This window comes from Ranitomeya imitator, chromosome 2 (genome assembly GCF_032444005.1).
Source record: "Ranitomeya imitator isolate aRanImi1 chromosome 2, aRanImi1.pri, whole genome shotgun sequence".
NCBI lineage: Eukaryota > Metazoa > Chordata > Amphibia > Anura > Dendrobatidae > Ranitomeya > Ranitomeya imitator.
Window position 1 is genome coordinate 319,053,247 of NC_091283.1, and position 288,358 is coordinate 319,341,604.

General features: G+C 44.9%; 5 protein-coding genes across 8 annotated transcripts; 2 read left to right on the forward strand and 3 right to left on the reverse strand.

The window, feature by feature from the left end:
• Window positions 1–83,456: 83,456 nt before the first annotated feature.
• On the reverse strand, window positions 83,457–92,203 carry LOC138667414 (oocyte zinc finger protein XlCOF8.4-like). The gene is made up of 7 exons (XM_069755631.1): window positions 92,132–92,203; window positions 90,949–91,098; window positions 90,643–90,819; window positions 90,436–90,559; window positions 90,256–90,353; window positions 84,191–84,281; window positions 83,457–84,069 (listed from the first exon to the last, which is right to left on the reverse strand). Exons 2-7 carry the CDS (start codon window positions 91,024–91,026, stop codon window positions 84,035–84,037), a joined length of 603 nt encoding a protein of 200 aa, XP_069611732.1. The 5' UTR covers window positions 91,027–91,098; window positions 92,132–92,203; the 3' UTR covers window positions 83,457–84,034.
• A 41,147-nt stretch (window positions 92,204–133,350) lies between these two features.
• On the reverse strand, window positions 133,351–228,301 carry LOC138663462 (oocyte zinc finger protein XlCOF22-like). 4 transcript variants are annotated; one of them, XM_069749673.1, is made up of 9 exons: window positions 159,293–159,520; window positions 157,685–157,793; window positions 155,215–155,274; window positions 154,356–154,505; window positions 154,047–154,226; window positions 153,842–153,965; window positions 153,665–153,762; window positions 153,376–153,466; window positions 133,351–138,494 (listed from the first exon to the last, which is right to left on the reverse strand). In XM_069749673.1, the coding sequence occupies exons 3-9, from the start codon at window positions 155,215–155,217 to the stop codon at window positions 137,200–137,202; spliced, it is 1,941 nt and encodes a 646-aa protein (XP_069605774.1). In that variant the 5' UTR covers window positions 155,218–155,274; window positions 157,685–157,793; window positions 159,293–159,520; the 3' UTR covers window positions 133,351–137,199. The 4 variants fall into 4 exon arrangements, with proteins under 4 accessions (XP_069605774.1, XP_069605777.1, XP_069605775.1 ...); XM_069749676.1 differs by lacking the exons at window positions 157,685–157,793; window positions 159,293–159,520 and adding an exon at window positions 228,212–228,301 and having other exon boundaries at window positions 155,150–155,274; XM_069749674.1 differs by lacking the exon at window positions 157,685–157,793.
• Window positions 159,523–166,315, reverse strand: LOC138666473 (uncharacterized). Its single transcript, XM_069754695.1, has 2 exons — window positions 161,472–166,315; window positions 159,523–160,437 (listed from the first exon to the last, which is right to left on the reverse strand). Exons 1-2 carry the CDS (start codon window positions 166,313–166,315, stop codon window positions 160,341–160,343), a joined length of 4,941 nt encoding a protein of 1,646 aa, XP_069610796.1. The 3' UTR covers window positions 159,523–160,340.
• Window positions 228,302–254,059: 25,758 nt separating the features above from the next.
• On the forward strand, window positions 254,060–254,879 carry LOC138667415 (oocyte zinc finger protein XlCOF29-like). Its single transcript, XM_069755632.1, has 3 exons — window positions 254,060–254,207; window positions 254,337–254,713; window positions 254,797–254,879. Exons 1-2 carry the CDS (start codon window positions 254,130–254,132, stop codon window positions 254,541–254,543), a joined length of 285 nt encoding a protein of 94 aa, XP_069611733.1. The 5' UTR covers window positions 254,060–254,129; the 3' UTR covers window positions 254,544–254,713; window positions 254,797–254,879.
• A 19-nt stretch (window positions 254,880–254,898) lies between these two features.
• On the forward strand, window positions 254,899–268,859 carry LOC138666474 (gastrula zinc finger protein XlCGF71.1-like). Its single transcript, XM_069754696.1, has 4 exons — window positions 254,899–254,931; window positions 255,093–255,183; window positions 267,349–268,655; window positions 268,743–268,859. The coding sequence occupies exons 1-3, from the start codon at window positions 254,899–254,901 to the stop codon at window positions 268,035–268,037; spliced, it is 813 nt and encodes a 270-aa protein (XP_069610797.1). The 3' UTR covers window positions 268,038–268,655; window positions 268,743–268,859.
• Window positions 268,860–288,358: the final 19,499 nt, after the last annotated feature.

A 288,358-nucleotide genomic window follows, 5' to 3' on the forward strand; every position in this document is an offset into this window, starting at 1 on the left:
GTCAGTTTTAGGCTGTGTGCACACGTTGCAGATTTGGGTGCAGAAAACCCAGCTGCGTTTTAATGCATATTTGCATGGTTTTGATTCAGTTTTTGATGTGGGTTTTTAATGCACTTTTTGGTCCTTTTTTTGCGCGTTTTTGGTGCAGTTTTGATGCAGTTTTTGGTGCATTTTTGATGCAGTTTTGATGAGTTTGATGGTTTTGGTGCAGTTTTTGATGCAGTTTTTGGTGCAGTTTTGGTGCAGTGTTGATGCGTTTTTGATGGTTTTGGTGAAGTTTTTGATGCAGTTTTGATGCAGTTTTTGATGCAGTTTTGAATAATTTTTATGCTGTTTTTGCAGTTTTGATGCAATTTTTTGGTGCGGTTTTTGCACGGTTTTAATGCAGTTTTGGTGTGGTTTTTGATGCAGTTTTGGTGCAGTATTGAAGCGTTTTTTATGCAGTTTTTGTCCAGTTTTGATGTGTTTTTTATGCAGTTTTTGTGCAGTTTTGATGCGTTTTTGATGCAGTTTTGATGCAGTTTTTAGGCTGTGTGCACACGTAAGAAAAGAGGTGCAGAATTTTCTGCACAAAATCCGCAGCTCCTGGCAGAATCCGCAGCCGCGGATTTGCCGCGGTTTATATGCGGATTTTGTGCATTTTTTATGTGGAACTGCTGCGGATTTTGTGCGGATTTTCTGTGTTTTTTGCCACTGCGGAATTTTAACATGGAGGGGGTGCAGAAACGCTGCAGATCCGCACAAAAGAAGTGACATGCACTTCTTTGAAATCCGCAGCAATTCCGCACTGATTTTTCCGCACCAAAAAGATTTGTGATGTCATTATTGTCGAACCTCCTCATTTACATTTTTCCAACCCACACTCCATTAAACACACAGATAGACAGATAGATGATATGAATAGACAGATCTACATATAGATAGATCTATAGATGCATACATCTATGTATTCATATATCTATCTATAGATATATCTGGATAGATATACAGTTAGGGCCAGAAATATTTGGACAGTGACACAAGTTTTGTTATTTTAGCTGTTTACAAAAACATGTTCAGAAATACAATTATATATATAATATGGGCTGAAAGTGCACACTCCCAGCTGCAATATGATAGTTTCCACATCCAAATCGGAGAAAGGGTTTAGGAATCATAGCTCTGTAATGCATAGTGTCCTCTTTTTCAAGGGACCAAAAGTAATTGGACAATGGACTCTAAGGGCTGCAATTAACTCTGAAGGCGTCTCCCTCGTTAACCTGTAATCAATGAAGTAGTTAAAAGGTCAGGGGTGGATTCCAGGTGTGTGGTTTTGCATTTGGAAGCTGTTGCTGTGAGCAGACAACATGCGGTCAAAGGAACTCTCAATTGAGGTGAAGCAGAACATCCTGAGGCTGAAAAAAAAGAAAAAATCCATCAGAGAGATAGCAGACATGCTTGGAGTAGCAAAATCAACAGTTGGGTACATTCTGAGAAAAAAGGAATTGACTGGTGAGCTTGGGAACTCAAAAAGGCCTGGGCGTCCACGGATGACAACAGTGGTGGATGATCGCCGCATACTTAATTTGGTGAAGAAGAACCCGTTCACAACATCAACTGAAGTCCAGAACACTCTCAGTGAAGTAGGTGTATCTGTCTCTAAGTCAACAGTAAAGAGAAGACTCCATGACAGTAAATACAAAGGGTTCACATCTAGATGCAAACCATTCATCAATACCAAAAATAGACAGGCCAGAGTTAAATTTGCAGAAAAACACCTCAAGAAGCCAGCTCAGTTCTGGAAAAGTATTCTATGGACAGATGAGACAAAGATCAACCTGTACCAGAATGATGGGAAGAAAAAAGTTTGGAGAAGAAAGGGAACGGCACATGATCCAAGGCACACCACATCCTCTGTAAAACATGGTGGAGGCAACGTGATGGCATGGGCATGCATGGCTTTCAATGGCACTGGGTCACTTGTGTTTATTGATGACATAAGAGCAGACAAGAGTAGCCGGATGAATTCTGAAGTGTACCGGGATATACTTTCAGCCCAGATTCAGCCAAATGCTGCAAAGTTGATTGGACGGCGCTTCATAGTACAGATGGACAATGACCCCAAGCATACATCCAAAGCTACCCAGGAGTTCATGAGTGCCAAAAAGTGGAACATTCTGCAATGGCCAAGTCAATCTCCAGATCTAAACCCAATTGAGCATGCATTTCACTTGCTCAAATCCAGACTTAAGACGGAAAGACCCACAAACAAGCAAGACCTGAAGGCTGCGGCTGTAAAGGCCTGGCAAAGCATTAAGAAGGAGGAAACCCAGCGTTTGGTGATGTCCATGGGTTCCAGACTTAAGGCAGTGATTGCCTCCAAAGGATTTGCAACAAAATATTGAAAATAAAAATGTTTTGTTTGGGTTATGTTTATTTGTCCAATTACTTTTGACCTCCTAAAATGTGGAGTGTTTGTAAAGAAATGTGTACAATTCCTACATTTTCTATCAGATATTTTTGTTCAACCCTTCAAATTAAACGTTACAATCTGCACTTGAATTCTGTTGTAGAGGTTTCATTTCAAATCCAATGTGGTGGCATGCAGAGCCCAACTCGCGAAAATTGTGTCACTGTCCAAATATTTCTGGCCCTAACTGTATCTATTGATAGATGTATGTATAGTGTAGGGTGCGTCTGCACTGTCTGGATTACATCCAGATTAGCTGCAGATTGGATGCTGCGTACTTGTAGTCCCATAGGATGATGCCTGCACCGCCCCCCAAAGAACCCCCGCACACACCCTGACAGCCCTGCACACACCCGCACACATCCGAACAGCCCGCAGACCCCGTCCGCACACACATACACACACACACACACACACAGTCACCGTCCACACACTTCCCTCTTCCCGAACTGCAGCGTTTCTCAGACCCAGATCTTTTTTACATCTGTGGTTTTGCTGCGGATGTGCCCGACTCAATGCAAGTCTATGGGTGCAGAAACGCTGCAGATCAGCACAAAAGAAGTGACATGCTGCGGAAAAAAAAAATCTGCATTTCGGTGCGGCCTTTTCCGCAGCATGTGCACAACAAGTCTGCGGCTCCCATAGACTTACATTGGTTGTGCACTACACTGCGGATTTGATGCAATTCCGTGGGGCAAAAAATGCTGCGGATCTGCAATGAAATCCACAACGTGTGCACACAGCCTTAGCATTTAGTGAACCTAGCAAAAATGCCAAGCAAAAAACAAGTGTGGGATTGCACTTTTTTTGCAATTTCATCGCACTTTGAATTTTTTTCACATTTTCTGTTTCACGACATGGTAAAACCAATGGTGTCGTTCAAAAGTAGAGCACGCCGATTCAGCGATGTCTGCAGGGAGTCCAGCGACGAAATAAAGTTCTGGACTTTCTGCAACGACCAACGATGGCACAGCAGGGGCCTGATCGCTGCTGCGTGTCAAACTGAACGATATCGCTAAGCAGGACGCTGCAACGTCACGGATCGCTAGCGATATCGTTCAGTGTGACGGTACCTTAACTCAATTTAGGAGATTTTGATCCTGGTACCTGATAAGATTTTATTCTGTCTGATTTGACAAAATTAGCATGATTAATTTTCCTTTCATGATTCTCATGTTTTCTAGGAAAGTTAAAGGATTGTGCATATGTAAATAAAGAATCTTTTTGTGACGCAATAACACGAGATATAGAATTTAACCCCGTAACGACCGCAGATACACTTTTTAACGGCGATAGTAAAGGATACTTAAACAAAAAAAAAAAAAAGTGTATAGCTCCCCCAGAGTCGGATTTTCTACTTCTGGGGGTAGCTGAGACCCCAGGGAACATGACTCGGGTCGGTTTTTACCGACCCCCAGGTTGTGATGGTCGGTATTAACTGTTGCACATCAGAGGAGAGAGAAATAGAGTCCTCCCGTGGGCGCCGCCATTTTTCATCTGGGAAGAAAAAAAATGGCAGGCGCAGTGCCCGGCAACAATAGGAGATTTTTCCTATTGGTTCATTTTGGTCACTGTGATAGACCCTTATCACAGTGATCAAAATTTAAAAAAAGTAAATAAAACCACCATTTATCCCCCCTAGTTAGGGAAAAATAATAAAATAAAGAAAATGTATTTATTTCCTTTTTCCCATTAAGGTTAGAGTTGGGCTAAAGTTAGGGTTAGGGTTGAGATTAGGGTTAGGATTAGGATTGGGATTAGGGGTAAGGATAGGGTTGGGATTAGGGGTGTGTTGGGATTAGGGTTAGGTTTGGGGTTGGGATTAGGGTTGTGATTAGGATTATGGTTAGGATTAGGGTTAGGGGTGTGTTGGGCTAAGGGTTGGAGTTAGAATTGGGGGGTTTCCACTGTTTAGGTACATCAACACGACATGACTCCACTAATTTTGTGTTGAAAAATTCAAATGGGGCTCCCTCCCTTCTGAGCTCTTCCGTGCGCCCAAACAGTGGTTTAACCCCCCATATGGGGCTTCAGCGTACTCAGGACAAATTGCACAACAACTTCCATGGTCCAATTTCTCCTGTTACTCTTGTGAAAGTAAAAATTTGGGTGTTTTCTACTGTTTAGGCATATCAGGGGCTCTCCAAACGCAACATGACGCCTACAGACCATTCTATCAAAGTTTGCATTCCAAAATGGCGCTCCTTCCCTTCCAAGATCTGCCATGCGCCCAAACAGTGGTCCCCCCACAAATGGGGTATCAGCGTACTCAAGACATATTGCACAACAACGATGGGGGTCTAATTTCTCCTGTTACCCTTGAGAAAATAAAAATTTGTGGGAGAAAATATTTTTCTTTTTTATAACTCTACGTTATAAACTTCTGTGAAGTATGTGGGGATTCAAAGTGCTCACCACACATCTAGATAAGTTCCTTAAGGGGTCTAGTTTTCAAAATAGTGTCACTTGTGGGGGGTTTCCACTGGTTAGGCACACCAGGGGCTCTCCAAACACGTCATGGCTAGGGTTGAGCGACTTTTAGTTTTTTAGGGTCGAGTCGGGTTTTGCGAAACCCGACTATCTCAAATGTCGAGTCGAGTGGAATCGGCTGATTATCGCGAAAAGTCGGGGATCGACCGAAACACGAAACCCAATGCAAGTCAATGGGGGAGCATAGTCGGCAGTGAGTGGAGGCCAGGAAAACATGTACAGTGCCCATTTTAATCGCAAAAACATACATTCTTGTTACTGAAGCTTGTCAATCTTAATTTACCTTATAATAATAGTAAGGCATTGGAAATTGGGGGTCATTTGGCTAAAGTTGTGGGGGGTAGGGCTGGTTCAAGTATTTAGTGGGCCCAGGAAATCTGGACCACGTCACGGCAGTGGAGCAGGAAGAGGTAAGTATTTCAACTTTGCAAGTGCTGTGATCCTGAGCAAGCAGGGGGGGCCCACTCGTTGGCATTGGCACTGGCACAGGGCCCCTCAAAGTACGGCGGTGTGTTTGCACGGTGGGGGCGCCTCCCACCGGCAGCGACACTTTTGAGTACTATGAGGGGCCCTGTGCCAGTGACGTCACCAACGAGTATTCCTCCCCCCACCTGATGAAGGAACCTGCACTTTCATCTGCACCTTCCTCTTTGTCCCCGTGTAAGGTGGTATGGTATGCGGGAAGGGGAACCTGACTTTCAGCAGGGTCACAATCTTGCTGTGTAGCGTGCGCGGGGAATGTAGCGTTATGGGTCAATGTACCAGCAGACTCACCTATCATTGGCTGTGCAATGGGCAGGATGAGGAGGAAACACAGATATAGGCCCAAAGAATAAAGTGGGCTAAATGCAGTTCAAAATTGGTAACAGGACTAACCAGGGGGCATTGCTTTGTTCAGTGGAGGACAACTTTAATGAGAGGCTGACACAGAGAGTAGGCCCAAATCAGTAAGTAGTCTAAATGCAGTTCAAAATTGGCAACAGTAGTAAACTGGCGGCACAGGTTTGTTCAGTGGAGGAGAACAGCAAGGAGCGGCAGACACCGATAATAGGCCCCAACCCAACTAGTAGGCCAAATGCAGTCAAACATTAACAACTATTTAACGAGAGCCTGAAAATGGAAATTCAGGACAGGAAACCAGGAGAACAGCAAGGAGCGGCAGACACTGTTAGTAGGCCCCAACCCAACTATTAGGCCAAATGCAGTTGTTCCATTTAACAACTATTTAACAAGAGCCTGAAGATAGAAGCTCAGGAAAGGCAACCAGGAGAACACCTTGGAGCGGCAGACACTGTTAGTAGGTCCCAACCAAACTAGTAGGCCCACTGCAGTTTTAAAATTCCGATAGGCTGAAAACCTGATAATTGCAGGTCATTTTTTTTAAAGAGGACAGCTGTATTGAGTGGCGCAGCCAGACACTGCAAGTAGGCCTTACACCACAAATTTGGCTCGACGCAGGTTTAAAAAAGGTTACATGGGTAACCTGTCTGCATTGGTGTGCTCAGTGGAGGACAATTGGAAGGAGGTACCGCAGAAAGACTTAGTAGGCCTAAAATAACAAAATAGGCTCTATGCAGCTTCGATTATGTGGCAATCTGGAGAACACTTTGGAGCGGGAGACACCGTCTCTACAAGCCAGACCCAACTTGTAGGCCTAATGCAGTGTTGTTTCAACAACTACTTAACGAGAGCTAGAAGATAGAAGCTATGGAGAGGCAACCTGGAGAACACCTTGGAGCGGGAGACACCGTCTCTACAAGCCAGACCCAACTTGTAGGCCTAATGCAGTGTTGTTTCAACAACTACTTAACAAGAGCATGAAGATTGAAGCTATGGAGAGGCAACCTGGAGAACACCTTGGAGCGGGAGACACCGTCTCTACAACCCAGACCCAACTTGTAGGCCTAATGCAGTGTTGTTTCAACAACTACTTAACAAGAGCATGAAGATTGAAGCTATGGAGAGGCAACCTGGAGAACACCTTGGAGCGGGAGACACCGTCTCTACAACCCAGACCCAACTTGTAGGCCTAATGCAGTGTTGTTTCAACAACTACTTAACAAGAGCATGAAGATTGAAGCTATGGAGAGGCAACCTGGAGAACACCTTGGAGCGGGAGACACCGTCTCTACAACCCAGACCCAACTTGTAGGCCTAATGCAGTGTTGTTTCAACAACTACTTAACAAGAGCTTCAAGATAGAAGCGAGGGAGAGGCAACAGAGAGAACACCTTGGAGCGGAAGACTCAGTATGTAGACCACAACGAAACTTGTGGCCCCAATGCAGTTTTATAATTCTGACAAGCTGAAAATCCGCCTTTTTTTTTTTTAGAGGACAGCTGTATTAAGTGGCGCAGACAGACACTGCTAGTAGGCCTTACACCACAAAGTAGGCTAACTGCAGGATGACAAAAAGTTACATGGGTACACGGTCGGCATTGGTGTGCTCAGCGGATGACAAATGGAAGGAGGGACCGCAGACAGACTTAGTAGGCCTAAAATAAAAAAAATTAGGCTCAAAGCAGTTTCAATTATCTTGCAGGGGTACACAGGCAGCATTGTTGTGTTCAGCAGAGGACAATTGGAAGGAGGGACCACAGACAGACTTAGTAGGCCTAAAATAAAAAAATTAGGCTCAAAGCAGTTTGAATTATCTTGCAGGGGTACACAGGCAGCATTGGTGTGGTCAGCGGAGGACGATTGGAAGGAGTGTCTGACACAGTTAGTACTCCCAAAAAATAAATAGATGTTAATGTCTCGCAAAACATCAAAACCAAAAAACAAAAGGGTGGCATACTTAGGTACAGGGGTGGGCTCCTCTGCTGAGTTTCAAACATAGTAATTTGGCGCTAAGTATTTACTGGTGTCAATATAGGACACTGACCCTGACTATTTTAACTAGCATCATACATGTCAACAAATTGGTATTGTCAGTGCCAGGCATTGAAGGATGTCAGCGCATAGACTAAACATTGGTGGAGCTGTGAGAGATAATTTTGCAAGTGATAGAGCACTGTTTGAGCTGGGGGGGGAACTCTCTTGTGGCCGGCGGTACAGGCCCAGGGCCCCTCATGCTACAACGCCGTGTCTGACGTTGGGTGCGCACCACCACCGCCAGAGACACTTTATTGTACTATGGAGGGACCCAGTTGCAGTGCCGTCAACCAAAAGCGGGCACACCCACCTCTTCAGACAAACAGCACTCTCACGGGTGCTTGCGCCAAGTGGCGCGACCACAGCCCCGTGGGGGGAGTTAGCCCATTTAGGGAGGTGTAAACATGTTGTATGCTGGACAAACAGCAGCTGCAAATTAAGAGATTGGAACAGTCAGTAAGACCAGTCCACAAGCAAGACCATTTTATAGGAAAGCTAGGTGTCAGGCGGGAAAGGTGGGGCAAAATAATTCGAAATCCATGAGTGGTTCATTTTAATGAAGATTAGATCATCAACATTTTGGGTAGCCAGACGAGTCCTTTTTTTGGTCAATATTGAACCAGCAGCACTGAATACTCTTTCTGATAGCACACTAGCTGCTGGGCAAGCAAGCTCCTGCAATGCATATTCTGCCAATTCAGGCCAGGTGTCTATTTTGGATGCCCAGTAATCAAACGGGAATGACGGTTGAGGGAGAACATCGATAAGGGATGAAAAATAGTAACCATACTGGACAAATGTTGTCTCCTGTCACTTTGAATTGATGCTGCAGTACCTGTCCTGTTTGCGGTCATTGTGAAATCACTCCACAACCTGGTCAGAAAACCCCTCTGTCCAACGCCACTTCTGAATTGTGCAACTCTAACACCTCTGCCCTGTTGCCCCCTGCAGCTCGTGTGAGAACCATCACCGGCGCTGTGTGCTGGGAATGCCTGAATCAAACGGTCTACAAGAGTTGCTTGTTTGGTTACTAATATTTGTTCGAGGTTCTCATGTGGCATGATATTTTGCAATTTGCCTTTATAGCGAGGATCAAGGAGGGAGGCCAACCAGTAATCGTCATCGGTCATCATTTTAATAATGCGTGGGTCCCTTTTGAGGATACGTAAAGCATAATCCGCCATGTGGGCCAAAGTTCCAGTTGTCAAATCTGTGGTTGTGCTGGGTTGAGGGGCAGTTTCAGGCAAATCTACGTCACTTGTCTCCCTAAAAAACCTGAACCCGGCCTTGCAACGCCACCAGTTGCTATTGGCCCCGGAGAAGCTTCCTCATTCAAAAAATACTCATCCCCATCATCCCCCTCGTCCTCCTCTTCGCCCGCTACCTCGTTGTAGACTGCCCTGACCAGACAATGGCTGACTGTCATCAAGGCTTCCCTCTTCCTCGGCTGCAGACGCCTGCTCCTTTATGTGCGTCAAACTTTGCATCAGCAGACGCATTAGGGGGATGCTCATGCTTATTATGGCGTTGTCTGCACTAACCAGCCGTGTGCATTCCTCAAAACACTGAAGGACTTGACACAGGTCTTGTACCTTCGACCACTGCACACCTGACAACTCCATGTCTGCCATCCAACTTCCTGCCCGTGTATGTGTATCCTCCCACAAATACATAACAGCACGCCTCTGTTCACACAGTCTCTGAAGCATGTGCAGTGTGGAGTTCCACCTTGTTGCAACGTCGATGATTAGGCGATGCTGGGGAAGGTTCAAAGACCGCTGATGGTTCTGCATACGGCTGGAGTGCACGGGCGAACGGCGGATATGCGAGCAAAGTCTGCGCACTTGGAGGAGCAGGTCGGGTAACCCCGGATAACTTTTCAGGAAGCACTGCACCACCAGGTTTAAGGTGTGAGCCAGGCAAGGAATGTGTTTCAGTTGTGAAAGGGCTATGGCAGCTGTTGTGAATTCTGTGGCAGAGCTCCCTCCTGTGGCCACAAGTGGTACTTCGGCTGGTTCTCTCTGTGAGCTTCCGTTGGTGGAGGAAAGTGGTACTGCGGCTTCTGAGTCTCCTTCCTCAGGTGATGTGGGGAAGTCGTTAGGCGTTCTCTATTTAACTCCACCTAGTGTTGTGATCCTGGCCTCCAGTCAATGTTCTAGTGTGGGTCTAGTTTCCTCCTGGATCGTTCCTGTGGCCTGCTGCTCTGCATAAGCTAAGTTTTGCTTGTGTTATTTTTTGTTTGCTGTTTTTTTTCTGTCCAGCGTGCTCAATTGTTTTTTGTTGCTTGCTGGAAGCTCTGGGACGCAGAGGGTGTACCTCCGTGCCGTTAGTTCGGTACGGAGGGTCTTTTTGCCCCCTCTGCGTGATTGTTTGTAGGGTTTTGTGTTGACCGCAAAGTTACCTTTCCTATCCTCGGTCTATTCAGAAAGTCGGGCCTCACTTTGCTATATCTGTTTCATCTCTACGTTTGTCTTTTCATCTCACTCACAGTCATTATATGTGGGGGGCTGCCTTTTCCTTTGGGGAATTTCTCTGAGGCAAGGTAGGCTTATTTTTCCTTCTTAGGCTAGCTAGTTTCTCAGGCCGTGCTCGAGGCGCCTAGGCATTGGATAGGAGCGCTCCACGGCTGCCTTTAGTGTGGTACGATAGGATTAGGGTTTGCGGTCAGCAGAGTTCCCACGTCTCAGAGCTCGTCCTATGTATTTGGGTTATTGCCAGATCACTACATGTGCTCTGAACTTCAACATCCATTGTGGTTCTGAATCGCCATTTCATAACAGTACTGGAGGCCAAAAGTACTAATGCTTCTCAATAGAGGGAAAAAAGAAGTTCTGAGACCATTTTTTTTTCTTCTTGCACTGTGTTCTGCCTTTTTTTTTTTCCCCTAGACCTTTGGGTGGTTCAGGACACAGGTGTAGCAATGGACATTAAAGGTCTGTTTTCATGTGTGGATCAGCTCACTGCAAGAGTACAAAATATTCAGGACTTTGTGACTCAGAATTCGATGTTAGAACCGAGAATCCCCATTCCTGATTTGTTTTTTGGAGATAGAACTAAATTTCTGAGTTTCAAAAATAATTGTAAACTATTTCTGGCTTTGAAACCTCGCTCTTCTGGTGATCCAGTTCAACAAGTTAGGATCGTTATTTCTTTTTTGCGTGGCGACCCTCAAGACTGGGCATTTTCCCTTGCGCCAGGGGATCCTGCATTAAGTAATATCGATGCATTTTTCCTGGCGCTCGGATTGCTGTACGATGAGCCTAATTCTGTGGATCAGGCAGAGAAGAATTTGCTGGCTCTGTGTCAGGGTCAGGATGAAATAGAAGTATATTGTCAGAAATTTAGAAAGTGGGCCGTACTCACTCAGTGGAATGAAGGTGCGCTCGCAGCTATTTTCAGAAAAGGTCTCTCTGAAGCCCTTAAGGATGTCATGGTGGGATTTCCCATGCCTGCTGGTCTGAATGAGTCTATGTCTTTGGCCATTCAGATCGGTCGAAGCTTGCGCGAGTGTAAATCTGTGCACCATTTGGCGGTATTACCTGAGCTTAAACATGAGCCTATGCAGTGCGATAGGACTTTGACTAGAGTTGAACGGCAAGAACACAGACGTCAGAATGGGCTGTGTTTCTACTGTGGTGATTCCACTCATGCTATCTCTGATTGTCCTAAGCGCACGAGGCGGTTCGCTAGGTCTGCCACCATTGGTATGGTACAGTCAAAATTTCTTCTGTCTGTTACCTTGATCTGCTCTTTGTCATCGTATTCTGTCATGGCATTTGTGGACTCAGGCGCTGCTCTGAATTTGATGGACTTGGAGTATGCTAGGCGTTGTGGGTTTTTCTTGGAGTCCTTGCAGTGTCCTATTCCATTGAGAGGAATTGATGCTACGCCTTTGGCCAAGAATAAGCCTCAGTACTGGACCCAGCTGACCATGTGCATGGCTCCTGCACATCAGGAGGTTATTCGCTTTCTGGTGTTGCATAATCTGCATGATGTGGTCGTGTTGGGGTTGCCATGGCTACAAATCCATAATCCAGTTTTAGATTGGAAATCCATGTCTGTGTCCAGCTGGGGTTGTCAGGGGATACATGGTGACAAATCCATAATCCAGTTTTAGATTGGAAATCCATGTCTGTGTCCAGCTGGGGTTGTCAGGGGATACATGATGACTATTTCATCATCCACCCCTTCTGAGGTTCCTGAGTTCTTGTCTGATTACCGGGATGTATTTGATGAGCCCAAGTCCGATGCCCTACCTCCGCATAGGGATTGTGATTGTGCTATCAATTTGATTCCTGGTAGTAAATTCCCAAAAGGTCGACTGTTTAATTTATCTGTGCCTGAACACGCCGCTATGCGGAGTTATGTGAAGGAGTCTTTGAAGAAGGGGCATATTCGCCCGTCGTCGTCACCATTGGGAGCAGGGTTCTTTTTTGTAGCCAAGAAGGATGGTTCACTGAGACCTTGTATAGATTACCGCCTTCTAAATAAGATAACGGTTAAATTTCAGTACCCCTTGCCATTGTTATCTGATTTATTTGCTCGGATTAAGGGGGCTAGTTGGTTCACCAAGATAGATCTTCGTGGTGCGTATAACCTTGTGCGTATTAAGCGAGGCGATGAGTGGAAAACTGCATTTAATACGCCCGAGGGCCATTTTGAGTATCTAGTAATGCCATTCGGACTTGCCAATGCTCCATCAGTGTTTCAGTCCTTTATGCATGACATCTTCCGAGAGTACCTGGATAAATTCCTGATTGTGTACTTAGATGACATTTTGATCTTCTCGGATGATTGGGAGTCTCATGTGAAGCAGATCAGAACGGTGTTTCAGGTCCTGCGTGCTAATTCTTTGTTTGTGAAGGGATCTAAGTGTCTCTTTGGTGTTCAGAAGGTTTCATTTTTGGGGTTCATCTTTTCCCCTTCTACTATCGAGATGGATCCTGTTAAGGTCCAAGCCATCCATAATTGGACTCAGCCGACATCTCTGAAAAGTCTGCAAAAGTTCCTGGGCTTTGCTAATTTTTATCGTCGCTTCATCTGCAATTTTTCTAGTATTGCTAAACCATTGACCGATTTGACTAAGAAAGGTGCTGATTTGGTCAATTGGTCTTCTGCTGCGGTGGAAGCTTTTCAGGAGTTGAAGCTTCGTTTTTCTTCTGCCCCTGTGTTGTGTCAACCAGATGTTTCGCTTCCGTTCCAGGTCGAGGTTGATGCTTCTGAGATTGGAGCAGGGGCTGTTTTGTTGCAGAGAAGTTCTGATTGCTCGGTGATGAAACCATGCGCCTTCTTTTCCAGGAAGTTTTCGCCTGCTGAGCGTAATTATGATGTGGGCAATCGTGAATTGCTGGCCATGAAGTGGGCATTCGAGGAGTGGCGTCATTGGCTTGAAGGAGCTAAGCATCGCGTAGTGGTCTTGACTGATCACAAGAACTTGACTTATCTAGAGTCCGCCAAGCGGTTGAATCCTAGACAAGCTCGTTGGTCGTTGTTTTTTGCCCGTTTTGACTTTGTGATTTCATACCTTCCGGGCTCTAAAAATGTGAAGGCGGATGCCCTGTCTAGGAGTTTTGTGCCTGACTCTCCGGGTGTATCTGAGCCGGCGGGGATCCTCAAAGAGGGAGTAATTGTGTCTGCCATCTCCCCTGATTTGCGGCGGGTGCTGCAAAAATTTCAGGCTAATAAACCTGATCGTTGCCCAGCGGAGAAACTGTTTGTCCCTGATAGGTGGACGAATAAAGTTATCTCTGAGGTTCATTGTTCGGTGTTGGCTGGTCATCCTGGAATCTTTGGTACCAGAGAGTTAGTGGCTAGATCCTTTTGGTGGCCATCCCTGTCGCGGGATGTGCGTACTTTTGTGCAATCCTGTGGGATTTGTGCTCGGGCTAAGCCCTGCTGTTCTCGTGCCAGTGGGTTGCTTTTGCCCTTGCCGGTCCCGAAGAGGACTTGGACACATATCTCCATGGATTTTATTTCAGACCTTCCCGTCTCTCAAAAGATGTCAGTCATTTGGGTGGTCTGTGATCGCTTTTCTAAGATGGTCCATTTGGTACCCTTGTCTAAATTGCCTTCCTCCTCTGATTTGGTGCCATTGTTTTTCCAGCATGTGGTTCGTTTACATGGCATTCCAGAGAATACCGTTTCTGATAGGGGTTCCCAGTTTGTTTCGAGGTTTTGGCGAGCCTTTTGTGGTAGGATGGGCATTGACTTGTCTTTTTCCTCGGCTTTCCATCCTCAGACTAATGGCCAGACTGAACGAACCAATCAGACCTTGGAAACTTATCTGAGATGCTTTGTTTCTGCTGATCAGGATGACTGGGTGTCCTTTTTGCCGTTGGCTGAGTTCGCCCTTAATAATCGGGCCAGCTAGGCTACCTTGGTTTCACCGTTTTTCTGCAACTCTGGGTTCCATCCTCGTTTCTCTTCAGGACAGGTTGAGTCTTCGGACTGTCCTGGTGTGGATACTGTGGTGGACAGGTTGCAGCGGATTTGGACTCATGTAGTGGACAATCTGACTTTGTCCCAGGAGAAGGCTCAACGTTTCGCTAATCGCAGACGCTGTGTGGGTCCCCGACTTCGGGTTGGGGACTTGGTTCATATTCATGTTCATATTCCTATGAAGGTTTCCTCTCCTAAGTTTAAACCTCGTTTTATTGGTCCGTATAGGATTTCTGAGGTTCTTAATCCTGTGTCTTTTCGTCTGACCCTTCCAGATTCATTTTCCATACATAACGTATTCCATAGGTCATTGTTGCGGAGATACGTGGCACCTGTGGTTCCATCTGTTGATCCTCCTGCCCCGGTTTTGGTGGAGGGGGAATTGGAGTATATTGTGGAGAAGATTTTGGATTCTCGTGTTTCAAGGCGGAAACTCCAGTATCTGGTTAAGTGGAAGGGTTATGCTCAGGAAGATAATTCCTGGGTCTTTGCCTCTGATGTCCATGCTTCCGATCTGGTTCGTGCCTTTCATATGGCTCATCCTGGTCGTCCTGGGAGCTCTGGTGAGGGTTCGGTGACCCCTCCTCAAGGGGGGGGGTACTGTTGTGAATTCTGTGGCAGAGCTCCCTCCTGTGGCCACAAGTGGTACTTCGGCTGGTTCTCTCTGTGAGCTTCCGTTGGTGGAGGAAAGTGGTACTGCGGCTTCTGAGTCTCCTTCCTCAGGTGATGTGGGGAAGTCGTTAGGCGTTCTCTATTTAACTCCACCTAGTGCTGTGATCCTGGCCTCCAGTCAATGTTCTAGTGTGGGTCTAGCTTCCTCCTGGATCGTTCCTGTGGCCTGCTGCTCTGCTTAAGCTAAGTTTTGCTTGTGTTATTTTTTGTTTGCTGTTTTTTTTCTGTCCAGCGTGCTCAATTGGTTTTTGTTGCTTGCTGGAAGCTCTGGGACGCAGAGGGTGTACCTCCGTGCCGTTAGTTCAGTACGGATGGTCTTTTTGCCCCCTCTGCGTGGTTATTTGTAGGGTTTTGTGTTGACCACAAAGTTACCTTTCCTATCCTCGGTCTATTCAGAAAGTCGGGCCTCACTTTGCTATATCTGTTTCATCTCTACGTTTGTCTTTTCATCTCACTCACAGTCATTATATGTGGGGGGCTGCCTTTTCCTTTGGGGAATTTCTCTGAGGCAAGGTAGGCTTATTTTTCCTTCTTAGGCTAGCTAGTTTCTCAGGCCGTGCTCGAGGTGCCTAGGCATTGGATAGGAGCGCTCCACGGCTGCCTTTAGTGTGGTACGATAGGATTAGGGTTTGCGGTCAGCAGAGTTCCCACGTCTCAGAGCTCGTCCTATGTTTTTGGGTTATTGCCAGATCACTATATGTGCTCTGAACTTCAACATCCATTGTGGTTCTGAATCGCCATTTCATAACAGGCAGCCATAAAATTCCTTCTGTTATCACTCACTACCTTGCCTGCCTCAAGATGTACAGTGCCCAGCCATGACTGAGATTCTTTCTGCAAGAACTCGGACAGAACTTCAGCGGTGTGTCTGTTGTCGCTCAAGCACTTCATTGCCAATACAGCCTGCTGACACTTGCCACTAGGTGTCCCATAATGGGACACCTCGTGTGCAACAGTGGCAGCTGCGGATGGAGTGCTCGTGCGACTGTGGTCTGTGGACGAGCTCTCGCTTCTGCAGGAGGACGAGGAGGAGGGAAGGCGAATGCCTACAGCCAACTGTTTCCTAGACCGTGGACTAGGCAGAACTGTCCCAATATTGCTGTCCCCTGTGGACCCTGCATCCATCACATTAACCCAGTGAGCCATGATGGACACGTAACGTCCCTGGCCATGCCTACTGGTCCATGCATCTGTTGTCAGGTGCACCTTTGTACTCACAGATTGCCTGAGTGCATGGACGATGCGGTCTTTTACATGCTGGTGGAGGGCTGGGATGGCTTTTTTTGAAAAGAAGTGTCGACTGGGTAGCTCGTAGCGTGGTTCTGCGTAGTCCATCAGGGCTTTGAAAGCTTCGCTTTCAACTAACCGGTAGGGCATCATCTCTAATGAGATTAGTCTAGCAATGTGGGCGTTCAAACCCTGTGTACGCGGATGCGAGGATGAGTACTTCCTTTTCCTAACGAGAGTCTCATGTAGGGTGAGCTGGACTGGAGAGCTGCAGATCGTGGAACAAGCGGGGGTGCCGGTGGACATGGCAGACTGAGAGATGGTATTCTTGCTGGTGCCCTACATGCAGTGTTTCCTACTACGAAACTGGTGATTCCCTGACTGCTTTGGCCTGGCGACGAAATCTGCACATTTGCTGCAGGTGGTGCGGGAAATGGTGGGCTTACAGTGAGGGAAGGGATGTAGCGTTGCTGACTAGCTTCATTGGCCGAGGGTGCTACAACCTTAAGGGACGTTTGGTAGTGAGTCCAGGCTTGCAAATGCATGGTGGTTAAATGTCTACGCATGCAACTTGTATTTAGACTTTTAAGATTCTGACCTCTGCTTAAGGTAGTTGAATATTTTTGACAGATGACTTTGCGCTGATCATTTGGATGTTGTTTAAAAAAATGCCAGACTGCACTCTTTCTACTATCGGATACCTTTTCAGGCATTGCAGACTGAGCTTCTTTAACCGGATGTCCACGCTGTCCTAGAACTGGTTTTGCCACGCGTTTTTGGCCAGATACGGGCCTGGCAGATGGAACCTGTTGCGATGTTGATGCCTTCTGTGGCTCCTCCTCCTTCGCTTCAGAGCTACTGCCCCCTGCACCCTGTTCCCCCAATGGCTGCCAATCGGGGTCAACAACTGGGTCATCTATGACCTCCTCTTCTATCTCGTGTGCAACTTCGTCTGTGTCACCGTGTAAGCCGGTGGTATAGCGTTCGTGACGGGGCACCATAGTCTCATCAGGGTCTGCTTCTGGATCAGTACACTGCGAGGGCAATGTTGTGGTCTGAGTCAAATGAACAGCATAGTAATCTGGCTGTGGCTGTGCATCTGTGCACTCCATGTCCTATTCATGGCCTGTTAACTGTTTCACTTTCTAACCCAGGAACGGTATGTGTAAAGAGCTCCATGGAGTAACCCGTTGTGTCGCCTGACGCATCCTTCTCTGTTGTTCTTGGTGAAGAAGACAAGGAAGCGACTTGTCCCTGACCGTGAACATCTACTAACGACGCGCTGCTTTTACATTTAGCAGTTTCAGAAGAGGAGGCGAAAGAGCTAGAGGCTGAGTCAGCAAGGAAAGCCAAAACTTGTTCTTGCTGCTCCGGCTTTAAAAGCGGTTTTCCTACTCCCAGAAAAGGGAGTGTTCGAGGCCTTGTGTAGCCAGACGACGAACAACAACTCGAGACTTAGGTGCTATATTGCTTTTCCCACGACCACCTGATGCTCCACCACCACTATCATCATTACCAGCTGGCAATGACCGCCCTCGGCCACGACCTCTTCCACCAGACTTCCTCATTGTTTGAAAAGCGTAACCAAACTAACGGTATTTGTTACTGTAAAACCAGTTACAAGGTGAACTCAAACTTCTGTTGGATTTATATATCCCTTTATAGGTGGGTCAGACTGCATGGAAAATCAGGCCCAATGTATAACAGTACACAGCTTCAGTGGCAGACAGATATGCCACTAACAGAACTGACGCTGATGCAGACACTAACAATTCAAATCTCCCCCTTTTTATTTTTTCTGGGAGAATATTGAAGAAATGTGGCCCACTCTCATACAGTATATGTTCTGTTGCACAAAATTTGAGACAGGTGGCACACACAGGAGTGGCACTGAAGCAGAAATGCCAATCTTAATCTCCCACTATTTTTTTTTTCAGGGAGAATTTAAAAGAAATCTGACCAAGTATTACACACTAGGTTTAATGTGGCACACAATTTGAGACAGGTGGCACACACAGGAGTGGCACTGAAGCAGAAATGCCAATCTTAATCTCCCACTATTTTTATTTATGGGAGAATAGGCAAGAAATCAGGCCCACTGTTAGACTGTATGTTTTCTGTGCCATAAAATGAGACACAGATGCCACACACAGGACTGCCACTGATACAGATTTGCCAATTTTAATCTGCACCCTTTTCTTCTTCAGGGAGACTAGTGAATAAATCTGGGCCACTGTATTAGAGTATATTTTCTGTGGCAGAAAGTGGCTTGAAGAGATATAACGAAACAAAAAAAAAAAAACAAGGGACTGTACTACAATTACTATCTCCCTGCAGTAATCTCAGCAATGTATGGCAGGCAGCAATAACAAGGAGTGGACTGCTGCACAAAAAAAGTCAACAGTGTGGACAAGCAAATAAGGGGGGTCGATCCGGCACCTCGGCACTTTACTTTCCTCCACCATGGGTAAGACAATTTTCTATTATACACACTAAGACTGCTCTATCCCCTTGTTTTGTGTGCTGGTCACTGTGACAAATACTAAGGGCACATATGTAGATGCAGGCATCCAGTGTTCTGTACACACACTGTTGATTTATATTAACTGGGTGCTATATGGTTATCATAGAGCAGTATATAATGTAGGTCTTGGTGAGAGTGTATATATACTCATTGGCTGTGCTGAGGTTTCACCTGTTTCCTTACTAGGTTTTTGTCCTTTTTATTTTTATTTATTTATATTGGTACATGTCTTTTGTAGTTTTCAATAAAGTTTATTCACTTTTTATTATATCTTTATGTGTATGGAACTCCATTTCTTTTTGTGTTTAATAAATTACTATCTCCCTGCAGTAATCTCAGCAATGTATGGCAGGCAGCAATAACAAGGAGTGGACTGCTGCACAAAAAAAGTCAACAGTGTGGACAAACAAATAAGGAAGCTGTGCAGAATGGAAGGAGCAACAGGATTTGTGCTTTGAAAAAAGCAGTTGGTTTGCACAGCGGTGTACAAACAGCAATGCAGCTATCTGGGAGCCTTCTAGGGCAGCCCAATGAGCTACAGCGCTGAGGAAAAAAAAATGTAGCCTCCACTGTCCCTGCTAAGAAAAGGTGGAAATCGCTACAGCACAAGCGGTTTGGGGGTTAATGGACCCTGCCTAACGCTATCCCTGCTTCTGACGAAGCGGCAGCAACCTCTCCCTATGCTCAGACCTTTACAGCCCCTGTGACGCCGCAGAAAGCAAGCCAATCACTGCAATGCCCTTCTCTAAGATGGTGGGGACTGAGACCTATGTCATCACGCTGCCCACACTCTGCGTCCACCTTCATTGGCAGAGAAATGGCGCTTTTCGTGTCATTGAAATGCGACTTTGGCGCGAAAGTCGCGTACCGCATGGCCGACCCCACACAGGGATCGGGTTGGGTTTCATGAAACCCGACTTTGCCAAAAGTCGGCGACTTATGAAAATGACCGACCCGTTTCGCTCAACCCTAGTCATGGCATCCGATCTCTATTCCAGCCAATTCTGCATTGAAAAAGTCAAACGGCACTCCTTTTGTTCCAAGCTCTGCCGTGCACCCAAACAGTGATTTACCAGCACATATGGGGCATCAGCATATTCAGGAGAAATCACACAACAAATTTTGTGGTACATTTTCTCTTTTTACACTTGTGAAAATAAAAAAAAATTAGTTCTGTTGTAAAATGCTTGTAAAAAAAAAAGTTAAATGCTAATTTTTTTCCTTCCACATTGCTTCAGTTTCTGTGAATCATGTAAAGGGTTAATAAACTTCTTGAATGGAATGTGGTTTTGAGCAGCTTGGGGGTGCAGTTTTTAGAATGGTGTCACTTTTGGGTATTTTCTGTCATGTACACCCTTCAAAATGACTTTAAATGCGAGATGGTCCCTAAAAAAAAATGGTTTTGTAAATTTTGTTGTAAAAACGAGAAATCGCTGGTCATCTTTTAACCCTTATAACTTCCTAACAAAAAAAATTTTGTTTCCAAAATTGTACTGATGTAAAGTAGAGTAGATATGTGGGAAATGTTAATTATTTTGTGTGACATACAGTACAGACCAAAAGTTTGGACACACCTCATTTAAAAATGTTTCTGTATTTTCATGACTATGAAAATTGTACATTCACACTGAAGGAATCAAAACTATGAATTAACACATGTGGAATTATATATTTAACAAAAAAGTGTGAAACAACTGAAATTATGTCATATTCTAGGTTCTTCAAAGTAGCCACCTTTTGCTAGGGAAGAAAAACATTAGACTCGAACAAAGAAGACCCAGGAAAACATACTCAGAAGGGAGGTAAGAACATTTCTAAAACAATCCACATTGAGGAGATTGGAACAAAACAAAATCCTCTAAACTGCATGCTCGCAAACGCCAGAAGCCTGACAAACAAGATGGAAGAACTAGAAGCAGAAATATCTACAGGTAACTTTGACATAGTGGGAATAACCGAGACATGGTTAGATGAAAGCTATGACTGGGCAGTTAACTTACAGGCTTACAGTCTGTTTAGAAAGGATTGTAAAAATCGGAGAGGAGGAGGGGTTTGTCTCTATGTAAAGTCTTGTCTAAAGTCCACTTTAAGGGAGGATATTAGCGAAGGGAAAGAGGATGTCGAGTCCATATGGGTCGAAATTCATGGAGGGAAAAATGGTAACAAAATTCTCATTGGGGTCTGTAACAAACCCCCAAATATCACAGAAATCATGGAAAGTCTACTTCTAAAGCAGATAGATGAAGCTGCAACCCATAATGAGGTCCTGGTTATGAGGGACTTTAACTACCCGGATATTAACTGGGAAACAGAAACCTGTGAAACCCATAAAGGCAACAGGTTTCTGCTAATAACCAAGAAAAATTATCTTTCACAATTGGTGCAGAATCCAACCAGAGGAGCAGCACTTTTAGACCTAATACTATCTAATAGACCTGACAGAATAACAAATCTGCAGGTGGTCAGGCATCTAGGAAATAGCGACCACAATATTGTACAGTTTCACCTGTCTTTCACTAGGGGGACTTGTCAGGGAGTCACAAAAACACTGAACTTTAGGAAGGCAAAGTTTGACCAGTTTAGAGATGCCCTTAATCTGGTAGACTGGGACAATATCCTCAGAAATAAGAATACAGATAATAAATGGAAAATGTTTAAGAACATCCTAAATAGGCACTGTAAGCGGTTTATACCTTGTGGGAATAAAAGGACTAGAAATAGGAAAAACCCAATGTGGCTAAACAAAGAAGTAAGACAGGCAATTAACAGTAAAAAGAAAGCATTTGCACTACTAAAGCAGGATGGCACCATTGAAGCTCTAAAAAACTATAGGGAGAAAAATACTTTATCTAAAAAACTAATTAAAGCTGCCAAAAAGGAAACAGAGAAGCACATTGCTAAGGAGAGTAAAACTAATCCCAAACTTCTTCAACTATATCAATAGTAAAAAAATAAAAACTGAAAATGTAGGCCCCTTAAAAAATAGTGAGGAAAGAATGGTTGTAGATGACGAGGAAAAAGCTATCATATTAAACACCTTCTTCTCCACGGTATTCACGGTGGAAAATGAAATGCTAGGTGAAATCCCAAGAAACAATGAAAACCATATATTAAGGGTCACCAATCTAACCCAAGAAGAGGTGCGAAACCGGCTAAATAAGATTAAAATAGATAAATCTCTGGGTCCGGATGGCATACACCCACAAGTACTAAGAGAACTAAGTAATGTAATAGATAAACCATTATTTCTTATTTTTAGGGACTCTATAGCGGCGGGGTCTGTTCCGCAGGACTGGCGCATAGCAAATGTGGTGCCAATATTCAAAAAGGGCTCTAAAAGTGAACCTGGAAATTATAGGCCAGTAAGTCTAACCTCTATTGTTGGTAAAATATTTGAAGGGTTTCTGAGGGATGTTATTCTGGATTATCTCAATGAGAATAACTGTTTAACTCCATATCAGCATGGGTTTATGAGAAATCGCTCCTGTCAAACCAATCTAATCAGTTTTTATGAAGAGGTAAGCTATAGTGTTATGATCTGATGGTTTAGGAGCAACATGGAACAAGCTCTAAAGGAGGTGGTAACTATACTGACCTCAGTCCCTAAGCTCAACACCACACTAGAAGCAGCCGTGGGATGTTCCTGTCTCTCCATAGACACCTAGTCACAGCCTGAGAACTAACTACCCCTAAAGATAGAAACAGGAAAGCTATCTTGCCTCAGAGAAAATCCCCAAAGGATAGATAGCCCCCCACATGTAATGACTGTGAGTGGAGAGGGAAAAGACATACATAGATTGAAACCAGGATGTAGCACAGGAGGCCAGTCTAGCTAGATAGAAAGGACAGGACAGGATACTGTGCGGTCAGTATTAAAAGCTACAAAAAGTCCACACAGAGTTTACAAAAATCTCCACACCTGACTAAAGGTGTGGAGGGTAAATCTGTTTCCCAGAGCTTCCAGCTAACAGAATTAATCCATACTGACAAGCTGGACAAAACATAGAATGCACAGAACAATTTAGTCCATAACATGTGGACCGAAAAGAGCAAGCAAGGACTTATCTTTGCTGAACTGGTAAGGAAAACAGGGAAATCCAAGCAGAGATGTGAATCCAACCAGGAACCATTGACAAGTGGCACTGGCTGAAGGGAATGGCCAGGTATAAAAGCCGAGAAGAAAGACAATTAGTGGAAGCAGCTGCAGACTGCTAAATCCAAGGAGCAGCCATTCGACTTAAAACCACCGGAGGGAGCCCAAGAGCAGAACTCACAAAAGTGCCACTTACAACCACCGGAGGGAGCCCAAGAGCGGAATTCACAACAGTACCCCCCCCTTGAGGAGGGGTCACCGAACCCTCACCAGAGCCCCCAGGCCGATCAGGACGAGCCAAATGAAAAGCACGAACCAAATCGGCGGCATGGACATCGGAGGCAACAACCCAAGAATTATCCTCCTGGCCATAACCCTTCCACTTGACAAGATACTGAAGCCTCCGCCTCAAAAAACGAGAATCCAAAATTTTCTCAACCTCATATTCCAACTCTCCCTCAACCAACACCGGGGCAGGAGGATCAACCGAGGGAACAACGGGCACCACATATCTCCGCAACAAAGATCTATGGAAAACATTATGAATGGCAAAAGAGGCTGGAAGAGCCAAACGAAAAGACACTGGATTGATAATTTCAGAAATCTTATAAGGACAAATAAACCGAGGCTTAAACTTAGGGGAAGAAACCTTCATAGGAACATGACGAGAAGACAACCAAGCCAAATCCCACACACGAAGCCGGGGACCAGCACACCGACGGCGGTTAGCAAAACGTTGATCCTTTTCCTGAGACAACATCTAATTGTCTACCACATGAGTCCAAATCTGCTGCAGCCTGTCCACCACAGAATCCACACCAGGACAATCAGAAGGCTCAACCTGCCCCGAAGAAAAACGAGGATGAAAACCAAAATTACAAAAGAAAGGTGAAACCAAAGTAGCCGAACTAGCCCTATTATTAAGGGCAAACTCGGCCAACGGCAAGAAAGCCACCCAATCATCCTGATCAGCAGACACAAAGCATCTCAAATAGGTTTCCAAGCTCTGATTAGTTCGCTCAGTTTGGCTATTAGTCTGAGGATGAAACGCCGAAGAAAAACACAAATCAATGCCCATCCTAGCACAAAAGGCCCGCCAAAACCTAGAGACAAACTGAGAACCTCTGTCGGACACAATATTCTCAGGAATGCCATGCAAACGAACCACATGCTGAAAAAACAATGGAACCAAATCTGAGGAGGAAGGCAACTTAGGCAAAGGTACCAGATGGACCATTTTAGCGAACCGGTCACAAACCACCCAGATAACAGATATCTTCTGGGAAACAGGAAGATCCGAAATAAAATCCATGGAAATATGCGTCCAGGGCCTCTCAGGGACCGGCAAAGGCAAAAGCAACCCACTAGCGCGGGAACAGCAAGGCTTGGCCCGGGCGCAAGTCCCACAGGACTGCACAAAAGCATGCACATCCCGCGACAAGGAAGGCCACCAAAAGGACCTAGCAACCAAATCTCTGGTACCAAAAATCCCAGGATGACCAACCAACACTGAACAATGAACCTCAGAAATTACCCTACTTGTCCATCTATCAGGAACAAACAGCTTCCCCACTGGACAGCGGTCAGGTTTATCAACCTGAAATTCCTGAAGCACCCGCCGCAAATCAGGGGAGATGGCAGAAAGAATCACCCCTTCCTTAAGAATGCCAACCGGCTCAAGGACTCCAGGAGAATCAGGCAAAAAACTCCTAGAGAGGGCATCAGCCTTAACATTCTTAGATCCCGGAAGATACGAGACCACAAAATCAAAACGGGAGAAAAACAGGGACCATCGATTCTGTCTAGGGTTCAGCCGCTTGGCCGACTCGAGGTAAATCAGATTTTTATGATCAGTCAAGACCACAACACGGTGCTTGGCTCCTTCAAGCCAATGACGCCACTCCTCAAATGCCCACTTCATAGCCAACAACTCACGATTGCCGATGTCATAATTGCGCTCTGCAGGCGAAAACTTTCTGGAAAAAAAAGCACATGGTTTCATCAAAGAACCGTCAGAATTCCTCTGAGACAAAACGGCCCCTGCCCCAATCTCAGAAGCGTCAACCTCAACCTGAAAAGGAAGAGAAACATCCGGCTGACACAACACCGGGGCAGAAGTAAATCGGCGTTTAAGCTCCAGAAAGGCCTCAACAGCCGCAGAGGACCAATTTGTCACATCAGCGCCTTTCTTCGTCAAATCAGTAAGGGGTTTAACCACACTGGAAAAGTTGGCAATGAAACGGCGATAGAAATTAGCAAAGCCCAAAAATTTCTGAAGGCTCTTCACAGATGTGGGCTTAATCCAGTCATGAATGGCCTGGACCTTCACAGGATCCATTTCCATAGACGAGGGAGAAAAAATAAAACCCAAAAAAGAGACCTTCTGAACTCCGAATAGGCACTTAGACCCCTTCACAAATAAAGCATTATCACGAAGGATCTGGAATACCATCCTGACCTGCTTCACATGAGACTCCCAATCATCGGAAAAAATCAAAATATCATCCAAATATACAACCATGAATTTATCAAGATAATTGTGGAAAATATCATGCATGAAAGATTGGAACACAGATGGAGCATCAGAGAGCCCGAATGGCATCACAAGGTATTCAAAATGGCCTTCGGGCGTATTAAATGCAGTTTTCCATTCGTCACCCTGTCTAATACGAACAAGATTATATGCCCCTCGAAGTTCAATTTTAGTAAACCAACTAGCCCCCTTAATCCGAGCAAACAAATCAGAAAGCAAAGGCAAGGGGTATTGGAATTTGACCTTGATCTTATTAAGAAGACGATAATCTATACAGGGTCTCAAGGAGCCATCTTTCTTAGCAACAAAAAAGAAACCCGCTCCCAACGGTGACGGAGACGGCCGAATATGCCCCTTCTCCAAAGACCCCTTAACATAACTCCGCATGGCGGCATGCTCTGGCACTGACAGATTGAAAAGTCGGCCCTTAGGGAACTTGCAGACAGGAATCAAGTCAATAGCACAATCACAGTCCCTGTGTGGTGGAAGGGAACTGGACTTGGGCTCATCAAATACATCCTGGAAATCCGACAAAAACTCAGGGACCTCAGAAGAGGGGGAAGAGGAAATTGACATTAAAGGAACGTCACTATGTACCCCCTGACAACCCCAACTAGTAACAGACATAGTTTTCCAATCCAGCACCGGATTATGTTCCTGTAACCATGGAAAACCCAGTACAACAACATCATGCAGGTTATGCAACACCAGAAAACGGCAATCTTCCTGATGTGCTGGAGCCATGTACATGGTCATCTGCGTCCAGTACTGAGGTTTATCCTTGGCCAATGGTGTAGCATCAATGCCCCTCAAAGGAATAGGGCTCTGCAAAGGCTGCAAGGAAAAACCACAGCGCCTGGCGAATTCCAAGTCCATTAAGTTCAGGGCAGCGTCTGAATCCACAAATGCCATGACAGAAAAGGACGACAATGAGCAAATCAGGGTCACAGATAAGAGAAATGTAGGCTGTACAGAACTGATGGTAACAGACCTAGCGACCCTCTTGGTACGCTTAGGGCAATCAGAAATAACATGAGCAGAATCACCACAGTAAAAACAGCCTATTCTGACGTCTGAATTCCTGCCGTTCTGTTCTAGTCAAAATCCTATCACATTGCATAGGCTCTGGACTCTGCTCAGAGGACACTGCCATATGGTGCACAGCTTTGCGCTCGCGCAGACGCCGATCAATCTGAATGGCTAGAGATATAGATTCGCTCAAACCAGCAGGTGTAGGGAAGCCCACCATAACATCTTTAAAGGGACACTGTCACCTGAATTTGGAGGGAACAATCTTCAGCCATGGAGACGGGGTTTTGGGGTGTTTGATCCACCCTTTCCTTACCCGCTGGCTGCATGCTGGCTGCAATATTGGATTGAAGTTCATTCTTTGTCCTCTGTAGTACATGCCTGCACAAGGTGCAATCTTGCCTTGCGCAGGCGTGTACTATGGAGGACAGAGAATGAACTTCAATCCAATATTGCAGCCAGCATGCAGCCAGCGGGTAAGGAAAGGGTGGATCAAACACCCCAAAAACCCCGCCTCCATGGCTGAAGATTGTTCCCTCCAAATTCAGGTGACAGTGTCCCTTTAAGGGCTTCAGAAAGACCTTTTCTGAAAATTGCAGCCAGAGCATCCTCATTCCATTTAGTGAGCACAGACCATTTTCTAAATTTCTGGCAGTATAATTCTGCCGCTTCCTGACCCTGACACAGGGCCAACAGTGTTTTTTCAGCATGATCCACAGAATTAGGTTCGTCATACAATAATCCGAGCGCTTGAAAAAATGCGTCTACATTCAGCAATGCCGGATCCCCTGATTCAAGGGAGATTGCCCAGTCCTGAGGGTCACCACGCAGCAAGGATATGATGATTTTAACTTGCTGAATGTGATCACCAGAAGAACGGGGTTTCAAAGCAAAGAACAATTTGCAGCTATTTTTAAAGTTCAAAAACTTGGATCTGTCCCCAAAAAACAAATCAGGAGTAGGAATTCTAGGCTCTAAAGCCGGAGTCTGGACAACATAATCTTGGATACTCTGTACTCTTGCAGCAAGTTGATCCACATGAGAAAACAACCCCTGAACATCCAAGCCAGAGCATAAATCCTGAACCACCCAGAGATCAAGAGGAAAAAAAAAAAGACAAAACAGAGCACAGAAAAAAAATGGTTCAGAATTTTTTTTTCCTTCTTTTGAGATGCATTTAATTCATTTTTGGCCACTTGTACTGTTATGATCTGATGGTTTAGGAGCAACATGGAACAAGCTCTGAAGGAGGTGGTAACTATATTGACCGCAGTCCCTAAGCTCAACACCACACTAGAAGCAGCCGTGGGATGTTCCTGTCTCTCCCTAGACACCTCGTCACAGCCTGAGAACTAACTACCCCTAAAGATAGAAACAGGAAAGCTATCTTGCCTCAGAGAAAATCCCCAAAGGATAGATAGCCCCCCACATGTAATGACTGTGAGTGGAGAGGGAAAAGACATACATAGAATGAAACCAGGATGTAGCACAGGAGGCCAGTCTAGCTAGATAGAAAGGACAGGACAGGATACTGTGCGGTCAGTATTAAAAGCTACAAAAAGTCCACACAGAGTTTACAAAAATCTCCACACCTGACTAAAGGTGTGGAGGGTAAATCTGTTTCCCAGAGCTTCCAGCTAACAGAATTAATCCATACTGACAAGCTGGACAAAACATAGAATGCACAGAACAATTTAGTCCATAACATGTGGACCGAAAAGAGCAAGCAAGGACTTATCTTTGCTGAACTGGTAAGGAAAACAGGGAAATCCAAGCAGAGATGTGAATCCAACCAGGAACCATTGACAAGTGGCACTGGCTGAAGGGAAGGGCCAGGTATAAAAGCCGAGAAGAAAGACAATTAGTGGAAGCAGCTGCAGACTGCTAAATCCAAGGAGCAGCCATTCCACTTAAAACCACCGGAGGGAGCCCAAGAGCAGAACTCACAAAAGTGCCACTTACAACCACCGGAGGGAGCCCAAGAGCGGAATTCACAACACTATAGGCTGGACCACGGTGAGTCATTGGACGTGGTATATCTCGATTTTTCCAAAGCGTTTGATACCGTGCCGCACAAGAGGTTGGTACACAAAATGAGAATGCTTGGTCTGGGGGAAAATGTGTGTAAATGGGTTAGTAACTGGCTTAGTGATAGAAAGCAGAGGGTGGTTATAAATGGTATAGTCTCTAACTGGGTCGCTGTGACTAGTGGGGTACCGCAGGGGTCGGTATTGGGACCTGTTCTCTTCAACATATTCATTAATGATCTGGTAGAAGGTTTACACAGTAAAATATCAATATTTGCAGATGATACAAAACTATGTAAAGCAGTTAATACAAGAGAAGATAGTATTCTGCTACAGATGGATCTGGATAAGTTGGAAACTTGGGCTGAAAGGTGGCAGATGAGGTTTAACAATGATAAATGTAAGTTATACACATGGGAAGAAGGAATCAATATCACCATTACACACTGAACGGGAAACCACTGGGTAAATCTGACAGGGAGAAGGACTAGTTAATGATAAACTTACCTGGAGCAGCCAGTGCCAGGCAGCAGCTGCCAAGGCAAACAGGATCATGGGGTGCATTAAAAGAGGTATGGATACACATGATGAGAGCATTATACTGCCTCTGTACAAATCCCTAGTTAGACCGCACATGGAGTACTGTGTCCAGTTTTGGGCGCCGGTGCTCAGGAAGGATATAATGGAACTAGAGAGAGTACAAAGGAGGGCAACAAAATTAATAAAGGGGATGTGAGAACTACAATACCCAGATAGATTAGCGAAATTAGGATTATTTAGTCTAGAAAAAAGATGACTGAGGGGCGATCTAATAACCATGTATAAGTATATAAGGGGACAATACAAATATCTCGCTGAGGATCTGTTTATACCAAGGAAGGTGACGGGCACAAGGGGGCATTCTTTGCGTCTGGAGGAGAGAAGGTTTTTCCACCAACATAGAAGAGGATTCTTTACTGTTAGGGCAGTGAGAATCTGGAATTGCTTGCCTGAGGAGGTGGTGATGGCGAACTCAGTCGAGGGGTTCAAGAGAGGCCTGGATGTCTTCCTGGAGCAGAACAATATTGTATCATACAATTATTAGGTTCTGTAGAAGGACGTAGATCTGGGGATTTATTATGATGGAATATAGGCTGAACTGGATGGACAAATGTCTTTTTTGGGCCTTACTAACTATGTTACTATGTTCTTATGACTGCTTTGCACTCTCTTGATAAGCTTCAAGAGGTAGTCAATGAAAATGGTTTTCTCTTCACAGGTGTGCCCTGTCAAATTTTCTAAGTGGGATTTATTGCCTTATAAATGGGGTTGGGACCATCAGTTGTGTTGTGCAGAAGTCTGGTGGATACACAGCTGATAGTCCTACTGAATAGACTGTTAGAATTGTGTTGTGAATTCCGTTCTGGAGCTCCCTCCTGTGGTTGCTAATGGTATTTTTGTGAGTTCTGCCCTTGGGCTCCCTCTGGTGGTTTCAAGTGGAACTGCTGCTCTTTTAGGTAGCTGTAGCAGCTCCTTCACTAATCGCCTTGCCTGGGTTTGTTATTTAAACCTGCTCTGGGCTTTAGTTCTTGTCTGCTGTCAATGTTCTTGGTTGGATTTGGTTCTCTCCTTGGAATTCGCACATGGCCAGTCCTGGTCTGCAAAAGATAAGTTTTTGCTAGTTTTTGTTTGTCCATTTGTTTGGACTTCATTGCTCTGCAGTTATGTCTCTTTTTGTCCAGCTTGTCACTATGTCTCATTCAGGCTAGCTGGAAGCTCTGGGAAAGCAGATTTGCCCCTCTACACCGTGAGTCGGTGTGGAGTTCATTTTTGTAATCTCTGCGTGGATTTTGTAGTTTTTATACTGACCGCACAGTATCCTTTTCTATCTGCCTATCTAGTTTAGTATTGGCCTCCCTTTGCTGAATTCTGATTTCATTTCTATGCACGTCTTTTCCCTCTCCTTTCACAGTCAATATTTGTGGGGGGCTATCTTTCCTTTTGGGGGTTTCTCTGAGGCAAGATAGCTTTCTGATTCCTTCTTTAGGGGTAGTTATATCTTAGGCTGTGAAGAGGTGTCTAGGCAGAGTCAGGAACATCCCACGGCTATTTTTAGTTGTGTTGTTAGGATTAGGGACTGCGGTCAGTAGAGATACCACCTTCCCAGAGCTCGTCCATGTTGCGTTTTAGCCACCAGGTCATATCAGTGTGGCCTCTTAACCACCAGGTCATAACAGAATTGTATTATGGCAAGAAAAAAAGCAGCTAAGTAAAGAAAAACGATTGGCCATCATTACTTTAAGAAATGAAGGTCAGTCAGTCCGAAAAATTGGTCAAACTTTAAAAGTGTCCCCAAGTGCAGTGGCAAAAACCATCAAGCGCTACAAAGAAACTGGCTCACATGAGGACCACCCCAGGAAAGGAAGACCAAGAGTCACATCTGCTTCTGAGGATAAGTTTATCTGAGTCACCAGCCTCAGAAAACACAGGTTAACAGCAGCTCAGATTAGAGACCAGGTCAATGCCACACAGAGTTCTAGCAGCAGACACATGTCTACAACAACTGTTAAGAGGAGACTTTGTGCAGCAAGCCTTCATGGTAAAATAGCTGCTAGGAAACCACTGCTAAGGAAAGGCAACAAGCAGAAGAGACTTGTTTGGGCTAAGAAACACAAGGAATGGACCTTATTCCAGTAGAAATCTGTGCTTTGGTCTGATGAGTCCAAATATGAGATCTTTGTCTCCAACCACCGTGTCTTTGTGCGACGCAGAAAAGGTGAACAGATGGACTCTGCATGCCTGGTTCCCACCATGAAGCATGGATGAGGTGTGATGGTGTGGGGGTGCTTTGCTGGTGACACTGTTGGGGATTTATTCAAAATTGAAGGCATACTGAACCAGCATGGCTACCACAGCATCTTGCAGCATCATGCTATTCCATCTGGTTTGTGTTTAGTTGGACCATCATTTATTTTTCAAAAGGACAATGACACCAAACACACCTCCAGGCTGTGTAAGGGCTATTTGACCAAGAAGGAGAGTGATGGTGTGCTATGCCAGATGACCTGGCCTCCACAGTCACCAGACCTGAACCCAACCAAGATGGTTTGGGGTGAGCTGGACCGCAGAATGAAGGCAAAAGGACCAACAAGTGCTAAGCATTTCTGGGAACTCCTTCAAGATTGTTGGAAGACCATTTCCGGTGACTACCTCTTGAAGCTCATCAAGAGAATGCCAAGAGTGTGCAAAGCAGTCATCAAAGCAAAAGGTGGCTACTTTGAAGAACCTAGAATATAAGACATAATTTCAGTTGTTTCACACTTTTTTGTTAAGTATATAATTCCACATGTGTTAATTCATAGTTTTGATGCCTTCAGTGTGAATGTACAATTTTCACAGTCATGAAAATACAGAAGAATCTTTAAATGAGGTTTGTCCAAACTTTTGGTCTGTACTGTACATTTATTCACGTCTGCAGGAGATGTGTTGGCATGGCTCGATCCCTGGTTTCATGGATTCACTCCATGTCATAAATTACATTGTTTTCAATCTTAAGGAATTCAGATTACTTTACAATCTGTCCTGAAATGGGTGCGCTAATAATTTCTCTACTCTTCTGAACAGGACTCATAGTAGCTCCAATGGTCCACTGTATCTCTCTGATTAAAGGGCATAAAAATTCAAAATTTGAAAATTGCTAAATTTTTTGCCATATTTCCATTTTTTTTCATAAATAAACACAAGGAATATCAAATAAATTTTACCACTATCATGAAGTACAATATGTCACGAAAAAACATTCTCAGAATCAGGGGGATCCGTTAAAGCGTTCTAGAGTTATAACCTCAAAGTGGCAGTGGTTAGAATTGTAAAAATTGTCTTGGTCATTAAGCTGCAAATTGGCTAAGTCACTAAGGGGTTAAGAATCCAAATTTGTTTACAAAAGTTTTTATCATTGATTTTGTTCTGACATTTTTAATGAGAGTTCTGTACAACCATTCAAATATGGACATGAATGTAAAAGTGCATTCTTTCCAACCAATCCTTATTTTTTTAAGAATATCAATATCTGGACAATTCATTGCCAACCAGATCAGATTTCTCAGTCTGTCTGTATTATTTAACCCTTCATGTGGCTTGTTATCACAAGACATTTTTAACCCCTTAGTGACAGAGCCAATTTGGTACTTAACCCCTTAAGCCCCGAGGGTGGTTTGCACGTTAATGACCGGGCCAATTTTTACAATTCTGACCACTGTCCCTTTATGAGGTTATAACTCTGGAACGCTTCAACGGATCTTGGCGATTCTGACATTGTTTTCTCGTGACATATTGTACTTCATTTTAGTAGTAACATTTATTCGATATAACTTGCGTTTATTTGTGAAAAAAACGGAAATTTGGCAAAAATTTTGAAAATTTCGCAATTTTCCAACTTTAAATTTTTATGCCCTTAAATCACAGAGATATGTCACGCAAAATACTTAATAAGTAACATTTCCCACATGTCTCCTTTACATCAGCACAATTTTGGAACCAAAATTTTTTTTTGTTAGGGAGTTATAAGGGTTCAAAGTTGACCAGCAATTTCTCATTTTTACAACACCATTTTTTTTTAGGGACCACATCTCATTTGATGTCATTTTGAGGGGTCTATATGATAGAAAATACCCAAGTGTGACACCATTCTAAAAACTGCACCCCTCAAGGTGCTCAAAACCACATTCAAGAAGTTTATTAACCCTTCAGGGGTTTCACAGGATTTTTTGGAATGTTTAAATAAAAATGAATATTTAACTTTTTTTCACACAAAATTTATTTCAGCTCCAATTTGTTTTATTTTACCAAGGGTAACAGGATAAAATGGACCCCAAACATTGTTGTACAATCTGTACTGAGTACGCTGATACCCCATATGTGGGGGTAAACCACTGTTTGGGCGCATGGCAGAGCTCGGAAGGGAAGGAGCGCCATTTGACTTTTAAATGCAAAATTGACAGGAATTGAGATGGGACACCATGTTGCGTTTGGAGAGCCACTGATGTGCCTAAACATTGAAACCCCCCACAAGTGACACCATTTTGGAAAGTAGACACCCTAAGGAACTTATCTAGATGTGTGGTGACCACTTTGACCCACCAATTGCTTCACAGAAGTTTATAATGCAGAGCCGTAAAAATAAAAAATCATATTTTTTCACAAAAATGATCTTTTCGCCCCCAATTTTTTATTTTCCCAAGAGTAAGAGAAGAAATTGAACCTCAAAAATTGTTGGCCAATTTGTCCTGAGTACGCTGATACCCCGTATATGGGTGTAAACCATTGTTTGGGCGTATGGCAGAGCTCGGAAGGGAAGGAGCGCCATTTTACTTTTCAATGCAAAATTGACTGGAATTGAGATGGGATGCCATGTTGCGTTTGGAGAGCCCCTGATGTGCCTAAACATTGAAATCCCCACAAGTGACACCATTTTGGAAAGTAGACCCCTTAAGGAACTTATCTAGAGGTGTGGTGAGCACTTTGACCCAACAAGTGCTTCACAGAAGTTTATAATGCAGAGCCGTAAAAATAAAAAATCATATTTTTTCACAAAAATAATCTTTTCGCCACCAATTTTTTATTTTCCCAAGGGTAAGAGAAGAAATTAGACCACAAAAGTTGTTGTGCAATTTGTCCTGAGTGCGACGATACCCCATATGTGGGGGTAAACCACTGTTTGGGCGCATGGCAGAGCTCGGAAGGAAAGGAGCGCCATTTGACTTTTCAATGCAAAATTGACTGGAATTGAGATGGGACGCCATGTTGCGTTTGGAGAGCCCCTGATGTGCCTAAACATTGGAACCCCTCACAAGTGACACCATTTTGAAAAGTAGACCCCTTAAGGAACTTATCTAGATGTGTGGTGAGCACTTTGACCCAACAAGTGCTTCACAGAAGTTTATAATGCAGAGCCGTAAAAATAAAAAATCTTATTTTTTCACAAAAATGATCTTTTCGCCCCCAATTTTTTATTTTCCCAAGGGTAAGAGAAGAAATTAGACCACAAAAGTTGTTGTGCAATTTGTCCTGAGTGCGACGATACCCCATATGTGGGGGTAAACCACTTTTTGGGTGCATAGCAGAGCTCGGAAGGGAAGGAGCGCCATTTGACTTTTCAATGCAAAATTGACAGGAATTAAGATGGGACGCCATGTTGGTTTGGAGAGCCCCTGATGTGCCTAAACATTAAAAACCCCCACAAGTGACACCATTTTGGAAACTAGACCCTCTAAGGAACTTATCTAGATGTGTTTTGAGAGCTTTGAACCCCCAAGTGTTTCACTACAGTTTATAACGCAGAGCCGTTAAAATAAATTTATTTTTTTTTCGCAAAAATTTTTTAGCCCCCAGTTTTGTATTTTCACAAGGGTAACATAATAAATTGGACCCCAAAAGTTGTTGTCCAATTTGTCCTGAGTACGCTGATACCCCATATGTGGGGGGGAACCACTGTTTGGGCGCATGGCAGAGCTCGGAAGGGAAGGAGCGCCATTTGGAATGCAGACTTAGATGGATTGGTCTGCAGGAGTCACGTTGCATTTGCAGAGCCCCTGATGTACCCAAACAGTACAAACCCCCCACAAGTGACCCCATATTAGAAACTAGACCTCCCATGGAACTTATCTAGATGTGTTGTGAGAACTTTGAACCCCTAAGTGTTTCACTACAGTTTATAACGCAGACCCGTGAAAATAAAAATTCTTTTTTTTTCACAAAAATGATTTTTTAGCCCCCAGCTTTGTATTTTTACAAGGGTAACAGAATAAATTGGACCCCAAAAGTTGTTGTTCAATTTGTCCTGAGTACGCTGATACCCCATATGTGGGGGGGAACCACTGTTTGGGCTCATGGCAGAGCTCGGAAGGGAAGGAGCGCCATTTGGAATGCAGACTTAGATGGATTGGTCTGCAGGCGTCACGTTGCATTTGCAGAGCCCCTGATGTACCCAAACAATAGAAACCACCCACAAGTGACCCCATATTGGAAACTAGACCTCCCATGGAACTTATCTAGATGTGTTGTGAAAACTTTGAACCCCCAAGTGTTTCACTACAGTTTACAACGCAGAGCCGTGAAAATAAAAATCCTTTTTTTTCCCACAAAAATGATTTTTAGCCCCCCAAATTTTTATTTTCCCAAGGATAACAAGAGAACTTGGACCCAAAAAGTTGTTGTCCAATTTGTCTCGAGTACGCTGATACCCCATATGTTGGGGTAAACCCCTGTTTGGGCGCACGGGAGAGCTCGGAAGTGAAGGAGCACTGTTTTACTTTTTCAATGCAGAATTGGCTGGAATTGAGATCGGACGCCATGTCGCGTTTGGAGAGCCCCTGATGTGTCTAAACAGTGGAAACCCCCCAATTATAAATGAAACCCTAATCCAAACGCACCACTAACCCTAATCCCAACTGTAACCCTAACCACACACCTAACCCAGACACACCCCTAATTCTAATCCCAACCCTAATCCCAACCGTAAATGTAATCCAAACCCTAACCCTAGCCCCAACCCTAGCCCTAACCCTAACCCTAACCGGAAAATGGAAATAAATACATTTTTTTTTAATTTTATTATTTTTCCCTAAGGCTAGGTTCACATTGCGTTAGGGAAATCCGTTTAGCACTAGCGGATTGCGCTAACACAATGTCTTTTTAGGTGTCGTGTTTAGTGGTCGCGTTAACGTCCCCGCTCTGGAAGATCGGGGATCGGACCTCGGGCGCGCCGCGGACGCTGCAAGCAGCGTCTGAGGCGCGCCACAAAAGAATGGCACCTTGCTAGCGCGAGCCGAAAATGGCACGCTCTAGCGATGCGCTACACCTGAAAATCACATTGCTGTCAATGGTTGTGCTAACGGACCCGTTGCACGGCGTTAATTGTGACATTTTCGCCGTGCAACGCTGTCCGTTAGCGTTAACCCATTAACGCAATGTGAACCTAGCCTAACTAAGGGGGTGATGAAGGGGGGTTTGATTTACTTTTATAGCGAGTTTTTTAGCGGATTTTTATGATTGGCAGCCGTCACACACTAAAAGACGCTTTTTATAGCAAAAAAGTTTTTGCGTCTCCACATTTTGAGACCTATAATTTTTCCATATTTTGGTCCACAGAGTCATGTGAGGTCTTGTTTTTTGCGGGACGAGTTGACGTTTTTATCGGTTACATTTCCGGACACGTGACAGTTTTTGATCGCTTTTTATTCCGATTTTTTTGTGAGGCAGAATGACCAAAAACCAGCTATTCATGAATTTCTTTTGGGGGAGGCGTTTATACCGTTCCGCATTTAGTAAAATTCATGAAGCAGTTTTATTCTTCGGGTCAGTACGATTACAGCGATACCTCATTTATATCATTTTTTTTATGTTTTGGCGCTTTTATACGATAAAAGCTATTTTATAGAAAAAATAATTATTTTGGCATCGCTTTATTCTGCGGACTATAACTTTTTTATTTTTTTGGTTATGATGCTATATGGCGGCTCGTTTTTTGCGGGACAAGATGACGTTTTCAGAGGTACCATGGTTATTTATATCCGTCTTTTTGATCGCGTGTTATTCCACTTTTTGTTCAGCGTTATGATAATAAAGCGTTGTTTTTTGGCTCGTTTTTTTTTTTTTCTTATGGTGTTCACTGAAGGGGTTAACTAGTGGGCCAGTTTTATAGGTCGGGTCGTTACGGACGCGGCGATACTAAATATGTGTACTTTTATTGTTTTTTTGTTTTTTTTTATGTAAAGAAATGTATTTATGGGAATAATATTTTTTTTTTTCTGCTTTATTTAGGAATTTTTTTTTTATTTTTTTTTTTACAAGTGTGGAAATTTTTTTTTTTACTTTTTCACTTTGTCCCAGGGGGGGACATCACAGATCACCGATCTGACAGTGTGCACAGCACTCTATCAGATCGGTGATCTGACATACAGCCGGGCAGGATTAGAGCTGCAGCTGCAGCCTGATCCTGACCCGGAAGTGCTCCCTGCAGGACCCGGATGCAGCCCGGCGGCCATTTTGGATCCGGGGACTGCAGGGAGAAGACGCTCGGTACACGGTGAGCACATCACCGTGTACCGATCGTCTCAGGGAAGCCCGCAGGGAGCCCCCTCCCTGCGCGATGCTTCCCTGCACCGCCGGCACACCGCGATCATCTTTGATCGCGGTGTGCCGGGGGTTAATGTGCCGGGAGCGGTCCGTGACCGCTCCTGGCACATAGTGCCGGATGTCAGCTGCGATAGGCAGCTGACACCCGGCCGCGATCGGCCGCGCTCCCCCCGTGAGCGCGGCCGATCGCATATGACGTACTATCCCGTCCATGGGAATTAAGTCCCAGGTCACCTGGACGGGATAGTACGTCATATGGGATTAAGGGGTTAATGACCGAGCCAATTTTTGCAATTCTGACCACTGTCACTTTATGAGGTTTTAACTCTGGAACGCTTCAACGGATCCCGCTGATTCTGAGACTGTTTTTTCGTGACATATTGTACTTCATGTCAGTGGTAACATTTTTTTGATATTACTTGCTTTTATTTATTAAAAAAACGGAAATATGGCGAAAATTTTGAAAATTTCGCAATTTTCAACATTTGAATTTTTATTCCCTTACATCAAAGAGATATGTCACACAAAATGGTCAATAAATAACATTTCCCATATGTCTACTTTACATCAGCACAATTTTGGAAAAAAAAAATTATTATGGAGTTATAAGGGTTAAAATTTGACCAGCAATTTCTTATTTTTACAGCAAAATTTACAAAACCATTTTTTTTAGGGACCACCTCACATTTGAAGTCAGTTTGAGGGGTCTATGTAGCAGAAAATGCCCAAAATTGACACCATTCTAAAAACTGCACCCCTCAAGGTGCGCAAAACCACATTCAAGAAGTTTATTAACCTTCAGTTGCTGCACAGGAACTGAAGCAATGTGGAAGGAAAAAATGAACATTTTACTTTTTTTCACAAATATTTTACTTCAGAACCAATTTTTTTTATTTTCACATGTGTAAAAAAAGAAAATGAACCACATAATTTGTTGTGCAATTTGTCCGGAGAATGCCGATACCCCATATGTGGGGAGGGACCACTGTTTGGGTGCACAGTAGAGCTCAGGAGGGAAGGAGCGCCATTTGGCTTTTTCAACATAGAATTCCCTGGAATTGAGATCGGACACCATGTCGCGTTTGGAGAGCCGCTGATGTGCCTAAACAGTGGAAACCCCCCACAAGTGACACCATTTTGGAAACTAGACCCCCTAAGGAACTTATCTAGGTGTGTGGTCAACACTTTGAACCCCCAAGTGCTTCACACAAGTTTATAACGTAGAGCCGAAAAAATTAAAAATCATTTTTTTTCACAAAAATGATCTTTTCACCCCCAATTTTTTATTTTCCCAAGGGTAGCAAGACAAAATGGACCCCAAAAGTTGTTGTGCAATTTGTCCTGAGTATGTCGATACCCCGTATGTGGGGGTAAACCTCTGTTTGAGCGCACTGCGGAGCTTGGAAGGGAAGGTGCGCCGTTTGACTTTTTAATCTCTTAATTGTGAGAGCGGACGCCATTTTGGGTTTGTAGATGTGCCTAACAGCAGAAACCCCCCACAACGGACCCCGTTTTGGAAACTACACCCCTCAAAGATTTTAATCAGGGGTATATTGAGCAATTTGAACCCACATGTATGACACAGAGTTTAATAACATTAGGTCGTCATATTGAAAAAATTCATTTTTTTCCACGAGAATCTTGTTTTAGACCTGAATGTCTCACTTTTTCAGAAATAACATCAAAAAGTGGACCCCACAATTCGTTACCCACTTTATTATGAGTGCAGCGATATCCCATATGTAGTAAAAAAGTTCTGTTTGGACAAATGGCAGGGCTTGGACAGAAAGGGGCACAATGTGACAAATTTGGCTTTATTTGAAATTGAAGATCCAAGACCCATTCAAAGCTTCTAGAGACATTGAGCAAAAAAGAAAATCCTTCCAGGAATTATTACTCACAGAGGGAGGCATGCTCCTAAAACACAATGGCTGACTATAAAATTGGTCTTGCTAACAAAACAGTTGTCCCGCATTTGCGTATATTGTAGCAGGAAGAATAAACTGTACTGGAATGAAGGGCAAAATGTGTAGGAAAATGCAGCCAACTATGTGGCAAAGCGGAGTTTGTTCCAAAGATGAAAGAACACCATCAGGGCTAGAATGGCAGACACTTTCAGAGACTGGTCGTACAACGTCCTTTTAGCTCCATCAATCCCTATATGAGAGACGAATGTGCCAATAGACGTGGTACACCATAGCAAGCTCCCACCCGCCAAGGTCAGAACCGCTATATGCACAAAACAACCAGTTCTCTATAGAAAGTATTGTCTGGTACCAGAGGTTCGGCAAGAACCATAAAGTAAAGCCCATAGTGTATAAGTACGGAACTTCCTCATTTTTTAGAAATCCTACAATAAAATGATCATGCCCGTATCATCAACATAAATATAAGTAATATAAATGGAAGCCAAAGTTTTGTGTAGCAAGACAGTTATAAAAACAGTCAAAGTTAGATAAATGGTCAAAAATGTTTGTGAGTAATCAAGTCCTAGAATTCATTTTCAGATAATCTCACTTTTCATGATCATTTCTGGGGTCCACATTCTAACGCTTATTGACATAGGTACGTGGAAGAGAATTTGTTGGAATAGTAGTTTGGTATGGGATTGATCGAGTCGTAGAATTTTCAGATGACCTGACTTTACAAGAACATTTGTGGGGTCCACACTCTAGAGCGTACAGACGTGGGTACGTGGACGAGAATTTGTTGGGATAGTAGTTTGGTATGGGATTGATCAAGTTCTGGAATTGTGAAATTGGGTAAAATGGGATCTACTAATTAAAATATTATTTATCAATTGTTCCAAATTGTACTACTGGGGCCACTAAGCAGAAAATAAAAATTATTGAAAAAAAGCAAACTAATAATTGTAGGTGGTGTGGTAGGTCTCAAAACAGGGGGAGATACAAAGGCCTGGTTGGGATGGGCATGTGGGGCAATAGAATCGGGAATCACTCCGCCTGCCATGCTTTCTGCAAACTCGGCACCTTTTTTGAGGATACCTTTGGGTGGGAGTGACAGGGACAGGGTGAGGAAAATGGCGTTCTGACAGTCTCCGGGAATCCTCAGAGTCGAAGGCTTCCCCCGGTGCCATGGACTCAAATATGAGGCTCTCTACTACTTTTTCCTGAAAGTGCAGGAAAGTTAGCGGTCCTTGAGATTTTTTATATAGGACAAAGCTGTTGTAGGTGGCAGTCTGAATTAGATAGATTCCCACCTTTTTATACCACGCCCTGGTCTTCCTCTTGACCAGGTATGGTTGCAGAACCTGGTCTGACAGGTCTACGCCACCCATATGGTTGTTATAGTCTGTGACGCAGACAGGTTTTTCTTTGTCCCTGGTGGCACCCCTCTCTCTGACCATCACAGTGGTGTCCGTATGCAGTGTGGAAAGCATATAGACGTCCTTCCTGTCTTTCCACTTCACTGCAAGTAGTTGGTCGCTTGCAAGTGAAAATGACGCCCCCCTCTCCAAACGTCTGGACACCAACTGTGACGGAAACCCCACTCTGTTTTTCCTCACTGTCCCACAGGCCCCTGTACTTGCAGCATGGAGGGATTTGTATAGGGGGATACTCGTGTAATAATTATCTGTGTACACGTGGTACCCTTGATTGAGAAAGGGCGTCATTAGCTCCCAGACAATTTTGCCTGGGATACCAATTGTCTGGGGGCAGTTTGGGGGGTTTATTTGGCGGTCCCTACCTTCGTAAATTAGGAAGGTGGACATGTACACTGATGAGCTCTCGCAAGCTTTATATAATTTTACGCCGTATTTGGCTCTCTTGGAGGGAATAAATTGGCGGAATGAAAGACGGCCCTTGTAGCTCATCAAGGACTCGTCGACTGCCATATTTTGCTCTGGGGTATAGGAATTTAGAAAGGAAGTTTTTAGGAGGGAAATTAGGGGTCTTAATTTATTTAGCCGATCGTAGTTGGGGTCAGTTCTTGGGAGAGCTTGGGAATTGTCACTGAAGTGGAGGAATCTCATCAGGGCTTCGTAACGGGCTCGGGACATGATGGCTGCAAATACAGGGGTGCAGTGGACAGCTTTTGTTGCCCAGTAAGAGCGGAGAGTGGGTTTTTTTTACTATACCCATATTCAGGGTGAGGCCTAAGAATTTTTTAATTTCGGGGACATTTGTGGGGATCCAGGAACGGGAATGAAAGGCAGTGGGTTTTTGGGAAATATATTGCCGGGCATATAGGTTAGTTTGGTGGACGATTAATTGCAGGACTTCGGGGCTAATGAAAATTTCAAAAAAATCAATGGGGGTAAAATTGGCGACATCTACTTTTATTCCAGGGACTGCAGAAAAAGGGGGAATTTGAGGGGAAAATGAGGTGTCATTATACCACAGCGGGGGGGGGGGGACTGCGGTACTTGGTCCTGCCTCTGAAGCTTCAGCAGTGACGACCGACTCCGCTACCATCGGGCTGGGGGATCCCGTGGAGGAAGAGTCGTCATCACTGTCTGAAAACTGCTCAGCTTCAGGGGCAGAATCTGTTTCGCTGCCGGAGCTGCCGGAGCAAAGCAGGCTGTAAGCTTGCTCCGCACTAAAAGTTCTGCGGGCCATTTTATCTAATTCCTCCCCTAACCCTAACCCTACCCCTAAAAAAATTAAAAAAAAAAAATTATAATTTTTTTTTTTCTTTTTTTTTATAATCCTCTGCTGATGATGCAGGGATTACGGAGAACGGGGGTGGGTAAATGGGATGCTGGCGGAGGCAGATATTATGTTTTGTGAATAACTGACAGGGCAGCACTTGAACTGTAGTCTCTCTCTCTTCTCTCCTAGAACAACTACAAGGAGAGAAGAGAGAGGTACAGCCCAAGTGCTGCCATATTTATTAAATATTAGGGGTTTTGATCACTGTAATTGGACATGTTACAGTAATCAAAACCCAGCAGCCAATGAGAAAATTCTCATAGGTTGCTGGGTCTCTGCTGGCAGATCATGGCAGGCGCACTGCGCATGCGCCCGCCATTTTCTTCCAGCAGAGAAGAAGAAGGGGGGCCAGGAGCAGTGGGCTGGGGACCGGGGACCATGGGCTGTGGACCGGGGACAGGGGGACATCAGGAGGAGGTATGGTGGGGGGCTCGGGGGCTCTATTTCTCTCCCCTCTGATGTGCGATCACATCAGAGGGGAGAGAAATCCAAAGCATTTTTTTTTTTTTTTTTACAAACTATTTGCAGCGATCGCAATCCCGGGGGTCTGTAAAGACCCCCGGGATTGCGATCGCTCCAGGGGGTCTGCGATCGCTCCAGGGGGTCTGTAAAAACAGACCCCAATACACCGGGGGAAGCTAGGCTTTGGCGGGCGCATCTGCACATGCGCCCGCCATTTTGGAGCCCGGACAGCTAGGAGGAGGGTCGGGGACCGGGGGGGTACCTTCTCCGGTACATAAGGTACCGTGGGGGGCTCGGGGGACCCTATTTCTCTCCCCTCTAATGTCCGATCACATTAGAGGGGAGAGAAACACAATACTAATGCGTTTGTTTTTTTTTTTGCGATCGCCGGTAAACGGTTAATTACCGGCGATCGCAAAAGCGGGGTCGGTGAAAACCGACCCGAATCATGTTCTCTGGGGTCTCGGCTACCCCCGGCAGCCGAGACCCCGGAGAAAATCAGCCTCTGGGGGGCGCTATGTACTTTTTCCACAGCGCCGTTAATTAACGGCGCTGTGGCTTAAGTACCCTTAGCGGCCGCCGTTAAAAGGCGTATCGGCGGTCGCTAAGGGGTTAAGGTTAAGCATCTGGAAAAAGTTACAGGAAGACACATTTTAAACAGCTGATTCTTCTCATCTCTGAATTTCTACACACATGGATTTTGTTATCATATGCAGGGATGATTTTGCATAATTTTAACAAATTTTTACTAACTTTAGTTTAGAGTTGGGCCTCTGAGGCATCTAAGTTGTCTTCTATTTTTAGTGGCCTTTGTACATCTGTTCCTACATCACGTCTTCATACATCAGTTTCTATATTTCCATATTTTTTTATTTCATTAGACATAAAGTCACCTTCAGTAGATGTTCCAGACCCGTGTCTTACATCTTGTGCAATCTCCAAATTACAATCAATCTCAGTAACATCACTAGTATCATTTGACACTATTTATACACAGTCATTTTTGGATTTCTCTGGTACAAACTTGTGAAATATGTCAACCAACTGAAAAATATTTTTCTATTTCTCTATGGAAGGACACCAGCTTAGAATCTAACTGTAGATTTTCCATTTCACATTCTGCATATAAGCTGAGCCACAAAGCTTCTAGGTTAGACTCGTCTGAAGACATAAATCTTAATCTACTTTGCTTAGAAAAAAAATGTAATTACATCCATTCTTCTTATCTTGAAATATCTCAGCTTTTACTTCCTTTGTTAGACTATGCTGAGCTCTGGTCATCAGCACATCTACCTTCAGCACATCTGGCACTTGCAGTACGTCTGGTACTTGTCAGTCCATCTGGCACCTCTTAGTCCTCACTCGTAGATTGTCTGATCCTTGTGACATGAAAAAGTGGAATTCTTGACACTTGGAAAAAAGGTCTTCTCTCTTCCCCCATGTGTAAGTCAAGTAAATCCACTCAAAATAGCACACAAAAAAAAAAATCAGTAATAGCTAAGCTCGCCAATGTTAACCCCTTAGTGACAAAGCCAATTTGGTACTTAAAGGGAACCTGTCACCCCCCCTCCCCCAGGCGTTAGAAACTAAAAGAGCCACCTTGTGCAGCAGTAATGCTGCATTCTGACAAGGTGGCTCTTTTAGTTATTGGTGCTGTAAATGCCGAAATAATGCGTTTTGTAATTTGTCCTGAATACCTTTCTTCAGTCCTGGAGGCAGGTCTTTCCCCCCCTGCTGCACACGCCACACAGCCGTCACTCAACTTTCTCCTCAGCGCTGTTTTAAAATCATCCGGCGCCTGCGCTCTTTTGTCCTGCCTGGGGCAGGCGCAGTGAGCGCTGCCCATCTGACCCCATGCAGTCTCGCAGACTGCGCCTGTGAATCCCAGCCCCGCAATGTCAATAAATCAGAAGACACTGCGGGGCTGGGATTCACAAGCAGGGCGGCCGCACAGGCGCAGTCTGCGAGACTGCATATGAGGTCAGACGAGCAGCGCTCACTGCGCCTGCCCAAGGCAGGACAAAAGAGCGCAGGCGCCGGATGATTTTAAAACAGCGCTGAGGGGCCGGCGCCAAGAAGACAGTTGAGTGACGGCTGTGTGGCGTGTGCAGAAGGGGGGGGAAAGACCTGCCTCCAGGACTGAAGACAGGTATTTTGGAGAAATTACAAAACGCATTATTTCGGCATTTATAGCACCAATAACTAAAAGAGCCACCTTGTCAGAATGCAGCATTACTGCTGCACAAGGTGGCTCTTTTAGTTTCCAACGCCTGGGGGGGGGTGACAGGTTCCCTTTAATGACCAAGCCAATTTTTACAATTCTGACTACTGTCAATTTTTGAAATTATAGTTCTGGAACACTGCAACGTATCCTACTGATTCTGAGATTGTTTTTTCATGACATATTGTACTTCATGATAGTGGTAACATTTCTTTGATATAACTTGTGTTTATTTATGAAAAAAAAACGGAAATTTGGAAAAATTTTGAAAATTTTGCAATTTTCAAACTTTTAAGTTTTGTACTTTTAAATCAGAGTGATATGTCACACAAAATAGTTAATAACTAACATTTCCCACGTGTCTACTTTACATCAGCACAATTTTGGAAACAATTTTTTTTTGTTAGGATGTTATAAGGGTTAAGAAGTTGACCAGCGAGAGGGGCATTGCCATCTATGGATCTGTGAAGACACACATACCAGAGCTCCTCTCACCTCTACATCAGCAACAAAAAGAATTGACTAACCAGATCCAACAATAATACCTGACTAATCAGCTCCTCACGGCATGGGAAAGACGAAAAAGGGTGTTTACTGCCCCTACATCATCCACATCCACTGCACAGGGAAACATCCAATCCTACGTTCTCCACAGCAGCCTGTCAGCACCTTTGACCATCATCTCTGCTACATCACCACCAGACATACTAACAGAGGCCAGGATAAATGGAGGTAATATGCAGTCAATCCTTACCTCCCCCGCCCAGGTTCTTGTTTCAGAGACTCACTCCTGTCAAAGTATGAATTGTGTGCAATCACTACTGCCTTTGGGTCTCCTGAAGCACCACATGTTATGTCCAAGATGGCGCCGGCCCCCTGTGTGGACATGGAGGCAGGCAAGCTCAAATAGTCAGACAGGGAGGGCAGGGAATTATGTGCATCCCTATCTCAGGAGGAAGTGAGTTCAAACCAGCCTTCACAGCCATTGCACAAAGACACATTGGAAAATGAAAGTGGAGCCTATGCATCTGAAACAGAGAATACACATGGGACACAGGACCTGGCAGCTCCATGCAGGAGACTAATTAACCTTCTCCCTCCTGACAACATACCTCCGCAAGGGCCCCTTTGTGTCAGCTGCCCACACAGGGAAACACAGCTGGCTTACAAAAAAACATTTATTCACTGCTCACTGGGCATTCAGGATTATATATCAACTCATTTGGAGCTTGATTGGAGTCTCACAGACCTCTCTTCAGAACCTCTCACAAGGTTTCCACAGCTTCTAAGAACATAAACTGAACAATCCACGGATGATACCACTAACTATCCCTCCTCCACAGGACCCTCAGTTGCATCACAACCAGCCGCCAGCTCACGTCCAATGACTCTAGCCAATATTCAGCCACTTTCGCAATGTTTCCCAACTAAAGATGATATGGCCTCATTTGCAAAATAAATCATACATGAGTGCAAATAGGAATTCGAAAATACCCCCAAAAACTTTATTAAGTATCTAAGTATTAAAAAGGCCACCAACCTGTGGCTACACCAAAACAAACAAAAAAACACACACCGTGAAAAAGCTGGTGTATGGGGAGAGGAAATCCCTATAGCGTATCTACTCTGATCACTGCCTAGCAGCGGGGGTTGGCGCCCTAGGGGGAACGTTATGGCGCCCCCGCTCAGCGACGGCTAACCCTAGAATCCCTGGATAGCCCTAATAGTACCAATGGGTCCCTCTACCCGCACAATGATAATATGCTAAAGGTACCCCTAATAGGCTAGACAGATGACACACCTATCAATATGGAGATAAGATATGGAGTGCTCTATTCCTAATTTAATGTATATATGCAAAGGAAGTTAATCAATATAAGTGAATGAAGCACATGTCTAATTCTGACACAGGTTGGTGGCCTTTTTAATACTTAGATACTTAATAAAGTTTTTGGGGGTATTTTCTATGATTTAGTCCTAAGCATCCCCTACAAAAGTGATATAGCATTAGGAATTTTGCAGATTTAGACGGAGCATGGCTAGTTTTTTGTCAGGTCCAGTTAATCAGGATTTCTGGTTGGAGGACGCGATCCAAGCCTTCAATATCGATGGTTCACAGGATAGGGGTACAGGTGCTCTAACACTCAAAAATACATTTAATGAAGTGTATATAGGTTACAAAACTTTCTTAAAGTCTTGGTGGGAAATTCGAACGTTGGAAAATTACATTAAAAATAGAATTATCCCCCGTGGCCTCAGGATTAACATTACATCGTCCCCGGAACTCTTGGATCTGTGGCTAAAAGAATCAATCGATTCATCGGTACGCTTCATGCAATTGTTACTATCTGAGGAGAAAAAATTGCTTGAAAAATCCACTAATAATTTGAATAGCCTGATAGAGAAAGTATTAAAATTTAAGTCTGATCCAGATTTCAACAGGAGGGAGGGTTTGTTACAAACCTCTGTCGAAAAGTATCAGGCTTTACTGAAAGAAAGAAAGAAAGAAAGCAGATATAATTCCAGAAAGATCTTAGGAATTTTGCAGATAATCAAGCTTTCAGCTTTCAAACAGGTAGACCGGGTGAAATTTCTTCCTCAGATATTGACACATCCGATACTGAAAGAACAGAGACTACCGTAAGAGGAGGCTATAATAATAGGGCACAGCCTTTTAGCCTTTTAGACAGCCAAGATGGCAACATCCAAGGGCCAGATATGGAAAAAAGGGGAGAGGGGGACACAGGAATGGAGAGGGGACACAACATACTGCCCCGGGTACACTAAGGGACACCCCAGCTTCAGCATCCTCATCTGCTTCGTCATCCTCTTTTTTAGAGCAGGGCATGAAAATAGGATATTTTCTCAGGACAAAACCCAACTAGGTAGAGGACAGATCATAAATTTATCCACTCATGTTCTTTCTGGGGATGAATATCGTGTGCTACAGAGGGGTCTCAATTTTGTACCGACTGGTGGCTTCAATTGCTTTGGATGGGTAAAGGATTTGAACCTCTTCTGTAGAAAATTGAAATGGAAGAAATTCTTTGTACACCACAACAGGGAGGAGTGTATCCACCAAGGCCTAGGGGAGGAGGATTTTGAGAGTTACGAAGCCCTGGTTGGACTTTTGGGGGAAAATGAGCAAAGATTAGATCCAGGTAAGGGCCCTTTTACGAGTCTCAAAAATAAGAGCCTAAGAACGCCACCACAGGGGGATACTCATAATATCGACATTTTTCTCCAATTGGTAGAAAGAGATCTCAGAAAGATTAAATATATGGATACCAACACTGATTTCAATCTCAGTACTGAAGAAAGGGCAGCATTAGAATCACTGAAGAGTAATGACCAATTGATCATCAAGGCATCCGATAAGGGTGGTAACTTGGTCATTATGGATCACAAGATCTATTGTGATATGTGCATGAATATTCTACAGGATGAGAACACATATGAAATTCTCAGCTCTGACCCCCTGGAGGCCTATAAAACTGAGCTCAAAGCCATTCTAGATGAGGCGATCTCTGGAGGATTGGCATCTAGATCTGAATATGATTTTTTGCTCCCTAAGTTTCCCCTGCAGGCTACCTTTTACACATTACCCAAGATACATAAGGGTCTAAGCCCGCTTAAGGGACGACCAATTGTATCTGGAGTCGATTCCCTTACACAAAACTGCGGTTTGTATATTGAGAAAATTCTTCGGCCATTCGTGATCTCAATCCCTTCATATTTAAGGGATACCACGGACTTGCTGCAGAAACTAGAGGGGCTTCAATTGGATAGTGGGTCAGTGTTGGTATCAATTGACGTAGAGGCCCTCTACAGTAGTATACCGCATGTGGATGGTCTGAAGGGATTGCATCACTATCTTCAACAGAGGTCGGTAGCCTGCAGGGATCATAATTCTTTTGTACTGTCTCTTATGGAGTTTATCCTGACCCATAATTCATTCAAATTCAATGGCAGGTACTACCACCAGCTCAGGGGCACTGCGATGGGGTGTCCCTGTGCCCCATCGTACGCAAATTTGCTCCTGGGCTGGTGGGAGGAGACAGTAGTGTTTGGGGATGATGCCAACTGGTGGAATGATTTTGTAGCCATTTGGCTTAGGTACATCGATGATGTGTTTGTTATTTGGACAGGGACTGTGGAACAGTTTGATACCTTTATTAAGGAACTCAACATCAACGATATGGGTCTTAGATTTACCTCAGAGGTCCAGAATGAAGAATTGGCTTTTTTGGATGTAATGATAAGGAGGACACCCAATGGGGGCCTTACGACCAGTATTTATCGTAAACCAACAAGCACTAATAGCCTTTTGAACTGGCATAGTCACCATCCCATCCCCCTTAAAAAGGGGATTCCGAAGGGCCAATTCCTAAGACTCAGACGAAACTGTTCAAACATCAAGATGTTCCACAGCCAGGCAGGTGACATGTTTACTAGATTTAGAGAGAAAAACTATCCTCCTCATATCCTCACCGCGGCCTATAATGTGGCGGCAAATGCAGATAGACAACAGCTGTTACAGAAGAATGAGCATAAGTTGGAGGATGAGAAAATAAGGATCATCGGTACCTTTGACTCTCAGCATCAAAAGGTCAGGGGAATACTCAATAAGCACTGGGACATTTTAAGAATGGACCCAGACCTTAGAGATCTGCTGGGGGCACGCCCAGACATCACCTTCAGAAAAGGAAGATCTCTGAAGGATTCTTTGGTGCACAGTCACTACCTGAAACCAACAAGTGGTGATACGTGGCTGAGTAGAAAACCATGTGGTTTTTTCCGGTGTGGCGGTTGCCAGTTTTGTAGATGGATGAAACCTAACAAATCTTTCACAAGCTCTTCTACTGGGAAGGTCTTTTTTCAGCGAGACTTCTCTAACTGTAAATCAACAGGTGTTGTCTACATGGCCTCCTGTCCTTGTCCCAAAGATTACATCGGGAAAACAATAAGAGAGTTTCGCAGGAGGGTGGGCGAACATCTAGGGGATATTAGACATAATAGAGACACTGCCTTGGCGAGACACATGAGATCACAACATCCCGATAAGCCAACTGATGTTACCTTCACTGTGATTGAAGTGGTAAAACCTAACCCTAGGGGGGGTAATTTTGACAGAATGGTCCTCCAAAGGGAATGTGAGTGGACCTTTAGGTTGGACTCAATGACCCCAAAGGGTCTAAATGAGCTACAGTCGTTCACTTGCTTTCTCTAATGTGGGCACATACATAAAAACTCTGTCCTTGTGAATTACCTCTCTCCTTTTGTAATATACAGGATTGACTGAATTTTATTAATTTTGCTTTTACATTGGACCATTGGACAAAGAGCCTAGTTGCATGTTCCGTCACTTGTTATCTCCTCCTGTTAGTAGGAATGTACGCAGACCAGTGTGTATTTTTATCTTTGAATATAAAAATCCTTGATTTTTTAAAAAGCCGTCTTTTGGGGTGCCTGCGATAATAACTTTGGGTACACAGTTTAGCGTGCTTTGACTTATAGGCTCCATATGGAGATAAGATATGGAGTGTTCTATTCCTAATTTAATGTATATATGCAAAGGAAGTTAATCAATATAAGTGAATGAAGCACATGTCTAATTCTGACAGATTTATTGTACTTTTTGGACCTAGACGCTCTTTTGAAATTCTGCGTAGCCCATCAGAGCTTTCAGCAGAAAGATGATATGCGCATAAGAAGTGGCGCATTCTTTTGTACTTTGTGGTTTATCATCTACCACTATGTTTTCTGCAGGTATAGAAAAGGTTATCGACACCGGTGCCTGTAGCTGTTATGCTACGCAGACGCACTAGGCATCGGCAAGTAAAGATGTTATCGTAAGTCTATGTAGACACTTGCACAGGCGCCGTAGCACGAACTGCGACTGAGGTTATCAGGGTGATGCCTGCAACACATTGGCAGACAGTCGAACCTGTGGGCTGCGTGCTGCGCAACTTTTACGTAATGGATACGCTATCGTAGTAAACATAGGTGACACGCAGGGGTTTCCTATGCGTCCCACCTAGCGCAGACGCAGTGTAGTCTCTATCTAGCCGGCGATGATTGTGACCACTTCCGGTTGGTTAACAGGAAGAAGCCGCACGTTGTGTGAGGTTTTCTGTGCGTTCCATCTAGCGCAGGCGCAGTAGTGCCCTTACCTAACCGGCCACGAGTATGATTACTTCCGGTCGGATACAGGAAGGAGTCGCACACATGATTTCCCCCGGCGGCGCTATATAAATTGAGGTAAATAGCATCACAACTCACCTCTATCTTTCATCATCGAGACACATGACTAACGTATCGGGCCTCCTGATGAGCCCGAGAGGCGAAACGCGTTGAGGCGGTGTATGACAGTGGGCTGACGGCATGACATTGAAGGATGAGTACTAATTATGCAGTTTCATCTATAACTAAGTGATGTGGAAAGGGGTCTTTCAGTTCTATATGTGGCACTGTTGATTTTTACAGGGATTTCCCTGTGCTGCATCTATTATCGGCATGTATCTTTGCATGTTAGGTCACTCTATATCGGGCAGGGGGCCCATTCATGTGACCCAGTAACGAATTTGAAGGACTTGCTACTGATTGACCCACCACTCAGGCTAACTGTAGCAATTATTACTAAGTAAGCCGTTTATCTGAGCTGAATCAACTTAGTACTTTGTGCTCTACATGCTCGTCATTTGCCCACTGCATGTGCTCATTATTGTTTTTATATTCACGGTGTTGGGGCGTAGGTTTCCCTATTGATAGGTGTGTCATCTGTCTAGCCTATTAGGGGTACCTTTAGCATATTATCATTGTGCGGGTAGAGGGACCCATTGGTACTATTAGGGCTATCCAGGGATTCTAGGGTTAGCCGTCGCTGAGCGGGGGCGCCATAACGTTCCCCCTAGGGCGCCAACCCCCGCTGCTAGGCAGTGATCAGAGTAGATACGCTATAGGGATTTCCTCTCCCCATACACCAGCTTTTTCACGGTGTGTGTTTTTTTGTTTGTTTTGGTGTAGCCACAGGTTGGTGGCCTTTTTAATACTTAGATACTTAATAAAGTTTTTTAGGGTATTTTCTATGATTTAGTCCTAAGTATCCCCTACAAAAGTGATATAGCATTAGGAATTTTGCAAATAGGAATTCGCAAAACTGCAATCTGATGTGGTTACCCTGACAAAGAGAATGGACACTATAGAGCAGAATATAATACCTCTTCCACCATTACAGCTCTCCAAGACACAATACAAGTCCACTCTACCCATAATCATGAATATCCAATCTCACCAGGATGACTGTGAACTGCGGAAGATGAAACACTCTACGCATTAGGGACCTGCCAGAATCAGTGGTTACTGCAGATTTACCCTCCACTCTTAATCACATATTATTATTATTTATTATTATAACACCATTTATTCCATGGCGCTTTACATGTGAGGAGGGGGTATACATAATAAAAACAGGTACAATAATCTTGAACAATACAAGTCACAACTGGTACAGGAGGATAGAGGACCCTGCCCACGAGGGCTCACAATCTACAAGGGATGGGTGAGGATACAGTAGGTGAGGATAGAGCTGGTCGTGCAGTGGTTTGGTCGATCAGTGGTTACTGCAGGTTGTAGGCTTGCCGGAAGAGGTAGGTCTTCAGGTTCTTTTTGAAGGTTTCAATGGTAGGTGAGAGTCTGATATGTTGTGGTAGAGAGTTCCAGAGTAGGGGTGATGCGCGAGAGAAATCTTGAATGCGATTGTGGGAAGAGGAGATAAGAGGGGAGTAGAGAAGATCTTGTGAGGATCATAGTTTGCGTGCAGGAAAGTACCGGGAGATGAGGTCACAAATGTATGGAGAAGACAGGTTGTGGATGGCTTTGTATGTCATGGTTAGGCTTTTGTACTGGAGTCTCTGGGTAATGGGGAGCCAGTGAAGGGATTGACAGAGGGGAGAAGCTGGGGAATAGCGGGGGGGACGGGTGGATTAGTCGGGCAGCAGACAGAGTTTAGAATAGATTGGAGGGGTGCGAGAGTGTAAGGCCGGCGTCACACACAGCGTATGAAAATACGGTCTGTATATTACGGCCGTAATACGCTGAAAAGTCCCCAAATTAGTGGTCCGTAGCTCCTCCGTAGGCAGGGTGTGTCACCGTTTTTTGCGCATGGCATCCTCCGTATGTAATCCGTATGGCAGCCGTACTGTGTGCTTTTATCGCAGGCTTGCAAAACCGACATATGGCTATACAAGGGATCCATGTGTAAAAAAAAAAAAAAAAACAACATATACCGTATATACTCGAGTATAAGCCGAGATTTTCAGCCCAAATTTTAGGGCTGAAAGTGCCCCCCTCGGCTTATACTCGAGTCACGGTAGCGGTGGGGTCGGCAGGTGAGGGGCTGAGGGCGCTGGGGTATACTTACCTAGTCCCAGCGATCCTCGCGCTGTCCCTGCCGTCCCACGGGCTTCGGCGCTGCAGCTTCTTCCTCTCTTCAGCGGTCACGTGGGACCGCTCATTACAGAAATGAATAAGCGGCTCCACCTCCCATAGGGGCGGAGCCGCTTATTCATTTCTCTAATCAGCGGTGCCGGTGACCGCTGATAGAGAAAGAAGCTGCAGCGCCGAAGACAGGAGGGGACAGCGCGAGGATCGCCAGGACTAGGTGAGTATGTTATATTCACCTGTCCTCGTTCCAGCCGCCGGGCGCCGATCCATCTTCCCGGCCGGCGCCTCCATCTTCCCGGCGTCTGCGCTCTCTGACTGATCAGGCAGAGGGCGCGATGACGCATACAGTGTGCGCGGCGCCCTCTGCCTGATCAGTCAGAGCAGAGACGCCGGGAAGATGGAGGCGCCGGAACGAGACGCTGGGAGCTGCAATCAAGGGAGGTGAGTATGTGTTTTTTTTTTTTTATTGCAGCAGTAGCAGCGGCACAGATTTCTATGGGGCACAATGAACGGTGCAGAGCACCGTATAAGGCACAGCTAGGGGGCACAGTGAACGGTGCAGAGCACCGTATAAGGCACAGCTAGGGGGCACAATGAACGGTGCAGAGCACCGTATAAGGCACAGCTATGGGGCACAGTGAACGGTGCAGAGCACTGTATATGGCACATCTATGGGGCACAGTGAACGGTGCAGAGCACCGTATATGGCACATCTATGGGGCACAGTGAACGGTGCAGAGCACCGTATAAGGCACAGCTAGGGGGCACAATGAACGGTGCAGAGCACTGTATATGGCACATCTATGGGGCACAGTGAACGGTGCAGAGCACCGTATAAGGCACAGCTAGGGGGCACAATGAACGGTGCAGAGCACCGTATATGGCACATCTATGGGGCACAGTGAACGGTGCAGAGCACCGTATATGGCACAGCTAGGGGGCACAATGAACGGTGCAGAGCACCGTATAAGGCACAGCTAGGGGGCACAATGAACGGTGCAGAGCACCGTATAAGGCACAGCTAGGGGGCACAGTGAACGGTGCAGAGCACCGTATAAGGCACAGCTAGGGGGCACAATGAACGGTGCAGAGCACCGTATAAGGCACAGCTAGGGGGCACAGTGAACGGTGCGGAGCACCGTATATGGCACAGCTAGGGGGCACAATGAACGGTGCAGAGCACCGTATATGGCACAGCTATGGGGCACAGTGAACGGTGCAGAGCACTGTATATGGCACAGCTAGGGGGCACAGTGAACGGTGCAGAGCACTATATGGGGCACAGCTATGGGGAAATATGAATGGTGTAGAGCACTATATGGCACAGCTATGGGGAAATAATGAACTATTTTTATTTTTGAAATTCACCGGTAAATGCTGCATTTCCACCCTAGGCTTATACTCGAGTCAATAAGTTTTCCCAGTTTTTTGTGGCAAAATTAGGGGGGTCGGCTTATACTCGGGTCGGCTTATACTCGAGTATATACGGTATACTGTATATATATATATATATATATATATATATATATATATATATAAAAAACAGGAACAGCATCTAGTACTACCTCAAATGGTGTGCAAAGCTCTCCCAACCAGCAGTCCAAACGGCCTCCAGTAATAATAACAAAAAAAGAAAAGCAGCACAAAAAATGATACAAAAAGTGGACTTTATTGCCTGAGCAGGCGTGGCAACGTTTCGGATATAAGAATCCTTTTTCAAGCCAAGGCTTGAAAAAGGATTCTTATATCCGAAACGTTGCCACGCCTGCTCAGGCAATAAAGTCCACTTTTTGTATCATTTTTTGTGCTGCTTTTCTTTTTTTGATTATATATATATATATATATATATATATATATATATATATATATATATATATATATATATATATTTTATGTCAGTAGACACATATATGTATATATATTAATATTTCATCCAGCGCGATATAGCAGAAAGCCGGTAATTCAATTACCGGCTTTTGCTTTCTCCTTCCTAAACCCGACATGATTTACATACAGTAAACCATTTCATATCCCCATTTTTTTTTGCATATTCCACACTACTAATGTTAGTAGTGTGTATATGCAAAATTCCGCCAGAGTAGTAAAGCCAGTGACTGAGGGCAGATATTAATTGCCTGGAGAGGGTCCATGGTTATTGCCCCCCCCCCCCTGGCAAAAAAACACCTGCCCCCTGGCTTGAGATCATAAGAGGGCGCCCTCTGCTGGTTGTCCTCATATGAACTCGAGTCTGGGAGCTTTCTAGGAAAGTTCCCACGATCTAGGAACAGCCAGCAGAGGGCGCCTCACCGCAAATGCAGGTAAATATAGGTCATTGGCCTACTTTACCTTCATTCTCCGGGGTTTTGCAGACATGAGCTGCTGCATTAGCGGAGCTCGTGGCTGCAAAATATTTTAACCCCTTCAGATGGATTAACATCGTTGGACGTTACAGATCCTCGGAAGGTATGTATATTGTTGGTTTATTTATTTTTTTTTATTTACAGATCGAGGGTCATCAGTGAGTGGATTGAGAGTAGAATAAATTAATACAACAACCTTTGTGATTTTTTCATTAAATTAATTTTTAATGTGTGTGGGTTTTTTTTTTAACCCTTTACTAGTATTAGATTAATAATGGATAGGTGTCATAATTGACGCCTCTCCATTATTAATTAGGCTTAATGTCACCTTACAATAGCAAGGTGGCATTAACCCTTCATTACCCCATATCCCACCGCTACACGGGAATGGGAAGAGAGTGGCCAAGTGCCAGAATAGGCGTATCTTCCAGATGTGCCTTTTCTGGGGTGGCTGGGGGCAGGTGTTTTTAGCCAGGGGGGGGGGGGGGGGGCAATAACCATGGACCTTCTCCAGGCTATTAATATCTGCCCTCAGTCACTGGCTTTACTACTCTGGCGGAGAAAATTGTGCGGGAGCCCACGCCAATTTTTTCCACCATTTAACCCTTTATTTTACTAGCTAGAACGGCCAAATTTTGCACATACACACTAACATTAGTAGTGTGGAATATGCAAAAAAAAAAGGGGAGATGGTTTACTGTATGTAAACCAGGTCTCATATCATGTCGGGTTTAGGAAGGAGAAAGCAAAAGCCGGTAATTGAATTACCGGCTTTCTGCTATATCGCGCTGGATGAAATGATAATATATATACATATATGTGTCTACTGATATATACATAGTAACATAGTAACATAGTTAGTAAGGCCGAAAAAAGACATTTGTCCATCCAGTTCAGCCTATATTCCATCATAATAAATCCCCAGATCTACGTCCTTCTGCAGAACCTAATTGTATGATACAATATTGTTCTGCTCCAGGAAGACATCCAGGCCTCTCTTGAACCCCTCGACTGAGTTCGCCATCACCACCTCCTCAGGCAAGCAATTCCAGTTTCTCACTGCCCTAACAGTAAAGAATCCTCTTCTATGTTGGTGGAAAAACCTTCTCTCCTCCAGACGCAAAGAATGCCCCCTTGTGCCCGTCACCTTCCTTGGTATAAACAGATCCTCAGCGAGATATTTGTATTGTCCACTTATATACTTATACATGGTTATTAGATCGCCCCTCAGTCGTCTTTTTTCTAGACTAAATAATCCTAATTTCGCTAATCTATCTGGGTATTGTAGTTCTCCCATCCCCTTTATTAATTTTGTTGCCCTCCTTTGTACTCTCTCTAGTTCCATTATATCCTTCCTGAGCACCGGTGCCCAAAACTGGACACAGTACTCCATGTGCGGTCTAACTAGGGATTTGTACAGAGGCAGTATAATGCTCTGTATACCTATTCTATGTGTACACATTTATTCTACCTATTCTAATGTCAGCTGTCAGTGTGATTTTACTGTACACCGCACTGAATTGCCGGCTTTTCTCTCTAACAGCGCTGCGTATTCCTCGCAAGTCACACTGCTGGTCCGTGTGTAATCCGTATTTTTGGGGCTTCCATAGACTTTCATTGACGTTTTATTTGCGCAATACGGTGACAAACGCAGCATGCTGCGATTTTCTACGGCCGTAGAAAGCCGTATAATACTGATCAGTTTAACACGGCAGATAGGAGCAGGGACATAGAGAATAATTGTGCCGTATGTTTTGCGAGTTTTACAGACGTAGTTTCTGCGCTCTTACGTCCGTAAAACTCGCAAGTGTGATGCCAGCCTTAGAGGGGAGGCCACAGAGCAGGAGGTTGCAGTAGTCAAGGCGGGAGATGATGAGGGCATGGACTAGGGTTTTTGCAGATTCTTGGTTTAGGAATGTATGGATCTGTGAAATATTTTTGAGTTGAAGGCGGCAGGAAGTGGAAAGGGCTTGGATATGCGGTTTGAAGGAGAGATCAGTGTCAAGGATTACCCCAAGACAGTGAGCTTGTGGGACTGGGGAGAGTGGGCAGCCATTTACTGTAATGGATAGGTTCGTTGGGGGGGTCGCGTGAGATGGGGGAAAGACAATGAATTCTGTTTTGTCCATGTTAAGTTTTAAAAATCTAGCATAGAAGAAGGATGAAATAGCGGATAGACATTGAGGGATTCTGGTTAGTAGGGTGGTGATATCTGGTTCAGAGATGTAGATCTGTGTGTCATCAGCATAGAGATGATACTGAAAACCGTGAGATTCTATGAGCTGTCTCAATAAAATACTAGGGGGGCTCCCTCTTCCTCTATGATAAGAGCAAGACAAAGCTCACAGGCAGTTACGCCCATGGACTTAGACCCCAATAATGCAAGAGATGTCATCTGTCGAGTCCACTATACTACTAAAAGCTAAGGAGGAGATCCTGCTCAAATCCAGGGACAGCTCTGCAACAATATACAAAGCCAAGCGGTTGATGGTCCTCCCTGACTTGTCTAGGTGGACATTAACAATGAGAGCAGCTTTGAAACCACTCACAGACATCCTTAGGGAGCGTGATATCCCCTACCGGTGGGGTTTCCCATTCTCCCTTCAAGATAGACACAATTGATGCTCAGGCAGACCACTCACCCCTGGAGACCTACTGGAGTTTTTAAAACAGCTCAATCTCCCACAAATATCCAACCCACAGTGGTCACAGTTTTTCACGCTGTCCTCAGTTCTGGTGGACAGCGGACCTCATCATGGGCAGGACAGGAAGGCTTCATCTGTTACTAATCTCTCCCAAGAGCTCCGAAGCACTCCCGGAAACCACCGCTTATACCCTTGATCCTGGATTCCCATGTTTAGCAACTTACTCCCATCTGAACTGCCTGTTAGTCTAAAGATAGCCTAAAGTTTCCGGCCTAAAGATTTCGGGTGGGAAATACGAGTAGCTCCACAGGGGAGCACATACAAATTTTTGGCAAAATGCATAGGTCTTAAAGCCTTAACCTTGCTAGTACCTATCAATAAAATATTCACCTTAATACGTTGACCCCACTGTAATCCCGCAGGAGTTTCATAGTTTTGCTTTTCAGTAATGTTTAGTCTTTTTTCCAGCAACGTAATTCTTAAAGTAGCATTGGTGCTCCCCAGATCAACACCTGGTCATCTAATGGTTAGATGGAGACCTGGAGAGGCATACAAGTCACAGTGTCTTGCATCCTCTGTGAATTCTGGTGGAGAATCGGTGATGATCTGAGGATGCTTCAGCAAGGCTGGAATTGGGCACGTTGTTCGTTGTGAAGGACGTATGAATCAAGCTGCATACAAGTATCCTGGAAAAACAGATGATTCTTTCTGCTCAGGCAATGTTCCCCAACTTTGAGGACTGTTTTCCAGCAGGTCAATGCGCCATGCCACACAGCTAGGTCACTCAAGTGTGGATGAAGAACCACCACATTAAATCCCTGTAATGGCCAACCCCATCTCCAGACCTGAACCCCATTGAAAACCTCTGGAATGTAATCAAGAGGAAGATAGATAGCCACAAGCCATCAAACAAAGAAGAACTGCTTACATTTCTGTACCAGGAGTGGCATAAGGTCACCCAAAAGCATTGTGAAAGACTGGTGGCAAGACGCATGAAAGCTGCAATTAAAAATCATGGTTATTCCACAAAATATTGAATTCTGAACTCTTACTGAGTTAAAGCATTATTATTGTTGTTTCTAAATGATTATGAACTTGTTTTATTTGCATTATTTGAGGTCTGAAAGCACTTTTTTTTTTCTTTATTTTAACCATTTTTCTTTGTCAGAAAAAAAAAATACAAAATTTATTGCTTGGAAATTCGGAGACATGTTGTCAGAAGTTTATAGAATAAAAGAACAATTTACATTTTACTCAAAAATATACCTATAAAGAGAAAAATCAGACAAACTGAACATTTTGCAGTGATTTCTTAATTTTTGCCAGAGCTGTATTTACCACTATTAACAAATCATCCAGATTGTGGTATGGAGTTCAGTAAGCGTCCGACTTGCAGACAGATCCTGGGTGTGGGTGATCTCTTCAGACTTCCACTTCCATAGTTTGAGCAATAGAACAAGTATATGCAGCAAGCCTATTTCCTGATCATAGTATATGCTAAAAAAATGATAATTACTTACGGTAATTTGATTTTCCAGATCCATGACAGCACCGTTACGTGACAGGAGAAATGGCTCCCGCCCCCAAGAACAGGAAACCTGCAGAGGAGATAGAAGATGGGGGCGGCACCTCTCTCCGCAGTTTGTTTACAGAGTATGGAAGGTAACCGCTATGTTAGTCAGGGAATATGTACATTACATTCACCTCCAAGGCTATTTAATCACTGGCTTTACATCCGTGGATATTATTCTGCTATTCTATGTATGTATTTATGAAAAAAAAAAAAAAAAGCGAAAGTAATATATATATATATATATATATATATATATATATATATATATATATATATATATTACTTTTGCTTTTTTTTTTTTGTGAATCACACTACCATCACCAAGATAGGGCAGGAATTGGGATCTGGAAAATCAAATTACCCGTAATTAATTATCATTTTTTCCCTTCCCCATGACAGCACCGTTACGTCAGAGGAAGAAATAGCAAAGACTCCTAGGGAGGGACAACAGCAGATAACACCTTTCTCCCAAAAGCAAGACTTGATAACCCCAGATCTAGCCTGTAGTGGCGGAAGAAAGTAGAAGGTGAAGACCATACTGCTGCATTACAGATCTGTTCTATAGATGCGTTCCCCCTCTCGGCCCAGGATGTGGCGATAGCCCTTGTAGGGTGAGCCATTACACCCAGTGGAGGGCTTTGCCCCAAAGAGGAGTAAGAAAGTGATATAGCCATACGAAGCCACCATGCGATGGTTGATTTTGTGGCCTTTTTCCCCCTGTTTGCCCCCTGGAAGGAGACAAAAAAGGCTGACGACTGACGCCATGGCTTCGACACTTCTAGATATTGAAGTAGAAAACGTCTGACATCTAGGCAATTGAAGGTTTCTTCTCCCTGGGATTTGGTGGAAGCACAAAATGAGGACAACACTATCTCTTGATCCCTGTGAAATTTAGAGTTGACTTTTGGTAAGAAGGCCGGGTCAGTTTTAATAATTACTTTGCATCCATAAACACAGTATATGGGGATCTACAGATATTGCTTGGAGCTCCCTAATACATCTAGCAGACGTAAGGGCAATCAGGAGAACCGTTTTCAAGGTTAAGGCTTTTACCGAGATGGCAGAAAGGCTCAAAAGGAGAGGAGGTTAAGGCATTCAATACCAAATTTAGATCCCAGGGAGCGACCTTTGGACGGTGTTTAAATGGTCTGGCCGCAAAGGAGGCTCGGATGAATCTATACACCCAGGGGTGATTAGCCAATTTTTGGTCAAACAGGGTGATAAGCGCCGAGACCTGCACTTTTAAAGTGCTGGTAGACAACCCCCTTTCCAACCCTTTCTGGAGGAATTCTAGAACCTCGGCCATTGGAACTTTTTGGATGGTATTTGACAGGTGTCATCTTGAAAATTCTAAAAACTTTTCCCACACCTTTTGATATTTATCAGATGTGACCTTTTTCCTACTGGATAGCAGGGTAGTGACTAACGGGTCCGAGAATCCCTTTGCTAGCAGAAGTCCCCTCTCAAGTTCCACGCAGTGAGGTTCAGGTTGTGTACTTGAGGATGCGTTACCGGACCCTGGTGAAAGAGATTTGGGACATCTGGAAGGATCCAAGGGTCCGAGATGGACATACGTCTGAGCCAAGTGAACCATGCTATCTTTGGCCAGAAGGTGCGATTAGGATTATGTGTGTTTTGTCCTCCCAGATTTTCATTAGGACTGTAGGAATTAGTGGGATTGGTGGAAAAGCGTACGCAAGTCAAAATTTCCACGGGTGAAGCAACGCATCCACGCCCTCTGGATATTCCCTTGGGTTCAGGGAGTAGAACCTTTCCACTTTCTGGTTTTGTTTTGTGGAAAACAGGTCTACTTGGGGAACCCCCCAGGCGGCACAGATTTCTCCAAAGACACTTTGATCTAAGGACCATTCGCCTTGATGTAGCACATGTCGACTTAAGAAGTCTGCGACAAGGTTGTCCGCTCCTCTTAGGTGTGTGCTTGTTAGTGACAAGAGATTTTCCCCCAGTAAAACAGTCTTTTTGCCTCTTTCAACAACAGTTTCGATCTTGTTCCCCCTTGACGGTTTATGTATGAAACTGTTGTGCTGTTGTCCGACAACACCACTAGATGTCTTCCTTTTATGTGTTCTTCTGCTTGAAGAATTGCTAGCCTTACTGCCGTTAGTTCCTTTAGGTTTGAGTAGGCTGATTCCATCTGGGGATCCCAAAGGTTTTGCAGGATATGATCTTCCAGGTGCGCCCCCCAGCCTAATGGACTCGCATCCGTGGTTAGAACCAGCGGATTGTGTATTGACCATGAAACCCCTTTTTTTAGGTTTTTGGTTTCTAACCACCAATTTAGAGAGTGCCGTACTTGTGGTGCTAATGTGATTTTTCGGTTCAAGTTGTAAGGTTTTTTACTTGTTCTGATAGTATCTGCCACTGTAGCTCTCTGGAATGTAGTTGTGCCCATTGGACCGCCAGAATCGTTGCCGTCAGCATACCCAGTAAAGACATGGCCTCCCTCACTGAGATGGACCGGGTCCTCTGTGCTTGCCTTATCCTTTGTTTTATAGCCTCGACCTTCCTGTCCGGAAGGACACAGACTTGTTTGATTGAGTTTATCTGAATCCCCAGGAACTCTTGTATCTGGGTTGGAATCAATTTATTACCCATCCAAGCCTGGACAGTGTCTCCCGTAGTTTCACTACTATCTCCATGCAGTCCTCCTGGCTGTCTGCTATAAGGAGAAAATCGTCTAAAGTAGGGTACTAGGAGAATATTTTCTTTCCTTACGTAGGATGTTATCTCTGAAATTATTTTTGTGAAGATACGAGGGGCTATTGACACCCCAAAGGGGAGGCATTGATATTGTAGATGGGTATACACCTGATCCAGCCGTAACACCATCCTCAGATTCTGTTGATGCTCTATGAAGATTGGTACATGGTAGTATGCATCCATAAGATCTGCTGATTTTAGTGTTCCCATTTTGAATTTTTCTACCCGGATGTATTGGTTTAGGGCCTTTAAATTGAAAATTGTTCTCAGTGACCCGTCTGGTTTTGGCGTGAGGAATAGGGTGCTGTAAAACCCCTTCCCGATCTCCTGTGGTGGTACCCTTATAAGGACTTCTTTTTCTAGAAGCAGGAGGATTTCCCTTTCTAGCAACTTTGGGTTTCTTTGTGCCACGTGGTGACTTTTATCCGATGAGGAGGCTGGGTAACAATGTTCAAACGTAGGCCTTTGGATAACAGGTCGATTACCCATTGTGAGGGCTGTAAGGTCTCCCATTGATGGACAAAAAACCGAAGCCTTCCTCCCACCCGGACTCTGGCATCATTGTTGTTTAGGGTCTGGTTTATGAGGGGGCTTATTGAAGAGGAAGTCTCTGTCTCTTCTATCATTCCAAGCCCTCCCCCTAGTGGATCTATCTGCTGGCCGGACTCAGCCTGCTTTACCTGACCCCCGAAAGGATCGACCCCTTGTCACCCCAACAGCATCTGAAGAAGGGGGGTGGAGGGAACTGCTTCTTCTTATCTGCCGCCTTCTCCAAAATTTCATCTAGCACTTTCCCAAATAGGTACTGTCCTTCACAAGGTACTGCACAAAGTTTTACCTTTGATTGGAAGTCAGCATTCCAATTCTTTAGCCATAGTGCTCTTCTACCTGAATTGGAAAGGGCAGCGTCTGCTAGGAACCCTGCCGCATTTTGTAATGACGGTATTACTTCCAGGAGCCTATACCTTGGGCATTTGTCTCTTATTTGTTCCCCTAGTTCTTCTAACCATTTTGCCATGGCCCGAGCTGTGCAGGTGGCGGCTACTGCTGGTTTGAACGCCCAGGTTGACGCCTCCCAAGCTGATTTTAAAAAGGCATCTGCCTTTTTGTCAAGGGGGTCCTTCAAGGCGCTCATGTCCTCAAAGGGAAGAGCAATACCTCTGGAGGCACTCGCAATGGCTGCATCAAGCTTAGGTGCTTTCTCCCATTTGTCACATATCTCCTCATCAAAGGGATATTTACGTTTTAATGCCTGGGGGACTGCCATTTTCTTATTTTTCCATTCCTTTTTAATCAGATTTAGGACATTATCTTGAAACGGAAATACCCTCCATTTCCTTCCCTCCAGATTGCTAAGCATTGAATCATGGATTGATTGCTGTTCTTTTGGGGTTTCAACTTCTAGGGTAGAACGAACAAGTTTCAACAATTTCCCAATATCTTCAGATAACACATACGGGCGACCACACTCTTCTTCTGAAGAGTCCAATTCTGAGTCCCCCCCAGGCTGTAATTCCCCTGGTTCTGCTGAAATTATGAAGACTCCTCAGTCACTGTTTTCTCTATACACGGACAACAGAGATCTGTTTTTCATATGCTCTAAGGAGGGCTTTCTCACAGAGTGCACATACTTTATTCTTTTGTTTGGACGTCACTTTCTTTCCCTGTATACGTGACACAGAAATAGTGTTACAGATCCGTTTTTGCCTTAACCCCTTCATGAACATGGGATTTTTCGTTTTTCCGTGTTCGTTTTTCGCTCCCCTCCTTCCCAGAGCCATAACTTTTTCATTTTTCCGTCAATTTGGCCATGTGAGGGCTTATTTTTTGCGGGACGAATTGTACTTTTGAACGACATCATTGGTTTTAGCATGTCGTGTACTAGAAAACGGGAAAAAAATTCCAAGTGCGGTGAAATTGCAAAAAAAGTGCAATCCCACACTTGTTTTTTGTTTGGCTTTTTTGCTAGGTTCACTAAATGTTAAAAATGACCTGCCATTATGATTCTACAGGTCAGTACGAGTTCATAGACACCTAACATGACTAGGTTATTTTTTATCTAAGTGGTGAAAAAAAATTCCAAACTTTGCTAAAAAAAAAATAAAATTGCGCCATTTTCCGATACTCGTAGCGTCTCCATTTATCATGATCTGGGGTCGGTTGAGGGCTTATTTTTTGCGTGCCGAGATGACGTTTTTAATCATAGCATTTTGGTGCAGATACGTTCTTTTGATCGCCCGTTATTGCATTTTAATGCAATGTCGGGGCGACCTAAAAAACGTAATTCTGGCGTTTCGAATTTTTTTCTCGCTACGCCGTTTAGCGATCAGGTTAATGCTTTTTTTTAATTGATAGATCGGGCGATTCTGAGCGCGGCAATACCAAATTTGATATTTTTTTTATTGATTTATTTTGATTGGGGCGAAAGGGGGGTGATTTAAACTTTTATATTTTTTTTATTTTTTTCACATTTTTTTTTACTTTTTTTTTTTACTTTTCCCATGCTTCAATAGCCTCCATGGGAGGCTAGAAGCTGGCACAACGCGATCAGCTCTGCTACATAGCAGCGATCTGCTGATCGCTGCTATGTAGCAGAAATACAGGTGTGCTGTGAGCGCCGACCACAGGGTGGCGCTCACAGCCACCGGTAATCAGTAACCTCTATGGTTACCTTCCTGATGCATCGCCGACCCCGATCATGTGACGGGGGTCGGCGATGACGTCATTTCCGGCCGCCCGGCCGGAAGCCGTAGTTAAATGCCGCTGTCTGCGTTTGACAGCGGCATTTAACTAGTTAATAGGTGCGGGCAGATCGCGATTCTGCCCACGCCTATTACGGGCACATGTCAGCTGTTCAAAACAGCTGACATGTCCCGGCTTTGGTGCGGGCTCACCGCGGAGCCCTGCATCAAAGCAGGGGATCTCACCTTGGACGTACTATCCCGTCCAAGGTCAGAAAGGGGTTAAAAAGGCACTCACCCCCGGAACCTTAACCCCTTTCTGACCTCGGATGGGATAGTACATCCGAGGTCAGAAGCCCCACTTTGATGCGGGCTCCGGCGGTGAGCCCGCATCAAAGCCGGGACATGTCAGCTGTTTTGAACAGCTGACATGTGCCCGTAATAGGCGCGGGCAGAATCGCGATCTGCCGGCGCCTATTAACTAGTTAAATGCCGCTGTCAAACGCAGACAGCGGGATTTAACTACCGCATCCGGCTGGGCGCCCGGAAATGACGGCATCGCCGACCCCCGTCACATGATCGGAGGTCGGCGATGCTTCAGTATTGTAACCATAGAGGTCCTTGAGACCTCTATGGTTACTGATCCCCGACAGCTGTGAGCTCCACCCTGTGGTCGGCGCTCACAGCACACCTGATTTTCTGCTACGTAGCAGCGAACAGCAGATCGCTGTTATGTAGCAGAGCCGATCGTGCTGTGCCTGCTTCTAGCCTCCCATGGAGGCTATTGAAGCATAGCAAAAGTTAAAAAAAAAGTTAAAAAAAATGTGAAAAAAATAAAAAAAATGTAAAAGTTTAAATCACCCCCCTTTCGCCCCAATCAAAATAAATCAATAAAAAAAAAAAAAATCTACACATATTTGGTAAGGCCGCGTTCAGAATCGAAAAGCATTAACCTGATCGCTAAACGGCGTAGTGAGAAAAAAAATTTGAAACGCCAGAATTATGTTAAAATGCAATAACGGGCGATCAAAAGAACATATCTGCACCAAAATGCTATCTTTAAAAACGTCATCTCGGCACGCAAAAAATAAGCCCTCAATCGACCCCAGATCATGAAAAATGGAGACGCTACGAGTATCAGAAAATGGCGCAATTTTTTTTGTTTTTTTTTAGCAAAGTTTGGAATTTTTTTTCATCACTTAGGTAAAAAGTAACCTAGACATGTTTGGTGTCTATGAACTCGTACTGACCTGGAGAATCATAATGTCAGGTCAGTTTTAGCATTTAGTGAACCTAGCAAAAATGCCAAACAAAAAACAAGTGTGGGACTGCACTTTTTTTGCAACTTCACCGCACTTGGAATTTTTTTCCCGTTTTCTAGTACACGACATGCTAAAACCAATGATGTCGTTCAAAAGTACAACTCGTCCCGCAAAAAATAAGCCCTCACATGGCCAAACTGATGGAAAAATAAAAAAGTTATGGCTCTGGGAAGGAGGGGAGTGAAAAACGAACACGGAAAAATGAAAAATCCCACGGTCATGAAGGGGTTAATACCATGGCAGGCTGTCGGTTCTCTGCTGGAACGGCCGATTCCACTGGGTCCGCCATACTGCAGGAGGCTGTAGCTGGCATCAGAAATACCGCTCCCTCAAATGATTTTAGAGCGGTGTGTGCGTCCCTCAAGCTCAAGTGTCAGAACACCGCTCTCACTTGGCGTGTGACGTCACTTCTGGTTTGATACCGGAAGTTCCCCCATTCACTCAGCAACCGGCGTTGTGATGGGCATGCCCCCTTACCCTGGCTCAGCCTCCAGCCAGGAGTGAACGCCGGGGAGCCCGCAGCAGACAGGACGCTTCTCCGCAGCTCCAGGGCCCATAAGTGGCGCGCATGCCGACCACCGTCGCGGGCCTTGGTCTCCAGACCAGAATCTGCCAGAGGGAGATCCCTCCGTATGCAGCACTGCAGGCTCCCCACCAGAACAGGAAACCAAACTGAGGAGAGAGGTGCCGCCCCCATCTTTTATCTCCTCTACAGGTTTCCTGTTCTTGGGGGCGGGAGCCATCTCTCCTGTCACGTAACGGTGCTGTCATGGGGAAAGGAAAAATATATATAAAGAATATATATGTATATATACTCAAAAAAATATAGACGAAAGGAAAAAAGTAACCGCTACACAGCAAAAAGAATGGCCAACCATTCAGGGTACTAAAAGTAGGGTACTCATAGTTTGAGCAAGAAAGTACACAGAGCAGTGGCTATGGCTGCCGTCACACTAGCAGTATTTGGTCAGTATTTTACATCAGTATTTGTAAGCCAAAACCAGGAGTGGAACAATCAGAGGAAAAGTATAATAGAAACATATGCACCAATTCTGTATTTATCACCCACTCCTGGTTTTGGCTTACAAATACTGATGTAAAATACTGACCAAATACTGCTAGTGTGACGGCAGCCTATAACTGTACCCAGAGACTGACTGGCCACCAGCCCCAATGCAGAGACAGTGAGTCATGCAAGGGGCACTGATACAGCTACCGTTAAGTATTCTCAGAGCGATGAATGAACCAGAGACGCCCATTTGACTAAAACTGAATGCTGCCAAGTAGAATAAAGTTCATTTTCTCACAGCAACTTTTGGCTAACTACAGGTGCCAATCACATATTTCAATTTACCTGAAGATTACACCCCATCTGCAGGTTAATAGCCTTTTTGCTAGTGACAGCTTCCCTTTAAGAGTTGCTTTCCAAGCAAAACATTTCACACATTAAGAACATGAAAAAGGCTTTTCCCCTGTGTGAATTCTCTGGTGGTGATTAAGATACTGTTTACGGGTAAAACATTTCCCACATTCTGAACATGAGAATGGCTTCTCCCCTGTGTGGGATCTCTGGTGGCAATCAAGATGCGCTTTCTGGTTAAAACATTTTCCACATTCTGAACAGGAAAAAGGCTTCTCCCCTGTATGAATTCTCTGGTGCATAACAAAATTTGATTTATAGTAAAAACATTTCCCACATTCTGAACATGAGAATGGCTTCTCCCCTGTGTGGATTCTCTAGTGGCCTTCAAGATGCGCTTTGAGGCTAAAACATTTACCACATTCTGAACATGAAAAAGGCTTCTCCCCGGTGTGAGTTCTCTTGTGACTAACAAGATTTGATTTCCTGCTAAAAGATTTCCTACAAATGGAACAGGAAAATCTATTCACTGCTGTGTGATTTTTTTGATGTTTAAGAAAACACTTTTCGAGGGGAAAGCTACTTTGATGTTCTGAATGTGAAAATGTCTTGTTTGCTTTAGGAGCAGTTCTTTTTTTGCGAGTTTGATTTTCCTTAGCAGTCGGTAATGAATCAGAAGACAAGACCTGTTTCAAAAGATCAGATGATTGATTTTTGCTGTGAAGGGATTTTGGTATATCTGGAGTAATGGCAGTCACTTCAAAATCATCTGGTTTAAAAATTGAAGATGTCAGCTGTCTTTTTTATCTCCAGGTACAGTCATCTGTCAAGCATAAGACCAATTATTAATTTTGTATAAAATATTTTTTTTACCATTTCTACTGAAAATGTTTGCAAAAATGGCAGGATATGTAAAAATATTCAATTCATAAAACAATGGCAGTTCACAGTCTAATAAAAAAAAACCTCATAGCATGAAGCAGTAGAGTGTGGTGTTTTTTTGTTCATTCTGCCTCCCAAATATGGAATAAAAAGCCAACAAACAATGTTATGTAGGTGAAAATAATACTAATTCAAGCTTCTACTCATCCCGCAAAAAAACAAGTCCCCACTCAGGTCCATCATCTGTCAATGGAAAAATAGAAGTTTCCATAGTGGCTCAAAGGCTGTTAAAAAGCAACATAACTTCCATAAACCAATCCAGCAATATCCGCTCTCCCAAAGTCAAATCTCTCCCTCACTTCTGAGCCTTGCAGTGTTCCATTCCATCCCAGTGTCAGTTGAGTTCCAACCAGAGTACACCTCATTCTACTTAATGTGCTTCTGATTAGGTGATCACCTGAACCAAATCTTATTTCATGAAGGAAAGCATAAAAAACACTGCTGTTGTGTTCTAGTGATGGGAAATCTAGTTCATTTTGGTGATTAGTTCACCATGAACTAGTTCACTGAAAAGATTAGTTCAAAAGATTAGTTCATTTAGTTCAGTATTTCTCTGGATTCTGCTGAGAAGAGATGGATCAGTTCTAGTTCGTTACACAGACGCTGGGGCTCCTAGGATGAGTTATAGTTTTGTTAAAATGATCAGAAATAGTTAATACATCTGATCACTACATAACAAACTCTTGTTAAAGGGGTACTCAGTCTGGAGAAAATAAATTCAAAAGTTAATTATTCAAGTTAGTAATTTCTTTTTTTTTCTTTGTGAAATATTTATTATTATTATTATTAATATTATTTACATGGCGTGACAGATTACCCACAGAACCGCAAGCTACACTTATCACATTTGAGCAGTAGGAACATTTTGCTTTCTTCTGATCTCCACTAAGTGTGAAATGATTCCATACCTGGCTCCTGTCTCTTCAGTGTATTATCTGCACACATTATGGTCACTTGCAGTCTCTGGTATTGAGCACTGAGCAGTCAGACAGTATTCATTTCACACCACGGCAATAGGTGGCAAAAGGAAGAGATTTGGTGAAACTACACAGAACTACAGATTTACCAAGCTGTCTTACAGTAAATGGATCTTTTGCTGCCCATAGCAACCAATCACAGCTCAGATTTCACTTGCCAGAGCACTGCACTGCACTACTGCAGTATCAGAAAGCTGACCTGTGATTGGTTGCTATGGGGCAAAGAAAATCTTCCTATTAGACAGCCTGATAATTCTCCACCCTATCCTGTGAGGAGCTGATAGGAAATGCATCATGTCCTGTGACCTGTGAACTAAATGAACTATATGAACTACTGAACTAGATGTTCTGCTGAGAATGACTCAGGACAGCCTGGTTCAACGTGATGCATCGCACTGAGCCCAGCAGCAGTTCCCCCTGTATTAGTGTGTAGAGTACTGACTCATAATGATTGTGTATGGCTATGTGCACACGTTCAGGATTTCTCGCAGAAAATTCCTGATAAAAACCGGACATTTTCTGCAAGAAATCCGCAAGAAAGCTGCATGCGTTTTTGCCGCGTTTTTTTCCGGACACTTCCCAATGCATTTTGTAGTGGGAAATCCGCAAAAAAACACAAAATTAATGAACATGCTGCTGTTTTTACCGCGATGCGTTTTTTTCGCAGAAAAAAACGCATCATGTGCACAAAACATGCGGAATTCATTCTAAATGATGGGATGCTTATTGTATGCGGGTTTTGTTTGCGGTTTTAAAGCGTTTTTATCGGGAAAAAACGCGAAAAAACCGCAACGTGTGCACACAGCCTATGAGGGAGCTGAGAAGCCGTTCAGCATCCTGAGAACAGAACAGGAGCCAGTGGTAAAGATTTTAGCAAGACTGATCTTCTAGGCTACAGGAGGCTGATCCTCTACAGGAGGCTGATCCTCTACAGGAGGCTGATCTTATCACAAAGACTGGTGAGGGGCATGAACCACCACAGAAACACTCTCTCTCATACACACATGAGCTGTGTCTGTCTACTGTACAATTAAAGTTTTTATTATTACGATTATATTTGTATTTCCTATTTGATGTGTGGTGTAGTGTTTTACTACCTTCTTTTCAAGCATCAGGAGCTATAAAGAGCAAGTGTGAGACCAGGGATCTTCAGTGTGAGGAGCTGTATGAGGGATCACTCTCTGTCTCCTCCCACTTGCTGTTTAGTTCATAATGAACTAATCTCTTTCAGGATGGTGAACTAGATGAACTAGTTCACTCTGAAGATTAGTTCATTTTGATCTACTCACTCACGAACTACCCATCACTATTGTGTTCACAATCCTCTTGCAATAGGACAAGCTGGATGGCAAAACAAGTGCTAATATCCCAAAAGTATCAGGAATGAGAAAATAACTTTTAACCATGTCAAAGGATTTCAAAAGAAAAGTCTTGAGTGAGGAAAAGAAGGGCTCAATTCTGGCTTTACTAGCATGTTGCCTCCATCCTTAAAATTTCTGAGACGGCAGTCCATTACAACAAGGTCAAGCAGCAGACATTGGGGACAACAAAGCTACAGACCCGTAGAGGGCAAAAGCGACTCAAGCGATCCTTAATAGAATGAAAAGCTACAGACATAATATTAGTTTAAACAAATCCACAGAACACAATGGTATTATATATGCATACGTATGCCGGTATAGGCTATAAGCTATGTGAAAATAGTCTTATGAAAGTGACCCGTGCGCTGTGGAAGAAATTGTGGACACCCACTTAACCAGGAAGAAATCCAACCAGAGCCAGTATATGGATACAAGCAAGATAAACACCAGACAGGAATTGTATATTAAAAGACGCCTTTATTGAATACAGTGGCAATTAGATGTATATTTTACATATTCATAAAAAATCCGCATGAAAAAAGACAAAAATAATGATGTATGAAAGAATATAAAAAAATGTAGAAAAAACCTGAAGTAAAAGGCTGACCCCAACAGTATATATAAGCCGCAAGGGGTGTAGCTCCCGCAAAATGTATGTAGCCCAACTAAAGCCTTAAAAATAATAAGCAGCACAAGAGTGTCCGTATATAGATGTATGCTGGACTACTAAAGTGCAATGTGCCCAAGTAAAAAAAAAAAAAAAAAAAAAACCACAAATATCAGCAGTGTGCAAAATATAAATAAAGTGTCAATAGTGCAACAATATTTACCAAAATTGGTGAAAGGATAAGCAAAGAAGATGCTGCCTATACAGACTAGCAAATTACTCTAAAAAACACAGAACAAGGTGCCAAGGTGCAATATAGCCAGATACGGCCGAAAATGTGCACAGCGCAATATTAAATATGGGCAATGATACTACTCTATTAGTTGGAGGCCGTGGGAATCACTAAAGTCCACCAATAACCAAGGGGATCACAGCAGCCTAATTAATCCAAGCATGTGAGGTGGTGGTATGGGGAGCACACTATACCTTAATTATACAAGCAGATCAGCGGGGTCAGCCTCATCCTCATGCGAACGCGCCCCGACGCGCGTTTCGGATGTAAATCCTTCGTCAGGGGGATGGCTATTAGGGCGCAGAAGCGCCGTTTAAATAGTGTCCCTTTTACTAGCGCCACGGCCCGGGTGTAGGCGGCGCATGCGCGGTCCCTTCATTCCGGCACTTCCGCCGACCGCGTCATGCTGCCGGACGTACGGGGGCGGAGTACCCGACGTCTCCATAGCAGCAATGACGCGGAACGGCCGAGTCCCTTCCTGCCGACCGGGCATGCGCACCACCAGAGGCCGTGTCTAGGTGGTGTTGGTAACGTACTTGGACCATATACTACTGAGGGAAAAAGGAAAAAAAAGGGGAAATCGGATGTGGATATTATGGTATTATCAGGGCAAAGCCCTCTATCCATATACTATGAATGGAAAAAAATATAATAAAAGAGAAATATATAAGAAATTAGAAAAAAATATATATAAGAAAAAAAGAGGGACTAAATTAGAAAGGACAAATTAAATCTATAAAGAGATTAATTAGCCCCAGATGGACCAAGGCGGTATATACCCCAGAGCAATCGCAAGGCAAAAAATATATCCAATGATCCAGATACCTATCTAGGTATTATAATAGTGCTACAGAACAAATATATAGCGGGTGCTATAGTAAACAATACAATAACTATAAAGAGACCACACTGCCAGATATCCTAGTGGCTATATACATACAGTAAGAAAGATGTCACATATATTACTTGATACCATGTTAAAATCATGTTTTTATGAACATATGTATGTATGTCTAATATATCTCAAAATTCATTATAGCACGGCCATCCAGTGAGTCCAAATCATACAGAGCTTCTCCAGAACAACAGACGCCACAATGGACGACGCATCTCACAGCTGCATGGAATCAAGATGACGTATACAGACAGGTAAGTAGATCACTAGAGAAAAGCAAATAAGAAGAATTAAAAATCAAACCAGATAAAGGGACATAAATAATTAAAAAAGATAAAAGTTTAAAAATACTATATAAAAATAACTATATAAAAACACACAATAGCCAAAAAATAATAACAACAGATAATATATACATACAGACTGATGGTCAAATTTAAAGAAAGGGGGCAAAGCTTATATTTTCGTTTAACCCCTTTGGTGTAACTGTGTCCAACAACCAAATCCACTTGGTTTCAAGTTTCGCAAGTGGTACACCAATTTCCCCTCCACGTTCATTTAGAGTGATGGTGTCAATTCCCACAAATTTTAGGCCAGAGGGGTCACTCTTATGATGGATTTTAAAGTGCTTTGGCAAAGTCTTTAATTCAGATATGTCCTCAACCGTCTCAGCAGCCATTATACCTCTTACGTGTTCACGAACCCGTACTTTAAATTGCCTTGTCGTCATTCCCACATAAATTAATGAACATGGGCGCACCGCATAGTAAATTACCGCCTTTGTGGCACATGTAATAGCATGTTTGATCTTAAAAATCCGAGCCCCACTAGAGTCAGTGAATGTTTCGGCCCGTATTACATTAGGGCAGGCAACACATTTACCACATGCTTTACATCCATTTTTTGGTCTGCCGTTGTCCAGAAATGTGGAGATTGTTGGTTTACAATCATAATGGCTTTTAACCAAATAGTCACCCAAGTTCTTGGATCTCCGATACGTGATGTTCGGACCCTTACCCACATATTGAGACAAAATGGGATCAGATTGTAATATGCCCCAGGATTTAGATAGTAGCGATCTCATCATTTCAGTTTGGCCATTATATTGGGTAATGAATCTCACCTTCTGATTGGATTTTTGGGGGTGACTCCCGTATAGGGCCTCATGACGTGTTGTATATTTGGCTCTATTGTAGCCCCTCTTGATGGAACGCCGACTATAACCCCGCTCACTGAATCTCTCTTTCAATAGAACCGCCTGTTCTTCAAAGTCGGCATCATTGGAACATATTCTCCGTAATCGGAGAAATTGACCAATTGGGATAGCATTGACCATTGGAGGGGGGTGAGATGAGGTTGCATGTAGCAAAGCATTTACCGCCGTGTTTTTGCGGAACATATTTGTGGAGAGACAGTTGTCAGCGTCCCTATTCACCCATACGTCCAAAAATTCCATCTCGTCAGTGTGGACCTTATATGTCAGATGTAGATTGCGTGAGTTGTGGTTCAACTGTCCCATGAATTCTTGTAATGCGTCAACAGGACCCTGCCAAATAAAAAATATGTCATCGATGAACCGCACCCACAACGGGATGCGGTCCACCGAGGGCACAAGTCCTGACATAAAAATGTCCCTCTCCCACAGCCCCAGGAACAGATTTGCATACGAGGGTGCAAACGAGGCACCCATTGCAGTGCCCTGGAGCTGTAGGTAGAGGGACCCCTTAAATAAAAAGAAATTATGAGACAACGAGAACTCAAGCAGCCGAACCACAAACTCCTTCATAGACTCTGGTAATGCTGAGGACTCTACGTAATATTTGACTGCTTGAACCCCGTCATCATGTCGGATATTAGTGTAGAGGCTCTCCACGTCACAAGACACCAGGAGAGTCCCCCCACCAATATGTAGCCCGTCAATCTTTTTTAAAAAATCATTTGTGTCCTTTATATGAGAAGGGAGTTCAGTGACCATTGGCTGCAATTTGTCGTCAATGAATCTATTAATTTTCTCCAGGTAGTTTCCGCAACCGGAGATTATAGGTCTACCAGGTGGTTTGGACTGATTTTTGTGGACCTTTGGTAAAAGGTATAGGGTAGGTATTGTTGGCTCAGGTACACACAAGGCCATAAATAGTTCCTTGGTGATAGTATTTGATTCAAGGGCTGTTTTAAGGATTATTTCTAATTCCCCTTTGAACTTGGTGAGTGGGTTGAAAGTCATTTTTCTATAGCATACCCTGTCCCCCAACTGGCGGAAAGCCTCACCCTCATATAGGGCTTTAGGCCATATCACGATATTCCCCCCTTTGTCGGCGGGTTTAAATACCACGTCCTTCAAATCTTGTAATCCACGGAGTGCAATCATCTCCTTATTGCTCAAATTTCCACCATTAGGAAAACGTGGTATAGAGTCAAAATCTTTACTCACCGTCCTCACAAATACGTCAATCGTGGGACAAGCCGACAAAGGAGGGAATTTACGCGATTTAGGCCGGATAGAGGCCGGAACCTTACCTCCAATTGGTTCATCATGTTCTTTAGCCAATTCCTCAAGTATGATCAGTGCCTCCTGCTCCGCCTCTGTGGGAAACAATTGTGATGTACCCTCATTATGAAACAGTTTTTTGAACAGGAGTTTCCTGGCAAATAAATGTAAATCTTTAATCGCAGTAAATTTATTAAATTGGGCTACCGGGCAGAACATGAGACCTTTTTGAAGGATGTCAATCTCTATATTGGTTAACACATGATTACTCAAATTAATCACCTTAAGATTTTGGTTTCCTGGAGAATACCCAAAGTTGCGTTTGGCTGGTGCATAGCGAGGTTCACGTTTCCGTTTTGGTGTCGATGCAATTGATGCAACCACAGAGGCAGAACAGGAGGCACCAGAAACATCACTCGGGGCTAAATTAGAGGAGACTGAAGCACTCCGTTCATGGCCTCCACCATTAACGTTGGCTCTGCGCCATTTATAGACCTTTCCAATGGCGAAATCCTTTTGATCCCTCAGAAGTTTACTGGTTTGATTTGTACGGATATCCTTGATCCATGAGCTTCTCCAACTGACCATCTAATGTACCAATCTGTTCTATAGATAGGCATGCCTTAGCCTTAATGTACATATCATCCAACATTTTATCTGTCTCTGTCAAGTTCTTGGAGTTATAACTGACCAGTAGTTCCATCAATTGTCTAGAGGTGTGATTACACACTCCCTCCCAGTTCTTGATAAATTCCTCGTCACCCACAGGAAAGGATGGAGTGACGTGTATCCGCAAACCCCTTGGGATCAGATTGTGCTGGATATAGTTCTCTAGAAATGCTCTGCTCCACCAGCAGCGGGTTCTTTTGTGAGTGAGGTTTTTAATATTTTTAAAGATTTCATCGAAATTTGAACCATCAGTATTATTAGGTGCCACATCATTATTAGAGAATACCGCGTTTATTTGTCCCTGCCAAGATGCCTCCCTTGACTTAAAATCCATCTCCAGCTGCGGAAGAAAAGGCCTGTGCAAAACACAGTAATAAAGTTTAAACAAATCCACAGAACACAATGGTATTATATATGCATACGTATGCCGGTATAGGCTATAAGCTATGTGAAAATAGTCTTATGAAAGTGACCCGTGCGCTGTGGAAGAAATTGTGGACACCCACTTAACCAGGAAGAAATCCAACCAGAGCCAGTATATGGATACAAGCAAGATAAACACCAGACAGGAATTGTATATTAAAAGACGCCTTTATTGAATACAGTGGCAATTAGATGTATATTTTACATATTCATAAAAAATCCGCATGAAAAAAGACAAAAATAATGATGTATAAAAGAATATAAAAAAATGTAGAAAAAACCTGAAGTAAAAGGCTGACCCCAACAGTATATATAAGCCGCAAGGGGTGTAGCTCCCGCAAAATGTATGTAGCCCAACTAAAGCCTTAAAAATAATAAGCAGCACAAGAGTGTCCGTATATAGATGTATGCTGGACTACTAAAGTGCAATGTGCCCAAGTAAAAAAAAAAAAAAAAAAAAAAAAAAAACACAAATATCAGCAGTGTGCAAAATATAAATAAAGTGTCAATAGTGCAACAATATTTACCAAAATTGGTGAAAGGATAAGCAAAGAAGATGCTGCCTATACAGACTAGCAAATTACTCTAAAAAACACAGAACAAGGTGCCAAGGTGCAATATAGCCAGATACGGCCGAAAATGTGCACAGCGCAATATTAAATATGGGCAATGATACTACTCTATTAGTTGGAGGCCGTGGGAATCACTAAAGTCCACCAATAACCAAGGGGATCACAGCAGCCTAATTAATCCAAGCATGTGAGGTGGTGGTATGGGGAGCACACTATACCTTAATTATACAAGCAGATCAGCGGGGTCAGCCTCATCCTCATGCGAACGCGCCCCGACGCGCGTTTCGGATGTAAATCCTTCGTCAGGGGGATGGCTATTAGGGCGCAGAAGCGCCGTTTAAATAGTGTCCCTTTTACTAGCGCCACGGCCCGGGTGTAGGCGGCGCATGCGCGGTCCCTTCATTCCGGCACTTCCGCCGACCGCGTCATGCTGCCGGACGTACGGGGGCGGAGTACCCGACGTCTCCATAGCAGCAATGACGCGGAACGGCCGAGTCCCTTCCTGCCGACCGGGCATGCGCACCACCAGAGGCCGTGTCTAGGTGGTGTTGGTAACGTACTTGGACCATATACTACTGAGGGAAAAAGGAAAAAAAAGGGGAAATCGGATGTGGATATTATGGTATTATCAGGGCAAAGCCCTCTATCCATATACTATGAATGGAAAAAAATATAATAAAAGAAAAATATATAAGAAATTAGAAAAAAATATATATAAGAAAAAAAGAGGGACTAAATTAGAAAGGACAAATTAAATCTATAAAGAGATTAATTAGCCCCAGATGGACCAAGGCGGTATATACCCCAGAGCAATCGCAAGGCAAAAAATATATCCAATGATCCAGATACCTATCTAGGTATTATAATAGTGCTACAGAACAAATATATAGCGGGTGCTATAGTAAACAATACAATAACTATAAAGAGACCACACTGCCAGATATCCTAGTGGCTATATACATACAGTAAGAAAGATGTCACATATATTACTTGATACCATGTTAAAATCATGTTTTTATGAACATATGTATGTATGTCTAATATATCTCAAAATTCATTATAGCACGGCCATCCAGTGAGTCCAAATCATACAGAGCTTCTCCAGAACAACAGACGCCACAATGGACGACGCATCTCACAGCTGCATGGAATCAAGATGACGTATACAGACAGGTAAGTAGATCACTAGAGAAAAGCAAATAAGAAGAATTAAAAATCAAACCAGATAAAGGGACATAAATAATTAAAAAAGATAAAAGTTTAAAAATACTATATAAAAATAACTATATAAAAACACACAATAGCCAAAAAATAATAACAACAGATAATATATACATACAGACTGATGGTCAAATTTAAAGAAAGGGGGCAAAGCTTATATTTTCGTTTAACCCCTTTGGTGTAACTGTGTCCAACAACCAAATCCACTTGGTTTCAAGTTTCGCAAGTGGTACACCAATTTCCCCTCCACGTTCATTTAGAGTGATGGTGTCAATTCCCACAAATTTTAGGCCAGAGGGGTCACTCTTATGATGGATTTTAAAGTGCTTTGGCAAAGTCTTTAATTCAGATATGTCCTCAACCGTCTCAGCAGCCATTATACCTCTTACGTGTTCACGAACAAATCAAACCAGTAAACTTCTGAGGGATCAAAAGGATTTCGCCATTGGAAAGGTCTATAAATGGCGCAGAGCCAACGTTAATGGTGGAGGCCATGAACGGAGTGCTTCAGTCTCCTCTAATTTAGCCCCGAGTGATGTTTCTGGTGCCTCCTGTTCTGCCTCTGTGGTTGCATCAATTGCATCGACACCAAAACGGAAACGTGAACCTCGCTATGCACCAGCCAAACGCAACTTTGGGTATTCTCCAGGAAACCAAAATCTTAAGGTGATTAATTTGAGTAATCATGTGTTAACCAATATAGAGATTGACATCCTTCAAAAAGGTCTCATGTTCTGCCCGGTAGCCCAATTTAATAAATTTACTGCGATTAAAGATTTACATTTATTTGCCAGGAAACTCCTGTTCAAAAAACTGTTTCATAATGAGGGTACATCACAATTGTTTCCCACAGAGGCGGAGCAGGAGGCACTGATCATACTTGAGGAATTGGCTAAAGAACATGATGAACCAATTGGAGGTAAGGTTCCGGCCTCTATCCGGCCTAAATCGTGTAAATTCCCTCCTTTGTCGGCTTGTCCCACGATTGACGTATTTGTGAGGACGGTGAGTAAAGATTTTGACTCTATACCACGTTTTCCTAATGGTGGAAATTTGAGCAATAAGGAGATGATTGCACTCCGTGGATTACAAGATTTGAAGGACGTGGTATTTAAACCCGCCGACAAAGGGGGGAATATCGTGATATGGCCTAAAGCCCTATATGAGGGTGAGGCTTTCCGCCAGTTGGGGGACAGGGTATGCTATAGAAAAATGACTTTCAACCCACTCACCAAGTTCAAAGGGGAATTAGAAATAATCCTTAAAACAGCCCTTGAATCAAATACTATCACCAAGGAACTATTTATGGCCTTGTGTGTACCTGAGCCAACAATACCTACCCTATACCTTTTACCAAAGGTCCACAAAAATCAGTCCAAACCACCTGGTAGACCTATAATCTCCGGTTGCGGAAACTACCTGGAGAAAATTAATAGATTCATTGACGACAAATTGCAGCCAATGGTCACTGAACTCCCTTCTCATATAAAGGACACAAATGATTTTTTAAAAAAGATTGACGGGCTACATATTGGTGGGGGGACTCTCCTGGTGTCTTGTGACGTGGAGAGCCTCTACACTAATATCCGACATGATGACGGGGTTCAAGCAGTCAAATATTACGTAGAGTCCTCAGCATTACCAGAGTCTATGAAGGAGTTTGTGGTTCGGCTGCTTGAGTTCTCGTTGTCTCATAATTTCTTTTTATTTAAGGGGTCCCTCTACCTACAGCTCCAGGGCACTGCAATGGGTGCCTCGTTTGCACCCTCGTATGCAAATCTGTTCCTGGGGCTGTGGGAGAGGGACATTTTTATGTCAGGACTTGTGCCCTCGGTGGACCGCATCCCGTTGTGGGTGCGGTTCATCGATGACATATTTTTTATTTGGCAGGGTCCTGTTGACGCATTACAAGAATTCATGGGACAGTTGAACCACAACTCACGCAATCTACATCTGACATATAAGGTCCACACTGACGAGATGGAATTTTTGGACGTATGGGTGAATAGGGACGCTGACAACTGTCTCTCCACAAATATGTTCCGCAAAAACACGGCGGTAAATGCTTTGCTACATGCAACCTCATCTCACCCCCCTCCAATGGTCAATGCTATCCCAATTGGTCAATTTCTCCGATTACGGAGAATATGTTCCAATGATGCCGACTTTGAAGAACAGGCGGTTCTATTGAAAGAGAGATTCAGTGAGCGGGGTTATAGTCGGCGTTCCATCAAGAGGGGCTACAATAGAGCCAAATATACAACACGTCATGAGGCCCTATACGGGAGTCACCCCCAAAAATCCAATCAGAAGGTGAGATTCATTACCCAATATAATGGCCAAACTGAAATGATGAGATCGCTACTATCTAAATCCTGGGGCATATTACAATCTGATCCCATTTTGTCTCAATATGTGGGTAAGGGTCCGAACATCACGTATCGGAGATCCAAGAACTTGGGTGACTATTTGGTTAAAAGCCATTATGATTGTAAACCAACAATCTCCACATTTCTGGACAACGGCAGACCAAAAAATGGATGTAAAGCATGTGGTAAATGTGTTGCCTGCCCTAATGTAATACGGGCCGAAACATTCACTGACTCTAGTGGGGCTCGGATTTTTAAGATCAAACATGCTATTACATGTGCCACAAAGGCGGTAATTTACTATGCGGTGTGCCCATGTTCATTAATTTATGTGGGAATGACGACAAGGCAATTTAAAGTACGGGTTCGTGAACACGTAAGAGGTATAATGGCTGCTGAGACGGTTGAGGACATATCTGAATTAAAGACTTTGCCAAAGCACTTTAAAATCCATCATAAGAGTGACCCCTCTGGCCTAAAATTTGTGGGAATTGACACCATCACTCTAAATGAACGTGGAGGGGAAATTGGTGTACCACTTGCGAAACTTGAAACCAAGTGGATTTGGTTGTTGGACACAGTTACACCAAAGGGGTTAAACGAAAATATAAGCTTTGCCCCCTTTCTTTAAATTTGACCATCAGTCTGTATGTATATATTATCTGTTGTTATTATTTTTTGGCTATTGTGTGTTTTTATATAGTTATTTTTATATAGTATTTTTAAACTTTTATCTTTTTTAATTATTTATGTCCCTTTATCTGGTTTGATTTTTAATTCTTCTTATTTGCTTTTCTCTAGTGATCTACTTACCTGTCTGTATACGTCATCTTGATTCCATGCAGCTGTGAGATGCGTCGTCCATTGTGGCGTCTGTTGTTCTGGAGAAGCTCTGTATGATTTGGACTCACTGGATGGCCGTGCTATAATGAATTTTGAGATATATTAGACATACATACATATGTTCATAAAAACATGATTTTAACATGGTATCAAGTAATATATGTGACATCTTTCTTACTGTATGTATATAGCCACTAGGATATCTGGCAGTGTGGTCTCTTTATAGTTATTGTATTGTTTACTATAGCACCCGCTATATATTTGTTCTGTAGCACTATTATAATACCTAGATAGGTATCTGGATCATTGGATATATTTTTTGCCTTGCGATTGCTCTGGGGTATATACCGCCTTGGTCCATCTGGGGCTAATTAATCTCTTTATAGATTTAATTTGTCCTTTCTAATTTAGTCCCTCTTTTTTTCTTATATATATTTTTTTCTAATTTCTTATATATTTTTCTTTTATTATATTTTTTTCCATTCATAGTATATGGATAGAGGGCTTTGCCCTGATAATACCATAATATCCACATCCGATTTCCCCTTTTTTTTCCTTTTTCCCTCAGTAGTATATGGTCCAAGTACGTTACCAACACCACCTAGACACGGCCTCTGGTGGTGCGCATGCCCGGTCGGCAGGAAGGGACTCGGCCGTTCCGCGTCATTGCTGCTATGGAGACGTCGGGTACTCCGCCCCCGTACGTCCGGCAGCATGACGCGGTCGGCGGAAGTGCCGGAATGAAGGGACCGCGCATGCGCCGCCTACACCCGGGCCGTGGCGCTAGTAAAAGGGACACTATTTAAACGGCGCTTCTGCGCCCTAATAGCCATCCCCCTGACGAAGGATTTACATCCGAAACGCGCGTCGGGGCGCGTTCGCATGAGGATGAGGCTGACCCCGCTGATCTGCTTGTATAATTAAGGTATAGTGTGCTCCCCATACCACCACCTCACATGCTTGGATTAATTAGGCTGCTGTGATCCCCTTGGTTATTGGTGGACTTTAGTGATTCCCACGGCCTCCAACTAATAGAGTAGTATCATTGCCCATATTTAATATTGCGCTGTGCACATTTTCGGCCGTATCTGGCTATATTGCACCTTGGCACCTTGTTCTGTGTTTTTTAGAGTAATTTGCTAGTCTGTATAGGCAGCATCTTCTTTGCTTATCCTTTCACCAATTTTGGTAAATATTGTTGCACTATTGACACTTTATTTATATTTTGCACACTGCTGATATTTGTGTTTTGTTTTTTTTTTACTTGGGCACATTGCACTTTAGTAGTCCAGCATACATCTATATACGGACACTCTTGTGCTGCTTATTATTTTTAAGGCTTTAGTTGGGCTACATACATTTTGCGGGAGCTACACCCCTTGCGGCTTATATATACTGTTGGGGTCAGCCTTTTACTTCAGGTTTTTTCTACATTTTTTTATATTCTTTTATACATCATTATTTTTGTCTTTTTTCATGCGGATTTTTTATGAATATGTAAAATATACATCTAATTGCCACTGTATTCAATAAAGGCGTCTTTTAATATACAATTCCTGTCTGGTGTTTATCTTGCTTGTATCCATATACTGGCTCTGGTTGGATTTCTTCCAGACATAATATTAGGAAAGGTATAATTTGTCACAGTCTGTTTAGGCATTTCGTTTTAGAATGTAAACTAGATCCCACCAGTTTAAGAATTATTATATTAGAACAAATATCAGAAAATGTGTCTAATAGGTTCCAAAGACTTGTGAATAGGGAATCCTATTGGATTTTTAAACTATCCACACTTAAACCGGAGCGCCTGAATAAGAGCATTGGAAAAAACTAAATAGGGGTATCTTTTTAAATAATCCTTAGGTATTTTGGTTGTTGCCATGTTTATTTTTCTTTATATGCATTTTATTGTACATCCAATATGCATTTTACATCTATTTGTATTGTTTTTTATAAGATGAAAGGTTTCAATACAAAAAACTGTGCATCATAAGCGCGATTTAATTAATGAATTAAGCAATTGGATTAGTGACGGCGTTTTGGAGGATATTTAACATCCACAATGTATTTCTATATGTCTGAGGAAGGAGATGGCTCACATTGCAAATGTGAAGCATTTTAAAATGAACAATTTTTTATGTTAATTTGTTTTGATACCCAACTTTATGGCTCAGCACTTGGCAGCGCTTTTCGAAGCCCTGTTTTTTCCCTTCTTCCCATATCAGGGATCTTGGAAAACAACAGAAACATTACCCTCCGATTTCTCCAAGAGGCCCATCATAATATATTTCCAACTTGTCAGCACATTCTACATATGCTGTCATTTTACTTTGTAGTTTACAGATCTGGGGAGGTAAGGGTCAGCGTCTCCTAATCCCAGGAGGTAGGTGGATCCTCCAGGTTGAAAGTTCTATAGGAAAGGGTTTTCAATGCCCAAAGTAATTAGATCAGCTTTCGGTGGAGGATAATGTTGTGGTCTAAAGGCAAAAAGGTAATCACACGATTGTAATATGGTCGGACTACAACACTGATAAAGTAGCCATAGGAGGTGATTGAGAAGAATCTGTGACTTCTCTGCATTTAGTGGTTACTACTCACCTGGGTAGTCATATGTAGGAATCTCCTCTTTACATCGCTCATCACCCCTCAAATATGTCTCTGCAGTATTAATATGGGTCAGATCTTCACCCTGAAACAAATACTGTATTGTAAAAGTCACAGACAGATGGAGAAGTCACATCTATGATCAGCTCTAATCCTGCCATCTCCACTGTTCTCATTACACAAGTATAAAGCATATAATACTGGTGGATAAAACAAGATTAAGCACATGACCGCGTATGGCCAATAAAGGATCCTTTCCGTAAAGCATCCCCCACCCCCAACTACCTTGCCCCTCTTAACCCCTCCATCTATTACCCAAGAAAACACACCACCACGTTAATTTCTTTTTTGGATAATTTGGCCACAGCGGCCATTTTATTAACAAACAAATACATAAATAACAACATGTAAACAGTAAATATAAAACCTCGAGGGGGGGGCTCTTGGAGCTAAAAAATCTGGCTCATAATAGGCAGAGAGCCTACCCAAAATTTTGACCAAAAAACACGTATTTACCCTCAGCCGTAACCACCAGCTCGAGGGCACCATGTAACCCATTTCGGGCAAACCAACCACAAAGCTCCCGAGGTAAACACCCCGTCCAGAGCCCGTACCAAAAGCCAGATCAACCCTATCAGCATCATCACCAACTCCAAGAACCCCACCCCCCGCCACACACGAACAGCCCTGACCATCTCAGGCTCGTGAGTGCCCCACCACCGCCAAAGCTCTTTCTACTCCTTCCTGTAGACAGAGCGCCCATAAATCCATCCCGATCTCGTTAAGATGCACTCCATCATCCCTCCAGAAATTACCGACCCCGGCCTCCAGCTCGAAATGCCTCACGGCAATACCCCCATTCCGGGACACAAAACTCGCCACCATCCTGTTCAATTTTACCCTGGCTCTGTTAATCCCTTTATGGGAACGGGCCTCCCGCCACGTCTTCCGTGGCACAATGTCCGACCACACTGTCATCATACCGGGAAAAGATACCCACAGCCTCAACAAGTCATAACGGATATCCCGAATGAGTTCCCTCACGGGTTTTGCCCCCAAATCATTACCCCCCAAGTGAACCACTAGAATATCCGGGGGGCGATCCAGACGGGCGGCGCGGGAGAATTCCGGCAAGAAACTACGCCACGACATACCACGAGTCCCCATCCAACGGATGATCACTGCCTCTCGGCCGAAACCCAGTTGCCTACCATTCGCGCGCGCATTGGCCCGGAGGGCGCCCCAATATACGAAAGAGTGTCCGACAATCCACGCCAAAAGAGGGGCACGACCTGAAAAACACAACCACAATTAACAATCCGCAAAGACGCACTTCTTCACCCCGCATTGTTGATTTAATGCCGCACATAAGACAGGTAACGATTAGAACTCCACCTGCCTATTTTCTTGATCACCTCCGGCCCGAGGCCCAAACCATCGGCCTCAGATGCGGCCCCAATCCTAAAAGAATGCGAGCCGAAATTTTCCGGGTTAACACCCAGTAAACCCAAGCCCTTCTTCAAAATGGCTACAAACTGGAAACGTGACAAGAAATCCCCTTCTTGGTGTTGCAACAGAGGGCCTGACCTGACCGATGACAAATTCCAATATGCCTTTAAGCAGCGTTGCGGACACATCCCGCTACCCGCCACCCTTCCTAGTACTACTTTCTTTCCCCTACCTAGCTGATCCGTCTTTGAACGCCTTATCCAAAAAGCAACTCCCCCTTCCCAAAAAACCACATCTTCCGCCAAAAGACCACCCGACCTGTCCTTGCTCGGGGAAACCAATTCACCCAGACGCAAAGCACCAAAAAACGCTAAAGAAAAGGCCAATCGAAACAGTACCACCTCGAACTGAGATGAACAAATGACGCCCAAGGCCTCCCCTAACCGCTGCAACAACCCAAAAGAAATGGGCCTACGTTTATCAAAAGTCGAATTACCCTTACGAAAACCTTTCAACGCCTGCCGTATAACAAAGTCCTTTGTGACGTCCCTCAATCCTTGCAACTGAAAACCAAAAGCCAAACCTGCTATAAACTTGTTTAACCTAGACATGGACCAACCCCACTCCACGACCTTACCTACCAGTGCCAATAACGCCATTGCCCTGTCGCTATCTGACTCAGCCGAGCCGCATTGAAACAACCAACTTTCCCACATGGCCCATGACGCCGCATAATCTGACCATGTCCTGTTTGACACCGAGGCTTGGATCAATCGGCCTCCCCTTCCGTAACCACCTGCCACAGATGCAAAGGACATGCTGCTCCTGCCGCCTCCGAATCTGGAGCCAAATCCCGGAATCGGTCCCACTGCAAACGAGACAAAGCATCAGCTATATTGTTCTGAACTCCTGGCACGTGCACCGCCGAAATCCATGCATTCAACTCCAAGCATCTCAAGACCAACTCCCTGACCAACCTAATTACTGGAGGGGAAGAAGAAGATAGGCTGTTAATCACGGACACCACGCTCGAGTTATCGCAATGAAAACGTATTCGCCGGTCACGAAAGCTGTCACCCCAAACAAACACTGACACCACAATCGGGAACAACTCCAACAATGCCAAATTCTTGGTAAGCCCCTTCTTTCGCCAATCCTCTGGCCACACCCCGACGCTCCATTTTCCTCCACAGTAGGCCCCATAACCAACTCCACCTGCCGCGTCTGTGTAGATCTCGCAATCAAAAGCATTCAGATCCTCCTGCTGAATAAGCGACCTGCCATTATAGCCTTCCAAAAAACGTTGCCAAACAAGAAGGTCATCCTTATGCTCTCTACCCAAACGAATAAAATGATGAGCCGACCGGACTCCAGCCGTCGCCCTGGACAATCTGCGGCAAAATATCCTGCCCATTGGCATAATACGACAAGCAAAATTCAGGCGGCCCAGCAGCGACTGCAACTCCTTCAATGAAGTCTTCCGCAATTTTCCAATCCGACTCACCTCTTGCTTAAGCAACTCCAACTTATCATCCGGCAACCTACACTCCATTTTTTCAGAATCAATGAGAATCCCTAAGAAACTCAGGACCGTGCAGGGGCCCTCCGTTTTTTCCTGTGCCAAAGGAACACCAAACTGTCCGGCCACCCATTCCACGGTCCCAAGTAAATGACCGCACACTGCTGAATCCGGTGGACCAACAAACAAAAAGTCATCCAAGTAGTGAATGACAGAAGGAACGGCCGATACGTCTCTCACTACCCACTCCAAAAAAGTACTGAAAGTCTCAAACAATGCACAGGAAATCGAACATCCCATAGGCAAACACCTATCCAAGTAAAAACCACCCTCCCACCAACAACCTAACAAAGGAATGCTCTGCGGGTGCACAGGCAAGAGCCTAAAGGCCGACTCGATGTCCGTTTTTGTCAGCAATGCTCCAGGCCCGTACATTCGCACCCACCGAACAGCCGCATCAAACGATGTGTAAACAACGGAGCACAACTCCTCCGCAATCCCATCATTAACTGAGGATCCTTTGGGATACGAAAGATGCTGAATTAGCCGGAACTTGTTCGGCTCCTTCTTGGGCACCACCCCAAGCGGGGAAACAATTACACCAGCCATGGGCAACGAACTAAAAGGCCCCGCCATTCTTCCCAGCTCAACCTCTTTTGCCAATTTAGCCGAAACAACCTCCGCATGCAAGCTAGCTGATCTCAAATTTTTTGTAGAAAAAGGAACAACATGCATCGGGTGAGGGATCTTAAACCCCTCAAGAAAACCGTCCCTAATAACCTCCGCCTTTTAACATCCGGGTATCTACTTAGATAGGGGGCCATCTTTTGAACCCTCACCGGAGTCACCCCCTTGACCGCCACCCACTGATGGCTTACCACGTGATTTCTTGAAACACTTAGCGGCTCCGTGAGAGGCCCCGTTGCAGTGGGAGCACACGTGTTTAAATTTACAAGTGGTGCCATACTTGCACTGGCCCTCATTAAACTGCCAGCATGTCCCAGATTTTTCCTTTGAACCCTGAGACTCGTGTCCTCCACTTTGTCCTGACTGCTGACTGCTACCCCCCCTCCCCCCTGAAAGGACTGCCCATAACGCACCGGAGCCATCACCTTCAACCACAACCCGATGTCTTTTTGGTCCCACCTTATCTCCGGCCTCACTGCTTTTCGCTGCCTGAACTGTTCATCGTATCTCAGCCAAGCCTGGCCCCCGTAGGTACGATGCGCTTCACCAATAGCATCCAAATAACAAAACAGGCCCGAGCAATTCTCGGGGAATTTCTCCCCTATAACACTCGCTAGAATGGCAAAGGCCTGCTGCCAGTTAACGAACGTCTGAGGAATAAGGCGCCAACGCCTCTTTTCTTCCTCCTCCTTTTTACTGTCGTCTTTCTTTCCTTTATCCAAGTTAAATTTTTCTAAAGGAAGGAGAGAGAAAATCTCTACGTATTCATCTTTCCAAATCCTTTCCTTGACTTCTTTCTTCAAATGGGCCCCCAGCGGACCCTCAAAACACACATATACCTCGCCTTTTGCCCTGTCGTCTAACTTAACGGTATCACCTTTTCCCGTTTCCGTTTGTACCGACACAGACACCCCCGCCGCAGGAACAGGCGTCCCACTACCCGAGCTCGCAATCTCGTTCGAACCCCCTGCTACGCCCCCGGCAACCGACACCCAGGCACCAGCGGGCGACGATCCCACACTATTAGCAACTGAGCTACCCCCGCCCCCATCCAATCTGCGACATACCCGCTAAAAGCTCTCTAACCCCCGGAACCTCATTACTGCCCCCACCCCGCTCCACTACACCCGAAACACCCGGCACTGGAAAAAGACTGGACATGTACTCACGTGGCTGCGCAGGTGCTGTGTCCCCACCAGCCGTGCTTCCTGAATCCTGCTGGTCCATTTCGTCGCGATGTTCGTTCCCGGAATCATCGCTGCCGCTCATCTGCCCCAGGCCCGCACCCCTGGCCTCCACGTCACCAGGGGGGACCGAGACTGGCGAAGGCGACCGGTCCCTCGACCTCCTGCTGGATCTGGATCTGTCCGGCTCCGTGAGTCCTCTGTTTCCAGCCGCTGGACTGTCTCCTCTGGACGCCGCTCCTGCGGCGCGACCGCGACCCGCTCCTTGCCGTGATGCCGCCGCTGTCCTGCCCGATAATCTGCTCTGCCGTCCTGTCGCAGAGCCAGGTGCACTGGGGGGATGGGATCCGGGTGCACCCGCCGCAATTGCACCCGCCGCGATACTCCCCGGCTCCTGCCTGGTGGATGCTGCCGCTGGGCTCCTCCCCCGTCCCGCCGCTCGCGTTGCCGCCACCGCGGGAGATGCTCCCCGGCGGGTAGAAGCTGCCGTTCTAGGTGCTGCGGCGCCGCCGCGCCCTCTGCCAGGCCGCACCGGAAGTGCGGCCCTGGCATCCTGTGCAGCGCCGGCATCCTGCCACGTCTGCACCGCTCGCCCAGCACCGCGCCGGCAGGGCCGCCAGGTGGATTCCTGCCGGGGGAGGGGGCGGGCAAGGTGGATCCGCCGCGTCCCCCAGCCCCCGCAGGGTCCCGGGAGGGGCTCCGCGGCCTGCGCCTGCCGCGCGGTGTAGTGTCGGGGGACAGCCTGTCTGGCGGCCTAGACCGCCTGGTTCTGCTGCCCCGGCTCCCGCTGTCCTGGCTCCCACTGACTCCGAGCAGCCCTGTGAGCTGCTCCTCCAGCCATCCGGCCCTCCTGGATCTAGCCTCCCGGCGAAGCTGAGCGACCAGGCTGTCCACGGTAGACATGGTAAGAGGCTGTGGCAGCAGGTCCACTCACTTCGCCCGTCTAAGGTGACTGATCTCCCTTTTCCCGCACTTTCCCAAGCCCCCACCTCCCTTTTTGCATAAATCCCCACCCCCAATCCTACTCTTCCAATCCCCGGGCCCCTTTTCTCATAACTTTTTTTTTTTTTTTTTTTTTTTAAACCTACTGCACTGCTCCCATGGCAACGCAGTCATGTGGGGGCCTCCTTTTAGCTGCGCCCCATACAGCCCCCCCTCTAGACCTTCACAGATGTCTACACATCATAGGGGAGATTTAATTACACCTTCTCTCCATCTACCTGATGATCCTGAGGAACATTGGGATCTTCTTGCTTACAGTCCTGTGGAAGAAGAGGACAGGGACATCTCTCTGGTGCTGTCCTCGTACAGGATAGATCTGGAGGAAACACATACAGGGACTGAATTCATTCTTTACATACAGATAATTATAGGCCGTGTGTATTTAGTCCTGTCTGTACCTGGTGATGTGAGGGGCTGGGGAACCTCCATCATGATGTCCTTGTACACATCTTTGTGTCCTTCTAAATACTCCCACTCCTCCACGGAGAAATAGACGGCAACATCCTGACACCTTATAGGAATCTGACACACACAATGATACCGTCATCCCCCCGATTCCTTCATAGTGTTACTGTATAATGTCCCAGCATTCCCAGCAGTGTCACCTCTCCAGTCAGCAGCTCAATCATCTTGTAGATGAGTTCTAGGATCTTCTGGTCATTGATGTCCTCATGGATCAGGTGGTGAGGTGGAGACCCCGTGATTGGGATCAGGGGTCTTCCCCATCCCTCAGACACAGGGTCCTGACAGTGATCACTAGAGGTCTTCACTACTGTGTAATCCTGGTTATGGAGAGACACATTAATAAATCTCACTACAGACATTTCCAGAGTCCTCACCTCTCCAGTTCTGTCCATCTGTTATTCCCATAGATAAGAATGATATAATGTGACATCATCAGAATCTCTCACCTCTCCAGTAAGCCGGAAGAGGATCTCTAGCGTGAGGTGTAATATCCTCTCTGCCATCTTGTCTCTGTCTATATCCATCCTTGATGGGTAATTCAGAAAAATTCTCTTATACAAAAAATCTTCACTGAGAGGATCCGATATTGTAGAGACCTGAATGAGAAGAAGATGAGCCGATGTAACATCATAAGAATCCTGTGTAATAATACAATTACTGGAGATAATAAGGGAAACATATGAGGAGATTTATTATTTTACAGTATTCAGTTTTCTTCTTTCCATCTACTAATAAAACCTATATATTTAGGCCACAGACAACAAGCAGTTTCTTCCTCGGAGTCGGCAGCTGAATACGTTCCTCATAGACTCATCTTCCATAACGCTAATTCTCGTCTCATTTACCGACCCTGGAATCGGCATTAGCAATACTGCAGGAGATATTCATTACACGTGACAGGAGAAATAACTACTTCATGATGAGGACGACATCTTCATCCTCTACTACGGCTCTAGAAACATATTTGTCCAGAGTCGGTCACTGACTCCATCACCACCGGCCGTCTATATGAAGGTTTCCCGACAATACTTTGTGGGGCCCGGTACTATGAGAGTAATACATGTTTCTTTGGTTCCCGTCTTTCATAGACCCCAAAAATTGGGTTGGAAATACTGTGAGAACATTATACTGTGTGTGGGATCCAAGAAAGTGGCAATGTACAGTATCAAGATTGGGGATAAATGAGGATTTATTATCTAGTGGTTTAGGTGGTAGCAGATTATGTGAGGCATTTTGTATTAATATAGAGGCTACTGGGGGAACATTATACTGTGTAGAGGCCCCGTACTATGAGAGTAATACAGGTTTCCTTGGTTCCCGTCTTTCATAGTTGGGTTGTTTGTATCTATCAGCGGAAAAGGAACAAAACCATTGTGATTCTTATAAGGAGACAACACAAACCCCCTAAATATAACATTTTATAACACCCCCACAATCTGTGACTCTTCAGGGTAAATCGCTCTCTCACCATTGGATTAGAGCTGATACTATGAAGCTAAAGGGACTAAACAGACTTTCTGTCACCTCCATAAAGGGGCACTTTACCGTGTTTGTCAGAACTGTCCCAGGATTATTAGAGGTGATAGTTCCCCCAATTAGAAGGAAACCTGTGGATATTGGGGTCTTTACCTGCTACAGTTCTGGTGTGGACCCTCCACCTGCAGAGCTGCACTCCACATATACGGCTGCTCTGTGCGCACAGGACCTGTGATGAGGTCACAGGAGGGGAGGAGTCAGGGGTCACATGATCAGGGGCCTCAGTGTATGCAGGACTCTGCTCCTGTGCTGGTTGTCATGGTGCTGGTTGTGGGGAAGTTTATGTTTGGGGTCAGGAGGGGTTTACAGTGTTGAGGTAGCAGAGCCGTGTGTATGAGGTGTACGGAGCGGAGCCGCGTGTGTATGGAGCAGAACCACATGTGTATGAGGTGTACGGAGCGGAGCCGTGATCATAATCAGCCTTTGGAGGCTATATGGAAATGGTTTTCTATCCTTGACCTTAGAGGGGCTTATAATTTGATACGCATCAAGAAGGTTGGTGTGTGGTGATGCATACCTCCCAACCGTCCCTCATTGTGCGGGACTGCCCCGGATTTGATGCTTGTCCCGGTTGTCCTGCCCAGGACGCAGAGCTTCCCGCAGACAGAACAGTTGATGCTGCTGTCACACGCCCCCTTTTGTTAGGCCACGCCCCTTCCCCGTCGGTGTGTTCCTGAGTCTTCCAGTGTGCCTCACAGTTCAGAGAGAGGGGACACCTGAGGTGTGAACATAACACAGCCGGACACAGCCTGGGTGCCGGGGGCAATGTAAGCAGCAGACCGTGAGAGGACTGGAGGCTGCTAATGGGACAGATGCAGATCAGTGAGTAGTGGATGTCACAGAGATGACTCCGTCCAGTGCATTGTGGAGGAGGAGCAGCTGCAGCCTGCTGGGAGACAGTGACAACACATCAATGTGGCTGCTTTATTTCCCCAGGCATAAAAGGGCTAAGCCTAAGCCCCTATGACAGTCACTGTATCATCATGTGCTAATTACAAGCTGCAGCTCTGCTCGGTGCACACACGCGGCTGAGGCTCCGCTCAGTACACTTCGTACACAGACACACACGCGGCTCTGCTCGGTGCACCTCGTACACACGCGGCTCCGCTCGGTGCACCTCGTATACACACGCGGTTCCGCTCGGTGCACCTCGTACACACACGCGGCTCCGCTCGGTGCACCTCGTACACACACGCGGCTCCGCTCGGTGCACCTCGTACACACACGCGGCTCCGCTCGGTGCACCTCGTACTGTGAAAGGTGTACGGAGCCATATGTATGAGGTGTACGGAGCACAGCCGCGTGTGTACGAGGTGTGCGGAGCAGCATGTGAAAGGTGTACGGAGCGGAGTCGTGTGTAAGAGGTATACGGAGCCATGTGTACGAGGTGTACAGAGCACAGCCGCGTGTCTACGGAGCGGAGCAACATGTGAAAGGTGTACGGAGCGGAGTTGTGTGTACGAGGTGTACGGAGCACAGCCGCGTGTGTACGAGGTGTGCGGAGCAGCATGTGAAAGGTGTACGGAGCGGAGTCGTGTGTAAGAGGTATACGGAGCCATGTGTACGAGGTGTACGGAGCACAGCCGCGTGTTTACGAGGTGTACGGAGCTGAGCCGGGTGTGTACGAGGTGTATGGAGCACAGCCGCGTGTGTACGGAGCGGAGCAGCATGTGAAAGGTGTACGGAGCGGAATCGTGTGTAAGAGGTGTACGGAGCCGTGTGTACGAGGTGTACGGAGCACAGCCGCGTGTTTACGAGGTGTACGGAGCTGAGCCGGGTGTGTACGAGATGTACGGAGCGGAGCAGCATCTGAAAGGTGTACGGAGCGGAGTCGTGTGTGTAAGAGGTGTGCGGATCAGAGCAGAGTGTGAAAGGTGTATGGAGCGGAGCCACGTGTGTATGAGGTGTACAGTGCTGAGCCACGTGTGTATGAGGTGTACAGAGCAGAGCCATGCGTGCTCAAAGTATACGGAGCGTGTGCAATGTGTATAGAGCGGAGCCGTGTGTGTACGAGGTGTACAGAGTAGTGCCGTGTGTGTACGAGATGTATGGAGCGGAGCCGTGTGTGTAGGAGTAGCTATGTGTGGCCATTATACGGTACAAAGTATCATGTGCGGCCAATATACAGTATGGAGCATCATGTGCGGCCATTATACAGTATGGAGCATCATGTGCGGCCAATATACAGTATGGAGCATCATGTGCGGTCATTATACAGTATGGAGCATCATGTGCGGTCATTATACAGTATGGAGCATCATGTGCGGCCATTATACAGTATGGAGCATCATGTGTGGCCATTATACAGTATGGAGCATCATGTGCGGTCATTATACAGTATGGAGCATCATGTGCGGTCATTATACAGTATGGAGCATCATGTGCGGTCATTATACAGTATGGAGCATCATGTGCGGCCATTATACAGTATGGAGCATCATGTGTGGCCATTATACAGTATGGACCATCATGTGCGGTCATTGTACAGTATGGAGCATCATGTGCAGCCAATATACAGTATGGAGCATCGTGTGCGGTTATTATACAGTATGGAGCATCGTGTGCAGCCGATATACAGTATGGAGCATCGTGTGCGGTTATTATACAGTATGGAGCATCATGTGTGGCTATTATACAGTATGGAGCATCATGTGCAGCCAATATACAGTATGGAGCATCATGTGTGGCTATTATACAGTATGGAGCATCATGTGCAGCCATTATACAGTATGGAGCATCATGTGTAGCCATTATACAGTATGGACCATCATGTGCGGTCATTGTACAGTATGGAGCATCATGTGCAGCCAATATACAGTATGGAGCATCGTGTGCGGTTATTATACAGTATGGAGCATCATGTGCAGCCAATATACAGTATGGAGCATCGTGTGCGGTTATTATACAGTATGGAGCATCATGTGTGGCTATTATACAGTATGGAGCATCATGTGCAGCCAATATACAGTATGGAGCATCGTGTGCGGTTATTATACAGTATGGAGCATCATGTGCGGTCATTATACAGTATGGAGCATCATGTGCGGTCATTATACAGTATGGAGCATTATGTGCGGTCATTATACAGTATGGAGCATTATGTGCGGCAATTATACAGTATGGAGCATCATGTGCGGTCATTATACAGTATGGAGCATCATGTGCGGTCATTATACAGTATGGAGCATCATGTGCGGTCATTATACAGTATGGAGCATTATGTGCGGCAATTATACAGTATGGAGCATCACGTGCGGCCATTATACAGTATGGAGCATCATGTGTGGCTATTATACAGTATGGAGCATCATGTGCAGCCAATATACAGTATGGAGCATCGTGTGCGGTTATTATACAGTATGGAGCATCATGTGCAGCCAATATACAGTATGGAGCATCGTGTGCGGTTATTATACAGTATGGAGCATCATGTGCGGTCATTATACAGTATGGAGCATTATGTGCGGCAATTATACAGTATGGAGCATCATGTGCGGTCATTATACAGTATGAAGCATCATGTGCAGTCATTATACAGTATGGAGCATCATGTGCGGTCATTATACAGTATGGAGCATCATGTGCGGTTATTATACAGTATGGAGCATCATGTGCGGTCATTATACAGTATGAAGCATCATGTGCAGTCATTATACAGTATGGAGCATCATGTGCGGTTATTATACAGTATGGAGCATCGTGTGCGGTTATTATACAGTATGGAGCATCATGTGCAGCCAATATACAGTATGGAGCATCGTGTGCGGTTATTATACAGTATGGAGCATCATGTGCGGTCATTATACAGTATGGAGCATTATGTGCGGCAATTATACAGTATGGAGCATCATGTGCGGTCATTATACAGTATGAAGCATCATGTGCAGTCATTATACAGTATGGAGCATCATGTGTGGCTATTATACAGTATGGAGCATCATGTGCGGCCATTATGCAGTATGGAGCATCATGTGCAGCCAATATACAGTATGGAGCATCATGTGCGGTCATTATACAGTATGGAGCATCATGTGTGGCCATTATACAGTATGGAGCATCATGTGCGGTCATTATACAGTATGGAGCATTATGTGCGGCAATTATACAGTATGGAGCATCATGTGCGGTCATTATACAGTATGGAGCATCATGTGCGGTCATTATACAGTATGGAGCATCATGTGCGGTCATTATACAGTATGGAGCATCATGTGCGGTCATTATACAGTATGGAGCATTGTGTGCGGCAATTATACAGTATGGAGCACTGTGTGGCCATATTTTTTTTTTTATAATTATTCTTTATGAACAGTTTGATCAGCAGTGCTAAATGGGTGTGGTTGAGACATGGATATGGGTGTGACTAGTGAATGGGTGTGGTCAGAGGCGTGGCCTAAAATTTGCCGCGGCGCGGGTTGCGCGCCGCAAACTTTGTCCCTCTTTCCCATCTTCAAAAGTTGGGAGGTATGGGTGATGGGAGAGCGTGCTCAGTACTTGATCGAGTATCCGGGTATTTGGGTGTTATACTCACGTGTTTACCGCCTATTAGACAGCCAATAAACAGGGATTGCCCGCCATACACAGTAATGCCATAAACATGTTGGCTACTGGCATTACTGTGACTGCCCGCCACATAGTACCATCAAGTCTGTGTTAAGACCTGGTGACGCCATGTTTGGAGCATTGTACACGGACATAGTGTAGGGAGAGTTGCTGCTGATGTTACATTAAACCAACAGCTCTTTTCAGGACTAATTCAAATACAGGTGCTTCTCACAAAATGAGAATATCATCAAAAAGTTAATTTATTTCTGTTCTTCAATACAAAAAGTGAAACTCATATCTATAGAGTCATTACAACCAAAGTGATCTATTTCAAGTATTTATCTATGTTAATGTTCATGATTATGGCTTACAGCCAATGAAAACACAAAAGTCATTAGTGATGAGCGAATATACTCATTACTCGAGATTTCCCAAGCACGCTCGGATGTCCTCCGAGTATTTTTTAGTGCTCGGAGATTTAGTTTTCATCACCGCAGCTGAATGATTTACATCTCTTAGCCAGCTTGATTACATGTGGGCAACCCCCACATGTAGTTATGCTGGCTAATAGATGTAAATCATTCAGCTGTGGCAATGAAAAGTAAATTTCCGAGCACTAAAAATACTCGGAGGACACCCGAGCGTGCTCGGGAAATCTCGAGTAATGAGTATATTCGCTCATCACTAGTCATTATCTCAGTAAATTAGAATAACTAATAGTGATGAGCGAATATACTCGTAACTCGAGATTTCACGAGCATGCTTGGGTGACCTCCGAGTATTTTTTAGTGCTCGAAGATTTAGTTTTCATCACTGCAGCTGAATGATTTACATCTGTTAGCCAGCATAAGTACATGTGGGGGTTGCCTGGTTGCTAGGGAATCCCCACATGTAATCAAGCTGGCTAACAGATGTAAATCATTCAGCTGCGGTGATTAAAATAAATCTTCAAGCACTAAAAAATACTCGGAGAACACCAGAGCGTGCTCGGGAAATCTCGAGTAACGAGTATATTTGCTCATCACTAATAACTAACAAAAAAAACACCTGCAAAGGCTTCCTAAGCATTTAAAACAGTCCCCTTAGTCTGTTTCAGTAGGCTCCACAATCATGGGGAAGACTGCTGACTTGACAGATGTCCAGAAGGCAGTCACTGACACACGCCACGAGGAAGGTAAGCCACAAAAGGTCATTGCTAAAGAAGCTGGCTGTTCACAGAGAGCTGTATCCAAGCATATTACGCCAGAAGCGTCTTACCTGGGCCAAGGAGAAAAAGACCTGGACTGTTGCGCAGTGATCCAAGGTGTTGCTTTCAGATGAAAGTAAATTTTGCATTTCATTTGGAAATCGAGGTCCCAGAGTCTGGGGGAAGAGTGGAGAGTTGTTGTGAATTCTGTGGCTGAATTCACTCCTGTGGTCACAAGTGGTATTGCAGCCTCTGGGCTTCCTCCCTCAGGTGTTTTGGTGAGCTCGTTGGCTGCCTTGCTATTTAACTCCACCTGAGTCTGTCTTCCTTGCTCCTTGTCAATGTTCCAGTGTTGGATCTGAGCTACTGCATCTTTCCTGTGGCCTGCTGCTCTGCTAGATAAGTGTTACTTTGTTTTTGTTTCCGTTTTTTCTGTCCAGCTGTGCTATTCTCTTTTGCTGGAAGCTCTGAGACGCAAAGGGTGCACCGCCGTGCCGTTAGTTCGGCACGGTGGGTCTTTTTGCCCCCCTTTGCGTGGTTCTGCTTTAGGGTTTTTTGTAGACTGCATAGTTCTCTTTGCTATCCTCGCTCTGTCTAGAATATCGGGCCTCACTTTGCTGAATCTATTTCATTCCTACGTTTTGTCTTTTCATCTTGCTAACAGTCATTATATGTGGGGGGCTGCCTATTCCTTTGGGGTATTTCTCTGAGGCAAGTCAGGCTTGTATTTCTATCTTCAGGCTAGTCAGCTCCTCAGGCAGTGCCGAGTTGCATAGGTAGTGTTAGGCGCAATCCACTGCTGCTTTTAGTTGTGTGAGGATAGGTTCAGGTATTGCAGTCTGCAGAGATTCCACGTCTCAGAGCTTGTTCTATTGTTTTTGGGTTATTGCCATATCACTGTATGTGCGCTGATTACTGCACACTGTGTTGCCTGATAGCACAGCATAACAGTACAAGGAGCCCAAACCAATGATTCTCAATAGAGGGAAAAAAGAAGTTCTGACATCATTTTTTTTTCCTCAGCTCTGTCTTCAGTTTTTTTTTTTTTTTTTTTCCCCTAGACATTAGAGTGCTTCAGGACACAGCTGTGGACATGGATATTCAGGCTCTGTGCTCCTCAATGGATAATCTCGTTATAAATGTACAAAAGATTCAAGATACAATTGATCAGAAATCTATGCTAGAACCAAGAACTCCTATTCCTGATTTGTTTTTTGGTGACAGAACTAAGATCCTGAGCTTCAAAAATAATTGTAAGCTATTTCTGGCCTTGAAACCTCATTCTTTTGGTAATCCTATTCAACAGGTTTTGATTATTATTTCTTTTTTGCGCGGCGACCCACAGGACTGGGCGTTTTCTCTTGCGCCAGGAGACCCTGCATTGAGTAATGTTGATGCGTTTTTCCAGGCGCTTGGATTGCTTTACGATGAGCCTAATTCAGTGGATCAGGCTGAGAAAAATTTGCTGGCTTTATGCCAGGGTCAGGATGATGTAGAAGTATATTGTCAGAAATTTAGGAAGTGGTCAGTACTCACTCTGTGGAATGAATCTGCACTGGCGGCTTGGTTCAGAAAGGGTCTCTCTGAAGCTCTTAAGGATGTCATGGTGGGATTTCCTATGCCTGCTGGTTTGAATGAGTCTATGTCCTTGGCCATTCAGATCGGTCGTCGCTTGCGCGAGCGTAAATCTGTGCACCATCTGGCGGTATTGTCTGAGAGTAAACCTGAGCCTATGCAGTGCGACAGGACTATGACTAAAGTTGAACGGCAAGAACACAGACGTCTGAACAGGCTGTGTTTCTACTGTGGTGATTCCACTCATGCTATTTCTAATTGTCCTAAGCGCACTAGGCGGTTCGATAGCTCTGCCGTCATTGGTACTGTACAGTCCAAATTCCTTCTGTCCATTACCTTGATATGCTCTTTGTCATCGTATTCTGTCATGGCGTTTGTGGATTCAGGCGCTGCCCTGAATCTGATGGATTTGGATTATGCTAAACGTTGTGGATTTTTCTTGGAGCCTTTGCGGTGTCCTATTCCGTTGAGAGGAATTGATGCTACACCTTTGGCCAAGAATAAGCCTCAGTACTGGGCCCAGCTGACCATGTGCATGGCTCCTGCACATCAGGAAGTTATTCGCTTTCTGGTACTGCATAATCTGCATGATGTGGTCGTGTTGGGGTTGCCATGGCTACAAACCCATAATCCAGTATTAGATTGGAACTCTATGTCGGTAACCAGCTGGGGTTGTCAGGGAGTACATGGTGATGTTCCATTTTTGTCTATTTCGTCATCCATTCCTTCTGACATCCCAGAGTTCTTGTCTGACTTTCAGGATGTATTTGAAGAGCCCAAGTCTGATGCCCTACCTCCGCATAGGGATTGTGATTGTGCTATCAATTTGATTCCTGGTAGTAAATTCCCTAAGGGTCGTTTATTTAATTTGTCCGTGCCTGAACACACCGCTATGCGCAGTTATGTGAAAGAATCCCTGGAGAAGGGACATATTCGCCCATCGTCATCACCATTGGGAGCAGGGTTCTTTTTTGTAGCCAAAAAGGATGGTTCGCTAAGACCGTGTATTGATTACCGCCTTCTTAATAAGATCACTGTTAAGTTTCAGTATCCCTTGCCATTGATATCTGACTTGTTTGCTCGGATTAAGGGGGCTAGTTGGTTTACTAAGATTGATCTTCGTGGTGCGTATAATCTGGTGAGAATCAGGCAGGGAGATGAATGGAAAACGGCATTTAATACGCCCGAGGGTCATTTTGAGTATCTGGTGATGCCGTTCGGACTTGCCAATGCTCCATCTGTTTTTCAGTCTTTTATGCATGACATTTTCCGTGAGTATCTGGATAAATTCCTGATTGTTTACTTGGATGACATTTTGATCTTCTCTGATGATTGGGAGTCTCATGTGAAGCAAGTCAGAATGGTTTTCCAGGTACTGCGTGCTAATTCCTTGTTCGTGAAGGGATCAAAGTGTCTCTTCGGTGTGCAGAAAGTTTCATTTTTGGGGTTCATCTTTTCCCCTTCTACTATCGAGATGGATCCGGTTAAGGTTCAGGCCATCCAGGATTGGACTCAGCCGACATCTCTGAAAAGTCTGCAGAAATTCCTGGGCTTTGCTAATTTTTATCGTCGCTTCATCTGTAATTTTTCTAGCATTGCCAGACCATTGACCGATTTGACCAAGAAGGGTGCTGATTTGGTTAATTGGTCTTCTGCTGCCGTGGAAGCTTTTCAGGAGTTGAAGCGTCGTTTTTGCTGTGCCCCTGTGTTGTGTCAACCAGATGTTTCTCTTCCGTTCCAGGTCGAGGTTGATGCTTCTGAGATTGGAGCAGGGGCGGTTTTGTCACAGAGAGGTTCTGGTTGCTCAGTGTTGAAACCATGTGCTTTCTTTTCCAGGAAATTTTCTGCTGCTGAGCGTAATTATGATGTGGGCAACCGAGAGTTGCTGGCCATGAAGTGCGCATTCGAGGAGTGGTGTCATTGGCTTGAGGGAGCTAAGCATCGCGTGGTGGTATTGACTGATCATAAGAATCTTACTTATCTCGAGTCTGCCAAGCGCTTGAATCCTAGACAGGCCCGTTGGTCGTTATTTTTTGCTCGTTTTGATTTTGTGATTTCGTACCTTCCGGGCTCTAAAAATGTGAAGGCGGATGCTCTGTCTAGGAGTTTTGTGCCCGACTCTCCGGGGTTATCTGAGCCGGCGAGTATCCTCAAGGAAGGAGTCATTGTGTCTGCCATCTCTCCTGATTTGCGGAGGGTGTTGCAGAAATTTCAGGCTAATAAACCTGATCGTTGTCCGGCCGAGAAACTGTTCGTCCCTGATAGGTGGACTAGTAAAGTTATCTCTGAACTTCATTGTTCGGTGCTGGCTGGTCATCCAGGAATCTTTGGTACCAGAGAGTTAGTGGCTAGATCCTTCTGGTGGCCATCTCTGTCACGGGATGTGCGTGCTTTTGTGCAGTCCTGTGGGATTTGTGCTAGGGCTAAGCCCTGCTGTTCACGTGCCAGTGGGTTGCTTTTGCCCTTGCCGGTCCCGAAGAGGCCTTGGACACATATTTCGATGGATTTCATTTCTGACCTTCACGTTTCTCAAAAGATGTCGGTCATTTGGGTGGTCTGTGATCGCTTTTCTAAAATGGTCCATCTGGTGCCCTTGGTTAAATTGCCTTCCTCCTCTGATTTGGTGCCTTTGTTCTTCCAGCATGTGGTTCGTTTGCATGGCATTCCTGAGAATATTGTTTCTGACAGAGGTTCCCAGTTTGTCTCGAGGTTCTGGCGAGCCTTTTGTGGTAGGATGGGCATTGACCTATCTTTTTCCTCGGCCTTCCATCCTCAGACTAATGGCCAGACCGAACGAACCAATCAGACCTTGGAAACATATCTGAGATGTTTTGTTTCTGCTGACCAGGATGATTGGGTGTCATTTTTGCCGTTGGCTGAGTTCGCCCTTAATAATCGGGCCAGCTCGGCTACCTTGGTCTCTCCATTTTTCTGCAATTCTGGGTTCCATCCTCGTTTCTCTTCAGGACAGGTTGAGTCTTCGGACTGTCCTGGTGTGGATTCTGTGGTGGACAGGTTGCAGCAGATCTGGACTCAGGTAGTGGACAATTTGACCTTGTCCCAGGAGAAGGCTCAGCTTTTCGCTAATCGTAGACGCCGTGTGGGTCCCCGACTTCGTGTTGGGGATCTGGTTTGGTTAGCTTCTCGTCATATTCCTATGAAGGTTTCCTCTCCTAAATTTAAACCTCGTTTTATTGGTCCGTATAGGATTTCTGAGATTCTCAATCCGGTGTCTTTTCGTCTGACCCTCCCAGACTCCTTTTCCATACATAATGTATTCCATAGGTCGTTGTTGAGAAGATACGTGGCACCTATGGTTCCATCTGTGGAGCCTCCTGCCCCTGTTTTGGTGGAGGGGGAATTGGAGTATATTGTGGAGAAAATTTTGGATTCTCGTGTCTCTAGACGGAAACTCCAGTATCTGGTCAAATGGAAGGGTTATGCTCAGGAGGATAATTCCTGGGTTTTTGCCTCTGATGTCCATGCCCCAGATCTTGTTCGTGCCTTTCATGTGGCTCATCCTGGTCGGCCTGGGGGTTCTGGTGAGGGTTCAGTGACCCCTCCTCAAGGGGGGGTACTGTTGTGAATTCTGTGGCTGAATTCACTCCTGTGGTCACAAGTGGTATTGCAGCCTCTGGGCTTCCTCCCTCAGGTGTTTTGGTGAGCTCGTTGGCTGCCTTGCTATTTAACTCCACCTGAGTCTGTCTTCCTTGCTCCTTGTCAATGTTCCAGTGTTGGATCTGAGCTACTGCATCTTTCCTGTGGCCTGCTGCTCTGCTAGATAAGTGTTACTTTGTTTTTGTTTCCGTTTTTTCTGTCCAGCTGTGCTATTCTCTTTTGCTGGAAGCTCTGAGACGCAAAGGGTGCACCGCCGTGCCGTTAGTTCGGCACGGTGGGTCTTTTTGCCCCCCTTTGCGTGGTTCTGCTTTAGGGTTTTTTGTAGACTGCATAGTTCTCTTTGCTATCCTCGCTCTGTCTAGAATATCGGGCCTCACTTTGCTGAATCTATTTCATTCCTACGTTTTGTCTTTTCATCTTGCTAACAGTCATTATATGTGGGGGGCTGCCTATTCCTTTGGGGTATTTCTCTGAGGCAAGTCAGGCTTGTATTTCTATCTTCAGGCTAGTCAGCTCCTCAGGCAGTGCCGAGTTGCATAGGTAGTGTTAGGCGCAATCCACTGCTGCTTTTAGTTGTGTGAGGATAGGTTCAGGTATTGCAGTCTGCAGAGATTCCACGTCTCAGAGCTTGTTCTATTGTTTTTGGGTTATTGCCATATCACTGTATGTGCGCTGATTACTGCACACTGTGTTGCCTGATAGCACAGCATAACAGAGAGTCACACAATCCAAGCTGCTTGAGGTCTGGTGTGAAGTTTCCACAATCAGTGATGGTTTCGGGAGTCATGTCATCTGCTGGTGTAGGTCCACTGTGTTTTACCAAGACCAAAGTCAGCACAGCCGTTTACCAGGAAATTTTAGAGCATTTCATGCTTCCCTCTACTGACAAGCTTATTGGAGATTAAAATTTCATTCTCCAGCTGGACTTGGCACCTTTCCACACTGCCAAAAGTACCAATATCTAGTTTACAAACAACAGTATCACTGTGCTTGATTGGCCAGCAAACTCGCCTGACTTTAGCCCCATAGAACTGGGCTTTGGAATCGATAGTTTTGACTTGAGATGTGGATACTGTATATACATTTTTAAACACCTCTTTTTCCCTCTTGTGGGCAGAATGTGCAGATGGCTGTGTGTGTCCTTTGTAGACACCCAAATATTTTGTGTTTAATATCTTATGATGTGTGTATACATCTATATATTCATCTACTGAAGTGCAGGCAGTATTTGCATATCCATAATTTGCATATTTTACTTACATTTTTAAATATATATCTTTTTTGCTTTTAATCTTGAGCTCCATTTGTAAATAAATTGTTTGTATATTTTTATGTACATTTTATTTTGTCATTATATACTTGTTATTTAACCATAATCTCACTAATCTTCTGCATTTAAGGGTCTCAAAAGCTGCTCAGTATAGCTTGTTACCAGTCCCCTCTGTTACAGCTGCGACTGCAGACGCTACCCAGCCGACGCCTCCACATTGCCAGACCATGACGACGTGGGGCGAGCGTCCCAGGTTGGAATGGAATGTGGACCCACTAGACCACAGAAGGGAACCTGGACCTACCCAGACTAGTGAAGGGCAGGGAGCACGGTCTGTGGCAGCTGAGCTTGTGGACAAGATGGTGACATGCGAACTAGATAACACTGCACAACTTCAGGTAAGAAGAAAGATAAGGTTTACTCAAACTAAATCACAGTACATAAACAGAACATAACAATGCCAGGCTCCCGATTCCGCACATTAAGAAACGTTACACATCTCAAGGAAACAGACGAAGGCAGGAGGACATCACGGGTTGATGCAGTCCATGGTTATCTGGCACGGGCATACTAGAACAGTCTCTCTCTCAGGTCTTGGGTGTAGCACAGGCTCAGCGGGAGAACATCAGACACTGACGTCGGACAGACTTCAGATGATGGCATAGGTCATCACGGGTTGATGCAGTCCAGGGTCATCTGCCATGGGCATACTAGGAGGGCCTCTCTCTCAGGCTGCAGGCATAGCACAGGCTCAGCAGGAGAACATCAGACACCAACCCAGGACATCATCACAGGGTGGACCCTGGGGTACCGGTATGCCATCGGGACACAGGCAGAACATCAGGACATCTGGACACAGGCTGGACATCTGAACATCAGGACACAGACTGAACATCTGGACACAGGTTGGACATCAACATCAGGACATCTGGACACGGGCTGGACATCAGGACATCTGAACACCGGCTGGACATCAGGACATCTGAACTTCAGGACACAGGCTGGACATCAGGACATTGGACACAGGCAGGACATCGGAACACAGGCATGACTTCGTTCGGGACACCGGTGTGGCGGCCTAGGTCATCTGCTGGGACACGGATGGCACAGAACCAGGCAGCGGTGGTCGGGCTCTGGGAGCCAGACAGCGGTCACCAGTTTCCGGACATCGGACACCATCTCCAGGCACCAGGCAGTGGTTGTCATGTTCCTAACTACTGCCGTCAGGCTCCGGACATCGGACCTAGGAAGGTACTCAAGCGGGATGGTGCCAGCACCGCCGAGTTGGACCTTGGCCGGACGGAGTTAGCTGCGCATAGCAGGCTGAGCACAGCATAGTGGGCAGCACGGTGGCGCAGTGGTTAGCACTGCAGCCTTGCAGCGCTGGGGTCCTGGGTTCTAATCCCACCCAGGACAACATCTGCAAAGAGTTTGTATGTTCTCTCCGTGTTTGCGTGGGTTTCCTCCGGGTACTCCGGTTTCCTCCCACATTCCAAAGACATATTGATAGGGATTCTAGATTGTGAGCCCAATCGGGGACAGTGATGATAATGTGTGCAAAACTGTAAAGCGTTGCGGAATATGTTAGCGCTATATAAAAATAAAAGATTATTATTATTATATAGTAAACGCTCAGCAAAAACTACGGACTCCATCTTTTAAAGACAATCCAGGTTAGTGCACAGTCACTGGGTACAGGGTTCCAGACACAGAGGGACTTCAGGAATATAACACAGAGGACACAGTTCAGACAGGGTCAGGTACAGGAACGAAAACCGGATCAAGAGTTCAGACCTGAGAATGCAGCCCTCAGGGAGGTGGGAAACAAAACGCAACAGAAATGGCCTGGATTTGCAGCCACCAGGAAAGGTGGATCTGGGTACTAAGCCCCCAGAGCAGGTGGAAAAACAAGACACAAACAGGAACAGATCTGGGTACTGAGCCCCCAGAGCAGGCAGAAGAACAGGTATCAGTTTTCCCAGAACTGAACGCAAGCAGAACAGGAGCTGAACACCCCACTCATGTGGCAAGACTTAGAAAATTAACTTGAAACTCTGGCAGCGAGGGAGTTTATATAGGAGCTGCCCCTCAGCAATAGGCTGGGAAGGCAACTCAGGTGCACACACTAACCCTAATAAAAGCAGGGAAGGAGTGGCTGCGTGCACCCTAAGCACAAACAGAGACCATTACAGAACAGTCAGCTCAGGAACTGAGGCTTAGGGCACCTGGCAGAGGCTGCAAGCCAGGACACACGTGGAAAGTCATACACCAGCTGCAGAAGACCTTTCAACCCGCGGATAAGTCCCACATTTCACAATATGGCAGCAGAGTTCATAGTTCAGAAAATCCAAACCACTGACAAGTGCTGGGTTGAGCAATCTAGCCCATTACCAGGTGGGGTCCAAGCAGTATAATCCACTGACCAAGCGGGTCTCGGGGAAAGTTCTGCAGTCCACGCATGCTCAGCGCAGTCCATGGCCAGAGCTTCCTATTACAGATGCAACCGCAAACGTGGCCCAGCCTACAATGCCACGTCACCAGACCATCACCAGGTGGGGCGGGCATCCCAGGTGAAAGGGAATGTGGACCCACTGGACCACAGAATTGAACCTGGACTTACCCAGAATCGGGAAAGGCAGCGAGCAGGGTCTGTGGCAGCTGAGCTTGTGGACAAGATGGTGACATGCAGAACTAGATAACACCGCACAGCTTCAGGTAAGAAGAAAGATAAAGTTTACTCAAACTAAATCACATACATAAACAGAACATAACTATGCCAGGCTCCCGATTCCGCACATCAAGAAAGGGTACACATCTCAGGGAAACATGAAGGTAGGAGGACATCACGGGTTGATGCAGTCCAGGGTTATCTGGCACGGGCATGCTAGGACGGCCTCTCTCTCAGGCTTCAGGCATAGCACAGGATCAGTGGGAGAACATCAGACACCGACGTCAGGCTTCAGATGATGGCAGGGGTCATCACGGGTTGATGCAGTCCAGGGTCATCTGGCACGGGCACACTAGAGTGGCCTCTCTCTCAGGCCTCAGGCATAGCACAGGCTCAGCAGGAGAACATCAGAAACTGACCCAGGACAGACGTCATCACAGGGTGGACCCCAAGGTACCGGCGGGACATCGGGACACCGACAGGACATCTGGACACAGGCTTGACATCAGGACATCTGGACACAAGCTGGACATCAGGATATCTGAACATCATGACACAGGCTGGATATCAGGACATCTGGACACAGGCTGGACATCAGGACATCTGAACATCAGGACACAGGCTGGACATCAGGACACAGGCTTGACATCCGGACATTAGACACAGGCAGGACATCGGAACACAGGCATGACATCGGGACACCGGTGTGGCGGCCTAGGTCATCTGCTGGCTGAGACACAGATGGCACCGAACTAGACAGCGGTCGCCAATTTCCAGACATTGGACACCATCTCCAGGCACCAGTCTTTAGGTTCCTAACTACGGCCATCAGGCTCCGGGCATCGGACGTAGGAAGGAACTCAAGTTGGATGGTGCCAGCACCCCCGAGTTGTCCGGGGCCAGACAGAGTTAGCACCGCATAGCAGGCTGAGCACAGCATAGTAAACGCTCAGCAAAATCACCAAACTCCATCTTTAAAAGACAAACCCAGGTTAGTCCACAGTCACTGGGCACAGGGTTCCAGACACAGAGGGACTTCAGGAACATACACAGAGAATACAGTTTAGACATAGTCAGGTACAGGAACGGAAACAGGATCAAGGGTTCGGACTTGAGAATGCAGCCCTCAGGGAGGCGGGAAACGAAACACAACAGAAATGGGCCTGGATTTCCAGCCTCCAGGAAAGGCGTATCTGGATACTCAGCCCCCAGAGCAGACAGAAAAACAAGACACAAACAGAAATGGATCTGGGTACTCAGCCCCAAGAGAAGGTGGAAGAACAGCTATCATCTTTCCCAGAACTTAACACAGGCAGAACAGGAGTCGAACACCCAACACACATGGCAAGACTCAGAAACTTAATGTGATGTTCTGGCAACGCCCAACAGGAAAGAGGGAGTTTATATAGGAGCTGCCCCTCAGCAATAGGCTGGGGAAGGCAACTCAGGTGCACACACTTACCCTAATAAAAGCAGGGAAGGTGTGGCCGTGCGCACCCTAAGCACAAACAGAAACCATTGCAGCATAGTCAGCACAGGAACTGAGGCTTAGGGCACCTGGCAGCGACTGCAAGCCTAGACACATGTGGAAAGTCATGCACCAGCTGCAGAGGACCTTGCAACCCACGTGTAGCTTCCACAGCAGCAGCTAGGGACCGCATATGCGGGTGGTCATGCACCGGAGAAAAGACATCACAACACATGTACAGCTATGCAGAGGAGCAGGGAACTGAGCAGCATCCATACAGGTAACAGACAACAGTATCCCTGCTAGTTAGGGGGAGAGGAGCAAAGGGTTAAAGCAGAGACATGCAGAGTAACGCCGGAGAAACAAGGTACAAACCCACCGGCGTTAAACCCTCTAAAGAAGGAAATAGAGTATTCAGAAACGTGTAAGGACTAGGACTGGTGTATCGCACTGGCTTTTGTGCTCCGTGGACTGTGACAACACACGCTGCTGTACCTGTGCCCGCATTGCATTGGTTTTTGTGTTCAGACACACCACCGTCCAGGCCCGCCTGTTTGCTACATTGCAGCTCTACTTGCTTCTTTATTTCGGACCTCCGTACACCGCCGAGTGTGGCTCTTCTTTCAAGTGGATGTAACTAAGAACTTTGCTGGACTGCATAGCGGGAATGGGGTAATTACATACTTTATTACTGTATAGTATTTTCTCTGCTTGTTGAGGTTTTTAATGTGTAGCTGAATGCATATTGGCACATACGCTACAATGGCAAGGTGGGCAGATTAGTCTGATCTCCATACTTTAATTTTTATAAATCACCTATTTGCAGCCTGGTTTTTCACTACCACAAAGTTTGATATTCAGTGTACAGGACACATATACTACCCCTTACTGTGCTTTTATTGGTTTTCATTTACATATATACCTATTGTGCTGTTGATGTACACATAATTTTTTTTACAATTTAGCACACTTGCTGTGAATCCTATGTGTTCCAGGGACAGACATAATAGCACAAAAGGTATATACCTATTTATGGTTTCTTGAGTGTATCTTATGTAAATTTGTAGACGTTTGACTGGGTGTGCAACATACATGTTTGCAGTTTTTGTTTTCTCCCATAGGCTGTCCTTCTCTGAATGCTTTTAGCACAAGTGTCTCTCATTTTGGGTCTAATTGGAATCCCCCCAAAAAATATATGGTGCGGTCACAGAAGAGCACATCTCACAACTTTGCAGCCCTTACAAATTAATTTTCCTGCTATTGACGCACATTGATTGTCTTATGATTGCACCTATAAAGAATGATGCCAACAAAAACTGCCCACCCAAACATGGTATGATACCCTTACATTGAATTCCACCACATATGCAGTATGCTGACGCTCCTGTACCCCCCACCTTCAACTCCCCTGGAAAAGTGTGGCGACCCCAACACTGTATGAAACCCCAACTGTCCAAATACCCCCACATAGCCCTACATACATTATAATGGCACCCAGACAGTATAATGGCCCTAACACAACCATCCACACTGTATAATGGCCCCCGTTAGCCCTTGAAACAATATAATCCACTCTACACAGCCTTCCAAACAGCATAAAGCCCTCCACACAGTATGATGGACCACACACAAACCTTCACAATTTAATTACTCACATTCATTATAATAGCCTTTCAAACAGTAAATGGGCTCTACAAAGACCTGAACACAGAATAATGGCCCCCACAAAGTGCTGAAAAAAGTATAATTTCAAAAACCTGACCTGCACATCCAAACATAGACTGAGTGTGAACAGGTGCTGAAGCCAGAGTCGCCAACTCGTATATAGTTAAATAAATAGGGCAGCACACTGCAGCGCCAAAACATGCAAACTTGAGAACACGAAATTTGAACTGCATTACTGCACTAGAAATATGAAAAATGAGAGCTTTTAGCGCACAAAAATGGCCAATATTATGTGTACCTCGTAGCCACTTTACGGCATCTCTCTTATACGAGGTCCTACGCTTGACCTACCTCACTGAGAATAAACGTCTCCATCTGAATGGGTACATGTGAAACCTCTTCTTGGACTCAAATTCTCTCTCTCTGTGGAGGGGTATTGGACCTACTATAATTAAAACACCTGAAGCTAGGAGGCGGGGAGTGCACGATCAGAAGGCTAGAGAATACATTTCAAAAACCTGACCTGCACATCCAAACATAGACTGAGTGTGAACAGGTGCTGAACCCAGAGTCGCCAACTCGTATATAGTTAAATAAATAGGGCAGCACACTGCAGCGCCAAAACATGCAAACTTGAAAACACGAAATTTGTACTGCATTACTGCACTAGAAATATGAAAAATGAGAGCTTTTAGCGCACAAAAATGGCCAATTTTATGTGTACCTCGTAGCCACTTTACGGCATCTCTCTTATACGAGGTCCTACGCTTGACCTACCTCACTGAGAATAAACGTCTCCATCTGAATGGGTACATGTGAAACCTCTTCTTGGACTCAAATTCTCTCTCTCAGAGAGAGAGAATTTGAGTCCAAGAAGAGGTTTCACATGTACCCATTCAGATGGAGACGTTTATTCTCAGTGAGGTAGGTCAAGCGTAGGACCTCGTATAAGAGAGATGCCGTAAAGTGGCTACGAGGTACACATAAAATTGGCCATTTTTGTGCGCTAAAAGCTCTCATTTTTCATATTTCTAGTGCAGTAATGCAGTTCAAATTTCGTGTTTTCAAGTTTGCATGTTTTGGCGCTGCAGTGTCCTGCCCTATTTATTTAACTGAAAAAAGTATAATGGCCTTGCAAACAGTAGAATGGCCCCCACATAACCCTTCAAACAGTATAATGGCCCCACGTACTCCACCATATAGTATAATGGCCACCACATTGCCTTCCATATAGTATAATAGTCCACACATAGTCCTTAATACAATATAATGGGCCACACAATGTACTCACTGATTTAATAAAATGAAATACTCAACTCTTCTGGTTTCCCCGTGGCTCCAGTCTCCATAGTCTGTGCTCTGAAACTCTTCACTTCTCGGCACAGCGGCACAATTAAATGACGCACCGACAAAGGGAGAATGATGGAGGAGGGAGCTGACGGTTTCCTTATTTCATCATTGCTTTCAACTGTATTGGCATCCATGATGCAGATACAATTGAACCTATGATGTTGGGTGGGACCCTCCGTCTCACAGACCCCATAGCAGCTGCGAGGTTTGTGCCACTGGCGGTGCGGCACTGCTTCCAACAACATTCTAGTCACCTCAGTACTCATCTGTCTAGTTTGGAGTTGATTCCGGAAGATCCTCGAAGAAGTAACTCCAATCTAGCGCCAAAGAAGGAGAAAATGGTCAGCTCAGCCACATATGGAAGATCCATGAAGCGAAAACGTGTGGTGCCTGAGGAAAAAGGTAGGTACAGAAATTCCAGTATCCAAATCTTCATAAAACACTATTGAAAAAAATATTTAAAAGGTCACAAGTCCGGTAACTATCTGTTACACGCAAACACGTTTCCGACTGCTGTCTTTATTCATTGCAAATACAATTGTGAATTGGTCACAAACATGATCAAACATGACCAATCACAAGGAAAGAAGGTGACAGCAGGTAACAAAGCATGTGAGTAATAAAGAGATATGAAAACATGATAATCAGGGGCGCACACAGAAATCACGGGGCCCAGCAGAGCAGATCTCACTTTACAGCACTTACAGAGTAATTTTCCTCCTACTGGAGCCCTAGATTCCCCTTTAATTGCTCCTATAAAGTGTGTTGCCAACTAAATTGCCCCCAAACACAGTAAGATACCCCAACAGTAAATCCATACAGAATACTCTCCGCATGCACAGTATGATGATCCTACTGTACACGGGGCTGGAACAAGGCATTTTGGTGCTCTAGGCAGTTGAAGCCGATGACCAACGTACATGAACCCTCATACCCATGTAAAGAAATAGAACTGAGACTAATTTAACAGGACCCCTAACACTTCCCTTCCCCCTCCAATGGGTCAGGTAACAAGCGGTGACGACCACTTCTGCTAGACTTGTTACCTTTTTCACCAAAAAATAACCCCAAAAGTAAAAAAGTGGCGTACTTTAGAGGGGGAGGCTCAATAGGGAGTAAGTTTATATAGATATGAAATCATTCATTTCTTGCTGACCATTTACAGGGAAAAGTAGCAATATTTATCCCTTACATCCTATATCTTAAGTGTCAAACCCAAGGACATTCATGGGATCTAATATTACTTAACTGTAATGGGGCCATTTGGTTTCAAATAGGTGTGAAGCAGAGCATTTGGTGGGTAATCCAATTGAACTAAACAGACCCCATCATGCAACAAATACAGTTTGCAACTAAACTGATGGTGGTTTTGGCGCCATATTCCTCTATGGATAGTGATTCTGGTCTCATATTCCTGTACTGATGGCGATTGTGTGACCTCTTCATGTAGTGATAGTTGTTCTGGTGCTGTATTCATGTACTATTGATGGGTTTTTGTGAGGTATTCATGTAATGATTATGGTTCTGGTGCTGTATTCATCACCAGAACCATCATCAGTAGAGATGGGGGAACCCCAACAGTAAAATTCGGTGTCGGTACAGAACACCTACTGTTCGGGCTCGGACACCAAAATCCTACTGTTCGGGCACGGACACCGAACAAGGACTTCACAAACATCAGGTGTCAAGCACATGACAGCGCGGCAAACGCTGTTTCTGTTCAGTGGTGAAATTATCCCCGCTGGTCAGAGAGCCGAGGTTCCCACACTGTCAAAAGACAGCGTGAGCGCTCAGCTGTGATTGGAGGTATAAAGTTTACCTCCGGTCATGTTAAAAATACTTATTTCGTATATTTATTTATTCAGGACTCTTTACCAGATGCGATAAAGAAAATGTCATGATTTTTCTTATTTAAAAAAATTTAGTGATTTATTGGATTGTCCACCAAAAAGCATTATTGTAGCAAAACATAAAATAGGTGAAATAATTACAAAGAAATTGTCCATTTGTCCATACCAAAGTTTGTTCCCCATCTTTCCTGGGATCCTGAATGGTAAATGGAATCTGTCTCTGTCAAGAGCATGCTTGAAGAAACACATGTTTAACTCACGTATCAGCTGTCCATCTGACGTCTCTGTGAAGTGTGAGCGAAGTGTCTGAGGAGAACTAAAGGTACCTTCACACTGAGCGACTTTAGAACGATAACGATAGCGATTCGTGACGTTGCAGCGTCCTGGATAGCGATATCGTTGTGTTTGACACGTACCAGCGATCAGGATCCTGCTGTGACATCGTTGATCGGAGCTAGAAGGCCAGAACTTTGTTTCGTCGCTGGATCTCCCGCAGACATCGCTGGATCGGCGTGTGTGACGCCGATCCAGCGATGTCTTCACTTGTAACCAGGGTAAATATCGGGTTACTAAGTGCAGGGCCGCGCTTAGTAACTCGATGTTTACCCTGGTTACCATTGTAAAACTTATAAAAAACAAACAGTACATACTTACATTGCGGTGTCTGTCCCCCGCCGTCACCTTCCCTGCACTGTGTCAGCGCCGGCCGGCCGTAAAGCAGAGCACAGCGGTGACGCCTAGTGTGAACACTTACCTATGGCTAATAACATGGTACAGCCTGCTTTTATAGGAAGCTCAGAACCAACTGTGTTTGGATGTAATTAAAATCACAGCATGGTGAAGGGCGGGGCGTTCAAGTCAGAAAAAATAGTACATAGTAAATATAGGAAAACTGACTGAACAGCAATCTAGTCTGAACTGGTGCATAACCAAAAAAGTCATATAGCAAATAGATCACATTAGATTACATCCAAACACAGTTGGTTCTGAGCTTCCTATAAAAGCAGGCTTTACCATATTATTAGCCATAGGTAAGTGTTCACACTAGGCAGTCAGCTCAGGTACCCATCCGATCTAAGATTACCTTGACGATTGGTGGATGCAGGGACAGATTATAAGAGGGTCAATCTGGGCGGTAGCCCAGGGCCCAGTGGTGTGGGGGGCCCTGGGCTACCGCACAGATTGCCCGCCGGCCGCCGCCATCATCAGGGCATTACTCGCACTGTGCAGAGACTAGTCCAGAGAGTCAGTGAGTGACACAGTGACAGACAGTGGCACCCGTGCCGTGACCCACCAGCCGCCCGCTCCTGTCAGACTGGTTATAACCTCCTGACTGAGTCCTGATTTATGTGCCGTGCGGGCCTGCGGCCATGCCCCTGCCGTGCCGTCACTGACTCACTGCCTGACTGCCATGCCGTTCCGGGAGCCCCCCCGGACCCGGTGGGTAGAGAGAGGGGGCCCGCATCGGGCCCCGTCTCATCTGCTCACCGGGCCCCTAGCGGCGCTGCCTGCGGCGGTTTCCTGGTCGGACACTGGGGCTGGGGGGGCAGGTTGCTGTACACACTGGGGGCAATGCTGGGAGCAGGACACAGTCTGGGGCAGTCTGATTGAATCTGGACACACTGGCCTGGGGCAATGATGCTGGAGGAGGACACAGTTTGGGGACTGGGGGCCTCAAATGATTGCATTTGCTGGACACACTGGGGGGGGGGGGCAATGCAGGAGACACTGGGGGGGGGGCAATGCAGGAGACACTGGGGGGGCAATGCAGGAGACACTGGGGGGCAATGCAGGAGACACTGGGGGGCAATGCAGGAGACACTGGGGGGTCAATGCAGGAGACACTGGGGGGTCAATGCAGGAGACACTGGGGGGGGCAATGCAGGAGACACTGGGGGGGCAATGCAGGAGACACTGGGGGGGGCAATGCAGGAGACACTGGGGGGTCAATGCAGGAGACACTGGGGGGGCAATGCAGGAGACACTGGGGGGGCAATGCAGGAGACACTGGGGGCAATGCAGGAGACACTGGGGGGCAATGCAGGAGACACTGGGGGGGCAATGCAGGAGACACTGGGGGTGGGGGGCAATGCAGGAGACACTGGGGGGGGCAATGCAGGAGACACTGGGGGGGCAATGCAGGAGACACTGGGGGGGCAATGCAGGAGACACTGGAGGGGGCAATGCAGGAGACACTGGGGGGCAATGCAGGAGACACTGGGGGTGGGGGGCAATGCAGAAGACACGGGATGGGGGGCAATGCAGGAGACACTGGGGGGGCAATGGAGGAGACACTGGGGGGGCAATGCAGGAGACACTGGGGGGGCAATGCTGGAGGACACAGTCTGGGGACTGGGGCAGATGATTGCATTTGCTGGACACACTGGGGCAATGCAGGAGACACTGGGGGGACAATGCTGGAGGACACAGTCAGGGGACTGGGGCAGATGATTGCATTTGCTGGACACACTGGGGCAATGCAGGAGACACTGGGGGGGCAATGCAGGAGACACTGGGGGGGCAATGCAGGAGACACTGGGGGGGCAATGCAGGAGGACACAGTCTGGGTCAGATGATTGCTGGACACACTGGGGCAGATTGCAGGACAAACTGGGCAATGCTGGACATACTGGGGCAGATTGCTGGATACACCGTGTGGAGGTAATATGCTGGACACACTGGGGATAATATGCTGGCCACACTGGGGAAGATTGTTGAACACACTGTCATGGGACAGGATGGAGACAGATGGGGCAGGATGGGGAAATCATATGGGGTAGAATGGATACTCAAGAGGGCAGGATGTGCGAACATATTACAGGAGCCAGGAATGAGATACACGGGGCCAGGATGGGGAATATTATTTCCATGGGGGCTAATTAAGGGATATTATTACTGCAGTGATGTATTTATTTTATTTTTTGAGTATACTGTTTTAAATGGGGGGGCAGTCCTGTTACTGTGCAGAGTGACACTATATCACCTTTTTTCTTCATGTGGTGTAATGTAGAAGTTGGGAAAAATTAAGTAATGTGTTCTGCAAGCGGAGCTCGAGATAACTGTGTTATTTCCTGCAGAAACAAGAAACAAGCCCTGGCTGGAATAAATGATGGCGGTCTGTGCTTCATGACAGATGAAGGACTTCACCTAGAGACGTCACTGGTGAGTCAGTGTTATCTATACACTGACACTATACACTGTAAACCAAGGGTGTCAAACTGCATTCCTCGAGGGCCTCAGCTCAGACCGTGCGTGTTTTCAAGATTTCCTTTGCATTACACAAGGTGCTGGAATCATTCTGTGCAGGTGATTAAATTGTCACCTGTGCAATACAAGGAAATCCTGAAAACATGACCTGTTTGCGGCCCTCGAGGAATGCAGTTTGACACCCCTGCTGTAAACCATATACAGAGCTCCTGTGTATAATGTCGCCAGTGATCGCTGTATAACCTCTACACACACACTGCATACCAATTACAGATCTCCTGTGAATACTGACAGTTATGGTGACAGTATTTTGTTTTTTGTTTTTTTATTACTGTCAGTATTGTAGTATTCAGTCACTATGTGGTGGTAATATGTGGTCTGGAAATGGTGTTGCGGTATTTGTCCCTTGTATGTGCTATTTGGTCACCAAGTGGTGGTAATATGTGGTCTTGACATGGTGTAGCGGTATTTGTTCCTTGTATGTGATATTATTCGGTCACTGGTGGTAATATGTGGTCTGGCATTTGTTCATTGTATGTGATATAATTTGATCACTGTGGTTAAAATTGGACTGTTCAAAGCTATGGTTTAAAGTGTTTTTATTTTTGTTCTGTTTTTCTTCCTAACTGAAGGGAAAATTGACTACATCAATGGATGTTTAACAGGTTATAGTTTCACACAGCAACTATTTTTCTTCAATAATCAGGTTCAGGTATAACATGATGATCACCCACCCCCCGTCACATGACCACTCCCCGTCACATGACCACCCCCCGTCACATGACCCCCGCCACATGACCGGGGAGGGCCCACAATCTCTGAACAGCCCGGGGCCCTGGCTACCCTTAATCCACCCCTGGGTGGATGGGCTCACAACTTTTGGCCAAATCTTGTGCTAAGAATCTCATGTGTTTTTTCATAAATTTCACAAGCCATTATGCTATTCCCATTTCATGTATCACACATTTCCTTGCTTTAGCACAGTAAATTTTGAGTGCAGCCATTGATCTATTTGCTATATCAGATTGTTGTTATACGTACTCAATAACACAATGATGTAAATTCATGTTATGGTAAGCCGTGACCAATATTCATATAAAATATATAATTATACTTTCCTATATCTAAATTGAAGCATCTCGGGTCCGATCTTCATCATCTGATGTCATCTGGTCTTCATCTTGATGTCTTCTTCCTTTGAAATAAATGATAGCATGTGGATATGGTAGAGACCGCATGTCATGTGTCAATCAAAGTCCATAAATTCAAATGTTGATAAGAAAGTCTGTAGATGAAATATAGCTGTAATATCTGTGCAGTGTCACCTTTAACCCCTTTCTGACCTCGGATGTGATAGTACGTCTGAGGTCAGATCCCCTGCTTTGATGCAGGGCTCCGCGGTGAGCCCGCATCAAAGCCGGGACATGTCAGCTGTTTTGAACAGCTGACATGTGCCCGTAATAGGCGCGGGCAGAATCGCGATCTGCCCGCACCTTTTAACTAGTTAAATGCCGTTGTCAAACGCAGACAGCGGCATTTAACTACCGCTTCCGGCTGGGCGGCCGGAAATGACGTCATCGCCGACCCCCGTCACATGATCGGGGGTCGGCGATGCGTCTCCATTGTAACCATACAGTTCCTAAAGACCTCTATGGTTACAGATCGCCGGTAGCTGAGAGCGCCACCCTGTGGGTGGCGCTCACAGCACACCTCCATTTCTGCTACATAGCAGCGAACAGCAGATCGCTGCTATGTAGCAGAGGCGATCGAGTTGTGCCTGCTTCTAGCCTCCCATGGAGGCTATTGAAGCATGGCAAAAGTAAAAAAAAAAAAAGTTGAAAAAAATGTTAAAAAAATAAAAAAAATATAAAAGTTTAAATCACCCCCCTTTCGCCCCCAAAAAAATAAATCAATAAAAAAAAAATCAAATCTACACATATTTGGTATCGCCGCGCTCAGAATCGCCCGATCTATCAATTAAAAAAAAGCATTAACCTGATTGCTAAACAGCGTAGCGGGAAAAAAATTCGAAACGCCAGAATTACGTTTTTTTGGTCGCCGCGACATTGCATTAAAATGCAATAACGGGCGATCAAAAGAACGTATCTGCACCAAAATACTATCATTAAAAACTTCATCTCGGCACGCAAAAACCCAGATCACGAAAAATGGAGACGCTACGAGTATCGGAAAATGGCGCAATTTTTTTAGCAAAGTTTGGAATTTTTTTCACCACTTAGGTAAAAAATAATCTAGTCATGTTTGGTGTCTATGAACTCGTACTGACCTGGAGAATCATAATGTCAGGTCATTTTTAGCATTTAGTGAACCTAGCAAAAAAGCCAAACAAAAAACAAGTGTGGGACTGCACTTTTTTTGCAATTTCACCGCACTTGGAATTTTTTTCCTGTTTTCTAGTACACGACATGCTAAAAGCAATAATGTCGTTCAAAAGTACAACTCGTCCCGCAAAAAATAAGCCCTCACATGGCCAAATTGACGGAAAAATAAAAAAGTTATGGCTCTGGGAAGGAGGGGAGCGAAAAACGAACACGGAAAAACAAAAAATCCCAAGGTCATGATGGGGTTAAAGACCTGGATTTACTGGGATCTCCTTGGATATTTCTGGAATCCTCCATGTCATCCGCACTGGTCTTGGAACAGGGGTGACGTCTTTGGTCATCACAGCAAGGGTTAAAATGACTCTTCCTTGCTAAACATAGCACCATAACCAGTCCTTAGTACGAATGCACAGGACCCATGTCAGGGTTGTAGCATCCTGACAATTACTGTTGTGAAGAGCAGAACAAAAAAGATTACCTCAATGAACAAAAATAAAAAAAAAGAATTTGTGATAAATATTGACCTGTCCATTCAAGGACATTTTAGCTATAGTATGAAATCCTGTTTTTCCTGTCTGTGGAATTGCCTTTGTACTGTTTGTTGTGAAACTGCCGCCCACGAAACTGTTTTCTTTTCTTTTCTTTCTTTCCTGTTTTGTCTCTTTGTTTAAACATGCAAAACTTGTATAACCACTAAACCTGCTGAAACAACTATATAAAGAAGGGATAGCACCATTGAAGGCAGGCGTGCTTCAGAGACTTCCCAGTGATACACTATACAAGACGTGTCTTGTGTATTATTTTCTGGTGATTCCCCACTTCCAAAGGCTGCTCCGACTGAGTGTGATCCCGACATTTCCTGGCGCCCGAACAGGGACCCGAGGTCTGTGTATTCCTTCAAGAACACCGGCAGAATACGAACGAAAAGAGAATCTGGGATAATGGACGGCAGATGAACAAAAACCTGGCCAGGTAAGAGACACTGTTAGATCTCTTATATCTGCCCTGCACTGTCCGTAAGATTTTCTGTGTCGTGTTCTTTAGCGGGTAGTTCTAGTAGAGGAGGATACCTATAGCTCGGGTTCTTGAACTATTTAGGAATTGATCACCTCACGGAGTACGGCATTGAATGAGAGTGAATGTGAATAGAAGGTGTGTGGAAGTTGGGAATAGCCCTATAAGCCGCCCAGGGGGTTGAAACAGAAGAAGTGACTGTCCCACTGGGCAACGTGGTTGCGTCCTTTCGGGGAGACCTCCGCGCCTATGTTCAATCTCTGATCCTGTCTTTGACAAAAACCTGGTGACGGATAAGTGTATGATAGTATGAGCCCAGGACAGATAAATTAGCCTGGGACAAGAATACGTTGTATGTGATAGTATAAGCCCAGGACAGATAAATTAGCCTGGGACAAGATACGTTGTATGTTCTTTTTCTTTTTCTGTCTGGTTGCATTTGTGTTGTTTGCTATAGGTGTAGGAATCAGGATTTTCTTACATCAACACAGTTTAAACATCCTAGCTCCTTAGGAAGAAGGTAACGAGGTATTCTCATACCCAAACGCCACCTAGGGCAAGAAAAAGACATCCTAGCTCCTTAGGAAGAAGGTAACGAGGTATTCTCATACCCAAACGCCACCTAGGGCAAGAAAGCTCAGGATAAGAAAATGGGGAATAAGCAAACAAAGTCGGAACCAGAAGAATTAGATATCTATACTATCATAAAGGAGAGAAGTGGTGAAGATGCCACTAAGGGGCTGAAAAAGATTTTTAGTAAGTTTGGAGTTACTAGGGCAGAAGCTTTTAGTAGAAAACTATGGGAAGGAATTCAGGAAAGGAAAAAAGGCATAATCAGAGACAAGAAATGGATAGATCAGATCCAAGCATTGATTGATGTCTCTAGGGTAGCAGAAAATGAGGGATGGACATATAATCAACAGAGTAAAAAGTGGTGTATTAGACCCACAGGCTGTGGAGAAAAACAAAATGTGGAATCTAAAAATACCCCACCCCCATACCTTAACCCACATGCCCCATCTTTTCTCCAAACACCACCTCAAAGTTTAGCCGGACCAGGAGGATGGGTATGTCCGCACTGTGGACAACAAAATCCAGACTGGAGAAATGATTGCCGACCCTGTGGTACACCTAGACATGGCGCTGTACTTGCCCCTGTTAGGGTAGTACCAAGACCCTTTAGGGAACCTGGTGCTGACGGAGTAATGGGAACTAGATATCACCAAACTCGACAATATTTCCCTTGGTCCCCCGCTGAAGGCATGTCTCTCTTGCATAACGCACCAGATCCCACCCAGTGTCCAGTTAGATTTGCACAATATATACAGCAGATTGTGCAGACTCACGCTGGAGTTTGGGCAGATGGAGAAGAATTATGTAGAATGAAAATGACTCCTGGACTTTTCCAGGAGCTATTAGCGAATCTACAGGTACATAGGCCCCAAGCAGGAGATGGTGCCTTACAAACGATAGAATCAGGTACACAATTTGTAGATCACTTAATGGTTTTCATGAGGGAGAGACAGAGGCAGAGAGGAACAACGGGAGTGGTGGCTCAGAAATCTGGACAATCAGTAGACGAATATTATCTAAGTGTAGAAAATAATTTCAGAGATGAAGGCATGGATCTAACCGCTCCAGGAATGATGAGGTTAGTTACAAAAACCTTTATAGATGGATTGTCTCCAAAAGTGAAGGAAAAGCTTAAGGCCGCAACCCCTGATTGGAGAACCTTGGAAGACCCACACCTGGCTAGACAGAAAGCTGTAGGGATAGAAATGGACTTAAGAGAAAATTCTAAGCCAGTAAGAATTGCACAGGCTAATACTGGCTCTGCTAATCAAAAGTTTACTTGTCATTACTGTAAGAAGCCAGGACATTTCCAAAGGGAATGTAGGAAGAGAAAAGCAGATATAGATTCAGGAACCTTTGTACCCAAAAATAGGATAAATAACCCAGTGCCTGATCAAACAGACAGCTCAGAATGACTGAAAGTTATGCAGGTCTCTCTTCCTTCTAGAAGACCAATAATACAAGTTGAAGTTGAGGGTAAAAATGTACCTTTTCTGATAGATACGGGAGCAACATCCTCCATTTTAAATCAGGACTTTTTACTATATCCTGACAATATATCCTCAAAGGTTACATATGCAGAAGGGTATGATGGTAAAATTCAGGCGTTGCCCTTTACAAAACCTTTAAATGTGAGCTTTGGCCCTAAAACTTTTGTATCCAAATTTTTATTTGCTAAAGGTGCACCTACCTGCTTGTTGGGTACTGATGTCTTAAGTAAAATGCATGCAAACATCCATTTTAGAGAAGATGGCACAGTTATGCTGACCATCCCTGAAGATGCAGAAACTCTGGAACCATATGTTAGAATACAGGCAATGGAGGATTTTCCCGAAATTTACACTCAACAAGCAAAAATTGACTTGTCTCGGGTTCCTGACAGCCTATGGGCAAAAGGAGACACTGATGTAGGATTTTTATCAGTAGCTCCTATACTGTTAGAAACTGCCCCGGGAACCATATTACCTCAGCTTAGGCAATACCCCATCAGCGCCCAGCAAGAACAGGCGATTTCTCAACAAATTCAGGATTATGTGTTACAAGGTGTTTTGGTAGAAATCAGGTCACCCGCCAATACACCCTTATATCCTGTTAAAAAGAAAGTGTCCTCCAAAGAAACTATGGTGAAATATCGCATGGTGCACGACTTACGGGAAATCAATAAGGTTTTGGCACCGGTCACCCCTGTGGTACCGAATCCTCATACCTTACTGTCTCAAATTCCCAGCACTGCTGCATATTTTACGGTAATTGACTTATCAAACGCATTTTTTTCTGTGCCACTACATAAGAACTGTTGGCATTTGTTTGCCTTTACATTCAAGGGTAAACAATTAGCATGGACAAGATTGCCACAAGGTATGGTACACTCACCAACTTTGTACTCTGAAGCAATGCAGACCGTGCTAAAAAATTTCATCCCAGAACCAGGAGTAGTCATTCTACAGTATGTAGATGACTTACTTATTTGTTGCCCTGATGAGCAGACGGCAGTTACCTCAACTGTTAATTTCTTAATTTTCCTAGCGCAAGAAGGCTGTAAAGTAAATAGACAGAAACTCCAGGCTTGTCAACAAACAGTCGTGTTTTTAGGTCACTGCATATCACAGGGCATCAGACACCTCAACGTACGGAAGCCATACGTAACATGCTTGAACCCAGGAATCACAAACAGCTGCGTGCTTTCCTAGGTATTGTTTCACACTGTAGACAGTGGATCATACATGCAAGTCAACTCATGCAGCCTTTATATGACTGTATTGCCAACACACCATATTCACTCAGTGAAGAGGCTAAACAGTCATTTTCCTCTTTGAAAACAGCACTGGTATCAGCTCCGGCTTTGGGACTCCCAGACTACACTAAACCTTTTCAATTGATGGCAGCTGAGATATCCTCACATGCTACAGGGGTGCTCACACAAAAACATGGAAACAAACAGAGACCTGTGGCATACATATCAGCTCATCTGGACCCTGTAGCTAGAGCCGCACCTTCTTGTGTAAGAGTAGTAGCCGCAATTTCACTGTTATTAGATAAAGCTTCTGAGATTGTTCTTGATCACCCACTTCTAGTTCAGACCACTCATGATGTACATGGCATTCTTAACCAGGTCCAACCTAAACATATTTCAATGGCCAGACACCTCCGTCTCCAATGTTCCCTACTACTGCCGCCCAACATTTCCTTTGCCAGGATTCAGACTCTTAATCTCGCGTCTTTGCTCCCTTTAGAGTCTGAGGGGGGTACCATACCTGAGGAAACTGCAACTGCACTCTCCAACTCCTTTGACCCATCAAAGTCAATGCATGATTGTGTACAATTAATGGAACAAGAGACTCAGGGCTTATGTAATGTACGTGACAAGCCACTCTGTAATGCTACATTTGAACTTTTCATAGATGGCAGTAGATATGCAGATATGAATGGACAATTTCATACAGGTTATGCGGTAGTAACTCAGCATGAAGTGCTGAAAGCAGAACCTCTCCCTGCTAATCAGTCTGCACAAGAAGCAGAACTTACGGCATTAGTTGAAGCTCTAAAAATAGCCAAAGATCAGACAGCAAACATATACACTGATTCTAGATATGCACATGGCATTATTTTCGATTTTGGCGAGCCAGAGGTTATATGACTGCTTCAGGCCAACCTGTTAAACATGCCTCCCTCATTAGACAGATTCTGGAGGCAGCACAAGAAACTAAAGAAATAGCGGTGATAAAGGTAGCTGCACATGTGAGACTCGACACCGAGGAAGCCAGGGGTAACGATAAAGCCGACAAGGCAGCAAAACAGGCAGCACGTAAACCCTTACATCATGCCCACACACTAGATAGCTCTGAAGATGATGAGGAAAGATTGAAGGAAGCTCAGAAACAGGTAGACGACGAAGAACGAGGGCAGTGGCAGAAAAAAGGGGCAGAAGATCAGCAAGGATTATGGAAAAAAAGGAACTTTGTTGTGTTTACCCAGAGCCTGGTACCCCGCAGTGGCAAGTGACCTCCACCTACCCACGCATGTGTCGGCAAATGGTATGACGCTCAAGGTAAAAGAAAGGTGGTTGGCTCCAGGTTTTGGTAATTTTGCTCGGAACATGTGTGCTGCATGCGCTATATGCCTGGCACACAATCCAGGTCAGGCCATTAAAACCCCAACCAAGCATCATGTAAGACCACTGTATCCCTTTCAAAGACTCCAGATCGACTACATCCAACTTCCTAGGTACAATGGATACGAATATGTGCTTGTGTGTGTGGACATGTTCTCAGGGTGGCCAGAGGCTTATCCAGTTCGTAGAGCCTCAGCAAAAACTACTGCCATTAAAATAGCACATGAACTGATACCCCGTTACGGCATGCCTGAGGTGATAGAGTCAGATAGAGGTACCCATTTTACTGGGGAAATATTCCAGAATGTTATGAAAATGTTGGGAGTAGAAAACCAGTTTCACACTCCATATCATCCACAGAGTTCAGGTAAAGTGGAAAGATTAAATGGGACAATAAAATTAAAAATCCAGAAGGCCATGGCAGAAACAGGAAAGCCTTGGACCGAGTGTCTACCACTTGCCCTGTATTCCATCCGAAACACCCCAAGGGGGAAGGCTAAGCTGTCACCACATGAGATTCTTTTTGGTAGAGCAGCAAATTTGGGTTGTTATTTTCCACAACAACTGATGTTGAATACTGAGACTTTAACTGCTTATGTACAAGAATTACAAAAACGTTTAACTAAAGTGCATTCGCAAGTTTTTGCTTCCCTTCCAGATCCAGAAAATCTCGAAGGAGGCCACAAGTTGGAACCTGGTGATCAAGTCTACGTGAAAAGACACACCAGAAAGACTCTGGAACCGAGATTTGACGGACCTTTCCAAGTCCTGTTAACAACTTAAACAGCAGTCAAGCTTGAAGGAAAGGCATCATGGATACATGCAAGCCATTGCAAAAAAGCAGTATAAGACTCATGATATTGATGTTAATAATGTTAACACAGATGTGGGATAAATTAGTTAGAGCCACGGATTATCTAGATGATCAGATTTGGGATATATTGGACATATTAAATACTAGTATAGCTGTACAGAATCAGCTTATAATAGTCACTAACCAACATACCCTGGTATTGGATTACCTAACTGCCTCACAAGGGGGTATGTGTCAAATCATCGGACCCACCTGCTGTCATTATATAGACCCGAATAGTACTATGAGTATGAGATTTAAATTAAAAGACGTACAACGACTCAGGGATCAGTATGACAAAGACAATGACCAAAATAAGGATAGCTGGTGGTCAGATACCTTTTCTTTTCTTAACCCGGCCAATTGGTTCAGAGGGATCGGTGGGTGGGTTACCGGGATTATGCAAAGCCTAATACATACAGTTATGGTTATTGTAATTATATATGTATTGTTCAAGGTTGTACTCAAGGGTATCTCGGTATGCACAAATAAATTTTGTGTAATGGATGCGAGAATATAAAGTTTTTTTTTGTAATATCACAAAAAGAATGACTAAAATGATCGACAAGGTTTTGAATGGAATATGTCAAAGGGGGGATTGTGAAGAGCAGAACAAAAAAGATTACCTCAATGAACAAAAATAAAAAAAAAGAATTTGTGATAAATATTGACCTGTCCATTCAAGGACATTTTAGCTATAGTATGAAATCCTGTTTTTCCTGTCTGTGGAATTGCCTTTGTACTGTTTGTTGTGAAACTGCCGCCCACTAAACTGTTTTCTTTTCTTTTCTTTCTTTCCTGTTTTGTCTCTTTGTTTAAACATGCAAAACTTGTATAACCACTAAACCTGCTGAAACAACTATATAAAGAAGGGATAGCACCATTGAAGGCAGGCGTGCTTCAGAGACTTCCCAGTGATACACTATACAAGACGTGTCTTGTGTATTATTTTCTGGTGATTCCCCACTTCTAAAGGCTGCTCCGACTGAGTGTGATCCCGACACTGTATATACTCGAGTATAAGTCGAGATTTTCAGGCCATTTTTTTAGGCTGAAAGTGCCTGTTACGTCCGCACATACTTACCTGCCTTCTCCTATCCCTCGGAGCACTCACGACGTTGTCCCTCGCCGCTCTGCTTCTTCCTTTGCTGGGTCACGGCGACAGGTTTCTTTGCGCATGCGCGGTCGCGTCTCCTGCGCGGCTGAGCCTTCTGGGAGGTCACGACCCGATGGCCCCGCCCCAACATGGCGGCGCCCATCGGGTATTTCTTCCGGTGTCTTCCCAGGTAAGACGCCTTTGCTTTGTAGGTTCTCTGTCTTTTGTCTGTGTTCCTATGCCCTAGGCTCCTTAGTCTCTGTATTATTCCCTACGTTTTTCACTCTGTGTCTCCGCTTAGTCTGCCCTTTGTTTCAGCCGTCTCTGCTCTGCGTACCAGCTTTGTCCTCCCTGTGTTCCTGCCGTATCCTGCCAAGTCCTGTGTTCCAGCCGTGTCCTGCCAAGTCCCGTGTTCCTGCCGTATCCTGCTAAGTCCTGTGTTCCTGCCGTGTCCTGTGTTCCTGCCGTATCCTGCCAAGTCCCGTGTTCCTGCCGTATCCAGCTAAGTCCTGTGTTACTGTCGTGTCCTGCCAGTCCTGTGTTTAAGCTGTTCCCAGCCAGTCCAAAAGCTCCATTGTCTCTCTCTTTCTCTCTTTTGGGTCGTCCCTTTGGCTCTAGCTGTTGTGTCTCCATTCCCCCTTGGACCTGCTCCTAACCCTCTCTGTATAGGGGGTGGTTCCATCTGGTCCGCTCATCCTCGGGGGCTCTAGAGTCACGACCCAGATGGTCCACTCTCGGATTCTACTCCGAATCCTTACAGTGCCTCTCTTGGCTTATACTTGAGTCATTGTCCCTGGGGGTTCGGCAGTGGAGAGGGAGGGTGGCTGTGACATACTCACCTGCTCCTGGCACGGTCCCTGCATCTCTGGTCTCCGGGCGCTGACAGCTTCTTCCTGTATTGAGCTGTCACATGGTATCGCTCATTACAGTAATGAATATGGACCTGACTCCAGTCCCATAGAGGTGGAGTCGCATATTCATTACTGTAATGAGCGGTACTGGTGACCACTCAAATCAGGAAGAAGCTGTCAGCGCCCAGAGGGACATGCAGGGACCGGGCTGGGAGCAGGTGAGTATAATGGGGAGGGGAAGCACTGCGCGATATTCACCAGTCCTCGTTCCGGGCGCCGCTCCGTCTTCCACGTCATCTGCAGTGATGCTCAGGTCAGAGGGCGCGATGACGTGGTTAGTCCACGCCCTCTGCCTGAATGTTAGTGCAGAAGACGTGGAAGACACAGCGGCACCGGAACGAGGACTGGTGAGTATTGCAAGCGGCGGGGGCCTGAGCGACGAGAGGTGAGTATGTCATCTTTTTTTTTTTTTTATCGCAGCACTATATGGGGCAAATGTGTCTAAAAACACCTGCCCCCAGCCACCCCAGAAAAGGCACATCTGGAAGATGCGCCTATTCTGGCACTTGGCCACTCTCTTCCCATTCCCGTGTAGCGGTGGGATATGGGGTAATGAAGGGTTAATGCCACCTTGCTATTGTAAGGTGACATTAAGCCAAATTAATAATGGAGAGGTGTCAATTATGACACCTATCCATTATTAATCCAATACTAGTAAAGGGTTAAAAAAAAAACACACACACATTATTAAAAATTAATTTAATGAAAAAAATCACAATGGTTGTTGTATTAATTTATTCTACTCCCAATCCACTCACTGAAGACCCTCGATCTGTAAAAAAAAAATTAATAAACCAACAACATACATACCTTCCGAGGATCTGTCACGTCCAACGATGTAAATCCATCTGAAGGGGTTAAAATATTTTGCAGACACGAGCTCCGCTAATGCAGGCTGCTCATGTCTGCAAAACCCCTGCGAATGAAGGTAAAGTAGGTCAATGACCTATATTTAGCTTCATTTGCGGTGAGGCGCCCTCTGCTGGCTGTTCCTAGATCGTGGGAACTTTCATAGAAAGCTCCCTTGCTCGAGATCATATGAGGACAACCAGCAGAAGGCACCCTCTTATGATCTAGATCTTTACGCCATTCTTTCTGTTTTCATTGTGATTGATCTAGGCTGCTGTACACACATACAGCAGCCATGCCCTGCCCGGGCTCTGTTTTAATTAGTGCACCTGTGCCTGTCTCTCTCTTTAACCCTGCTGTTCTGTTCGGTCTGGGGAGACCTATTTTGAACTTTGGTATTTTTTGGGGTGTTCAAGATGCGGTTCTGAAACTTGTGGTTGATTGACTTAAATGAGGATGGGTCGGTCGGCCACGGGTTTCAGAGCCGCATCTTGAATATTTTAAAGAATATTGAAGTTCAAAGTCGGTCATTTTTGACCAACAGAACAGCAGGGTTAAGCCATGGTGCTGGTCAGGCATTGTGGAGGTCAGATCTGAAATGTCCATGCTTGGACCTGGTCGACCGTTATTGTCGCATACCCTTTCTGGCACCATGGGAGTGATTCGGAAGAGCTACAGGTACGGTTTGCATTCAATATGGTCCCGCTTTTAACACATTTAGGAGGCCGTAATGGCACAGTGAGTAAAACATAAAAAAATGTACAGTGGGACTAACGTGGTCCTTCTAACATATTAAGGAGGCCGTAATGGCACAGCGAATATAAAAATCGTAGAGCAGGACTGCCCCAAGAGATTGCCGTGACGTGGCGGCTCAAAGAATTGATCAATTGTTTGCTAAATATCTCATTTTGATATACAGTCAGAAATTAATATGTGCATTTGCACTTTTCAAATTGCGTTCTGACCACAAGCAGTGCTGGCTTCTCCCCTTTTATCCATATTATTAGCCCAAAGTTCAGATGTCACCTGCTGTGACTGTCATACATGACATGCAGTAAAGACACATTACCATGCAAAGAATAACTCTGAAATGTTAGAAAATATTAACAGCACACAAAAACTAAATTTAGATTTAGTTATATATTATTTTTTTTAACTGTTAAATATATAAAATCATGCAGTTATTACAACTTCCTACGTAAATAAAGACATAAATCCATGAAGAGATTTTTGATCAAATTCTGCTTTGAAATTAAAATTCTAAGGAAAAATAAAAGGTAAAGTTAAATATCAAGTGGACTGGGCGAGAGGCCCGAATCTATAAATGGAAAAGTGAACAGCTCTTAGGAGTGTCCAAGTGTGGGATCAGTTGTCTCCGTGCACTCGGCATGGTGGAAGGAGGAATCAGGGTGAGGAATATGAGGTCCAGACTCACGGTTACTGAGACTTGACTGTGTGGAAGACAAGGAGGTGGTGGCAAAGTGACTGAAAGCATTATCCTCTAACCAACCAACAACCTTTTGACACTGCTCTGGGTTCAATAGTGGTGTGCTGCTGCGGTCCCCTAGTAATTCGGACACACATCACATCCAGTTCCCCATCCCTTGCCACGTGCCTTGCCCATTTTAAATGGAGGACAATATTTTCCACGTTCACTACAAATGGCTGAATTTAGAGCGTTCTTATATGTGATCCATGTGACGGACAAACCAGTTTAAAATAGCTGGCCTGTAGGTAACTTTTATTTCAGCAAACTGGTGTCAATAACTTGGGTAACAAAGTCAGTAGCAGGCGGATTATTTAGGATCGCTGGGAGGGTAGCCCCAGTAAAGGAAAGGTGCAGAGTACCCCCGCGGCTCCAGCCGAACACCTCCAATGGAGGACAAACAGGAGAAAGGATAGAACTTGGTCAAAAGAGCGCTGAAAGGAAACTCTGACACCAAAATAGGGTTAAGCCACAACGCCTTTCAACGGAAGTACCGTCTTCACCTGGTGGACATTTTTTGTAAAATCAGGGGCTAAAACAAAATTTTGGTGGTAAAAATGTAATTATTTTGTCTTCACTGCCCAATGGTATAAAATTCTGTGACACACCCATGGTGTCAATATGATCACTGCACCCCTAGATGAATTCATTGAGAGGTGTAGCTTGTAAAATGGGGTCACTCAGGGTATGTGCACACAATGCAGATTTAGTACAGATTTAGTGCAGTTCTGCAGCGTTTTTTTTTCTGCAGCAGAAACGCTGCAGAACTGCACTGTGATTTACAGGACAATGTAAATCAATGTGAAAAAAAAAAGCTGTGCACATGGTGCAGAAAAATCTGCACAGAAACGCTGCAGATTTCAAAGAAGTGCATGTAACTGCTTTTGTGCAGTTCTGCAGCGTTTCTGCACCCCTCCATTAATAGAAATCTGCAGTGGTAAAATCTGCACAAAAACTGCACAAAATCCGCACTAAAACCGCATCAAAAACGCACCTGCGGATTCTGCCAGGAGATGCAGATTTAGTGCAGAAAATTCTGCAGCACATTTCCTACGTGTGCACATAGCCTATGGAGGTTCTGCTGTTCTGGCACCTCATGGGCTCTCCCAGTGGATCATGGCACATGCAAACCATAACAGTAAAATCTGGCGCTCCTTCCTTCTGAGCTTTGCACTGTGCCTGAAAAATATTTGTGAGGCACATATGGTGTCAATATGATCGCTGCACCACTAGATGAATTCATTGGGGAGTGTAGTGTGTAAAATGAGTTCACATATAGGGGTTTTCTGTTGTTCTGGCACCTCAGTGGCTCTGCCAATGTGACATGGCACCCTCAAACCATTCCAGCAAAAGTGGTTTTCTCCCTCATATGGGGTACTCCGGAGAAATTGCACAACAAATTTTATCATGCAATTTCTCCTATTATCGTTATGATAATGCAATATTTTGTGCTAAAAATATTTGTGGAGAAAATGTTTTTTTTATTTTTATGGCTCAATGTTATAAACTGTGAAGCACCTGATGGTTCAATGGCAAATGGCGCTCCTTCCCTTCCGAGCTCTGCCGTGCACCAAAACAGTGGTTTTCATCCTCATATTGGGTATTGACATGTTCAGAAGAAATTACAGAACAAACTTTGTGGTCCATTTTTCCTGTTATCCTTGTTAAAATAAAACATTTTGGATCTGAAGTAAATTTTTTGTGAAAAAAAGTTACTGTATATACTTGAGTATGAGCCGAGATTTTCAGCCCATTTTTTAGGCTGAATGTGCCCCTATCGGCTTATACTCGAGTCATTGTCCCAGGGGGGTCGGCGGGGGAGGGGGAGCTGTCACATACGCACCTGCTCCTGGCGCGGTCCCTGCATGTCTGATGGTCTCCGGCGCCCGCAGCTCTTCCTGTGTTCAACGGTCACGTGGTACCACTCAATAAAGTAATGAATATGGACGCATATTCATTACTTTAATGAGCGATACGTGACCGCTTAACATATGAAGATGCCGCCGGCTCCCTGAGACCATCCGACAGTGAGAAGCTGCCAGGGACCACGCTGGGAGCAGGTGAGTATAACGGGGAGGGTGAGAATTGTGCGATATTCACCTGAACCCTGTTCCACCGCAGGGTGCCCCTTCATCTTCCGCATCCTCTGCCTGTGACGATCAGGTCAGAGGGCACGATGACGTAGTTAGTGCGCGCCACCCTCTGCCTGAACAGTCAGAGCTGGAAGACGCAGCGGTGGAATGGGGACAGGTGAATATCGCAAGTGTTGGGGGGCCTGAGTGACGAGAAGTGTTTTTTTTTTTAATCGCAGCAACAGCATATGGGACATAATCATACTTTATACAGCATTGTATGGGGCAAAATCTATGGAGCATCTTATGGGGCCATCAACCTATATACAGCATTGTATGGGGCATAGTCTATGGGGCATCTTATGGGGCCATCAACCTTTATACAGCATTGTATGGAGCATAATCTATGGAGCATCTTATGAGGGCCATCAACCTTTATACAGCATTGTATGGGGCAAATGTGTTTATGGAGCGTCTTATGGGGCCATAAATCAACCTTTATGCAGCATTGTAGGGGCAAATGTTTCTATGGAGCGTCTTATGGGGCCATTATTAACCTTTGTGTAGCATTATATGGGGCAAATGTTTCTATGGAGCATCTTATGGGGCCATTATTAACCTTTTATGGAGCATTATATGGGGCATATTTTTGTATGAAGCATCTTATGGGGCCCATCATAAATTGTATGGAGCATTATATGGGTCGTATTTTGTATGGAGCATCTTATGGGGCCCATCATGAACTGTATGGAGCATTTTATGAGGCTCCTGATTCAATATGGATATTCAAAAACACAGCCTACTGATGTCTCAATTAATTTTACTTTTATTGGTATCTATTTTTATTTTTGAAATTTACCAGTAGCTGCTGCATTTCCCACCCTAGGCTTATACTCGAGTCATTTTAGTTCCCACCCTAGGCTTATACTCAAGTCAAAGTTTTCCCATTTTTTGTGGCAAAATTAGGGGTCTCTGCTTATACTCGGGTCGGCTTATACTCGAGTGTATACAGTAAATGTTCATTTTTTTTCCACATTCCAAAAATTCCTGTGAAGTACCTGAAGGGTTAATAAACTTATTGAATGTGATTTTGAGCACCTTGAGGGGTGCAGTTTTTAGAATGGTATCACTTTTGGGTATCTTCTATCATATAGACCTCTGAAGTGACTTCAAATGTGACGTGTTCCCTAAAAAAAAAGGTGTTGTAAAAAGTAGAAATCGCTGGTCAACTTAAAAACCCTTACAATTTCCTAACAAAAAAAAAAAGGTGGTTCCAAAATTGTGCTGATGTAAAGTAGGCATGTGGGAAATGTTACTTATTAAGTATTTTGTGTGACATACTGTATCTTTGTGATTTAAGGGCATGAAAATTCAAAGTTGGAAAATTGCAAGATTTTCAAAATTTTCGCCAAATTTACGGGGTTTTTAACAAAAATAAGCAAATCAAAGAAATTGCACCACTTCCATGAAGTACAATATGTTATGAAAAAACATTCTCAGAATCACTGGGATCCATTGAAGCGTTCCAGAGTTATTACCTCATAAAGAGACAGTGGTCAGAATTGTAAAAATTGGCCTCATCATTAATGTGCAAACCACGGGGTAAAGGGGTTAAGCAATAACTTTTTATTAAGATTTTTACAAATAAACTACAGTGTGTGAATAAACACTGAATACCAAAAACATCTTATCACACATTAAACAGGAAGAAAACAAATATACTTGAGATGTCACATGTTAACAATAAAATATCAGTGTTATAAAATTAGACAGAGTAGGTAGAATAGGAACAGACCCTCAGAGATTCCTGTATTCAGGGAAATCTGGAGTACACCCGAGTTGTATTCTTTGAATGTTGAAGCCAGAGCTTCCAGTCTAATAAGAAGGCTTGAACTCGATTGTTCTTGTAAGAAATCATATTTTCATTTGAACAGGTTTATTAATAGAGAAAATTACATCTTCGAATCGTGGAGTTAGTTTTTCCCACAATCTGGTAATAATCATTTTTACTTCCAGTAATGAATGGCCAGTAAACACCCTCTCTTTTTGGGATGATGTTGTACTATAATATGTGTAACATCTCAAAGCTAACTTTGATTAGTACAAAAGGCACCTTTTGTAAGAAGTTCCTTATACGCAAATAACTATCGAATTCGCCGATTGCAACCCGAGTCTGAAAAAGAGAAAAGACATCAGAGATGAGCCTGATGAGAGGGTGTTTAGCAATGACATTCCAAGAGATTTCCACATATAGACGTCTAAATCGGGGATTAATTCTTCCAGAATCTCAATCTGTGCTATGCAAAAGAGGGTGAGTGGAGGAAGAGGAACATTTCTTGTGAAATAAATCCCAATTAGAGATTAAATAAATTGTAGGGGTTAGGGCAGTGTAGGATCTTCTGGTGGCAATTAGGGAGGAGCAAAAAAGGGCCTTCATACTTTTGAAATGTATGAAATGTGATTCAATCTGTGTCCAGCGGCAGGACCCATCTCCCCTATACCAAGATAATTTGATCTAACTGAGAGGCTACGTAATAGTCCTGCAGATCCACGAGACTCATGCCCCCTAACTGTTTTGAACACCTCAATAGCCTGCTTATGGGACAAGGTTTTTTTCCCATACAAACGAAAGAGTGTGGATTGGTTGAGTGTGTGGACAGGTGTCTTTTATCCAGGCAACGAGTTCTAACAGGTGCAATTAATACAGGTAATAAGTGCAGAGTAGGAGAGCTTCTTAAAGAAAAACTAAGAGGTCTGTAAGAGCCAGAGTTCTTGCTGGTTGGTAGGTGATGAAGTAGTTAGTTGCATTTTATTGCATAAAATAAGTATTTAAAAATTATACAATGTGATTTTCTGTTTTTTTTTAGTTTTAGATTCTGTCTCTCACAGTTGAAGCGTACCTATGATAAGAATTACAGACCTCTCCATTCTTTGTAGGTGGGAAAAATTGCAAAATTGTCAGTGTATCAAATACTTATTTTCCCCATTGTATATACAGTTAGGGCCAGAAATATTTGGACAGTGACACAAGTTTTGTTATTTTAGCTGTTTACAAAAACATGTTCAGAAATACAATTATATATATAATATGGGCTGAAAGTGCACACTCCCAGCTGCAATATGATAGTTTCCACATCCAAATCGGAGAAAGGGTTTAGGAATCATAGCTCTGTAATGCATAGCGTCCTCTTTTTCAAGGGACCAAAAGTAATTGGACGATGGACTCTAAGGGCTGCAATTAACTCTGAAGGCGTCTCCCTCGTTAACCTGTAATCAATGAAGTAGTTAAAAGGTCAGGGGTGGATTCCAGGTGTGTGGTTTTGCATTTGGAAGCTGTTGCTGTGAGCAGACAACATGCGGTCAAAGGAAATCTCAATTGAGGTGAAGCAGAACATCCTGAGGCTGAAAAAAAAGAAAAAATCCATCAGAGAGATAGCAGACATGCTTGGAGTAGCAAAATCAACAGTTGGGTACATTCTGAGAAAAAAGGAATTGACTGGTGAGCTTGGGAACTCAAAAAGGCCTGGGTGTCCACGGATGACAACAGTGGTGGATGATCGCCGCATACTTAATTTGGTGAAGAAGAACCCGTTCACAACATCAACTGAAGTCCAGAACACTCTCAGTGAAGTAGGTGTATCTGTCTCTAAGTCAACAGTAAAGAGAAGACTCCATGACAGTAAATACAAAGGGTTCACATCTAGATGCAAACCATTCATCAATACCAAAAATAGACAGGCCAGAGTTAAATTTGCAGAAAAACACCTCAAGAAGCCAGCTCAGTTCTGGAAAAGTATTCTATGGACAGATGAGACAAAGATCAACCTGTACCAGAATGATGGGAAGAAAAAAGTTTGGAGAAGAAAGGGAACGGCACATGATCCAAGGCACACCACATCCTCTGTAAAACATGGTGGAGGCAACGTGATGGCATGGGCATGCATGGCTTTCAATGGCACTGGGTTACTTGTGTTTATTGATGACATAAGAGCAGACAAGAGTAGCCGGATGAATTCTGAAGTGTACCGGGATATACTTTCAGCCCAGATTCAGCCAAATGCTGCAAAGTTGATTGGACGGCGCTTCATAGTACAGATGGACAATGACCCCAAGCATACATCCAAAGCTACCCAGGAGTTCATGAGTGCCAAAAAGTGGAACATTCTGCAATGGCCAAGTCAATCTCCAGATCTAAACCCAATTGAGCATGCATTTCACTTGCTCAAATCCAGACTTAAGACGGAAAGACCCACAAACAAGCAAGACCTGAAGGCTGCGGCTGTAAAGGCCTGGCAAAGCATTAAGAAGGAGGAAACCCAGCGTTTGGTGATGTCCATGGGTTCCAGACTTAAGGCAGTGATTGCCTCCAAAGGATTTGCAACAAAATATTGAAAATAAAAATATTTTGTTTGGGTTATGTTTATTTGTCCAATTACTTTTGACCTCCTAAAATGTGGAGTGTTTGTAAAGAAATGTGTACAATTCCTACATTTTCTATCAGATATTTTTGTTCAACCCTTCAAATTAAACGTTACAATCTGCACTTGAATTCTGTTGTAGAGGTTTCATTTCAAATCCAATGTGGTGGCATGCAGAGCCCAACTCGCGAAAATTGTGTCACTGTCCAAATATTTCTGGCCCTAACTGTAGGTTCTCCCCATCTGAGTTATTTTTGATGGTCAACAAAATAGGATTTTCCAGTAATTTTTCACACTCTAGGTATGATAATGGCTTCTCTGTGTGTTATTTTTGATGTTTAAAGGGGTTTTCCACTACTTGTACAACCCCTTCTCATTGCTCACATTTGGTCCTATTGATATAGAAAGAATTATGCAAACCTCATATACCAGCGATGTTCCAGAGCTGCTCCCGGGGTTTACGTGAGGTTCTTATGTCATGTGAGCCTTGCACACAATCAGCGCTGATGCCACAGCCCTGGCTTCCTGTTGATGTTCAATATGTCTGAAGGCAGGGACAGTGAAGTCAGCACCGATTGGGCACAAGGCTAGGGTGATGTAACAACCTCATGTGAACCCTGGGAATGAGAGTCCTGACACCGCTGCAACGGTACCAGCACGGGGGCGATGTAGGAGTGTTTTTATTTTAACAAGACCAAACATGGGGAATAACAAAGGGTTCTCCTAGTAGAGGACAACCAGTTTAAGAAGATTCAATTTTCAGTTAAAACATTTCCAACATTCTGGACATGAAAAAGTCTTCTCCCCTGTGTGACTTCTTTGATGTTTTTTAGGAGTTAATTTCCAAATAAAATATTTCACACATTATAAATATTAAAAAGGCTTCTACCGTGTGTGACTGCCCTGGTAACAATCAGGATGTGAATAAACCACGTTAAAACCTCTACAATTTTTGCAATTCTTGCGGCAGCGCAGGGATGATCCTTTTTTCTCCTACCTAAGTGTGTCTTGGTAACAAAGTAGAGATGATTTCTTCATAAAACATTTTCCACATTCTGAACACGAAAAAGGTTTCTCCCCGTGTGGGTTCTCTGATGGATATTAAGACCCCGTTTCTGGATAAAATATTTCCCACATTCTGAACATGAAAATTGCTTATTCCCTGTGTGGGTTCTCTGGTGTCTATCGAGATCCTGTTTACTGTTAAAACATTTCCCACATTGTGAACATGAAAAAGGCTTCTCCCCTGTGTGAGTTCTTTGATGGCTGACAAGCATTGATTTCTTTATAAAACATTTCCCACATTCTAAACATGAAAAGGGCTTCTCCCCAGTGTGAGTTCTCTGATGTGTAGTAAGAGTTGATTTCTCTGTAAAACATTTCCCACATTCTGAACATGAAAAAGGCTTCTCCCCTGTGTGAATTCTCTGATGTTTAACAAGCGTCGATTTTTCTGTAAAACATTTTCCACATTGTGAGCATGAAAAAGGCTTCTCCCCTGTGTGAGTTCTTTGATGGCTGACAAGCATTGATTTCTTTATAAAACATTTCCCACATTCTAAACATGAAAAGGGCTTCTCCCCAGTGTGAGTTCTCTGATGTGTAGTAAGAGTTGATTTCTCTGTAAAACATTTCCCACATTCTGAACATGAAAAAGGCTTTTCCCCTGTGTGAGTTTTCTGGTGACAAACAAGATGTGCTTTCTGGTTAAAACATTTTCCACATTCTGAACAGGAAAAAGGCTTCTCCCCTGTATGAATTCTCTGGTGCTTAACATAATCTGGTTTCTGGTAAAAACATTTCCCACATTCTGAACATGAAAAAGGCTTCTCCCCTGTGTGGGTTCTCTGGTGGTAATCAAAATGCTGTTTCTGGTTAAAACATTTCCCACATTCTGAACATGAAAAAGGCTTCTCCCCTGTGTGAGTTTTCTGGTGCTTAGCAAAATATGATTTCTGGTTAAAACATTTTCTACACTTGGAACAAGAAAATCGATTTTCTGATATCTGAATTGTTTGATGTTCAAGAAAATACTTTTCAAGGGGAAAACTATTGCCATATTCTGAATGTGAAAATGGTTTCATTGCTTTACGAGAAGTTATTTTTTTTATGCTTATTTTGTGACTTTGATTTTCCTCAGTAGTTGGTAATGAATCAGAAGACTGGACCTGTTTCAATGAATCAGATGACAGATCTTTGCTATGAAGAGATGATGGTATATATGGAGTAATGGCATTCACTTCAATAGTATCCTGTGGGATCTCAAGGTCATCTGAATTAAAAATTGAAGATGTCAGCTGTCCCTCTGATCTCCTGGTACAGTCATCTTCTAAAAGTAAAACCAAATATTTTTTAATAAAATATCCTTTAAATTTATATTTTTGAACATTTTTACTTAAACTGTCTGTAAAAATGACAATATCAAAAGACTGGCACATCCAAACAGAAAACAGGTGCTTACTAAGGCTAGGGTCACATTGCGTTAGTGCAATCCGTTTAGCGCTAGCGGATTGCGCTAACGCAATGTTTTTAAAGGGTCGCGTTAACGTCCTCGCTCTCGCAGATCCCCGATCTGCGAGAGCGGGGAACGGACCTCGGGCGCGCCGCGGACGCTGCAAGCAGCGTCCGAGGCGCGCTACAAAAGACCGGCGCGTCGCTAGCTTGTGCCGAAAATGACACGCGCTAGCAATGCGCTGGTACATTGCGGGCAATGGGAGCGCTAACGGACGCGTTGCATGGCGTTAATTTCGCCGTGCAACGCTGTCCGTTAGCGCTCTGACCAAAACGCAATGTGACCTCAGCCTAACAGTAGCCATCTCCATACACAACAAACAAACAAAGTAGCGCTCTGTAGCACTATAGCATGGAAACATGAAATATATGAAATTTGAATTGCATTACTGCTGTAGAAAATTAGAAAAATTGAGAATACTGAGCGCATAAATTGTCAATTTATGTGTACCCAGCATCCAAGTTAAGGCGATTCTCATTGCTGGGAACCTGCCTGTGCGAATCCTCTCTTGGGCTAAAGTCTACATTTATATGGGAAGGTAGGATCCTGATGTAATGAAAAATTCCTGAGGCTGAGGGGTGGAGCGCTCAGTCAGAGAGCCCAAGTATACTATTATCAAAAGACTGACTGGCACATCCAAACCAAATTCCACCACAAATCATCCAAAATGAAAATCTTCCCCAATTCCTCATTTCAAAGGCGATTGTGCAGTTATCTGAATTCCTTAGGATTAAAAAGATAATAGAATTTATGACGTGGAGTGAATACATGAAACCAGGACTCGAGCCATGCCAACACATCTCCTGTAAATTTATATTAATCATCCATGCACAGCTTAGAGATATACAGTAGTGTTCAAAATAATAGCAGTCCAATATGAATAATCAGATTAACCCATTTGTGATATGCACCATACTAGTACTAATCTGCGGGAGGTGCATTCGTGCCGAGAGCAGTACTAGTACTGTGCCACTATTTCTGGTCTCCACGCTGCATCGCGCGGTGACTGGGTTAAGTTTGCTGCTGTCCCTGACAGTAGACCATCCCTGCCCCCCTCCCCCCGCATCGGCAATTACTGTGATTGGCTGGTCAATTCCTGAAGCCCAATCATAAGGCTCTGTGAAGACAAGACATTCAACTAACTGAAGTCAAATCATGAGATGTAACCCAGACATATGGCCTTATTATAGCCTAGAGGTCCAAGGCCTAGCTGTGTATATATGAAAACATACCTTGGCACATGAGGCTCTAGGCACAACTTTGGCACAAAGGCATGAGACTAGCATCAGCCCAGAGGCCTAGACCATCAAACAGAACATTCCATCACCTGTGCTGGCTCCATACCTGCTAGAAAAACAGGGGGAGCTGGTAACGCCGAGAGCCCATCATGAAGGGAAGTGGCGTCCCATCAGGAATGCTGCATTGCTGCCAATGATTTTCTCTCCTGTGCCCCATGAGATCCAGGAAACCAGCCTGTTGCCTTCCTCGTTCCACACTTTCGCATTCTACTGTGGAACGCAAGGCGACCTTATGCCCCGGCATCCTGCTCTGATGTCAGCGGAAGTGCGACAGCCTTCTCCACCGTGCATCCTCTTCTCTGCTGCCTCTCCCCGCACACCCTATAGGCCCACTGACCCCAGCGGTGGCGCCTCAGGATACTGCGCCAGCCGAGGCAGGGAACCCCCGTTGCCTGGATCGGTCTGGCCGGGCCTGGCAATGGAAGTAGCGGTGGCTTGCCAGCCGGCGTCGCAGCAGAGAGCCTCCGCTGCGGGAGGAAGCGGCTCTACCCAGGAGATTCGTCCGCTCGCTGGTCTCTGTGGCTGAGGGATCCCCACCCAGGAGGGTTTCAGCTCCTGGCTCAGCGTCGGCGTTCTCTGGAGAAAATTCCGAGAGAAGCACATGTGGCAATCCTCTTCTCTGCCGCCTCTCCCCACACATCCTAAAGGCCCACTGACCCCAGCGGTGGCGCCTCAGGATGCCGCACCAGCCTAGGCAGGGAACCCCAGCTGCCTGGTTTGGTCTGGCATCCCACGACGATCCTTAGGTATGATCCTGTAGGTTCACCATCAAGGACTTGGCCACTCTCTTCCCATTCCCGTGTAGCGGTGGGATATGGGGTAATGAAGGGTTAATGCCACCTTGCTATTGTAAGGTGACATTAAGCCAAATTAATAATGGAGAGGCGTCAATTATGACACCTATCCATTATTAATCCAATACTAGTAAAGGGTTAAAAAATAAACACAAACACATTATTAAAAATTATTTTAATGAAAAAAAATCACAAAGGCTGTTGTAATAATTTATTCTTCGCTCAATCCACTCACTGAAGACCCTCGCTCTGTAACAAAAAAAAAACCAACAATATACATACCTTCCGAAGATCTGTAACGTCCAACGATGTAAATCCATCTGAAGGGGTTAAAATATTTTGCAGCCAGGAGTTTTGCTAATGCAGCGATGCTCCTTGCTGCAAAACCCCGGAGAATGAAGGTAAAGTAGGTCAATGACCTATATTTACCTTCATTTGCGGTGAGGCGCCCTCTGCTGGTTGTTCCTAGATCGTGGGAACATTCCTAGAAAGCTCCCAGGCTCGAGTTCATATGAGGACAACCAGCAGAGGGCGCCTCACCGCAAATGAAGGTAAATATAGGTCATTGACCTACTTTACCTTCATTCTCCGGGGTTTTGCAGCCATGAAAAACGTTGCATTAGCAAAGCTCGTGGCTGCAAAATATTTTAACCCCTTCAGATGGATTTACATCGTTGGACATTACAGATCTTCGGAAGGTAAGGATATTGTTGTTTTTTTTTTTTTTTTTGTAACAGAACGAGGGTCTTCAGTAACTGGATTGGGCGTTGAATAAATTATTACAACAACCTTTGTGTTTATTTCATTAAAATACTTTTTAATAATATGTTTGTGTATTTTATAACCCTTTACTAGTATTGGATTAATAATGAATAGGTGTCATAACTGACGCCTCCCCATTATTAATTTGGCTTAATGTCACCTTACAATAGCAAGGTGGCATTAACCCTTCATTACCCCATATCCCACCGCTACACGGGAATGGGAAGAGAGTGGCCAAGTGTCGGAATAGGCGCATCTTCCAGATGTGCCTTTCCTGGGGTGGCTGGGGGCAGGTGTTTTTAGCCAGGGGGGGGCAATAACCATGGACCCTGTCCAAGCTATTAATATCTGCCCTCAGTCACTGGCTTTACTACTCTGGCGGAGAAAATTGCGCGGGAGCCCACACCAATTTTTTCCGCCATTTAACCCTTTAATTTAGTAGATTGTATGTGCAAAATTTGGCCGTTCTAACTACTAACATTAGTAGTGTGGATTATGCAAAAAAATGGGGATATGACATGGTTTACTGTATGTAAACCATGTCACAAATCATGTCGGGTTTGGGAAGGAGATAGCAAAAGCCGGTAATTGAATTACCGGCTTTAAAGCTATCTAGCGCTGTATGAAGTAATAATATATATACATATATGTGTCTAATGACATATATACCGTATATACTAGAGTATAAGCCGAGATTTTCAGCCCAAATTTTTGGACTGAAAGTGCCACTCTCGGCTTATACTCGAGTCAAGGTGGGTGGCAGGGTCAGCGGGTGAGGGGGAGAGGGCGCTGAGGCATACTTACCTAGTCCCAGCGATCCTGGTGCTGTCCCTGCCGTCCCACGGTCTTCTGTGCTGCAGCTTCTTCCCCTCTTCAGCGGTCACGTGGGACCGCTCATTAGAGAAATGAATAGGCGGCTCCACCTCCCATAGGGGTAGAGCCACATATTCATTTCTCTAATCAGCGGTAACGGTGACCGCTGATAGAGAAAGAAGCTGCGGCACCGAAGACAGCTGTGACAGGCAGAGGGAGCATCAGGATCGCTGGGACTAGGTAAGTATTTTATATTCACCTGTCCGCGTTCCAGCCGCCGCTCCATCTTCCCGACATCTCTGCGCTCTGACTGTTCAGGTCAGAGGGCGCGATGACGCATATAGTGTGCGCGGCGCCCTCTGCCTGATCAGTCAGTGCAGAGACGCTGGGACGAAACGCCGGGAGCTGCAAGCAAGAGAGGTGAGTATGTGTTTTTTTTTTTTTATTGCAGCAGCAGCAGCGGCGGCACAGATTTATGTGGAGCATCTATGGGACAAAATGAACGGTGCAGAGCATTGTATATGGGACAAAATGAACGGTGCAGAGCATTGTATATGGGGCACAGATATGGGACAAAATGAACGGTGCAGAGCACTGTATATGGGGCACAGCTATGGGACAAAATGAATGGTGCAGAGCATATATGGGGCACAGCTATGGGACAAAATGAACGGTGCAGAGCACTATATGGGGCACAGCTATGGGACAAAATGAACAGTGCAGAGCACAGTATGGGGCACAGATATGGGACAAAATGAACGGTGCAGAGCATATATGGGGCACAGATATGGGGCAATAATGAACGGTGCCGAGCACAGTATGGGGCACAGCTATGGGACAACATGAACGGTGCAGAGCATATATGGGGCACAGATATGGGGCAATAATGAACGGTGCAGAGCACAGTATGGGGCACAGCTATGGGACAAAATGAACAGTGCAGAGCACTATATGGGGCACAGATATGGGACAAAATGAACGGTGCAGAGCACAGTATGGGGCACAGATATGGGACAAAATGAACGGTGCAGAGCATATATGGGGCACAGATATGGGGCAATAATGAACGGTGCCGAGCACAGTATGGGGCACAGCTATGGGACAAAATGAACGGTGCAGAGCACTATATGGGGCACAGCTATGGGACAAAATGAACAGTGCAGAGCACTATATGGGGCACAGATATGGGACAAAATGAACGGTGCAGAGCACAGTATGGGGCACAGATATGGGACAAAATGAACGGTGCAGAGCATTGTATATGGGGCACAGATATGGGACAAAATGAACGGTGCAGAGCACTGTATGGGGCACAGCTATGGGACAAAATGAACGGTGCAGAGCATATATGGGGCACAGCTATGGGACAAAATGAACGGTGCAGAGCACTATATGGGGCACAGCTATGGGACAAAATGAACGGTGCAGAGCACAGTATGGGGCACAGATATGGGACAAAATGAACGGTGCAGAGCATATATGGGGCACAGATATGGGACAAAATGAACAGTGCAGATCATATATGGGGCACAGATATGGGGCAATAATGAACGGTGCCGAGCACTATATGGGGCACAGCTATGGGACAAAATGAACAGTGCAGAGAACAGTATGGGGCACAGCTATGGGACAAAATGAACGGTGCAGAGCATTGTATATGGGGCACAGATATGGGGCAATAATGAACGGTGCAGAGCATATATGGGGCACAGATATGGGACAAAATGAACGGTGCAGAGCACAGTATGGGGCACAGCTATGGGACAAAATGAACGGTGCAGAGCATATATGGGGCACAGATATAGGACAAAATGAATGGTGCAGAGCATATATGGGGCACAGATATAGGACAAAATGAACGGTGCAGAGCATATATGGGGCACAGATATAGGACAAAATGAACGGTGCAGAGCATATATGGGGCACAGATATGGGACAAAATGAACAGTGCAGAGCATATATGGGGCACAGATATAGGACAAAATGAACGGTGCAGATCATATATGGGGCACAGCTATGGGACAAAATGAACGGTGCAGAGCATTGTATATGGGGCACAGATATGGGGCAATAATGAACGGTGCCAAGCACAGTATTGAGCACAGCTATGGGACAAAATGAACGGTGCAGAGCACAGTATGGGGCACAGCTATGGGACAAAATGAACGGTGCAGAGCACAGTATGGGGCACAGCTATGGGACAAAATGAACGGTGCAGAGCACAGTATGGGGCACAGCTATAGGACAAAATGAACGGTGCAGAGCACTATATGGGGCACAGCTATGGGGAAATAATGAACGGTGCAGAGCACTATATGGCACAGCTATGGGGAAATAATGATCTATTTTTATTTTTGAAATTCACCGGTAAATGCTGCATTTCCACCCTAGGCTTATACTCGAGTCAATAAGCTTTCCCAGTTTTCTGCGGCAAAAATTAGGGGGGTCGGCATATACTCGAGTATATACGGGGTATATATATATATATATATATATATATATATATATATACACACACACACACACACAGTATATATATATATATATATATATATATATATATATATATATATATATATATATTTACACATGGATCCCTTGTATAGCCGTATGTTGGTTTGGCAAGCCTGCGAGAAAAACACGAGGTACGGATGCCATACGGATTACATACGGAGGATGCCATGCGCAAAATATGCTGACACACCCTGCCTACGGAGGAGCTACGGACCACTTTTTTGGGGACTTTTCAGCGTATTACGGCCGTAATACACGGACCGTATTGTCTTACGCCAAGTGTGACACCGGCCTTAGTGTTGTGAACGTCAGAATTTTTTTTATACAAACTTATTTTTTTACATCTGATTTTTCTTTTCATGTTTTTCTTGTTTCTTCTACATTTTTTTCTCTCTACTTTTTTTTTCTGTTTTTTTTTTAATAATAATAAATAGTACCCTATACACCAGAGGTGTCAAACTGCATTCCTCGAGGGCTGCAAACAGGTCATGTTTTCAGGATTTCCTTGTGTTGCACAGGTGATAATTTAATCACCTGCACAGAATGATTCCAGCACCTTGTGCAATGCTAAGGAAATCTTGAAAACAAGCATGGTCTGAGGCCCTGGAGGAATGCAATTTGACACCCCTGCTATACACAACACTCGCTCTTCTCTGCACCCGCTCTAGTTCAGCTATGTCTTTCTTATACACCGGAGACCAGAACTGTGCACAGTATTCTAAGTGTGGTCGAACTAGTGACTTGTATAAAGGTAAAATTATGTTCTCCTCCTGTGCATCTATGCCTCTTTTAATGCATCCCATTATTTTATTTGCCCTTGTAGCAGCTGCCTGACACTGGCCACTAAATGTGAGTTTGTCATCCACCCAGGTCTTTTTCATTGACGGTTTTGCCCAGTGTTTTACAATTTAGCACATAGTTATACATCTTACTACTTATGCCCAAGTGCATGACCTTACATTTATCCCCATTAAAGCTCATTTGCCATTTATCAGCCCAAGCTTCTAGTTTACATAAATCCTCCTGTAATATAAAATTATCCTCCTCTGTATTGATTACCCTGCAGAGTTTAGTGTCATCTGCAAATATTGAAATTCTGCTCTTTATGCCTCCTACAAGGTCATTAATAAATATGTTAAAAAAAAGAGGGCCCAATACTGACCCCTGTGGTACCCCACTGCTAACCGCAACCCAGTCCGAGTGTGCTCCATTAATAACCACCCTTTGTTTCCGATCTCTGAGCCAGCTCTTAACTCACTTATACATAATTTTCCCCTATCCCCATTATTCTCATTTTATGTATCAACCTTTTGTGTGGCACCTTATCAAAAGCTTTTGAAAAGTCCATATACACTACGTCCACTGGGTTCCCTTGCTCCAGTCCGGAACTTACCTCTTCCTAGAAACTGATCACATTAGTCTGACAGGAACGGTCCCTAGTAAACCCATGCTGATATTGGGGTCATGAGGTTATTCCTCTTCAGATACTCCAGTATAGCATCCCTTAGAATGCCCTCCGGGATTTTACACAGTAGAGGTTAAGCTTACTGGCCTATAATTTCCGAGTTCAGTTTTTGTCCCCTTAAAAATAATGGTCCATCAATGACTGTACTTAATTCCTGCAGTACTCAGAGGTGTATCCCATCCGGGCCCGGAGATTTGTCAATTTTAGTGATTTCTAGACGTCGCCATATTTCCTGCTGGGTTAAGCAGGTGACATTTAATGGGGAATTTTTGTTATCAATTATCATATTGTCTGCCATGGGATTTTCTTGTGTAAATACTGATGAAAAAAAGTCATTTAGCATATTGGCTTTTTCCTCATCCTCATCCACCATTTCACCCAGACTATTTTTAAGGGGGCCAACACTATCCTTTTTTAGTTTCTTACTATTTATGTAGTTAAAGAATATTTTGGGATTATTTTTACTCTCTCTGGCAATGAGTCTCTCTGTCTCAATCTTTGCTGCCTTAAATTGCTTTTTACAGAATTTATTTAATTTTCTATATTTATTTAATGCCTCATCATTACCTACTTCCTTTAATTCTCTAAATATTTTCTTTTTGTCACTTATTGCGCCCCTTACAGCTCTATTTAGCCATATTGGTTTCCTCCTATTTCTAGTATGTTTATTCCCATACGGTATATACTGTACACAGATCCTATCCAGGATGCTAATAAACATCTCCTATTTTCTTTGTGTATTTTTATGTCTCAGGATATTGTCCCAGATAATTGCACCAAGATCATCTCTCATCAGTTGGAAATTTGCCCTCCTGAAATTTAGTGTCCTTGTAACCCCTCTACTAAACATCTACTACACATGTTGGACATCCCTTGGGGCTTTCCGGATCTTCCGGACCTTCTTCCCCAAGGGCCGGTGATCCATCTGCAAAGTAAGAAACTTGCACTTGACAGAATGGAACTTGAGAGGTCACTTTTGAGCAATAGGGGTTCTCTCCAAACTTAATTTCCACCCTCCTATAGAGTATGAAACCTGTAACTACCAGAACATATGGTAGAAATTGGAAAAAAGGTTATCTCAGGCTCTTCTTGGGGCTGAGAAATTCCACTCACGGCCATATTAGAATTTCTACAGAAAGGCCTGGAACACTGATTGGCCAAAAGTGCCTTAAAAGTTCAGGTTGCGGCACTAGGAGCACTGTACCATTATGACCTGGCTGGGAATCGCTGGATAGCTAGATTTATCAAGGCTGCAGGTAGATCCAGACCCATTCTCTCTCAGGGTGCCCCTTCCTAGGACCTGAATTTGGTCCTCTCAGCTCTAACTAAGGTTCCTTTTGAACCTTTATCAGAAGCCCCGCTGAAAACTTTTTCCCTTAAAACTTCCCTTCTCGTGACTTTAACTTCGGCGCGCAGAGTCAGTGACATCAAGGCACTATCGGCATTCCCACATTTTACTCAGGTTTTAGAGGATAGAGTTGTCCTTAAAATAGACCCGGCCTACCTTCCCAAAAGTGGCGTCACATTTTCACAGGGCTCAGGAGATATCCCTCCCTGCCTTCTGTCCCAAAACCCAAAAATAGTAGGAAGAAGCTTTGCACACCCTAGACATCAGGAGGTGCATAATCCAATACCTATCAGCAACACGGGAGTGTAGGAAGGATAGGTCTCTCTGTGTGTGCTTTCAGGGACCACGAAAGGGGCAGAAGGCAACCAAAAGTACACTCGCAAAGAGACGCTATCACACTTTCATACTCCTCATGGGACAGTCATTCTGGAGAAAATATAGACTCACTCGACAAGATCAGTGGCAACGTCCTGGGTGGTAAGAGCCGGAGCCTCAATAGAACAGATATGTAGAGCCGCCACTTGGTCTTCTCAATCTACATTCTTTAACCACTATCGGCTGGACCTAGCCTCCTCTTCAGACCTTACCTTTGGCAAAAGGGTTCTGGAAGCAGTGGACCCACCCTAATCTGCATATCTCTGCAATTCTCTCCTTGGTGCCGTCATGGGGAGGATTAATCTGAAAGTTCCTTCAGTGCTCTGTAAAACAACTGATGCGGGAGAGAGGCACCGCCTTTTTATCTGTAGGTTTCCTGTCCCTGGGGGCAGATCCCCTCTCTCTGTGGTGCCGTCATGGGGTCAGAGAAATACCGTTATCAGTAAGTAACTATATTTTTTCCACAAAAATGATCTTTAAGCCCCAATTTTTTTTTTTTTTCCCAAGGGTAATAGGATACAATAGACTGAAAAATGCGTTGTTTTTTTTTCACAACTCAACGTTATAATTTTCGGTGAGGAACTTGGAGGTTCACGGTGCTCAAAACATATCTAAATAAATTCCTTTGGAGGTCTAGTTTCCAAAATGGGGTCACCTGTGTGAGATTTCCACCGTTTAGTCACAAAATGGGCTCTGCAAACACAACATGACGCCCACAGACCATTCCATCAAAGTCTGCAATCCAAAATGTCACTCCTTCCATTCCGAGCCCTGCTTTGTGCCCAAACAGTGGTTTTCCTCCACATATGGAGTATCGGCATACTCTGGAGAAATTGCACAACTCTCAGTCTATTTTATCCTATTGCTAAAAGATCAATTTTGCGGAAAAAATTTGATTTGTTATTTTCACGGCTCTACAGTCTAAACGCCTATGAAGCATCTGGGGGTTAAAAGTGCTCACCACACAGCTAGATAAGTTCTTTGAAGGGCCTAGTTTCCAAAATGGGTTCACTTGTGGGGGTTTTCCAATGTTTAGGCACATCAGGGACTCTTCAACCACGAAGTAGCGAATTTTGCATTCAAAAGGTGTTCTTTCCCTTCTGAGCCCTGCCGTGCACCCAGACAGTGGTTTTCCCCCAACATATGGGGTATCAACATCCTCAGGAGAGATTGCACAACAACTAAAGCAGTCTATTTTTTCTTTTTGCACTTGTAAAAATAAAAAAAAAATCGTTGCTAAAAGATCATTTTTGGGGAAAACATGTGATTTTTTATTTTCACGGCTCTACATTATAAATTTATGTGAAGCACCTGGGGGTTTAAAGTGCTAACCATACATCCAGATAAGTTCCTTGAAGGGTCTAGTTTAAAAAATGGGGTAATTTGTGGGGGTTTTCCAATGTTTAGGCATGTTTAGGTGGCCCTTATCTAAGGGCGAGGCCAGGACATGTTGTACATGCATTTCTCCTTGAAAACCTGACAAATATGGGTCCTTTGAGACATTATTCAGAAGAAATGAGTATTTTGACTAAAAAGTTAATTGGAGAGGGTAAAACTTATAAAGAAGTGCAGACAATGATCGGCTGCTCAGCTAAAATGATCTCCAATGCTTTAAAATGGAAAGCCAAACCAGAAAGATGTGGAAGAAAGTGGAAGACTACCATTAGAATGGATGGAAGAATAGCCAGAATGGCAAAGGCTCAGCCAATGATCAAAGACAGTCTCAAGTTCCTTTGAGGACTGTGACAGCTAGAAGACACCTGTGTGACGCCAATCTATTAGCAAGAAGACACGTAATACAGCGGATACAATTTGCCAAAGAACACATCAACTGGCCTAATGAGAAATGGAGAAATATTTTGTGGACTGATGAAAGTAAAATTGTTCTTTTTGGGTCCAAGGGGCTGCAGACAGTTTGTCAGACGAACCCAAACTCTGCATTCAGTTACAGTACACTCTGAAGACAGTGAAGCATGGTGGTGCAAGCATCATGATATGAACATTTTGATGCAGTGACCCCTGTTACAGGTAGGGGGCGCTGCATGGCCTTCCAAGAATACGCATGGAGGCGTATTGCAGCCATAGGAATGCATGGCAATCGCAGGCTTAGCTGTGGTGATGAGTCAAAGTCCGGAATTATTGTGAATGGCCGGTATGTGTGTCGCAGAGGAAGATACTCTGCACGGTCAGCCTGAAGTAAGGATGTTCTGGGACCTGAAGTCCCACAAGTAATTGTGTTTGTTTAATTGTGAAGGGAGGCTGGCAGGGCTAGTTCTGAGAGCTGGGTGGGTCAAACTAGCCACAAACACACACACATCTATGGGAGTGGTTACAAGTATAGAATGTGACCAGGGCGTGGGTCACATGGTCTCTGAGTATGGATCTGAATATTCTGTGCTAATGGTCCTGAAAGAGTGTGTTGCGAGTGCTATCTCCCTGAATAGCACATGGTGGGGCTTTGGACCTGGTGGTCTGGGGTGTTGGATGAACGTTATGAATAGCACCTGGACAGGCTACACGCCTGTGTGTTGGACGGTCCCAGGTGGGGACGGACGTCCTGAATTGCGCACTGTGGAAGGCCTTTGTATTGGGAGGTCCTGGGAGTAGGACTGGATCCCTGAAGAGCACAGAGTGACTGTGGACCTGGACGGTCTGTGTTGGAAGCTCCTGAGAGTGGAGACTTCCTGGAAGCACCTTGAGAGACCGTGGTCCTGGACGGTCTGTGACGGCTTCTGTCCTGTGTGGGGAAGCTACCGTCCTTCGATGGGTCTGGACTGACTGATGTGTGCCTGCCAGGCAAGTTAGTGATTCCCGTAAGGCAGTTTCCCCAGGAGAGTGGACTGACAAGGAGTCAGCAGGTGGAGCAGAGGCTCCTGTAGGGTACCTCAATAGACTGTTGGTGCTTATGATGTTCCATGAACTGTGTGGTAACCCACGCAACTGGTCAGAAGAGGATGAGCGTGTTTAGTTGCCGCAGACTTAATGATGTGAAACTTAAAGGGAACCTGTCACCCCGTTTTTTGAGATTGAGCTATAAATACTGTTAAATAGGGCCTGCGCTGTGCGTTACTATAGTGTATGTAGTGTACCCTGATTCCCCATGTATGCTGAGAAATACATTACCAAAGTCGCCGTTTTCGCCTGTCAATCAGGCTGGTCTGGTCAGGTGGGCGTGTTCACAGCGCTCTTTTCTTCCCCAGCTTTCAGTTGGTGGCGTAGTGGTGTGCGCATGTCCAGAGTTCCGACTTCCCTGCGCCCACGTGAAGACACAGCGCGCGATCTGCGCTGTAATCCCTTGCATCGGTGGGGGCGGCCATCTTCCTGGGGCCGCGCGTGCGCAGATGGAGTGCTCTGCTGCACGGGGCTTCAGGAAAATGGCCGCGGGATGCTGCGCGTGCGCATTAGAGATCGCGGCGGCCATTTTCCCAAAGCCGAGATGCAAACTCGGCTTTGGGAAAATGGCCGCCGCGATCTCTAATGCGCACGCGCGGCATCCCGCGGCCATTTTCCTGAAGCCCCGTGCAGCAGAGCACTCCATCTGCGCACGCGCGGCCCCAGGAAGATGGCCGCCCCCACCGATGCAAGGGATTACAGCGCAGATCGCGCGCTGTGTCTTCACGTGGGCGCAGGGAAGTCGGAACTCTGGACATGCGCACACCACTACGCCACCAACGGAAAGCTGGGGAAGAAAAGAGCGCTGTGAATACGCCCACCTGACCAGACCAGCCTGATTGACAGGCGAAAACGACGACTTTGGTAATGTATTTCTCAGCATACATGGGGAATCAGGGTACACTACATACACTATAGTAACGCACAGCGCAGGCCCTATTTAACAGTATTTATAGCTCAATCTCAAAAAACGGGGGTGACAGGTTCCCTTTAATGTGATGTCCTGACAGAGTGTGTAATGGACTGTTCATGATATGGTTTATGAGTCTTTAATAAACCAAATAGACTGTTTTGTCTGAAAAACCGTGCCCGTGTGCCTGAATGTCGTGGCCAAGCGAGTGTTCCCCAACACATGCGGTAAGCGCTATCTCACAACATGTTTCTCTTACTATGGTGCCGGACCTATTTACCACATTCCAGGGATCATGGACCAGTTTGCATATATTAAAACACACCAGTAAACAAGCAAAATCTTGGTTCCAGTCCAACAAAATTGAGATCACGGAGTGGCCAGTCGAATCTCCGGGCATGAATCCAATATAACACTTGTGGTGACATTAAAAAGGCCGTTTCTGAGGCAAAGCCAACAAATGTCAAAAAATTGTAGGATGTAGTCCTAGTCCGAGCATCCTGGGCTGGAATAACAGGTGACCGGGGCCAGAAGTTTGGTGACTATGCAACATGGATGTGAAGCCGTTCTAAAAAAAAAAAAAACTATAGGTAGCAACTAAATACTAGGTTAGTGATCCACAGGAATGATAAATCCAGAAAAAATACATATTGTGAGTCTGTAAAGACAAATGCAGATACTGCTGTTTATTAGAACGGCACAATGTTCATTATTTGTTATTTTCTCTAAAGTAGTTAAAGATTATCTACATTTCTCTTCATGTTCTAAACTAGAGAACAGCGTGCAATGTCCCCAATGCTGGAAATAACAACTAGGAGAAAGACTTTGTGATTAATTCATTTTTGTGAACGCACTGCTATTATTTTGAACACTACTTTATCATGGCACAGGTGTAGTGTTTTTGATGTAGTTTATCACAACCCTGTTTGAAGTTAGTTGGTTTCAAAAGAAATTGAAAAGTCAGGATAAAGGGAAACTCTGCTGTTATTGTACAGAAATTCACACTTGGCCTCACTGCACATTTAATGTTGTGGATCATAAAAGTGAAGTTTGGCCAGAAAGACTGGACCTGGTCTTGTAGGGACCATATGAGCACATTCAGCAGCACAGAAGGGAGAGAAGGTAGATTCATCCAATAAAATCTCAGGGTTCTAGGAATCCAACAGCATCATTAACCTCCGCTTTCTCTTACCGGCCCATCATAATACTTTTCTTCAAGTGATTTTCTAACTTGTCAGTACATTCTACATACACTGTCATTTGGCTTTGCAGATCTGGGCAGGTAACGATCAGCTTCTCCTAATCCCAGGGGGTAGGTGAATTATCCAGGTTGTAAGCTCTATATACAAAAGCTTTCAATGCCCAAAGTGATTAGATCAGTTTTGGGTGGAGGAGAATTTTGTGGTCTAGAGGCGAAATGGTGATCACATGATTGAGATATGGCGGGACTACACCACCGATAAAGCAGCCACAGCCGGTGACTGAGAAGAATCTGTGACTTCTCTGCATTTAGTGGTTACTACTCACCTGGGTAGTCATATGTAGGAATCTCCTCTTTACACCGCTCATCACCCCTCACATATGTCTCTGTAGTATTAATATGGGTCAGATCTTCACCCTGAAACAAATATTGTAAAAGTCACAGACAGATGGAGAAGTCACATATATAATCAGCTCTAATCCTGCCATCTCCACCGTTCTCATTACACAAGTATAAAACATATAATACTGGTGGATAAAACAAGACTGAGCACAAGACCTTCACAGCCATCTACACATCATAGGGGAGATCTCCTGACACCTTCTCTCCACCTACCTGAAGATCCTGAGGAACATTGGGATCTTCTTGTTTACAGTCCTGTGGAAGAAGAGGACGGGGACATCTCTCTGGTGTTGTCCTCTTACTGGATAGATCTGTAGGAAACACATACAGGGACTGAATTTATTCTTTACATACAGATAATTATAGGCCGTGTGTATTTAGTCCTATTACCTGGTGATGTGAGGGGCTGGGGAACCTCCATCATGACGTCCTTGTACAGATCTTTGTGTCCTTCTAAATACTCCCACTCCTCCATGGAGAAATAGACGGCGACATCCTGACATCTTATAGGAACCTGACACACAATGATACCGTCATTCCCCCGATCCCTTCATAGCGTTACTGTATAATGTCCCAGCATTCCCAGCACTGTCACCTCTCCAGTCAGCAGCTCAATCATCTTGTAGGTGAGTTCTAGGATCTTCTGGTCATTGATGTCCTCATGTATCAGGGGGTGAGGTGAAGGCCCTGTGATTGGGCTCAGGGGTCTTCCCCATCCCTCAGACACAGGGTCCTGACAGCGATCACTAGAGGTCTTCTTCACTACTGTGTAATCCTGGTTATGGAGAGACAAATTCATAAATTTCACTACAGACATTTCCAGAGTCCTCACCTCTCCAGTTCTGTCCATCTGTTATTTCCATAGATAAGAATGATGTAATGTGACGTCATCAGAATCTCTCACCTCTCCAGTAAGCCGGAAGAGGATCTCTAGGGTGAGGTGTAATATCCTCTCCGCCATCTTGTCTCTGTCCATATCAATCCTTGATGGGTAAATCAGGAAAATTCTCTTATATAGAAGATCTTCACTGAGAGGATCCGATATTGTAGAGATCTGAATGAGAAGATGAGCCGATGTAACATCATAAGAATCCTGTGTAATAATACAATTACTGGAGATAATAAGGGAAACATATGAGGAGATTTATTATTTTACAGTATTTAGTTTTCTTCTTTACATCCACTAATAAAACCTATATATTTAGGCCACAGACAACAAGCAGTTTCTCCCTCGGAGTCGGCAGCTGAATACGTTCCTCATAGACTCATCTTCCATAACGCTAATTCTCGTCTCATTTACCGACACTGGAATCGGCATTAGCAATACTGCGGGAGATATTCATTACACGTGACAGGAGAAATAACTACTTCATGATGAGGACGACATCTTCATCTTCTACTACGGCTCTAGAAACAGATTTGGGCAGAGTCCGTCACTGACTCCATCACCACCGGCCTCTATATGAAGGTTTCCCGTCTTCCCCGCACTGGAATCTTCTATCACGTTAGATCTCAGCTCTGATTCACACACAGAAGTTTGAGGCTTTTTTTTAGGAGATTGTTGGTAACAACCAAGACAGGAGATATATGAGGCCAATGTCTCCATGTACAGGGTTTATTTTTCTCGGGATATGATGGTTTTTCTTTGGTACATTCCCCCCCATTAGAAGGGACACCTGTGGATATTGGGGTCTTTACCTGCTACAGTCCTGGTGGGATTTACTCGGTAAAGTGGACATTGGACAAATCTCACCATCAATTACCATCAGACTGAAGGAACATCGCTCCTCTATTCAGATCCAGGATGAAATCCACTGCGGCTCCTGCAAGAAAAGAATGAGAAAGAGCAGAAGTTGGGTGAGACCACCGAGGCCTGAGATTTCTATGGCTGCTCTGTGCGCACAGGACCTGTGATGAGGTCACAGGAGGGGAGGAGTCAGGGGTCACATGATCAGGGGCCTCAGTGTATGCAGGACTCTGCTGTGCTGGTTGTCATGGTGCTGGATGAGGGGAAGATTATGTGTGGGGTCAGGAGGGGTTTACAGTGTGGATGTAGCAGAGCCGTGTGTGTACGAGGTGTACGGAGCAGAGCCGTGTGTGTATGAGGTGTACAGAGCGGAGCCGTGTGTGTACGAGGTGTACAGAGCGGAGCCACGTGTGTAAGATGTGTACGGAGCGGAGCTGTGTACGAGGTGGATGGAGCGGAGCCGTGTGTATGAGGTGTATACCCACTGCTTCAGTCGCAGACCCCTCTGTGTACGCTGTATACCCCCAGCTTCGGTGGCTGACCCCTCTGTGTACACTGCATACACCCGTATATCCCCAGCTTCGGTCACAGACCCCTCTGTGTATACTGTATACCCCCAGCTTCGGTGGCAGACCCCTCTGTGTACACTGTATACACCCAGTTTCAGTCTCAGACCCCTCTGTGTACACTGCATACACCCGTATATCCCCAGCTTCGGTCACAGACCACCTGTGTACGCTGTATACACCCGTATACCCCCAGCTTCCGTCACAGACCCCTCTGTGTACGCTGTATACACCCGTATACCCTCAGCTTCAGTCACAGACCCCTCTGTGTACACTGTATACACCCGTATACCCCCAGCTTCGGTCACAGACCCCTCTGTGTACGCTGTATACACTCGTATACCCCCAGCTTCGCTCATCGACCGCTCTGTGTACGCTGTATACACCGTATACTGCCAGCTTCAGTCGCAGACCCCTCTATGTACACTGTATACACCCGTATACTCCCAGCTTTGGTCGTAGACCCCTCTGTGTACGCTGTATAGACCCGTTTACCCCCAGCTTCAGTCGCAGACACCTGTGTGTACTCTGTATACACCTGTATACCCTCAGCTTCGGTCACAGACCCCTCTTTGTACGTTGTATACACCCGTATACCTCCAGCTTCGGTCACAGACCCCTCTGTGTACACCGTATACCCCCAGCTTCGATTGCACACCTTTCTGTGTACACTGTATACACCCGTATACCCCCAGCTTCGGTCACAGACCCCTTTGTGTATGCTGTATACACCCGTATACCCCCAGCTTCGGTCAAAGACCCCTCTGTTTACGCTGTATACAGCCGTATAACCCCCAGCTTCGGTCGCAGACCCCTCTGTGTATGCTGTATACACCCGTATACCCCCAGCTTCAGTCACAGACCCCTCTGTGTACGCTGTATACACCCGTATACCCTCAGCTTCATTCACAGACCCCTCTGTGTACACTGTATACACCCGTATACCCCCAGCTTCGGTCACAGACCCCTCTGTGTACGCTGTATACACTCGTATACCCCCAGCTTCGCTCATCGACCGCTCTGTGTACGCTGTATACACCGTATACCGCCAGCTTCAGTCGCAGACCCCTCTATGTACACTGTATACACCCGTATACTCCCAGCTTTGGTCGTAGACCCCTCTGTGTACGCTGTATAGACCCGTTTACCCCCAGCTTCAGTCGCAGACACCTGTGTGTACTCTGTATACACCTGTATACCCTCAGCTTCGGTCACAGACCCCTCTTTGTACGTTGTATACACCCGTATACCTCCAGCTTCGGTCACAGACCCCTCTGTGTACACCGTATACCCCCAGCTTCGATTGCACACCTTTCTGTGTACACTGTATACACCCGTATACCCCCAGCTTCGGTCACAGACCCCTTTGTGTATGCTGTATACACCCATATACCCCCAGCTTCGATTGCACACCTTTCTGTGTACACTGTATACACCCGTACACCCCCAGCTTCGGTCACAGACCCCTTTGTGTATGCTGTATACACCCGTATACCCCCAGCTTCGGTCAAAGACCCCTCTGTTTACGCTGTATACAGCCGTATAACCCCCAGCTTCGGTCGCAGACCCCTCTGTGTATGCTGTATACACCCGTATACCCCCAGCTTCAGTCACAGACCCCTCTGTGTACGCTGTATACACCCGTATACCCTCAGCTTCATTCACAGACCCCTCTGTGTATGCTGTATACACCCGTATACCCTCAGCTTCATTCACAGACCACTCTGTGTACACTGTATACACCCATATACCTCCAGCTTCGGTCACAGACTCCTCTGTGTACGCTGTATACAGCCGTATACCCCCAGCTTCGGTCGCAGACCCCTCTGTGTACGCTGTATACACCTTGTGAGATTACGCTACCTGAGTGTGTTAGGGGACACTCGCTTGGCACAAGATTCAAGCACTCGGGCACGGTACCTCACATGAGTCTGGTTTATTAAACTGCATAAACCATATGATGTACAGTCCATTGCAATCCAGCCACGAAACATTAAAGGACATCAGACAGTTCATGTAGCAGTGAATCCTACAAAGAAATTACGGAGTATCAAAGAACCCAAACGTAACAATCTAAAAAATGTAACAAATTTTATTAAATAACATTATCAAAAGCAATAATAACAGACATAACATACAAGGGACACGTCTAGCACATGTACGGCAGACAGCATCCACTGCAAATAACACCACGGGTCTCGAAAGGGCAGGAACTATAGATGGTATATAGGAGGCATATTAATCCATGATAAATATATAAAGTGCATAGTGCTCTTAAAGGACCTATATATACACCTCCTCTCTCCACAAGACTTTGATGCAAATCAAACCTAAAATAGGTAAATGTAACGGTCATCACTAGGGTTGAGCGACCTTTACTTTTATAGGATCGGGTCGGGTTTCACGAAACCCGACTTTTTCAAAAGTCGGGTCGAGTAAAATCGGCCGATCCTATAAAAGAGTCGGGGTCGGGGTCGGCCAAAACTCGAAACCCAATGCAGTGCATTGGGTTTCCATGGTTCCCAGGATCTGAAGGAGCGGAAACTCTCCTTCAGGCCCTGTGATCCATATTTTAGTGTAAAATAAAGAATTAAAATAAAAAATATCGCAATACTTACCCTCTGACGTGCCCTGGTACTAACCGGGAACCTTCTTTCCTTAGAATCAGCCTTCCAGGACCTTGCGGTGACGTCGCGGCTTGTGATTGGCTGCGCGGCCGCCCATGTGACCGCGCGCGACCAATCACAAGCCGCGACGTCACCGAAGGTCCTGGAAGGGCTGATTCTTAGGAAGGAAGGCTGCCGGAAAGAAGCAGGGCGCGTCCGAGGGTGAGTATATTCCTATTAGGTATATACTCACCCTCGGACGCACCCTGCTTCTTTCCGGCAGCCTTCCTTCCTAAGAATCAGCCCTTCCAGGACCTTCGGTGACGTCGCGGTGACGTTGCGGCTTGTGATTGGTCGCGCGAGCGGTCACATGCGCGGCCAATCACAAGCCGCGACGTCACCGCAGGGTCCTTGAAGGCTGATTCTAAGGAAGGAAGGTTCCCGGTTAGTACCAGGGCGCGTCAGAGGGTAAGTATTGCGATATTTTTTATTTTAATTCTTTATTTTACACTTAAATCTGAATTCCGATACCAATTCCCGATATCTTAAACATATCGGGAATCGGTATCGGAATTCCGATTCTAGATTCAAAAGATCGCCGACTTCATGGCCGACCCCACACTGGGGTCGGGTCGGGTTTCATGAAACCCGACCTTGCCAAAAGTGGGCGACTTTTGAAAAATTTCGACCCGTTTCGCTCAACCCTAGTCATCACTGCTTTGCCCATCTTACCCGAAAAATTGTGGTGCCAGTGTGGGCCGCCGGACATGCACTTTATCTATATATTTATCATGGATTAATATGCCTCCTATATACCATCTATTCTGTCACGCGTCCCTCACGTATGGACTGTCCTATGCTCAGCCTCATGAGAATGTTGCCATGTGTGGGAAACTGCATGCAGATATTACTCGAGTCGTACCTGAATTCTTCTAGTACATCCGTATCCACAAGACAGAGTCAGAGAGTAGATTACTTGGCAGTTTATTTTGCCTTGAAGCAAATCACGGTCCACTAGGTAAAAAGACAATTCCTTTGCCAGGTCAGAAAGTATGTCTTCCCACGATGTTCCAATAACAGAAAAAACACAGACAGGAAGAGGCACTGGAACTAACCGGAAAGGCAAAGTCTCCACCCAGGTAATTAACATATACATGCTGAACACCAAGATGACCACTGGGTGGCAACAAATCATAACAAATAAGAATACAATACAACCCGAATGCATTTACAGAACAACTAGGAAAAACCAGACAAAATAATAATGTAAATACATTCGAATCTGCCACTGCGTGGCAGCACACTCCTCGCCTACAATCCAAGGGATTTTACTCCTTTATTAACTGCATTGGAAAATGCCCAAAGTCCATGGAATAGCTGCAAAGGAAAAGCATGAATAGATGCACTTTTAATAGACACAATATGCAAAAAGAACAGTTGTAGTCTTTGTTCATAAAAAGGGCAAAAAGGCAAAACAGGAACAAGTTGTAATGAAGGTGTGAGGCTGCCTCCTGGCGAAAGCCTCATGGAAAAAGAACAACAAACTGTAATCCAAAGTGTAACTGTAATCCACAGGGTTGCAAATCCAAGAATTCACAGCGACACAGGATAACTCCCGCCGTGAACTGATGAAGTTAACAAAGAACTATTCCTCAGTAGGCAAAAGCAAAATCACTTGGTGGATGGGCCTCAAAAATGATTTTGGTTCACCATCTTTAATGAGTATAACCTTTACTTTTCTAACACTGCCGTCATCACTGAGAATGAGTTTATCAATCCGTCCCATAGGCCAGTAAGGACGAGTAAGGTCCTGGTCTTTTACTAAGACAATGTCCCCTTCCTGCAAATTTGGACTTTTATTTTGCCACTTTCTTCGTTCCTGTAGCAGAACAAGATACTCCCTTTTCCATCTGTTCCAGAAATAGTTAGCTAAATGTTGCACACGCTTCCATTGGCTCTTATATATATTGTCAGATGGGCCAACAGGAGGGCTGGGTATGCCTCCTAACTTTTGTGTTAACAGGATGGCTGGGGTTAATATAGTTGGAGATTCTGGGTCTGTAGAAACTGGTACAAGAGGTCTGGAATTAATGATGGCAGCTACTTCTGTTAAGAGGGTGGTCAGCACCTCGTGAATCAGCCTCACAGCATTTGAATCCATAAGCATAGAGTCCAAGATCCTGCGGGTTATGCCAATCATCCTTTCCCAAGACCCACCCATATGTGAGGAATGAGGAGGGTTGAAGACCCAGCTGCAGTTGTTTTCCGTCAACCAGTTTCGCACTAATGCAGGATCTAATTGTAACTCCCTGCATGCCCCAACAAAGTTTGTACCACGGTCAGACCTCAATTGTTTCACTGGTCCTCTTATTGCTAGAAACCGTCTTAACGCATTAATGAAGCTGGAAGCGTCCATTGATTCAATTACCTCTATATGTACAGCACGCACACTCATGCAGGTAAACATCACTGCCCATCGCTTGCTGTTTGCTAGGCCTCCTCTAGTTTTACGCGCTGTGACTGACCATGGCCCGAAAACATCCAGACCTACGTAGGTAAATGGCGGCTCTGTACTGCACCTTTCTGCTGGCAGGTCTGCCATTTGTTGTTGCTCCAACTTCCCTCTCGTTTTAAGACACTGAACACACTTGCGAAGTAGGGAAGAAATGAGTCTCTTAGCTCCCACTATCCAGTAACCCGCGGATCTTATTGCTCCTTCAGTGAAATGTCTGCCTTGATGCATAATCATTTTATGGTGGTGCCGGATTAACAGGGTAGTAACATGGTGATTTTTAGGAATAATGAGAGGGTTTCTCTCCAACTCTGTAAGGGTGGACTTGTTCAAGCGCCCGCCGACTCTTAACGTACCCAGACTGTCAATAACAGGGTTTAGCTTGGCAATAGGGCTGGTCTGGGGCACACTCTGACCTTTTAGCAAACATTCCAGTTCTACTTTAAAAGCGTCCCCTTGCACGATGCGTATAACTATTTGTTCACTTCTGGCAATGTCCTGCGCATCTAGTGACTCCTGACACACATGCCACCCCTGACAGACAGTATCAGCATTTTTCTCACAAAAACATTTTGCAATATGGACTAACCTTGCAATAGCTCGTACAAGCCTCGTCCAGCTCGAGAAATATTCAAAGTGCTGGCGGTCCTGTCCCGCTCTGGTTTTATAAGCCTTGACTTCCTGATGGATCTCAGGATCGCTGTTGGGATTCTGGAGACTGAAGAAGTTGTCCTGAGTTGACTCCTCCTCCTTGTCCAGCAAGAATGATGGGCCTGTCAACCAGGCAGATTTCACTAGGGCACTGGCAGATATTGCCCTGGTAGCGAGATCAGCAGGATTTAATTCAGACGAAACATAGTTCCACTGTTCAGGCTTAGAAGATTTCCTGATTCTTGTCACACGGTTATGTACATACACATAGAAACGCTTGGTTTGATTGTGAATGTAACCAAGGACGACCTTGCTGTCTGTATAAAACTTAACATTGTTCACATTGACATCTAGCTCCTGCTGCACAAAGTCTGCCATCTCCACGGCCAGCACTGCCCCACAAAGTTCAAGTCTAGGAATTGTATGATCAGGTTTGGGGGCTAGCTTAGCCTTGCCGAACAGGAACCCAACATGGTTTCTGTCTGAAGAATCTGTGATCCTTAGATAAGCAACAGCTGCTATGGCCTCAGTGGATGCGTCAGAAAACACATGTATCTCAGATCTTTTACTTGAGGCAAGAGGTATTGGTACATAGCGTCTTAACACATTAACCCCTTCTAAGGCTTGAAGGGATTGCTTCCAGGTTTCCCATTTTTTAAGCTTATTGTCAGGCAGCGGTTCATCCCAATCTTTCACAGTCTCTGAAAGCTGCCTTAATAGGAATTTACCCCGAATGGTGATGGGGGCAACAAATCCCATAGGATCATAGAGACTATTGACTACTGAAAGGACACCTCTTTTTGTAAACGACTTGTTGGCACAGCTGACCTGAAACCCAAAGGAGTCGGTTGACAAGTCCCATTTCAGGCCTAGGCTCATCTGCACAGGTGGCAAGTCTGACCCTAGGTTTAAGTCTTTAAAACCTGGAGCATGGTCATTAGGTTGAAAAGCCTTCATGACCTCTGCGCTATTGGAGGCAATTTTGTGCAGTCTTAAACAAGCTTTGGACAGCATACTCTGGGTTCTTTTTAACAGATCAATGGCTTCCCCTTCAGTGGGCAGGGACTTCAGTGCATCATCAACATAAAAGTCTCTCTCCACAAAGCGCTGAGCATCTGCCCCTCCTTCAGATGCAGTCCTGCGCAACCCATAGGTAGCTACGGCAGGTGAAGGGCTGTTACCAAACACATGTACTCTCATACGGTACTCGATTACCTCCTTACTGGTGTCATTGTCACGATGCCACAGAAACCTGAGGAAGTTTCTATGGTCCTCTTGCACAATAAAACAATGAAACATTTGTTCAATATCAGCAGTGATGGCTACACGCTCTTTTCTGAACCTCAATAGCACCCCCACTAGGTTATTGGTGAGGTTGGGACCTGTAAGGAGCACGTCATTAAGGGATGTACCGAGGTGCTTTGCGCTGGAGTCAAACACTACTCTTATTTGGTTTGGCTTACGTGGGTGGTATACCCCAAAGAAAGGCAAGTACCAGCACTCCTCGTAGGCTTGTAGTGGAGGGGCTGATTCGGCATGGTTGTTGCCGAATATCCTACCCATAAAGGTGACAAAGTGTTCCTTCATCTGAGGTTTGTTGCTTAAAGTGCGCTGTAAAGAGTTGAGCCTAGATAAGGCTTGTTCCCGGTTGCTTGGGAGTTTGGCCCTGGTGAGTTTAAAGGGTAAGGGTGCGACCCAATGACTGGTCTTGTCCTTGACAAACCCACTGTCCATAATATTGACAAACTCCTCGTCTTCTACTGATGGGGCTATCTTGTTGTCATCGTGAGTTGTGCGGAAGACCTGTCCCCCAAAACTGTCATCATAAGGGGTGGGAATGACATCGGGTATCCGCACTATGTCAGAAGGCCCCTCTTTCACTTGGTAATGACAGGGACAGGGTCTGAAGCAGGTAGGACGGCCATTACTCAGAACATAAGTCTTAAAGGAACTCACACAGTCCGCGTGATGCATCCTATCCAGGCACACGTCTCCTACGATTACCCAGCCTAAATCAAGTCTTTGCGCATATGGGGCATTATCGGGACCATTGCACTGCTGGCGCACCTTGTGCATCCTAAGGACGTCTCTCCCAAGAAGGATTAGTATTTCTGCATTCATGTCCATGGGAGGAATCTCACTGGCCAGGTGCCTTAAGTGGGGATGATGACAAGCGGCCTCAGGCGTGGGTATTTCGTCTCTTTCATCTGGCATATCATTGCATTCAATCAATGCGGGTAAGGGAAAGCTCTTTGTGCCCTTAATTGGAGAGATCATGTACCCGCTGGCCCTTCTGCCCGTGGTGTCTACCAGCCCGGAACAGGTCCTGAGAGTGTAGGGAGTGGCCGGTGTCTTTATACCGAAGATGTCAAAGAACTTGGGTTTTGCTAGAGACCTGTTGCTCTGCTCATCTAACATACCGTACATGCGGACAGCTCCCTCTGGCTTCCCCTCTGGGTAAACACTGGCTAAGCATATTTTGGCACAGCATTTGGGACCGGATCCCTCCCCACAGACTTCAGTGCAAGAAGATGAGACTGTTGCTTTAGCAGCTACTGGCCCCTCACCCTCCCCGCCTTGGACTGGTACAGGACTGGGGGCAGGGGTATGCTGGGCAATTCCAGGAGCTAAGGCAAGGTGCATGGCTGTTACATGTCTATTGCTACTGCACTCAGCACATTTGACTTCTCCCGTACAGTCTTTGGCAATATGGTTGGTAGATGCACAGCACCTGTAACATATTCTATGTTTCTTTAACAACTCTCTGCGCTCCCTTAGAGCCATTGCCTTAAACCCCCTACAGTGATGAAGAGAGTGAGACTTGCCATGGAGTGGGCACTCTCTATTGGGATCCTTTTCCCTCGGGGCAGGGAGAACTGATGTAGCAGGAGGGGGCGTAGCAGAAGGGATGTCAGTTTTCTTGACAGATACAGTCCTTCTAATTTCTCTGTGTTTTGGTGTGGTGTTGTCATACCTCTTAGCGGCAGATGGTGGCATTGACACGTCAGGATCGGTGTAGACGAAACTGGGGTCATTTCTCACCCGCGCTTGGTTCTGGACAAACCTACAAAGGTAAGAGAAGGGGGGAAAGGACACACCATAATCTTCCTTGTACTTGGAGCCTTGTATTGTCCATCTCTCCTGTATGCCATGTGGTAGTTTCGCTACTATGGGGTTCACACCAAGAGCACTGTCGAGATATCTCAGTCCAGTTAGGCGTGGGTCCGCCTTAGCAAACTCGAGTTCTGTCAGTAAATCGCTGAGATCCTGAAGCTTGCGAGTTTCCCTCATCTGGATCCTAGGAAAGTTTTTAAGTCTGTCGAGCAAGGCACGCTCAATGACCTCCGAGCTGCCATACGACTCCTCGAGCCTTTTCCAGGCGGCAGCGAGACCCGTAGCTGGGTTTTCCATGTGCACTGACCTTAGCGGTTTGATGCGATTGGTAGACTCTGGACCGAGCCAGCTGATAAGTAGATCAAGTTCTTCCTTAGCGGTGAGGCTTAGATCTGCGATTGCAGCCTTGAAGGTTGATTTCCAGGCCCTGAAGTTCTCTGGACAGTCATCAAACTTGGAGAGGCTAACTTTGATCAGTTCCCTGCGTATCATGTACCTGGCAAAGTCAGACAGATCTGACCTCTCGTTCCTTGTTGCCGCTGAAACTTGTAGTCCCTCTCGGACGGGTAAGTCGTTTGGCGTGTAAGGCTGAGCTGTACCAGGGTGGAACGACGTAGCATAAGGGTTGAGCTGCGGTTTAACCTCTGTGGTAACTGGTGGCTGTAGCTTGAACTGTGGCGGTGCGCTGGTGTTTACCTTGTGGTCTGCTGCAGGTGAGATCTGCTGATGTGTAGGCACATTTAAGGATTGGATTTGAGGTGGAGCCAGTGTCTGTGGTACTGTGACATCTGGTTTAGGCGGTTGCATGAGATCGCTGTTAGGAGGCATGAAGGCTGATTGGTTCAGCACGTACTCAGCAGTGCGATCAGTCGGGCTAACCTCCTCTGTGGGGAGAAAACAGTCTGTATTAGTGCACTGGCGCAACGCTTGTTCAAGGACCTTCACTTTAGCGAAGGCAGCGGCCCTCTCCTTTTCTGTATGGAGGATTTTCAATAGGGCATCTGCTTTTGCCTGTTTGGCTTGGGCCTCTGCTTGTGCTTGTTTGGCTTCAGCTTCTGCTTCTTTCTTTGAGAAGGCACTCCTCACCTCTAAGTCTGCAGCGGCTATTTGCGCTTGGATGAGTTGGTCACTTAAGACTGACCTCCTGGAACTAGTAGTTCTGCATGACCGTAATGATCTGGCTGACCTGGTGATATGCCTGGATGCAGCAGATCGGTGTGATCTGGTCTCCTGTAAATGGACGATGCGGAGGTCTGCTTTAACCTTGGTGTTTTCAACTGACCCCTGCCTCTGCTGGCTCAGTTCTTCTATTTGGGCAAGGGTTAGTGAGGCATCTGGAACATTACTACTTTTCAGAAAGGTGATATACTTGGTAAGAAGCCTCTCATAGGATTCCTGCTTGGCAGATAAACGGTTAATGAACGCTGTTAATTCTGCTGTATCATCACCGTGAGGGAAAGCTGAGATGCATTGGGAGACTCTTTCCCATAGTTCACATAAGTTGCTTTCATATTCACCTTTTGTGTATATGTAACTTTCCACTGCCTCTGTGGATGGGTGGAGTGCCCTTTTTGGTTTTGTGGCTGCATCTGCACTCTCTGTGACTTCTGTGCACACAGGAATGTCCATCACTGTCACTGCATCAGCAGGCGAGCTTATATCAGACATTTTACTTCACTTTGCAATAAAGATGTCCTGTCACTTTAAATCTTTTTTTGAGGCAGAAAGCAGGCTTTAGATGATGCAAGAAAGGAATACAGTCTATGATTAATCAAGATCTCTTTGAGCGCGTGGCGGATGGCGCGGACTGTAAATGGCAGCAAGCTGGGATTTCAACACGTGCTCTCATAAATGGAGGATGAGGAGTCACAGTCACTCATAGATAAGCAGATTGTATGACAAATCGGATAGGATTATCACTTAATAGAGGGCAGATGGGTTCGGATTGTATCTTGAACAGTTGTGAGCACCATGCGGCTGCTAGGTGAGGCACACACACAGACAGGTGTCACATTACACATTACAGTCTCTGATTTGCGCTGGGCTGCTGAGGCTTCAGGCAGCTTATGGGACACACACAATGCAGTGCTGAGAAATCTTCACACAAAGCTTTCTTCCTGAATATACTGTATTGTCTTTTTACTATTCTGTCACGCGTCCCTCACGTATGGACTGTCCTATGCTCAGCCTCATGAGAACGTTGCCATGTGTGGGAAACTGCATGCAGATATTACTCGAGTCGTACCTGAATTCTTCTAGTACATCCGTATCCACAAGACAAAGAGTCAGAGAGTAGATTACTTGGCAGTTTATTTTGCCTTGAAGCAAATCACGGTCCACTAGGTAAAAAGACAATTCCTTTGCCAGGTCAGAAAGTATGTCTTCCCACGATGTTCCAATAACAGAAAAAACACAGACAGGAAGAGGCACTGGAACTAACCGGAAAGGCAAAGTCTCCACCCAGGTAATTAACATATACACATATACATGCTGAACACCAAGATGACCACTGGGTGGCAACAAATCATAACAAATAAGAATACAATACAACCCGAATGCATTTACAGAACAACTAGGAAAAACCAGACAAAATAATAATGTAAATACATTCGAATCTGCCACTGCGTGGCAGCACACCATCTATAGTTCCTGCCCTTTCGAGACCCGTGGTGTTATTTGCAGTGGATGCTGTCTGCCGTACATGTGCTAGACGTGTCCCTTGTATGTTATGTCTGTTATTATTGTTTTTGATAATGTTATTTAATAAAATTTGTTACATTTTTTAGATTGTTACGTTTGGGTTCTTTGATACTCCGTAATTTCTTTGTAGGATTCATTGTATAGTGGAGTTGTTCCCTGTCATTTCTTATGTCCAGTATAGGGTGTTTCCCTAAAAATAGGCTGTATTGATATGCATCGGTGGTATGTGTATTTAGTTCATGTAGCAGATAGGCTTCTCTGCTGTATATTGCAATCCCCTTGTCCGGGGTTACCTCTCAGGAGTTCCACTCCTCACACTGACTTCATGTCAGTCGCAGGTCCTCAACACAGACCGTCCAGGTCTACGGTCTCCAGGTGCTTCCAGGACGACTCCACTCCCAGGAGCCTCCAACACCGACCGTCCAGGTCTACGGTCTCCAGGTGCTTCCAGGACGACTCCACTCCCAGGAGCCTCCAACACCGACCGTCCAGGACCTTGCACAGGAACCTCACAGGTACCATTCAGATCCAAACACAGGAACCATGTGACCCACACCCTGGTCACATTACATACCTGTAACCACTCCCCTGGGTGGGAGTGTGGGTGTGTGTGGCTAGTCTGAGCCTCCCATCTCTCATGACTAGCCCTGCCAATCTCCCATTAGAACTTACACATTTACATGTGGGACTACAGGTCCCAGACCACAACATAACTTTAGACTGACAGCGCAGAGTGTCCTCCTCTGCGACACACATACCGGCCATCTACAATTCTGCCGGACTTTGTCTCATCACAACTATGCCTCCAAGTGCATCTTGAAGTGCACATGCAGCGCCCCCTGGCTGTAATGTTGGTCACTGCACCACAACCTGTATACCCTCAGCTTCATTCACAGACCTCTCTGTGTATACTGTATACACACGTATACCCCCAGCTTCGGTTACAGACCCCTCTGTGTACGCTGTATACACCCGTATACCCTCAGCTTCATTCAGACCTCTCTGTGTACACTGTATACACCCATATACCCCCAGCTTCAGTCACAGACACCTGTATGTACTCTGTATACACCCGTATACCCATACCTCCCAACCGTCCCGGATCCTGCGGGACTGTCCCAATTTTTACAGTCAGCCCCGTGATCCCGGGCAGGACATTACTGTCCCGCACTGGTTGGGAGGTGTGTAATATCACCCGGTCAGCTCCCTGAGACCCTGCACCCACAGAGCAGCACACCATATATTGGCTGCTCTGTTCTGTGCGCACAGAACCTGTGATAAAGTAGTCACAGGATGGGAGGAGTCAGGGTGTCACATGATCGTGAGGACCTCCGGGTACAGGACTCTGCTGGTTGTCATGGCGCTGGAGGAGGGTAAGCGTATGTGTGAGGTCAGGAGGTGTTTACAGTGTGGATGTAGCAGAGCCGTGTGTGTACCAGGTGTATGGATCGGAGCAGCATGTGAAAGGTGTATGGAGCGGAGTTGTGTGTGTAAGAGGTGTACGGAGCCGTGTGTACGAGGTGTACGGAGCGCAGCCGCATGTATATGAGGTCTACGGATTGGAGCAGCGTGTGAAAGGTACGGAGTGGAGTCGTGTGTGTAAGAGGTGTACGGAGCCGTGTGTACAAGGTGTCCGGAGCACAGCCGCGTGTGTACGAGGTGTACGGAGCGGAGCAGCATGTGAAAGGTGTATAGAGCAGAGTCGTATGTGTAAGACGTGTGCGGAGCCAGGTGTGTACGAGGTGTGCGGATCAGAGCAGAGTGTGAAAAGTGTATGGAGCAGAGCCGTGTGTGTACGGAGTGGAGCCGTGTGTACGAGATGTATGGAGTGGAGCCGTGTGTGTACGAGGTGTACGGAGCAGAGCCGTGTGTATACGAGGTGCACGGAGCGGAGCCGTATATGTACGAGGTGTACGGAGTGGAGCCGTGTGTACGAGATGTATGGAGTGGAGCCGTTTGTGTATGAGGTGTACGGAGCAGAGTCGTGTGTGTACAAGGTGTACGGAGCGGAGCCATGTGTGTAAGAGGTGTGCGGATCGGAAAAGAGTGTGAAAGGTGTATGGAGCAGAGCCATGTGTGTACGAGGTGTACGGAGTGGAGCCATGTGTGTACGAGGTGTACGGAGCAGAGCCGTGTGTATACGAGGTGTACGGAGTGGAGCTGTGTGTGTACGAGGTGTATGGAGCGGAGCCGTGTGTGTACGAGGTGTACGGAATGGAGGCGTGTGTGTATGAGGTGTATGGAGCGGAGTCGCATGTGTACGAAGTGTACGGAGCGGACGCTGGCTATGCTGGATCGGAGCAGATATTGCTCCTCGCTCTGACACTGACTGGCACAGGAGACACAGAGAGGTCTTTATCAGTGGCGTATCACAGCTGCAGCGGCGTGAACAGTCAGCGGCGCAGCTCGATGACAGCATTCAGCGCCGTGGTAGTGGAAGCTGCCGGCTGCTGCGAGGGCGCGCGGTGAAAGGTGTGTGTGTGTAGTGATGGAGAAGGCAATGATAGGGGTGGGGTAACTATGTGTGGCCATTATACTGTACCCAGAATTGTGTGGGGCCATTATACTGTATGGAGCATTGTGTGGGGCCATTATACTGTACCCAGCATTATGTGTGGCCATTATACTGTACCCAGCATCGTGTGGGGCCATTATACTGTACAAAGCATCATGTGGGGCCATTATACTGTATGGACCATCACGTGGGGCAAGTATACTGTACCCAGCATCATGTGGGGCCATTGTACAGTATGGAGCATAATGTGGCCATTATACAGTATGGAGCATTATGTGTGGCCATTATACAGTATGGGGCACTGTGTGGCCATTATACAGTATGGAGCATCATGTGGAGCCATTATACAGTAAAGAGCATCATGTGTGGCCATTATACAGTATGGAGCATCATGTGTGGCCTTTATACAGTACGCAGCATCATGTGTGGCCATTATACAGTACGAAGCATCATGTGGGGCTATTATACAGTATGGAGCATAATGTGGCCATTATACAGTATGGAGCATCATCTGTAGCCATTATACAGTATGGAGCACTGTGTGGCCATTATACAGTATGGAGCACTGTGTGGCCAATATACAGTATGGAGCATCATGTGGAGCCATTATACAGTATGGAGCATCATGTGTGGCCATTATACAGTATGCAGCATCATGTGGGCCCATTATACTGTATGGAGCATCACGTGGGGCCAGTACACTGTACGCAGCATCATTTGGGGCCATTATACAGTATGGAGCATCATATGTGGCCATTACACAGTATGGAACATCACGTGGGGCCAGTACACTGTGCGCAGCATCATTTGGGGCCATTATACAGTATGCAGCATCATGTGGGCCCATTATACTGTATGGAGCATCACGTGACGCCAGTACACTGTACACAGCATCATTCGGGGCCATTATACAGTATGGAGCATCATGCGTGGCCATTATACAGTATACAGCATCATGTGGGCCCATTATACAGTATGCAGCATCATGTGGGCCCATTATACTGTATGGAGCACTGTGTGGCCATATTTTTTTGTTTATAATTATTGTTTACGAAACATTGTGATCAGAAGTGCTAAATGGGTGTGGTTGGGGCGTGACTAGAAACTTGCCGCGGTGCCCTCTTTCCCTTCCTCGAAAGTTGGGAGGTATGCGTATACCCCCATTTTCAGTTGCAGACCCATCTTGGTACTCTGTATACACCCGTATACCCTCAGCTTTGGTCACAGACAGACCCCTCTATGTATGCTGTTTACACCCGTATATCCCCAGCTTCAGTCACAGACACCTGTGTGTACTCTGTATACACCCGTATACCCCCAGCTTTGCTCACAGACCCCTATGTGTGCACTGTATACACCCGTATACCCCCAGCTTTAGTTGCAGACCCGTGTTGGTACTCTGTATACACCCGTATACCCTCAACTTCGGTCACAGACCCCTCTGTGTACACTGTATACACCCTTATACCATACCTCCCATCTTTTGAAGATGGGAAAGAGGGGCAATTTTTAGGCCACGCCTCTGACCACACCCATTCATAACTAGTCACACCCATATCCATGTCCCAGCCACACCCATTTAGCACTGCTGATCACACTGTTTCATAAAGAATAATTATAAACAAAAAAATATGGCCACACAGTGCTCCATACTGTATAATGGCCACTCATGATGCTCCATACTGTATAATGGCTGCACATGATGCTCCATACTGTATAATGACCGCACATGATGCTCCATACTGTATAATGACTGCACATGATGCTCCATACTGTATAATGGCCACACATGATGCTCCATACTGTATAATGGATGACTGCACATGATGCTCCATACTGTATAATGGCCGCACATGATGCTCCATACTGTATAATGACTGCACATGATGCTCCATACTGTATAATGACCCCACATGATGCTCGATACTGTATAATGACTGCACATGATGCTCCATACTGTATAATGGCCGCACATGATGCTCCATACTGTATTATGACTGCACATGATGCTCCATACTGTATAATGGCAACACATGATGCTCCATACTGTATCATGACTGCCCATGATGCTCCATACTGTATAATTTCCATATATGGTGCTCCATACTGTATAATGGCTGCACATGATGCTCCATACTGTATAATGGCCACACATGATGCTCCATACTGTATAATGGATGACTGCACATGATGCTCCATACTGTATAATGGCTGCCCATGATGCTCCATCTATATATATAATTGTCTAAGGGGTACTTCCGTCTTTCAGTCTGCAACTTCCGTAACGGAAATCCCGTGTCGTTGATTGGTCTCGCCAGCTGCCTGTCATGGCTGCCACGACCTATCAGCGACGGGCACAGTCCGATTAGTCCCTCCCTACTCCCCTGCAGTCAGTGCCCGGCGCCCGCATGCTCCCCTTCAGTCATCGCAGTCAGTGCCCGGCGCCCGCATGCCCCCCTCCAGTCACCGCAGTCAGTGCCCGGCACCTGCATGCTCCCCTCCAGTCACCACAGTCAGTGCCCGGCGCCCGCATACTCCCCTCGAGTAACCGCTCACACAGGGTTAATGCCAGCGGTAACGCACCGCGTTATGCCACGGGTAACGCACTCCGTAACCGCTGCTATTAACCCTGTGTGTCCCCAACTTTTTACTATTGATGCTGCCTATGCAGCATCAAGAGTAAAAAGATGTAATGTTAAAAATAATAAAAAAACAAAAAACCCTGCTATACTCACCCTCCGTAGTCCGCCGAGCTGCGCGCGGCCTCCGCCATCTTCTGTTCCCACTTTCCAGAGATGCATTGCGAAATTACCCAGAAGACTTAGCGGTCTCGCGAGACCGCTAAGTCATCTGGGTAATTTCACAATGCATCCTGGGAACGGAAGATGGCGGCAGCCTTGCGCTCATCGCCTGCGCCACAGCTTCCCTGGATTGGATCCCGGCAGGTGAGTATATAACTATTTTTTATTTTAATTATTTTTTTAACAGGGATATGGTGCCCACACTGCTATATACTACGTGGGCTGTGTAATATACCGTGTGGCTGCTATATACTACCTGGCCAGTGTTAGATGCTATGTGGGCTGTGTTATGTACTGCGTGGGCTGTGCTATATATTACGTGGCCAGTGTTATACACTGCGTGGGCTGTGTAATATACCGCGTGGCTGCTATATACTACCTGGCCAGTGTTATATACTGCATGTGCTGTGCTATATATTACGTGGCCAGTGTTATATACTGCGTGGGCTGTGTTATATATTAAGTGGCCAGTGTTATATATTGCGTGGGCTGTTATATATTACGTGGCCAATGTTATATACTGCGTGGACTGTGTAATATACCGCGTGGCTGCTATATACTACCTGGCCAGTGTTATATACTGCATGTGCTGTGCTATATATTACGTGGCCAGTGTTATATACTGCGTGGGCTGTGTTATATATTAAGTGGCCAGTGTTATATATTGCGTGGGCTGTTATATATTACGTGGCCAATGTTATATACTGCGTGGACTGTGTAATATACCGCGTGGCTGCTATATACTACCTGGCCAGTGTTATATACTGCGTGTGCTGTGCTATATATTACGTGGCCAGTGTTATATACTGCGTGGCCTGTGTTATATATTACGTGGCTAGTGTTATATACTGTGTGGCCTGAATTATATACTACGTCGCCTGTGTTATATACTCCGTGGCTGCTATATACTGCGTGGGCTGTGTTATATAGTACGTGGGCTGTTATATACTGTTTGGGCTGTGTTATATACTGCGTGGCCACTGTTATATATTGCGTGGCCTGTATTAACGCATCGGGTATTCTACAATATGTATGTATGTTTGTATATAGCAGCCACATAGTATATAGCACAGGCCACATCGTATTTGTCTGCTATATACTACATGGCTCCTATATACTATGTGGCCTGTGCTATATACTATGTGGCTGCTATATACATACATACATACATATTCTAGAATACCCGATGCGTTAGAATCGGGCCACCATCTAGTACTGTATAATGGCCACACATGATGCTCCATACTGTATAATGGATGACTGCACATGATGCTCCATACTGTATAATGGACACACATGATACTCCATACTGTATAATGACTGCACATGATGCTCCATACTGTATAATGGATAACTGCACATGATGCTCCATACTGTATAATGGCCACACATGATGCTCCATACTGTATAATGACTGCACATGATGCTCCATACTGTATAATGGCCACACATGATGCTCCATACTGTATAATGACTGCACATGATGCTCCATACTGTATAATGGCCACACATGATGCTCCATACTATATAATGGCCACACATGATGCTCCATACTGTATAATGGCCACACATGATGCTCCATACTGTATAACGACTGCACATGATGCTCCATACTGTATAATAACTGCACATGATGCTCCATACTGTATAATGGTCACACATGATGCTCCATACTGTATTATGACTGCACATGATGCTCCATACTGTATAATGACTGCACATGATGCTCCATACTGTATAATGACTGCACATGATGCTCCATACTGTATAATGGCCACACATGATGCTCCATACTGTATAATGGATGACTGCACATGATGCTCCATACTGTATAATGGCTGCACATGATGCTCCATACTGTATGACTGCACATGATGCTCTATACTGTATAATGACTGCACATGATGCTCCATACTGTATAATGACTGCACATGATGCTCCATACTGTATAATGGCCCCACGTGATGCTCCATACTGTATAATGACTGCACATGATGCTCCATACTGTATAATGGCCACACATGATGCTCCATACTGTATAATGGATGACTGCACATGATGCTCCATACTGTATAATGACTGCACATGATGCTCCATACTGTATAATGGCTGCACATGATGCTCCATACTGTATAATGGCAACACATGATGCTCAATACTGTATGACTGCACATGATGCTCCATACTGTATAATGACTGCACATGATGCTCCATACTGTATAATGGCCACACATTATGCTCCATACTGTATAATGGCCACACATGATGCTCCATACTGTATAATGGCCACACATGATGCTCCATACTGTATAATGACTGCACATGATGCTCCATACTGTATAATGACCGCACATGATGCTCCATACTGTATAATGGCCACACATGATGCACCATACTGTATAATGACCGCACATGATGCTCCATACTGTATAATGGCCACACATGATGCTCCATACTGTATAATGACCGCACATGATGCTCCATACTGTATAATGGCCACACATGATGCTCCATACTGTATAATGACCACACATGATGCTCCATACTGTATAATGGCCACACATGATGCTCCATACTGTATAATGGCCGCACATGATGCTCCATACTGTATAATGACTGCACATGATGCTCCATACTGTATAATCGCAACACATGATGCTCCATACTGTATAATGACTGCACATGATGCTCCATACTGTATAATGGCCACACGTGATGCTCCATACTGTATAATGACTGCACATGATGCTCCATACTGTATAATGGCCACACATGATGCTCCATACTGTATAATGACTACACATGATGCTCCATACTATATAATGGCCGGATATGATGCTCAATACTGTATTATGACTGCACATGATTCCCCATACTGTATAATGGCTGCACATGATGCTCCATACTGTATAATGACTGCACATGATGCTCAATACTGTATAATGACTGCACATGATGCTCCATACTGTATAATGGCCACACATGATGCTCCATACTGTATAATGACTACACATGATGCTCCATACTATATAATGGCCGCATATGATGCTCAATACTGTATTATGACTGCACATGATTCCCCATACTGTATAATGGCTGCACATGATGCTCTATACTGTATAATGACTGCACATGATGCTCAATACTGTATAATGACTGCACATGATGCTCCATACTGTATAATGGCCACACATGATGCTCCATACTGTATAATGACCGCACATGATGCTCCATACTGTATAATGACTGCACATGATGCTCAATACTGTATAATGACTGCACATGATGCTCCATACTGTATAATGGCCACACATGATGCTCCATACTGTATAATGGATGACTGCACATGATGCTCCATACTGTATAATGACTGCACATAGTAACATAGTAACATAGTAACATAGTTAGTAAGGCCGAAAAAAGACATTTGTCCATCCAGTTCAGCCTATATTCCATCATAATAAATACCCAGATCTACGTCCTTCTACAGAACCTAATAATTGTATGATACAATATTGTTCTGCTCCAGGAAGACATCCAGGCCTCTCTTGAACCCCTCGACTGAGTTCGCCATCACCACCTCCTCAGGCAAGCAATTCCAGATTCTCACTGCCCTAACAGTAAAGAATCCTCTTCTATGTTGGTGGAAAAACCTTCTCTCCTCCAGACGCAAAGAATGCCCCCTTGTGCCCGTCACCTTCCTTGGTATAAACAGATCCTCAGCGAGATATTTGTATTGTCCCCTTATATACTTATACATGGTTATTAGATCGCCCCTCAGTCGTCTTTTTTCTAGACTAAATAATCCTAATTTCGCTAATCTATCTGGGTATTGTAGTTCTCCCATCCCCTTTATTAATTTTGTTGCCCTCCTTTGTACTCTCTCTAGTTCCATTATATCCTTCCTGAGCACCGGTGCCCAAAACTGGACACAGTACTCCATGTGCGGTCTAACTAGGGATTTGTACAGAGGCAGTATAATGCTCTCATCATGTGTATCCAGACCTCTTTTAATGCACCCCATGATCCTGTTTGCCTTGGCAGCTGCTGCCTGGCACTGGCTGCTCCAGGTAAGTTTATCATTAACTAGGATCCCCAAGTCCTTCTCCCTGTCAGATTTACCCAGTGGTTTCCCGTTCAGTGTGTAATGGTGATATTGATTCCCTCTTCCCATGTGTATAACCTTACATTTATCATTGTTAAACCTCATCTGCCACCTTTCAGCCCAAGTTTCCAACTTATCCAGATCCATCTGTAGCAGAATACTATCTTCTCTTGTATTAACTGCTTTACATAGTTTTGTATCATCTGCAAATATCGATATTTTACTGTGTAAACCTTCTACCAGATCATTAATGAATATGTTGAAGAGAACAGGTCCCAATACTGACCCCTGCGGTACCCCACTGGTCACAGCGACCCAGTTAGAGACTATACCATTTATAACCACCCTCTGCTTTCTATCACTAAGCCAGTTACTAACCCATTTACACACATTTTCCCCCAGACCAAGCATTCTCATTTTGTGTACCAACCTCTTGTGCGGCACGGTATCAAACGCTTTGGAAAAATCGAGATATACCACGTCCAATGACTCACCGTGGTCCAGCCTATAGCTTACCTCTTCATAAAAACTGATTAGATTGGTTTGACAGGAGCGATTTCTCATAAACCCATGCTGATATGGAGTTAAACAGTTATTCTCATTGAGATAATCCAGAATAACATCCCTCAGAAACCCTTCAAATATTTTACCAACAATAGAGGTTAGACTCAGTATGGAGCACATGATGCTCCATACTGTATAATGGCTGCCCATGATGCTCCATCTATATATATAATTGTCTAAGGGGTACTTCCGTCTTTCAGTCTGCAACATCCGTAACGGAAATCCTGTGTCGCTGATTGGTCTCGCCAGCTGCCTGTCATGGCTGCCACGACCTATCAGCGACGGGCACAGTCCGATTAGTCCCTCCCTACTCCCCTGCAGTCAGTGCCCGGCACCCGCATGCCCCCCTCCAGTCACCGCAGTCAGTGCCTGGCGCCCGCATGCTCACCTCCAATCACCGCAGTCAGTGCCCGGCGCCCGCATACTCCCCTCGAGTCACCGCTCACACAGGGTTAATGCCAGCGGTAACGCACCGCGTTATGCCGCGGGTAACGCACTCCGTAACCGCTGCTATTAACCCTGTGTGTCCCCAACTTTTTACTATTGATGCTGCCTATGCAGCATAAAGAGTAAAAAGATGTAATGTTAAAAATAATAAAAAATCAAAAAGCCTGCTATACTCACCCTCCGTAGTCCGCCGAGCCGCACGCGGCCTCCGCCATCTTCCGTTCCCACTTTCCAGAGATGCATTGCGAAATAACCCAGAAGACTTAGCGGTCTCGCGAGACTGCTAAGTCATCTGGGTGATTTCGCAATGCATCCTGGGAACGGAAGATGGCGGCAGCCGCGCGCTCATCGCCTGCGCCACAGCTTCCCTGGATTGGATCCCGGCAGGTGAGTATATAACTATTTTTTATTTTAATTATTTTTTTTAACATGGATATGGTGCCCACACTGCTGTATACTACGTGGGCTGTGAAATATACCGCGTGGCTGCTATATACTACCTGGCCAGTGTTAGATGCTATGTGGGCTGTGTTATGTACTGCGTGGGCTGTGCTATATATTACGTGGCGTGTTATATACTGCGTGGGCTGTGTAATATACCGCGTGGCTGCTATATACTACCTGGCCAGTGTTATATACTGCATGTGCTGTGCTATATATTACGTGGCCAGTGTTATATACTTCGTGGGCTGTGTTATATAATAATAATAATAATAATTTTTATTTATATAGCGCCAACATATTCCGCAGCGCTTTACAAATTATAGAGGGGACTTGTACAGACAATAGACATTACAGCATAACAGAAATACAGTTCAAAACAGATACCAGGAGGAATGAGGGCCCTGCTCGCAAGCTTACAAACTATGAGGAAAAGGGGAGACACGAGAGGTGGATGGTAACAATTGCTTTAGTTATTCGGACCGGCCATAGTGTAAGGCTCGGGTGTTCATGTAAAGCTGCATGAACCAGTTAACTGCCTAAGTATGTAGCAGTACAGACACAGAGGGCTATTAACTGCATAAAGTGTATGAGAACATGATGCGAGGAACCTGATTGTTTTTTTTTCTTTTTTTATAAATAGGCCACACAGGGATCGTTAGGTTAATGCATTGAGGCGGTAGGCCAGTCTGAACAAATGAGTTTTTAGGGTACGCTTAAAACTGTGGGGATTGGGGATTAATCGTATTAACCTAGGTAGTGCATTCCAAAGAATCGGCGCAGCACGTGTAAAGTCTTGGAGACGGGAGTGGGAGGTTCTGATTATTGAGGATGCTAACCTGAGGTCATTAGCGGAGCGGAGGGCACGGGTAGGGTGGTAGACTGATACCAGGGAGGAGATGTAGGGTGGTGCTGAGCCATGGAGTGCTTTGTGGATGAGGGTAATAGTTTTGTACTGGATTCTGGAGTGGATGGGTAGCCAGTGTAATGACTGGCACAAGGTAGAGGCATCGGTGTAACGGTTGGTGAGGAATATGATCCTGGCAGCAGCATTCAGGACAGATTGGAGCGGGGAAAGTTTGGTAAGAGGGAGGCCGATTAGTAGAGAGTTACAATAGTCCAGACGAGAATGAATAAGTGAAACAGTAAGAGTTTTTGCAGAGTCGAAAGTAAGAAAAGGGCGAATTCTAGAAATGTTTTTGAGATGCAGGTAAGAAGAGCGAGCCAGTGATCGGATGTGGGGAGTGAATGAAAGGTCAGAATCAAGGATGACCCCAAGGCAGCGGGCATGTTGCTTTGGAGTAATGGTGGAACCGCACACGGAGATGGCAATGTCAGGCAAAGGTAGGTTAGTAGAGGGAGAGAACACGAGGAGTTCAGTTTTTGACAGGTTTAGTTTCAGATAGAGGGAGGACATGATGCTAGAGACAGTGGTAAGACAATCACTGGTGTTTTCTAATAAGGCTGGCGTGAGATCAGGAGAAGAAGTGTATAATTGGGTGTCGTCAGCATAGAGATGGTACTGGAAACCAAATCTACTGATTGTTTGTCCAATAGGGGCAGTGTACAAAGAGAAAAGGAGGGGGCCTAGGACTGATCCTTGAGGAACCCCAACAGTAAGGGGAAGGTGAGAGGAGGAGGAACCAGCAAAACATACAGTGAAGGATCGGTCAGAGAGATAGGAGGAGAACCAGGAGAGAACGGTGTCCTTGAGGCCGATGGAGCGCAGCATAGTGAGGAGGAGCTGATGATCCACAGTGTCGAATGCTGCAGAGAGATCCAAGAGAATTAGCATGGAGTAGTGACCATTAGATTTAGCTGTTAGTAGGTCATTAGAGACTTTAGTGAGGGCAGTTTCAGTAGAGTGTAAAGAGCGGAAGCCAGATTGAAGAGAGTTATCTGAGAGATAGCGGGTAAGACGGGAGTGGACCAGGCGTTCGAGGAGTTTAGAGATGAAGGGAAGATTAGAGACAGGTCTATAATTAGCGGCACAGTTTTGATCGAGGGATGGTTTTTTAAGTAATGGATGTATGATGGCATGCTTAAATGAGGAGGGAAAAATACCGGAAGTGAGGGAAAGGTTGAATATTTTTGTTAGGTGAGAGGTGACAGCTGGGGAAAGGGACTGGAGGAGATGTGACGGAATGGGGTCACTGGTGCAAATGGTCGGGCGAGAAGATGCAAGGAGCCTGCTTACTTCTTCTTCTGTAACTGCTTCAAAGTCAGAGAGTGAACTAGATGCAGTGGGGGAGGGAGGACAGTGCATGGTATGAAGAGATTGGGAGACGATTTCCTGTCGAATGTGGTCAATTTTTTCTTTGAAGTAATTGGCCAGATCGTCAGCACGGAGATCCGTGGTTGGGGCCTGCTCTCTTGGGTTGAGTAGGGACTGGAACGTGTCAAAGAGACGTTTAGGGTTATTGGACAGGGAGGTGATGAGGGTGTTAAAGTAGGTTTGTTTGAAGAGGTGAAGAGCAGAATTGTATGTCTTTAGCATGAACTTATAATGGATGAAATCTTCGGGTAGATTAGATTTTCTCCACAGACGTTCTGCGCACCTGGAGCACCGCTGCAGGAAACGTGTTTGCAGCATGTGCCACGGTTGTTGCCGTCTGTGCCGAGTTGTTTTATGTATAGGAGGAGCAGCTTCATCCAGAGCACTTTGCAGGGTTTCATTGTAATGCTTCAGAGCAGAATCAGGACATGAGATGGAGAAGATTGGGGCCAATGAGGACTGCAAGTTCTTCATAAGTTTCTGGGTGTTAATGGCCTGTATGTTTCTATAAGTGTGGAAAGTGGGGGTGACCTGAGCGGGATGGCAGTTCTTGATAGAGAATGAAAGAAGGTTGTGGTCAGAGAGCGGGAGAGGGGAGTTTGTGAAATCATCCACTGAGCAAAGCCGGGAGAAGACCAAGTCAAGGGAGTTTCCATCTTCATGTGTTGGAGAGTTAGTATGCTGCGAGAGGCCGAAAGAGGAGGATAGCGATAAAAGGTGAGAAGCAGATGGGGAGAGGGGAGAGGCAATGGGGATGTTGAAATCACCCATGATAAGGGTGGGGGTGTCACAGGAGAGAAAGTGTGGAAGCCAGGTGGCAAAGTGATCAAGGAACTGATGAGAGGGGCCGGGAGGACGATACACCACCGCCACTCGCATGGAGAAGGGGACGTAGAGTCTGACCACATGGACCTCAAAGGAAGGGAAGACAAGTGAGGGTACTTGTGTTATATATTAAGTGGCCAGTGTTATATACTGCATGGGCTGTTATATATTACGTGGCCAATGTTATATGTTGTGAATTCTGCTTTTGGGCTCCCTCCGGTGGTTGTAGGTGGTAATGCAGTTGTCTCTGGGCTGCAGTCCTGGACAGGTGTTTCTGCTAATTGCAGTTCTGACTGGGGTATTTAGGTGTGCAGGACTCTTTAGTCCTTGCCAGTTGTCAATGTTTCTTGGGAAGTGTTGGATCTCTGCCTGGCTTCTCCTGCTTAGCTGCCAATTAAGCAAAGATAAGTATCTGTTTCTTTTTCTTTGGCACACTTGTATGCTTGTTTTTTGTTTGTATTCCTGCTCTGAGTATAGGAGTCTCTGGAGTTGCAGATATACGTTCCACGTCTTTAGTTAGATGGAGGAATTTTTTGTATAATCTGCTGTGGATATTTTTGGAAGGGTTTTAATACTGACCGCACAGCACGCTGTCCTATCCTTTCCTATTTTAGCTAGACTGGCCTCTTGTGCTAAATCCTGTTTTCTGCCTGTGTTTGTCTTTCCTCTCCTACTCACAGCCAATATTTGTGGGGGGCTGCCTATCCTTTGGGGTTCTGCTCTGAGGCAAGGTAGTATTCCTATTTCTATCTATAGGGGTATCTAGTCCTCCGGCTGTGACGAGGTGTCTAGGGTTTGTTAGGTACACCCCACGGCTACTTCTAGTTGCGGTGTTAAGATCAGGATTTGTGGTCAGTATAGTTACCACCTACTCCAGTGAAAGTTTTCATGCTGCTCCAAGGTCACCGGATCATAACAGTTATATACTGCGTGGGCTGTGTAATATACCGCGTGGCTGCTATATACTACGTGGCCAGTGTTATATACTGCATGTGCTGTGCTATATATTACGTGGCCAGTGTTATATACTGCATGGCCTGAATTATATACTACGTCGCCTATGTTATATACTCTGTGGCTGCTATATACTGCGTGGGCTGTTATATAGTACGTGGGCTGTGTTATATACTGTTTGGGCTGTGTTATATACTGCGTGGCCACTGTTATATATTGCGTGGCCTGTATTAACACATCAGTATTCTACAATATGTATGTATGTTTGTATATAGCAGCCATATAGTATATAGCACAGGCCACATCATATTTGTCTGCTATATACTACATGGCTCCTATATACTACGTGGCCTGTGCTATATACTATGTGGCTGCTATATACATACATACATACTCTAGAATACCCGATGCGTTAGAATCGGGCCACCATCTAGTACTGTATAATGGCCACACATGATGCTCCATACTGTATAATGGCCACGCATGATGCTCCATACTGTATAATGGATGAATGCACATGATGCTCCATACTGTATAATGGACACACATGATGCTCCATACTGTATAATGACTGCACATGATGCTCCATACTGTATAATGGCCACGCATGATGTTCCATACTGTATCATGGATGACTGCACATGATGCTCTATACTGTATAATGGCCACACATGATGCTCCATACTGTATAATGACTGCACATGATGCTCCATACTGTATAATAGCTGCACATGATGCTCCATACTGTATAATGGCCACACATGATGCTCCATACTGTATAATGGATGACTGCACATGATGCTCCATACTGTATAATGACTGCACATGATGCTCCATACTGTATAATGGCTGCACATGATGCTCCATACTGTATAATGACTGCACATGATGCTCCATACTGTATAATGACTGCACATGATGCTCCATACTGTATAATGACTGCACATGATGCTCCATACTGTATAATGGCCACACATGATGCTCCATACTGTATAATGGATGACTGCACATGATGCTCCATACTGTATAATGACTGCCCATGATGCTCCATACTATATAATGGCTGCACATGATGCTCCATACTATATAATGGCTGTTGTGAATTCCGCTCTTGGGCTCCCTCCGGTGGTTGTAAGTGGCACTTTTGTGAGTTCTGCTCTTGGGCTCCCTCTGGTGGTTTTAAGTGGAATGGCTGCTCCTTGGATTTAGTAGTCTGCAGCTGCTTCCACTAATTGTCTTTCTGCTCGGCATTTATTCCTGGCTCTTCTCTTCAGACAGTGCCACTTGTCAATGTTTCCTGGCTGGATTCACATCTCTGCTTGGGATTTCCTTGATTTCCTGACCAGTTCAGCAAGATAAGTCCTGGCTTTGCTCATTTCTGTCCACATGTTGTGGACTTATTGTTCTGTGCATTCTATTTTTGTCCAGCTTGTCATTCTGGATTTTTTCTGTTAGCTGGAAGCTCTGGGAAGCAGATTTACCCTCCACACCTTTAGTCAGGTGTGGAGATTTTTGTAAACTCTGTGTGGACTTTTTGTAGTTTTTATCTGACCGCACAGTATCCTTTCCTGTCCTATCTATCTAGCTAGTATGGCCTCCTATGCTAAGATCTGATTTCATTTCTGCGTATGTTATTTTCCCCTCCTCTCACCGTCAATATTTGTGGGGGGCTATCTTTCCTTTGGGGATTTTCTCTGAGGCAAGATAGGTTTCCTGTTTCCATCTTTAGGGGAAGTTAGATCTTAGGCTGTGCCGAGGGGTCTAGGGAGTGTCAGGTACCCCCCACGGCTATTTCTAGTTGCGCTGCTAGGTTCAGGGTTTGCGGTCAGTACAGATACAACCTCCTTCAGAGCTTGTCCCATGTTGCTCCTAAACCACCAGATCATAACAGTACAAGTGGCCCAAAAATGAATTAAATGCATCTCAAAAGAAGGAAAAGAAAGTTCTGAACCAATTTTTTTTCTGTGCTCTGTTTTGTCTCTTTTTTCCTCTTGATCTCTGGGTGGTTCGGGATTTATGCTCTGGCATGGATGTTCAGGGTTTGGTTTCTCGTGTGGATCAACTTGCTGCAAGAGTACAGAGTATCCAAGATTATGTTGTCCAGATTCCGGCTTTAGAGCCTAGAATTCCTACTCCTGATTTGTTTTTTGGGGACAGATCCAAGTTTTTGAACTTTAAAAATAACTGCAAATTGTTTTTTGCTTTGAAACCCCGTTCTTCTGGTGATCCCATTCAGCAAGTAAAAATCATCATATCCTTGCTGCGTGGTGACCCTCAAGACTGGGCTTTTTCTCTTGAATCAGGGAATCCGGCATTATTGAATGTTGACGCATTTTTTCAAGCGCTCGGATTATTGTATGACGAACCTAATTCTGTGGATCATGCAGAAAAACCTCTGTTGGCCCTGTGTCAAGGTCAGGAAGCGGCAGAATTATACTGCCAGAAATTTAGAAAATGGTCTGTGCTCACTAAATGGAATGAGGAGGCTCTGGCTGCAATTTTCAGAAAAGGTCTTTCTGAAGCCCTTAAAGATGTTATGGTGGGCTTTCCTACGCCTGCTGGTTTGAGCGAATCTATGTCTTTAGCCATTCAGATTGATCGGCGTCTACACGAGCGCAAAGCTGTGCACCATATGGCAGTGTCCTCTGAGCAGAGTCCTGAGCCTATGCAATGTGATAGGATTTTGACTAGAACAGAACGGCAGGAATTCAGACGTCAGAATAGTTTTTACTGTGGTGATTCTGCTCATGTTATTTCTGATTGCCCTAAGCGTACTAAGAGGGTCGCTAGGTCTGTTACCATTAGTACTATACAGCCTAAATTTCTCTTATCTGTGACCCTGATTTGCTCATTGTCGTCCTTTTCTGTCATGGCATTTGTGGATTCAGGCGCTGCCCTGAACTTAATGGACTTATAATTCACCAGGCGCTGTGGTTTTTCCTTGCAGTCTTTGCAGAGCCCTATTCCTTTGAGGGGTATTGATGCTACACCATTGGCCAAGGATAAACCTCAGTACTGGACGCAGATGACTATGTACATGGCTCCAGCACATCAGGAAGATTGCCGTTTTCTGGTGTTGCATAACCTGAATGATGTTGTTGAACTGGGTTTTCCATGGTTACAGGAACATAATCCGGTGCTGGATTGGAAAACTATGTCTGTGACTAGTTGGGGTTGTCAAGGGGTACATAGTGACGTTCCTTTGATGTCAATTTCCTCTTCCCCCTCTTCTGGGGTCCCTGAGTTTTTGTCGGATTTCCAGGATGTATTTGATGAGCCCAAGTCCAGTTCCCTTCCACCGCACAGGGACTGTGATTGTGCTATTAACTTGATTCCTGGCTGCAAGTTCCCTAAGGGCCGACTTTTCAATCTGTCGGTGCCAGAGCATGCCGCCATGCGGAGTTATGTTAAGGAGTCTTTGGAGAAGGGGCATATTCGGCCGGGTTTCTTTTTTGTTGCTAAGAAGGATGGCTCCTTGAGACCCTGTATAGATTATCGTCTTCTTAATAAGATCACAGTCAAATTCCAATACCCCTTGCCTTTGCTTTCTGATTTTTTTGCTCGGATTAAGGGGGCTAAGTGGTTTACTAAGATTGACCTTCGAGGGGCATATAATCTTGTTCGTATTAAACAGGGTGACGAATGGAAAACTGCATTTAATACGCCCGAAGGCCATTTTGAATACCTTGTGATGCCATTCGGGCTCTCTAATGCTCCATCTGTGTTCCAATCTTTCATGCATGATATTTTCCGCAATTATCTTGATAAATTCATGGTTGTATATTTGGATGATATTTTGATTTTTTCCGATGAATGGGAGTCTCATGTGAAGCAGGTCAGGATGGTATTCCAGATCCTTTGTGATAATGCTTTATTTGTGAAGGGGTCTAAGTGCCTATTCGGAGTTCAGAAGGTCTCTTTTTTGGGTTTTATTTTTTCTCCCTCGTCTATGGAAATGGATCCTGTGAAGGTCCAAGCCATTCATGACTGGATTCAACCCACATCTGTGAAGAGCCTTCAGAAATTTTTGGGCTTTGCTAATTTCTATCGCCGTTTCATTGCCAACTTTTCCAGTGTGGTTAAGCCCCTTACTGATTTGACGAAGAAAGGCGCTGATGTGACGAATTGGTCCTCTGCGGCTGTTGAGGCCTTTCGGGAGCTTAAACGCCGATTTACTTCTGCCCCTGTGTTGCGTCAGCCGGATGTTTCTCTTCCTTTTCAGGTTGAGGTTGACGCTTCTGAGATTGGGGCAGGGGCCGTTTTGTCTCAGAGGAATTCTGATGGTTCTTTGATGAAACCGCGTGCTTTTTTTTTTCTAGAAAGTTTTCGCCTGCGGAGCGCAATTATGACGTCGGCAATCGTGAGTTGTTGGCTATGAAGTGGGCATTTGAGGAGTGGCGACATTGGCTTGAGGGAGCCAAGCACCGCATTGCGGTCTTGACTGATCATAAGAATCTGATTTACCTCGAGTCGGCCAAGCGGCTGAACCCTAGACAGGCTCGATGGTCCCTGTTTTTCTCTCGTTTTGATTTTGTGGTCTCGTATCTTCCGGGTTCTAAGAATGTTAAGGCTGATGCCCTCTCTAGGAGTTTTTTGCCTGATTCTCCTGGAGTCCTTGAGCCGGTTGGCATTCTTAAGGAGGGGGTGATTCTTTCTGCCATCTCCCCTGATTTGCGGCGGGTGCTTCAGGAATTTCAGGCTGATAAACCTGATCGCTGTCCTGTGGGGAAGCTGTTTGTTCCTGATAGATGGACAAGTCGGGTAATTTCTGAGGTTCATTGTTCAGTGTTGGCTGGTCATCCTGGGAGTTTTGGTACCAGAGATTTGGTTGCTAGGTCCTTTTGGTAGCCTTCCTTGTCGCGGGATGTGCGTGCTTTTGTGCAGTCCTGTGGGACTTGCGCCCGGGCCAAGCCTTGCTGTTCCCGCGCTACTGGCTTGCTTTTGCCTTTGCCGGTCCCTGAGAGGCCCTGGACGCATATCTCCATGGATTTTATTTCGGATCTTCCTGTTTCCCAGAAGATGTCTGTTATCTGGGTGGTTTGTGACCGGTTCTCTAAAATGGTCCATTTGGTGCCTTTGCCTAAGTTGCCTTCCTCCTCTGATTTGGTTCCATTGTGGCGGGCCTTTTGTGCTAGGATGGGCATTGATTTGTCTTTTTCTTCGGCGTTTCATCCTCAGACTAATGGCCAAACTGAGAGAACTAATCAGACCTTGGAAACCTATTTGAGATGCTTTGTGTCTGCTGATCAGGATGATTGGGTGGCTTTCTTGCCGTTGGCTGAGTTTGCCCTTAATAATAGGGCTAGTTCGGCTACTTTGGTTTCACCTTTCTTTTGTAATTTTGGTTTTCATCCTCGTTTTTCTTCGGGGCAGGTTGAACCTTCTGATTGTCCTGGTGTGGATTCTGTGGTGGACAGGCTGCAGCAGATTTGGACTCAGGTGGTGGACAATTTGACTTTGTCTCAGGAAAAGGCTCAACGTTTTGCTAACCGCCGTCGGTGTGTTGGTCCCCGGCTTCGTGTGGGGGATTTGGTTTGGTTGTCTTCTCGTCATGTTCCTATGAAGGTTTCTTCTCCTAAGTTTAAGCCTCGGTTTATTGGTCCTTATAAGATTTCTGAAATTATCAATCCGGTGTCTTTTCGTTTGGCTCTTCCAGCCTCTTTTGCCATTCATAATGTTTTCCATAGATCTTTGTTGCGGAGATATGTGGTGCCCGTTGTTCCCTCGGTTGACCCTCCTGCCCCGGTGTTGGTTGAGGGAGAGTTGGAATATGAGGTTGAGAAAATTTTGGATTCTCGTTTTTCGAGGCGGAGGCTTCAGTATCTTGTCAAGTGGAAGGGTTATGGCCAGGAGGATAATTCTTAGGTTGTTGCCTCCGATGTCCATGCCGCCGATTTGGTTCGTGCTTTTCATTTGGCTCGTCCTGATCGGCCTGGGGGCTCTGGTGAGGGTTCGGTGACCCCTCCTAAAGGGGGGGGGGGTACTGTTGTGAATTCCACTCTTGGGCTCCCTCCGGTGGTTGTAAGTGGCACTTTTGTGAGTTCGCTCTTGGGCTCCCTCTGGTGGTTTTAAGTGGAATGGCTGCTCCTTGGATTTAGTAGTCTGCAGCTGCTTCCACTATTTGTCTTTCTGCTCGGCTTTTATTCCTGGCTCTTCTCTTCAGCCAGTGCCACTTGTCAATGTTTCCTGGCTGGATTCACATCTCTGCTTGGGATTTCCTTGATTTCCTGACCAGTTCAGCAAGATAAGTCCTGGCTTTGCTTATTTCTGTCCACATGTTGTGGACTTATTGTTCTGTGCATTCTATGTTTTGTCCAACTTGTCAGTATGGATTATTTCTGTTAGCTGGAAGCTCTGGGAAGCAGATTTACCCTCCACACCTTTAGTCAGGTGTGGAGATTTTTGTAAACTCTGTGTGGACTTTTTGTAGTTTTTATACTGACCGCACAGTATCCTTTCCTGTCCTATCTAGCTAGTATGGCCTCCTATGCTAAGATCTGATTTAATTTCTGCGTATGTTATTTTCCCCTTCTCTCACTGTCAATATTTGTGGGGGGCTACCTTTCCTTTGGGGATTTTCTCTGAGGCAAGATAGGTTTCCTGTTTCCATCTTTAGGGGAAGTTAGATCTTAAGCTGTGCCGAGGGGTCTAGGGAGTGTCAGGTACCCCCCACGGCTATTTCTAGTTGCGCTGCTAGGTTCAGGGTTTGCGGTCAGTACAGATACCACCTCCTTCAGAGCTTGTCCCATGTTGCTCCTAAACCACCAGATCATAACAAATGGCCACACATGATGCTCCATACTGTATCACTGCACATGATGCTCCATATTGTATAATGGCCACACATTATGCTCCATATTGTATAATGGCCACACATTATGCTCCATACTGTATAATGGCCACACATGATGCTCCATACTGTATAATGGCCACACATGATGCTCCATACTGTATAATGACTGCACATGATGCTCCATACTGTATAATGACCGCACATGATGCTCCATACTGTATAATGGCCACACATGATGCTCCATACTGTATAATGGCCACACATGATGCTCCATACTGTATAATGGCCACACATGATGCTCCATACTGTATAATCACAGCACATGATGCTCCATACTGTACAATGACTACACATGATGCTCCGTACTGTATAATGGCCACACATGATGCTCCATACTGTATAATGGCCACACATGATGCTCCATACTGTATAATGGCCACACATGATGCTCCATACTGTATAATGACAGCACATGATGCTCCATACTGTATAATGGCCACACATGATGCTCCATACTGTATAATGGCCACACATGATGCTCCATACTGTATAATGGCCACACATGATGCTCCATACTGTATAATCACAGCACATGATGCTCCATACTGTATAATGACTACACATGATGCTCCGTACTGTATAGTGACTGCACATGATGTGCCATACTGTATAATGGACACACATGATGCTCCATACTGTATAATGACTGTACATGATGCTCCATACTGTATAATGACTGCACATGATGCTCCATACTGTATAATGGATGACTGCACATGATGCTCTATACTGTATAATGACTGCATATGATGCTCCATACTGTATAATGGCCGCACATGATGCTCCATACTGTATAATGGCCATACATGATGCTCCATACTGTATAATGGCCACACATGATGCTCCATACTGTATAATGACTGCACATGATGCTCTTCTTTATTCTTCTTTATTTTTTTTATATAGCGCTAACATATTCCGCAGCGCTTTACATTTTTGCACACATTATCATTGCTGTCCCCGATGGGGCTCACAATCTAAATTCCCTATCAGTATGTCTTTGGAATGTGGGAGGAAACCAGAGTGCCCGGAGGAAACCCACGCAAACACGGAGAGAACATACAAACTCTTTGCAGATGTTGTCCTTGGTGGGGTTTGAACCCAGGACTCCAGCGCTGCAAGGCTGCTGTGCTAACCACTGCGCCACCGTGCTCCATACTGTATAATGAATGCACATGATGCTCCATACTGTATAATGGCCACACATGATGCTCCATACTGTATAATGACTGCACATGATGCTCCATACTGTATAATAACCGCACATGATGCTCCATACTGTATAATAGCCACACATGATGCTCCATACTGTATAATGGCCACAAGATGCTCCTTACTGTATAATGACTGCACATGATGCTCCATACTGTATAATGACTGCACATGATGCTCCACACTGTATTATGGCCACACATGATGCTCCATACTGTATAATGGATGACTGCACATGATGCTCCATACTGTATAATAACTGCACATGATGCTCCATATTGTATAATGGATGCACATGATGCTCCATACTGTATAATGGCCACACATGATGCTCCATACTGTATAATGGCCACACATAATGCTCCATACTGTATAATGACCGCACATGATGCTCCATACTGTATAATGGCCACACATGATGCTCCATACTGTATAATGGCCACACATGATGCTCCATATTGTATAATCACAGCACATGATGCTCCATACTGTACAATGACTACACATGATGCTCCGTACTGTATAATGGCCACACATGATGCTCCATACTGTATAATGGCCACACATGATGCTCCATACTGTATAATGACCGCACATGATGCTCTATACTGTATAATGGCCACACATGATGCTCCATACTGTATAATGGCCACACATGATGCTCCATACTGTATAATGGCCACACATGATGCTCCATACTGTATAATCACAGCACATGATGCTCCATACTGTATAATGACTACACATGATGCTCCGTACTGTATAGTGACTGCACATGATGTGCCATACTGTATAATGGACACACATGATGCTCCATACTGTATAACGACTGTACATGATGCTCCATACTGTATAATGACTGCACATGATGCTCCATACTGTATAATGGATGACTGCACATGATGCTCTATACTGTATAATGACTGCATATGATGCTCCATACTGTATAATGGCCGCACATGATGCTCCATACTGTATAATGGCCACACATGATGCTCCATACTGTATAATGGCCACACATGATGCTCCATACTGTGTAATGACTGCACATGATGCTCTTCTTTATTCTTCCTTATTTTTTTTATATAGCGCTAACATATTCCGCAGCGCTTTACATTTTTGCACACATTATCATTGCTGTTCCCGATGGGGCTCACAAATGTGGGAGGAAACCAGAGTGCCCGGAGGAAACCCACGCAAACACGGAGAGAACATACAAACTCTTTGCAGATGTTGTCCTTGGTGGGGTTTGAACCCAGGACTCCAGTGCTGCAAGGCTGCTGTGCTAACCACTGCGCCACCGTGCTCCATACTGTATAATGAATGCACATGATGCTCTATACTGTATAATGGCTACACCTGATGCTCCATACTGTATAATGACTGCACATGATGCTCCATACTGTATAATAACCGCACATGATGCTCCATACTGTATAATAGCCACACATGATGCTCCATACTGTATAATGGCCACAAGATGCTCCTTACTGTATAATGACTGCACATGATGCTCCATACTGTATAATGACTGCACATGATGCTCCACACTGTATTATGGCCACACATGATGCTCCATACTGTATAATGGATGACTGCACATGATGCTCCATACTGTGTAATGACTGCACATGATGCTCCATACTGTATAATGGATACACATGATGCTCCATACTGTATAATAGCCGCACATGATGCTCCATACTGTATAATGGCTGAACATGATGCTCCATACTGTATAATGGCCACACATGATGCTCCATACTGTATAATCACAGCACATGATGCTCCATACTGTACAATGACTACACATGATGCTCCGTACTGTATAATGGCCACACATGATGCTCAATACTGTATAATGGCCACACATGATGCTCCATACTGTATAATGGCCACACATGATGCTCCATACTGTATAATGACTGCACATGATGCTCCATACTGTATAATGACTGCACATGATTCTCCATACTGTATAATGACCACACATGATGCTCCATACTGTATAATGGCCACACATGATGCGCCATACTGTATAATGACTGCACATGATGCTCCATACTGTATAATGGATGACTGCACATGATGCTCTATACTGTGTGACTACATATGATGCTCCATACTGTATAATGGCCGCACATGATGCTCCATACTGTATAATGGCCACACATAATGTTCCATACTGTATAATGGCCACACATGATGCTCCATACTGTATAATGACTGCACATGATGCTCCATACTGTATAATGAATGCACATGATGCTCCATACTGTATAATGGCCACACATGATGCTCCATACTGTATAATGACTGCACATGATGCTCCATACTGTATAATGACCGCACATGATGCTCCATACTGTATAATGGTCACACATGATGCTACATACTGTATAATGGCCACAAGATGCTCCTTACTGTATAATGACTGCACATGATGCTCCATACTGTATAATGACTGCACATGATGCTCCATACTGTATAATAACCGCACATGATGCTCCATACTGTATAATAGCCACACATGATGCTCCATACTGTATAATGGCCACAAGATGCTCCTTACTGTATAATGACTGCACATGATGCTCCATACTGTATAATGACTGCACATGATGCTCCACACTGTATTATGGCCACACATGATGCTCCATACTGTATAATGGATGACTGCACATGATGCTCCATACTGTGTAATGACTGCACATGATGCTCCATACTGTATAATGGATGCACATGATGCTCCATACTGTATAATAGCCGCACATGATGCTCCATACTGTATAATGGCTGAACATGATGCTCCATACTGTATAATGGCCACACATGATGCTCAATACTGTATAATGGCCACACATGATGCTCCATACTGTATAATGGCCACACATGATGCTCCATACTGTATAATGACTGCACATGATGCTCCATACTGTATAATGACTGCACATGATTCTCCATACTGTATAATGACCACACATGATGCTCCATACTGTATAATGGCCACACATGATGCTCCATACTGTATAATGACTGCACATGATGCTCCATACTGTATAATGGATGACTGCACATGATGCTCTATACTGTGTGACTACATATGATGCTCCATACTGTATAATGGCCGCACATGATGCTCCATACTGTATAATAGCCACACATAATGTTCCATACTGTATAATGGCCACACATGATGCTCCATACTGTATAATGACTGCACATGATGCTCCATACTGTATAATGAATCCACATGATGCTCCATACTGTATAATGGCCACACATGATGCTCCATACTGTATAATGACTGCACATGATGCTCCATACTGTATAATGACCGCACATGATGCTCCATACTGTATAATGGTCACACATGATGCTCCATACTGTATAATGGCCACAAGATGCTCCTTACTGTATAATGACTGCACATGATGCTCCATACTGTATAATGACTGCACATGATGCTCCACACTGTATTATGGCCACACATGATGCTCCATACTGTATAATCACAGCACATGATGCTCCATACTGTATAATGACTACACATGATGCTCCGTACTGTATAATGACTGCACATGATGCTCCATACTGTATAATGGACACATGATGCTCCATACTGTATAATGACTGCACATGATGCTCCATACTGTATAATGGATGACTGCACATGATGCTCTATACTGTATTATGGCCACACATGATGCTCAATACTGTATAATGACTGCACCTGATGCTCCAGACTGTATAATGGCCACACATGATGCTCCATAGTGTATATTGGCAGCACATGATACTTTGTACCGTATAATGGCCACACATAGCTACTCCTACACACGCGACTGCGCTCCATACACTTTGCACACACAGCTCTGCTCTGTACACCTTGTAAGCGCGGCTCCGCTCCATACACCTCGCGCACATTCAGCTCCACTACATAAACCTCATACACACACGGCTCCGCTCCGTACACCTCGTATACATTCAGCTCCGCTCCATACACCTCATACACATTCAGCTCCGCTCCATACACCTCATACACATTCAGCTCCGCTCCATACACCTCATACACACACGGCTCTGCTCCATACACCTCGTACACACACGGCTCTGCTCCATACACCTCGTACACACACAGCTCCTCTCCGTACACCTCGTACACATTCAGCTCTGCTCCATACACCTCATACACATTCAGCTCTGCTCCATACACCTCATACACATACGGCTCCGCTCCATACACCTCATACACACACCTCTCCACTCCATACACCTCGTACACATTCAGCTCCGCTCCATACACCACCTCATACATATTCAGCTCCGCTCCATACACCTCATACACACACCTCTCCACTCCGTACACATCGTACACATTCAGCTCCGCTCCATACACCTCGTACACATTCAGCTCCGCTCCATACACCTCGTACACATTCAGCTCCGCTTCATACACCTCGTACACATTCAGCTCCGCTCCATACACCTCGTACACATTCAGCTCCGCTCCATACACCTCGTACACATTCAGCTCCGCTCCTTACACCTCGTACACATTCAGCTCCACTCCATACACCTCATACACACACGGCTCCACTTCGTACACCTCGTACACATTCAGCTCCGCTCCATACACCTCGTACTTATTTAGCTCCGCTCCATACACTTCATACACACATGGCTCTGCTCCGTACACCTCGTACACATTCAGCTCCGCTCCATACACCTCATACACATTCAGCTCCGCTCCGTACACCTCGTACATAATCAGCTCTGCTCCACACACCTCATATACACACACGGCTCCGCTCCGTACACCTCGTACACATTCAGCTCTGCTCCATACACCTCGTACACATTCAGCTCCGCTCCTTACACCTCATACACGCACGGATGCGCTCCGTACACCTCATACACACACGACTCTGCTACATCCACACTGTAAACCCCACACAAGGCAGCTTACTTACCTCATCCAGCAGCACCATGGCAAGGTGGCTGTTGTGAATTCTGTGGTCAAGCCCCCTCCTGTGGTCATGAGTGGTACTTCGGCTGGTTCTGTCTATGAGCTTCCTCTGGTGTATGTGAGTGGGGCTGCGGCTTCTGAGTTTCCTTCCTCAGGTGACGAGGTTAAGTCATTAGGTGCTGCTCTATTTAACTCCACCTAGTTCTTTGTTCCTGGCCTCCAGTCAATGTTCCAGTATTGGTCTTGCTATCTCCTGGATCGTTCCTGTGGCCTGTCTGCCTTGCATGAGCTGAGTTTTGCTTATGTTACTTTTGTTTGCTATATTTTCTGTCCAGCTTGCTATATTGGTTTTTCTTGCTTGCTGGAAGCTCTGAGACGCAAAGGGAGCACCTCCGTACCGTTAGTCAGTACGGAGGGTCTTTTTGTCCCCTCTGTGTGGTTGTTTGTAGGTTTTTGTGCTGACCGCAAAGCTATCTTTCCTATCCTCGGTCTATTCAGTAAGTCGGGCCTCACTTTGCTAAAATCTATTTCATCTCTGTGTTTGTATTTTCATCTTACTCACAGTCATTATATGTGGGGGGCTGCCTTTTCCTTTGGGGAATTTCTCTGAGGCAAGGTAGGCTTATTTTTCTATCTTCAGGGCTAGCTAGTTTCTCAGGCTGTGACGAGGCGCCTAGGTTTTGTCAGGAGCGCTCCACGGCTACCTTTAGTGTGGTTTGATAGGATTAGGGATTGCGGTCAGCAGAGTTCCCACGTCTCAGAGCTCGTCCTATGTTAGTAACTAAACAGGTCACTTGTGTGCTCTTAACCACTAGGTCCATTGTGGTTCTGAATCACCTGTTCATAACAGTACTGGAGGCCCAAAGTACTAATGCTTCTCAATAGAGGGAAAAGAGAAGTTCTGAGACCATTTTTTTTTCTTTGCACTGTGTTTTGTTTCTCTTTTCCCCTAGACATTTGGGTGGTTCAGAACACAGGTGTAGTGATGGACATTAAAGGTCTGTCTTCTTGTATGGATCATCTCACTGCAAGAGTACAAAATATTCAAGACTTGGTGGTTCAGAATTCTATGTTAGAACCAAGAATTCCTATTCCTGATTTGTTTTCTGGAGATAGAGCTAAGTTTCTGAGTTTTAAGAATAATTGTAAACTATTTCTGGCTTTGAAACCCCGCTCCTCTGGCGACCCAGTACAATAAGTTAAGATCGTTATTTCTTTATTACGTGGTGACCCTCAAGATTGGGCATTTTCTCTTGCGCCACGAGATCCTGCATTATCTAATATTGATGCGTTTTTTCTGGCGCTAGGATTGCTGTATGATGAACCTAATTCAGTGGATCAGGCAGAGAAAAATTTGCTGGCTCTGTGTCAGGGTCAGGATGAGGTAGAGATATATTGTCAGAAGTTTAGGAAGTGGTCTGTGCTCACTCAATGGAATGAATGCGCTCTGGCAGCGATTTTCAGAAAAGGTCTCTCTGAAGCCCTTAAGGATGTCATGGTGGGATTTCCTATGCCTTCTGGTCTGAATGAGTCTATGTCTTTGGCCATTCAGATCGGTCGACGCTTGCGTGAGCGTAAAACTGTGCACCATTTGGCGGTATTATCTGAGCATGTACCTGAGCCTATGCAGTGCGATAGGACTTTGACCAGAGCTGAACCGCAAGAACACAGACGTCAGAATGGGCTGTGTTTTTATTGTGGTGATTCCACTCATGCTATCTCCGATTGTCCTAAGCGCACTAAGCGGTTCACTAGGTCTGCCACCATTGGTACTGTACAGTCGAAATTTCTTTTGTCCGTTACTTTGATCTGCTCTTTGTCATCCTATTCCGTCATGGCGTTTGTGGATTCGGGCGCTGCCCTGAATTTGATGGACTTGGAGTATGCTAGGCGCTGTGGGTTTTTCTTGGAGCCCTTGCAGCATCCCATTCCATTGAGAGGAATTGATGCTACGCCTTTGGCCAAGAATAAGCCTCAGTACTGGACCCAGCTGACCATGTGCATGGCTCCTGCGCATCAGGAGGATATTCGCTTTTTGGTGTTGCATAATCTGCATGATGTGGTCGTGTTGGGGTTGCCATGGCTACAAGTCCATAACCCAGTATTGGATTGGAAATCTATGTCTGTATCCAGCTGGGGTTGTCTGGGGGTACATGGTGATGTTCCATTTCTGTCTATTTCATCATCCACCCCTTCTGAGGTCCCAGAGTTCTTGTCGGATTACCAGGATGTATTTGATGAGCCCAAGTCCAGTGCCCTACCTCCGCATAGGGATTGTGATTGTGCTATCGATTTGATTCCTGGTAGTAAGTTTCCTAAAGGTCGACTGTTTAATTTGTCTGTACCTGAGCACGCCGCTATGCGGAGTTACGTAAAGGAATCCTTGGAGAAGGGTCATATTCGCCCGTCATCGTCGCCATTGGGAGCAGGGTTCTTTTTTGTGGCCAAGATGGATGGTTCGCTGAGACCTTGTATTGATTACCGCCTTCTAAATAAAATCACGGTCAAATTTCAGTACCCCTTGCCCTTGCTGTCTGATTTGTTCGCTCGGATTAAGGGGGCTAGTTGGTTCACCAAGATAGATCTTCGTGGTGCGTATAATCTTGTGCGTATTAAAAAGGGCGATGAATGGAAAACAGCATTTAATACGCCCGAGGGCCATTTTGAGTACCTGGTTATGCCATTCGGACTTTCTAATGCTCCATCAGTGTTTCAGTCCTTTATGCATGACATCTTCCGAGAGTACCTGGATAAATTCCTGATTGTATACTTGGATGATATTTTGGTCTTCTCGGATGATTGGGAGTCTCACGTAAAGCAAGTCAGAATGGTGTTCCAGGTCCTGTGTGCGAATTCTTTGTTTGTGAAGGGGTCTAAGTGTCTCTTTGGTGTTCAGAAGGTTTCATTTTTGGGTTTCATTTTTTCCCCTTCTACTATCGAGATGGACCCTGTTAAAGTTCGAGCCATTTATGATTGGACTCAGCCGACATCTCTGAAGAGTCTGCAAAAGTTCCTGGGCTTTGCTAATTTTTATCGTCGCTTCATCAATAATTTTTCTAGTATTGCTAAACCGTTGACTGATTTAACCAAGAAGGGTGCTGATGTGGTCAATTGGTCTTCTGCTGCTGTGGAAGCTTTTCAAGAGTTGAAGCGTCGTTTTTCCTCTGCCCCTGTGTTGTGCCAACCAGATGTTTCGCTCTCGTTCCAGGTCGAGGTTGATGCTTCTGAGATTGGAGCAGGGGCTGTTTTGTCGCAAAGAAGTTCTGATGGCTCGGTGATGAAACCATGCGCCTTCTTTTCCAGGAAGTTTTTGCCTGCTGAGCGTAATTATGATGTTGGCAATCGTGAGTTGCTGGCCATGAAGTGGGCATTCGAGGAGTGGCGTCATTGGCTTGAAGGAGCTAAGCACCACGTGGTGGTCTTGACTGATCACAAGAACTTGACTTATCTCGAGTCTGCCAAACGGTTGAATCCTAGACAGGCTTGTTGGTCGCTGTTTTTCTCCCGTTTTGACTTTGTGGTTTCGTACCTTCCAGGCTCTAAAAATGTGAAGGCGGATGCCCTGTCTAGGAGTTTTGTGCCCGACTCTCCGGGTTTGTCTCAGCCGGCGGGTATTCTCAAGGAGGGGGTAATTTTGTCTGCCATCTCCCCTGATTTGCGGCGGGTGCTGCAGAAGTTTCAGGCTAATAGACCTGACCGTTGCCCAGCGGAGAAACTGTTTGTCCCTGATAAATGGACAAGTAGAGTTATCTCTGAGGTTCATTGTTCGGTGTTGGCTGGTCATCGTGGAATCTTTGGTACCAGAGATTTGGTGACTAGATCCTTTTGGTGGCCGTCTCTGTCGCGGGATGTGCGTTCATTTGTGCAGTCCTGTGGGATTTGTGCTTGGGCTAAGCCCTGCTGTTCTCGTGCCAGTGGGTTTCTTTTGCCCTTGCCAGTCCCGAAGAGGCCCTGGACACATATCTCTATGGATTTTATTTCGGATCTCCCCGTCTCTCAAAAGATGTCGGTCATTTGGGTTGTTTGTGATCGCTTCTCTAAGATGGTCCATTTGGTACCCTTGTCTAAATTGCCTTCCTCCTCTGAGTTGGTGCCATTGTTCTTCCAGCATGTGGTTCGTTTACATGGCATTCCGGAGAACATCGTTTCTGACAGAGGTTCCCAGTTTGTGTCGAGGTTTTGGCGAGCCTTTTGTGCTAGGATGGGCATTGATTTGTCTTTTTCCTCGGCTTTCCATCCTCAGACAAATGGCCAGACTGAACGAACCAATCACACCTTGGAAACATATCTGAGATGTTTTGTTTCTGCCGATCAGGATGAGTGGGTGTCCTTTTTGCCTTTGGCTGAGTTCGCCCTTGTTAGGTTGGTCTGCAAGTCAGACCCTCAGGAATATTGGATGGCTGCCAAATGTGAGTTGCTCCGGAGAATGACGGACAGAGACAGGGATGAATCTGTATCTAACCGCAAGTTTAATAAGGAAGAACCTTCAGTTATATACACTTTTGAGTAGGTGTGTACATCATGTTCATTAGCAAATCAACTGCTTATTGCATATGAGATCATTCCTAATTAATCGTGTTTATTCCTAATAAGGCCTGAACTTGAGGACAGGTGATTCTTACATAAAGAGGTAACTTGAGTTTGAGACACGTAGGGGCTAATGTCCTAAGTCTCCTTTCTAGATTAGGTTTCACCTATCTCAGCAGTTCCTAGTAGTCAACAACATGACTTAGCAAAGTCAGGCCTGCCTGGACATATGTATGAATTATGAGAATACATTAAGGTGGTCCCTGATTTCCCTATCAGTCCCCCCTTTTGAGATTAGATATGATTCTACCCCTAACCCATAGGTGCTGTCACTGGCCTAACGCCAATGTCGGACTTTCTTGTCAATTCTTCTGCCGAATCCTCCATAGGATGGGGAGATCATATCCTATTCTCAATCATAGTATTTCATACATTCATTATTGTAAGTGTTAATCTTTGTTGATTATAGTAAATATAATGTATCCAGTCCACATTTTTCACAACATCAGGTTTAAGCGTGGCTACTTTATGATAAGTGTCCCGCTGGTTTGTCTGAGCCGTCTGTCTTCTTTGGAGAAGGGTCGTCAGCATCATCAGGAGCAGGACAATCGCTCTTCTGTTCCAGGATCTTGCAGTGGCTTGCATGGATCCAGGTGGGCTTCCCCTCTAGCTTCACTGATGTGGCTGTGGTGAGGAGGACTTGGAAGGGTCCGTCAAACCTCGGTTCCAGAGGCTTCCTCGTGTGTCTCTTGACCACCACCCAATCTCCAGGTTGGAGAGAGTGGGTTCCCTCTCGGCTCTCTGGGTCTGGAATAGAATCAAACACTTGTTTATGCACAAATGAGAGCCTCTTTTGCAGGCCCTGGACATAGCTGGTGAGGCTGTCACACTGAAGCTGCAGTGTCTGTGGGAAGTACAGGCCTAGTCTTGGTGCTGACCCAAACAAAACCTCAAAGTGGGATACCTTCGTTTTTCTGTTAGGCGTGTACCTGATGGAGAACAGAGCTAAAGGCAAACACTCTGTCCATGGCTTCCCCAGTTCCTCACTCGCTTTCTGGATCTTTAGCTTAAGTGTACCATTTAGCCGTTCTACCTTGCCGCTAGCTTGTGGTCTGTAGGGGGTATGAAACGCCTGTGTGACCCCTAACATTTGCATAACATTTTGCATTACCTCTCCAGTGAAGTGGGTACCTCTGTCAGATTCTATGGTTTCAGACAGTCCGAATCTACAGAAGACTTCTGACATCAATTTCTTTGCAGTGGCTCGTGCAGTAGCTTTTGGCATCGGGAAAGCTTCCGGCCACCCTGAGAAGAGGTCAACACACACAAGACAATATTCATACGTTCCTACCTTGGGAAGTTGTATGAAGTCAATCTGCAGTCGTTGAAACGGGTAGAGGGGCTTAGGTGTGTGTTTTTGTGGTATCTTCACTACACTGCCTGGATTGTGTTGTGCACATGTGAGACATGCCTGTGTAAACCTAGTAGCAACCATTGTGAATCCAGGTGCGACCCATTGCTTCTCCACCAGAGCACACATGGCATTTTTGGATAAATGCGTTGGACCGTGGGCCGCTTGGGCCATGGCAGGATACAGAGATCTTGGCAGACACACCCGCTGTCCCACCTTCCACAAACCGTCGTGCTCCCGAGCGCCAGCTTTCGACCAGATCTTTGTCTCTTCCCCGGTTGCTTGCCGAGTCAGAGCCTGTAAGATACTCAAGTCCAACTGGTTATACTCAGTGCTTACCATGATCAGTGGGGTGGCCGCAGGGGTCTCGTGCTGCAGTGGCTTCCTTGCAGCTTCCTTGGCTGCTTTGTCCGCTTTGTCATTGCCTCGTGCTTCGTTGGTCGCAAGCCTGGTGTGTGCTTTTACCTTAACTATGGCAACCTCTTTTGGAAGTAGTAGTGCGTCCATTAGCTGCTTGATGAGGTGCCCATGCTTAATAGGAGTACCTGTTGATGTAAGAAAGTCTCTTGCCCTCCATATGGGGCCGTAATCATGTGCGACTCCAAAGCCATACCTGGAGTCTGTGTAAATGGTGTACCGTTTACCTTCAGCCCCTTTAAGCGCTTCAATGAGTGCCATCAGCTCCGCCTCCTGTGCCGACATCTGAGGAGGGAGTGGTTCTGCTTTTACTACCTCATGCTGTGTGACCACTGCATATCCAGTGTAGAACCGACCATCTTCACCGATGCTCCTTGAACCATCTACAAAAAGCTCAACATCTGGATTAATGAGGGGTACATCTGAAACATGTGAAAACCCTGCAGTTTCTTGAGCCATAAGGGCTGTACAGTCATGTTCATGGTATGCATCAAACAGCTCTTCCTCTGTCATATTTTGCAAAAACAGTGGTTTTCCTTGGTCTGCCTCCTTCCCCCCCCCCCTTTGAATCCACTACATCAATTGGAATGAGAGTAGCTGGGTTCAAAGTCATGCATCTTTTCAAGGTGACATTGGGAGGCATTAAGAGTGCACATTGAAGTCTGAGATGTCTGGCAACGGCAATGTGCTTCCCTATCACCCTTAATAATCGGGCCAGCTCGGCTACTCTGGTTTCACCGTTTTTCTGCAATACTGGTTTCCATCCTCGTTTCTCTTCAGGGCAGGTTGAGTCTTCTGACTGTCCTGGCGTGGATACTGTGGTGGATAGGTTGCAGCAGATTTGGACTCATGTGGTGGACAATTTGACATTGTCTCAGGAGAAGGCTCAGCGTTTCGCTAACCGCAGGCGCTGTGTGGGTCCCCGACTTCGTGTTGGGGATTTGGTTTGGTTGTCATCTCGTTATATTCCTATGAAAGTTTCCTCTCCTAAGTTTAAGCCTTGTTTCATTGGTCCGTATAGGATTTCTGAGGTTCTTAATCCTGTGTCTTTTCGTTTGACCCTTCCAGCTTCTTTTTCCATTCATAACGTGTTCCATAGGTCATTGTTGCGGAGATACGTGGCACCTGTGGTTCCGTCCGTTGATCCTCCTGCCCCGGTTTTGGTTGAGGGGGAGTTGGAGTATATAGTGGAGAAGATTTTGGATTCTCGTGTTTCGAGACGGAAACTCCAGTACCTGGTTAAGTGGAAGGGTTATGGTCAGGAAGATAATTCCTGGGTCTTTGCCTCTGATGTTCATGCTGCCGATCTGGTTCGTGCCTTTCATTTGGCTCATCCTGGTCGGCCTGGGGGCTCTGGTGAGGGTTCGGTTACCCCTCCTCAAGGGGGGGGTACTGTTGTGAATTCTGTGGTCAAGCTCCCTCCTGTGGTCATGAGTGGTACTTCGGCTGGTTCTGTCTATGAGCTTCCTCTGGTGGATGTGAGTGGGGCTGCGGCTTCTGAGTTTCCTTCCTCAGGTGACGAGGTTAAGTCATTAGGTGCTGCTCTATTTAACTCCACCTAGTTCTTTGTTCCTGGCCTCCAGTCCATGTTCCAGTATTGGTCTTGCTATCTCCTGGATCGTTCCTGTGGCCTGTCTGCCTTGCATGAGCTGAGTTTTGCTTATGTTACTTTTGTTTGCTATATTTTCTGTCCAGCTTGCTATATTGGTTTTTCTTGCTTGCTGGAAGCTCTGAGACGCAGAGGGAGCACCTCCGTACCGTTAGTCGTACGGAGAGTCTTTTTGTCCCCTCTGCGTGGTTGTTTGTAGGTTTTTGTGCTGACCGCAAAGCTATCTTTCCTATCCTCGGTCTATTCAGTAAGTCGGGCCTCACTTTGCTAAAATCTATTTCATCTCTGTGTTTGTATTTTCATCTTACTCACAGTCATTATATGTGGGGGGCTGCCTTTTCCTTTGGGGAATTTCTCTGAGGCAAGGTAGGCTTATTTTTCTATCTTCAGGGCTAGCTAGTTTCTCAGGCTGTGACGAGGCGCCTAGGTTTTGTCAGGAGCGCTCCACGGCTACCTTTAGTGTGGTTTGATAGGATTAGGGATTGCGGTCAGCAGAGTTCCCACGTCTCAGAGCTCGTCCTATGTTAGTAACTAAACAGGTCACTTGTGTGCTCTTAACCACTAGGTCCATTGTGGTTCTGAATCACCTGTTCATAACAGGTGGCAACCAGCACAGCCGAGTCCTGCAATCCACGGAGGTCCCGATCATGTGACCCCTGATTCCTCCCCTCCTGTGACCTCATCACAGGTCCTGTGCGTACAGAGCAGTGTTATGATACGGTGGTCTAGGAGCAACATGGAACGAGCTCTGAAGGAAGTGGTAACTGTACTGACCGCAGTCCCTAAGCTCAACACAACACTAGAAGTAGCCGTGGAATGCTCCTAACTCTCCCTAGGCATCTCGTCACAGCCTAAGAGCTAACTACCCCTAAAGAAAGAAGCAGGAAAACTATCTTGCCTCAGAGAAAATCCCCAAAGGATAGATTAGCCCCTCATAAATAATGACTGTGAGTGGAGAGGGAAAAGACATACACAGAATGAAACCAGGATGAGCACAGGAGGCCAGTCTAGCTAAATAGATAGGACAGGATGGAATACTGTGCGGTCAGTATAAAACACTACAAAAATCCACGCAGAGTTTACAAAAAATCTCCACACCTGACTAAAGGTGTGGAGGGCAAATCTGCCTCCCAGAGCTTCCAGCAAGAAAGAATAAATTCACACTGATAAGCTGGACAAACATAGAAAGCACAGAATGGATAAGTCCACAATCTATGGACAGAAAAGAGCAAGCAAAAACTTAGCTTAGCTGAACTGGTCAGGATAACAGGGAACTCCAAAGAGATGTGAATCCAACCAGGAACCATTTACAAGTGGCACTGGCTGAAGAAAGAGCCAGACCTAAATAGTCGAGCAGAAGAGACGATAAGTGGAGGCAGCTGATGACAGCTAACTCCAAGGAGCAGCCATACCACTAGAAACCACAAGAGGGAGCCCAAGAGCAGAACTCACAAAAGTGCCACTTACAACCACCGGAGGGAGCCCAAGAGCGGAATTCACAACAGTACCCCCCCTTGAGGAGGGGTCACCGAACCCTCACCAGAGCCCCCAGGCCGATCAGGTCGAGCCAAGTGAAAAGCACGAACCAAATCGGTGGCATGGACATCGGAGGCAACAACCCAAGAATTATCCTCCTGGCCATAACCTTTCCACTTGACAAGATACTGAAGCCTCCGCCTCAAAAAACGAGAATCCAAAATCTTCTCAACCTCATATTCCAACTCTCCCTCAACCAACACCGGGGCAGGAGGGTCAACCGAGGGAACAACGGGCACCACATATCTCCGCAACAAAGATCTATGGAAAACATTATGAATGGCAAAAGAGGCAGGAAGAGCCAAACGAAAATACACCGGATTAATAATTTCAGAAATTTTATAAGGACCAATAAACTGAGGCTTAAACTTAGGAGAAGAAACTTTCATAGGAACATGACGAGAAGACAACCAAACCAAATCCCCCACACAAAGCCGGGGACCAACACACCGACGGCGGTTAGCAAAACGTTGAGCCCTTTCCTGTGACAACGTCAAATTGCCCACCACATGAGTCCAAATCTGCTGCAGCCTGTCCACCACAGAATCAACACCAGGACAATCAGAAGGCTCAACCTGCCCAGAAGAAAAACGAGGATGAAAACCAAAGTTACAAAAGAAAGGTGAAACCAAAGTAGCCGAACTAGCCCGATTATTAAGGGCAAAGTCGGCCAACGGCAAGAAAGACAACCAATCATCCTGATCAGCAGACACAAAGCATCTCAAATAGGTCTCCAAGGTCTGATTAGTTCGCTCAGTTTGGCCATTAGTCTGAGGATGAAACGCCGAAGAAAAAGACAAATCAATGCCCATCGTAGCACAAAAGGCCCGCCAAAATCTAGAGACAAACTGAGAACCTCTGTCAGACACAATATTCTCCGGAATGCCATGCAAACGAACCACATGCTGAAAAAATAATGGAACCAGATCTGAGGAGGAAGGCAACTTAGGCAAAGGTATCAGATGGACCATTTTAGAGAATCGGTCACAAACAACCCAGATAACAGACATCTTCTGGGAAACAGGAAGATCCGAAATAAAATCCATGGAAATATGCGTCCAGGGCCTCTCAGGGACCGGCAAAGGCAAAAGAAACCCACTAGCGCGGGAACAGCAAGGCTTGGCCCGGGTGCAAGTCCCACAGGACTGCACAAAAGCACGGACATCGCGCAACAAGGAAGGCCACCAAAAGGACCTAGCAACCAAATCTCTGGTACCAAAAATCCCAGGATGACCAGCCAACACTGAACAATGAACCTCAGAAATTACCTTACTTGTCCATCTATCAGGAACAAACAGCTTCCGCACTGGACAGCGGTCAGGCCTATCAGCCTGAAATTCCTGAAGCACCCGCCGCAAATCAGGGGAGATAGCAGAAAGAATCACCCCCTCCTTAAGAATGCCAACCGGCTCAAGGACTCCAGGAGAATCAGGCGAAAAACTCATAGAGAGGGCATCAGCCTTAACATTCTTAGATCCCGGAAGATACGAGACCACAAAATCAAAACGGGAGAAAAACAGGGACCATCGTGTTGTGAATTCTGTTATCGAACTCCCTCCTGTGGTCATGAATTGTACTTCAGCGAGTTCTGTCCATGGACTCCCTCTGGTGGCTGTGAGTGGAGCTGCTGGTTCTGAGGTTCTTTCCACAAGTGACCTAGTTTATTCTTAGGCTGGCTGCTCTATTTAACTCCACTCAGATCGTTACTTCATGCCAGCTGTCAATGTTCTAGTACTGGTTCAGTTCGCTCTTGGATCTTTCTGGTGACCTGTCTACTCCAGCAGAAGCTAAGTCCCTGCTAGTTTATTTGTTGTTTATTGTTTTCTTGTCCAGCTTGCTATCATGATTTTGCCTTGCTAGCTGGAAGCTCTGGGATGCAGAGTGGCACTGTCCGCACCGTGAGTCGGTGCGGGGGTCTTTTTGCACACTCTGCGTGGTCTTTTTGTAGTTTTTTGTGCTGACCGCAAAGATACCTTTTCTATCCTCAGTCTGTTTAGTAAGTCTGGCATCCCTTTGCTGAAACCTGTTTCATTCCTGTGTTTGTGACTTTCATCTTAACTCACCGTCAATATTTGTGGGGGGCTGCCTTTTCCTTTGGGGAATTTCTCTGAGGCAAGGTAGGCTTTATCTCCTATCTCTACGGGTAGTTAGCGCTTAGGCTGTGAAGAGGCGTCTAGGCAGCGTTAGGTACGCTCCACGGCTATTTCTAGTGTGTGTGATAGGATTAGGAGTTGCGGTCAGCAGAGCTCCCACTTCCCCACTTCCCAGAGCTTGTCCTGTGTTAGTTTAACCATCAGGACATTCCGGGTGCTCCTAACCACCAGGTCCATAACACCATCGAGCCTGTCTAGGATTCAGCCGCTTGGCCGACTCGAGGTAAATCAGATTCTTATGATCGGTCAGGACCACAACACGGTGTTTAGCTCCCTCAAGCCAATGTCGCCACTCCTCAAACGCCCACTTCATAGCCAACAACTCCCGATTGCCGACATCATAATTGCGTTCCGCAGGTGAAAACTTTCTGGAAAAAAAAGCACACGGTTTCATCAAAGAACCATCAGACTCCCTCTGAGACAAAACGGCCCCTGCCCCAATCTCAGAAGCGTCGACCTCAACCTGAAAAGGAAGAGAAACATCCGGTTGACGCAACACAGGGGCAGAAGTAAATCGGCGTTTAAGCTCCTGAAAGACCTCAACAGCCTCAGAGGACCAATTCGTCACATCAGCGCCTTTCGTCGTCAAATCAGTAAGGGGCTTAACCACACTGGAAAAGTTTGCAATGAAACGGCGATAGAAATTAGCAAAGCCCAAAAATTTTTGAAGACCCTTCACAGATGTGGGTTGGATCCAGTCATGAATAGCTTGGAGCTTAACAGGATCCATTTCTATAGACGAGGGAGAAAAAATAAAACCCAAAAAAGAGACCTTCTGAACTCCGAATAGGCACGTAGACCCCTTCATGTTGTGAATTCTGTTGTCGAACTCCCTCCTGTGGTCGTGAATGGTACTTCAGCGAGTTCTGTCTATGGGCTCCCTCTGGTGGCTATGAGTGAAGCTGCTGCTTCTGAGGTTCCTTACACAGGTGACGTGGTTTATCCTTTGCTTGGCTGCTCTATTTAACTCCACTCAGATCGTTACTCCAGGCCAGCTGTCAATGTTCCTGCATTGGTTCAGTTTGCTCCTGGATCTTTCTGGTGACCTGTCTTCTCCTGCAGAAGCTAAGTTCCTGATAGTTATTATTAGTTCATTGTTTCCTTGTCCAGCTGGTTATCATGATTTTGTCTTGCTAGCTGGAAGCTCTGGGATGCAGAGTGGCACCTCCGAACCATGAGTCGGTGCGGAGGTCATTTTTGCACACTCTGCGTGGTCTTTTGTAGTTTTTTGTGTTGACCGCAAAGATACCTTTCCTATCCTCTGTCTATTTAGTATGTCTGGCCTCCCTTTGCTGAAACCTGTTTCATTTCTGCGTTTGTGACTTTCATCTTTCTCACAGTCAATATATGTGGGGGGCTGCCTTTTCCTTTGGGGAATTTCTCTGAGGCAAGGTAGGCTTTATTTTCTAACTCTAGGGCTAGCTAGCTCTTAGGCTGTGACGAGGCGCCTAGGTCATGTCAGGAGCGCTCCACGGCTATTTCTAGTGTGTGTGATAGGATTAGGGCTTGCGGTCAGCAGAGCTCCCGCATCCCAGAGCTCGTCCTGTGTGAGTTTAACTATCAGGTCGTGCCGGGTGCTCCTAACCACCAGGTCATAACAGTACAGCTGGCCCAAAGTATTAATGCATCTCAATAGAGGGATAAGAGAAGTTCTGAGACCATTTTTTTTTCTTTGCACTGTGTTTTGTCTTTCTTTTCCCCTAAACCTTTGGGTGGTTCAGGACACAGGTGTAGATATGGACATTCAAGGTCTGTCCTCTTGTGTGGATCATCTCACTGCAAGGGTACAAAACATTCAAGATTTTGTGGTTCAGAATCCGATGTTAGAGCCTAGAATTCCTATTCCTGATTTTTTTTCTGGGGATAGATCTAGGTTCTTGAATTTCAAAAATAATTGTAAACTGTTTCTAGCTTTGAAACCCCGCTCCTCTGGTGACCCCGTTCAACAAGTAAAAATCATTATTTCTTTGTTGCATGGTGACCCTCAAGACTGGGCATTTTCCCTTGCGCCTGGAGATCCTGCATTGCATGATGTTGATGCATTTTTTCTGGCGCTTGGATTGCTTTATGATGAACCAAATTCAGTGGATCAGGCAGAGAAAATCTTGCTGGCTTTGTGTCAGGGTCAGGATGAAGCGGAGGTGTACTGTCAGAAGTTTAGAAAGTGGTCTGTGCTTACTCAGTGGAATGAATGTGCCCTGGCGGCAATTTTCAGAAAGGGTCTTTCTGAAGCCCTTAAGGATGTCATGGTGGGATTTCCCACGCCTGCTGGTCTGAATGAGTCTATGTCCTTGGCCATTCAAATCGATCGGCGCATGCTTGAACGCAAAGCTGTGCATCATCTGGCGGTATTCTCTGAGCATAGGCCTGAGCCTATGCAGTGTGATAGGACTTTGACCAGAGCTGAACGGCAAGAACACAGACGTCGGAATGGGCTGTGTTTTTACTGTGGTGAATCCACTCATGCTATCTCCGATTGTCCTAAGCGCACTAAGCGGTTCGCTAGGTCTGCCACCATTGGTACGGTACAGTCAAAATTTCTTTTGTCCGTTACCCTGATTTGCTCTCTGTCGTCCTATTCTGTAATGGCATTTGTGGATTCAGGCGCTGCCCTGAATTTGATGAACTTGGAGTTTGCCAGGCGCTGTGGTTTTTTCTTGGAGCCCTTGCAGTATCCTATTCCATTGAGAGGAATTGATGCTACGCCTTTGGCCAAGAATAAGCCTCAGTACTGGACTCAATTGACCATGTGCATGGCTCCTGCACATCAGGAGGATATTCGCTTTTTGGTCTTGCATAATCTGCATGATGTGGTCGTTTTGGGGTTGCCATGGCTACAGGTCCATAATCCAGTATTGGATTGGAAATCTATGTCTGTGTCCGGCTGGGGTTGTCAGGGGGTACATGGTGATGTTCCATTGTTGTCAATTTCGCCTTCCACTCCTTCTGAAGTCCCTGAGTTTTTATCAGATTACCGGGATGTATTTGAAGAGCCCAAATCCGATGCCCTACCTCCTCATAGGGATTGCGATTGTGCTATTAATTTGATTCCAGGTAGTAAGTTTCCTAAGGGCCGTCTGTTTAATTTATCTGTGCCAGAGCACGCTGCTATGCAGAGTTATATAAAGGAATCCTTGGAGAAGGGTCATATTCCCCCGTCGTCGTCACCATTGGGAGCAGGGTTCGTTTTTGTGGCCAAGAAGGATGGCTCTTTGAGACCTTGTATTGATTCCTGCCTTCTTAATAAGATCACAGTCAAATTTCAGTATCCTTTGCCGCTGCTGTCTGATTTATTTGCTCGGATTAAGGGGGCTAGTTGGTTCACCAAGATAGATCTTCGTGGGGCGTATAGTCTTGTGCGAATTAAACAGGGTGATGAATGGAAAACAGCATTTAATACGCCCGAGGGCCATTTTGAGTACCTGGTTATGCCATTCGGGCTTTCTAATGCATCTGTGTTTCAGTCCTTTATGCATGACATCTTCCGGGAGTACCTGGATAGATTCATGATTGTATATTTGGATGACATTTTGGTCTTTTTGGATGATTGGGAGTCTCATGTGAAGCAGGTCAGAATGGTGTTCCAGGTCCTTCGTGCAAATTCCTTGTTTGTGAAGAGGTCAAAGTGTCTCTTTGGAGTTCAGAAGGTTTCATTTTTTCCCCTTCTACTATCGAGATGGACCCTGTTAAAGTTCAGGCCATTTACGATTGGACTCAGCCGACATCTGTGAAGAGATTGCAGAAGTTCCTAGGCTTTGCTAATTTTTATTGTCGCTTCATCGCTAATTTTTCTAGTATTGCTAAACCGTTGACTGATTTGACCAAGAAAGGTGCTGATGTGGTCAATTGGTCCTCTGCGGCTGTAGAGGCTTTTCAGGAGTTGAAGCGTCGTTTTTCTTCTGCCCCTGTGTTGTGCCAGCCAGATGTTTCGCTCCCGTTTCAGGTTGAGGTTGATGCTTCTGAGATTGGAGCAGGGGCTGTTTTGTCGCAAAGAAGTTCTGATGGCTCGGTGATGAAACCCTGTGCCTTCTTTTCTAGAAAATTCTCACCTGCTGAGCGCAATTATGATGTTGGCAATCGAGAGTTGTTGGCCATGAAGTGGGCATTCGAGGAGTGGTGACATTGGCTTGAAGGAGCTAAACATCGCGTGGTGGTCTTGACGGATCACAAGAATTTGACTTATCTCGAGTCTGCCAAACGGTTGAATCCTAGACAGGCTCGATGGTCGCTCTTTTTCTCCCGTTTTGATTTTGTGGTTTCATACCTTCCGGGATCTAAGAATGTGAAGGCTGATGCCCTGTCAAGGAGTTTTGTGCCTGACTCTCCGGGTGTTCCAGAGCCGGCGGGTATTCTTAAAGAAGGGGTAATTTTGTCTGCCATTTCCCCTGATTTGCGGCGTGTGCTGCAAAAGTTTCAGGCTGATAGACCGGACCGTTGTCCTACGGAGAAACTGTTTGTCCCTGATAGATGGACTAGTAGAGTTATCTCTGAGATTCATTGTTCAGTGTTGGCTGGTCATCCTGGAATCTTTGGTACCAGAGATTTGGTGGCTAGATCCTTTTGGTGGCCTTCTTTGTCACGGGATGTGCGTTCTTTTGTGCAGTCCTGTGGGACTTGTGCTTGGGCTAAGCCCTGCTGTTCTCGTGCCAGTGGGTTGCCCTTGCCGATCCCGAAGAGGCCCTGGACGCATATTTCCATGGATTTTATTTCTGATCTCCCTGTTTCTCAAAGGATGTCGGTCATTTGGGTGGTTTGTGATCGCTTCTCTAAGATGGTCCATTTGGTACCCTTACCTAAATTGCCTTCCTCCTCTGATTTGGTGCCATTGTTTTTCCAGCATGTGGTTCGTTTGCATGGCATTCCAGAGAACAGGGGTTCCCAGTTTGTTTCGAGGTTTTGGCGGTCCTTTTGCGCTAAGATGGGCATTGATTTGTCTTTTTCTTCGGCTTTCCATCCTCAGACTAATGGCCAAACCGAACGAACTAATCAGACTTTGGAGACATATCTGAGATGCTTTGTCTCTGCTGATCAGGATGATTGGGTGTCCTTCTTGCCTTTGGCTGAGTTCGCCCTTAATAATCGGGCCAGCTCGGCTACTTTAGTTTCTCCGTTTTTCTGTAATTCTGGTTTCCATCCTCGTTTCTCTTCAGGGCAGGTTGAGCCTTCGGACTGTCCTGGTGTGGATGCGGTGGTGGACAGGTTGCAGCAGATTTGGACTCATGTGGTGGACAATTTGACATTGTCCCAGGAGAAGGCTCAACGTTTCGCTAACCATCGGCGTTGTGTTGGTCCCCGACTTCGTGTTGGGGATTTGGTTTGGTTGTCATCTCGTCACGTTCTTATGAAGGTTTCCTCTCCTAAGTTTAAGCCTCGGTTCATTGGGCCATATAAGATTTCTGAAGTTCTTAATCCTGTGTCATTTCGTTTGGACCTTCCAGCTTCTTTTGCCATTCATAATGTGTTCCATAGGTCGTTGTTGCGGAGATACGTGGCGCCTATGGTTCCCTCCGTTGATCCTCCTGCCCCGATGTTGGTCGAGGGGGAGTTGGAGTATGTGGTGGAGAAGATTTTGGATTCTCGTGTTTCGAGACGGAAACTCCAGAACCTGGTCAAGTGGAAGGGTTATGGTCAGGAAGATAATTCCTGGATTATTACTATATTATAAACCCTGGCGCTCACCCAGAGAAACTGCCTAGTGATATTGCAGCTGCTGGCATCAGTCAGGGTAGTGCCCCCCTGTGTAACAATATAAACCAAAAAACAAACAGATAGATGCCGCGCTAGCAAATGTGGAAAACAATATCACTTATGGGTTATAGCACACGATAACCGACTAAAAGCAATAAACAAAGACAGAAAGCAAACCGACAAAACTCCCCGTGGATTCACGTCAGAGGAACCCCCTGACCCAGAAACAGATACTCCCCCCACCACTATAGTACCGCACCAGCAGCACAGTCTATCCTGCAATGAGTTAAGTGCCAATATCTCTAACTTACCAATGGTATGACTGACACAGCTAAGTGCGGGTCCGCGTTGCGTGAGGGTAGATGTGCCTCTGTCCAATGTAAACCGCCGAGGGTTCCGGCGTGGTGCGCGTCAGATGACGCTATGCAGCGTACCTCAGGGATGCCCCGGCCGGTAGCATTCCCCGGATACCGCACACAAAAACAACAATGGCCGATAGGCTCCTCCTACCTAGTGACGTCACCTGCAGTAAGGAGCGCTGGATCGCTCAAAAAAGGGAGGGGAGAGGGTTTAAACCAACGCGTTTCAAAGAGCAGCGCAGTTCATTATAGTCTTATATTGTTCTCTGTTTTCTTGTCCAGCTGGTTTTCATGATTTTGTCTTGCTAGCTGGAAGCTCTAGGATGCAGAGTGGCCCCTCCGCACCGTGAGTCGGTGCGGAGGTCTTTTTTTGCACACTCTGCGTGATCTTTGTAGGTTTTTGTGCTGATCGCAAAGTTACCTTTCCTATCCTCTGTCTATTTAGTTAGTCTGGCCTCCCCTATGCTGAAACCTGTTTCATTTCTGCGTTTGTGACTTTCATCTTTACTCACAGTCAATATATGTGGGGGGCTGCCTTTACCTTTGGGGAATTTCTCTGAGGCAAGGTAGGCTTTATTTTCCTTCTCTAGGGCTAGATAGCCCTTAGGCTCTGACGAGGCACCTAGGTCTGGTCAGGAGCGCTCCACGGCTATTTTTAGTGTGTGTGATAGGATTAGGGCTTGCGGTCAGCAGAGTTCCCACATTCCAGAGTTCGTCCTGTATGTGGTTTAACTATCAGGTCATTCCGGGTGCTCCTAACCACCAGGTCATAACAGTTATGGCCAGGAAGATAATTCCTGGATTTTTGCCTCTGATGTTCATGCTGCCGATCTTGTTCATGCCTTTCATTTGGTTCATCCTGATCAGCCTGGGGGCTCTGGTGAGGGTTCGGTGACCCCTCCTCAAGGGGGGGGGGGTACTGTTGTGAATTCTGTTGTTGAACTCCCTCCTGTGGTCGTGAATGGTACTTCGGCGAGTTCTGTCTATGGGCTCCCTCTGGTGGCTATGAGTGAAGCTGCTGCTTCTGAGGTTCCTTACACAGGTGATGTGGTTTATCCTTTGCTTGGCTGCTCTATTTAACTCCACTCAGATCGTTACTCCAGGCCAGCTGTCAATGTTCCTGCATTGGTTCAGTTTGCTCCTGGATCTTTCTGGTGACCTGTCTTCTCCTGCAGAAGCTAAGTTCCTGATAGTTATTATTAGTTCATTGTTTCCTTGTCCAGCTGGTTATCATGATTTTGTCTTGCTAGCTGGAAGCTCTGGGATGCAGAGTGGCACCTCCGCACCGTGAGTCAGTGCGGAGGTCATTTTTGCACACTCTGCGTGGTCTTTTGTAGTTTTTTGTGTTGACCGCAAAGATACCTTTCCTATCCTCTTTCTATTTAGTAAGTCTGGCCTCCCTTTGCTGAAACCTGTTTCATTTCTGCGTTTGTGACTTTCATCTTTCTCACAGTCAATATATATGTGGGGGGCTGCCTTTTCCTTTGGGGAATTTCTCTGAGGCAAGGTAGGCTTTATTTTCTAACTCTAGGGCTAGCTAGCTCTTAGGCTGTGACGAGGCGCCTAGGTCATGTCAGGAGCGCTCCACGGCTATTTCTAGTGTGTGTGATAGGATTAGGGCTTGCGGTCAGCAGAGCTCCCACATCCCAGAGCTCGTCCTGTGTGAGTTTAACTATCAGGTCGTGCCGGGTGCTCCTAACCACCAGGTCATAACACCTTCACAAATAAAGCATTATCACGATGGATCTGGAACACCATCCTGACCTGCTTCACATGAGACTCCCAATCATCGGAAAAAATGAAAATATCATCCAAATATACAACCATGAATTTATCAAGATAATTGCGGAAAATATCATGCATGAAAGACTGGAACACAGATGGAGCATTAGAGAGCCCAAATGGCATCAAAAGGTATTCAAAATGGCCTTCGGGCGTATTAAATGCAGTTTTCCATTCGTCACCCTGTTTAATACGAACAAGATTATATGCCGCTCGGAGGTCAATCTTAGTAAACCGACTAGCCCCCTTAATCTGAGCAAACAAATCAGTAAGCAAAGGCAAGGGGTATTGGAATTTGACTGTGATCTTATTAAGAAGACGATAATCAATACAGGGTCTCAAGGAGCCATCCTTCTTAGCAACAAAAAAGAAACCCGCTCCCAATGGTGATGAAGAGGGCCGAATATGCCCTTTCTCCAAAGATTCCTTAACATAGCTCTGCATGGTGGCATGCTCTGGCACAGACAGATTGAAAAGTCGGCCCTTAGGGAACTTACAACCAGGAATCAAGTTAATAGCACAATCACAGTCCCTATGTGGAGGAAGGGAACTGGACTTGGGCTCATCAAATACATCCTGGAAATCCGACAAAAACTCAGGGACCTCAGAAGAGGGGGAAGAGGAAATTGACATCAAAGGAACGTCACTATGTACTCCTCGACAACCCCAACTAGTCACCGACATAGTTTTCCAATCCAGCACCGGATTATGTTCCTGTAACCATGGAAATCCCAGTACAACAACATCATGCAGGTTATACAACACCAGAAAACGCCAATCTTCCTGATGTGCAGGAGCCATGTACATAGTCATCTGTGTCCAGTACTGAGGTTTACCCTTGGCCAAGGGTGTAGCATCAATGCCCCTCAAAGGAATAGAGCTCTGCAAAGGCTGCAAGGAAAAACCACAGCGCCCGGCGAATTCTAAGTCCATTAAGTTCAGGGCAGCGCCTGAATCCACAAATGCCATGACAGAAAAGGACGACAATGAGCAAATCAGGGTCACAGATAAGAGAAATTTTGGCTGTATAGTACTAATGGTAACAGACCTAGCGACTCTCTTAGTACGCTTAGGGCAATCAGAGATAACAGTAAAAACACAGCCTATTCTGACGTCTGAATTCCTGCCGTTCTATTCTAGTCAAAATCCTATCACATTGCATAGGTTCAGGATTTTGCTCAGAGGATACTGCCATATGGTGCACAGCTTTGCGCTCGCGCAGACGCCGATCAATCTGAATGGCTAGAGACATAGATTCGCTCAAACCGGCAGGCCCACCACAACATCTTTAAGGGTTTCAGAAAGACCTTTTCTGAAAATAGCAGCCAGAGCCTCTTCATTCCATTTAGTGAGCACAGACCATTTTCTAAATTTCTGGCAGTATAACTCTGCCGCTTCCTGACCTTGACACAAGGCCAACAGGGTTTTTTCTGCATGATCCACAGAATTAGGTTCGTCATACAATAATCCGAGCGCTTGAAAAAATGCATCTACATTCAATAATGCCGGATCCCCTGTTTCAAAAGAAAAAGCCCAGTCTTGAGGGTCACCACGCAGCAAGGATATGATGATTTTTACTTGCTGAATGGGATCACCAGAAGAACGGGGTTTCAAAGCAAAAAACAATTTGCAGTTATTTTTAAAGTTCAAAAACTTGGATCTGTCCCCAAAAAACAAATCAGGAGTTGGAATTCTGGGCTCTAATGCCGGAGTCTGGACAACATAGTCCTGGATACTCTGTACTCTTGCAGCAAGTTGATCCACACGAGAAAACAAACCCTGAACATCCATGCCAGAGCATATATCCTGAACCACCCAGATATCAAGAGGAAAAAAACGACAAACCAGAGCACAGAAAAAAAAATGGTTCAGAACTTTCTTTTCCTTCTTTTGAGATGCATTTAATTCATTTTTGGGCCACTTGTACTGTTATGATACGGTGATCTAGGAGCAACATGGAACGAGCTCTGAAGGAAGTGGTAACTGTACTGACCGCAGTCCCTAAGCTCAACACAACACTAGAAGTAGCCGTGGAATGCTCCTAACTCTCCCTAGGCATCTCGTCACAGCCTAAGAGCTAACTACCCCTAAAGAAAGAAGCAGGAAAACTATCTTGCCTCAGAGAAAATCCCCAAAGGATAGATTAGCCCCCCATAAATAATGACTGTGAGTGGAGAGGGAAAAGACATACACAGAATGAAACCAGGATGAGCACAGGAGGCCAGTCTAGCTAAATAGATAGGACAGGATGGAATACTGTGCGGTCAGTATAAAACACTACAAAAATCCACGCAGAGTTTACAAAAAATCTCCACACCTGACTAAAGGTGTGGAGGGCAAATCTGCCTCCCAGAGCTTCCAGCAAGACAGAATAAATTCACACTGATAAGCTGGACAAGCATAGAAAGCACAGAATGGATAAGTCAACAATCTATGGACAGAAAAGAGCAAGCAAAAACTTAGCTTAGCTGAACTGGTCAGGATAACAGGGAACTCCAAAGAGATGTGAATCCACCCAGGAACCATTTACAAGTGGCACTGGCTGAAGAAAGAGCCAGACCTAAATAGTCGAGCAGAAGAGACGATAAGTGGAGGCAGCTGATGACAGCTAACTCCAAGGAGCAGCCATACCACTAGAAACCACAAGAGGGAGCCCAAGAGCAGAACTCACAAAAGTGCCACTTACAACCACCGGAGGGAGCCCAAGAGCGGAATTCACAACAGAGCAGCTAATATGTGGTGTGTTGTGCTCAGGCTGCTCTGCGGGTGCAGGGATGAGGCTGACCGCCTGATATTGCAGCACACCTCCCAACCACTGCGGGACAACGAATGTCCCGCCCGGGACCGCGGGGCTGACTGTCAAAATCGGGACAGTCCCGCTGGATCCGGGACGGTTGGGAGGTATGCTTATACCCCCAGCATCGGTCCAGACACCTGTGTGTGCACTGTATACACCCGTACCGTATACCCCCAGTTGCAGACCCATATTGGTACTCTGTGTGCTGTTCCGTGTAAGTTATGCTCTTCAGTTTTTATGTGTTTTCATGCTATGTATGTTCTTACATTTTTGCTCTGCTGCCACCCAATGGCTGTTTTCTATATGGTAGCTAGTTATTAATTAATTCTTGTGGGCACATCTTCCACTTCTGGTTCAGGGGTCAAGTCTTCTCTTCCTCTGGCAGCCATTTCATTTTTTAGTTTACATGCTGTTGTGAGAGGACACGCTTGAACCGGGCTTAGGAAGGCATCAGTCTTTCGACCTCTTGCTGCCCAGCCACATTGTATATTGCCCAGCCACGTAGTATATTGCCCAGTCACGCAGTATATTGCCCAGCCACGTAGTATATTGCACAGCAAAGTAGTATACAGCACAGAGCCACGTAGTATACAGCACAGACACGTAGTATACTGCCCAGTCACGTAGTATATTGCCCAGCTACGTAGTATATTGCCCAGCCACGTATGTAACAGGTTAAAAAAATAGAATTATTCTTACCGTTAATTCGGTTTCTAGGAGCCTTCCACGACAGCCACCAGGAGGTTGTCTCCATTCCCTAATGGGGGACAGGAAGCACAAGAGGTTAAAAATCCCTCCCACCTCCCATTAACCAGTGACTTACAACTGAACCCATAGCACCGGTTACCTTTAGGTTCTCAGAAAAGATATCCAAGAACATCGGGAGGGAATTAATGCTGTCGTGGAAGGCTCCTAGAAACCGAATTAACGGTAAGAATAATTCTATTTTCTCTAGTAGCCTTCCACGACAGCCACCAGGAGGAATGCCAACCAATTCTGTATTTAGGGAGGGACCACAGCTTGAAGAACCTTTCGGCCAAAAGCAAGATCCCGATTGGACCAGAAGTCCAATCTATAATGCTTAGTAAAAGTGTGTAGGGAAGACCACGTTGCTGCCCTGCAAATCTGCTCCGATGAAGCGCCAGCCCTTTCAGCCCAAGAGACGGAAGTAGATCTGGTGGAATGGGCTTTTAGGCCCGCAGGAACAGCAATATTCTGAGTTGAGTATGCTTCAGAAATGGCCTTTTTTATCCAGTTGGCAATGGTACTCTTCGCTACCTTCTTGCCTTTGTTTCTGCCAGAAAGATGAACGAAGAGATTTTTGTCAATTCTAAATGATTTAGTATGTTCTAAGTAGTATAACACTATACGTCGTACATCCAAAGTATGGAATCTGTGTTCTTCCGGATTTGAAGGATTGTGACAGAACGATGGGAGGACTATATCCTGTGATCGATGAAATTCTGACACTACCTTCGGTAGGAAACAAGGATCTGGACGGAACACAATGGAATCATCTCTTATGGTAAGATAAGGCTCTCTTACTGAAAGGGCTTGTATTTCCCCTACTCTTCTTGCGGTAGAAATTGCAACCAAGAAGGCCGTCTTGTAGGACAGAAGTTGTGAGGAACAAGATGATAATGGCTCAAATGGAGGAGCCGTAAGACCTTTTAGGACTATGTTTAAGTCCCAAGATGGCACGAAAATTTGTCTTCTTGGACAATGTCTTGATGCTGCAACCATAAACCTTTTTATCCAACGATGACCCGCAAGGTCCTGATCAAAGACGGAACTCAAGGCTGATACTTGAACTTTCAAGGTACTTGGCTTCAGCCCCAACTCTAATCCTTTTTGTAAAAAATCTAATATTTGTGAAATATTAGGATGAAAGGGGTCAGGCTTATGAGGATGACACCACGAGGAGAATCTCTTCCAGATTTTTCCATATATGGCATTGGTAATAGGTTTCCTAGATTTCTGTAGAGTAGAGATTACTGACTCTGAAAGGCCCTTAGCGCTTAGTACCTGGGCTTCAATAGCCAGGCTGCCAGCTTGAACTTCTGCGGTTCCGGATGATAAAAGGGGCCCTGGCAGAGAAGGTCTTCTGATACTTGAAGAAAGACTGGACCGTCCACCTTCAGTTCTTCGATGAGGTGGTACCAGCTCCTCTTCGGCCATGCTGGAGCTACTAAGATAGTCTGGACCTGATCGTCCCGGATCTTCCGAAGGGTCTTCGCAAGTAATGGTATTGGAGGGAACCCGTATGCTAGATGGAACCTCCAAGTATGAGCGAAGGCGTCTACTCCCTGAGACCTGTCCTTGAGGTTTAGGGAGAAGTAGTTCTCGACCTGTGCATTCTGGCTGGACGCTAGAAGGTCTATATCGGGAAGACCCCACCTGTCTGTCAACATTCTGAAAACGTCCGCCTTCAGGCTCCATTCTCCTGGATGCAAGTCGTGACGACTTAGGCGATCTGCCTGAACGTTCACCGACCCCTTGAGGTGTATCGCTGAAAGTGAGAGGAGATGTTTTTCTGCCCAGCAAAATATTCTGTTTGATATTGCTCTTAGTTGGTTGAACTTCGGACTCCCCTGGTGTTTTAGATGCGCAACAGTCGTCATATTGTCCGAATAAATTCTGACATGTTGACCTATAATGAGACTGCTGGCTGCCAGAAGGGCCCTCTCCACTGCTAACAATTCTCTGGAGTTGGAGGAACTGGAGCTTTCTTTCTGATTCCAGTGACCCTGGAATGGGATTTGCGAGACCACTGCTCCCCAACCTTTTTGACTGGCGTCCGTTGTTACCGTAATCAGCGGATCTTGCACCCAGTCTACTCCTTTCAGTAGGTTTGATTGGATCGCCCACCAGGTTAACGAAGCTTTTACCTTCCCTGGTGTGTAAACTCTTCTGTTTAGGGAATTTGGATTCCCGTTCCAGTTCCCTAAGATGTGCGCCTGCAGAACTCTGGAGTGGCTCTGAGCCCACTGGACCGATTGTATACAGGCCGTCATTGATCCCAGAAGAGACATCGCAGCTCGTAAGGTCGGAGAACGTTGTTTTCTGAAGTGTGAGACCTTGGAAATTAGATTTATCCGATGTTCCTCTGGTAGGAAGGATTTTTGACCTTCTGAATCCAGGAGGACTCCAAGGAATTTCCTCACCTTTGATGGTGATAGCTGAGACTTTTTTAGATTTGGAATCCAACCCAAACCCTGTAAGATGTTCAGAGTTTTGGAAACTCTCTGATTGAGAACTTCGGCGGAAGGACCAATTATTAACAGGTCGTCTAAGTACGGGACTATAGCGATGTCTTGGCTCCTGATATGGGCTACTGCTTCCGCCATGACTCTGGAAAACACCCTTGGGGCTGAGGAGACCCGAAGGGGAGAACATTGTATTGGAAATGTAAGATTTTTTGGTTGAATTGGACCGCAAATCTCAGGTATTTCCTGTGGCAAGGATGTATTGGAATATGGAAATAGGCATCCTTGAGGTCTATTGTTGCCATATGTGAATGAGGAGCTATTAGAGGGATGGCTGTTTTTACTGACTCCATCTTGAACTTGCGGTAGGTTATGTATTTGTTGAGAGCTTTCAGATCTATTATAATCCGAGATTGCCCGGAAGGCTTTTCTATTATGAATATACGGGAATAGTGTCCTTTCCCCTGCTTGTTCACCGGGACCACGGAAATAGCTCTTGAGTTTAGCAAGTCCTGTATTCCGGCCATCATCAACTTTTGAGTCTCCCGAGATGACAGGGAGGTGACTCTTAAGATCCTGGGAGGAGGCGCATCGAACTCTATCAGTAGACCTTGTTGGATAACACTCACCACCCAGGGGCTGTTGGAGATATTCTGCCAACTGTGAATGAAGTTCGAAAGCCTCCCCCCCACCGGATCGGAGTCATTGCTTTTCTTGTTGTGTTTGTTGGGGAATAAGGATGTTTTTAGGCTTCCCCTTAGCATAACTCCACCTCCCTGTTTTTCCTTTCCCTCTACCCTGGGAGGGCTGGGGCTGGGAGGGTCGAAAAAAACGCTTCCTGGGAAGCCTCTGTTCAGGAAGGGTTTTCTTTCTGTCTGTGGCTTTCTCTAAGATGTCATCTTAGGAAGGCCCAAACACGTAGTCACCCTTAAAGGGAATAGAACACAGTTTTATTTTTGACGTAACGTCTCCGCTTCACATCTTTAACCAGAGAGCTCTTCTGGCTGAATTTGTCTGGACCAAGGATCTGGCGGCCACCCGGATAGATTCCAGTGAGGCATCTGCAAGGAAACCTGTTGCTCTGTGTAAGATAGGCAAAGAGTCTAGTACCTCCTCTCTTGGGGTACCCTGAGAGATGTGGCTTTCTAACTCTTCTATCCAACGGAAGAGAGAGCGGGCCACGCAGGTGGATGCTATATTGAATCTGAGGGCCGAGGTAGACGTTTCCCAGGACTTTTTGAGAAGGCTCTCAATCTTCCTATCCAAGGGGTCTTTTAATTGGGAGGAATCCTCGAACGGCAGAGCCGTCTTTTTAGCCACTCTAGCCACCTGGACATCAATTTTTGGAATGTCCCATTTAATTAGGTCCTCATCAAGAGGAAACCGATGCTTAAAGTCTGGAGGCGTTGTTAGCCGTTTCTCGGGCAATTCCCATTCATTATTAATCATATCAATTATGCTTTTATGGACGGGGAACCCGGGTTGTTTTTCAGTATGTATACCAAACAGTTCGTCTTGTATAGACTGAGGAACTGATTCCTCTTTTAGCCCCATGGTGTTCCTCACTGCAGATACCAATTCCTCAATATATTCAGAGGAAAAAAGGTATTTCCTAATTTCCGCAGATTTACGGGGTAACGCATCTTCCCATTTGACAGAGGAAGACGTATAAGACCCCTCAGACTCTGATTCAGAGTACTCCTGGATTTTCCTCTTTTTGGGAAGTGATGGACCAGGTGAGGATGGTGGTGGCGGTGGAGGTGGGGCGAGTGTGGCCAAAGAGGTTTGAACCTCCTGCCTAACCAAGGAGCGAATTTCGTCAATCAAAGAAGGGTGTTCCGCTCTGACGATTTTATCTGTGCAAGGTTGGCATAACTTTTTCTCCCAATCTGGTGGCATTTTTACATTACAGGTGGCACATTTGCGCTTGGTAATGTTTTTAGGGCCAGGCTTGACTCCCTGCAATGAGAGAGGAAGCCGTGTAAGAAAAGGTATATTAAAAAATGTACCTTTAAATGGGATCCCCTCTGCCGTACTTACTAGGGCTTGGGGAGCGCTGGCCTCTGCAGCTGCAGGGCAAGACGCATCCATGCTTACAGTAGCTTACCTGAGACGTCTTCGCAGCTTATGTAGAAAATAAGCTGCACCAGCGCGTGGCAATTAGCCGCCCCTCCCCCTCCGGAGTCCCAGGCAGGCGTGCGAGGATGCAGCATGCCTCGCACGCCATTCGGTGATCCATCGTTCTGGCCTGTATCGCTCCTGCACAGGAGCGCCGACCCGGAAGTGGAGCGTCACCTGACTTCCGGGTCGCCGAACAGCGTGCGCTGGAGGGGGAGACGCCGGAGAGCTCAGGGAGGCCTCCGGCAGGCACCCCGACCAGCTTTGTCCCCGCAAGAGGACGCAGGAGGCCAGGGAATGCGGTCCCAGAATCCCGAGGAGACGGGAGGCACAGCACAGTAGGAAGCCGCGGGGGGCCCGACCTTAAGTGCCCGGCAAGAAAATTAACACAGGTACTCTGCTAGAGCCGCCACAGCAGCGCACCAGGAACCTCTCCATGCCCCATGGGGGACAGGAAAGACACTGGTTAATGGGAGGTGGGAGGGGTTTTTAACCTCTTGTGCTTCCTGTCCCCCATTAGGGAATGGAGACAACCTCCTGGTGGCTGTCGTGGAAGGCTACTAGAGAAATAATAAACATATACTCACCCTCCGAGGGCCCCTTGTAGTCCTGTCGCCTGTGTGCGGTGCACGCGGCAGCTTCCGGTCCCAAGGTTAGTATGAGCGCAGGACCTGTGATGACGTCACGGTCCTTCTTGGCAGGACATCATGGCAGGTCCTTCTTGCATAGCATCTTTGGAACCGGAACCTGCTGCTTGCACTGCCAAGGACAGCACGCACGTCGGAGGGTGAGAATAACCTTTTTTTATTATTATTATTTTTAACATTAGATCGTTTTACTATTGATGCTGCGTATGCAGTTGGTCACACAGGTTTAATAGCTGCGTTACACCGTGCTCCGATAACGCTGGCATTAACCCTGTGTGAGGGCTGACTGGATGACTGGAGGGGAGTATGGAGGGGGTACTGACTGCGGGGAGGAAAGAGCGGCCATATTGCCGCCGGACTGTGGCCGTCGCTGATTGGTTGTGGCAATGGTCATGGCCTTTTTGCCACGACCAATCAGCATCTTGGATTCCATGACAGACAGAGACCGCGACCAATGAATATCCGGGACAGACAGAAAGACGGAAGTGACCCTTAGACAATTATATAGTAGATACTTGACTTTAAGTTGTGCCTCCATGTTTCCCTGCCATTCAGTGTGCATTTGATTGCCGATTTTAGCCCCTTGGTTTGTTAAGAGACCTTTTGTATTCATCAATAAAGTTTGCATTATTTATTCAAATGATGGACTATTACACTGGTTTTTTGTTTCAGTGTTTTTTTTAGCTGTAAATCGTGCAGTTGAGTGAACAAAAACTAAATCTCCGAGCAGTCACAAATATTCAGAGACCACCCGAGCAACGCGTATACTCACTCATCACTAGTCATAATACTAAGAACTGGTTTTTAAAATGCTGCCCCAAAAACGACCTTCCATTGGCCAAGTTAATCCAAAAGCTTAGAAAGTAAACCTTCCCAAACAGCTGAGACAAGAGAACAATATGAGCCCTGGCTTGAAAAGAAATGGATGAGACAGGCTGAATCAAAGGATGCGGAAACATCTGAACAATGGGAATGTCATCTTCAGGAAAAAATGGATGAGACAGGCTGAATGAAGAGATGCGGAAACATCTGAACAAAAAGGATGAACGTTGTCAAAATGACCACATATGACATATGCAATGACGTAGGCAGGCTGATTTGAGTTTGGAAGTTAGGTCACATCTGAAAGTCATAATAAGCAAAATGGACATAATATTAGAACATTGTTCAGCTAAAAAGGTTTAACTTTAAGGCTATGTGCACACATCTGGAATTGCCGCGGAAGTTTCAGCGGCAATTCCGCAACTCCCTGCGGCGGGAAAAACGCATGCGGAATTGGCATGCGTTTTCCCACTAAACACTAGCGTTTTACAAACGTAATTAGCTTGCAGAATGCTAGCGTTTTTCCAAGTGATGTGTAGCATCGCGTAGAAAACTGATTGACAGGTTGGTCACACAAGCATAGTGCTTGACAAGTGTGAGCAACTTTTTACTATTGATGCTGCCTATGCAGCATCAATAGTAAAAGATATAATGTTAAAAATAATTAAAAAAATAAAAAATCGTGATATTATCACCTTCCGACGTCCCCTGCAGCCTTCCCGATCCTCGCAATGCTCCCGGCAACTCCCGTTCCCAGTGATGCCTTGCGACAATAACCCCAGATGACGTAGCATCACGGAAGACCGCTACATTGTCCAGGTGATTCGCGCAATGCATCCCTGGCAACGGCGGCTAGTGGGAGCATCGCTAAGGCCTGGGCTGGATCCAGGGGCCGCCATAAGGTGAGTATATAACTATTTTTTATTTTAATTATTTTATTTTTATTTTTACACAGGATATGGTGCCCAGTCCCTGGAGGAGAGTCTCCTCTCCTCCACCCTGGGTACTATCCGCACATGATCCGCTTACTTTACGCATGGTGGGCATAGCCACATGCGGAAATTAAGGGGATCAATGCATTCCTATGTGTGCAGAATCACCGCGATTCTGCACAAAGAATGAACATGCTGCGTTTTTTTCCGGAAAGCGTTTCCGATACGGAAAATAATGCAGCATGTGCACAAAAAATGCGGAATGCATTAAATATGATGGGAATCTTATACAGTATAAGCATTTTTTAGCATTTTTTTCTGTGGAAAACAGCAGAAAAAAATGCTGAATGTGTGCACATAGCCTAAATCTTCTGATATGTGGTGGTCAAAAGATAATGTCAGTTTGCCACCTTTAACTCTACCTCCCAAACCACATTTTTCATACATATCAAAAACAGCTCATGAGTCTAAGCATTTACTGCAAATTATTAGGAGATAGAATCCATCTTTCCAGATGACATCCTTTTGTACGACAGCTGGACTCGAGGAAGCTGCATTTATGGCGACTTTCAGGGTAAGTTCACACAGGGCGTTTGTGCTGCGTTTTTTATGCTAATTTTCAGCTGCTTTTTACAGTATCCGCAAAGCCTATGAGATTTCAGAAATCTCATGCACACACATTAGCTTTTTGTGTGATCAGTATTTTGTGATTTGCTGCGTTTTTTGGACATAGAGCCTGTCACTTCTTTCATCGTTTTTGCGTTTTTGACGCAGCTTCTTTCCTGCCAAGAAGATAAGGTTTTGCTGCAGAAAAAAAAGCAGCAAAAACGCCGTGTGTGAACTTACCCTTACAGTCCAGGGACAAATATATCACAAATAGGTCTGATGCTTCCTGTAGCAAATCAAGACCCAACAAATTTAGTGTTTGGGAGATGAACAGATACAAGCTGATTGACCTTGTGAAGTTATACCTGAGACAAAAAGATTTTATTTTGAATTTGCAAAAATTTTTCCAGCAAAACAATCAGTTAGTAAACCTTTATAAAACAGCCTTATAAGTAATGCCAAGTGCGGAATATCAGGTTGTAATAAGAGCAAACAAGACACCGGTTGGTGGCACAAAAGGAGATTTACTTCCCCCAGTGTTAATGAAGTAGCTATTGTAATGGTTGGACGGGACTTTCTAAGCCGAGATATAATTATTCAGTGACGTAGAGAACATGTTCAGCATATTACAGAAACACATAGATCATATGATGCTCTGCAATATCCTCTAATATCGTGGAATGGCCAAGATGGCGATCACTATAATCTAAGGCAGACTGATCCCAACACTGCGAGGCCGACCAATAAACCAACCAATAAAATATCAGCTATGGACGTCTACACCTACCAAATAATGATCAGACAACAATGGAGGCAACTTTCTCATCAATGTATAGTAGATCTGTATGCCAAGGTGGAGAGCGAGCGTCTTCTGTACATACAACTGAACCAACAAACACTTACAGGGAGGCCATGCCAAAAGCGTGGTCTGATGGAGGATGGTCCACACTGGGACCTGACATTGCAGGAGGCGTCCCTCACTCGCTTTCTAACCTGCTCCTTATAATAACTACAACCTGTGCACCTTCCAATCCCCGGGCTCTGTGGGACAAATACACAGAATATCCTAGAGAAGATCTTCATAGAGAGCGCAGGAGAGGTAATCCGGACTTAGACATCAATGTCACTGCCGACAGATTCACCACAGTCCTCCTGACTCTAGAAGAAAGGAGCCGATGTATCAGTAGTGACCCTCTAATGGCATCAGGTCACCGGCACCAGCTCCACCAGCCTTTGTGTTATGGGCAGAGATATTCTGGGAGAGGAAAGCCAGGATTTGGGAAGATGAGAGGATTTGTCCCAGTAAATAAGTCTCTTCTGGGTGATGACCACAGATCGGGGGATTTGGCAATTATGGCTCAGATTCCAGGTGGGAATAGGAGACGGTTTTCCCCAGGAGGTTCCGATAAAACATTCTTATTAATTTGCTGCTCTTAGAAATTCCCTCCATCAATAACATTGCTCCGGCCCTTATATCGTCTGGGGTTGTGGCCGCTCTCTTAGGCCAGTCTCACATGTCCAGATAATTCCGGTACCGGAGAAATCGATACCGGAGTTATCCGTGTCCGTGTGCTCACGTGGCACATCAGTGTGGCGCCTGAGGACCACACGGACCGTGCAAGAGAGACAGCGCTACAGTAAGCGCTGTCCCCTGCGTGTGGTGCTGAAGGCGGCATTCATCTCTTCTTCCCTGCAGCAGAGAAGAGATGAAAAATCAAGTTTTTGCTTTTTTTTGTTAAAAATAAAGTTTGGGGGTCACCTCCTAACTCCCCCCCCCCCCCCGTGCCCCTGCCCGCTTGCAGAGAAATACTCACCCAGCTCTGCCAATGCCACCTCTCAGCGCCGGCAGATAGTCCTGTGTGAGCGGTCACGTGGTACCGCTCATTACAGTGATGAGTATGTGCATATTCATCACTGTAATGAGCGGCACCACGTGACCGCTCACACAGGACAAGCTGCCGGCGCTGAGAGGAGGCATCGCGGGAGCTTCGAATTTCTCTTCAAGCGGGCGGGTCCGTGAAAACATGGAGACATGTGCATAGACCCATTCATTTGAATGGGTCTACGTGTGTCAGTGTCTCCGGTACATGAAAAAACTGTCACTACACGTACTGGAGCCACTGACGTGTGAAAGCGGCCTTAGATGGAGGCGCACGGCTCAGTCAGCACTAGGATTACCCCTGAATCCAGCGCTCTTGGAATCTCCCGTCTGTAATATCACTAAGGTCTATGAAAGGTCTGGGGGGATCCAATCACTTAATGGGGGGAATTGTTCTACTTTTTGCAACGTTACCTGTTCTTAAAGGAGCAGCACCAGCAGAGGAGCGGAATACTTATCAGCACAGCAGACTCCTGCCTGCATACACTGAGGGCCCTGATCATGTGACCCCTGACTCCTCCCCTCCTGTGACCTCATCACAGGTCCTGTGTGCACAGAACAGCCAGCCATAGTGTGGATTGCAGCTCTGAGGGTGGAGGTTAGTGCTGGAGATTCCCCATTACTGGGCGCAGGGGACATTAACCCCTTCAGCACAGAGACTCTTTTGGGGTCTCTGTGTGGTGTGAACAGTGACATAACAGTAGAGGTGTAGCTAGGGTTGATAACAGCTGGGTGACGCACCCTAATAGTGGAGGAGAACCGCGCTATTACTGAAGACAATCTTTATATAACTAGATGGTGGCCCGATTTTAACGCATCGGGTATTCTAGAATATGTATGCATATAGCAGCCACATAGTATATAGCACAGGCCACGTAGTATATAGGAGCCATATAGTATATAGCAGACAAATACTACGTGGCCTGTGCTATATACTATGTGGCTGCTATATACACACATATTGTAGAATACCTGATGCGTTAATACAGGCCACGCAATATATAACAGTGGCCACGCAGTATATAACACTGGCCACGTAATATATAGCACAGCCCACGCAGTATATAGCAGCCACGCAGTATATAGCAGCCACGTAGTATATATTGCGTGGGCTGTGTTATATACTACGTGGCTGCTATATACTGCGTGGGCTGTGCTATATATTACGTGGCCAGTGTTATATATTGCGTGGGCAGTGTTATATAACTGACCATGTAATATATAGCACATTCCACAGAGTATATAACACTGCCTATGAAGTATATAGCAGCAATGCGGTATCTAACACAGCCCACGTAGTATATAGCAGTGTGGGCACCATATCCCTGTTAAAAAAATAATTAAAATAAAAAATAGTTATATACTCACCCCTGGGATCCACCGAAGCTCTGGTGATACGCGTGTGGCTGCCGCCATCTTCCGTTCCCTGGATGCATTGCGATATTACCCAGATGACTTAGCGGTCTTGCGAGACCGCTAAGTCTTCTGGGTAATTTCGCAATGCATCGCCAGGAACTGAAGATGGCGGCCGGCGCGAGCGGCTCGGCGGACTACGGAGGGTGAGAATAGCAGGTTTTTTGTTTTTTTATTATTTTTAACATTACATTTTTTTTTTACTATTGATGCCGCATAGGCAGCATCCATAGTAAAAAGTTGGGGACACACAGGGTTAATAGCAGCGGTTACAGAGTGCGTTACCCGCGGCATAACGCGGTCCGTTACCGCCAGCATTAACCCTGCAAAACAGCCAAGACGAATCAGCGACTTGGATTTCCATGACAGACAGAGGCCGCGACCAATGAATATCCGTGACAGAAAGACAGACAGGAAGAAGAAGGACAGAAAGATGGAAGTGACCCTTAAACAATTATATAGTAGAAGACCAACATGGATATTACCGCCATATGGTCAGTGGTAGATTCCAGTCCTACAGAACATGTAAGAGATCACAGCACAGTTACAGATAATGACTTACCGCTGACGTTCTTTCTGATGGAATCGTTCATTTTTCCCATCTTTTCCATCTGGCCCAGACCGACATGACAACTTCTTCCAGCTACAACTCGTCTGCAGAGAAAAAAACAAAGACACATTTCACTTCTCATATTCCAGCCCCATCACCATCTATTCCCAACCTGCACAAACTCCTCATCCTGCTGATACCCACATACTGATCCGCTGCTGCCGTATGTGTCCCTATTACTGCCCCTGATACCCCAATACTGAGCCTCTGCTGCCGTATGTGTCCCTATTACTGCCCCTGATACCCCAATACTGAGCCTCTGCTGCCGTATGTGTCCCTATTAATGCACCTGATATCCCAATACCGAGCCGCTGCTGCCGTATGTGACCCTATTACTGCACCTGATATCCCAATACTGAGCCACTGCTGCCGTATGTGTCCCTATTACTGCCCCTGATACCCCAATACTGAGCTGCTGCTGCCGTATGTGACCCTATTACTGCACCGGATACCCCAATACTGATCCGCTGCTGCCGTATGTGTCCCTATTACTGCCCCTGATACCCCAATACTGAGCCTCTGCTGTCGTATGTGTCCCTATTACTGCCCCTGATACCCCAATACTGAGCCTCTGCTGCCGTATGTGTCCCTATTACTGCACCTGATATCCCAATACTGAGCCTCTGCTGCCGTATGTGTCCCTATTACTGCACCTGATATCCCAATACTGAGCCGCTGCTGCCGTATGTGACCCTATTACTGCACCGGATACCCCAATACTGAGCCGCTGCTGCCGTATGTGTCCCTATTACTGCCCCTGATACCCCAATACTAAGCCGCTGCTGCCATATGTGTCCCTATTACTGCCCCTGGTACCCCAATACTGAGACGCTGCTGCCCTATGTGACCATATTACTGCCCCTGATACCCCAATACTGAGCTTTTGCTGCCGTATGTGTCCCTATTACTGCCCCTGATACCCCAATACTGAGCTGCTGCTGCCCTATGTGTCCCTATTACTGCACCTGATACCCCAATACTGAGCCGCTGCTGCCGCATGTGACCCTATTACTGCCCCTGATGCCCCAATACTGAGCCGCTGCTGCCGTATGTGTCCCTATTACTACACCTGATATCCCAATACTGAGCCGCTGCTGCCGTATGTGTCCCTATTACTGCCCCTGATATCCCAATACTGAGACGCTGATGCCCTATGTGACCCTATTACTGCCCCTGATACCCCAATACTGAGCCGCTGCTGCCGTATGTGTCCCTATTACTGCCCCTGATACCCCAATACTGAGCTGCTGCTGCCCTATGTGACCCTATTACTGCCCCTGTTACCCCAATACTGAGACGCTGCTGCTGTGTGTCCCTATTACTGCCCCTGATACCCCAATACTGAGCTGCTGCTGCCCTTTGTGACCCTATTACTGCCCCTGATACCCCAATACTGAGACGCTACTGCCGTATGTGTCCCTATTACTCTACCTGATGCCCCAATACTGAGCCGCTGCTGCCGTATGTGTCCCTATTACTGCACCTGATACCCCAATACTGAGCATCTGCTGCCGTATGTGTCCCTATTACTGCCCCTGATATCGCAATACTGAGCCGCTGCTGCCGTATGTGTCCCTATTACTGCCCCTGATACCCCAATACTGAGCCGCTGCTGCCATATGTGTCCCTATTACTGCCCCTGGTACCCCAATACTGAGACGCTGCTGCCCTATGTGACCATATTACTGCCCCTGATACCCCAATACTGAGCTTTTGCTGCCGTATGTGTCCCTATTACTGCCCCTGATACCCCAATACTGAGCTGCTGCTGCCCTATGTGACCCTATTACTGCCCCTGATACCCCAATACTGAGACGCTGCTGCCGTATGTGTCCCTATTACTGCACCTGATACCCCAATACTGAGCCGCTGCTGCCGCATGTGACCCTATTACTGCCCCTGATGCCCCAATACTGAGCCGCTGCTGCCATATGTGTCCCTATTACTACACCTGATATCCCAATACTGAGCCGCTGCTGCCGTATGTGTCCCTATTACTGCCCCTGATATCCCAATACTGAGACGCTGATGCCCTATGTGACCCTATTACTGCCCCTGATACCCCAATACTGAGCCGCTGCTGCCGTATGTGTCCCTATTACTGCCCCTGATACCCCAATACTGAGCTGCTGCTGCCCTATGTGACCCTATTACTGCCCCTGTTACCCCAATACTGAGACGCTGCTGCTGTGTGTCCCTATTACTGCCCCTGATACCCCAATACTGAGCTGCTGCTGCCCTTTGTGACCCTATTACTGCCCCTGATACCCCAATACTGAGACGCTACTGCCGTATGTGTCCCTATTACTCTACCTGATGCCCCAATACTGAGCCGCTGCTGCCGTATGTGTCCCTATTACTGCACCTGATACCCCAATATTGAGCATCTGCTGCCATATGTGTCCCTATTACTGCACCTAATACCCCAATACTGAGCATCTGCTGCCGTATGTGTCCCTATTACTGCCCCTGATATCGCAATACTGAGCCGCTGCTGCCGTATGTGTCCCTATTACTGCCCCTGATACCCCAATACTGAGCCGCTGCTGCCATATGTGTCCCTATTACTGCCCCTGGTACCCCAATACTGAGACGCTGCTGCCCTATGTGACCATATTACTGCCCCTGATACCCCAATACTGAGCTTTTGCTGCCGTATGTGTCCCTATTACTGCCCCTGATACCCCAATACTGAGCTGCTGCTGCCCTATGTGACCCTATTACTGCCCCTGATACCCCAATACTGAGACGCTGCTGCCGTATGTGTCCCTATTACTGCACCTGATACCCCAATACTGAGCCGCTGCTGCCGCATGTGACCCTATTACTGCCCCTGATGCCCCAATACTGAGCCGCTGCTGCCGTATGTGTCCCTATTACTACACCTGATATCCCAATACTGAGCCGCTGCTGCCGTATGTGTCCCTATTACTGCCCCTGATATCCCAATACTGAGACGCTGATGCCCTATGTGACCCTATTACTGCCCCTGATACCCCAATACTGAGCCGCTGCTGCCGTACGTGTCCCTATTACTGCCCCTGATACCCCAATACTGAGCTGCTGCTGCCCTATGTGACCCTATTACTGCCCCTGTTACCCCAATACTGAGACGCTGCTGCTGTGTGTCCCTATTACTGCCCCTGATACCCCAATACTGAGCTGCTGCTGCCCTTTGTGACCCTATTACTGCCCCTGATACCCCAATACTGAGACGCTACTGCCGTATGTGTCCCTATTACTCTACCTGATGCCCCAATACTGAGCCGCTGCTGCCGTATGTGTCCCTATTACTGCACCTGATACCCCAATATTGAGCATCTGCTGCCATATGTGTCCCTATTACTGCACCTGATACCCCAATACTGAGCATCTGCTGCCGTATGTGTCCCTATTACTGCCCCTGATATCGCAATACTGAGCCGCTGCTGCCGTATGTGTCCCTATTACTGCACCTGATACCCCAATACTGAGCCGCTCCTGCTGTATGTGTCCTTATTACTGCACCTGATACCCCAATACTGAGCCGCTGCTGCCATATGTGTTCCTATTACTGCACCTGATACCCCAATACTGAGCCTCTGCTGCCGTATGTGTCCTTATTACTGCACCTGATACCCCAATACTGAGCCTCTGCTGCCTTATGTGTCCTTACTACTGCACCCGATACCCCAATACTGAGCCGCTGCTGCCATATGTGTTCCTATTACTGCACCTGATACCCCAATACTGAGCCGCTGCTGCCGTATGTGTCCCTATTACTGCACCTGATACCCCTATACTGAGCTGCTGCTGTCGTATGTGTCCTTATTTCTGCACATGATACCCCAATACTGAGCCGCTGCTGCCGTATGTGTCCTTATTACTGCACCCGATACCCCAATACTGAGCCGCTGCTGCCGTATGTGTCCCTATTACTGCCCCTGATGCCCCAATACTGAGACGCTGCTGCCGTATCTGCCCCTATTACTGCACCTGATACCCCAATACTGAGCCGCTGCTGCAGTTTGTGTCCCTATTACTGCACCTGATACACCAATACTGAGCCGCTGCTGCCGTATGTGTCCTTATTACTGCACCTGATACCGCGATAGTGAGCCGCTGCTGCTGTATGTGTCCCTATTACTGCACCTGATATCCCAGTACTGAGCCGCTGCTGCCGTATGTGTCCCTATTACTGCACCGGATACCCCAATACTGAGCCGCTGCTGCCGTATGTGTCCCTATTACTGCATCTGATATCCCAATACTGAGACACTGCTGCCGTAGGTGACCATATTACTGCCCCTGATGCCCCAATACTAAGCCGCTGCTGCAGTATGTGTCCCTATTACTGCCCCTTATACCCCAATACTGAGCCGCTGCTGCCGTATGTGACCCTATTACTGCCCCTGATGCCCCAATACTGAGTTGCTGCTGCCGTATCTGCCCCTATTACTGCACCTGATACCCCAATACTGAGCCGCTGCTGCAGTTTGTGTCCCTATTACTGCACCTGATACACCAATACTGAGCCGCTGCTGCCGTATGTGTCCTTATTACTGCACCTGATACCCCGATAGTGAGCCGCTGCTGCCGTATGTGTCCCTATTACTGCACCTGATATCCCAGTACTGAGCCGCTGCTGCCGTATGTGTCCCTATTACTGCACCGGATACCCCAATACTGAGCCGCTGCTGCCGTATGTGTCCCTATTACTGCATCTGATATCCCAATACTGAGACACTGCTGCCGTAGGTGACCATATTACTGCCCCTGATGCCCCAATACTAAGCCGCTGCTGCCGTATGTGTCCCTATTACTGCCCCTGATATCCCAATACTGAGACGCTGCTGCCGTATGTGACCCTATTACTGCCCCTTATGCCCCAATACTAAGCCGCTGCTGCCATATGTGTCCCTATTACTGCACCTGATACCCCAATACTGAGCCGCTGCTTCCATATGTGTTCCTATTACTGCACCTGATACCCCAATACTGAGCTGCTGCTGCCGAATGTGACCCTATTATTGTACCTGCTGTGTGGTTCTCTGTGTCCTCTAAATTATAAAGCACCCCTCTATAATATAGTAATGCCGGGTGCAAGTGCCCTAGAAAACAGTGCCCACATTGTGTCCCCTAGAAAGTAATATTGCCCTGTGTGCCCCTTTGACAGTCACAGTAACCTGAGTTCCCCTATAACAATAAGTGCCCACTTTACATTTAGTAATGTCCCGAGTCTCCCCCTGTACAGCTCCCCTATACACAGTTTGATTCTCTCTTATACACAGTTTGACCCCCTCACTGTATATACTGACCGCTTAGTATCCACCAAACTGTTTGATAGGTCCAACACTGTAATCTCCACACTGTATGATGGCCCCTAGATAGCCTCCATATAGTATAATGCACCAGATCATCCTAAATATAGTATAACTAGATGGTGGCCCGATTCGAACGCATCGGGTATTCTAGAATATGCTTGTCCACGTAGTATATTGCCCAGCCACGTAGTATATTGCCCAGCCACGTAGTATATTGCCCAGCCACGTAGTATATTGCCCAGCCCACGTAGTATATTGCCCAGCCCACGTACTATATTGCCCAGCCATGTAGTATATTGCCCAGTGATGTAGTATATTAACCAGGCACGTAGTATATTGCCCAGTGACGTCGTGTATTGCCCAGTGACGTCGTATATTGCCCAGTGACGTCGTATATTGCCCAGTGACGTCGTATATTGCCCAGTGACGTCGTATATTGCCCAGTGACGTCGTGTATTGCCCAGTTACGTAGTATATTGCCCAGTTACGTAGTATACAGCACAGAGCCACATAGTATATTGCACAGCGACGTAGTATACAGCACAGAGCCACGTAGTATATTGCCCAGCTACGTAGTATATTGCCCAGCCACGTATGTCACAGGTTAAAAAATAAAACATAAACATATACTCACCTTCCGAGGGCCCATTGTAGTTCGGTCACATGACAGTGACGTCATGGCAGGTCCTTGTCGCGCAGGACCTGTGATGACGTCGCGGTCACATGACCGTGACGTCATGGCAGGTCCTTGTCGCGCAGGGCCTGTGATGACGTCGCGGTCACATGACCGTGACGTCATGGCAGGTGTTTCTCGCGCTGGCACGCAGGACCTGTGATCACGTCGCGGTCACATGACTATGACGTCATGGCAGGTCCTCCTCCCATACCATCCTTGGCACCGGAACCTGCTGCTTGCATGGAGCGGTCACCGGAGCGTCGCGAAAGGTGAGTATATAATGATTTTTTATTTTTTTTTAATTATTTTTAGCATTAGATGTTTTTACTATTGACGCTGCATAGGCCGCATCAATAGTAAAAACTTGGTCACACAGGGTTAATAGTGGCGGTAACGGAGTGAGTTACCTGCGGCATAACGCGGTCCATTACCGCTGGCATTAACCCTGTGTGCGGGGAGCATGGAGCGGGCGCCGGGCGCTGACTGCAGGGGAGTAGGGAGGGACTAATCGGACTGTGGTGTCGCTGATTGGTCGCAGCAGCCATGACAGGCAGCTGGTGAGACCAATCAGTGACTTTGATTCCATGACAGACAGAGGCCGCGACCAATGAATATCCGTGACAGACAGAAAGACAGACAGACGGAAGTGACCCTTAGACAATTATATAGTAGATGCACTCCCCATAGGCCTACTCTAGATTGTATAATGCACTGCCCATAGGCCTCCATGTAGTATAATGCACTCCTCATAGGCAGACTCTATATAGTATAATGCACTCCCCCATCGGCAGATTCTATAGTATAATGCAGCCCCTCATAGGCAGCCTCTATAGCATACTATCCAAAAAAAGAGAAAAAAATCCAGCTTCCAAAAAGAAGAGTAGCAAGCTACGCGTTTCGAACACCATTGTTCGAAACGCATAGCTTGCTACTCTTCACTATGTAATTTATTGGATTGGACTGGACTTTGCCTTTTATCCTGAATAAATTTGTAAGTTTTTGGAAGCTGGATTCTTTTCTCTTTTTTTGGATTGCTTGCTCACGTGATGACTACACGTTATCCTTGCTTCCCCACAACACATGCCGACAGGTGAGCTGGTAAATATTTTTTTCTTTTTTCTGCTCTATAGTATACTGCAGCCCCCTAGCCAGACTCTATAGCATAATGCAGCCCCTAATATAATGCACCCCCCAGGCAGACTCTGTAGCATAATGCTGCCCCTAATATAATCCACACCCAATAGGCATCCTCTATAGCATAATGCAGCCCTTAAAGGGAACCTGTCACCAGTTTTGGCCTATATAAGCTACGGTCATCACCTTTCAGGGCTGATATACAGCATTCTATAATGCTGTATATCTGCCCCCAACCCGACCTGTAAGAGAAGAAAAAGACCTTTTATTATACTCACCTGTGGGGCGGTCTGGGCCAAGAGGGTGTCGCAGGCTTTGGTCTGGCACCTCCCATGATCTTGCGGCCCTCCCGCTTGCTTCGTGTGGCTGATGCGTCTCTACATCATCCACACAGACTCCTTGGTACTGCAAATAGGTGTCGGGAAAAGTCAAAGAGCCATGGCACCTGCGCACTGCAATACTTTGCTCTGCCCGCAACAGGGCAGAGAAGTATGCCTGCACAGGAGTGCGATGCTGATGAGACTGTGTGGATGACGCAGCGATGCGTCATCCACATGAAGTAAGCAGGAGGACGGTGATTATAAGACGATGGGAGGCGCTGGATCTAGAAGAGCAACACCCCTTGGACCAGTTTGCCCTGCAGGTAAGTATAATAAAAGTTATTTTTCTTCTCTTACAGAAGTTGGGTTGGGGGCAGATATACAGCATCATAGAATGCTGTATATCAGCCCTGAAAGGTAATGGCCATATCTCTTTTCGGCCAAATTTGGTGACAAGTTCCATTTAATATAATGCACCCCCATAGGCAGACTCTATAGTATAATGCAGCCCTTAATATAATGCACCCCCATAGGCTGCCTATATACCATGATTCAGCCTCATAAAAAATAAATCCAATACTCACCTTTATTCCTGGTTCCTCCACTGCTCTGAGTGCCCGCACATCTCCAAACAGCGGGTGCCAGGTAATGAAGTAATCGCGATACCCTGTCTGTGTCGGCGTCGGTGATGTCAGACGCTGAGAGGGGGATGATGGGAGAGGGAGCGTAATGCTTCTTCTCTCATCAATGCGGTCAGCTGTATCGGCATCTGGCCGATACAGCTGAACTTGCGATGACGGGAGGGGGGGGGGTCCACTGTTGGCATCGGGCCCCCCCCCCCCCCCGCCTGCTCAAGGGCCTCATAGGGTCCTGGCGGCAGAGCTGGGAGATCGATTCTCTCTGTACAGCCGCAGAATGTAGCTGTATCGGCGCTCTGTGCACGCCGATACAGTTACAGTAGTGTAGCTCCAGGTGGGCCCCTCATTAGCGTGGGGCCAGTGGTGACCGCACCCTCTGCCCCCCCTGGTAGCTACACTGTTGCATAACAGCTCTGGACAGAATGCGGCTTCACTGGTTCCATATTAGATTAATTCAGACACCTGCAGGATGAGAGGACGGAAGCCCAGAGAAGTTCTCCCACAATGCAATGATTTCTCTCCTAGCTCCAGCACAATAATGTAGATACTAGTGATGAGTGAGCCGCTCTCCACTACTCCATCAGGCATCAGGGAGCTCAGACAAGCTTGCTACTCGATTGAGTATTGCAGGTGATGGAGCGCCATGCTCGAGTTCCCAGCCACATTTAGATTGTGAGCCCCATTGGGGACAGCCATGATAATGTGTGTAAATCGCTGTGGAATATGTTAGCGCTATATAAAAATAAAGATTATTTATTATTATTATGTGGGGATTGCCCACCATACACAGTAATGCTGTAGCCATTACTCGGTCCCTCGGGGTGATCCTTGAGTCTGCTTTCTCATTCAAGCCACATATCCAAGCCATTGCCTCCTCCTGACGATTCCAACTCAAAAACATTTCCCGGATCCGTGCATTCCTTGACCATGAAACCAGAAAAACACTAGTGCATGCCCTTATCATCTCCCGCCTCGACTACTGCAACCTCCTAATCTCTGACCTCCCCTCTAGCACTCTGGCACCACTCCAATCCATCCTAAACTCATCTGCCCGACTAATCCACCTGTCTCCCCATTATTTCCCAGCCTCTCCTCTCTGCCAGGCCCTTCATTGGCTCCCTATTGCTACAGTTCAAAACACTAACAATGACATACAAAGCCATTCACAACCTGTCTCCTCCATACATCTGTGACATGGTCTCCCAGTAACTACCTACATGCAACGTTCAATCTTCTCATGATCTCCTTCTCCACTCCTCATCTCTTCCTCCCACAACCGCCTACAAGCGTTCTCCCGTGCTTCCCCTATACTCTGGAACCTTCTACCTCAACACATCAGGCTCTCGCCTACCACAGAAACCTTCAAAAGGAACCTGAAGACCCACCTCTTCCGACAAGCCTACGACCTGCAGCGATCCTCTGTCTGCTGAACCGCTGCATGACCAACTCTACCCTCTCCTAATGTATCCTGAGTCACCTATCCCCTGTAGACTGTGAGCCCTCACGGGCAGGGTCCTCTCTCCCCCTGTACTTGTGTGTGCCTTGTTTTACTCATGTTTATTGTACTTGTCTCTATTTGCCCTGTTCACATGTAAAGCACCATGGAATAAATGGCGCTATAAAAATGTATAATAGTAATGCCAGTAGCCAACATGGCTATTATTATTGTGACTGTCCGGCCACATCATGTTATTGGGTTTATAGAAGACCCAGTGACATGATGCTCGGCACACCGTCCTCAGGAAGCAGGTCAGGGAGAGTCGATATAGGAGGGAGCGCTTATATTATTGTCAGCCCCCTAAGTATTATAAAGTTCTATTCTTTAGTGTCTTTCATGTGGCGCTATAGGGTGTATTTAATCCCTTCACCCCGAAGCCTGTTTTCACCTTCCTGACAGCACAATTTTTTTCATTTCTGACCACTGTCACTTTATGAGGTAATGCCTATGGATGCTTCAATAGATCCTAGTGATTCTGAGATTGTTTTCTTCATGACATGTTTTTACTACATGATAGTCCTAAAATTTCTTCAGTATGACGTTTATTTGTGAAAAAATTGGAAATGTGTAAGTTTGAAAACTTTGCAATTTTCGAACTTTAAATTACTGTGCCCTTAAGTCATAGAGATAAATCACACAAAATAATTAATAAATAACATCTCTCACATGTCTACATTACATCAGCAGAATGTTGAAAACATTTTTTGGTTAGGACGTTATAAGGGTTAAATTTGACTAGCGATTTCTTATTTTTACAACAAATTTACAAATCAATTTTTTTAAGGACCACATCACATTTGAAGTGACTTTAAGGGGCCTACCTGATAGAAAATACCCAAAAGAGACATGGTAAAAACTACACCCCTCAAGGTGCTCAAAACCACATTGAAGAAGTTCATTAACCCTTCAGGTGCTTCACAGGAACTTAAGCAACTTGGAAATGAGCATTTAACTGTAGTCACAAACATGATCTTTTAGCACCATTTTTTTTATTTTCACAAGGGTAACAGGAGAAAATGGACCACAAAAGTTGTGGTGCAATTTCTCCTGAATATGCTGATACCCCATATGTGGGTTAAAACCACTGTTTGGATGCATGGCAGGGCTCAGAAAGAAAGGAACACAGTTTGACTTTTTGAACACGAAATTGGGTGGAATTGAGAGCGAACGTCATGTTGCATTCGAAAAGCCCTTGATGTGCCTAAACAGTGAAAAAAAAAATTGGAAACTACACCTCTGGCAAAAATTAAGAGGCCACTGCACAGATTTAAAAAAATCAGCTTCTCTACATGTGTGACAGCCATTCCATTCCAGGGTCAGTTGAATTCCACCTCATTCTACTTAATGCGCTTCTGATTAGGTGGTCACCTAAATCAAATCTTATTTAACGAAGGAAAGTATAAAAAAAAAACCATGCTGTGGTGTTCTCAATCCTCTTGCAATAGGACAAGCTAGATGGCAAAACAAGAGTAATATCCCAAAAGTAATAGGAATGAAAAAATAACTTTTAACCGTTCCAAAGGAGTTGAAAAGAAAAGTCTTGAGTGAGGAAAAGAAGGGCTCAATTATGGCTTTATTTGCAGAGGGACACAGTGAGCGTCATGTTACCTCCATCCTTAAAATTTCTAAGATTGCAGTCCATTACAACAAGGTCAAGCAGCAGACATTGGCTACATCAAAGCTGCAGACTGGCAGAGGGCGAAAACGACTCTCCACTGACCGGGATGACCGCCATCTTATTCGAATGTTACTCAGCATCCGCAGGATGACATCAAGTGACCTACAAAAGGAATGGTAAATGGCAGCTGGTGAAGTGCACAACAAGAACAGTTCATAACAGGCTCCTAGAGGCAGGCCTCAAGTCATGTAAAGCTAGAAAAAAGCCTTTCATCGATGAGAAGCAAAGAAGAGCCAGGCTGAAGTTTGCCAAAGACCATAAGGATTGGACCATAGAGGACTGGAGTAAAGTCATGTTCTCTGATGAGTCTAATTTTTAGCTTTGCCCAACACATGGTAGTCTAATGGTAGACGGAGACCTAGAGAGGTGTACAAGCCACAGTGTCTTGCACCCACTGTGAAATTTGGTGGAGGATCGGTGATGATCTGGGGATGCTTCAGCAAGGCTGGAATTGAGCAGGCTAATCTTTGCGAAGGACGTATGAATCAAGCTGCATACAATGTTATTCTGGAAAAACAGTTGCTTCCTTCTGCTCAGGCAATGTTCCCCAACTCTGAGGACTGTTTTTTTTCCAGCAGGACAATGCGCCATGCCATACAGCTAGGTCAATGTGTGGATGAAGGAGCACCACATCCAGACCCTGTCATGGCTGTTGTGAATTCTGTTGTCAAGCTCCCTCCTGTGGTCATGAACTGGGAAACAGAAACCTGTGAAACCCATAAAGGCAACAGGTTTCTGCTAATAACCAAGAAAAATTATCTTTCACAATTGGTGCAGAATCCAACCAGAGGAGCAGCACTTTTAGACCTAATACTATCTAATAGACCTGACAGAATAACAAATCTGCAGGTGGTCGGGCATCTAGGAAATAGCGACCACAATATTGTGCAGTTTTACCTGTCTTTCACTAGGGGGACTTGTCAGGGAGTCACAAAAACACTGAACTTTAGGAAGGCAAAGTTTGACCAGCTTAGAGATGCCCTTAATCTGGTAGACTGGGACAATATCCTCAGAAATAAGAATACAGATAATAAATGGAAAATGTTTAAGAACATCCTAAATAGGCACTGTAAGCGGTTTATACCTTGTGGGAATAAAAGGACTAGAAATAGGAAAAACCCAATGTGGCTAAACAAAGAAGTAAGACAGGCAATTAACAGTAAAAAGAAAGCATTTGCACTACTAAAGCAGGATGGCACCATTGAAGCTCTAAAAAACTATAGGGAGAAAAATACTTTATCTAAAAAACTAATTAAAGCTGCCAAAAAGGAAACAGAGAAGCACATTGCTAAGGAGAGTAAAACTAATCCCAAACTGTTCTTCAACTATATCAATAGTAAAAGAATAAAAACTGAAAATGTAGGCCCCTTAAAAAATAGTGAGGAAAGAATGGTTGTAGATGACGAGGAAAAAGCTAACATATTAAACACCTTCTTCTCCACGGTATTCACGGTGGAAAATGAAATGCTAGGTGAAATCCCAAGAAACAATGAAAACCCTATTTTAAGGGTCACCAATCTACCCCAAGAAGAGGTGCGAAACCGGCTAAATAAGATTAAAATAGATAAATCTCTGGGTCCGGATGGCATACACCCACGAGTACTAAGAGAACTAAGTAATGTAATAGATAAACCATTATTTCTTATTTTTAGGGACTCTATAGCGACAGGGTCTGTTCCGCAGGACTGGCGCATAGCAAATGTGGTGCCAATATTCAAAAAGGGCTCTAAAAGTGAACCTGGAAATTATAGGCCAGTAAGTCTAACCTCTATTGTTGGTAAAATATTTGAAGGGTTTCTGAGGGATGTTATTGTGGATTATCTCAATGAGAATAACTGTGTAACTCCATATCAGCATGGGTTTATGAGAAATCGCTCCTGTCAAACCAATCTAATCAGTTTTTGTGAAGAGGTAAGCTATAGGCTGGACCACGGTGAGTCATTGGACGTGGTATATCTCGATTTTTCCAAAGCGTTTGATACCGTGCCGCACAAGAGGTTGGTACACAAAATGAGAATGCTTGGTCTGGGGGAAAATGTGTGTAAATGGGTTAGTAACTGGCTTAGTGATAGAAAGCAGAGGGTGGTTATAAATGGTGTAGTCTCTAACTGGGTCGCTGTGACCAGTGGGGTACCGCAGGGGTCAGTATTGGGACCTGTTCTCTTCAACATATTCATTAATGATCTGGTAGAAGGTTTACACCGTAAAATATCGATATTTGCAGATGATACAAAACTATGTAAAGCAGTTAATACAAGAGAAGATAGTATTCTGCTACAGATGGATCTGGATAAGTTGGAAACTTGGGCTGAAAGGTGGCAGATGAGGTTTAACAATGATAAATGTAAGGTTATACACATGGGAAGAAGGAATCAATATCACCATTACACACTGAATAGGAAACCACTGGGTAAATCTGACAGGGAGAAGGACTTGGGGATCCTAGTTAATGATAAACTTACCTGGAGCAGCCAGTGCCAGGCAGCAGCTGCCAAGGCAAACAGGATCATGGGGTGCATTAAAAGAGGTCTGGATACACATGATGAGAGCATTATACTGCCTCTGTACAAATCCCTAGTTAGACCGCACATGGAGTACTGTGTCCAGTTTTGGGCACCGGTGCTCAGGAAGGATATAATGGAACTAGAGAGAGTACAAAGGAGGGCAACAAAATTAATAAAGGGGATGGGAGAACTACAATACCCAGATAGATTAGCGAAATTAGGATTATTTAGTCTAGAAAAAAGACGACTGAGGGGCGATCTAATAACCATGTATAAGTATATAAGGGGACAATACAAATATCTCGCTGAGGATCTGTTTATACCAAGGAAGGTGACGGGCACAAGGGGGCATTCTTTGCGTCTGGAGGAGAGAAGGTTTTTCCACCAACATAGAAGAGGATTCTTTACTGTTAGGGCAGTGAGAATCTGGAATTGCTTGCCTGAGGAGGTGGTGATGGCGAACTCAGTCGAGGGGTTCAAGAGAAGCCTGGATGTCTTCCTGGAGCAGAACAATATTGTATCATACAATTATTAGGTTCTGTAGAAGGACGTAGATCTGGGGATTTATTATGATGGAATATAGGCTGAACTGGATGGACAAATGTCTTTTTTCGGCCTTACTAACTATGTTACTATGTTACTACTTCGGCTGGTTCTGTCCATGGGCTTCCTCTGGTGGTTGTGAGTGGAGCTGCGGCTTCTGAGTTTCCTTCCACAGGTTACGAGGTTAATTCGTTAGCTGGCTGCTCTATTTAACTCCACTTAGATCATTGCTCCATGCCACCTGTCAATGTTCCAGTATTGGTCTAGTTCTCTCCTGGATCGTTCTTGTGACCTGTCTTCCCAGCAGAAGCTAAGTTCCTGCTTGTTTTTCTCTGGTTTGCTATTTTTCTGTCCAGCTTGCTATTTTGATTTTTGTCTTGCTTGCTGGAAGCTCTGGGACGCAGAGGGAGCGCCTCCGCACCGTGAGTCGGTGCGGATGGTCTTTTTGCGCCCTCTGCGTGGTCTTTTTGTAGTTTTTTGTGCTGACCGCAAAGTTACCTTTCCTATCCTCTGTCTGTTCAGTAAGTCGGGCCTCACTTTGCTAAATCTATTTCATCTCTGTGTTTGTAATTTTCATCTTTACTCAGTCATTATATGTGGGGGGCTGCCTTTTCCTTTGGGGAATTTCTCTGAGGCAAGGTAGGCTTTATTTTCCTATCTCTAGGGCTAGCTAGTTTCTTAGGCTGTGTCGAGTTGCATAGGGAGCGTTAGGAGCAATCCACGGCTATTTCTAGTGTGTGTGATAGGATTAGGGATTGCGGTCAGCAGAGTTCCCACGTCTCAGAGCTCGTCCTATATTATTAGTAACTATCAGGTCATTCCGTGTGCTCTTAACCACCAGGTCCATTATTGTCCTTACCACCAGGTCATAACACATGGCCAGCCCAATCTCCAGACCTGAACCTCATTGAAAACCTCTGGAATGTAATCAAGAGAAAGATGGATAGTCACAAGCCATCATACAAAGAAGAACTGCTTCATTTTTGTACCAGGACTGGCATAAGGTCACCCAAAGCAGTGTGAAAGACTGGTGGAAAGCATGCCAAGATGCATGAAAGCTGTGATTAAAAATCATGGTTATTCCACAAAATATTTATTCCGGAACTCTTCCTGAGTTAAAACATTAGTATTGTTGTTTCTAAATGATTATGAACGTGTGTTTTTTGCATTATTTGAGGTATGCAAGCAATGCATTTTTTGTTATTTTGACCATTTCTCATTTTCAGAAAATAAATACAGAATTTAATGCTTGGAACTTCGGAGACATGTTGTCAGTAGTTTATAGAATAAAAGAACAATTTTACATTTTACTCAAAAATATACCTATAAAGAGAAAACTCAGACAAACTGAAAATTTTGCAGTGGTCTCTTAATTTTTGCCAGAGCTGTATACTACAAATAAAACCATTACAAGGACAAAACCGCAAGCAATATTAAAATAAATAAATCAATATTTTTTTTTTAAATTAAACGTATATTTAATAGTATGGAAAGGGGAGGTATCAGAAATACCGAGTCTTATTGATTATTTGAATAATAACTGTTTTAATTTGAAATTCACTTACCAACATCATAACGAGACTGTGAACTTATTAGATATTAGTTTATCTGGCTATGCAGATGAAATAGTATCTGTAACACCGTATAAAAAAATTCTTGGAGGTAAAGAGTATTTTACAAGCTTCCTCTTATCATGCCCGTCATGTAATCAATAATCTTCCAATTGGTGAGATGATTCACACAATGGAAGATCTATCACTGTTCCTTCTAGGCTCGCTAGATACACTTCTCTTTTTTTGCTTGGATACTCCATAAGTGACCCCATTTTGGAAACTACATCCCTCAAAGAATTTATCTAGAGGCATAGTTTTATAGTAATGATTATAATGTTTTTAGTTTTACTAGTGTATGAATTTGTAATGTGGTGTTATCTATAAGATGTGTGGAGTAAATCAGATTGTAAAAGTGTGTTGTGTCAACAGGGTAAAAACTAATTTTTTTTAAATTGTAGACATGTGGTACGCTTTGAAGCAATCCTTAATTCAAAGACCAGGTTTCTTAGGGCAGGTTTCACAATGGTAAATTGTGTCCTTTCAGATTCCCCTCTTGGAGCATACTCTGCACCGTTTTTGTGATCTTCCTTTCTTCGCAGTTTGGGGAACCGATCCTGGAAAATGTTGACCTGGGACAATACGGGCACTATCACTTTCAGAAGTACCGGAACCCTCGCCTTCCAGAGTGCCAAACACTACGGCCTTCATGACTACCTCCTGAAACTGAAGGAAGGTCCCTGTATTTCTTTCAGATCAGAACAGCACAAAAACATTGTATGGTGCCATCTATACGATGTATACAGCCAATTTTTTGTACCATACTTTAGCTTTTCGCATGGCACTGTATGGTTGGAGGATCTGATCTAAGAGATCTACACCCCCCATGTACCAATTGTAATCCAAGTTACAATCTGGCTTTGGGACTTGTTTTGTGGTACCACGAACAGTGACAAGGGAGCTGTTGTCACGGTGTATGGTGGTGAAGATTAGGACATCCCTTTTGTCCTTATACTTGACCACCAGCAAGATGTTGTTGCATTGGGCTCGGCTCTTGCCTTTTCTCTGCGCTTGCTCAATTAGTGGCTTAGGCAGGCCTCTCTGATTTATTTACATGGTGCCACGCGCAACTATACTTCTGACAGAGAGGGTCTTGAAGAGGAAGATGCTGGGGTAAAAGTTATCAATGTAGAGGTGATAACCCTTATCCAGCAGTGGGTGCATCAATTCCCAAACAATTTTCACACTCGCCCCCAGGACAGGATGGCATTCAGGGGGGTTAATCTGGGTGTCCTTTCCCTTGTAGACCCTAAATCTGTGGGTGTACCCTGAGGTACTCTCGCACAGTTTGTACAGTTTAATTCCATACCTGGACCTCTTACTGGACAGGTATTGTTGACATTTTAGCCTCCCTTTGAAATGAACCAGAGATTCATATATAGCGATGATCCTTTGGAGATTGTACGCCACAGCAAATTTTCTGCTGAAGTGTTCAACTACCGGCCTAATTTTATACAGACGATCAAAGTTCAGATCGTCTCGGGGAGGACACTGCGCATTATCACTATAATGCAAATTTTTTGGATCTCTTCAAATCGTGTCCTTGTCATGGCCATATAGAATATTGGTGTACTGGAGAGAAAATCAGTACTCCAGTATCTCCGAAGCTCTGGTTTTCGGACTATGCCCATATACAGCACAATTCCCCAAAATGTCATCATCTCTGCTGCATCTACAGGGGTCCATCTGATATATGATGATGTGGGATTTTGGGTGAAAAATAGATTGGCATACAAGTTTGTCTGGGGCACTATAAGATTTATTATTTCCTTACTGAAAAAGAATTTGAAGAAGTCAGTGTCAGTGAGGCCGGGGGTGTCAAACTGGATTCCTGAGCTGCTGCTGAAATCCGGAATGACGGGCTGATAATTTTCAGGGACTGCAAACTATGTGGGATCGATTGTTGGAGGGGTTGGCTGGGTCCTAGGGCGCCTTACCAGAGGTCCTTCCTAACTAATTGAGAAGGAGGAGGACAAAAGAAATGTGGGATCTTCTTCACTGGTTGAATCTGTGTTGGAGGCAAGGAAAGCATATGCCTCCTCTGGTGAATACCGGCTTGATGAATGGGCCATATTTATTTTTCCTTTCAAAACCCTGGGAATATGTGTGTAAGTGGTGCTTTACACTTGTAATGTGTGAAGATTGTATATAGGATACTATCTATTATAAAAAAGTAAAGAGAAAAAATTTAGAAGAAGCACTTAGAAAAAAAAATTGAAAAGAAAAAATAGATGTAAAAAAAAAAAAGTTTGTTAGACGTCCACTACACTAATGTCCTCCCTAAAAATTTACCTGGCACTAACTTTTCTTTTTTTTTCTGCAAAAGAAAACCGAATGTCATCAACAATGCAACGTATGCTCCCCTAATGCACTACCTAAAAATTTACTATGACGTCCGATAAACTAACACGCTACCTCGCTACGTATGAAACTATTCTGTGCAATTTTTTTTTTCCTCTAAGGGTATGTGCACACGTTGTGGATTTGCCTGTGGAATTTTCTGCTCAGATTCTTCCTCTCTTGGCAGAAAATGCAGGTCAAAATTTGATGCGTTTTTGATGCGGATTTTCATGCGTTTTTGTAAGCTAAATAAAGATCTATTATTTAGCACAAAAAAAAGAATTATGATGTAATTTCTTGTCCAATCTCTTCATTTACATACTCCATTGAAAAATAATGTTTACACACAGATATATAGCTCTACAGATAGCTCTTCAGATAGATAGATCGATACATAGATAAATAGATAGATCGATCGATCTACAGGGTGGGCCACTTAGTGCCCTGAGAAAGTATTCGGCTCCCTGGAACTATTCAACCTTTTCCCACATATCAAGCTTCAAACATAAAGATACCAAATGTAAATTTTTGGTGAAGAATCAACAAGTGGAACACAATTGTGAAGTTGAACAAAATATATTGGTTATTTTAAATTTTTGTGGAAATTCAAAAACTGAAAAGTGGGGCTTGCAATATTATTCGTCCCCTTTACTTTCAGTGCAGCAAACTCACTCCAGAAGTTCATTGTGGATCTCTGAATGATCCAATGTTGTCCTAAATGCCTAATGATGGTAAATATAATCCACCTGTGTGTAATGAAGTCTCCGTGTTAATGCACCTGCCCTGTGATAGTCTCAGGGTTCTGTTTGAAGCACAGAGAGCATCATGAAAACTAAGGAACACAACAGACAGGTCCGTGATACTGTTGTGGAGAAGTTAAAGCTGGATTTGGATACAAAATGATTTCCGAAACTTTAAACACCCCAAGGAGCACTGTGCAAGCGATCATATTGAAACGGAAGGAGTATCATACCACTGCAAATCTACCAAGACCCGGCCGTCCCTCTAAACTTTCATCTCAAACATAGAGAAGACTGATCATAGATGCAGCCAAGAGGCCCATTATCACTCTGGATGAACTGCAGAGTTCTACAGCTGAGGTGGGACAGTCTGTCCATAGGACAACAATCAGTCGTACACTGCACAAATCTGGCCTTTATGGAAGAGTGGCAAGAAGAAAGCCATTTTCAAAGATATCCATAAAAAGTGTTTAAAGTTTGCAAGAAGCCACCAGGGAGACACACCAAACATGTGGAAGAAGGTGCTCTGGTCAGATGAAACCAAAATCGAACTTTTTGTCAACAATGCCAAACGATATGTTTGGCGTAAAGGCAACACAGCTCATCACCCTGAACACACCATCCCCACTGTCAAACATGGTGATGGCAGCCTCATGGTTTGAGCCTGCTTTTCTTCAGCAGGGACAGGGAAGATGGTTAAAATTGATGGGGAGATGGATAGAGCCAAATACAGGACCATTTTTGAAGAAAACCTGTTGGAGTCTGCAATAGACCTGAGACTGAGATGGAGATTTATCTTCCAATAAGACAATGACCCCAAACATAAAGCAAAATCTACAATGGAATGGTTCACAAACAAACCAGGTGTTAGAATGGCCAAGTCAAAGTCCAGACCTCAATCCAATTGAGAATCTGTGGAAAGAGCTGAAAACTGCTGTTCACAAACGATCTCCATAAATCCTCACTGAGCTCGAGCGGTTTGCCAAGAATGGGCAAGAATTTCAGTCTCTCGATGTACAAAACTGATAGAGACATACCCCAAGCCACTTGCAGCTGTAATCGCAGCAAAAGGTGGCGCAATAAAGTATTAAGTTAAAGGGGCCGAATAATATTGCATGCCCCACTTTTCAGTTTTTTATTTTCCACAAAAATTTAAAATAACCAATAAATTTCGTTCAATTTCACAATTGTGTTCCACTTGTTGTTGATTCTTCACAAAAATTTACATTTGGTATCTTTATGTTTGAAGCATGATATGTGGGAAAAGGTTGAAAAGTTCCAGGGAGCCGAATACTTTCACAAGGCACTGTATATGCATACACCTAAATAGAATGGGAGTGCTTGGTGATATCAACTTCCTGTTTGTGGCACATTAGTATATGGGAGGGGGAAAACATTTCAAGCTGGGTGGTGACCATGGTGGCCATTTTGAAGTTGGCTATTTTGGATCCAACTTTATTTTTTCCAATGGGAAGAGGGTCATGTGACACATCAAACTTATTGAGAATTTCACAAGAAAAACAACGGTGTTCTTGCTTTAAACATAACTTTATTCTTTCATGAGTTATTTACACCATTCACACCCACTTTGACATAGTGGGAATAACCGAGACATGGTTAGATGAAAGCTATGACTGGGCAGTTAACTTACAGGGTTACAGTCTGTTTAGAAAGGATCGTAAAAATCGGAGAGGAGGAGGGGTTTGTCTCTATGTAAAGTCTTGTCTAAAGTCCACTTTAAGGGAGGATATTAGCGAAGGGAATGAGGATGTCGAGTCCATATGGGTTGAAATTCATGGAGGGAAAAATGGTAACAAAATTCTCATTGGGGTCTGTTACAAACCCCCAAATATAACAGAAAGCATGGAAAGTCTACTTCTAAAGCAGATAGATGAAGCTGCATCCCATAATGAGGTCCTGGTTATGGGGGACTTTAACTACCCGGATATTAACTGGGAAACAGAAACCTGTGAAACCCATAAAGGCAACAGGTTTCTGCTAATAACCAAGAAAAATTATCTTTCACAATTGGTGCAGAATCCAACCAGAGGAGCAGCACTTTTAGACCTAATACTATCTAATAGACCTGACAGAATAACAAATCTGCAGGTGGTTGGGCATTTAGGAAATAGCGACCACAATATTGTGCAGTTTCACCTGTCTTTCACTAGGGGGACTTGTCAGGGAGTCACAAAAACATTGAACTTTAGGAAGGCAAAGTTTGAACAGCTTAGAGATGCCCTTAATCTGGTAGACTGGGACAATATCCTCAGAAATGAGAATACAGATAATAAATGGGAAATGTTTAAGAACATCCTAAATAGGCAGTGTAAGCGGTTTATACCTTGTGGGAATAAAAGGACTAGAAATAGGAAAAACCCAATGTGGCTAAACAAAGAAGTAAGACAGGCAATTAACAGTAAAAAGAAAGCATTTGCACTACTAAAGCAGGATGGCACCATTGAAGCTCTAAAAAACTATAGGGAGAAAAATACTTTATCTAAAAAACTAATTAAAGCTGCCAAAAAGGAAACAGAGAAGCACATTGCTAAGGAGAGTAAAACTAATCCCAAACTGTTCTTCAACTATATCAATAGTAAAAGAATAAAAACTGAAAATGTAGGCCCCTTAAAAAATAGTGAGGAAAGAATGGTTGTAGATGATGAGGAAAAAGCTAACATATTAAACACCTTCTTCTCCACGGTATTCACGGTGGAAAATGAAATGCTAGGTGAAATCCCAAGAAACAATGAAAACCCTATATTAAGGGTCACCAATCTAACCCAAGAAGAGGTGCGAAACCGGCTAAATAAGATTAAAATAGATAAATCTCCGGGTCCGGATGGCATACACCCACGAGTACTAAGAGAACTAAGTAATGTAATAGATAAACCATTATTTCTTATTTTTAGTGACTCTATAGCGACAGGGTCTGTTCCGCAGGACTGGCGCATAGCAAATGTGGTGCCAATATTCAAAAAGGGCTCTAAAAGTGAACCTGGAAATTATAGGCCAGTAAGTCTAACCTCTATTGTTGGTAAAATATTTGAAGGGTTTCTGAGGGATGTTATTCTGGATTATCTCAATGAGAATAACTGTTTAACTCCATATCAGCATGGGTTTATGAGAAATCGCTCCTGTCAAACCAATCTAATCAGTTTTTATGAAGAGGTAAGCTATAGGCTGGACCACGGTGAGTCATTGGACGTGGTATATCTTGATTTTTCCAAAGCGTTTGATACCGTGCCGCACAAGAGGTTGGTACACAAAATGAGAATGCTTGGTCTGGGGGAAAATGTGTGTAAATGGGTTAGTAACTGGCTTAGTGATAGAAAGCAGAGGGTGGTTATAAATGGTATAGTCTCTAACTGGGTCGCTGTGACCAGTGGGGTACCGCAGGGGTCAGTATTGGGACCTGTTCTCTTCAACATATTCATTAATGATCTGGTAGAAGGTTTACACAGTAAAATATCGATATTTGCAGATGATACAAAACTATGTAAAGCAGTTAATACAAGAGAAGATAGTATTCTGCTACAGATGGATCTGGATAAGTTGGAAACTTGGGCTGAAAGGTGGCAGATGAGGTTTAACAATGATAAATGTAAGGTTATGCACATGGGAAGAGGGAATCAATATCACCATTACACACTGAACGGGAAACCACTGGGTAAATCTGACAGGGAGAAGGACTTGGGGATCCTAGTTAATGATAAACTTACCTGGAGCAGCCAGTGCCAGGCAGCAGCTGCCAAGGCAAACAGGATCATGGGGTGCATTAAAAGAGGTCTGGATACACATGATGAGAGCATTATACTGCCTCTGTACAAATCCCTAGTTAGACCGCACATGGAGTACTGTGTCCAGTTTTGGGCACCGGTGCTCAGGAAGGATATAATGGAACTAGAGAGAGTACAAAGGAGGGCAACAAAATTAATAAAGGGGATGGGAGAACTACAATACCCAGATAGATTAGCGAAATTAGGATTATTTAGTCTAGAAAAAAGACGACTGAGGGGCGATCTAATAACCATGTATAAGTATATAAGGGGACAATACAAATATCTCGCTGAGGATCTGTTTATACCAAGGAAGGTGACGGGCACAAGGGGGCATTCTTTGCGTCTGGAGGAGAGAAGGTTTTTCCACCAACATAGAAGAGGATTCTTTACTGTTAGGGCAGTGAGAATCTGGAATTGCTTGCCTGAGGAGGTGGTGATGGCGAACTCAGTCGAGGGGTTCAAGAGAGGCCTGGATGTCTTCCTGGAGCAGAACAATATTGTATCATACAATTATTAGGTTCTGTAGAAGGACGTAGATCTGGGTATTTATTATGATGGAATATAGGCTGAACTGGATGGACAAATGTCTTTTTTCGGCCTTACTAACTATGTATGTAACTATGTATGTAACTATGTATTGTTTTTCTTGTGAAATTCTCAATAAGTTTGAAGTGTCACATGACCCTCTCATGGCACAGGGCCCAACACAGTATAATGTTCTTACAATATCGCCAACCCTCACATTATAATATGAGATGCCCCACACAATATTCTACCACCCAAGCCATTAGATAATAAATCCTCACTTATCGCCATTCTTGATGCCATATAGCCACTTTGTTTTTCGTGTAATATATGGAAGCCTACAAGAAAATACTAAAAAAAAAATATAATATAAAGAGAAAATAAAAGATAGTACATGGAGACATTGCTATCAAGTATCTCCTGTCTTGTTGTTCTTGCAAAAACATCTTTTATAAAAGCCTCAAACTTCTGTGTGTGAATCAGAGCTGAGATCTAACGTGATAGAAGATTACAGTGCGGGGAAGACGGGAAACCTTTATATAGAAGGCCGGTGGTGATGGAGTCAGTGACCGACTCTGGACAAATATGTATCTAGAGCTGTAGTAGAAGATGAAGATGTCGTCCTCATCATGAAGTAGTTATTTCTCCTGTCACGTGTAATGAATATCTCCTGCAGTATTGCTAATGGCGATTCCAGGGTCGGTAAATGAGACGAGAATTAGTGTTATGGAAGATGAGTCTATGAGGAACGTATTCAGCTGCCGACTCCGAGGAAGAAACTGCTTGTTTGTGACCTAAAATATATAGGTTTTATTAGTAGACGTAAAGAAGAAAACTAAATACTGTAAAATAATAAATCTCATATGTTTCCCTTATTATCTCCAGTAATTGTATTATTACAAAGGATTCTTATGATGTTACATCGGTTCATCTTCTTCTCAGTCAGGTCTCTACAATATCGGATCCTCTCAGTGAAGATCTTCTATAGAAGAGAATTTTTCTGATTTACCCATCAAGGATGGATATGGACAGAGACAAGATGGCAGAGAGGATATTACACCTCACCCTAGAGATCCTCTTCCGGCTTACTGGAGAGGTGAGAGATTCTGATGACGTCACATTACATCATTCTTATCTATGGGAATAACAGATGGACAGAACTGGAGAGGTGAGGACTCTGGAAATGCCTGTAGTGAGATTTATTAATGTGTCTCTCCATAACCAGGATTACACAGTAGTGAAGAAGACCTCTAGTGAGCGCTGTAAGGACCCTGTGTTTGAGGGATGCAGAAAACCCCTGAACCAAATCACGGGACCTCCACCTCATCCGCTGATACATGAGGACATCAATGACGAAAAGATCCTAGACCTTACCTACAAGATGATTGAGCTGCTGACTGGAGAGGTGACACTGCTGGGACATTATAAGTAATGCTATGAAGGGGCCCGGGGTATGATGATGACATTGTATGTGTCAGGTTCCTATAAGGTGTCAGGATGTCGCTGTCTATTTCTCCATGGAGGAGTGGGAGTATTTAGAAGGACACAAAGATCTGTACAAGGACATCATGATGGAGGTTCCCCAGCCCCTCACATCACCAGGTAATAGACAGGACTAAATACATACGGCCTATAATTATCTGTATGTAAAGAATGAATTCAGTCCCTGTATGTGTTTTCTCCAGATCTATCCAGTAAGAGGACAACACCAGAGAGATGTCCCCGTCCTCTTCTTCCACAGGACTGTAAACAAGAACATCTCAATGTTCCTCAGGATCATCAGGTAGATGGAAAGAAGGTGTCATAAGATCTCCCCTATGGTGTGTAGACGGCTGTGAAGGTTTTGTGCTCAGTCTTGTTTTATTCTCCAGCATTATATGTTTTATACTTGTGTAATGAGAGTGGTGGAGATGGCAGGATTAGAGCTGATCATAGTTGTGACTTTTTCGTCTGTCTGTGACTTTTACAATATTTGTTTCAGGGTGAAGATCTTACATATATTAATTCTACAGGGACATATGTGAGGGGTGATGAGCGGTGTAAAGAGGAGACTCCTACATACGACTACCCAGGTGAGTAGTAACCACTAAATACAGAGAAATCACAGAATCGTCTCAGTCACTGGCTGTGGCTTTTTTATTGGTCATGTAGTGCAGCTTTATTACCATGATCGCCATTTTGCCTCTAGACCACAACATTATGCTCCAATCAAAACTTTTCAAATGACTTTGGTCATTAAAAGCCCTTTCATATAGAACTTACAACCTAGAGGATCCACCTACCCTCTGGGATTAAAAGTCGCTGACCGTTACCTGCCCAGATCTGTAAACTACAAAGTAAAATGACAGCGTACGTAGAATGTACTGATAAGTTAGAAAATAACTTGAAGAAAAATATTATGATGGGCCTGTAAGAGAAAGCGGAGGGTAATGATGATGTTTGTTTCCTTGATGCCTGATATTTTATTGGATGAATCTCCCCTCTCTTCCTTCTGTGCTGCTGAATGTGCTCGTATGATCCCTACAAGACCAGGTCCAGTCTTTCTGGACAAACTTTGCTTTTATGATGGACAACATTAAATGTGCAGTGAGGCCAAGTGTGAATTTCTGTACAATAGCAGCAGAGTTTCCCTTTATCCTGACTTTTCAATTGGTATTAAAACTAACTAATTTCAAGAAGGATTGTGATAATCTACATAAAACACATCACACCTGTGCCATGATATATCTCTGAGCTGTGCGTGGCTGATGGCTGTAATATATATTTATTCACACCTGCAGGAGACGTGTTGGCTCGAGCCCTGGTTTCATGGATTCACTCCACGTCATAAGTTCCATTATGTTTTCAATCATAAGGAATTCAGATTACTGCACAATCTCTCCTGAAATGGGGAGCAATATTATTTTCTCTACTCTTCTGGACAGGACTCATAGTGGCTCCAATGGTCCATTATAAATGAATGCAACTCTGGTTTACTGTGGAGTTCTCCCCTCGTACATACATTGTTGTTGGGAATGTAGCATATTTTTTATTCTATGTCTTTTGTTTTTACCTGTTCATTCTATATGATAGTTTGATTGGGATATGTGAGTCTGTAACTCTCTGATAGTCTTAAAAAAAAAAAAAAAAAGCTCTCCATCACCTCTACTAAATGCCGAAGATTTAAATTTAAAGTGAACCTGTCAGCAGGATTGGGCACCGTAACCTACACATAGGGTCAGGCCAGCTCCCTGTAACAGGCGTTATACTGGTTACAATGATACCTGGTGATGAAATCCATCTTGTGATTGTTGTTTAATCTTTATTTGTAGTTTTCAGTTAATGAGATTCTCGTGCTTTGGGGCGGGGCTGTGGGCGGGGTTTTACATGGTGCTCTGCTTACATATTCATCTGTATTGGCATATGACAGGTCACTGATCCTTCAGTGACCTGCCCCCCATTTTTATATAATGCATATAATATTGTGGAACTCTCTAGAACAACACATCAGACTCTCTCCTACCATTGAAACTTTCAAAAAGGAACCTGAAGACCCACCTCTTCCGACAAGCCTACAACCTGCAGTAACCACCGATTGTCCAAACCACTGCACGACCAGCTCTATCATCACTTACTGTATCCTCACCCATCAGTTGTAGATTGTGAACCCTCGTGGGCAGGGTCCTCTCTCCTCCTGTACCAGTTGTGACCTGTATTGTTTAAGATTATTGTACTTGTTTTTATTATGTATACCCCTCCTCACATGTAAAGCGCCAAGGAATAAATGGCGCTATAATAATAAAGAATAATAATTGTGTCTATTGTGAGTCTTAGACAACAAAATTTACATCCAACAAAATGACACTGGCAGCGCCTGTTCAGTATTATCTATCTCTTACTTATAGATGCTACTGCGCATGCGCTGCCACCGCCAGTGACATTTTGCTGGATATAATTTTTTTCTAAGCCTCACAATAGCTACAATATTATAGGCATTATCAACAACAATATCAACGCTATTATATGCATTATGTTAAAGTGGGGGGCAGGTCAGTGAGGGATCAGCGACCTGTCATAAGCCAATACAGATGCATATGTAATCAGATCACCACATAAAGCCCCGCCCACAGCCCCACCTAGGAGCACAAGAATCTCATTAACTGAAAGCTACAAATACAGATTATACAATATAATAATTATAATAATTTGTATTTATTTAGCGCCAACATATTCCGCAGCACTTTACAATTAAGCGGGGACATGTACAGACAATAAATTCAGTAAAAGTTAAGACAATTTAAAAATTTAAACAGTTACATTAGGGGTGAGTTCCCTGCTTGCAAGCTTAGAATCTACAAGGAAATGGGGGACACAATAGGTGAAAAGTGCATGTTATTTCAGGTCTGTCAATTATAATAAATAGGGATTTTCATACAAAGCTGCATGATCCGGTCATCAGCCCGTGTGTTTAAGTGCAATAGTCAAGTATCAAGTGCAGTTATCGTGTGCATGGAGTGTGAGGAGACAGATGAATAGTAGGGTGCAGATTCACATGCAGATAATATTTGGAAGGAGGGAACTGGACAAAGTTAGTTTACTGAGTAGTTGATGTGGTAGGCTTGTTTGAAGAGATGGGTTTTTAAAGCGCGCTTGAATAGGTCAGGGCTAGGTATCAGTCTGATCGTCTGGGGAAGTGCATTCCAGAGAGCTGGCGCAGCACGAGAGAAGTCTTGAAGACGGAGGTGCGAGGTTCGGATTACGGGGGATGTTAGTCTTAGGTCATTTGTAGAACGGAGGGCACGTGTAGGGCGATAGACAGAGATGAGAGAGGAGATATAAGGCGGTGCAGAACTGTGGAGAGTTTTGTGGGTGAGAGAGATGAGTTTATACTGGACCCTGTAGCGAATGGGTAGCCAGTGTAATAACTGGCACAAGATGGAGTCATTGGTGAAGCGGCTGGACAAAAATGTGACCCTGGCTGCCGCATTCAAGATGGATTGGAGAGGAGAAAGTTTGGAAAGAGGGAGACTGATCAGAAGAGAGTTGCAGTAGTCCAGACGAGAATGAATAAGAGCGACAGTAAGAGTCTTAGCAGTTTCAAAGGTGAGAAAAGGTCGGATTCTGGAGATGTTTTTAAGATGCAGGTGACAAGAGCGAGTGAGTGATCGGATATAGGGAGTAAAGGAAAGTTCGGTGTCGAATATGACCCCAAGACAGCGGGTATGCTGCTTGGGAGTTATGGTTGAACCCTCCAGGGTTATTTCGATGTTGGATAGAATGAGGTTAGTAGAAGGGAGAAACACAAGTAGTTCAGTTTTGGAGAGATTTAGTTTCAGATAGAGGGAGGACATGATGTTAGAGACAGCAGACAGACAATCCTTGGTATTTTGAATTAGGGTAGGGGTGATGTCGGGGGAAGAAGTGTATAATTGGGTGTCGTCAGCATAGAGATGGTACTGGAACCCAAATCTGCTGATTGTCCAATAGGGGCCGTGTATAGAGAGAAAAGGAGGGGGCCTAGGACTGAGCCCTGCGGAACCCCGATAGTAAGGGGACGAGGAGAGGAAGAGGAGCCGGCAAAAGATGCACTGAAGGAGCGGTCAGAGAGGTAGAAGGAGAACCAGGACAGGGCTGTGTCCTTGAGGCCTATGGAGCGGAGTATAGTGAGAAGGAGCTGATGATCCACAGTATCAAATGCAGTAGATAGATCCAGGAGAATCAGCAGAGAGCAATGACCTTTGGATTTAGCTGTTATTAGATCATTAGAGACTTTCGTGAGGGCAGTTTCAGTGGAGTGTAAAGAGCGTAAACCAGATTGTAAGGGGTCAAGAAGAGTTATCCGAGAGATAGCGGATTAGACGGGAGTGGACCAAGCGTTCCAGGAGTTTAGAGATGAAGGAAAGGTTAGAGACAGGTCTGTAGTTAGCAGTGCAGTTCTGGTCCAGGGATGGCTTTTTAAGTAAAGGGGTAATGATGGCATGTTTAAATGAGGAGGGAAAGATACCTGAAGAAAGAGAGAGGTTAATTATTTTAGTCAGGTTAGTGGTGACCACTGGTGAGAGAGACTGCAGGAGAGGTGAAGGAATGGGGTCACTATTGCAGGTTGTAGGCCGAGCAGAAGCGAGGAGTTTGGAAACTTCTTCTTCTGAAACAAGACGGATTTCATCACCAGGTATCAATGTAATCAGTATAACGGCACCGACCTGACAGTGTCTGTAGGTTACTGTGCACAATCCTGCTGACAGGTTCACTTTAAGACATCTCAGCTCTGCACTGTTATACACAGTTCTTTAAATGTGTAATATTTCTTCTTGAAACTCCTCTGACAGAAAATATTTAACCTTACAATAGTTTAGATTGTGAAGTCACCGAGCCCCATATCTAATTACCCCAGAGAGGTTTCACCACTAGTTACTCATTTATTACTGATGAAGACTGTTGAGTTTGATCATTTCAGTAGATTTGTTATTGTCTATAGTCACAGTTTTTGATTACAGTAGTGTCCAAAATACTCTGATTTAACGTTCTCACAGCTAGTTTTGTGTTCTTAATCAGGCCACATCTGACGTGTGACACTTTATGTGGTGATCACTTTGGAATTATTCACAAAGTGAGGATGCGTCTTAGAAAGCGTACATGCCTTACCTATACTGTGGGTGTAGGCCGCAGGCTGGTATGAGGGGGTGTTCGGGTGTCCCTGGGTACCTGGCCATTGCTGGCCGGTCTCCAGAAATATGGCCGACGCCGGAGGCGGCGCATGCGCAGATGGTGATCTCGGGATTGAGATCTCGAGAGATGAGATTTCAGCACTGAGATCTCATCTCTCGAGATCTTGGTCCCAACATCACCATGATGCCATATTCCCGGAGACCACCGCACATGGAACCGTGGAAGTGCCGGGGCTCTGGCCTATCGCAAAATGTTGGCAGAGCCCCGGGCAGCACCGGACACCTGCGCAGCACCGGCCAGCAACCGCCGGGCACCCAGAGACACCCGGCAGCAGCACAAGACCCCCGCAGCAGCACGCCGCACATCGGAGTCCCCCCTCATCCCTGCCTGCAGCATCACCCCACTCCTGCCTCCTCCAGCAGCGACCCTAGGATTCCGTTTCACCGCAGCCACCAACCCCAGTAAGCAATAAGATACAAGGATTATAAGAACCACCACCATTTAATTTAAAATATTTTTTTCTTATTTTTCTCCTAAAAATTTGGGGTGCGTCTTATAATCCGGAGCGTCTTATAATGTGAAAAATACAGTATATATAGGGCTACAGATACTCACTGTGCTGTTTGGGGACATGGTGTATATCACTCTCAACATGGACCAGAGTAAGCAAAGGAAAGAGTTGTCACAGGAGATTAGGAAGAAAATGATAGACAAATATGTTAAAGGTATATGTTATAAGACCATCTCCAAGCAGCTTGATGTTCCTGTGACTACAGTTGCACATATTCAGAAATTTAAGATCCATGGGACTGTAGCCAACCTCCCTGGATGTGGCCGCAGGAGGAAAATTGATGACAAATCAAAGAGAAGGATAATACGAATGGTAGCAAAAGAGCCCAGAAAAACTTCTAAACAGATTAAAGGTTAATTCAAGGAACATCAGTGTCAGATCGCACCATCCGTCATTGTATGAGCCAAAGTGGACTTCATGGGAGACGTCCAAGGAGGAAGCCATTGTTGAAAGAAAATCATAAAACAGCCAGACTGGAATTTGCCAAACTACATGTTGAAAAGCCACAAAGCTTGGGAGAATGTCCTATGGACAGATGAGATAAAAATGGAACTTTTTGGTAAGGCACATCAGCTCTATATTCACAGATGGAAAAATGAAGCATATCAAGAAGAGAACACTGTCCCTACTGTGAAACATGGAGGAGGCTCTGTTATGTTCTGGGGCTGCTCTGCTGCATCTGACACGAGGTATCTAGAATCTGTGCACGGCACAATGAAATCTCAAGACTATCAAGGGATTATAGAGGGAAATATGCTGACTAGTGTCAGAAAGCTTGGTCTCAGTCGCAGGTCATGGGTCTTGCATCAGGATAATGACCCAAAACACATAGCTAAAAACACCCAAGAATGGCTCAGATGAAAACGGACTATTCTGAAGTGGCCTTCTATGAGCCCTAACCTTAATCCTATTGAGCATCTTTGGAAATAGCTGAAACATGCCATCTGGAAAAGGCAACCTTCAAACACAATACAGGTGGAGCCATTTGCTCTTGAGGAGTGGGCCAAATTACTTGTCGAGAGGTGCAGAAGTCTCGTTGATAGTTCCAGGAATCGTTTGATTGCAGTGATTGCCTCAAAAGGTTGTGCAGCAAAATATTAAGTTAAGGGTACCATCATTTCTGTCCAGGCCTTTTTCATGAGTTTTTTTATTTTTTTTTTTATTCTGTGGAAGTATGGTTGAAAAGCAATGTCTGACTTACATTCATTCATTTTCATAGATTTTTTTATTATTACTTTTGTCAGATTCAAGTTATTTTTGTGACCATTTATGGGATTTTTTGTCTTTAAGTATGGGGTACCAACAATTTTGACTACGTGTGTAGAAGGAGTGAATATTTTGACTCCATAGCCACTTTCTGGAAATTAACACGCAGTGGATGTTGGAGAATGAAAATTACACATTTGCCATTTTATTACCCAACACATAGTGACAGACTGTGCTCCAGGAGACACACACACACACCGCAAATTAAGTGGATTCATCTCACTATAATATTGCTAGATACAGGGATCCTAAATGTTGTTTGAGCACACTGCAAGACTCAGAAGTGAGAGCGAATTTTGCTGGATTGGTTTATAGAAAACCTGTTGCTTTTCAACAGGTTTTGAACCATTAACAGTGTGGGAACCCCTGTTTTTCCATTGACAGCTGATGGACCAGAGTGGGGACTATTTGTGAGATGAGCATTGGTATTATTTTTGCCTACATAACATTGATTTGTTTCTTTTTATTCGATATTTTGGAGGCAGAATGAACAAACAGTTGAACACCACGCACTACTGGTTCATCCAACAAGGTTTTCTATTAGACTGTGAACTGTCAATGTTTTGGTAAATAATTAAAGTTTTTTCATAGCTTTCCATTTTTATGGACAGTTTAACTAGAAATGTTCAAAAATATAAAACTCAAGGATATTTTATTAAAAAATAATAGAGTGTTCACCAAATTCATATGGGGTAAACTCCAACCTTACATAAGCATATAGACCCTTTCTCGACCTAAATCTATAAGTGGCGTTGGTCTTCCCAATTTTAGGAGGTACTTCCAGGGTACTGCATTACTTAGGATTCTAGATTGGCACTTTCAAGCTGATTCTAAATAATGAGTGGAGGTGGAACCTGAGAGTTTGTATGTCCCTTTAAGACATCTGCCGTGGTGTTCTGGGTAATCATCGACTATAGTCAATTGTAATTTAACTAGAGAAACACTTTAAAATATGGCGCACTCTGAGAAAGAAGTGGTTCCCAGATAGGAATATTAGCCCACTTACATCAATGTTTTTCAATCCATCCTTTCTCCCTGGATACTTGCGCAGTTTTTTTCTCGGTCGGAGGGCAGTGGAGGATACCCGATTGTTTCAGGTGCTAGAAGATGGGGAGCTGCCTTCTTTTGTCTCTAGTAGCTTAGAAATATTCCGCACTCACAAATGGAATATCATGCAAAATGTGAACAATTTAATGTATACATAAATAACGTGTCATCACTGTACAAAATACAAATTACAAAGCGATGCGAACAAATGACGTTTCGAACCCTCCGAGTCCTTAATCATATATCGCTGTGGAAAAAAAAGAAAGAAAAACATGCCATATATATACAAATATGCAATAACAACAGACTCATGATAACGGGTACACAACAAGTAAAATAAACCAAAAAATAATAATAATAGCTCCGAAGTCCAAATACAAATGGTAGGGAAATAACACCAGTTCCAAGTTGTGTATGTATAAATCACCAAAAACCACACATGAGTGAGGAGAGAGCAATCCGAGGTTACCTTTTATAAAGTGATGAGTGGTAAATGAGCACACTCAAGAGGAAGGAATAAACGTATTCAATTCGTTTGCTGTGGGGAATAGTGTGGCGATTAGAAAAAGCTATTTACAACGGTCAGGAGGGAGAAGGAAAATGATAATCCGTTACCTAGAAACGTGGTACACTGTATTTGTATGGGGAACATGTCCCATATGTTGAACCTGTAAAGTTATGAAAAAGCGGTATGTGATCTGTCCAAGACCGGTCACTGTCCCCGAGTTATGGGCCCATATAGGTGCAAGTATTACCTTAAATGTCCGTCAGAGGAAAGCTGCGCTCCCGCGCCCTGCTAATGCTGTGTGTGTCCTTGCCAGGAATGGAGGCGTTTATACCTCCATGTGAATGCTATGGGCAGGAAGGTTCCTCCTACCGGAAGTGACGAAGGTCCGTCAGAGGTGCGTGGTGTACTGGCGCCCTGGTTGTTAGGGACGCCAGTATTCTGTACCGCTGATAGGGGGAAGCAGCGCATGCGTGGAAAGCGCTGACTGCTTATGCCTAGGTAGTTAGGGACGCTAGTATCTCGTGCTGCTGATAGGGGGAGGCGGCGCATGTGTAGAGAGCACTTGTGTCATTGCCGCTTGTGCCTTGATTGTAAGAGACGCCAGTAAAGAGAGCCGGCGCGTGTATAAAGAGCTTATGTCCCGGTCGCTATGTCGAGAACGCAGAGACATCTAGTGTAGATATGGGGCCTGTGCCCTGGGATGCCCTGTCACATATTGCTGATCGGGAGAGACACAAGGGCTGTCATAGTGTCCTAACCGCTATGGAGATGCCCTGCTGGAGTCTACCTGTCTGTCAATGTGTATATGTATACAGGTACCACTGTGACCCCCCTGTCTCCATGAATACAAATGTACAAAAATCATAAAATAGCCTGGTCGGTGCATATCAGATCCGATTAATGTGGGTCTGTGAAATTGTACTGGTGAATATCAATTAATTAATATTATCCAGGAAAAAGTATAGTACTGAAAGGAGATCCTAGTCTGGCACTCATTATACATGAACATAGTGTATTATAAATTGCGGAACCAAAAGGAAAAAATAATTAAGGTAAAAAAATAATAAAATAGGAATAATAATAAACTACAAGGTAGATGAATGTAAATGAGAAAAACAATTGAATGAAAAATAAAAAAATAATAAAAAAATAAAAAAATATAATAAATGAAGATATAAATAATGAAAAAATAATGAAAAAATCAAAAATGAAAAAAATATAGAAGTAAAAATACAAAAGTACAAGGAAAAAATAAAGGAATAAACGCAAACCAGGAAAATAATAAAAAAATCCATAAAAATATAAAGAAATAAATAAAAATAAAAAGAAAAAAAGAAAAATAAATGAAAATGAAAAAATAAAAAAATAAAAACGAGAAAATTGAAAGAAAATATGAAAAAATGGTTCAAACGCCATGATTTTACAGAACTCGGACTCACCAATGGAGGATCAAAGTCAGCGTGTCTGGAAATTAAAAAGAAGAAACAGTTAGTGACCCATAAGACAATCTAATTCATACTTGCCAATCTATTTCTCTATTAAGACCTCTGGGTTCCAGGGTATCCAGCGTGTATATCCAATATGTTTCTCTTTGCTTTAAAAGCTTAATATGGTCCCCCCCTCTCCTGGGACGTGCTACTTGTTCCACAACCTGGAAGCGTAACTGTAATTGTCTCTATACAGGCTCAATTTCCAAATGAAAAAATTAGGTGGTTTGAATACTTGCAATCACAATCTTTCCTAGTGGCACATAATTTTGATAAAATTTTGATTTCAAACTTCACCTTTTTTGAGAAATTGTTCTTAGAAGAAAATGGGCCGCCACTTGCTATATCAGTGAGTTATGGGGGCTTGAGCTGAGAGGGTGAAGCCAAGAAGTTAACATTTCAACAGGCATGGGAGAGAGACTTGGGGATAAGCTTGTCTCCTCAGGATTGGGAAAGAGGGTTTCTCTTCACTCATAAACTTGCTAGCGCTGGGATTGCACAAGAGAAGAACTATAAAGTAATAAAATTCTTCGGTTTTGTCTAACAACAGTACAAATGGTAACCCCGCGGTTTTTGAAACTTACAAACTTTCCTGACATATTAAACTGGTATAAGGAAATGGTCAATCTGTGTAGAAAGGAGGAGCTGTCTGCAGACTGTAATGGAACAAACAATAAATTTAGAAGGATTTGGAGTGGATGGATATTATTTCAGGACTTACCTGATTTCCATAATTTGTTCTGCTGACTTTTACAGTTACATAAGAATTTGCACATTAATATATATACAGTGCCTTGTGAAAGTTTTCCACTCCCTGGAACTTTTCAACCTTCTCCCACATATCATGCTTCAAACATAAAGATACCAAATGTAAATTTTTGGTGAAGAATCAACAACATGTGGAACACAATTGTGAAGTTGAACAAAATTTATTGGTTATTTTAAATTTTTGTGGAAATTAAAAAACTGAATAGTGGGGCGTGCAATATTATTCAGCCCCTTTAACTTAATACTTTGTTGCTCCATCTTTTGCTGCGATTACAGCTGCAAGTCGCTTGGGGTATGTCTCTATCAGTTTTGTACATCGAGAGACTGAAATTCTTGCCCATTCTTCCTTGGCAAACAGCTCGAGCTCAGTGAGGTTTGATGGAGATTGTTTGTGAACAGCAGTTTTCAGCTCTTTCCACAGATTCTCGATTGGATTGAGGTCTGGACTTTGACTTGGCCATTCTAACACCTGGATACATTTATTTGTGAACCATTCCATTGTAGATTTTGCTTTATGTTTGGGATCGTTGTCTTGTTGGAAGACAAATCTCCATCCCTGTCTCAAGTCTTTTGCATGCAGACTCCAACAGGTTTTCTTCAAGAATGGTCCTGTATTTGGCTCCATCCATCTTCCCATCAATTTTAACCATCTTCCCCGTCCCTGCTGAAGAAAAGCAGGCCCAAACCATGATGCTGCCATCACCATGTTTGACAGTGGGGATGGTGTGTTCAGGGTGATGAGCTGGGTTGCCTTTACGCCACACATATCGTTTGCCAAAAAGTTCGATTTTGATTTCATCTGACCAGAGCACCTTCTTCCACATGTTTGGTGTGTCTCCCAAGTGGCTTGTTGCAAACTGTAAACAACACTTTTTATGGATATCTTCCACAAAGGCCAGATTTCTGCAGTGTACGACTGATTGTTGTCCTATGGACAGGCTGTCCCACCACAGCTGTAGATCTCTGCAGTTCATCCAGAGTGATCATGGGCCTCTTTGCTGCCTCTCTGATCGATCTTCTCCTTATTTGAGATGAAAGTTTGAGGGACTGCCGGGTCTTGGTAGATTTGCAGTGGTATGATACTCCTAACATTTCAATATGATCGCTTGCACAGTGCTCCTTGGGATGTTTAACATTTTGGAAATCATTGTATCCAACTACGGCTTTAAACTTCTCCACAACAGTATCACAGACCTGCCTGGTGTGTTCCTTGGTCTTCATGATGCTCTCTGTGCTTCAAACAGAACCCTGAGACGATCACAGAGCAGGTGCATTTATACGGAGACTTGATAACACACAGGTGGATTATATTTATCATCATTAGGCATTTAGGACAACATTGGATCATTCAGAGATCCACAATAAACTTCTGGAGTGAGTTTGCTGCACTGAAAGTAAAGGGGATGAATAATATTGCACACCCCACTTTTCAGTTTTTGAATTTCCACAAAAATGTAAAATAACCAATAAATTTCGTTCAACTTCACAATTGTGTTCCACTTGTTATTGATTCTTCACCAAACGTTTACATTTGGTATCTTTATGTTTGAAGCATAATATTTGGGAAAAGGTTGAAAAGTTCCAGGGAGTCGAATAATTTCGCAAGGCACTGTATATGATTTTAAGGACCCCTTTATCCATAACCCCTTTTTGTTCTTTTTTTCTTCCCTTGTCTTTCTTTCCCTCTTTTTCTTATCCTATGTCTTTCTTCTACATTATATAGAGGATACTTCCTTTCTTTGAATACCTTGTTGGCGTTCGCCATATGGTTATTGCTATTGTCTACCATGGTATGTTTGACTTACTGTTAAAAGTGGTGTTCTCATTTTGAATGCTAGATATTTTCTATAATTCTATATATTATCATTTTTCATATATTTTTTGTTTCCAAAATGTTTAATAAAATAGATTGAACATAAAAAATAATAATGTTTTATCTTAGCAGATGACTGTACCAGGAGATCAGAGAGACAGCGGACATCTTCATATTTTAAATCTGATGATCTTGAGATCCTACAAGATACAACTGAAGTGATTGCTGTTACTCCAGATATACCATCATCCATTCACAGCAAAGATCTGTCATTCGATCCTATGAAACAGGTCCCATCTTCTGATTCATTACCGACTACTAAGGAAAATCAAAGTCACAAAAGAGGCATTAAAAAACAAACTGCTCCTAAAGCAAATAAGTCATTTTTCTGTTCAGAATGTGGAAAATGTTTTGCAGCTAAATCAGATTGTGTTAACCACCAGAGAGCTCACACAAGGGAGAAGCCATTTTCATGTTCAGAATGTGGGAAGTGTTTTAACTGGAAAAAGTCTCTTGTTGGTCACCAAAGAACTCACACAGGGGAGAAGCCATTTTCATGTTCAGAATGCGGGAAATGTTTTAACTGGAAACATACTCTTGTTAATCATCAAAGAACTCACACAGGGGAGAAGCCATTTTTCTGTTCAGAATGTGGGAAATGTTTTAACAAGAAATCACATCTTGTTTGTCACCAGAGAACTCACACAGGGGAGAAGCCATTTTCCTGTTCGGAATGTGGGAAATGTTTTAACCGGAAAGATAGTCTTGTCAGACATCAGAGCAGTCACACAGAGGAGAAGCCTTTTTCATTTTCTTAATGTGGGAAATATTTTACTTGGAAATCAACTGTTAGTAAACATAAGAGATAGAACTTGAAATGGAAAGAAAGTGGGCACCACTTAATAAAATACAATTACACCATACAGCCAGGTGCTACTCAATGCGCAACCAGAGTTCTAAATAGTAAAGAAAAAGAGCGCAAAATATAGTGCACACAAGGCAATATTAAATAGAAAGAGGCTTTATTACAACAACAATGCCAAGACAGACAAAAAATGCAATTAAAAACAATTAAAATCATGATGGGAGTGACATGCAAGACAATGAAAGGCAAGTAAAAGAGGAAATGTGCAAAATTACAAAAATCTTCAAAAATTATTATAAAGGCAGTCAATATTGTGAACACATGATAGATCTGGTATAAAAGAGGCAATGAAAGGATCTCCAGGGAGAATGATGTCAAATGTCCATGGCTGGAAAAAAAATAGCCTCAGACAACAGCGACATGGACGGAGGATCCGGCGTGGCAGAAGAAAAAAGAAATACCAGGCAGCAAAATCTTCCAATGACTCAACGGAAAAAATACAAGCGATAACCTCAGAGAGTCAGCAATTACAGTTTAATTTATCTACACACGTGCTAACTGAACCTGAGAGGTCAGTACTTGAACGGGAGTTATCATTCTCGCCGATGCATGCTACTGACAAATTTACATTAATCAAAGATCTTTTCTTATTCTGTAGGAAGATTGTATTACAGGCTCTACATTCAAAACCGGATTTGCTTCCTGATTCTGCCTCGTCACTGGACAGACAAATTTTTTTTAGATTTGCTTGATTTACTAAATGAAAATGAGATGAATACAGGTAGGAGACATTTTCCACTTAAATTGCCATCTACAACTTTGCCACCTTTATCCTTGATACCTTCTGTTAGAACCTTTTTTGAGGTTATGAAAAGTAAGATACAGGGTCTCCCTGATAATTGTTTGGATAAGCAAAACCTGATTCCATCTGATAGGACTCTTTCAGGGTTGCAATCCAATACCATGTTTGTAATTAAGACTGCAGACAAAGGAGGCAACATAGTCCTTTGGCCCATTGAGATGTATGTCCATGAAGCAAGGAGACAGCTGAACAATCCAAAAAATTATGTTAAGTTGCCATCTGATCCTACAGTCGTTTTTAATCAAAAACTTGAGCGCCTACTCTTGGTGGCTTTGACTGAAGGTATCCTTAATAAGCAGGAGATGGAATATATTTTTGTGTGGAAACCTGTCATACCGACTTTCTACCTCCTGCCTAAAGTGCACAAGGACCTTAATTGTCCTCCCGGCAGACCTATTGTTGCCGGGATTGGGAGCCTTGGAGAGAGAGCCTGTATTTATGTAGATTTTTTTGTACAGCCAATGGTTTTGACATTACCATCCTATTTAAGGGATTCTTTGTATCTTATTCAAAAATTGAGGAGTCTACAATTACCTGAGTCAGTCTTATTAGTGACAATAGATGAATGGAATAATAACCGATATCCACCAATCCAAAAGCAATAGACTAAGCAGGGTGTGATTAATATAAGACTATAAAAATTAACTTTTAATAAATATAATTAAAATGGTATATAACCAAAATACAAAAAGCAAAAACTGACAAGGACTCACATGATAATCACATTCACAGGAATGTCTAATACCACAAACAATCCCCGAGACCTAGGGGAACCACATAAACATATGTATCCAGGGAAGGTAGATGCTAACCAAAACTATGTATGTCAGCACAATTTATCAGTCGCATGTTCCATCTAATCAATAGCCATAATCGGACGTACTGCATGAACCACGACTGGAATGTAAAAAATCAGAACGATCTCACCTCTTTTTCTTTCATCTAATATGGATGAGATCCTTAGTTATTGGCGCTATATTCGGAAAGGGGGCGCATACCAGCCACACACAAATCCACGCTACCAATAGCAGGCTTTACCCCAAGATAAACGAAGCATTTCCCTACGCGTTTTGTTTTTTCAACTCATCAGGGGAAACTCCATATTGTTTCTCCAACTCCGTGGAGGAAACCTGATGCGGGGGTGTAAAAATAGCTCTCAAGAATCAGCGGCGATCACCGTTGTTAAATAGCCCGCCGAGCTCATACCTATGCTCCCGGGCTTGCGTCATTTCCTGAGTGGCCAGCATAGTACGTGACGCTGGGCTGCATACGTCACTTCCAGTGACGCGCTGTTCGCTTCCATAGCAACGCACCACATGGCTGCACATCACTGGTCTGGGCGTCCCCGTTGCTAAGTAATTTCCAAAGTCCCGCTGTTTTCGGAGTTGGAGAAACAATATGGAGTTTCCCCTGATGAGTTGAAAAAACGAAACGCGTAGGGAAATGCTTCGTTTATCTTGGGGTAAAGCCTGCTATTGGTAGTGTGGATTTGTGCGTGGCTGGTATGCGCCACCTTTCCGAATACAGCGCCAATAACTAAGGATCTCATCCATATTAGATGAAAGAAAAAGAGGTGAGATCGTTCTGATTTTTTACATTCCAGTCGTGGTTCATGTTGTACGTCCGATTATGGATATTGATTAGATGGAACATGCGACTGATAAATTGTGCTGACATACATAGTTTCGGTTAGCATCTACCTTCCCTGGAGACATATGTTTATTTGGTTCCCCTAGGTCTCGGGGATTGTTTGTGGTATTAGACATTCCTGTGAATGGGATTTTCATGTGAGCCCTTGTCAGTTTTTGTATTTTGGTTATATACCATTTTAATTATATTTATTAAAAGTTAATTGTTATAGTCTTATATTAATCACACCCTGCTTAGTCTATTTATTAGTGACAATAGATGAAGAATCATTGTACACAAACATTACGCATCAACATGGACTGAAGGCTGTAGAATATTTTTTAGAACGTCAGAATTTTTCAAATTTACAGCATAATTGTTTTCTCCTTGGTCTATTGAAATTCATTTTGATTCACAATTATTTCATTTTTGACTTTTCATTTTATCGTCAGATTTCTGGCATGGCGATGGGGGCACGCTATGCTCTGTCTTTCGCCAACCTCTTTTTGGGGTGGAGCGAGGCGGAGCATGGGTACCCATCACCGGCATTTCAAGCACATGTTTTTTCATGGTTTCGTTTCATTGATGATGTTTTTTTTCATTTGGACAGGCACTCAAAATGATTGTGAGGATTTTATGGCATCACTAAATCAGAATTAATTTAATATTTGTTTGACTCATAATTTTTCTCTTTCTACTGTAGAAGTTTTGGATCTCAGGCTCTCTCTCCAAGGTAACCAATTGTGCACAAACCTTTTTCGGAAGAAGACAGTGACCAATGGACTATTGGACTTCAGAAGTTTCCACCCAGAACATCTCAAACGTGGTATACCCTATGGACAATTAATAAGATTGCGTCGCAACTGTTCAGAGATATGGGACTTCAAAACCCAATCTGGGGACCTCTTGGCGTGGCTGTGCAGCAGGGGGTATCCCAGATCAATGATAACGCAGGCCTATCGTAGAACGGTATTCAAGACTCGAGATCAACTACTAACTCTAAGTCCACGTGCTCCTAATAATGATATTAGATTTCTAACCACTTTCCATAATCAATGGGAGAGTGTTGTGAATTCTGTGGCTGAATTCACTCCTGTGGTCACAAGTGGTACTGCAGCTTCTGAGCTTCCTCCTTCAGGTGTTCTGGTGAGCTCGTTAACTGCTTCATTACTTAACTCCGCCTGATGCTGCTATCCTTGCTCCTTGTCAATGTTTCAGTGTTGGATCTGAGCTTCTCCTGATTGTTCCTGTGACCTGCTGCTCTGTATAGCTATGTGCTTTTTGCTTTTTTGTTGCTTTTTTTCTGTCCAGCTTGTCTTTTGTTTTGCTGGAAGCTCTGAGACGCAAAGGGTGTACCACCGTGCCGTTAGTTCGGCACGGTGGGTTTTTTTTGCCCCCTTTGCGTGGTTTTGCTTTAGGGTTTTTTGTAGACTGCAAAGTTCGCTTTACTATCCTCGCTCTGTCCTAGAATATCGGGCCCCACTTTGCTGAATCTATTTCATCCCTACGTTTTGTCTTTTCATCTTACTCACAGTCATTATATGTGGGGGGCTGCCTTTTCCTTTGGGGAATTTCTCTGGGGCAAGTCAGGCCTATTTTTCTATCTTCAGGCTAGCTAGTTTCTTAGGCTGTGCCGAGTTGCCTAGGTAGTTGTTAGGCGCAATCCACAGCCGCTTTTAGTTGTGTTTAGGATAGGATCAGGTGTGCAGTCTACAGAGTTTCCACGTCTCAGAGCTCGTTCTTGTATTTTTGGGTATTTGTCAGATCACTGTGTGCGCTCTGATCGCTAAGCACACTGTGTTTCTGGATTGCCTTCATAACACCTGTCATTAGCAAACATAACAGTACAAGGAGCCAAAACTAATGATTCTCAATAGAGGGAAAGAAAAAGTTCTGACATCATTTTTTTTTTTTTTTTTTCTTCTGCTCTGTGTTCATTTTTTTTTTCCCCCTAGACATTTGGGTGATTCTGGACACAGGTGTGGACATGGATATTCAGGGTCTGTGCTCTTCAATGGATAATCTCGTTATAAATGTACAAAAAATTCAAGATACTATTGATCAGAAATCTATGTTAGAACCAAGAATTCCTATTCCTGATTTGTTTTTTGGAGATAGAACTAAGTTTCTAAGTTTCAAAAATAATTGTAAGCTATTTCTGGCCTTGAAACCTCATTCTTCTGGTAATCCTATTCAACAGGTTTTGATTATTATTTCTTTTTTGCGCGGCGACCCTCAAGACTGGGCATTTTCTCTTGCGCCAGGAGACCCTGCATTGAGTAGTGTCGATGCGTTTTTTCCTGGCGCTCGGATTGCTGTACGATGAGCCTAATTCAGTGGATCAGGCTGAGAAAAATTTGCTGGCTTTGTGCCAGGGTCAGGATGATATAGAAGTATATTGTCAGAAATTTAGGAAATGGGTAGTACTCACTCAGTGGAATGAATCTGCGCTGGCAGCTTTGTTCAGAAAGGGTCTCTCTGAGGCTCTTAAGGATGTCATGGTGGGATTTCCTATGCCTGCTGGTTTGAATGAGTCTTTGTCTTTGGCCATTCAGATCGGTCGACGCTTGCGCGAGCGTTAATCTGTGCACCATTTGGCGGTACTGCCTGAGGTTAAATCTGAGCCTATGCAGTGCGATAGGACTATGACTAGAGTTGAACGGCAGGAATACAGACGTCTGAATGGTCTGTGTTTCTACTGTGGTGATTCCATTCATGCTATTTCTGATTGTCCTAAGCGCACTAAGCGGTCCGCTAGGTCTGCCGTCATTGGTACTGTACAGTCCAAATTCCTTCTGTCCATTACCTTGATATGCTCTTTGTCGTCGTTTTCTGTCATGGCGTTTGTGGATTCGGGCGCTGCCCTGAATCTGATGGATTTGGATTATGCTAAACGTTGTGGGTTTTTCTTGGAGCCTTTGCGGTGTCCTATTCCATTGAGAGGAATTGATGCTACACCTTTGGCCAAGAATAAACCTCAATACTGGGCCCAGCTGACCATGTGCATGGCTCCTGCACATCAGGAAGTTATTCGCTTTCTGGTGTTGCATAATCTGCATGATGTGGTCGTGTTGGGGTTGCCATGGCTACAAACCCATAATCCAGTATTGGATTGGAATTCCATGTCGGTATCCAGCTGGGGTTGTCAGGGGGTACATGGTGATGTTACATTTTTGTCGATTTCGTCATCCACCCCTTCTGACGTCCCAGAGTTCTTGTCTGATTATCAGGATGTATTTGAAGAGCCCAAGTCCGATGCTCTACCTCCGCATAGGGATTGTGATTGTGCTATCAATTTGATTCCTGGTAGTAAATTCCCTAAAGGTCGATAATTTAATTTATCCGTGCCCGAACACGCCGCTATGCGCAGTTATGTGAAGGAATCCCTGGAGAAGGGACATATTCGCCCATCGTCATCACCACTGGGAGCAGGGTTCTTCTTTGTAGCCAAGAAGGATGGTTCGCTGAGACCGTGTATTGATTACCGCCTTCTTAATAAGATCACTGTTAAATTTCAGTATCCCTTGCCATTGTTATCTGACTTGTTTGCTCGGATTAAGGGGGCTAGTTGGTTCACTAAGATAGATCTTCGTGGTGCGTATAATCTGGTGAGAATCAGGCAAGGAGATGAATGGAAAACTGCATTCAATACGCCCGAGGGTCATTTTGGGTATCTAGTGATGCCGTTCGGACTTGCCAATGCTCCATCTGTGTTTCAGTCTTTTATGCATGACATCTTCCGTGAGTATCTGGATAAATTCCTGATTGTTTACTTGGATGACATTTTGATCTTCTCAGATGATTGGGAGTCTCATGTGAAGCAGGTCAGAATGGTTTTTCAGTTCCTGCGTGCTAACTCTTTGTTTGTGAAGGGATCAAAGTGTCTCTTCGGTGTGCAGAAAGTTTCATTTTTGGGGTTCATCTTTACCCCTTCTACTATCGAGATGGATCCAGTTAAGGTCCAAGCCATCCAGGATTGGATTCAGCCGACATCTCTGAAAAGTCTGCAAAAGTTCCTGGGCTTTGCTAATTTTTATCGTCGCTTCATCTGTAATTTTTCTAGCATTGCCAAACCATTGACCGATTTGACCAAGAAGGGTGCTGATTTGGTTAATTGGTCTTCTGCTGCTGTGGAAGCTTTTCAGGAGTTGAAGCGTCGTTTTTGTTCTGCCCCTGTGTTGTGTCAGCCAGATGTTTCTCTTCCGTTCCAGGTCGAGGTTGATGCTTCTGAGATTGGAGCAGGGGCGGTTTTGTCACAGAGAGGTTCTGATTGCTCAGTGATGAAACCATGTGCTTTCTTTTCCAGGAAGTTTTCGCCCGCTGAGCGTAATTATGATGTGGGCAATCGAGAGTTGCTGGCCATGAAGTGGGCATTCGAGGAGTGGCGTCATTGGCTTGAAGGAGCTAAGCATCGCGTGGTGGTATTGACTGATCATAAGAACTTGACTTATCTCGAGTCTGCCAAGCGCTTGAATCCTAGACAGGCCCGTTGGTCGTTATTTTTTGCCCGCTTCGACTTTGTGATTTCGTACCTTCCGGGCTCTAAAAATGTGAAGGCGGATGCTCTGTCTAGGAGTTTTGTGCCCGACTCTCCGGGTTTATCTGAGCCAGCGGGTATCCTCAAGGAAGGAGTCATTGTGTCTGCCATCTCCCCTGATTTGCGGCGGGTGCTGCAAAAATTTCAGGCGAATAAACCTGATCGTTGTCCAGCAGAGAAACTGTTCGTCCCTGATAGGTGGACTAATAAACTTATCTCTGAACTTCATTGTTCGGTGTTGGCTGGTCATCCTGGAATCTTTGGTACCAGAGAGTTAGTGGCTAGATCCTTCTGGTGGCCATCTCTGTCACGGGATGTACGTACTTTTGTGCAGTCCTGTGGGATTTGTGCTAGGGCTAAGCCCTGCTGTTCTCGTGCCAGTGGGTTGCTTTTGCCCTTGCCGGTCCCAAAGAGGCCTTGGACACATATTTCGATGGATTTCATTTCTGACCTTCCCGTTTCTCAAAAGATGTCAGTCATTTGGGTGGTCTGTGATCGCTTTTCTAAAATGGTCCATCTGGTGCCCTTGGCTAAATTGCCTTCCTCCTCTGATTTGGTACCTTTGTTCTTTCAGCATGTGGTTCGGTTGCATGGCATTCCTGAGAATATTGTTTCTGACAGAGGTTCCCAGTTTGTTTCAAGGTTCTGGCGAGCCTTTTGTGGTAGGATGGGCATTGACCTATCCTTTTCCTCGGCTTTCCATCCTCAGACTAATGGCCAGACCGAACGAACCAATCAGACCTTGGAAACATATCTGAGATGTTTTGTTTCTGCAGACCAGGATGATTGGGTGTCCTTTTTGCCGTTGGCTGAGTTCGCCCTTAATAATCGGGCCAGCTCGGCTACCTTGGTTTCTCCATTTTTTTGCAATTCTGGGTTCCATCCTCGTTTCTCTTCAGGACAGGTTGAGTCTTCGGACTGTCCTGGTGTGGATTCTGTGGTGGATAGGTTGCAGCAGATTTGGACTCAGGTAGTGGACAATTTGATCTTGTCCCAGGAGAAAGCTCAACTTTTCGCTAATCGCAGACGCCGTGTGGGTCCCCGACTTCGTGTTGGGGATCTGGTTTGGTTATCTTCTCGTCATATTCCTATGAAGGTTTCCTCTCCTAAATTTAAACCTCGTTTTATTGGTCCGTATAGGATTTCTGAGGTTCTCAATCCTGTGTCTTTTCGTTTGACCCTCCCAGACTCCTTTTCCATACATAATGTATTCCATAGGTCGTTGTTGCGGAGATATGTGGCACCTATGGTTCCATCTGTTGAGCCTCCTGCCCCGGTTTTGGTGGAGGGGGAATTGGAGTATATTGTGGAGAAGATTTTGGATTCTCGTGTTTCTAGACGGAAACTCCAGTATCTGGTTAAATGGAAGGGTTATGCTCAGGAAGATAATTCCTGGGTTTTTGCCTCTGATGTTCATGCTTCCGATCTTGTTCGTGCCTTTCATGCGGCTCATCCTGGTCGGCCTGGGGGCTCTGGTGAGGGTTCGGTGACCCCTCCTCAAGGGGGGGTACTGTTGTGAATTCTGTGGCTGAATTCACTCCTGTGGTCACAAGTGGTACTGCAGCTTCTGAGCTTCCTCCCTCAGGTGTTCTGGTGAGCTCGTTAACTGCTTCATTACTTAACTCCGCCTGATGCTGCTATCCTTGCTCCTTGTCAATGTTTCAGTGTTGGATCTGAGCTTCTCCTGATTGTTCCTGTGACCTGCTGCTCTGTATAGCTATGTGCTTTTTGCTTTTTTGTTGCTTTTTTTCTGTCCAGCTTGTCTTTGGTTTTGCTGGAAGCTCTGAGACGCAAAGGGTGTACCGCCGTGCCGTTAGTTCGGCACGGTGGGGTTTTTTTGCCCCCTTTGCGTGGTTTTGCTTTAGGGTTTTTTGTAGACTGCAAAGTTCGCTTTACTATCCTCGCTCTGTCCTAGAATATCGGGCCCCACTTTGCTGAATCTATTTCATCCCTACGTTTTGTCTTTTCATCTTACTCACAGTCATTATATGTGGGGGGCTGCCTTTTCCTTTGGGGAATTTCTCTGGGGCAAGTCAGGCCTATTTTTCTATCTTCAGGCTAGCTAGTTTCTTTGGCTGTGCCGAGTTGCCTAGGTAGTTGTTAGGCGCAATCCACAGCCGCTTTTAGTTGTGTTTAGGATAAGATCAGGTGTGCAGTCTACAGAGTTTCCACGTCTCAGAGCTCGTTCTTGTATTTTTGGGTATTTGTCAGATCACTGTGTGCGCTCTGATCGCTAAGCACACTGTGTTTCTGGATTGCCTTCATAACACCTGTCATTAGCAAACATAACAGGAGAGGGTAAAAGGCCTTTTTCACACACTGGCAAATTCTTAAGACCGATTCACACATTTCTGATTTGTTGCCGGAACGTCCGGTAATGACCGCTAGAAGGGCTCCAAACTTTCTTGATTCCTTAATGAAAAGCCATTTTGTTCAGCCTACCTCAAGGTTAGGTACGGGCTATCGGTTACGGGGATCCTACCCGTGCGGTGAGTGCAATATTTGTGGATATGTGGAACGTACAACTTCCTTTGTCAATCCAGTTGATTCGTGTACTTACGTATTGAAGGATTACATAAATTGCAAAACACATAATGTTATTGACTTACTGATCTACCCATGCTCTACGTTATACATTGGTCAAACATCTCAGGAGATGTGGAAACGTATACAGCAACATATATCGAATATAGGTTTGGCCAGATCAGATGTGGCTAAAGGGAAAACTATAACCACTGTAGCTTCCCATTTTTTGGAGCACCATGCTGGACTCACATGAGGATTAAGGGTGTTGGGCCTTCAAAAGGTTAGGCCTAACATACGTAGAATGAATCGACAAGGGGAACTGCTAAGATTGGAATCCTGGTGGATATATGAACTAAATTCTGTTAGACCATTCAGCATTAATGAAGATCTTTCTTTTACAGGTTTCCTTATGACTTAGTTTTTGAGTTATGGGGGCCCTCGGTGATTAAGTAATTGAAGCCTCATTGCCCTTGTGTGTTGATTTGGATTCTCTATGGGTTTGTATAGGCGTAGTGTAAGGTACTCCTATGGCATTAGGGTGGCATGATATTATATATTGGTATTTATAATTGTATTATTTTGGTTTCTATTATGGTTGAATAGTTTGTTGCTTTTGTGGTGAAAGAGAAAAACAATTTTTTTTTTTACATATCATTTTTTATAATGTGAATGGTATTAATCCAACTGTGTTGTTGGCTGCCTGGCTTATAAGTGAGAAAGAAGAAAGGGATTAGGGGGAGATATGGAGACAGGGAAGGGATAGCATACCTCTTTGGAACATGGTGCATTTTTTGTTGCTTGGTTCCTTCATCCATATTCCCCGTGAAAGGTATGCCAACTTTTGCTCTGCACAGCTTGTTTATGCCATCCAAATGTGCTTACTAGGCGTTGTATGTTTTATTGTTTATTTTGCTTTTTGTATTCATTTCTTTTATTTATTTATTTATAAGAAAAAAATCTTTTAATTCCTTTTTTTATTCTTGGGGTTGTGACCTTTAAATTAATACTATTTTTTTGACATGTCACCTACTTACTTTACATGCGCTGGTGCTTTGCTGATCGCATTTTTTGTTCCGGTATTTGGTACTCAAACAATTCTTCCCAGGCATTGCGGAATGTATGGGTCCAATTTGCGCATGCGCACTGGTGGCCGGATGCTTGGCTCCCGCATTTGACACTCAGTCGCCTCTTTTCCTGGAATGCACATGATTGAATTAGCGCGTGCGCATTGGCCATTGGACTTTCTCTCCATCTGATTGTAAACACTCAGTGGATGCCGCTCGCATGTGTTGGCGTTCCCTGAGTGATTAGCAAGTGCACTTGCTTTCTGTAAATAGGGTTCTGACTCACACTATGACAACTTCCCCTGATGAAGCTGCTTTGAGGCAGCGACACGCGTTGGGCAGAGCTAGGGCATGCTGACTTAGTAAGTATGTTTAGATATTTGTGCGGTCTTTGTTGAGAAACGTGATGGCAGTCAGTTCACCATGGGGGCTTGTTCACACACGTGATCCTTATTTGGCTTATTTCTGCCTTTAGTATTTTGTTACAAACACATTCTGAGTGTTTGCATGTGTGTTTGAGCCTCTGATGGACTGTCTCCACTCTGGTGATCTGACTTCATACATTGATTCATGCATGTTTATATTTTATATATATGACAATTGTCAGGTGGGTACTTATATATGATTTGGTTCTCGTGGAGATTGATCAGTTGGTTTACAACAGTTATTTGAACATTTCATTATTATATCACATATATATATATATTTTTTTCAGCCATGGACATTTGACATCATTCTCCCTGGAAATCCTTTAATTGCCTCTTTTATACCAGATCTATCATGTATTCACAATATTGACTGCCTTTATAATAATTTTTGAAGATTTTTGTAAGTTTGCTCATTTCCTATTTTACTTGCCTTTCATTGTCTTGCATGTCGCTCCATCATTAATTGTTTTTAATGCACTTTTTGTCTGTCTTGGCATTGTTGTTGTAATAAAGCCTCTTTCTATTTATTATTATCATGTGTGAACTATATTTTGCGCTCTTCTTCTTTACTATTTAAACATCAGAGATGTCACATAGGGGAGAAGCCTTCTTTTCCATCACCCATGACTACACCACGAGAGAGGTGATCCGCCCTTCAAGGACAGGAAACCTTTAGGCTATGTGCACACTTTGCAGATTCCACTGCGGATTTTTCCGCAGCGGAATTGCAAAATCCGCAGTGAAAACCCATCGCGGTTTTTACTGCGGATTTATCGCGGTTTTTACTGCGTTTTCTTCTGCGGATTTTCAACTGCAGTTTTCTATTGGAGCAGCTGAAAATCCGCAGAAAAGAAGTGACATGCTGCGGAATGTAATCCGCAGCGTTTCCGCGCGGATTTTTCTGCAGCATGTGCACAGCGTTTTTTGTTTCCCATAGGTTTACATTGAAATGTAAACTCATGGGAAACTGCTGCGGATCCGCAGCGGTCAAATCCGCTGCGGATCCGCAGCAAAATCCGCAAAGTGTGAATATAGCCTCAAGATAAAAAGGGTGGCTCCTCTCTCCGCATCAGTTGGTTTCCTGTCCTTGATGAGGAATTTTCAAGATGAAATCTTAGAGTTGTGATTAGCAGTCAGTACCCTCAAGGTGCAGGTTTCAGCTTTGGCGGCGTTATTTACCTGTGACCTGGCGGATGATAGGTGGGTGGCAAGTTTTATCAGAGCCTATAGTAGAGCAAACTCTGTCCCATCTTCCACACCTACTCCTTGGAATCTAAGGTCTCTTTGAGCCATTGAAAACAGTGTCAGAAGGGATAATTAAATTAAAGAGAGCCGTATTAGTGGCATTTATTTTGCACCTAGACTTGCAGGCATTATCAGCAGACCCTCCCTACACTCAGGTCATGGACAATAGAATTGTATTAAGATTAGACCCAGCTTATCTCCCCAAGGTGGTGTCAAGGTTCCATAGGGTTCAGGAAATAATCCTACCATCTTTCTGTCCTAACCCTAGTAACCAGAAGGAGGAGAGGCGTCATTGCCTGGACGTGAGGAGAGGCGTCATTGCCTGGACGTTAGGAGATGTCTCCTACGATACTTAGAGGTAACGGAACCCTGGAGAAAGTAAAGGGCCTTGTTTGTCTCGTTTCAGGGGTCGAGAAGGGGCCTTAAGTGTTGTGAATTCTGCTCTTGGGTTCCCTCCAGTGGTTGTTGGTGGGAATGCAGTTGTCTCTGACTTGCAGTCCTGGCCAGGTGTATCGGATAATTACAATTCTGACTGGGATATTTAGGTGTGCAGGATCCTTTAGCCCTTGCCAGTTGTCAATGTTTCTCTGGAAGTGTTGGACCTCTGCCTGGCCTCTCCTACTTATCTGCCAGTTCAGCAAAGATAAGTGTCTGATTATTTTCCTGTGGCACACATGCAGTGTGCTTTTTTTTCAGTGCTGTTCGTTTGTTTTTCTTTTGTCCAGATTAGACTGTCTGTGTTTTCTCATTCTCTTTGGTTTCACTGGAGTTGCAGATATACGCTCCTACATCTTTAGTTAGATGTAGGAAGTTTTTTGTATATTCTGTGGATTTTTTGAAGGGTTTTAGTACTGACCGCACAGAACTCTGTCCTATCCTGTCCTATCTAGCTAGAGTGGCCTCCTGTGCTAAATCCTGATTTTTCTGCCTGTGTATGTTTTTTCCTCTCCGACTCACCGCCAATATTTGTGTGGGGCTGTCTATCCTTTGGGGATTTTCTCTGAGGCAAGACAGTATTCCGATTTCCATCTTTAGGGGTATTTAGTCCTCCGGCTGTGACGAGGTGTCTAGGTGTTAGGTACACTCCACGGCTACTTCTAGTGCGGTGTTAAGTTCAGGTTTGCGGTCAGTATAGTGGCCACTTTCTCCAGTGACAGTTCTCATGCAGCTCCAAGGTCACCGGATCATAACACTTAAGGTCTCTAAACAGACTATAGCTAGATGGGTGAGAGAGGCCATTAAATTAGCATATAGTAGTGCAGGCAGGGCTGTTCCAGATGGTCTGAAGGTCCATTCCACTAGAGCCATGTCAACATACTGGTTGGAGAGAGCAGATGCTTCCATTGACCAAATCTGTAAAGTGGCCACTCGGTCCTCTCCATCTACCTTCTTCAGACATTATAGGTTAGATCTGTCTGCTTCCTCTGACCTCACATTCGGGAGAAGGGTGTTACAGGCGGTGATCCATCCCTAAGAGACTACAAATCTCTGTAATTCTCTTGTGGTGCTGTCATGGGTGATGGAAAAGCACAGGTATTACTTACCTGGTAATGTGTTTTTTCATGACCCATGACGGCACCCTTATATTCCATCACTATTGATCACGTTTGTATTCAGTGCATCGTTATAGCTAGGCACTCCCTTGGGTGTTGGTACCTAGAAATATAAAGAATAAATGGATGTATTATTTTGAATGTACACTAATCTGAGGAGTTCCTCTCATGCTCTGTAAAACAACTGATGTGGAAACAGGAGCCGCCCTTTTTTTCTTGAAGGTTTCCTGTCCTTGAAGCGTGGATCCCCTCTCTTGTGGTGCCGTCATGAAAAAACACATTATACCCGTGTTTTATGTTCATAATGTTGGAATAGTTTTAACCCCTTCCAAACCTGTGACGCCACATAGGCGTCATGAAAGTCGGTGCCAATCCGACCTGTGACGCCTATGTGGCGTCATGGAGGGATCGCGTCTCTGCAGATCGGGTGAAGGGGTTAACTCCAATTTCGCCCGATCTGCAGGGACAGGGGGAGTGCTACTTCAGCCCAGGGGGGGGGGGTGGCTTCACACACACGATCGCTCTGATTGGCTGTTTTACATTCAACAGCCAATCAGAGCTATGAAAACATTCCTGCCCTGGCCGATGCTGCAATATCATCGGCCATGGCTGGAAACCCTGATCTGCCCTCCCCCACTGCCACCGATCTCCTCCCCAGTCCTCCGTCCTGTGCTCCGCTCCCCTCCGTCGTCCTGTCCGCTCCCCCATCGTCCTGTCCGCTCCCCCGTGCTGCGATCCCACCCCCGTGCTCTGATCCCCCCCGTGCTCCGATCTCCCCCCCTTATACTTACCGAGCCTCCCGGTATTCGTCCGTCTCCTCCATGGGTGCCGCCATCTTCCAAAATGGTGAGCGCATGCGCAGTACATTTTGATCACTGTGATAGGTTTTATCACAGTGATTAAAATAAAAAAATTAGTAAATGAACCCCCCCCCCCTTTATCACCCCCAAAGGTAGGGACAATAATAAAATAAAGAAAATATATTTTTTCTTTTTTCCACTAGGGTTAGGGTTAAGGTTAGAACTAGGGTTAGGGTTCGAATTAGACTATGTGCACACGGTGCAGATTTGGATGCGGATCCACAGCGGATTGGCCGCGGATCCGCAATGGATTGGCCGCTGTGGATTCGTAGCAGTTTTCCATCAGGTTTACAGCACCATGTAAACCTATGGAAAACCAAATCCGCTGTGCCCATGGTGCGTAAAATACCACGCGGAAACGCTGCGTTGTATTTTCCGCAGCATGTCAATTCATTGTGCGGATTCCGCAGCGTTTTACACCTGTTCCTCAATAGGAATCCGCAGGTGAAATCCGCACAAAAAACACTGGAAATCCGCGGTAAATCCGCAGGTAAAACGCAGTGCCTTTTTATCTGCGGATTTTTCAAAAATGGTGCGGAAAAATCTCACACGAATCTGCAACGTTGGCACATAGCCTTAGGGTTAGGGTTGGAATTAGGGATAGGGTTGGAAATAGGGTTAAGATTAGGCTTGTGGTTAGGGGTGTGTTGGGGTTAAAGTTGGGGTTAGGGTTGGGATTAGGGTTAGGGTTGGGATTAGGGTTACGGGTGTGTTGGGGTTAGGGTTGTGGTTAGGGGTGTGCTGGGGTTAGGGTTGTGATTAGGGTTATGGCTACAGTTGGCATTAGGGTTAGGGGTGTGTTGGGGTTAGTGTTGCAGTTAGAATTGAGGGGTTTCCACTGTTTAGGCACATCAGGGGTCTCCAAACGCAACATGGCGCCACCATTGATTCCAGCCAATCTTGCGTTCAAAAAGTCAAATGGTGCTCCCTCCCTTCCGAGCCCTGACGTGAGCTCAAACAGTGGTTTACCCCCACATATGGGGTACCAGCATACTCAGGAAAAACTGGGATATAGCTATTGGGGTCCAATTTCTCCTGTTACCCTTGCGAAAATAAAAAATTGCTTGCTAAAACATAATTTTTGAGGAAAGAAAAATTATTTTTTATTTTCACGTCTCTGCGTTATAAACTTCTGTGAAGCACTTGGGGGTTCAAAGTGCTCACCACATATCTAGTTAGGTTCTTTGGGGGGTCTAGTTTCCAAAATGGGGTCACTTGTGGGGGGTTTCTACTGTTTAGGCACATCAGGGGCTCTGCAAACGTAATGTGACACCCGCAGACCATTCCGTCAAAGTCTGCATTTCAAAACGTCACTACTTCCCTTCCGAGCCCCGACGTGTACCCAATCAGTGGTTTACCCCCACATATGCGGTATTAGCGTACCCAGGACAAACTGGGGAACAAATATTGGGGTCCACTTCTCCTGTTACCCTTGTGAAAATAAAAAATTGCTTACTAAAACATAATTTTTGAGGAAGTAAAAATGATTTTTTATTTTCACGGCTCTGCTTTGTAAACTTCTGTGAAGCACTTGAGGGTTCCAAGTGCTCACCACATATCCAAATAAGTTCCTTGGGAGGTCTAGTTTCCAAAATGGGGTCACTTGTGGGGGGTTTCTACTGTTTAGGCACATCAGGGGCTCTGCAAACGCAACTTGACGCCCGCAGACCATTCCATCAAAGTCTGCAGTCTGCATTCCAAAATGTCACTACTTCCCTTCCGAGCCCCGACGTGTGCCCAAACAGTGGTTCTACCCGACATATGGGGTATCACCATACTCAGGACAAACTGGACAACAACTTTTGGGGTCCAGTTTCTCCTGTTACTCTTGTGAAAATAAAAAATTGCAGGCTAAAATATAATTTTTGAGGAAATAAAAATTATTTTTTATTTTCCCGGCTCTGCGTTATAAACTTCTGTGAAGCACTTGGGGGTTTAAAGTGGTCACCGCACATCTAGATTAGTTCCATGGGAGGTCTAGTTTCCAAAATGGGGTCACATGTGGGGGAGCTCCAATGTTTAGGCATACAGGGGCTCTCCAAACGCGACATGTTGTCCGCTAACAATTGGAGCTAATTTTTCATTCAAAAAGTCAAATGGCGCTCCTTCCCTTCCGAGCCCTGCCATGTGCCCAAGCTGTGGTTTACCCCCACATGTGAGGTATCAGTGTACTCAGGAGAAATTGCCCAATAAATTTTAGGACCCATTTTATCCCGTTGCCCATGTGGAAATGAACAAATTGTGGCTAAAATTTTTTGTGAAAAAAAAAAAAGTACTTTCATTTTTACGGATCAATTTGTGAAGCACCTGGGGGTTCAAAGTGCTCACCATGCATCTAGATAAGTTCCTTGGGGGGGTCTAGTTTCTAAAATGAGGTCACATGTGGGGGAGCTCCAATCTTTAGGTAAACAGGGGCTCACCAAACACGACATGGTGTCCGCTAACGATTGGAGCTAATTTTTCATTCAAAAGTCAAATGGCACTCCTTCCCTTCTGAGCCTTGCCGTATGCACAAACATTGGTTTGTGACCACATATGAGGTATCGGTGTACTCAAGAGAAATTGCCCAACACATTTTAGGATCCATTTTATCCTGTTGCCCATATGAAAATGAAAAAATTGAGGCTAAAAACATTTTTGTGAAAAAAAAGTAACTTTTCATTATTACGGATCAATTTGTGAAGCACCTGGGGTTCAAAGTTCTCACTATGCATCTAGATAAGCTCCTTGGGGGGGTCTAGTTTCCAAAATGGGGTCACTTGTGGGGGAGCTTCAATGTTTAGGCACACAGGGGCTCTCCAAACGCAACATGGTGTCCGCTAAAGATTGGAGCTAATTTTTCATTGAAAAAGTCAAATGGCGCTCCTTCGCTTCCGAGCCCTGTTGTGCGCCCAAACAGTGGTCCCCCCACATATGGGGTATCAGCGTACTCAAGACAAATTGTACAATAACATTTGGGGCCCAGTTTCTGTTTTTACCCTTGGGAAAATAAAAAAAATTGTTACTAAAAGATCATTTGTGTGACTAAAAAGTTAAATGTTCATTTTTTCCTTCCATGTTGCTTCTGCTGCTGTGAAGCACCTGAAGGGTTAATAAACTTTTTGAATGTGGTTTTGAGCACCTTGAGGGGTGCAGTTTTTAGAATGGTGTTACTTTTGGGTATTTTCAGCCATATAGACCCCTCAAACTGACTTCAAATGTGAGGTGGTGCCTAAAAAAATGGTTTCGTAAATTTTGTTGTAAAAATGAGACATTGCCGGTCAAATTTTAACCCTTATAACCTTCCTAGCAAAAAGAATTTTGTTTCCAAAATTGTGCTTATGTAAAGTAGACATGTGGGTAATGTTATATATTAACTCTTTTGTGTCACATAACTCTCTCGTTTAACAGCATAAAAATTAAAAATTTGAAAATTGCGAAATTTTTGCCAAATTTTCATTTTTTTCACAAATAAACGCAAAAATTATCGACATAAATTTACCACTAACATGAAGCCCAATATGTCATGAAAAAACAGTCTCAGAACCACTAGGATCCGTTGAAGCGTTCCTGAGTTATTACCTCATAAAGGGACACAGGTCAGAATTGCAAAAAATGGCCAGGTCATTAAGGTCAAAATAGGCTGGGTCATGAAGGGGCTAAAGGGGGCGTGGCCTGACCGCTAATGGAGCAGGTCGCATAGCGCGGGAGCTCCGCTGCCAGATAGAACCAAGCGGCACATAACGACTCACCCACGGCCCTTCCGGTCCTGCTGCTGCCCGCTCCAGTCCCTCACCCGCCGGTGAGTACATGGGGAAAACGAAGGCTGACTCCCGGGACCCCGCCAGGCGCATTGTGGATTTTTTCGCTGCCTCTCCCCAGCAGCGCCAGAAATCCAAGATGGCGCCGCTGTCACCCAGATCTTCCCGCTCAGCGCGGCGGGGCTCACAATCGTCCTCCTCAAGCGCGGCTGCAGCTGACTGCGCCGATGCCCCAATCACAGCGTCCCTGATGAGGGACATGCTGGGAGACCTCCGCACTTCCTTGCAGGAGGATATGCGCGCCATGCTGGCAGACCTTAAAGGGGAGGTGGAGGAGCTGGGAGGTCGCACAGATCATTTAGAGCAAAAAATGACAGAGCTTGTGGCCTCACACAATGAGCTATGGGATGCTCATGAAGAATTATCTTCTCTTGCCACTAAAATGTACTCTAAAACTTTGGATTTGGAGGACAGATCCAGAAGAAACAATGTTAAGCTCAGAGGCATTGATGAAACAGTGTCCTCAGAAGACCTTAGATCCTTCTTACAAGATTTTATACTTGCAGCCCTCCCTAATGCAACTAAAGAGGGAATTATTATTGATCGCATCCACCGGATCCCCAAGCCCTCAGGACTAGGACCCTCCGTTCCCAGAGATGTGCTGGCTCGTATACATTTCTTCATCATGAAGGAGGAATTTTTACAAGCACTAAGGGGCAAACCAACACTCCCGGAACGTTTTGCCAACATCTCCGTCTTCCCAGACCTGTCCCCCGGAACTCTGGCTCAACGTAAAGCCTTCTTGCCTTATACCACAGCCCTGAGAGAAAACGGCATTTTATATCGTTGGGGCTTTCCCACCAAACTCTGCATCCGCAGAAATGGCTCAGTCACCACGTGCTCAAGCTGCGAAGACCCTAACCCAGTGGGGACTGAATCTCCCCATCCCTCCGCCTTCTTCCTCGGCTACTCCTGGGGCCGGAGGCGCCAAACCGGGAAGACGCCGGATCATCCCTGACTGGAAGGTTGCCTGACTCCACAACCATTGGTTCCTGGCTGGAATTCTTTTTTCCTTTTCCCGCATAACTTTTGTTTTTCTTTTTTCCTCCCAATTTCTTATTTTTTTTCTTCTCTTTTTGCCTCCCATCCCCCTTTTAAACTTTTTTCACTACCGAGAGTAGTTTTCTGCTGGGACTGCCTCAGCGTTTTGCCCCACAGGTGGATTGTTTGCAGATTTTCACCAATAGATTCAGGTTTTGCCTGAATGGACTTTCATGTTCTGATGTTTACCCTGTTATTCCTCCCTTCCCTCTTTTCCTCCCTACCCACCCTCACCCCACCATTTTATTTGCTGGTAAACCTGATTGGTCCGCTTTGCTGTCATAAGATCACACCTCTCGCCAGAGTACAAGACATAATCAGTACCCCCTTTGATATTGATAATGAGTATCTCACTCCATTCTATTAATGTCAACGGCCTTAACTCTCCTGGGAAGAGGTCGCTGGTTTGGCGCCAACTTTCTAAATCCCACCACGACATCATATGCATTCAAGAAACCCACCTGCTTGAGTGCGACAACTTTAGAATGCACTCAGGCCTATTTCCACATCAATTCTTTGCTAACAATCACTCTAAAAAAGCTGGAGTTGCTATCTTTTTCAGCAAAGCGAACTCTTTCCAATTGATCAAATCTGTAGCTGACCCTATGGGCAGATTCCTTATAGTATTATGTCTAATTAACAACTCCCCCTACACTATTGCCTCAGTCTATGCCCCCAATTTCGGTCAAATCAAATTTCTAACGGCATTCTTTCAGACACTGAATGGCT

Coding starts and splice junctions, on each gene's coding strand:
- LOC138667414 (XM_069755631.1), bottom strand. CDS start 91,026: ATGGATATAGACAGAGACAAGATGGCAGAGAGGATATTACACCTCACG. Junction 90,354..90,435: donor CCAGCCCCTCACATCACCAG/GTACAGACAGGA, acceptor TGTTTCCTCCAG/ATCTATCCTGTACGAGGACA. Junction 84,282..90,255: donor ATGTTCCTCAGGATCATCAG/GTAGATGGAGAG, acceptor TATTTGTTTCAG/GGTGAAGATCTGACCCATAT.
- LOC138663462 (XM_069749674.1), bottom strand. Junction 154,227..154,355: donor TCTTCCGGCTTACTGGAGAG/GTGAGAGATTCT, acceptor CTCCATAACCAG/GATTACACAGTAGTGAAGAA. Junction 153,467..153,664: donor ATGTTCCTCAGGATCTTCAG/GTAGGTGGAGAG, acceptor TATTTGTTTCAG/GGTGAAGATCTGACCCATAT.
- LOC138666473 (XM_069754695.1), bottom strand. CDS start 166,315: ATGTCTGATATAAGCTCGCCTGCTGATGCAGTGACAGTGATGGACATT. Junction 160,438..161,471: donor CTTGTACGAGCTATTGCAAG/GTTAGTCCATAT, acceptor CTCTTGTACCAG/TTTCTACAGACCCAGAATCT.
- LOC138667415 (XM_069755632.1), top strand. CDS start 254,130: ATGGATATGGACAGAGACAAGATGGCAGAGAGGATATTACACCTCACC. Junction 254,208..254,336: donor TCTTCCGGCTTACTGGAGAG/GTGAGAGATTCT, acceptor CTCCATAACCAG/GATTACACAGTAGTGAAGAA.
- LOC138666474 (XM_069754696.1), top strand. CDS start 254,899: ATGGAAAGAAGGTGTCATAAGATCTCCCCTATG. Junction 254,932..255,092: donor GTCATAAGATCTCCCCTATG/GTGTGTAGACGG, acceptor TATTTGTTTCAG/GGTGAAGATCTTACATATAT. Junction 255,184..267,348: donor TCCTACATACGACTACCCAG/GTGAGTAGTAAC, acceptor GTTTTATCTTAG/CAGATGACTGTACCAGGAGA.